At 41.3% G+C, this 218,302-nt stretch overlaps 1 protein-coding gene across 9 annotated transcripts; it reads left to right on the top strand.

The window, feature by feature from the left end:
• Window positions 1-68,266: 68,266 nt before the first annotated feature.
• RNF38 (ring finger protein 38) lies at window positions 68,267-198,406 on the top strand. Of its 9 annotated transcripts, none has more exons than XM_047767925.1 (13): window positions 68,267-68,584; window positions 125,019-125,089; window positions 145,542-145,589; window positions 152,410-152,603; window positions 166,216-166,429; window positions 176,908-177,075; window positions 179,466-179,636; window positions 182,172-182,333; window positions 182,641-182,747; window positions 184,211-184,295; window positions 191,562-191,683; window positions 193,282-193,381; window positions 194,995-198,406. In XM_047767925.1, exons 1-13 carry the CDS (start codon window positions 68,332-68,334, stop codon window positions 195,055-195,057), a joined length of 1,758 nt encoding a protein of 585 aa, XP_047623881.1. In that variant the 5' UTR covers window positions 68,267-68,331; the 3' UTR covers window positions 195,058-198,406. The 9 variants fall into 9 exon arrangements, with proteins under 9 accessions (XP_047623881.1, XP_047623880.1, XP_047623882.1 ...); XM_047767924.1 differs by having other exon boundaries at window positions 145,542-145,604; XM_047767923.1 differs by having other exon boundaries at window positions 68,268-68,584; window positions 145,542-145,691.
• Window positions 198,407-218,302: the final 19,896 nt, after the last annotated feature.

Raw genomic sequence — 218,302 nt, 5'->3', positions numbered from 1 at the left:
AAAAAATAAATAAAAAAATAAAAAATAAAACAAAACAAAACAAAAAAAGTACTGAGTTGTTATGAATACATTTTTGTGATGTTTAACAGCATTCCTTTCTCCTTGGGGTTTACTACCCTCCCCTCAACTCATCCCCCACTCCCATACCCTCCTTCATTCAAGGTGCTGCCTTTTTTTGTTGCCTATGTCCCTAAGGAAGGAATAGGATAGAAAAAAAAAATCAAAGGAGTCTTCCTTGCTTTGGTGTCCAAAAATGTGTGCCCTTCCATAGGGAGACTCCAGGAGTTCCTGCTGTGGCTCAGAGGATTTTGAACCCGCCTAATATCTGTGAGGACTCAGGTTCGATCCTGGGCCTCACTCAGTAGCTTAAGGATTCAGTGTTGTCATGACCTGTGGAGTAGGTGGCAGACATGTCTCGGATCCCGCATTGCTGTGGCTGTGGTATAGACCAGCAGCTGCAGCTCCATTTCAACCCTCACTTGGGAACTTCCATATGCTGCAGGTATGACCCCCGCCCCCTCAAAAAATAGAGAACACTCCAAGAACAGACAACACTTCTGTGGAAGAGGGCAGGTCTTCCCAAACCCCATTTTCAAAAAGAGAAGCGGTTTCCCTGAGGCTGGAGAATGAAAAATGGAAGTCTTGATGATGCGGACGGTGGTGGTGTCCTGAAGGACAAGCCCTGCCTTCTGCATAGAGAGCCCTAAGAGGCAAAGCTGAAGCTTGAGAGGAAGGAGCTGCCTGATTTCCACACTCTTAGAAGGCGCAGAGGGGAAGAGAGCATCCAGGCAGAAAGTCCTGGCTGTTGGGAATGAGAGAAGTAGTGGCCACCCCTGGCTTGGGCTCATGACCAAAAGTCAGATGCTCACCTCCATTCTCTTCATGGGTGGGGAAGAAATCGAGGGGTGGATTCTAAAAGACTAAGACCAGGAGTTCCATTCGTGACGCAACAGTTAACGAATCTGACTAGGAACCATGAGGTTGCAGGTTCGATCCCTGGCCTTGCTCAGTGGGTTAAGGATCTGGCGTTGCTGTGAGCTGTGGTGTAGGTTGCAGATGCCGCTCTGATCCCGAGTTGCTGTGGCTGTGGTGTAGGCCAGCGGCTACAGCTCTGATTAGACCCCTAGCCTGGGAACCTCCAAGTGCCATGGGAGTGGCCCTAGAAAAGGCAAAAAGACAATAAAACAAAACAAAACAAAAAAAGACTAAGACCAGCAGAATGGGAAATTAAATTCAAAATTAAGCTGAGTTTACACACACACACACACACACACACACACACACAGAGTATTTCAAAAACAAGTTTATCGAGCTCCTACTGTGTCCCAAGCTGGATAAGCCACACAGACACAGACTCTGGCTTTGATTCGTTAACCACTGAGCCACAACAGGAACTCCCCAGATCCTAAATTTCTTGAGCCTCAGTTCCCTCATCTATAAAATGGGAATAAGAATACCTACTCTGCAGGATTAGAAATAATGTGTATACAATCCCTAGTGCAGAGTCTAGCAGAGAATGAAATTCAAAAGATAAATCAGGGAGCTCCTGTTGTGGTGCAGTGGAAACAAATCCGACTAGGAACCATGAGTTTGCGGGTTCTATCCCTGGCCTCGCTCAGTGGGTTAAGGATCTGGTGCTGCCGTGAGCTGTGGTGTAGGCTGGCAGCTACAACTCTAACTTGACCCCTAGCCTGGGAACCTTCATAGGTTGCAGGTGTGGCCCTAAAAACCAAAAAAAGTAGTTCTCATCGTGGCGCAGTGGTTAACGAATCCTACTAGGAACCATGAGGTTGCAGGTTCGGTCCCTGCCCTTGCTCAGTGGGTTAACGATCCGGCGTTGCCGTGAGCTGTGGTGTAGGTTGCAGACGTGGCTCAGATCTTGCGTTGCTGTGGCCCTGGCGTAGGCCGGCGGCTACATCTCCGATTCGACCCCTAGCCTGGGAACCTCCATATGCCGCTGGAGCGGCCCAAGAAATGGCAAAAAGAAAAAAAAAAAAAGACAAATGATAAATCATTATTATTTACAGTAATGTTAAGATTCTGTGTAGGTGCTAAGGGATAAGCAGAATTAAGAAATAATATTCCTTTTTTTTGTTAATTTATTACATTTTTTTTAACAGTGAATTTTATGTGAATTGGTCATTTTAGGGCTTCAACTGCAGCATATGGAGGTTCATAGGCTAGTGGTCAAATCAGAGCTGTAGCCACCGGCCTTACACCATAGCCACACCAAGGTGAAATGAGAGCCGATTCTGTGACCTACACCACAGCTCACAGCAATACTGGATCCTTAAACCTCTGAGAGAGGCCAGGGATCGAGCCTGTGTCCTCATGGATACTAGTTGGGTTCATTAACCACTGAGCCGCAATGGGAAATCTTTTTGTTACTTTTAATTTTGAAATAATTTCAAACGTATTGGAAAGTTGCAAGAATAGAACACGACAAAGAACTCCCACATACCTTTTACCCAGATTCATTAATTCTATTTTTTTTTGTCTTTTTTTTTTTGCTATTTCTTGGGCCGCTCCCGCGGCATATGGAGGTTCCCAGGCTAGGGGTCTAATCGGAGCTGCAGCCACCAGCCTACGCCAGAGCCACAGCAATACTGGATCCGAGCCGTGTCTGCAACCTACACCACAGCTCACGGCAACGCCACACACACAATGGAATATTTCTCAACTGTAAGGAGAAAAAAAATGAAATTCTTCTGTTTGCAGCAACTTGGATGGACCTAAAGACTATCAGACTAAGTGAAGTAATACACAAATACTAACCAACTATAATGGGGAAAAAAAATCATTAAAAAAATACGCAAGGGAGTTCCCATCATGGCTCAGTGGAAACAATCTGACTAGCATCCGTGAGGACGCAGGTTCGATCCTTGGCCTCACTCAGTGGGTTAAGGATCCGGCATTGCCGTGAGCTGTGGTGTAGGTTGCCAACGAGGCTTGGCTCTGTTGTTGCTGTGGCTGTGGTGTAGGCCAGCCGCTACAGCTCTAATTGGACCCCTAGCCTGGGAACCTCCATGTGCCACGGGTGCGGCTCTACAAAGACAAAAAAGAAAGAAAAAGTAGACAGCAAGCTACTGCCGCCCAAGTGGATGATGGTGGCTTGGATTTGGGTGGCCGTAGTGGATGGTGAAAAGTTGTTGGGATGCTGAATATATTTTGATGGAAGAACCCTCTTGGGAAGTGAGAAGAGAGGAATCAAGGATAACTCCAAAGTTTCTGAGCTGAGCAACTAGGTGAATCGTCATGCCATCAACGGAGATGGTGATATATAGGAGTGGGGTAGGAGGAAGTCTGGAATCGAGAATTCTATCTAAGGCTTGTTCATTTTGGAATGGCAAGTCAGCAGCTAGAGAAGAGATTCTGGAACTCTGGAGATCCGTTGAGACTATAGACAGACTGGGGAGTCATCTGTGTAGAGGTGGTATTTAAGCTCCAGGACTAGATGAGATGATTAGGAAGAAAGTAGGAATAGAGAAGAGGTTTGTGAATTGCACCCTGGGACGTGCCACCCACAATATGATCAGGAAGAGTGCCTGAGGCAGTCTAAGGACCAGCACATGGTGACTGGGAAGCCTGGGGAGGGGAGCTTCAAGCTGCTAGAAGATTCCAAATGAGATGAGAACTGAGAATTAACCATTCTCTAGGGGAGGCGGAAACAGTGGTAACCTTTCAGTGAAGCACTAAAGTGAATTGAGGAGAAAATGAAAGGTGAGGGGGCAAGTGATGAGCATGAGACCCCAGCAGAAAACACACGGCATGGCCAGCTGGGGGTTTTAAGAGGCATCTTAATGAAGATACTCTTTACTGGGGTAGGTGGAGTAAGAGAAGTAACCGGGAGGCTAAGACTCCCAGGGAATAGAATAGTGGGAAGCTCAGAGTTCCCCTTGTGGCTCAGTGGTTAACGAATCTGACTAGGAACTATGAGGTTGTGGGTTCGATCCCTGGCCTTGCTCAGTGGGTTAAGGATCCGGTGTTGCCGTGAGCTGTGGGTGTAGGTCGCAGACTCAGCTCGGATCCTGCGTTGCTGTGGCTCTGGCATTCGCCGGCGGCTACAGCTCCTATTAGACCCCTAGCCTGGGAACCTACATAGGCAGCAGGTGCGGCCCTAAACACACACACACACACACACACACACACACACACTCACACACACACAATAGTGGGAAGCTGAGCCCTGAGGAGGAAGAGAAGATAATTGTGTTAACTGAAGCGGGTGAAAAGCCATGGAAGATGGGCCACCTGGCACAGAGTTGTAGTTGAAGAAAGCAGCATCTGGAGACACAACAAACTAGGGAAGGAGCGCGAAGAATAAATTGGGCTGAATTCAGTTGGAAGCCAGTGGAAGCAGCCAGTAAGGCAGCCTGGTGATGGAATCCACAGAAGCCAGCCTTCCAGGGCAGGAATGGGTGGAGAATGGATGAAGGGATGGAAGGGAACAGGAAAAAAAAAATCAGCAGAGCTGTAAGCTCAGGGAGGGAGAGGACTGGAGGTGACTCCAGTACAAACCAGAAGGGAAGGTAGCAAGGTGCAGAAAGAGTTAAGAGAGCAAGTGTAAACAGCAAATCCCAACCTCACCACTGTTTTACCATGGACACAGTGGCTAACATTCCTGGGGGTTGTGAGAATTAAAAAGATAATGGGAGTTCCTATCAGTGCCTCAGCGGAAAAAAAACAGACTGCTATACTGTGAGGACGCAGGTTCGATCCCTATCCTTGCTGAGTGGGTTAAGGATCCGGCATTGCCATGAGCTGTGCTATTGACGGCAGACAAGGCTCAGGTCTGGAGTTGCTGTGACTATGGTATAGGCCAGTGGCTACAGTGCCGATTCCACCCCAAGCTTGGGGTCCTCCATATGCAGTGGATGTGGCCCTAAAAAGACAAAAAAAATAATAATAATAATTAATGAGCTAATGGATATGAGATTCTTGGGCTCAGTAAACTGTATCTATTATTATATGCTATAAATGTGCTTATAAAAATACAGCCTAAGTTTATTTTAAAGGTAGCTTTGAGGGAGTTCCCTTTGTGGCGCGTGGAAACGAATCCAACTAGTCACCATGAGGTTGCGGGTTCCATCCGTGGCCTCAATCAGTGGGTTAAGGATCCGGTGTTGCCATGAGCTGTGGCATAGGTCACAGACGTGGCTTGGATCCCATGTTGCTGTGGCTGTGGTGTAGGCTGGCAGCTGTAGCCCCGATTCAACCCCTAGCCTGGGAACTTCCATAGGCCGCAGGTGCGTCCCTAAAAATCAAAAACATAAAAATAAAAAGATAAAAGTAACTTTAAGGAGTTTCCGCTGTGATGCAGCAGGTTAAGGATCCCATATTGCCACAGCTGCCCTAGGATTCAATCCCTGGGCTGGGAACTTTCATATGCTGTGCGTGCAGCCATTGAAAAAAAAGTAACTTTGAAGCATCACGTTTACAAATCACGGTGATTTAATGTCGGTGCAAAGAGGAAGACAAGTCCTGCTTGCTGGGATCTCCTACGAAGTTTGAATTTGTGGCTATGCCTGCTGTTACCACCTGGTGGCAGCATACCCAAGTCATGCTTTTATTGTTCAGAGAGTGGACTCCTTTTAAAAGATTATGGATAGGAAGATGGCCAGACATTATGGACCTCCTGATGAAGTGTACTGCACCACTTTTGAAGTACGCTTATCAAAAAAGCAAACCTGAATCCAGTTCAGGCTCTGGCTCCATCTACCAATTTACGGAAAATACAGGAAAGAAATAGCCATCTTGAACACCTCATGAGGATGCAAAGCAGAAAAACCAGAGTGTGGAAATCTCTACAGGAAACTAAAAAAAAAAAAAAGTTCCCTTTGTGGCTCAGCCAGTTACCAACCCAACTAGTATCCTTGAGGATGCGGGTCCTATTCCTGGCCTCGTTCAGTGGGTCAAGGATCCAGCATTGCCCCGAGCCGTGGTATAGTTTGCAAACCTGACTCAGATCTGGTGTGGATGTGGTGTAGGCTGGCAGCTGCAGCTCCAATTTGACCCCTAGCCTGGGAACTTCGATATGCCTCAGGTGTAGCCCTAAAAAAGAAAAGAAAAAAGAAAAGAAAACAAGGAAAAGAAAAGGCTGGAAGAGGACTCTTCAGATTAAAAGTGACTGAAGAGTCAAATTAACATATTGCAGTAAAAAAGCATTTAGAGAAATATGAGCACTCACTGGACTTTGGATTATATTAAGGGATCACTGTTAAATTTGGGGGAGTGTTGGTCTGGTGGTTATATTTTTTCAAAGGAAGCATTTTACTATCTCTTTTTTAAGATGCATGTTGAAATATAGGTGCAATGCTAGGATGTCTGATATTCAAAATAATCTGCAGAGGGCAAGGGGAAGAGGAGATGGATGAGGAGGTGAAAGCAAAATTGGCCATGAATTAATTATTGTTAAAGTTGAGTAATGGTTCTTGATGGTTCATTGTATCTTCCTGTATGTTTGTCTCCCAACATTCTAAGGTTGAAGCTCTAACCCACAATGTAATGGTATTAGGAGGTGGGACTTTGGGGAGATAATTAGGTTTAGATGAAATCAGAAGGATGGGGTTCACATGGTAAAGTTAATGCTCTTAAAGGATTTTATTTATTTATTTATTTATTTTTGTATTTTTAGGGCCATACCCATGGCAAACGGAGGTTCCCAGCCTGGGGGTTGAATTGGAGCTGTAGCTGCCATCCTACACCACAGCTCACGGCAACACGGGATCCTTAAACCTCTGAGCAAGGCCAGGGATCGAACCTGCATCCTCATGGATGCTAATCAGATTCGTTTCCACTGAGCCACGATGGGAGCTCCAGTGCTCTTAAAGGATGGAAGACACCAGATCTCCCTCTCTCTGCCATGCGAGGGTAGAGAAGGAATGCAGCCATCTGGAAATTGGGAAGGGGAGTTCCTGTTGTGGCTCAGTGGTTGATGAATCCGACTAGGAACCAGACAGTTGTGGGTTCAATCCCTGGCCTTGCTCAGTGGGTTAAGGATCTGATGTTGCTGTGAGCTGTGGTGTAGGTTGCAGACACAGCTCAGATCCCACATTGCTGTGGCTCTGGCGTAGGCCAGCGGGTACAGCTCCAATTCGACCCTTAGCCTGGGAACCTCCATATGCCACGGGAAGGGTCCAAGAAATGGCAAAAAGACAAATAAATAAATAAATAAATAAATAAATAAAAATTTTAAAAAATGAAAACCAGGAAGGGGAGTTCCCGTCATGGTGCAGCAGAAACGAATCCGACTAGGCACCATGAGGTTTCAGGTTTGATCCCTGGCCTCGCTTAGTGGGTTAAGGATCCTGCATTGCCATGAGCTGTGGTGTAGGTCACAGACGGGGGCTCAGATCTGGCATTGCCGTGGCTGTGGCATAGGCTGACAGCTGTAGCTCCGATTAGACCCCTAGCCTGGGAACCTCCACATGCCAAGGGTGCGGCCCTAAAAAGACCAAAAAAAAAAAAAAAAACAGGAAGAGGGCCTTTCCCAGAACTTGATCAGACATTAGCACTCCAGCCTCAGACTTACCAGCCTTTAAAACTGTGAGAAATAACGTCTGTTGTTTAAGCCACGCAGTCTATCATATTTTATCAGGACAGCATAAATACAGGGTATTTGTGACCAGCAGCATGTCAGTCACCAGGGAAGCTTTTTAGAAATGCAGAATCTCAGGCCCCACCCCAGACGGATGAGTCAGAATTGCAGTTTAACAAGCTCCCCAGGTGAATCATAAGAACACTCGCATTTAAGAAGTATCGTATTACATTATTCTTTCTGCTTTTGTGTATATTTGTGGTTTACACAGTAAAAATATAAAAACTGAGAAATTATAAAAAGTTGATGATGTAGAGCAAATATGACATCAAAGGTGCTCATTGAATATTGATTGGCATGAGCCAGATGCTACCCAGACAGCAAATATTTCAATTTTTCTTATCAAAAATACATATCATGATTTCAGCATGTTACAGTTAAAAATAGCACATATAATCATTTAATCTTTGCAAAAAGCCTTTAACAACCTTTTTTTACAGATTTCAGGAATGAGTAAAATTAAATTTAGAGAGACTAAGTGACTCATCCAAGATCTCACAGGTTTTAAGTGGAAAAACCAGGACTTCTAACTCCAAAACCCATTCTCTGTCTACCACTACACCATAATTCTAGGAACAGAAAAGTGTCCCAGGCATTTGTAGTTTGTTTTTACACACTTTGGTTTGGGTCTTTGTCTTTCATATGTCTATCTTAAAAGTTTCTTTTTATAACATGTTGGGCCACAGTTATTTTTACTTGCCCCTTTGATCTCTACTCACATTCTGCTGGGAATATAATGCAGCTCTGGCTTGTATTTTATTTAATTTTTATTTTTTTGTCTTTTTAGGGCTGCCCCCACGGCATATGGAGGTTCCCAGGCTAGGGATCAAATTGGAGCTGCAGTGGCTGGCCTACATCATAGCCACAACAATTCGAGATCCGAGCCACTTCTGCGGCCTACACCACAGCTCACGGCAACGCTGGATCCTTAACCCACGGTGCAAGGCCAGGAATCGAACACGCGTCTTCATGGATACTAGTCAGATTTGTTTCTGCTGAGCCATGATGGCAACTCTCCTGCTCTGGCTTTTAATTCTCACTTTCTTCAACAGACAATTATCTCAGTCCTGAATTTATCTCATTCATAGGATATTGAAACTTTAGGACTAAAATGACTGAGTTACGAGAATGGCATCAGTGTTGCATGAATTTGTTTGCATGCTGAAATCACCTGGGGAACTTTAAAAATTCCTGATGGCTCCTAAGATTAAAAAAACAATAAAATAAAAATTCCTGATGACTAGAGTCGCTGGGGAGGGACCCAGGCATACGTTCCCCAGGCAATCCAAACAGGGGCATTCTAGTTTGAGAACCAGTCATCTAGCTTTTCTCACCGGAAGCAATGCTACTTAGGAGATATTTTGGAAATTTGGGGGCGGGGGGATTTCGATTGTCAAAATATTAAGAATGGCTAAAATTTAAAATAGTAAGTGATGGTGAAGATGCAGAGAAACTGGATCCCTCGTATTTTGCTGGTGAGAATGTAAATGGTGCAGCTGCTCTGAAAAATTGTTGGGCGGTTCCCTTTAAAACCAAAATGGACTTAACATATATGACCCAGCAATTTCACTCTTAGGCATTTATCTCCAAGAAACGATCATTTATTTTCACACAGAAGCATGTCCATGAATGTTCATAGCCGCTTTATTCACAATAGCCCTAAATTGGAAACTACCCAAGTGTCTTTCAATAGATGAATGGTTAAATAAACTGTGGTACATCCATACCATGTGGCACGGCCAATTTTACGTGTCAACTTGACGAGCCCGAGGGTGCCCAGATTAAACAGTTATTTCTGGGTGTGTCTCCATGAGATTAGCATTTGAATTGGTGGACTCTAAAGAGATTACCCCCTCTCCCATTTGGGTGGGTATCATCCAGTCCCTTGACAGACTAAATGGAACAAAAGACAGAGGGAAAACAAATTTTCCTGCTTTGCTCCAAGAACTGCTGGGACATCTGATCTCTCCTTCTACCCCTGCACTAAGATTTATACCATCAGCTCCCTTGGTTCTCAGGCTTTGGGACTTTAAGTTACACCACCAGCTTTACTGGATCTCCAGCTTGCCGACAGCAGATTGAGACTTTCAGTAGCCAATTTCATGAGCCACTTCCTCATAATCAATCTCTCCCTCTCTGTCTCTCTCTCTATATATAAAATACATACACGCATATACATCCATATATACACATATATACGTCTCTCTAGATATGATATATATATATGCACATATACATGTCGCTATATTATATACCTCTGTTTTCTCTCTCTCTCTCTCTCTGAGAGTGAGAGAGAGAGAGTGTTTGTGTGTGTGTGTGTGTGTGTGTGTGCGTGTGCGCGCACACATGTGCCACCTGCTCATCCACAAGGAGGAACTAGAGAGGTGTGCCTGCTGGATTTCAGGATTGGAATGAACCAGCAACTGCTGAGTGCTGGTTCGTGGCTCTGTGAAGGACAGTGTCTAATGTAGGGGGGTTTTTTTTTCCTTTTTTTTTGTTTGTTTGGTTGGGTTTTTTTGTTTTGTTTTGTTTTGCCTTCTTAGGGCCACACTCGTGACATGTGGAGGTTCCCAGGATAGGGGTCAAATCTGAGCTACAGCTGCCAGCCTACACCACAGTCACAGCAACTCAGGATCTGAGCCATGTCTGCGACCTACATTGCAGCCCACAGCAACGCCGGATCCCTGACCCACTGATCAAGACCAGGAATCAAACCTGATTCCTCATGGATACTGGTCAGGTTCTTTAACCACTGAACCACAACGGGAACTCCCCTATATCTTATTTTAACTATCAGAGAACGTTTCTAGAACTGAGCTAAATCCTCACTTTCATTCCAACATGATTATTATAGATGAGATGAGATCTTGAAAGAATTATGAATCCAGGAAAGAAAAATAACTGATCAAAGTCCACATTCTACAGCTTGATATTTTATGTTGAGAAATAAATAGAAATCTCCAGCTTCTCGGAGTTCCCGTCATGGCTCAGTGGTTAATGAGGATGCAGGTTTGAACCCCTGCCTTGCTCAGTGGGTTAAGGATCTGGCATTGCCACGAGCTGTGGTGTAGGTCACAGCCGAGGCTCAGATCCTGAGTTGCTGTGACTGTGGTGTAGGCCAGCAGCTATAGCTCTGATTTGACCCCTAGCCTAGGAACCTCCATATGATGTGGGTATGGCCCTAAAAAGACAAAAAAAAAAAAAAAAAAAAACTCCAGCTTCTATAAATAACTTACCTTTGTGAAAAAGACACCTAATGATCTGTTTAAATGAGCTTGATGGTTTAGCAAAATAGTCTAGCAGGTGCCCAGTAATGAGTGAATGTTTCTCCTTCTAGAAAAGTGATTATCAACCTTGGCTGCATTTTAAACTTACCTGGAAAATTTCTTACAACTCCAAATACCCTGGCTGCACATCAGAATCTCTGGGGATGAAAACAGAATTTTGGATAATTTATATCCAAGGTTGAGAGCTACTAGCATAATATAATATTCAGAATTTCTGCTCTTTGTCCAGGTGTACTATTGTTGTGTCCAGTGTGAAAAGACACAATTGCAAACCTGCATAGCCTAACTCCTAAGTAGATTCAGAATCTTTGATTATAAAAACTGGTCTTTCTTTCTCTTTTTTTGGCCACAACCATGGCATGCAGAAGTTCCTAGGCCAGGCATTGAACCTGCACCACAGCAGTGACCCAAGCAACAGTAGTGACAACACCAGATCTTTAACCCCCTGAGCCACATGGGAACTCTCACTCCACTTTCTTGCCTTGAACCTGTATGCCAGGGCCAGGTGAACTCCAGGTGGGCTTCTAGATTCCATATCTATAACTTTGGCAACAAAGAATTCTGCATGTACAAATCAATTTAAAAAATAGCAAGGAGTCCCCGGATTGTCTAGAGGCTGGGATTCAGCCATTTCACGATTTCAATCCCTGGTCTGTTAACTGAGATCCCACATCAAGCCACTACACACCAGGACCAAAAAAAAAAAAAAAAATTGACCAGGCACTTCACAAAAGAGGATATGTGAATAAGCAGATGAGAGGTTTCTAATATGTTTAGTCATCAGGGAAATGCCTATTAAAGCCATAATGAGGCGTTCCCATGGTGGTTCAGCGGTAATGAACCCAACTAGTATCCATGAGGACACAGGTTCAGTCCCTGGCCTCACTCAGTGGGTTAAGGATCCAGCATGGCCATGGGCTGTGATGTAGGTCGCAGACATGGCATGGATCTGACGTTGTTGTGACTGTGGTGTAGGTGGACAGCTACAGCTCCAATTCGACCCCTAGCCTGGGAACCTCCATATGTCTCAGGTGTGGCCCTAAAAAAAAAAAAAAAAAAACTGTTGAGCAGTTTCTTATAAAGTTAAAAGCTCACTTATTCCATGACCTAGCAATTCCACTCCTAGGAAATCAAAACAAATGTCCACTAGAAATGTTCAAGAATATTCATAGTAGCTTTATTCGTAATAGTTCAAAACTGCAAAAAACTCCAATGTCCATCGACAGGGAAATGACCAAATTGTGCTATGTTTTTACAATGAAATACTACTCAGCAACAAGAAGGAATGAACAATTAATGCATGCAAAAACACAAATGAATCTCATAAGCATAATGTTTAGTGAAAGAAGCGTGACACAGAATACATACTGTGTAATTCCATTTATCTATCTATCTATCTATCTATCTATCTATCTATCTATCTATCTATCTATCTATCTATTTATTACAGCTGCACCCGAAGCCTATAGGTGATTCCAGGCCAGGGATTGATTCCAAGCCACAGCCGCAACCTACGCCACAGCTATGGCAACACCAGATCCTTTAACCCACTGTGCCAGGCTGGGGAGTCAAACCCACACCTCCAGTGTCCCCAGCCGATGTAGTTGGATTCTTAACCCACTGCATCACATCAGGAACTCCTGTCTGATTCCATTTAAATGAGGTTCAATCTATGTTAATACAAATCAGAGCAGTTGTTTTCTGGGGATGGGGAAGGAAGGAACACAAGGATTGACTGGAAATTGGCAGGGGAATGAGGGAATTCTTGGAGTGATAGAAATATTCTAAAGCTTCACTAGACTGGTAGTTACCCATGTGAATACAATTGTCAAAACTCATAGAACTGTACCGTGAAGAACCATGCATTTTACTGTATATACATTCTACCTCAATTTTTTGTTGTTGTTGTTTGGTCTTTTTAGGGCTTCACCCGTGGCATATAGAGTTTCCCAGGCTTGGGGTCTAATCGGAGGTGTTGCCGCTGGCCTACCCCACAGCCACAACAACGCCAGATCCGAACTGCATCTGTGACCTACGCCACAGTTCACGGCAACGCCAGATCCTTAACCCACTGAGCAAGGCCAGGGATCGAACCCTCAACCTCATGGTTCCTAGTCGAATTCGTTAACCACTGAGCCACGACGGGAACTCCCATTCTATCTCCATTTAAAAATCATATAAGAGGAAGGCTGGAGACCCAAGACGACCTATCATTGATTCCTCTCTCCAGGAGGCTTCTTAAACTTGGCTGAGATGAGAATGGGCACAGGCTCTGAACAGCACTCTGACCAAGGCTAATGTCCCAGAGCTTCCTCCCCACAAGGACAAAGATCCAGAGGTGAAAAAGTAAAGGAGCATTTGGAGAATATCAAGTAGTACCTTCTGAACACCGCAGTTCTGCCGGAGCGGGGGGATGTAAAGGGGAGGCTGGGAAAGAGAAATGCCAAAGACTGCCTTGAATGGCAGGCTGAAGAACTTGAGCTTAACCATAGGTGATGGAGTCTGTTGGGGGTTTTGAGCAGAGACTTCTTCTCACGTAAATGCCTTCTTCTTGAGAGTTTCACGGATGCACCTTTAATTCCTTCTTAATGCCCTTTGGAATTAAGAGGAATTCATGAAACTTATTAGCTGAAGGTCTTCTTCCTGGATTCTATCAAACTCATAATTGCCATCCTCTGACGATGAGCAAAAGCATGAAGGTTGCCGCTTGCTTTGGATGCAGACTTGTTTTATCCTCTCCCAATACCAGGGAGATGCTTTCCTGGAAATTTTCCTAAGAGGCTTACTTTTTGCCTCCATTTTCCTCATCTCTGATTCACTCCTCATACTCTACAATCTTTTTTTTTTTTTTTTTTTTGCTTTTTAGGGCTGCACCTGCTGCATATGGAGGTTCCCAGGCTAGGGTCTAACCAGAGCTGCAGCTGCCAGCCACAGCTACAGCCACAGCCACGCCAGATCCTTAACCCAATGAGCGAGGCCAGGGATCGAATCTGCAACCTCATGGTTCCTAATCAGATGCGTTTCCACTGTGCCACAGCAGGAAATCCCACACTCTGCGATCTTATTTCTCATATCAATGTTTTTAAACCACTCTCCAACGGAACACCGATCCTATTGATTGGGACTCTGTCTTAGTTTATCTAGTGCTGTGGAACAAATTACCCAACTCTTAGTTTCATTAAAACAGCGATAATCCATTCTTATCTTTCATGTTTTTTGGTGGACCAGGATATCAGAGAGGGCACCACCTGAATGGTTTGTCTCTGCTCCTTGATGTCTCAAGTGTCGGCTGGAACACTTGAAGACTGGAATCCCCCAAAGGCTCATTCACTCACATCTAGTGATTGATTCTGGCTGTCAGCTGAGATATTAGCTGAGCCTATTGGCAAGAATACCTGCACATGGCCTCTCCAAGGGCTTAGGTTTCCTTGCAATGTAATGAGTGAGTTGCAAAGGCAAGTAGAGAGAAAGGTGGAAGAGGTACTTTTTTATACCTTAGCATCAGGTTTCACATAGCACTGCCAAGTCACACCTCACTGGTTAGGACAGTTTCTAGCCCCACCCAGATTCAAGGGGTAGTAACAGACCTCACCCCTAAGGGGGAGGAGTATTAGTCACATTGCAAGAGGAGCACATAGAATAAGATAAATATATTGAAGCAGACATTATTATTATTATTATTATTATTATTATTATTATTATTATTTTTGCTTTTCAGCACCACACTTGCAGCACATGGAGGTTTCCAAGCTAGGGGTCAAATCAGAGCTACAGATGCCGACCTATACCACAGCCACAGCAATGCAGGATCCAAGCCACATCTGCGACCTACACCGCAGCTCACGGCAATGCTGGATCCTTAACCCACTGAGCGAGGCCAGGTTACTAGTCGGATTTGTTTCTGATGCACCACAACAGGAACTCCTGCTACATTCTTTACATTTCATGTTGTAGAAAACTCAAGACTGACTGGCTTAAACAAAGAAACAATTTATTGACTCACATATGTGAAAACTCCAAGGGTAGGGCAGATTCCAGATAAGCCTTGAGTAAATCTTCAACTACGTCACCTGAACCCCGTTTCTCTTCAGCTCTGGCTTAGCTTCTTCTCTAATAGCTTGAGTCTCAGATTCTCCCTTCACAGTGACAAGATGCTGCCACAGCTTCACCCACATATCTTCTCTTGCTCAACTAGAAATCTGCTCTTTTGATATTTCACACAAACATCCCGGAAAATGAGTTTCTTGGACTCTAATTGTCCTGATGACTTGGCTTGTGCCCATCCCTGAACAGTTTGCTGTCATCAGAGAAATGTTGTATATGAACTAGCTTAGACCTGAGTCACACGTCTACCGCCAGAGCTGGGGGCAAGGTCAGCATGACCCTAAGTCACAATTCTTCTGCAACAGAGATTAATTCAGCCCTACCCTTGGAGTCTTCACATATGTGAGTCAATGAATTTCTCCTTTTTTTTTTTTTTTTTTTTTTTTAGTCTTTGTGCCATTTCTTGGCCGCTCCCGCGGCATATGGAGGTTCCCAGGCCAGGGGGTCTAATCGGAGCTGTAGCTGCTGGCCTACACCAGAGCCACAGCAATGCCAGATCTGAGCCACATCTGTGACCTACACCACAGCTCACAGCAACGCCAGATCCTTAACCCACTGGGTGAAGCCAGGGATCGAACCCTCAACCTCATGGTTCCTAATCGGATTTGTTAACTACTGAGCCACAACAGGAACTCCAATGAATCTCTCCTTTGTTTAAGCAAGTCAGTCTTGGGTTTTCTGTTAACATGAAACTGATATCTGTAGCAAATTGCTTTTTCCAAAGATGGTGCATCAATATGTTTATCCCCCTTCACATGCTCTTCTTGCAAAGTGACTGATACTCTTCCCACTGAGGGGTGAGGTTTACATCAGGAGTTTATAGTTCTCACATCACAAAAAGCCTGGAGTCATACAACTACTGGTGTCCATTAGTGGGCAAAGATTCAGGGCTGGTAGAGCTGTGATCCTCTTGATCTTTTTACTCTTTTTTTTTTTTTTTTTGGTCTTTTTGCTATTTCTTGGGCTGCTCCTATGGCATATGGAGGTTCCCAGGCTAGGGGTCGAATCGGAGCTGTAGCTGACAGCCTACACCACAGCCACAGCAACGCGGGATCTGAGCCATGTCTGCAACCTACACCACGGCTCACGGCAACGCCGGATCGTTAACCCACTGAGTGAGGCCAGGGATCGAACCTGCAACCTCATGGTTCCTAGTCGGATTCGTTAACCACTGCGCCACGACGGGAACTCCTTGATCTTTTTACTCTTTCTCCCAGTATGGATGCCCCCAATTCTAGGCCTCATGTCTGTCTAGTCCTTGTGTCTCCTTTGTGCCATACATCACATGGCCAGCGCTTGCTGTAATGTGACGGTGAGAGGAAATGCAGGAGAGGCGGGTAAAGGAGAAGAGGGTTGGGAATGATGTTAGGTTATTCAACCTACAGTGTCACATCAACCCCAGACATGGAGGTGTGTCATGTTCACCTGAATCACGTGGCTACAAATAAAAAGGGCTGTGTTTTCCTTAGTGAAATTGGAGTGCACTTACCATAAGAAGGCTAACAAGATACTAGACAGCAAAGATAAACAATGACCACTACCTCCATGTCCTTTTTTGATTTTTTAATTTCTTTTTTATTTCAATTTTTAATCTTTGCTTTTTAAGGCCATACCCAAGGCATATGAAAGTTCCCAGGCTAGGGATCGAATCGAAGCTGCAGCTGCCAGCCTGCGCCACAGCCACAGCAACAACATAACAAAGCTGCATCTGTGACCTACACTCAGCTTACGGCAACCCCAAATCCTTAACCCAGTGAGTGAGGCCAGGGATCGACCCTGAGTCCTCATGGATACTAGTCAGATTTGTTTCTGCTGAGCCACCGCCGGAACTCCTCCATGTCCTTTTTTTTTTTTTTAATTCTGCAAAGCCTTTCCTTTCTGTGTGAGGCTCAGAGACTCTAGAGACCTCTTACTGGTAATTGCCAAATTCCACAGAAATTTAAGAAATGTTCTTAGAGAACATTTTGTATTTGACTTTTGTACTTGACTCTGTTGGGACTCTCCACTCTGCAACTCATAACTTCTTCATTAATGCTTTGTTTCCCTTGCTTCTGTGACACAAAGCTCCATTGGTTGTCCTTGAACCCCTCTGGCCATATGATGTTTGCATTTGAGACCTCTTTCTTCCTCACCCTGCCCCATACCTATAGACCTGACTACAGCCAAATACCTTTCCTATTCTATCTGCTCCCTTCTCTTTGTCAAGTTTCTTAACTTGATGGCTCATTTCAGACATTTTCTTTCTATTTCTGTAATAAGGAAATATAAGGTGGTTAATCTCTCTGTAGGAAGAGATTTGGCCCATTCTCAGAAGCTTTGTTATGTAGGGCTGTCCCTTTGGTAAATATCTAAATAGATTTTGCTTTCCTTGAATTTATTTTGTAATATGAATAATGCATATTCTGCTTTCTTTTTGTTTGCACTTGCCTGTTGTCTTTTCCTAAAGGTTATGTTTAATGTTTCGGCTCATTCATATGTTGCACATACTTGGCTTAAACACACACACTTGACTTGCATCTCGTAGCCATATGGACCCTCGTGATTCTCTATGTTTATGAGTTCAAATGCCAAGGGCTGCACACCCAGGGGTTTTTTACCTTATGACCCACTACTGAAAGGACTTTGGATGCCCCTGATAGACTTCATGGAAGAGATATTGAAAGAGCTGAATTAGGCAGGTTTGGTTGCTTGCAAGCATCAGAAAGCAGCTCTGGCCAATTTTAGGAAAAATGATATGGACTAGCTCACAGAAAAAAAGGAAAGGTTGAAGAATTGAACCCACCCCTCACCCACAAGTAATGTTCCCCGTAACTCTGGGGGAAGCATTCAAATTCATTATATATAGTGGAAAATGACTTTTATTCCTTTCCCTGAGCCGGACGCTGTTCTAGGGACCAGGATGTGAGTGGGGAACATGATGAATATGACCCCTGCTTTCAAGACACATATGTTTAGCAATGATCTAGACCCAAGGCGATGGCTCCACAGCCTCTTTTCCTGCCATTTTCCAACATTCACTCTAAATCTCTAACCGGGTACTTCCCTGTTGCACCAGGTTCTTTAATGTTTCTGTAACACTGATTATGCTGCTCTTTCTGCCTGTACTGCCCTCTCCCACATCTTTACTTGGTGATCTTCTATTCAGCCTTCAAAAATCAAGCAAAATGTTGAGAGTTCCCGCTGTGGCTCAGCTGGTTAAGAACCTGACATAATGTCCATGAGGATGTGGGTTTGATCCCTGGCCTTGCTCAGTGAGTTAAGGATCCAGCATTGCTGCTGGGGCGAAGGTCACAGATGCAGCTTGGATCTGGTGTTTCTGTGGCTGTGGCATAGGCCCGCAGCTGCAGCTCTAATTCAGCCCCTAGCCCAAGAACTTACATATGCCACAGGTATGGCTATAAAAAGAAAAAAAAAAAAAAAATCAAGCAGGGAGTTCCCTTTGTGGTGCAGTGGAAACAACAAATCCAACTTGTATCCATGAGGACTCAGTTCAATCCCAGGCCTCGCTCAGTGGGTTGGGGATCCACTGTCACCATGAGCTGTGGTATAGGTTGCAGATGTGGCTCAGATCTGGTGTTGGTGTGGCTGTGGCGTAGGCTGGCAGATGTAGTTCCAATTCCACCCCTAGATTGGGAACTTCCATATGCCATGGGTGTGGCCCTAAAAAGCAAAAAAAAAAAAAGCCAAGCAAAATGTCGTCCCTATTGGGATGTCAATAAATGACTCTCAGCTTTTCCCTGCTCAATTTAAACCTGTTTGAGATGTAGACTGAGGAACCAGCTGACTGAAATTAAAATGTCATTTTGTCATTAATACAATCTATGTTGGAGAACCTGGCTTATGTTTGAGGCCAAATGACTTTGTTAATATTTGGCCCTAGACTTAGACTTTTTTTTTAATGATTTTTATTTTTTACATTATAGTTGGTTTACAGTGTTCTGTCAATTTTCTGCTATACAGCAAAGTGACCCAGTCATACATACGCACACACATACATACATACATACATTCTTTTTCTCACATTATCCTCCATCAGGCTCCATCACAAGTGACTAGATATGGTTCCCAGGGCCATAGAACAGGATCTCATCTCTTATCCATTCCAAATGCAATAGTTTGCATCCAGGCTTTTTTTTTTTTTTTAATTAAAAAATGTTTATCTATTAAAAGCGCTATTTCAAACATTATTTTATTTTATATATTTTTGGGGGGGGTCTTTTTGTCTTTTCTAGGGCCGTACCCATGGCATATAGAAGTTCCCAGGCTAGGGGGCCAATTGGAGCTGTAGCCGAGCCGCCAGCCTACCCCAGAGACACAGTAACAGAGGATCCATGCCAAATCTGCAACCTACACCACAGCTCACAGCAACGCCAGATCCTTAACCCACTGAGCGAGGCCAGGGATTGCAACCACAACCTCATGGCTCCTAGTCAGATTTGTTAACCACTGCGCCACTACGGGAACTCCTCAAACACTATTTTAAATTATTTTTATCTCATTTTCTCTTTTAAGTATTAAAAAAAAATTGTTGGTTTTTTTTTTTGCTTTTTTTTTTAGGGCCTCACCCAAGGCGTATGGAGGTTCCCAGACTAGGGGTCTAATGGAACTAAAGCTGCCAGCCTATGCCACAGCCACAGCAACGTGGGATGCCAGCTTCGTCTGCGACCTACCCCACAGTTCATAGCAACGCCAGATCCTTAACCCACTGAGCAAGGCCAGGGGTCAAACCTGCAACCTCATGGTTCATAGTCAGATTTGTTTCCACTATGCCACGACCAAAACTCCAAAAAATGATGGTATTTTAGTGAGTACAATGTGTTTTTATGTACCTTACTATTTTAAAAAATTTAAATAATTTATGATATAGAAATTTGAAGGTATTGTCTCATTTCAGCTTTTTGGATGCTCTGTTTTAAGGTTGTCATGGCTAAAAAAAATGCTTCACAGTGATATGTATATACAAGACTTTGATATGTATATTAAAAGCTGATTTCCTCTTTCAATTGTATACTCCCATTGCTTTTTGTTAAAATTCAGCTAGTAAATTTCCATCTCTCTATATGTTAATCAATTTTCTTGCAAACTATTTGCAAGCTGTAGCATTACAATAATTTTAACAAGTGAGTTTTTAAAAGCCCACTGATACTCTCTATTTTGAAGGTTTTTAAAACCAGTTAACAATTGTTTTCCACTTTCTTTCTTTCTTTTTTTTTTTGTCTTTTTTGCCTTTTCTAGGGCCACTCCTATGGCATATGGAGGTTCCCAGGCTAGGGGTCTAATCAGAGCTGTTGCTGCCGGCCTACGCCACAGCCACAGCAACATGGGATCCAAGTCACGTCTGCAACCTACACCACAGCTCACGGCAACGCCGGATCCTTGACCCACTGAGCAAGGTCAGGGAGTGAACTGCAACCTCATGGTTCCCAGTCAGATTCCTTAACCACTGCGCCACGACGGGAACTCCTGTTTTCCATTTGCTATGTGTGTATATGTAAATTTTATAGGTGACTCTCAGCAGTCTTTACAATAAAATCGTGTTATTATAGGAAATGCCTCTTCACCACTTTCTCTGTAACTCTCTCAGAATTCTCTCTGGATTACTATTTAGTTTTTCCTCCAGCTTTACTGAGGTATAATTGAGATGTAATAAACTACACATATTGATAGTGTACAATCTGATAGTTCTGACATTGCCATTTACCTGTGAAACCATCAACACAATCAAGGTAATGAACACATTCATCTCCCCTGAAAGTATCCCACACCCTCTTCTAAAATGCCCCCAACCCTTTTCTCATTCAACTCCCAGCAATCTTTGATTTCCTGTACCACTTGCGGTAAAAAGGATCAGTTCGGGATATCTGCCAGGGCCACATGGGCTTGTGCCAAAGAAAAAGCCCTAAATGTGCTGTTCCTTCCTCCAAACTCACCAAGCACGAGTCATAAGCCACTGCTTTTCCATGTAAGGGGATCCCTCCATGGGAATGAATGAAACCTGGGATAAGGAGGTTCCTTCCTCAAGAATCCCTGTGATGCTTTGCCCTCATCCTCATAGAGAGTCCCTAAGTCTTCTGGACTCCCACTTTACAAACGCCTCTGTAACAAGATCGAGTATTCAGCAGAATTCCAGGAGGATAGGGAAAGGGTGTGTAGAGATGGCTCTCCGTCAGATAAATAGCTGGGACTAGGGTTAGGAAAGTGGGCTTTTAGAAGTAGTGGAATGTCAGAGATGGAGATTTCAGAGCTAGCTGAAAGTTGCATTTTGCGCAATATCATCCAGCTCCATTTACTCTATGAAATAAGTCTAATTGGATTTTTATACAAGTGTGAAAACGGTGATGGGCCAGAGATCCAAGGTCAGGTTTGATGAGGAGTAGAATAGAGGCAGTGCACTAGTGCTAAGAGAATCCAGAAATTTATTTATTTATTTTTTTGTTTTGTTCTGTTTTGTTTTGTTTTTTCTTTTTAGGGCCGCACTTGTGGCATATGGAGTTTCCCAGGCTAGGGGTTGAATTGGAGCTGCAGCTGCCAGCCTACACCAGAGCCACAGCAACGCAGGATCTGAGCCATGTCTGTGACCTAAACCACAGCTCAAAGCAACGCCGGATCCCCAACCCACTAAGCAAGGCCAGGGATCAAACCTGCATCCTCATGGATGCTAGTCAGATTTGTTACCCGCTGAGCCACGACAGGAACTCTAAAATGTATTTATTTTTATTTTTACTTTTGACCATGCCTATAGCATGTAGAAGTTCCCAGGCCAGGAATTGAACCTGAGCCACAGCAGAGACAACACTGGATCCTTACCCCATTGAGCCATGAGTAAACTCCCAGAACCCACAAATTTAGACATCTGAAGATTTTTTCCAGGAGGCATTGTGATAACCAGCCTCCAAGATGGGCCCCAGTGGTTTTCCTCTCCTGGCATTCATTCTCTTCCACAATGAATATTTATTTATTATTTATTTTTACTTTTCAGGGCTACACTGCTCGCATATGGAAGTTCCCAGGCTAGGGGTCAAATCAGAGCTGTAGTTGCCAACCTACACAACACCCACAGCAACACAGGATCCAAGCCACATATGGACTTACACCATAGCGCACAGCAACACCACATCCTTAACCCACTGAGTAAGGCCAGGGATCAAACCTGCATCCTCATGGACACTAGTCGGATTCATTTCCGCTGTGCTACAACAGGAACTCCGTAGAGTGACCTGTTTAACCTATAGCATGTTATGGTAATGACGGAGGGTGACTTCTGAGATAAGGTGATGAAAGGCAGGGTGGCTTCTACCTTGCTTTTTCTTCGATCACGCATACTAGGATAAGCCAGCTCCCATATTGTGAGGACACTCAAGCAGCACCATGGAGAGATCCACATAGTGAGCAGCTATATAAGTGAGTCTATCTTGGAAGTGGATCCTCCAGCCTCTAGGCCAGTGTCTTAAATGCCAGTTCACAAGAGATCCTTTACCAATGACCTCATCTCATGCTTTGCAAGCTGTCTGGATACTCAGCTGCCTCTCTGATGGACTCTGAGCTTCTAGAACTCTGAGTCTTGGACTTGGTCATTTAACTCCATCCTCAACACAGCAGACAGGCTAAAGTTTCAAAGAGAGTACATTGGATGATTGATGGCTGCCCTCTAACCAAATGAATGAATGAATAATTACATGAATGAGGGAGGGAGAGATTTCCAGGATTCTTTAAGTGAAAAGGCACAGACTTCATCTAAAGGTTTTTCTGAAAAACCAGACCTAGGTCTCACAACAAGAACATTCAAGGGAGACACTATTTTCATACAGACTGGGAAAGACTGCTAAGCTCCCCAAATCATGGGTAGGGGGTAGGAGACTTCAAGTATGACTGCAAGAAGACATGTCACCTTGAGTAACTATGAGTGGCAAAGCAGAATTAGAGCAAGGAGACAGTAATCGCCCTGTTAACATCTTGCTTTTTTTTTTTTTTGTCTTTTTGCCTTTTCTAGGGCCGCTTCCCGTGGTACATGGAGGTTCCCAGGCTAGTGGTCGAATCAGAGCTGTAGCCACCGGCCTATGCCACAGCCACAGCAACGCGGGATCCAAGCCGTGTCTGCAACCTACACCACAGCTCACGGCAATGCCACATCCTTAACTCACTGAGCAAGGCCAGGGATCAAACCCGAAACCTCATGGTTCCTAGTCGGATTCGTTAACCACTGTGCCACCACGGGAACCCCAACATCCCGCTTTATAGCTTATGTTTTCCAACAATTTTGTGAGGCATCTAGAGATAGGATTATAGCTCCATTTTGGTTCAAGAGAAAATGGAGAATCCGAGAAGGAAAGCAACTGGCCCAAAGTCACAGGAAGGAAGTAATCCTTGGATTCAAACCAGAGAGTTCTTACAAGACTCTCCAGGGTCCTTCTCAAAAGACTCTTTTGTATTCCTCCTGAGACTTGACCCAAGCCTGCACCCAGCAAATCTTCCTCATTAGAGGAAAAGAAATCAAGAGAGTAGTTGTTTTCCTACTGAGAACACTATCAGCCTCCTTGCAAAGATCCCAGGAAACTGAGTGTGAAGGGGAAAGGGAAGGGAGGCGGAAAGACTCAAAAAAGATTGAAGAATTCTACTCTAGATCATTTGGGTCCTTCCCTCTTCTACACAGCTAGCTTGGGATGAGAATCTGAGCCTGAAAGTTCCGCTCCTTTTTGCTGAGCTCATTGTGATGGGCAGTGATGTACTATCGGAGCACAGCGGTGGGAGGGAAAAGAGCATTGTCTGGATTTCACTGATTTCCATCATTCATGCCCCCATCTCCAGACTCCTAATGCACGTGACACAGGCTTGTATTATGGGTCTTAGCAAACCACCTCTGTCTAAATTGTGTGAACTCTTTTCTGGGATATTTGACCAAGAGTGAAGGATTTCTGCAGTTCCTCAGGAATCACCTGGTAAATATTAATAACTGAGATAAGGATAAAAGGAGAGACTATTAAATGTAAATATTTACAAATATTTCGGCTTCCTCTCTTTACCCCTTCACCAGGAGAGTAACAGATGCTATTCTTATTAATATAAGACTAGTAGGCCAGGCTGCTTTTCAGGAGAAAGACTGCAGACAGGGAAGGAGGAGGAGGGAAACTGTAGAAGTTTGGAGGGGACAGATGGAGGCCATCAGATGAGATGTCATCCTAAAGAATGGAACTCTGGGGACCGAGCTTTTTAATAAGGATTTTCATGAAATAATTGCATGTTTTGAGGCCTAAATTCCCTCTTGTGTTCCAGGGTATTCAGTAAAGGTTTACTCTGATTTTCAAAGCTTTTTAGAGTCTGTGTTTCTCCTGATGCATCATTATCCTAAGTTTGTCCTCAAAGTGACCAGATACATAGCAGTTATGTAACAATAATTTTATTTTTTTATTTTTTTATTTTTATTTTTAATTTAATTTTTTTTACAGAATAAAATACATATATTTAAACACAATTACATTCACACAGATTATTATATCATGGATCTTAAGAAACAGATTAAGTGACTCCCTCTGGAGAAGTGGAATGGAAAATATGCTGAGACAAAAAGGAAATTTATTCTATACTTTATCCCATTTTGTATGGCTTTCATCTTTACTATTTCGTATTATCTATTACATTTCATTTTTTTCTTTAAAAATTAGCAGTATATTAAAATTGTGTATATTATGCAACTAAAATTTATAAAGAAGAAAGCCTTATATACCATTAAATATTTTATATAGCATAATAAAAAGAATAACTTAGCTGGTAAGAACAACAAAAATAATACACCCTCTGAAAATAAGTAAAATATAAAATGCATAAATAGGTTAAAAAACAGTGTAACTATATAAATATGTCCTCACAATTTGTTACATCTTATTGATTCTTCAACATAGGCATTACACCATTCTAGGTGATGTGATAAACAAGACATTATAGACCTTACATTGTACCATGGAGATAAATGGTTATTAATAATACAATTGTAGAACTGTATTATTTAATTGTACAGTGGCATTATTTAATTATAATTATCATAAGTTCTTTGATGGAGAGGAAATCAGAATCAGATCTAAGAAGACTTCAGCATTCCAAGAATGATGTCAAATGACCCCCTTCATGGTAGATTATGCACTTTTTTACTATGAGATATATTTCTTCTCCAGAGATTCCTTGTTTGTGTATCAATTGTAGATTTTTGGTTTGCAGTTATTCTGAAGTTTTGATATAAGAGTCTATATGTATATGAGATTGTTTTAAGTTGTTGGTCTCTTAACTGCAAGTTCATCTCCAGTGTCCTACATCTGTACCCACCTTTTCTCATGATTTCTGATTTTGGTGGTATAATTGTGCATGGATGATTTTGTATCTTTACTGTATATATACCTTTACTGGTGAGCCTTGTCATTTGTGGAATTTTTGTTTCCTGTTGCTATCTTTTCTTTTCTGCCTAGAGAAGTTCCTTTAGTATTTGTTGTAAAGCTGGTTTAGTGTTGCTGAATTATCTTAGCTTTTGCTTATCTGTGAAGGTTTTGATTTCTCCTTCAAATCTGAATGAAAGCCTTGATGGATAATGTAATCTTGGTTGGAGGTTTTTTCCTTTCATCATGTTAAGTAGATCATGCCACTCCCTTCTGGCCTGCAGAGTTTCTGAAAAATCTGCCAATAACCTTATCGGGGTTCCCTTGTATGTTACTTGTTTCTTTTCCCAAGCTGCTTTCAAGATTTTCTCTTTGTCTTTAATTTTGGTCAGTTTGATTAGTATGTGTCTCGGGGTGTTCCTCCTTGGGTTTATTTTATATGGCACTCATTGCACTTCCTGGATTTGGGTGAGTGGTTCCTTTCCCATGTTAGGGGAGTTTTTGGCTATTATCTTTTCGAGTATTTTTTCTGTCCCCTTCTCTCTCTCTTCTCCTTCTGGCACCCCTATAATATGGATGTTGGCGTGTTTAACGTGGTCCCAGAGATCTCTGAGACTCTCTTCATTTGTTTTCAATCTTTTTTCTCTTTTCTGTTCCGCATCCGTAATTTCCAGTATTCTGTCCTCCACCTCGCGTATTCGTTCTTCTGCCTCCTGTATTCTGCTGTTAGCTGCTTCTAGTGAATTTTTATTTCAGTTATTGTATTTTGCATCTCTTCTTGTTTAAGTTTTATATCTTGTATCTCTTTGCTCAGTGTTTCCTATAAGGTATCCATCTTCGCCTCCAGTTTATTTCCAATGTCTTGCATCATCCTCAGCATCAACATTCTAAAGTCTTTTTCCTGGAGGCCGAGAATCTCCTAATCACTTAGGTGATTTTCTGGGGTTTTTCCTTTCTCCCTCATCTGAGTTATAGTTCTCTGTCTTTTCATTTCTATAGGTTTTTGGTGTGGTGACCTTTTTGCGGATACTAGAGTTGTAGCCTCTGTTACTTCTGGTGTCTGCCCCCCTTGTGGCTGAAGTTTGTACAGGGGCTTGCTGTAGGCTTCCTGATGGGAGGGACCAATGCCTGGTGGGGCTGTGATCCCACCTGGATTGTTGTTTGCCCTGGGGCTTCTCAGCACTGACTGATGGGTGGGGCCAGATTTCCCCAAAATGGCCTCCTCCAGAGAAAGGCAGCTGCTGAATATTCCTGAGAGCTTTGCTTCCAGTGTCCTTCCCTCACAACAAGCCACATTTACCCCTGTTTTCCCAGGATGTCCTCCAAGAACTGCAGTCAGGTTTGACCCAGATTCCCATGGAGACCTCACTCTGCCCTGGGATCCATTGCATGTGAATGTCTGTGTGTGCCTTTTAAGAATGGGGTCTCTGTTTCCTGCAGTCCCGTGAAGCTCCTGTGCACAAGCCCCGCTGGCCTTCAATGCCAGATGCTCCAGGGTCTCTTTTTCCCAGTGCCAGATCCCCGCATGTGAGGGTTTGATGTGGGGTTCAGAACTCTCACTCCTGTAGGTGAGTCTCTGTGAACCAGTTAGTTTTCAGTCTGTGGAGCTTCCCACCCCAGAGGTATGGGGTTGTTTATATCATGAAATTGTCCCTCCTACCTCTTGGTGTGGCCTCCTATTTTTCTTCTGGAGTAGGGTATCTTTTTTAAGGTTTCTGGTCCATTTGGGTGGAGATTGCTCAGGCTTTAGTTGTGAATTTTGTTGTTTTTAGGAGAGAAGTTGAGCTCCAGTCCTATTCCACCATCTTAATGTGCTCTCCCTAGTTTGATCTTATAGGGTCAAATCCTCTCTTACCAGATACCAAGGAGGAGCTCAAAAATAATTTTAATAGTACTACTACTAACAGCAACTACTCTTTTTTTCCCTTTTGCTCTCAAAAAAAAAATTTTTTTTTTAAATATACTTAAGGGAGTTCCCATTGTGGCTCAGCAGTAACAAACCCAACCACTATCCATGAGGATGCAGATTCAATCTATGGCCTCGCTCAGTGGGTTAAAGATCCAGCATTGCTGTGAGGTGTGGTGTAGGTCATAGACGTGGCTTGGATCTGGCATGGCTGTGGCTGTGGTGTAGGTCAGCAGCTGCAGCTTCAATTTGACCTCTAGCCTGGGAACTTCCATATGCCATGGGTGCAGCCCTAAAAAAAAGTGAAAAAGTTATATATAAATGTTTAAAAGTTATATATATATATAATTATATATATATAAATGTTTAAAAGTATAGTTGATTTACAATGTTCTCTCAGCAACTACTTTTGTTTTTTTGTTTGTTTGTTTGTTTGTTTGTTTGTCTTTTTAGGGCTACACCTGTGGCACATGGAGGTTTGCAGGCTAGGGATCCAATCAGAGCTGCAGCCACTGGTCTATGCCAGAGCCACAGCAACTCGGGATCTGAGCCATGTTTGCCACCTACACCACAGCTCACAGCAACACCGGATCCTTAACCCACTGAGCGAGGCCAGGGATCAAACCCTTGTCCTCATGGATCCTAGTCAGGTTCATTAACTGCTGAGCCACAACGGGAACTACAGTAACTACCAATATACTATGGTATATTGAAATATACCATGTCCAGACATTCTGTAACCTCATTCACTACATTTTAAATTTTTTCTAATAGACTGCAAATAATTTTGTATGATTGTTAATTCACAGACCATTACAGTTATAATCTATTCCTGGATTCTTTTTTTTTTTTTTTTTAGAAATCTTATCTTTTATTATTATTTTTTTATTTTTTTTTAATTTTTTTTCTTTTTAGCTATTTCTTGGGCCGCTCCCACGGCATATGGAGATTCCCAGGCTAGGGGTTGAATCGGAGCTGTAGCCACCGGCCTACGCCACAGCCACAGCAACGTGGAATCCGAGCCGTGTCTGCAACCTACACCACAGCTCACGGCAATGCTGGATCGTTAACCCACTGAGCAAGGGCAGGGACCAAACCCGCAACCTCATGGTTCCTAGTCGGATTTGTTAATCACTGCGCCACCACGGGAACTCCTATTCCTAGATTCTTAAACTCGGTTGTCTAGAGGGATCAGGAGCTAGTGAAGTGGGCTGTGGTTTACAGTATAAAACTGATGACCATGGGGGTAAGGTGATCTAAGGGAGGAATAGAGACTGGTCAGTTGGAAAGAAGATGCCCCAAAGAAAGAACTGCTACTTAGCCCAGCCAAGTTTTGTCCTAAGGAAATGTGGTCTCATTGTTTTTAGACCTTGGGTAAATGTTCCCAGAGAAACCAAGAATGCCTTTTCCTAATTCTTAACTTTTTTTTTTGTCTTTTTGCCTTTTCTTGAGCTGCTCCTGAAGCATATGGAGGTTCCAGGCTAGGGGTCTAATCAGAGCTGCGGGATCTGAGCTGCGTCTGCAGTCTACACCACAGCTCATAGCAAAGCTGGATCCTTAACCCACTGAGCAAGGCCAGGGATCGAACCCACATCCTCATGGTTCCTAGTCATATTCATTAACCACTGAGCCACAACGGGAACTCTCCTAATTCCTAACTTTAAAAATTCTGAATTTTTAAATTTTGTGTTCTCTTTGAAAAAAAATCTAAACATAAATATTTGGGGTAATAGCTTGTGGCCTCTCTACTAAAATGGGCCAAAATGAGGGATTAAAGTGAATGTATGATGCCACCATCACCCTAATTCCAAAATCAGACAGAGATAGCACCAAAAAAGAAAACTATCGGCCAATATCATTGATGAATATAGATGCAAAAATTCTCAACAAAATCTTAGCCAACCGAATCCAACAACATACCAAAAAAATTATACACCATGACCAGGTTGGGTTCATCCCAGGTTCACAAGGATGGTTCAACATACGCAAATCAATCAGCATCATACACCATATTAGCAAAAAAAAAAAGTCAAAAATCATATGATCATCTCAATAGACGCAGAAAAAGCATTTGACAAAGTCCAACATCCATTCATGATCAAGACCCTCGCCAAAGTGGGTATAGAGGGAACATTCCTGAAGATAATCAAAGCCATTTATGATAAACCCACAGCAAATATAATACTCAATGGGGAAAAACTGAAAGCCTTCTCACTCCAATCTGGAACAAGACAGGGATGCCCACTCTCACCACTGCTCTTCAACATAGTTTTGGAAGTCCTAGCCACAGCAATTAGACAAACAAAAGAAATAAAAGGCATCCATATAGGAAGAGAAGAGATCAAACTGTCACTGTATGCAGATGACATGATACTATACATAGAAAACCCTAAGGACTCAACCCCAAAACTACTTGAACTGATTAATGAATTCAGCAAAGTAGCAGGATATAAGATGAACATTCAGAAGTCAGTTGCATTTCTCTATACCAGCAATGAAATATTAGAAAAGGAATACAAAAATACGATACCTTTTAAAATTGCACCTCACAAAATCAAATACCTCGGAATACACCTGACCAAGGAGGTAAAGGACCTATATGCCGAGAACTATAAAATTTTAATCAAAGAAATCAAAGAAGATGTAAAGAAATGGAAAGATATTCCATGTTCCTGGATTGGGAAAATCAATATTGTAAAAATGGTCATACTACCCAAAGCAATCTACAGATTCAATGCAATCCCTATCCAATTACCCAGGACATTTTTCACAGAACTAGAGCAAACAATCCAAACATTTATATGGAACCACAAAAGACCCAGAATCGCCAAAGCAATCCTCAGAAACAAAAACCAAGCAGGGGGCATATCTCTCCCAGACTTCAAGAAATACTACAAAGCCACAGTCATCAAAACAGTGTGGTACTGGTATTAAAACAGACAGACAGACCAATGGAACAGAATAGAGAATCTGGAAATAAACCCTGACACCTATGGTCAATTAATCTTTGACAAGGGAGGCAAGAACATAAAATGGGAAAAAGAAAGTCTATTCAGCAAGCATTGCTGGGAAACCTGGACAGCTGCATGCAAAGCAAGGAAACTAGAACACACCCTCACACCATGCACAAAAATAAACTCAAAATGGCTGAAAGACTTAAATATAAGACAGGACACCATCAAACTCCTAGAAGAAAACATAGGCAAAACACTCTCTGACATCATCATGAATATTTTCTCAGGTCAGTCTCCCAAAGCAATAGAAATTAGAGCAAAAATAAACCTATGGGACCTCATCAAACTGAAAAGCTTTTACACAGCAAAGGAAACCCAAAAGAAAACAAAAAGACAACTTACAGAATGGGAGAAAACAATTTCAAATGATGCAACCGACAAGGGCTTAATCTCTAGAATATATAAACAACTTATACAACCCAACTGCAAAAAAACCAACTAATCAATGGAAAAATGGGCAAAAGACCTAAATAGACATTTCTCCAAAGAAGATATACAGATGGGCAACAAACACATGAAAAAATGCTCAACATCGCTGATTATAAGAGAAATGCAAATCAAAACTACCATGAGATACCACCTCACACCAGTCAGAATGGCCATTATTAATAAATCCACAAATAACAAGTGCTGGAGGGGATGTGGAGAAAAGGGAACCCTCCTGCACTGTTGGTGGGAATGTAAACTGGTACAGCCACTATGGAGAACAGTCTGGAGATACCTTAGAAATCTATACATAGAACTTCCATATGACCCCGCAATCCCACTCTTGGGCATCTATCCGGACAAAACTCTACTTAAAAGAGACACGTGCACCCGCATGTTCATTGCAGCACTATTCACAATAGCCAAGACATGGAAACAACCCAAATGTCCATCGACAGATGACTGGATTCGGAAGAGGTGGTCTATATACACAATGGAATACTACTCAGCCATAAAAAAGAATGACATAATGCCATTTGCAGCAACATGGATGGAACTAGAGAATCTCATCCTGAGTGAAATGAGCCAGAAAGACAAAGACAAATACCATATGATATCACTTATAACTGGCATCTAATATCCAGCACAAATGAACATCTCAGAAAAGAAAATCATGGACTTGGAGAAGAGACTTGTGGCTGCCTGATGGGAGGGAGAAGAAGTGGGAGGGATCGGGAGCTTGGGCTTATCAGACACAACTTAGAATAGATTTACAAGGAGATCCTGCTGAATAGCACTGAGAACTTCGTCTAGATACTCATGTTGCAACAGAAGAAAGGGTGGGGGAAAAAATGTAATTGTAATGTATACATGTAAGGATAACCTGACCCCCTTGCTGTACAGTGGGAAAATAAAAAAATTAAAAATAAAGTGAATGTCATCTGGTTAGGAAGGACAAGCGGCTTAAGCCACTCGACTCTTGAGGGAAAAAAAGATCAGGATGAGCACAGGTTTGTTGCAAGGTTTCTGTAGAAATTCGGTTTCTTTATTACCCAATGTGTGCACTTATAGTTCTGTACTTTTCAGTTTCAATTATTGGATTTCCCTAAAGGAAATCTGATACTGAATGGGGATGATACCATGAAATCGTAAAGAAAAGACTCCAATTTAAAAGATAGACTATGGAGTTCCTGTCCTGGCTCAGTGGTTAACGAATCTGACTACGAACCATGAGGTTGCGGGTTCGGTCCCTGCCCTTGGTCAGTGGGTTAAGGATCCAGCTTTGCTGTGAGCTGTGGTATAGGTTGCAGATGCGGCTTGGATCCCGTGTTGCTGTGGCTCTGGTGTAGGCCATCGGCTACAGCTCTGATTAGATCCCTAGCCTGGGAACCTCCATATGCCGTGGGAGCGGCCCTAAAAATGGCAAAAAGACAAATAAATAAATAAAAGATAGGCTATGCTCCAGCTAAGGGAGATGAACAAATCTGTTCTGGGCTTCCCTACACTTTCAGCTACAGTGTTTTTTAGGGCTGGTTCCTACTGGAGGTCCAGAGGAGAAATTCATTTTTTGCAGTTCTTCCACGTGCACAATGCACTCTTGCTAAGTTCCATGTCCTAAGGCCAGAAAGAGAGTAGGGATGGAAAAGGAATGGGAGTTGGGAAAGACTCAAATAATGTCACAGCAGGGAGGAACTTTAGATAGCATTCTAGTCCAATTTTTTACAGTCCTTTATTTTTTTACATCACAAAATTAAGATATACTTGTGGTAACAGATTGCTTTAAATAGAAAGTAGACCTTCTTTTCTCTTCTGCCTTCATTTATAGAAGGAGAAACAAGCTCATAGAGTGAAATGACTACCCAATGGCATCTAGTGGTAGTCCAGGGGAAGCTTTCATAGAGACAGATATTGGGATTGAGAAGGACTGTCCCATAGAAAGGGAAGAAGCTGGAACATTGAGGAGAAGTTTCATTCAATTATTCTTTGTGTATCTGAGAAGAGACTAGAAAGAAAAACAAAAAGACTATGGCTGTCATTAGGCTATATATTGAGTACTTATAGTACTGTGCTCAGAGCTTTATATGCTTTTTTATGTAAGTATTACCAACCCTCTGGGAAAGAGATATAGTTATTCTTTTTAAAAATTTTTAATTTTTAATTACTCAATGAATTTTATTACATTTATAGTTGTACAAAAATCTACACAACCAAATTTTATAGCATTTCCATCCTAAACCCTCAGCCCCCTAACATGTCTCATAAGTTTTTCAAAAGTTTTTCAAAATCTGTAAGTCTGTATCTGTTCTGCAAAGAAGTTCATTTTGTCCTTTTTTTAGATTCCACATGTAAGTGATGTCTCATTGTCTGACTGACTTCACTTAGAATGATAATTTCTAGTTTCCTCCATGTTGCTGAAAATGCTATTATGTCTTTCCTTTTAATGGCTGAGTAACAGTCCATTGTGTGTATGTACCACATCTTGATCCACTTCTCTATCAATGGACATTTAGGTTGTCTCCATGTCTTGGCTGTTGTATAAAGTGCTATGATGAACAGAGGAGTACATGTGTCTTTTCGAGTCATAGTTTTCTCTGGATAGATGCCCAGGAGTGGTAATTGTATTTTTAGTTTTCAGAGGAATCTCCATGCAGTTTTCCAGAGTGGTTGCACCAATTTACATTCCCACCAACAGTGTAATAGGGTTCCTTTTTCTCTGCACCCTTTCCAGCACTTATTGTTTGTAGACTTCTGGATGATGGCCAATTTGGCTGGTGTAAGGTGGTACCTCATGGTGGTTTTGATTTGCATTTCTCTAATAATTAGTGATGTTGAACATCTTTTCATGTATTTTTTGGCCATCATTTGCAAATATTTTCTCCCATTCTGTGGGTTGTCCTTTCATTTTGTTTAGGGTTTCCTTTGCCTTGCAGAAAGTTTTAAGTTTAAATCCCATTTGTTTATTTTTGTTCTTATTGTCATTACTCTAGGAGGTAGATCTGAAATTCTGCTGTGGTTTAGGTCAGAGAGTGTTTGGCCTATGTTTTCCTCTAAGAGTTTTATAGTATCTGCTCTTATATCTAGGTCTTTAATCCATTTTGAGTTTATTTTTGTGTATGGTGTTAAGAAGTGTTCTAATTTCATTCTTTTACATGTGGCTGTCCAGGTTTCCTAGCACCATTTATTGAACAGGCTATCTTTTCTCCATTGTATAGTCTTGCCTCCTTTGTCATAGATTAGTTGACTGCAGGTATATAGGTTGAATTCTGGACTTTCTATCCTGTTCCACTGATCTAGATTTCTGTCTTTGTGCGAGTACCATATGGTTTTGATGATTGTTGCTTTGTAGTATAGTCTGAAGTCCAGGAGCCTGATTCCTCCAGCTCCATTTTTCTTTTTCAGGATGTCTTTGGCTATTCTGGGTTTTTCATGCTTCCAAACAAACTTTAAAATATTTTGTTCTAGTTCTGTGAAAAATGTCCTTGGTAGTTTGGTAGGGATTGCATTGAATCTGTAGATAGCCTTGGGTAGTATAGTCATTTTGATAATATTGACTCTTCCAATCCAAGAGCATGTTGTCTTTCCATCTGTTGGTGTCATCTTTGATTTCTTTCATCAGCGTCTTATAGTTTTCAGAGTATAGATCTTTTGTCTCTTTAGATAGGTTTATTCCTAAGTATTTTATTATTTTTGATGCAATGGTGAATGGGATTGCTTCCTGAATTTCTCTTTCTGATCTTTCATTTTTAGTATATAGAAATGCAGTCAATTTCTGTATTAATTTTGTATCCTGCAACTACGACAAATTCATTAATGAGCTCTAACAGTTTTCTGGCAGCGTCTTTAGGATTCTCTAGGTATAGTATCACATCATATGCAAATAGTGATCATTTTTGTTTGTTTGTTTGTGTGTTTTTTGCTTTTTAGGGCCACACCCACAGCATATGGAGGTTCCCAGGCTAGGGGTCAAATCAGAGCTGCAGCTGCTGGCCTATGCCAAAGCCACAGTAATGCAGGCTCCGAGCCACCTCTGTGACCTAAACCATAGCTCACTGAAACTCCAGATCCTTAACCCAATGAGCGAGGCCAGGGATTGAATCTGCATCCTCATGGATGCTAGCCATTTTCGTTAACCACTGAGTCACAATAGGAACTCGATAGTGATAGTTTTACTTCTTCCTTTCCAATTTGATTTCCTTTTATTTCTTTCACTTCTCTGATTACTGTGGCTAGGACTTCCAAACTATGTTGAATAGTAGTTGTGAGAGCAGACATCCTTGTCTTGTTCCTGATCTCAGCAGGAATTCTTTCAGCTTTTCACCACTGAGAGTGATGTTAGCTCTGGGTTTGTAATAGACTGCCTTTATTATGTTGAAGTAGGTTCCCTTTGTGCCCACTTTCTGAAGGGTTTTTATCAGAAATAGGTGTTGGATTTTGTCAAAGGCTTCTTCTGCACCTATTGACAGGATCATATGGTTTTTATTCTTCAGATTGTTAATGTGGTATATCACACTGATTTGCAGATATTGAAGAACACTTGCATCCCTAGGATAAATCCTACTCGATCATGATGTACAATCCTTTTAATGTATTGTTGGATTCGGGTTGCTAGTATTTTGCTGAGGATTTTTGCACCTATGTTCATCAGTGAAATTGGTCTGTAATTTTCTTTTTTGGTGGTATCTTTGTCTGTTTTTGGTATCAGGGTGATGGTGGCCTCATAGAATGAGTTTGGGAGTGTTCCTTCCTCTGCAAATTTTTGGAATAGTTTCAGAAGGATAGGTGTGAGCTCTTCTTTAAATGTTTGATAGAATTCGCCTGTGAAGCCATCTGGTCCGGGACTTTTGTTTGTTGGAAGTTTTTTAACCAAGTTTTAATTTCAGTTCTTGTGATTCGTCCATTCATCTTTTCTATTTCATCTGGGTTTAGTCTTGGAAGATTGTACTCTTCTAAGAATTTCTCCATTTTTTCTTGATTAGGTATTCTTATATTAAAATGAGGAAACTAGAGGAGTTCCCATTATGGCTTAGCGGAAACAAATCCAACTAGGAACCATGAGGTTGTGGGATTTATCCCTGGCCTTTCTCAGTGGATTAAGGATCTGTCATTGCCGTGAGCTGTGGTGTAGGTTGCAGACATGGCTTGGATCTGGCATTGCTGTGGCTGTGTCGTAGGCTGGCAGCTACAGCTCTGATTTGACCCCATATGCATGGGTGTGGCCCCCCCAAGAAAAAAAGCAAAAAAAAAATAATAATAGTAAAATGAGGAAACTAGAGATCAAAGGGCTAATTAACTTGCCTAATGTCATACTACTAGAAATGTGGAGGACTAGAACCTAGGTCTCTTTGACCCTCAAGTTTCAATCCCATATCACCTGTGTAAATTAAAAACAGATGCCTCTGCCTCTGGGCACATGAAGCTCATGGACATGGAGGGTATATCTGCCATGCAGTAGCTATGCTTTCTGCTCCAAGCTCATGGCCCTTAACCACTTTGTAATAATGGTTTATTAGCATAAATATAGTATTTTCATCATGATAAGTCTGTATTAATCCTGAAATTTCTCTCTTCCAATTTTTATTCTGAAGTTAGAGAACAGGAAATAGCGATACGGTATCTGCTGACATACTATAGATGCAGATGCAAGAAAAGGGAAGAGAGTCATACTGTTCAGACACATTCACGCTGTGTCTTGGTCATCAATGAAGAGAACCCTGGAGATCTGAGCTCTAGGGTTATTTTCCACCGTAATGTATTTGACTTAGGTCTTGGTTTTCTCACCTTTAGAGTGGTACAAAAGAGGTATTGGACCAAGTGAATTCTGAGGTTCCTTCTAGCTCTAAGCTCTATGTTTCTAAGAATAGATAGAGGTGCCCAGTGAGGAGATGTTTTAAAGTCAGCCAGGAACCTAATAAGCAAGAGAGAAAAGTAGAAGACAGGCAAACTATAGAGATCATAAAAGTGGTATCTCATCTCTGCTGAAATGACCCCTTGCCCCCATGAGATAGGCCATGGCATTGGTAGCCAGTTCAATGGTGAGAATTCCTTATATAATTAAGTTTCCTTTTTTACTCCTAGATGTGTCATAGGGACCACAGAGCCCATTTCAAATATTCTTCCTCAAGATAATTCCACAAATATTGGAAAATAGTGAGTAGATCTCCCCGGAGTTTTGTCTTCTCCAGGCTCATTGTCCTTTGGACTGCCTTTCGTCCCTCAAAGAACATGACCCAGGCTCATTCATTCAACAAACACTAACCAAGGAGTTCCCATAATGGCTCAGTGGTTAACAAAACTGACTAGTATCCATGAGGACATGGGTTCGATCCTGGCCTTGCTCAGTGGGTGGGGGATCTGGCGCTGCTGTGGCTGTGGCATAGGCCAGCAGCCAAAGCTCTGATTCGACCTCTGCCTGGGAACCTCCATATGCCATGGGTGCAGCCCTAAAAAGACACAAACAAACAAGCAAACACTAATCAAGCTTGTCGCATGAGCTAGGTTCTGTGGGAGTAACATGGAACAGAGAAGGTAAATAAGATGAAGTCTCAGAACACGAAGGGCTTAAATATCGCCGTGGTTTATGGCATCCTAAACCAACCGCCAGGGTAACATCAAAGATCATTGATCACAGATAAACATAACAAATATGATAATAATGAAAAAGTTTGATATATTATGAAAATTACCAAAAGTGACAAGAAGCGACCTATTGGGAAAATAGCACCAATAGACTTGCACAATACATGGTTATTACCACAAACCTCCAATTTGTAAGAACCTTAATATCTGCAAAGCACCATAAAGTGCTGTAAAACAAGCATAATCTAATGAGAGTGACAGACAAATGGAGACGCTCCTAAACCATTGCACCAACGCTAGTAGAAAGTATGCAAATACAGTAGGAGTCCCAAGAGGAGACAGTCAATTCCAACCAGGAGGTTGGGAAGGCTTTCCGCAGGAGGTGCGCCTTCTGCTGCTCTAGCGCCATGCATAAATCACTTCATCTTCCTCTTCATCCAAGGACTTTACCTCCTTCTTCCTTCTTTTCTTGGCATGTCTCTAACACATCCTGTTGGAGTGTTATGTTTCAGGAAGACTTTTAAAAATATATTCATCTGCCACCTTAGAAATGTTTTCATAAGAAGAAAATCTAGCAGCTTGAGACAAGAATGACTATTTCAGCACATAAAATCTGAGATAATTTCACCAGCTCCCATTCTTCTCACAGTCCATCCAACCTGACTTCCTCTCTTTCATCATTCTTCTCTATTTTTTCCTCCCTCTGTCCGTCTGTCTTTCACGCTCCCTTTCAAGGCATTTTTATATTCTCATAGTTATTCCTCACCACGCAGCTTTTTTATAGACTCAAAGGGGTTAAGCGACAGTAGAGGGCACAAGCTGGGAAGTGGTGGAAGCAGGATTTGAACCTAGCTCTTTTCATAATTATTCATACTTTAGAGCTATCTAAATTTTAGCTATTATTGTATTATTATTATTATTATTATTATTATTATTATTATTATTACTATTACTATTATTATTTTGGCCATAGCATGCAGCTGTTTGATGTAGGATCTCAGTTCTCAGACCACGGATTGAACCCTGGGCCACAGTGGTGAAAGTGCCAAATCCTAACCACTAGACCACCAGGGAACTCCCTATTATTTGTATTAACCCATTTTGGTTTTGCATTTTTTACTTTTTGTTATAGTTAAAGAAAAGTTGTTTGGGGACTGTTCTCACAGTACAATAAAATAGAGGAAATTCTGTTATATCTTCTGAGAAAAATAAATAAATAAATAAATATTCATACTTAGAGTTCGCACTGTGGTGCTTCAGGACAGACTGTGTCTCTGCAATAGCAGGACACGGATTTGATCCCCGGCCCAGGGCGGGGGGTTAAGGAGCTAACGTTTCCACAGCTGTGGTGTTGGTCACAACTCCAGCTCAGATTCATCCCTGGCTTGGGAACACCATATGCCACGGAGTGGCCAAAAAAAGAAAAATAAATAAGTAAACATTCATACTCAAATACAGGAAAGAGGTTACAGGTTTGCTTTTTTTTTTTTTTTTTTTTTGGTCTTTTTGCTATTTCTTTGGGCCGCTCCTGAAGCATATGGAGGTTCCCAGGCTCGGGGTCGAATCGGAGCTGTAACCACCAGCCTACTCCAGAGCCACAGCAACGCGGGATCCGAGCCGCGTCTGCAACCTACACCACAGCTCACGACAACGCCGGATCGTTAACCCACTGAGCAAGTGCAGGGACCGAACCCGCAACCTCATAGTTCCTAGTTGGATTCATTAACCACTGCGCCACGACAGGAACTCCAGGAAAGAGGTCACAGGCTTTCTACCTGACACTTTGCTAATCCAAGAGGGCATATATGAAAATATAATCTTGTCATGATACACCAAAACTCAGTCTTAACTCTCCTATCTAGTTGCCCTCTAACCTTCCTGAATAAACTACCCTATTCTAACTGCTTTTAACCTGTTTCTGCTAAATGTACATATATCCAACCATTCAATCATCACAACCATCACCATTCAATCATCTCATAACGTCCTGAGCTGGTAAATTTGTAAAAGTCCTTTATCTTATCTTGGAGAGATGCAGCATGATACAATAAATGTAATGTTTCCTAAATTGTGTGTTTCTTTCATGATTTTTATCACGTTCTCGTATCAGTTGCACTCCTTTAAAAAAATACTTTATACCTCAACATAATAAAAACCATATGACAAACCCACAACTGACATCATACTCAAGGGTGAAAAGCTCAAAGCATTTCCTCTAAAATCAGGAAAAAGTCAAGAATGCCCACTCTTACCACGTTTATTCAATGTAGCTTTAGAAGTCCTAGGCACAGCAGAGAAGAAAAACAAATAAAAGGAATCCAGTTTGGGAAATAAATAAAACTATCACTGTCTGCAGATGACATGATGTTATATATAGAAAATCCTCAAGATGCTACCAGAAAACTATTAGAGCTCATCGATGAATTTGGTAAAGTTGTAGGAAATAAAATTAACATATAGACATCTTACATTTCTTCTTCTTCTTCTTCTTTTTTTTTTTTGGCCTTTTCTAGGGCGGCTCCCACAGCATATGGAGGTTCGCAGGCTAGGGGTCGAATCGGAGCTGTAATTGCTGACCTACGCCACAGCCACAGCAACGCCAGATCTGACATACACCACAGCTCACAGCAACACCGGATCCTTAACCCACTGAGTGAGGCCAGGGATCGAACCCGCAACCTCATGGTTCCTAGTTGGATTTGTTAACCACTGAGCCATGATGGGAACTCCTAGACATCTTACATTTCTAAAATGAGTTGTGATGATCTTTGTACAAGTGTAAATGTAACAAAACTCACTAAGTTAAAAAAAGTCTTACATTTTGTACATGCTAACAACAAACTATCAGAAAGAGAAACTGATGAGTTCCCTGGTGGCTCAGGGGAGTGAGGATTGGGTGATGTCCTGTTATGGCTCAGGTCAATGCTGTGGCATGGATTTCTATTCCTGGCCTGGGAACTTCCATATTCCACATGGGTGTGGCCAAAAAAACAAAAATAAAGAAAGAGACATTAAGGAAACAATCCCATTTACCATTGCATTGGAAAGAATAAAATACTGAGGAATAAACCTACATAAGAAGACAAAAGACCTGTATTCCAACATCTATAAGATGCTGATGAAAGAAATTGCAAGTAACACAAGAGGATGGGAAGATATATGGTATTCCTGGGTTGGAAGAATCAATAGTATTCAAATGACCACACTACTCAAAGCAATCTACAGATTCAGTGCAATCCCTATCAAGTTACCAATGTCATTTTTCATGAAACTAGAACAAAATTTTAAGATTTACATGGAAACAAAAAAGACCCTGAGTATCCAAAACAATTTTTAGAAAGAAGAACAGAGCTGGAGGAATCATGCGCTCCCTGATTTCAGTCTAAACTACAAGCCTACAGTAATCAAAACAGTATAGTACTAGGATAAAAATAGACATACAGACAAATAGAACAAGATAGAAAGCACAGAAATAAGCCCACACACTTTTAGTCAATTAATCCATGACAAAGGAGGCAAAGAAATGCAATGGAGAAAAGACAGTTTTATCAATAATTGGTGCTGGTAAAACTGGACAGCTACATGTCAAAGAATGAAATTAGAACATTCTTTAACACAATATATAAAAAATAACCTCTCAAAATGGATTAAAGACCTAAATGTAAAGATTTTCAACAGGATATTGAAAATGTCCTAGAGGAAAACATAAGCAGAAGACTCTTTCACATAAATCCCAGCACTTTTTTTTAATCTGTCTCCTAGAGTAATGGAAATAAAAATAAAAATAAACATGGAGTTCCTGTCATGATGCATGGGAAGCATATCTGACTAGGAGCCATGAGGACACAGGTTTGATCCCTGGCCTCGTTCAGTTGGTTAAGGATCCAGGGTTGTGGCTGTGGTGTAGGATGCAAACTGTACCTCTGATTAGACCCCTAGCCTGGGAACCTCCATATGCTGTTGTTGCAGCCCTAAAAAGCAAAAAATAAATAAATAAAATAAATAAATAAACAAGAGAGGCCTAATTAAACTTAAAACCTTTTGTATAGCAAAGGAAATCATCAGCAAACAAAAAGAAAACCCACAGAATGGGAGAAAATATTTTCAAACGATGCTACCAACAAGGAATTCACTTCCAAAATATACAAACAGCTCATATAGCTTAATATCAAAAAAACAAACAACAATAGATAAATGGGCAGAAGACCTAAATAGACATTTCTCCAAAGAAGACATACAGATGACTAACAGGCACATAGAAAGATGCTCAACATTTTTAATTATTAGAGAAATGCAAATCAAAACTCCAATGAAGGGGAGTTCCCGTCATGGCGCAGTGGTTAACGAATCCGACTAGGAACCATGAGGTTGCGGGTTTGGTCCCTGCCCTTGCTCAGTGGGTTAACGATCCGGCGTTGCCGTGAGCTGTGGTGTAGGTTGCAGACGCGGCTTGGATCCCACGTTGCTGTGGCTGTGGTGTAGGCCAGCAGCTGTAGCTCCGATTCGACCCCGAGCCTGGGAACCTCCATATGCCGCGGGAACGGCCCAAGAAATAGCAAAAAAAAAAGACCAAAAAAAAAAAAAACTCCAATGAAGGGAGTTCCTAGGTGGCTCAGTGGGTAAAGGATCTGGCATTGCGGCTGCAGCAGCTAGGGTTGCTGCTGTGGCATTGGTTCAATCTCTGGCCAGGTACTTTCACATGGTATGGTATTACCTTATACCAGTCAGAATGGCCATCATTACATGTCTATGAATAATAATTAACGCTTGAGAGGAAAAAAAGGAACCCTCCTACACTGTTGGTGAGAATATAAATTGGTGCAGCTGCTGTGGAAAACAGTATGGAGTTTCCTTAAAAAACTAAAAACAAGGTTACCATATGATCCTGAAATCCCACTCCTAGGCATACATCCAGAAAATACAAAAACCCTAATGCAGAAAGATACATTCGCCTTAATGTTCATAGCAGCACTATTTACAATAGCCAAGACATGAAAACAGTCTAAACGTCCAATGTCCATTGACAGATGAATGGGTAAGGAAAACATGGTATACACACACACACACACACACACACACACACACACACACACACTGGAATATTACTCAGCCATAAGAAAAGATGAAATAATGCCATTTGTAGCAACATAAATGGACTAGGAGATTATCATATGTGTATATATATATATTATATATGTATAATATATATATATACATTTTTTTTTGTCTTTTTGCCTTTTCTAGGGCTGCTCCCGTGGCATGTGGAAGTTCCCAGGCTAGGGGTCTAATCGGAGCTGTAGCCACCAGCCTACACAGGAGCCACAGCAATGTGGGATCTGAGCGGAGTCTGCAACCTACACCACAGCTCATGGCAACGCCGGATCCTTAACCCACTGAGCAAGGGCAGGGACCGAACCCTCAACCTCATGGTTCCTAGTCAGATTTGTTAACCATTGCGCCATGACGGGAACTCCATATTTTTTAGAGAAAGTATATCAGGAGTTCCCGCTGTGGCTCATCAGGTTAAGTATCCAACTAGTATCTATGAGGATGTGGGTTGAATCTCTGGCCTCACTCAGTATCCAGCATTGCGACAAGCTGCAGTGTAGGTCACAGATATGGCTCAGATCCTTGTTGCTCTGGCTGTGGCATAGGCCAGCAGCTGCAGCTCTGATTTGACTCCTAGCCTAAGAATTTCCATATGCCAAGGGTGCAGCCCTAAAAAGACAAAAAGAAAAAAAAGAAAGAAGATTTCTCACTGTGGTGCAGCAGAAACGAATTGGAGTAGAAATCATGACGTTGCAACTTCAATCCCTGGCCTTGCTCAGTGGGTTAAGGATCCAGCATTGCTGTGAGCTGTGGTGTAGGTTGCAGACGTGACTTGGATTCCACGTTTCTGTGGTGGCAGTATAAGCCAGCAGCTGTAGCTCTGATTTGATCCCTAGTTTGGGATCCTCCATATGCCGCGAGTGCGGGTGTGGCCTTAAAAACAACAACAACAACAACACAAAAAGTATATCATTTTTTTATGTTTTATTTTTATGTCTAGTCCTGCAGTATGGGCTAGGGATCGAATCTGAGCTGGTGATGCAACTTATACCACAGCCACGGCAACCCCAGATCTGAGCCACATCTGCGACTTTCTTGACAGCTTGTCATAACGCCAGATACTTAATGCACCAAGCCAGGCCAGGGATCAAACCTACATCCTCACAGATACAACATTATGTCCTTAACAGGCTGAGACACTATAGGAACTCCAAGATGAAGTGAAATAGTTCAGACCAAAAAAGACAAATATAGGATATCACTTACATGTGGAATCTTAAAAAATGATATAAAATAAACTTATTTACAAAGCAGAAGTAGACTCACAGACATAGAAAACAAATTTATGGTTACCAAAGGGGATAATGGGGGGTTGGGAGGAAACAAATTAGAAGTTTGGAATAAACATCTATGCACTACTATGTATAAAATAAACAACAAGTACACTACTTAGAGCACAGGAAACTATATTCAAAGTCTTGTAAGGAGTTCCCGTTGTGGCTCAGTGGTTAACAAATCTGACTAGGAACCATGAGGTTGCAAGTTCGATCCCTGGCCTCACTCAGTGGGTTAAGGATCTGGTGTTGCCGTGAGCTGTGGTGTTGCTGTGAGCTGTGGTGTAGGTCACAGACATGGCTTGGATCTGGCATTGCTATGGCTCTGGCATAGGCCGGTGGCTACAGCTCTGATTAGAACCCTAGCCTGGGAACCTCCATATGCCACAGGAGCAGCCCTAGAAAAGGCAAAAAAAAAAAGGAAGTCTTGTAATAACCCATAATGGAAAAGAGTCTGAAAAATAATTTTGAACACCTACTATGTGTCAGGAACCATGCCTGATATTATTAAAATTATAGCGATGAGAGTTGTCTTGTGGCACAATGGTTTAAGGATCCAGCATTGTCACTGCAGTGTCTCAGTTGGCTGCTGTGGCATGGATCTGATCCCTGGCCCAGGAATTTCCACATGCCGCAGGCTCGGCCAAAAAAAAAAAGATGAATGAGATATGGTTCGTGACTTCAAAGATTTCATAGGCTATTTTGGGAGACAAGTAAATTAGAACAGACCCTTGACATTTGTGAATTACTATTCATTGTTTCAACTATTCAATTCATAAACAGCCTCAAAGATCCATGACATGAATTTAATTGCATTGAGTATAATTATACTGATATTGTGGGCTGTTGAAAGGATTAACTGATATAATGCATTTTTAAACACCTAGTGTGAATTTGAATCATGAGCACTGTAAAATCTTGTGCTGGAGAGACTCATGTGTCTAGCCACGCTAAACATAGGGTGAGCAACTGGGATAGGTTGCAAGGAGGAGGGAAGTATGTGTAGAATATCCCATTCTCGGAGTTCCCATCATGGTGCAATGGCTAACGAATCCGACTAGGAACCATGAGGTTGCAGGTTCGATCCCTGGCCTCACTCAGTGGGTTAAGGATCCGGCATTGCCATGAGCTGTGGTGTAGGTTGCAGACTCCGCTCAGATCCCACATTGCTGTGGCTCCTGTGTAGGCTGGTGGCTACAGCTCCGATTAGACCCCTAGCCTGGGAACTTCCACATGCCATGGGAGTGGCCCTAGAAAAGACAAAAAGACCAAAAAAAAAAGAATATCCCATTCTCAAAGTTTGGGGGAGAGATAACATCTCTGTTTTTGTTTGTTTGGTTGATTTTTTTGGCCACATGCAGAGCATGTGGAAGTTCCCAGGCCAGTGTTCAAACCAGCACCAGAGCAATGACCTGGACTGATGCAGAGAAAATGCTGCGATTTTTTTTTCTTTTTAGGGCCGCACCCACAGCATATGGAAGTTCCCAGGCTAGGGGTCCAATCGGAGCCGTAGCTGCTGGCCTACCCCATAGCCACAGCCACAGAAAAGCAGGAACCAACTTGCTCTTCGACCTACACCATAGCTCATGGCAATGCCAGATCCCTAACCCACTAAGCAAGGCCTGGAATGGAACCCATTACCTCATGGTTCCTAGTCTGACTTGTTTCCACTGAGCCACAAGGGAACTCTGACAATGCTGCAATTTTAATCCAGATTTTTCACCCTGGATTTTTCATTTTTATTTTGGAGGTCTCCACAAGAGAACTCTGAAATAACTTTTCTTATAACCAATAAGTACATAGGAGATCATAAAAAAGAAAAAAAGAGGAGTTCCCATCATGGCTCGGCAGCAAACAAACCCAACTAGGAATCATGAGGTTGCAGGTTCAATCCCTGGCCTCGATCAGTGGGTAAGGATCCAGCATTGCCTTGAGTTGTGGTGTTAGGTCGCAGAGGCAGCTCTGGTCCAGCGTTGCTGTGACTGTGGTGTAGGCTTGTTGCTACAGCTCCAGTTCGACCCCTTAGCCTGGGAACTTTCATATGCCTCAGATGCAGCCCTAAAAAGCAAAAAAAAAAAAAAAAAAAAAAAAAAGAAGAAGAAAAGAAAAAAGAAATCAACTGTAGAAATTATAAAAATATAAATCATAGTCTAAGTTCTCATGTGACACTATTTTTAAAAATCAGGAGTTCCCGTCATGGTGCAGCAGAAACAAATCCAACTGGGAACCATGAGGTTGCAGGTTCGATCCCTGGCCTCGCTCAGTGGTTAAGGATCTGGCGTGCTGTGGCTGTGGCGTAGGCCAGCAGCTGCAGCTCCGATTCTACCCCCTAGCCTAGGTACTTCCATATGCCAAGATACAGCCCTAAAAAAAAAAAAAAAATGTTTTTTTTCTTTTTTTGTTTTTCCTCCCTGGCTTCCTTTTGTTGATGATGGACAGTTCTCTGTCCAATGTGTCTCTCCTTCAGTTCATACTGTTCTTTTATTTTTGTTTTCTTCTTTTTTTTTTTTCCAGGCTGTTGCTTCTTCCTTGCCTCATCAGAATTGTTTGGTGAGGTGGGTCAAATGGAATTCATGTCTCAGAGACTAGAGAAAACAACTGTGTCCCAGGGTGTTTTAAAATTCAGGACCTTGGACAGCACCACAAGCACCCTCCCCATTTAAACACTCAACATGCTATACCCATGCAGCCACTAATGAACAGGAATCATAAATGTGTGCCTCAGGGACCTACCCTAAGACTCCATTTGACAAGTGCTATCCTAGCAGAATGATCAGATTGCTGTAGGAGAACCAAGGAGGGAGAGATTTAACCTTCCTAAAGAATCTGGGAAATTTTCATACAGAAGGTGACACTATACTGGGACCTCAGAGAACAGCAGTCTCTATCCAGCTGTCTGAGCTAAAGAAATCTCAGTTGTCATTTTATGCAATTTGGGTTTTAAAAAAGTTTTGCTTAGTGTATCAAGCTTAGAATTGGCTGCATATAACAGAAAGCCTGAATAACTTATAAAACAAGGTAGAAGTTTTTTTTCTCTCATGTAAAAGAAGCCAGATACAGTCACTATAGAGCTGATATGGAGACTTCACAGTCATTAGAAACCCAAGATCCTTATGTCTTTTTCTTCCACTATCCTTAGTGGATTCAATTTTGAAGGGGGCAACTCATGATCCAAGATTGGCAGCTCGAACATCAGCCCTTACATCTATATTCTGGGCAGAAATAAGGAGAGGGCAATAATGGTACTTCTGTTACCTGAGTCAGCCTTTTTTAAGATGTCCTGAAAGGCAACCACTCCCATTCACATCTCACTGATTATCCCTAGAGGTTGGGCAATGTAATATTTCAGCTGGACACATTCCAGTCCATAAAAAAATCACAATTTTGTCAGTCAGATAAAAGAGGAGAATAAATATTAGGTAGGCAGGGAGTTCCTGTCGTGCCACAGTGGTTAACAAATCCGACTAGGAACCATGAGGTTGTGGGTTCAATCTGTGGCCTCGCTCAGAGGATTAAGGATCCAGTGTTGCCATGAGCTGTGGTGTAAGCTGCAGATGCAGCTCAGATCTTGTGTTGCTGTGGCTCTGGCGTAGGCTGGTGGCTACAGCTCTGATTAGACCCCTCACCTGGGAATCTCCATATGCTGTGAGAGCAGCCTTAGAAAAGGCAAAAAGACAAAAAAAAATTAGGCAAACTGCAGTATGTGCCACATTTAGTAAACTCTATAAGGGACTTTGTGGGTCATATTCTCTGTATCCCAGAGCCTAGCACATTGAATGAAAGCATGTGTGAATAATCTGCATTTTAGGAAAAATTGCAAGATCTCTGCTTGCTCATGGAGGGTTCTCCTCACTGTGCTCTATTTCCCAGAATTTCCACTCACTGGTCTTGGTTCCCCGCCGAAGTCATCCTGAGCAGGTCTGCCTTTTTCTTACATGGCAAACCTTCTGATATCTGGAGACACTTCTCATGTCCTGTCTCCTTCCCCCAGATCTCTACTTTTCCAGGACCATGACCGCCACCCTCTTAGCCATTTCTTATAAGACATGTTCCTGGATTCTCCCTTTCAATATGACTTTATGGCTCATGTTTTGTCCCAACCTGAAGCCAGGAATGAATGAATCCATTTCATCCATGGGCAGGACCTAATTTCAGGTGTTGGCTGGGCTGCAAACAGACTAAAATAATTTACTTCATTTAATTTCCCTGAAGCTAAGTCTCGTACAAAGTAGGTGGGAGGGGAAAAAGGAAAAAAATAGATGGGAAAAAAAGAGGTACACATGAATAGTAAAACACAATCCCCAAAGCTGTAACTTGATAGTCACAAAATATTGCTTTCTCTGTGTTTCATATTAATAGCTCTTGGCATAATGGAGGTGTGCCCAGGTGCTGCTTCCCTGCTTCCCTTGGGAGTTGAATGTCCAGATCCTGTATCTCTATTTCTCTTTTTTCAAAGTCTTGGGTCTCTCTGTATAACACTAGTTATACACTGTACCTTGGGCCTCACACTCTCTACCCTGCAGAATCAATGGGAGCTTTTCTAAAAGATGAATCCTTCGACCCAAGACCTCAGATTTTCCTCCTGCTAAGCATCCTACCCATCTTTGGGTCCAGCCCCCCTTTCTGCTTTTGGAGTCCCTTATTAACTCTGCCTTCACATATTTTATGAATATACACCCCACCCATGTAACCACAACATAGACCAAGATACAGAATATTTATTGCTCCCTAGAAGTGTCCTTTGTACCTCCTTCAGTCAAAACTCACCTTTCAACACTCATCACTATTCTGGTTACTTTTGCCTTTTTTTGAACTTCAGATAAGTGGAATTAGTCTGCATGTATTCCTTTGTGCCTGCTTTTCTCCTTTACTGTTATGTCAGAGAGATTCATCCATGTCGTGTGTAGTAGTGTTTTGCTCTTTTCCATTGCTGTGTCCAATGCGGCAAGTTATTCAAATATTTCAGTTTGAGTCTGGTGTGTGGCCAAGTTCGAGAACCATGACTCCAGAGTCAGAAATCACAGGGTTGGAATCCTTTGTGGGTTTTTTGTGGGGATTTTGGGGGTTTTTTGCTTTGTTTTGTCTTGTCTTTTTGGGGATGTACCCATGGCATAGGAGGTTCCCAGGTTAAGGGTCAGATCGAAGCTGCAGCTGCCAACCTACAGCACAGCCGCAGCAACACCAGAACCAAGCCACGTCTGTGACTTACACCACTGCTCATGGCAACACTGGATTCTTAACCCACTGAGAGAGGCCAGGGATCAAACCTTCATTCTCATGGATATTAGATTCATTTCCGCTGAGCATGTCTGGAACTCCTGGAGGAATCCTATGTTCTTGACTTTGATTTGTCCTTGATATGACCATCATCAAGTGTTCTTGGGGCTCAACTAGACATTCAGCCTCACTCAATTGCCGTAGGTCTCACTTGCCATCAGATTAACTCACAAGGGGCCAAGATAAGAAAGAGCATGCTAGCAAGACAGCATCTGGCACTTCTCTTCAGCAGTTATTCTTGCAGTAACCCAGTGGTTCATCCTCTTTGGCCTCCCAGGTACAAGGAGACAAAATCACACCAGTGAGTGTGGTAACAACCTTAGAAATGCCCACTCCCAAATAGAAATCAGTACTGTGTGTCCCGTAGGCCTAACTTTCTGGTTCTCTGTGGAAGATCAACCTAGTCACAAGAGGCACCTGGCTTAGGGAGGCCCAAAGTCGAGACTTCTCACCAGGTACTTAGCTATCGTAGCCCCGACGCACTTTACCAATAAGATTGCTTTTACCATAAGCGATGCTGCCTAATACCATAGCTGACCTTGCACCTTTTTATACTTCCAGAGGGAAAAGAGCTGTAAAGCTAGCCCAAATTCGTCCTAAAAAAAGGAGAGGATAAAGGGCTCTATTCATACCCCCTTCAGCTGATACGCTGACCTCATAAAATAGTTAACCAGCAAGATTAGGCCTGAAGATGTCCCTGTTCCATAAGTGAAAAACAGTATTTGGCACATGAAGATGCTCAATAAGTATTTGTCAGTGAGCAAATTGATGACAAACAATAATAAAACTACTTGACTTCTATGTTACCTTGGACAATTCTTAATTTCTTTCTTTTTTTTTTTTTTTGGTCTTTTTAGGCCTGCACCCACGGCAGGCTAGGGGTCTAATTGGAGCTACAGCTGCCAGCTTATGCCAGAGACCCAGCAAAGCCAGATTGGAGCCATCTTTGACCTACACCACAGCTCACGGCAACGCTGGATCCTTAACCCACTGAGTGAGGCCAGGGATCATACCCACAACTTCATAGTTCCTAGTCGGATTCATTTCCACTGAGCCACAATGGGAACTCCATGGTCTTAATTTCTATAAAGTCCCTGATACCTTTTTTGTAAGATGAGAGTAATAATAGTTCCCACCTCTTTTGGACTGTGGTAAGGATTAAAGGAGATGAAGTAAAAGATATTATAAGCATGGAGTTCCCATTGTGGCTTAGTGGGTTAAGAACGCAGCTAGTACCTAAGAAGATCCTGGTTCAATCTCTGACCTCACTCAGTGGGTTAAGAATCCAGCATTGCTGCAAGCTGCAGCGTAGTTTACAGATGAGGCTCAGATCCTGCATTGATGTGGCTGTGGTGTAGGCCTGCAGCTGCAGCTCCAATTCTACTCCTAGCCTGGGAACTTCCATATGCTACAGATGCAGCCATTAAAAAGATTTTAAGGAGTTCCCGTCATGGCTCAGTGGTTAACAAATCCAACTAGGAACCATGAGGTTGCAGGTTTGATCCCTGGCCTTGCTCAGTGGGTTAAGGATCCGGCGTTGCCGTGAGCTGTGGTGTGGGTTGCAGACATGGCTCAGATCTGGCGTTGCTGCGGCTCTGGCGTAGGCCAGTGGCTACAACTCCGATTCGACCCCTAGCCTGGGAACCTCCATATGCTGAGGGAACAGCCCAAGAAATGGCAAAAAAAGACAAAAAAAAAGATTTTAAAAAAAGACATTACAAGCAGCTACATTTAAACTTTATTATTATAGATGGAGAGAGGAAGCTTAGAGAGAGAAAGGGATTTGTACATGGTGACAAATGGGGCAGAACTGCTCAGGTGTCTTGACGCCCAGCCCAGTGCCTGTCCCTAACACCACATGGCTCCTTACCCAGCTAATGTATAGAAAATCAGGAGTTCCTGTCGTGGCTCTGTGGAAAAGAATCTGACTAGTATCCATGAGGACGCAGGTTCAATCCCTGGCCCCACTCAGTGGATTAAGAATCTGGCATTGCCGTGAGCTGTGGTGTAGGTCAAAGATGTGGCTCAGATCCCATGTTGCTATGACTGTGGCAGAGGCTGGCAGCTACAGCACCAATTAGACCCCTGGCCTGGGAACCTCCACATGCTACAGGTACAGCCCTAAAAAGACAAAAAAATAAAAATGTGTAGAAAATCATAAATCCCAAACCAATTAGCATTTTTGTTTAGGAGGGAAAATTTTTATGAAGGTCCACTTTGCACTGTAAACTTGTTCCCTGTCCTTCACAGAACACAGTCCATTCTGGCGCCCTTCCCCTCGTATTATGGGTGAAATGATTTTTTTTCAGGGGCATGAGAAAAAGTGAAAATTATGTTCTTAGCTTGCTGCTGATTAGCAGACAAATGGCAAACAGAACCTCTAAGCATTCATTCTTGAAAGCTCTGGTTCCTTTTTCCTTTCCAACAGCCACTGGAGGGAGGGGGATGTGAAAAGCAATATTATCAGGATGTAATGAAGGAACAAATCTCTCTGGGAGTCAAATACCATTGTTTTTTTTTTTTTTTTTTAAGGCACCATGGGCAAAAGCCCAAAAATCAGAGGCTTCCCCCAGTGTTCTTTGAATCCATTTTTTAAGCTGTTAAAAACACCCTTAAAATAAACCTGCCATCTTGTGAGGACAGGAAGAAGGTTACCCATCTTTCTACCACCATCTGCAGGGCTAGCTCAGCTTTAGGCTTCCTTGAGCCACACTCCCCCGCCTCCAGCCTGTTCTTTACAACACGTCAGGGTGGGGCTGATTATAGTCTTTTCCCCTAACTTAGCAAAATTGAGTTACAGTTAAAATTTGAAGTGCACCAAAAAGAGACCATAGAGATTGTAATTCAATTCCTTATGTACATTATTCTTCTAATTTCCCTTTCTCTAAAATAGTTGACCCTGGAACAAGGCAGGGGTTAGGGGTGCCCACCCACTGTGCAGTTGAAAATCTCTGCTGACCCGTGATGCTTTCACACCTGAGGTTCCTTCATATCCACAATTCCACGGATTTAACAAACAGTGGATCTTTTTGTTTTTGTTTTTTGTTTTTTTTTTGGCTTTTTGCCATTTCTTGGGCCGCTCCTGCAGCATATGGAGTTTCCCGGGCTAGGGGTTGAATCGGAGCTGTAGCCGCCGGCCTACACCAGAGCCACAGCAAGACAGGATCCAAGCCATGTCTGTGACCTAGACCACAGCTCACAGCAACGTCGGATCCTTAACCCACTGAGCAAGGCCAGGGATCAAACCTGCAACCTCACGGTTCCTAGTCAGATTCGTTAACCACTGCGCCACGACGGGAACTCCCAAACAGTGGATCTTATAGTATTCGAGAAAAAATCCACATATAAGAACCATGCAGTTCAAACCTGTGTTGGTCAAAGGTCAACTAAGTTCAAACACTGTGCTTGGTCCATTTGTATTCACCAATCTGAGTTTGGATCTGGTTAGCTCGTGAGTCAGTTCAGGGCTCAGGCTATGTCTCGCATTAGAATTCAGTCTGTTACTAGGATCATGGCTTAGACTGTGGTTGGTATCAGGATTTACCTGGTAGCTGTGATTAGGGCTCAGTCTGTGGTGGGCTCTGAGTATAGTCTGTGATTATGAAAGAGACCTGTCTGTGATTAGCATTAAGGCTCAATCTAAACAGGAATCAGGTCTCAGTCTGTAGCAGAGATCAGATTTGTTTGTGGTGGATAGGTTCCCAGGAGGATGGAGACAGACCCCACACCCAACCCCCAAATGTGGCTGTTCACGCTGGAGACCTTCTGGGGCCACCCTCTCTGGGAATGTGGATGCTCCAGTTGGGTGGCCAGAAACAATGGCCTGCAGAAAACAACTGCCTGCATAGATTAACTACCTACAAGGATTAACTGCCCTCTGTCAGGGGACTTGAACCTCCACCCCTCCCTTGACCTTCCCCTCCTCCATTGTTCCTGCCACAAGTTCCCACCACGAATTCCAGCCACAGAGTCCCGCCATGGATCCTTTATAAGCCTAGCACCTCCTCATGGTCAGAGCTGGCACCATCTTGAGCTCAGCCCATCCCGCTCTGATGCCTTAATAAAGCTCTCTTGCTTTATCAACTTGTCCTTGTGCATTCCTCTCTTGCTCGGTAAACCTAACAGTGGTGAGAAATACGATTCAATCAATAGCCGGGGTTATAGCAGGATAAGGCTCTATCCCAGGAAAGAAGGGCAGGAAGCATTGATCAGGAGTCAGAAAAATCCATGAAAGGGCTGATAGACTAGAAGACTGAGCAAATAGGAAACCAGAGAACGGAGTGAGGTGTGTGTGGTATCTAGATAGAGTTGGCAGCCCCCATCAAATAGGCTTAAATTTGGAATTCCCGTCGTGGCGCAGTGGTTAACAAATCTGACAAGGACCATGCAGGTTCGATCCCTGGCCTTGCTCAGTGGGTTAAGGATCTGGCGTTGCTGTGAGCTGTGGTGTAGGTCACAGACGCGGCTGGGATCCCACGTTGCAGTGGCTGTGGTGTACGCCAGCAGCTACAGCTCCGATTCGACGCCTAGCCTGGGACCCTCCATATGTTGCAGGAAGTAGCCCTAGAAAAGCAAAAATACAAAAAAAAAAAAAAGGCTTAAATTTAAAGGACTGACAGTATTAGGCATGAGTGAAGACACAAAGCACCTGAAACTTTCTCGTACTATTGGTAGGATTACAAATTGTACATTAAACAACTATTTGGCAGTATATATAAATCTATGTGTATATATGCCGTATGGCTCAGCACTTCCATTCCTGGAATGAACAAACCATTGCTACATAATAGGCAGAATAGGGGTTCTATTTAGGGAGTGATAGGGTCAGGAAGGACCTGAAAGAGGCTTCTGGAAAGGTGGTATGGTGTGTGTGTGTGTATTTTTTACGGCCACACCCACTTCATAGGGACTTTCCTGGGCCAGGGATTGAATCCAAGCTGCAGCTGCAACCTACACAGCAGCTGCAGTGATGCCAGATCCTTTAACCCATCACACCAGGCTGGGGATAGCACCTGCTCCTCCAAGAGCAATCCAAGCTGCTGCAGTTGGCCCCCTGACCCACTGAGCCACAGTGGGTACTCCAGTATGGTGTATATTTTGAACTGGCTGGTGGTTACATAGGTGAACATATATAAAAATTCACTGAGATGAATATTTAATATTTGTTCACTTTACTACATGTAAATATACCTCAATGTGAAAAAAAAGAAACAACATAGAAGTGTGGTTCATTAACAACTGTTTGGGAAGATAATTCCACAGTCATGACTTTTCTGCCATGATAATTGTGATGTTACTGCCATGGCTTGTTGAGTCTGGGCCTGAGGGGTGTTGAGGGTGGGAGGATGCAGCCCTTGAAGCAGCCACCTTGGGAAATAATGTAGGATAAAAAGCCACAGGCTTGGAGTCAGAAGTCCTGAGTTTGGATCTCAGCACTCTGCTTAGTACCTAATCCAAGGGTAAGAACCGGTGTGTTGTAATCAGTCATGAGGTGAGTTACACATTATTCATTGGTAATTATAAATCACTGAAGCTTTTAGTAATTTTCTCTTAATTCATTTGAATTCTTAATACATGAATTGAGTCAAAAATGAATTAAATCTGGAGTTCCCGGCATGGCACACTGGTTAACGAATCTGACTAGGAACCATGAGGTTGCGGGTTCGGTCCCTCACCTTACTCAGTGGGTCAAGGATCCAGCGTTGCTCTGAGCTGTGGTGTAGGTCGCAGAGGCAGCTCGGGTCCCATGTTGCTGTGGTTCTGGTGTAGGCCGGTGGCTGCAGTTCCGATTCGACCCCTAGCCTGGGAACCTCCATATGTCATGACAGCGGCCCTACAGATGGCAAAAAGACAAAAATAAAATAAAATAACAAAATGAATTAAATCTTGTAAGAGAGTATACAGTGAAAGGTCCGTTTTCCTCTTACCCCTGAGTCCAAATACCAGTCCTCCATTCTCCTTCTTGAGAGGCAGCCACTGTCATCAGCTTCTTAAATACCCTGCCGGAGACAGTCTATGCATATTCATGCATTATTTCCTTGAAGAAAATCAGAGCAGTTTCAAGGTATGCCTATAATAATGTTGCTTGCATACGGAATGCTTTATTTTAAAAATGGAATTGGGCTTTCATTATAAAAATAATACATGATTATTTTAAAACTGTATAAAGTAGAGTTCTCTTGTGGCTTAGCAGGTTAAGGACCTGGTGTTGTCACTACTATGGCTCTGGTTATAGTTCTGGCGTGGGTTCGGTCCCTGGTCTGGGAATTTCCACATGCTTCAGGCACAGCCAAAAAAAACAGGGTTTTTTTTTCCATTTTTTTAATTAAAAGTTTTAATGAAATTTTAAAAAAATGTATAAAGTAAAAGTGAACGCTCCTTCCACCTACTTGGCCACCTCTCTCTCCTCAGTTCCAGAGTTAACCGCGGTAAGAGTCCCATGAAGCCTTTCGGACAATTTTATGCATATGTAAACATACATAGAATATCACTATAAATAATAAATTTGCAATCTGATTTTTTTTCATCAACAATATATCAGAGCTATAATTCCACATGAGTTGTATACGGCTCTTCTCATCCTTCGTAAAGGCTGCGTAACATGAAATACTTTCCAATGGCAGGAATTACCCTACTGAAAGCATCATCTCTCAAAATGTCCCAGAAGAAAAAATGTTAAAAGCAGCTGATTTATTCCATCTGGGTCTCAGTTTCTCATCTACAAAATGGAGATTATAGTGAAAGCCCTGATCGCTTCACAAGATTGTCATGATAAAATAGAAGGAGAATGAATGACAGGATACGTTGAAAACAAAAGCGCTGTGCAGATGTGGGATACTGTTATTCCTGGAGGGGAGAATAAAGGAGCAGCAATTCCAGGGTCTAAATTCTAACAAGCAACAATAATCATAATTACTTTCCCTGCTCTTCTTTTTTTCTCTTTTTTTCTTTTTGCTTTTTAGGGACGCACTCCCAGCATATGGAGATTCCCAGACTAGGGGTCCAATCAGAGCCATAGCTGCAGGCCTATGCCACAGCCACAGCAACCCGGGACCTGAGCCACATCTTTGACCTACACCACAGCTCAGAGCAACGCCACATCCTTAACCCACTGAGTGAGGCCAGGGATCGAACCCACAACCTCATGGTTCCTAGTCGGATTCATTTCCACTGTGCCACGATGGGAACTCCGTCCCTGCCTTTCTTAGCCAAATGAACTGTTCATCTTTGCATAATAATTGTGAACGTTTGTTGAATTCTTATTCTGCCAGGCATTCTCTCTCTCTCTCTCTCTCTCTCTCTCTCTCTCTCTCTATATATATATATATATATATATATATATATATATACTATAAAATGAGACAGGAACTCTTATTTTTTTTTCTTCTTTGGTCACACTTAAAGCATGTGGAAGTTCCCAGGCCCGGGATCAAAACTAGTGACAATGCTGGATCCTTAACCCACTGAGCCACCAGGGAACTCCAAGATAGGTCCTCTTATAATCCTCACTTGACTGTGAGGTAGTTGAAGCTGACACTGTTGGAAAGTGGTAATCTTATATTTGAATTGTGCCAAACTCCATGCTATTTATTTTGGTGGCTTTTGCCACACTTCAATTATGTGGTAGGGCTGAGACTGAAACAGACAGGGAGTATGCATTGAAGAAAGAAGTGGCTCATTCCGCTGGTACTAAAAAATAGAATGTAACTAATGATTCAAAACCCCAAGTCTCACAGGTAGTCACACAGGTGGTCACACTGCCCTCTGCTCCAAGACATTTCATGAGTCCTCTCTGCTCAATAAAAGCCAAGCTCCTCAGCCTGCTGTTCTAGCTCTTCTTTGGTTCAGTCCAATGACCTTTCTAGACCTTTGTTTTATACTACAGGAACTTCTAAAACCATCTTCCTCGTCATTTCATGCCTATCTGGGAACGTGTTATGAGTTATAAATTTTATCCCCTAAGAAAATGTATGTTAGGAGTTCCCGTTGTGGCTCAGTGGTAACGAACACAACTAGTATACATGAGGATGTGGGTTTGATCCCTGGCCCCACTGTGGTGTAGGTCACAAATGCGGCTCAGATCCTACGTTGCTGTGGCTGTGGCGTAGGCTGGTAGCTGCAGGTCTGATTCAGTCCCTAGCCTGGGAATTTCCATATACCACATGAGCGGCCATAAGAAAAAAAAAAAGAAAGCCAATGTATGTTGGAGTCCTAATCCCCAGTTCCTCAGAATGTGACCTTATTTGGAAACAGTTGTACGGGACTAGGGTGGACCCCTAATCCAATATAACTGATGTCCTTATGAGAAGATAGCCACAAAAAGAGGCAATCAGGAGAATGTCATGTGACCACGAAGGCAGCGGTTGGAATGATGGAGCTACAAGCCAAGAAACGCCAAAGACAGCCAGCAAACCACCAGGAGCTAGGAATAGGCAAGGACGAATGCCCCTCGGGTTTGAAAGGGAGAGTGGTCCATGTAGTAGCTTGATTTGGCACTTCTGGCTTCCAGAACTGTGAGACAATATATTTCTGTTATTTTAAGCCATCTGGTTTGTAATACTTGGTTACCACAGCTCCAGACTAATAAGAGCTTCAGTTATTCAACTCTGATATTCTATCAGCCTAAGATGCACCGGGCCTTCTTTTTTTTTTTTTTTGTCTTTTTGCCTTTTCTAGGGCAGCTCCCATGGCATATGGGGGTTCCCAGGCTAGGGGTCTAATTGGAGCTGTAGCCACGGGCCTACACCACAGCCACGGCAACGCGGGATCTGAGCCACGTCTGTGACCTACACCACAGCTCATGGCAACGCCGGATTCTTAACCCACTGAGCAAGGCCAGAGATCGAACCCGCAACCTCATGGTTCCTAGTCGGATTCGTTAATCACTGTGCCACGACGGGAACTCCCTAGGCCTTCTTTTTTCCTGTCCTGTTCCTATTCTCTCAGTCAGCCATCACATCCTTGGCAGTTTGCTAGTACAACACAGACAATCACACACATCCCTGAGGTTCCCCATCTCCTCTGGCAGGCAGCACACCAATGGTCTGGCTACCTCCTGACACACTCCATGTAGGGTCATCAGGTCCCCTGCCCCCTGCCTCTTCCTGGCTCAGAGCCAGCCCAGCCCCTCTGGGGAGCCAGTAGATTGAAGCCCCCTTCTGGGTTACCTAGGCAACAGTGCCGTTTGAGTGCCCTGGAGCCAGGCAGCTGTGGCTGCAGGGAAGGGAGGGACCAAGAGAAGCAGGGAGGGGGAGAGGAGAATTGCAGGAAAAACCTGAAGAGAGTCCTTAAAAGTGGCTCTAGTACACATCCAGAAGGTGAAATTAAAATTGCCTCACCATAACCAGCCTTACAATGCAACAATGCCAGACTTGAGATGGAGAGGAAAGACTTGACTCTGGAGATTCTATACAGAGCTTAGTTCTGGTGGGTCTTTGAATCCAAACCCCATTCAAATCTATGCTTTCAGGCCTTTTGACAGCATGAGAGATCAAAAGATAGCAATATTCAGGCAAACGGGGACTGGCATTTTACACACCAAGGGCACATCTTCTATAAACTGCCTTAAAGTACACAGTAAAGGAAGAGAAAGATGCCTGCGATTTTTAGTTCACAGTCAGTAATGCCTGCTGCGAGCAAGGAAAGACGCAGGGTCCTGGTTAGTTGGGGAGGAAGGACAAGAGGAACAAGGAGTTATACTTGTCCTCAAGTAGCACACAGTCCTTCTTTCAATCGTTACCGCAGGAATGGATATATATATATATATATATATATATATATATATATATACACATATATATATATATATTCTTTTTTTTTTTTTTTGCTTTTTTAGGGCCACACCCATGGCATGTGGAAGTTTCCAGGCTAGGGGTTGAATTGGAGCTGCAGCTGAAGGCCTATACCATAGCCACAGCAATGTGGGATCTGAGCCATATCTGCGTCCTAGCTGCAGCTTACAGCAACCCTGGATCCTTTAATGCACTGAGCAGAGCCAGGGGTGGAACCAGCACCTTCATGGACACCAGTCGGATCTGGTTCCTCTGAGCCACAAGGGGAACTCCTAGAAATGGACTTCTCTAATTGCATGCTGGAACATTCCAAGGCAATTTATTTTAGGGGTTAGGTTGGGCTTCAGGGGTGGGGGGCATGGGACTTAGGCCTCATCATTCAGGTCAACACATTGCCCCGGCCACAGATTGGTACAGAGGTGGGCAAAAACTTCATCTTAGCCAATGACGAGTAGTGAGCTTTTGCTAGGATGCTGAGAGGAATACATGTTCTCTCTTCTGTGCTAGGAGCTGCCATTGCCATCTTGCCACCACACGGCATCTTGCATGAAGCCAACATGGTGGCAAGCACAGTTGAGAGACCCAGAAGACTGGGAGCAGATGATGTCATTTGAGACCCCAAATTGAGTCTTGTCAGATCCACACCAGACTTTGGGATATAGGAGCCAATAAACTCTATGTTTCTTAAAGTGATTTCCGTTACTTCCACTCAAAAGTTCAATAAATGATAAACTAGAAACTCTTTTCACTAATTAACCAGATGAACCAATGCTTCTCATTCCCTATGTAAAATACACTGATTTATGCCCCTGTGTACTGAACACTCAGCCAATAGGCTGCTTTCTGGTAGTTTGTCTCCCAAACTGTTTGTTTCAGTTGTATTTATAATTACATTTAAGTTATTTAAGTAAATATTAAGTAAACTGCAGAAACACAAGTGCAAAAGGAAAGACTTCTTGGTTACACGAGACATGAACGTTTTTTTGTTTGTTTGCTTGCTTTTTAGGAACACTCCCAAGGCATATGGGGGTTCCTGGGCTAGGGGTGGATTCGGAGCTACAGCTGCAGGCCTATGCCACAGCTGCAGCCACAGTCACTTGGGATCCGAGCGGCATTTACAACCTACACCACAGCTCACGGCCACACCAGATCCTTAACCCACTGATCGAGGCCAGGGATCAAACCCAAAACCTCATGGTTCCTAGTTGAATTCGTTTCCTCTGCGCCACAACAGGAACTCTGAGACTTAAAATGTTTTTGAAAGACTTGATGAAAAGTGAATACTTCAAAATTGCTTTGGAGTTATAAATGGATACACACATAGTTAAAAATGAAACAGTAATGGAGTTCCCCTTGTAGCTCAACAGAAACGAATCTGACTGGTATCCATGAGGTTGTGGGTTCGATCTCTGGTCTCACTCAGTGGGTTAAGGATCCATCGCTGCCATGAGCTGTGGTGTAGGTCACAGACGAGGCTCAGATTCCGTGTTGTTGTGGCTGAGGTATAGGCCAGCAGCTGTAGCTCCGACTAGATTCCTAGCCTGGGAACTTCCATATGCCATAGGTGCAGCCCTAAAAAGCAAAAAAAAAAAAAAAAAAGAAACAATAAAAACATGGGTGGGTTTTACACTCAGCTTTGAAAGAGTCTTTAGGTTCTTTTCCTCTCAAAGAAGCCCAATGCCGAAAATAGCTGTTTCATATCGGATAAGAAAGACACCATTAACTGTCTCTTGAGAAGCCTTCTGTGTAGCACTGAGAACTATGTCTAGACACTTACAACGCAGCATGACAATGGGAGAAAAAATTATGTATACATGTATGTGTAACTGAGTCCCCATGCTGTACAGTGGGGGAGAAAAAGTGTGCGGGGGGGGGGGGGGGGGAATAACAATAAAAAAGAAAGAAAGAAAGAAAGAAAGAAAGAAAGAAAGAAAGAAAGAAAGAAAGAAAGAAAGAAAGAAAGAAAGAAAGAAAGAAAGAAAGAAAGAAAGGAAAAAAAGACACTCCGACTTCTTTAAAAAAAAAAAAAGAAGAAGAAGTCTTGCAGCTTTGACCTGGGACACCTGGAACATTTACTCTAGGAGGAGCCAGGCACTGTGTTAAGAAATCTATCTGTCCCGAGACCACTGTGCCAGCTACACTGAGAGAAAGAGAGATGCCCTGCTAACCCCTTGCTATTTCAGCCATCTCAGTTTAGGGTCCAGACAAATGAGTGAGGAAGCAATCTTGGATATCTATCCCAGTCGAGCTTTCAGATGACTCTAGCCCTAGACAGCATCTGACTTCAACTTTCTAAGAGATTCTGAGTGAAAACCACACAACTGAGCCCAGTCTGCCCACAGAACCATGAGAAATAATAATACATTATTGTTTTAGGCCACTTAATATTAGGTGGGTTTGTTCTACAGCAACAGATACCCATTCTTTTCCAGATGAAAGGAGAGAGTTACGAGAAAAACTAGGTGGCCTCTAATGTCAAATACCAGAAAGAGATCATGGAGGATGAGAAAAGGCCATTGAGGTTAGCAATTGAGAAGTCACCATTGTCCTTCAAACACTGCAGTTTCCATAGTATGGTGGGAGCAGACACCAAATCGGAAGTATTCTAGGGCAAGTGAATGGTAGGAAATTGATAAAATGGTAGATTAGTTTTCTCTCTTTCTTTTTTAATAGTTCAACATTCACTGATGATTCTTGCCTGAGTCAATTCTCTCACTGGAGAATGCAAAATGGTGATTTTCTAATTCTATCAGTCCTTCTACAATTGTTAGCTGATAATCTTCTATAAAGAAGTGTTTCCCCTCATCAACTGAGAATAAACTTCATTTCTTCCCCAAATGGCAAGTCAAATGCTTCATTCTTTCCCTTTAATGATCGATTTTCCTGACAAGAAGTTGGTGTCATGGTATTTTCACTGGTGGCAAATGAGTTTTTTTCTCCTTTTCCTCTATTTCTCTCGTTGCATATCATTATGGATTCATGTGTGGACTCATGTACCACATTTATTCGATGTGTTACGATCAATTACAGACTAAATTAGTCTTTAAAGAAGCAAGGGAGGCTAGGGCTAAGGATGTGGTCAGAAAAGTCATGAAAGAATACAAAAGTTAAAGAAACACACCCACACTTTTCCTTATCAGTAATCAAAAGATAAAAATAAAAGCTATATAAAAGAAAAAATATAAAATATTCAATTATACTACTGGATATATAACCCAAAAAATTCTCACACAGGTCCCAGTAAGGGGCATATAGGAAGATATTCACAGCAGCATTGTTTTCAGTTGTGGGGCGTTGGAGACAATTTGGGTGTCATAAGAAGTCCTTAGGCGAAATGTGGTGGATGGAGTACTATCCAGTAGTTAGAAGCAATGGACTAGATCTTAAAAACATGCTGCTGCAAGGAAGAAAAAAAAGGGGAAAATACATCTTTTTTTTTGCCATTTCTTGGGCCTCTTCTGCGCCATATGGAGGTTCCCAGGCTAAGGGTCGAATTGGAGCTGTAGCCACCGGCCTATGCCAGAGCCACAGCAACGCGGGATCTGAGCCACGTCTGCGACCTACACCACAGCTCATGGCAACACCGGATCCTTAACCCACTGAGCGAGGCCAGGGATCGAACCCGCAACCTCCTGGTTCCTAGTTGGATTCTTTAACCACTGAGCCACGAAGGGAACTCCGGAAAAAATATATCTTGCAATACTATTTACATAATAAAAAACCACACGCATCTAAAACATTTAAAGTAAACACCTACAAACAAAAGGATATACCCTAAACACACTGGAATGATTTTGCTATGGTGAGAAAGCAGAATGAAGTTGGAAAATATGAATAAACAAGAATAATAACAACATAAACCAATGTGAGTAGCACTGCAAGTGAGCAAAGGTCAAATTAATCTCCTCTAAGGAAAAATAAAGAAATTTCGACTGCAATCATTCTGGAAAGTAAAATCTTTAAAAACATTGACCTAGGAGTTCCCGTCGTGGCGCAGTGGTTGACGAATCTGACTAGGAACCATGAGGTTGCGGGTTCGGTCCCTGCCCTTGCTCAGTGGGTTAACGATGCGGCGTTGCCGTGAGCCGTGGTGTAGGTTGCAGACATGGCTCAGATCCCGCGTTGCTGTGGCTGTGGTGTAGGCTGTCAGCTACAGCTCCAATTAGACCCCTAGCCTGGGAACCTCCATATGCCATAGGAGCAGCCCAAGAAATAGCAAAAAGACAAAAAAAAAAACAAAACCATTGACCTAGCAATTTTGCTTTTAGGAATCTAGCTAAGGAAATAGAAACTGATGTTTTATTAGTGTTATAACAGTGAGGAAAATGGTCAGCCAGTATTCTTTTCCCCTCACCCATATTCTGCAATATATATCCTAGGCGTTTCAGGGACACCTCAGAGGTGTTCCACAGGTGTCTGTGATGTGCTTGTGACCCAGCATAGTCACGTGGTATTGGCACTTAGGTTCATTATCTCCTGCTCAGGCCCCTTCCATCTGGCATTGCTATTTCCACTGCCTTTACTGGGCTTGGTTCGGACTGTCCCTGAGTTCCACCTCATTTGGAGTCCTTCAGCTGCTAAGGCTGCAGAGTGTTAGTCTGCAACACAGCCAAGACTGTCTTTCTCTCCCTCTCTCTCTTTTTTTTTTTTTGTTTTACACACTGTTAGAAGTCTGCTGTTGTTACAAATGTTCGGAAAATAACTCAGTAATTTCTCCTAATCTCCCTCCTTTACCGAACCACCCCCACCAACACCCAAATTTTTGCAAACCAAGCCAGAAGACAAATACACGTAATAGATATGGTGAACTTGAAAGTGAAATGGGAAATGCAAATCAAAACCACAATGAGATACCACTTCCATTAGGATGACTAATATAAAAAAGAAAAAATGGAAAATAACAAGTGTTGATGAGGACGTGACGAAGTTGGAGCCCTTGTACATTGTTGGTGGGAATGTAAAATGGTGCAGCCACAGTGGAAAACAGTGAAAAAAAACAGACTCATGATGCAGTAATTCCACTCCAAGGTAGAATTTAAAATAATTGAAAACAGGGCTCAAGCAAATACTTGTATACCAATGTTCATAGCAATATTATTCACAAGATCAAAAGCTGAAAGCAACATAGATGTCCATTGATGAATGAATGGATAAACCAAATGTGGCATATACATACAATGGAATATTATTCAGCTTTTAAGAAGAATGAAGTTCTGGAGTTCCCCCCGTGGTGCAGTGGTTAACGAATCCAACTAGGAACCATGAGATTGCGGGTTCGATCCCTGGCCTTGCTCAGTGGGTTAAGGATCTGGTGTTGCCGTGAGCTGTGGTGTAGGTCACTGATGCGGCTCGGATCCCGAGTTGCTGTGGCTGTGGTGCAGGCCAGCAGCTATAGCTCCGATTAGACCCCATCGGGAACCTCCATATGCCATGGTTGTGGCCCTAAAAAGCAAACAAACAAACAAAACCAAAGAAAACCAAAAAGAATGAAGTTCTGACACATGCTGCAACATGGCTGAACCTTGAAAATATTTTGCTAAGTGAAATAAGCCAGACCCAAAAGGATAAATATTGTCTGAGGTACCCAGAATAGGCAAATTCATAGAGACAAAAAGTAGAATAGAGGTGCCAGGGACTGGGGGGAAGGAAAGAATGGGAGAATTATTGTTTACTAGATACAGAGGTTTTGTTTGGGATGATGAAAAAATTCTGGAAATGGATGGTTGTGATGGCTGAATAATATCGTGAATGTAGTTGCAATGGACTGAACTATGGTCTCCCTCACCAGTTCATATTCGTATGTCTCCCAATGTGATAAAATATATATACTTTGTCTTTTTTGCCTTTTATAGGGCTGCTCCCGTGGCATATGGAGGTTCCCAAGCTAGGGGTCTAATCGGAGCTGTAGCTGCCAGCCTGCACCACAGCCACAGCAACTCGGGATCCAAGCAGCATCTGCGACCTACACCACAGATGACAGCAACGCTGGATCCTCAACCCACTGAGCAAGGCCAGGGATCAAACCCACAACCTCATGGTTCCTAGTCAGATTCGTTAACCACTGAGCCACAACGGGAACTCCCAATGTGATAATATTTGTAGATGGGGACTTTGGAAGATTGTAGGTTTTTATGCTCCTGAGGGTGGGGTCTTCAGAATTAGATTAGTGCCCTTATCAGAAGGGATACCAGAGAGTTCACTCTCTTTCTCTCCCCACCCTGTAAGGACACAATGACAAATCAGCTATCTATAAGCTGGGAAGAGATAGCTGACCTTGTTGGACTTCTAGCCTCCAGATCTGTGAGAAAATAAATTTCTGTTAAGCCACCAGCCTGTGGTATTTTGTTATGGCAGCCCAAACTAAGCCCGTAGTTACTGCTACCGAATTGTGTAGTTGAAAATGGTTAAAATGATAAAATTATGTATATTTTACCACAATAAAAAAAAGGGAAGAAAAAGCTAAATGGGCAATTCTGCTATCTTGCCTCTCCTTTGCAAACTCTGTGAGCCAACCTCAGAAAGAGGTGACTCTCTAGACAACACCCTTAGCCCTTCTGCCTTACGTGGATGAGGAAATTGAGGGTTATAGAAATGAAATGATTTAACCAGGATTGTAGTTCTGTTCCTCAGGCTGAATTCTCTATCTTTAGGAATGGTGCCACTATCACCCAGTTGCCCAAGCCAAAAATCTTTGTTGTCTTTGATTCTCTCTCACTTTCCTCAACAACTATGTCTTGGTGATTCTTGGTGATTTAGTATCTCCCTGTTCCTACCATCGCTGCCTCAGTTTGGGTCACTTTCATCCCTTGTCTAATATGATAGTTTTTGAGCTGATTTTGTGTGTATGTGTGTGTGTGTCTTTTTAGGGCCGCACCCGCGGCATACAGAGGTTCCCAGGCTAGGGGTCTAATCGGGGCTGTAGCTGACAGCCTACGCCAGAGCCACAGTAACATGGGATCCAAGCTGCATCAGTGACCTACACCACAGCTCACGGCAACACCGGATCTTTAACCCACTGAGCAAGGCCAGGGATCGAACCCACAACCTCATGGTTCCCAGTCAGTTTCATTAACCATTGAGCCAAGACAGGAACTCCTGAGCTGATTTTTATCACCATTCTTCTTATTCCTTTCCAATTTATTTTCAACACAATAGCCAGCCAATCTTGCCAAAATCTAATCTGATTATGTCACTCTCACTAAACCCTTCTATAGCTCTCTAGATATTTGGGTTAAGTTCAAATGCCTCAATGTGATACTTAAGTCTCTTCATGGTCTCTGGTCTCCTCTTAACTCTCTAGTCTGATCTCTTCTCTCAACTCACCACCCAGATTGTGCTCCAGCCCTATTTAAACTTTGGTTTCCCAAATACATCATGATCATCTCTCTTCCTGATCATTTTTGCAGGATGGAAATTTTCAGACAAAGGTCACAGAACACCTGATGTCATCCATTCTTTCTTTTGCATCCCTTAACTGGTAAGGTGAGTTGGCCTGGTTCTCTCCTTTGTTTCTTCCCAGCCTGCAAGGCAGCCTCAGTGGGCTCCTTTGGTTAATGGATTAAACTGCTTGCCTGCTCCTTTTCTTCTCTGGATGGTAGGCAAAACATTTGACCAGACTGAAGCTGTAAGAGTTAAAATGGGAGTTTGGGCTTTGGAGTAGAAACAGGCCTGATTTCATGCAAGGCTGTAAGACCTATCCAAAGAGAGAAGAATGCTGTAGTTTATGGGTGTTCTACAGTAGGCATGGGGACAAAAGCCCCAGCTAGGAATATGATATTACCCGCCTCCTCGGTGACCAGAAAGTCAGGGATGGGAGTCAGGAAATACTGGGTCCCTTGGTCAACTAGGAATCTTTTGATTTTTATTTTCTTTATATTTTTACAGCCATAACTGTGGGTATAGAAGGGCTACGAGTCATATTGGAGCTACAGCTGAGGCAGACACCACAGCCACAGAAATACCATATCCAAGCTGCATCTGTGGGCTATGCTGCAACTTGTGGAAACGTGGGATCCTTAACCTACTGAACGAGGCCAGGACTCACAGAGCTACAAGGGGAACTCTGACAATTATAATCTAAACGTCTTCCCAGTCCACTTTCCCCCCATCTCCTCCACCTGGTAAACTCCTGCTCATTCTTAAGTTCTTAACTTCTAAAAATGTATCTCACTAGCCTCCAAGGAGATTGCAAAGATTTTCAGGTACTGGACTTTATCCTTATATCCCTAGTGGCTAGCATTGGTCATGACACGTCAATGAAAATAAAAAAATCACACACCTGGTTAAGTGTCAAGGTGGAATTTGAAATGTCTGTTGCCAAAGATTCATCCACACTTCTTTCATGGGGCCTCCTCTACTTGTAGCTGGCTCTCTCTGTGCTCAGTCCCCAGTTGGTGGCCGCATGTGGGGAAAGGCTGAGGATAATACTTTATGGAAATGATCTATTCAGCAGTTTAGCTGCACTCTCACCCACATGGCTGTACTTAGAGGCACTCCCAGCACATGATTGAGTTTATTTTGCTCCTCTATGGCTTTGATATAAGAGTCAGAGAAACATAAAAGGAAAACGGGTTCAGTAACTAACAGCACAACCAAGGAGAGGAGGGTGCAAGGGGGTCATGAATCTGCAGAATTCTTCTCTCAGAGAAAGACTGTCAGCACAACTCAAAAGCCTTTCCGCACCTCACAGCCTCTCCCTCTTTTGAGACTGAGCCCAGCTGGGTTGGATGGTTTCCTGTAAGTCTTTTAGCAACAAGGGCGTTTAAAGCAAGAAAGAGGAAGAGAAAGTCAGAGAAAGGGGCGAGGGGCCAGGGCTGAGCCTGGCTGGCTTCTGTTCATAATTCAAAATGGATCACTAGACTCAGAGAAGGCAGAGCATCTCCACCTCTCGTTTCTGCTTCTGCTTTTCTCTCTGGGTCCGTGGGGATTGATTTATCACTAAGACATAACCCAAGAAGGGAAGGGAGACTTTCTATCCTAAATGTCTGAAAAGGAAAAACTTTGAGGAAACAGCCAAGGGAGGGAGAGGAGAGGAAGCTGTGGCTCTAGCATGGGGAGAGGTGGAGGAAGGAGGCGGCACATCCCGTGGAATGGGAGCCGGTGGGCCGGCGCGCTGGCGGGCAGCAGCTACCCGAGCCAAGCCGCCGGCAAATTCGCGGGCGCCAATCTTGGCGCCGGAGGCAGTGCAGCCCCAGGCGCAGCTGGGCCTGGGTCGCACAAGGCCTGGCCCGGGAGGCCCGCGGCCGCGCCCCGGGGGCGGACCGGGGGCGGAGCAGCCCCAGGAGCTGGTCTCTCCCTGCGGGCGGCCCTCAGCCTCCCCGCCTCAACCAGCAGCAGCTACAGAAGATGCCCCACGGCGCCGCCCGCCCAGCTCGGGAGCCGCGGCCAACAGAGCAGCCGGCTGCCCATTGGCGGCAGCGGCGCTGCGTCCCCGCCCCCTCCGCGTCCCCGCCCCCTCCGCCGCCGCCGCCGCTTCCCGGCTCCGCCTCCTCCCCCTCTGGGAGCCGCCTCCGTCGCTGCCGCCGCCACCGCCGCTGCCGGCCAGGGCCCAGCCAGCGCCCGCCGCGCCGGAGTCGAGTCGTAGCCGGAGCCGCTGCCCGCGGCCCCGCCATGAGCGGAAGCGCCGCCGCCGCGGTCGCCGCCGCCGCCGCCTCAGGAGCTGCGGCTGCCGCGCACTTCCAGCCTCAGTCGTCGTCTCCCAGGCCGGGCCCCGCGGAGCTCGGGCCCCCGCGCCGCCCGCGACCCCCACCGCCGCCGCCCCGGCCCGAGCCCGCCGCCGCCGGCCGCCTCAGCCCTCTGGGCCACGGGCCTCTCCGGGCTGGCGCCCAGGGTGGCGGCGCCTGCGGCCGAGCGCCGGGAGCAGGTAAGGGGTGCAGGAGAGGGCCAGGCGGGGAGGGGCGTGGGTTGGTCCCGGGGTGGCTGGGGGGGTGAGGTGGGCAGAGACGTGTGGTCCAGCCGCCCGGCCCCGCGGTGAGGGTGGAGCGTTGTCCGGGTCAGGTTTGTCCTGCTCGGAAGCCCCCGGGAGCCCTGCGTCCCCGCAGCGCCGAGCAGCTCACAAAGCGTTTTCTCACCCAGTGGGGAACCCCTCCCCTAGGGTGGGCAGGGCAGGACCTCTTTAGGGCTCCGCCGGGCGGAGGAGGAAACTGAGGGTTACTGGGGGAAGTGACTTGCCCAAGGTCACATAACCGGCAAGAGTCGTAGCCTGGCTGGGACCCAGGACCACTCTGGGCCCGCGTGGGCCCCGAGCAGGGAGCGCTGAGAGGAGGAAGAGCCCCCGTCCCCGGAGAAGCGAAAGAGATTGATCGCGGAGGAGGGGGCGCTAGGCCCGGATTCCAGGCACGCCCACCCAGCCCTTTCTGGGCTGGTTTAGGAGGAAGGATCTGTTGCAGGCTGGGACCAAGGAGCGGGGGCTACTTGGGGCTTGGTGGCGTCCTGGGGAGCCGTCTTGGGGAGCGGCAGGGGGAGAGACGTCTGTGAGGTTGTACTTGGGGACGAGAGCTTTCTTGAGTGAGTGGGTCAGAGCTTCGGAAACTTCTTATCTCAAGGACCATTTGGTCTCTTGTCAGGCCACCTTCCCCACCCCTGCACGGACTAAACTAATCCAGCTGGAATTAATAGGAGGCAGGCCTGCCCGCTTTTGTGAAGATACCCGTAAGACCCATAAGGTGTCTTTTTCACGAAATGGCCCGAGTTTCGTTCAGGCGCCAAACAAGTGTATGTTTGGCGCTTGTAAGGGCCTTTCTGCCCCAGAAAGCCCAAATGAGGTTTCCCCAGGTGGTCTGGACCTGTCCCACTTGGGGAACCCCCAGAGAAAGAACAGCTATCCCAGGCTTGAAGAGGGAAGGAAGTGAGAGATTGGGACACCCTCCAGCCTGGCATGGAACAGGGCCATGTACGGCATGGGATTCCCGTTTTCTTTCGAGTGGGTTTTTTTATTTTTAATTTATTTTTTATGTTTTTAACTGTGGATGCATCTAGGAAAGGGACTTGGGGTTCTAGAGGCAACAAACAGAGAAAGAGCAGTGTTGTGGGCAGTGAAAGTCCTGTGGAGCTAGAAGATAGAAGCTGTAGAATGGGGGGAACGGAGAGGGTATTTAGTCATTGTGGGAGAAGGGAGATGAAAGGGTTGCCGAAGGGAGGGGGACAGTGTCTAGTCTAGAGAAAAAAACTGGGCTGTTTCAAAGAGGGAGCCAAAGGTAATGAGCTTGAAAGGAGTCTGTAAGAAGTGGATGGTATCTTACAAGCTTGAGTAATAGGTATTGGTCTGCAGTCACTTCATTTTCTTTGAGTAAAGACAGTTATAGGTACTCTTTTTAAATACATGTTTTAGCTTTAATACTCCCCACCCCCATTTTCTTTCTTGTTCTCAGGCTGTAGGCCTATAGTATTGTCTTTTGGAAGTAAGACTTGACGAAAAAGGGAAGGGAAAGACTAATTAGCAAATGCATTAATTAGGGCCCTTTGTCCAAGATGATTCCTTCTTGCTACCCTCCTAGCACCTCAGCTTTCCAGCTGTGGTGGCTCTTGGCAAGGTTCTTTGGGAAAAAGTGCCTGGATTCACACAAGATGGGTTAAATTTATTTTTAAAAAACTGAGAAAAACATATTTGACAGATACACATAAAAACATGAAAATTTACTTGTCAAAGACTTAAAATCAGGAAAATGGAAATTGAAACATCAGTGAGATGTTATTTCACACTCATCAGCTTGGCAAAAATTAAGTGCTGTGATAACTAGTGTTAGGTTGTGGGGAGATCACCCTTTATATACTGCTAGTGGGAATGTAAATGGATACAGCCACTTTGGAGGGTAGTATAGTAATTTCTAGTTGAAGGAGGGCAAACAAACCTATTTACCTGAAGTGTCCAGTTCTGGGCAAACACTCTGAAATCTTTGCATGCTTGTCCAAGAAAATAAGTGCAAAAGAAATATAAGAATGTACATTACCTCTTAAATGTCCACCAACAGGGGAAGACAGAGTAAGTCTTCCCCTGTGATGGTCCCACACAATTGAATATTACAGCACTGAAAAATAAACTATAGCCACATGTATTAAAATGGTTGCATCTTATAAACATAAGATTGGGGTTGGGAGCAAGCAATAAGGATTATTAGAGAGTGTTTCCACTTGCATAAAATCTGAAAACATGCAAAATAATATTGTCTGTGTACATACGTAGTAGTGGTATAAAAACATGCAGAGTAACAACTGACACCAGATTCAGAGTAGTGATTATCTCTGGGAAGAGTAGATGAGGAATGGGATTGGTCAGGGTACAGAGAGGGCTTTAGTTATATCTAGTATTCTATTAAAAAAATCTAAATCAAATAATTGCAAATTAACATTTGCTTATTTTGGATGTAGGGTACAGAGATATTCATTATATTATTTTAAATATTTTTCGGATGTTTGAAATATTTCTCACATGCAAGAAATGTCTTGTTTACAGACCACAGTGTTTTTTTCCCATGATAATGAAACACTACCTACAGGCTCTAGCCCAGCACAGCCTATTAGGCATATAGGCTGGTGGTCCTTTTCTCCCTCCTTTCTGACCTGCGATGCCTAGTTTTGTGATGAATGACTTTTATTTTGGAACAGCTGATAGGCATGGAGAATTTCCCAGTCTTTCCAAACTTTCTAGTGGACCTAGGTCAGCAGTTTGAGCTTTGTCAAAATATATGTTCTTCAGGACATTCTGATCTGCCAGATAGAGGGAAGGTCCCAGAAATGTGATTCTGAACAAGTTCCCCAGTAGATTCTGATACCCAATAAAGTTTGAGAAGCCCTGCCTTAGGGCTGTGTTCCTTCTCAGCTTTGCCCAGCCTAGCCCCTGGGGTGCCTTCTGTTGTCCCTCCTGCATGACTGGGACTAATTTGGACCCATGTGATTCTTCTTTTGTAGGGCGTAAAAGAATGATAGGGTTGGAAGCCATTGAATATTAAGCCTTTCATAATCCAGGTTGTCTGTTCCTCTTCTTTTCACTTCGGGGCCCACCACCCACCAGGGTTATTTATCAGATTTCACAAACTTTAGCTACATGTGTCACTATATATGGTTCTATATTTGGGATAGGGCCAGAAAGTGTCTGACCGAGAAGAAAAACTACAAAGTGAGGAGGTAAACCCCCAAAGGTAAATGAATGTGATCTTGCCTTTCTCTGCAGATGATAGTGATTTTTAGTGTTTTAGCTTAGAACATACAGTTATTTGAGTCTGTAGTCAAAGATTAGGGGCTTTAGGAACAACTGATTATCCCTTTAGATGGAAGAGTTTCTTTTCTCCAAAATTTGCTAGTTTTCCTTTCCTGCTAGACTTTTTGCTCTAGTCCTAATATGTTTATGAATGAATTTATGTTAACGTGAAGATTTCTGGTAATATGTGTGAAATGCCTGCTTGTTGTCAGTGAGGTTCTTTCTGGAACCTACTTTGGAGGTGCAGTGTGATCCCAAGTACACTTTTTTTTTTCTTGTCTTTTTTTTTGCCTTTTCTAGGGCCACTCCCGCAGCATATGGAGGTTCCCAGCCTAGGGGTCTAATCGGATCTGTAGCCACCAGCCTACGCCACAGCCACAGCCACTCGGGATCCGAGCTGCGTCTGCAACCTACACCACAGCTCACAGCAATGCCGGATCCTTAACCCACTGAGCAAGGCCAGGGATTGAACCCAAGAAGTCATGGTTCCTAGTCGGATTCGTTAACCATTGAGCCACAACGGCAACTCCCCAAGTACACTTTTGTAAGGCTGTTGTATAGGTTTCTTTAGCTTGTGCCTAGCGCAGGGTACTTGTTTTGGCTATTGAGTAGGAATGGAAATCCACTTGTGCTCCACTTGTCAAGAGGAACACCTTGTGTGGAACTGTGTCCCCTTAGATGGGGCACCTTTTCCTAATTTCACAAAGGTGTTCCGTGAACGAGCATGGACCTGCAGCTTTGGAACTGTTGGTCCAGCTGGTACCCGTGCATACTCAGCACGAGTTCTGTGAAGAGGACTAGCTGCTGCTGGGCCTGGGGGGCTTCAAAAGAGTTTCCTCTATGTGAACTTTTTTTTTTTTTTTTTTTGCCACACCTGTGGCACATGAGAGTTGCTGGGCCAGGGATCAAACCTGAGCCCTGCAATGATAACGTGGGATCCTTAACCCGCTGTGCCACAAGAGAATTCCTCCATGTGAACTTTTCATGAGAAGAGACCTACCCCTGGCTTTTCATCACCATGCTCAGTTGAACCAAAGAGTTACGCTCAAATTTGTAAAATTTGTTATGGGCCTGGAGAAATATGTACAGAATAAACAATTTGAAAAAAAAAGATAACATTATTTATGGAAAGACAATGAGGGAAATCATTTAAAAGACAAAAGCATCCAGTAAGTGAAGGAGAGAAACTAGCTCTGCGCCGCATTTGCTCTTGCATTTTTACAGGGTTCACTTTGGGAAGAAATACAATGTTATTTTTCTCTTCCTATTTCCCCCTACACTAGCATTCCTGAATTTCTTAAGACCTGAGGCTTTTTAGGCAATTTTGAAAATATTTACCCATTTGTATTTTCCATTAAGTGGTTGTTTACGCTTCCTGCTGTTTCATTTTTTTTCTTGGAGAAAGAGGAAGGGGGAGTGCTGAACCAAGGACAGGACTGGACTTCCTACTGCTTTTGCAAATAATGGCAGTGTGTTTTTCAGAACAGTTGTCATGGAAGAGTGCTGTTCTGCGGGCTCAAGGGAGAGGTACAATTTGAAGTGGTTTCTGTTGCTCTTTTATTATTATTTTTAAGATTGATTGAGGGTGATGGATAGGGATTTCCATTGTGCTTTTGCTTTCGTTTTGAAGAAAATATATGTAAATAAAACTGAATATGCTTAACAAAAGTAGTCTTGTCTCCACGCAAGGAGAATAAACAGTTCTCACCTACAGTAGGTCTTACCCAAAGCAGTTTCAGGCTTTTTTTTTTCCCCCCTGTTGTTTCAATGGATATTAGTGCTACTCTAGGGACTACTTAGAACAGTTAACCACAGTGATGTTGCGCAGGTGGAGGAGAATGATGGGATTATACTAGGGTTTCTCAGTAGCTCCCTCCAGTCGTGATATGGAAAGCTATCACTGCATTGTCCCCTTTTGTGATAAAATGTGCATAGAAATGAGGGAGAGATTGTGCGTTGTAATAGAAGCATTTGACCCTGTTGAAAGAAGGGGAAGAAGTGAAAGAGGAAAAAAAAATATGTGTATGGAAGAGACAGCCCTAAGCAATTAAGTAGTAGGACATTTTGTAGTGCTTCTGTGATGTTCCTTGAGTTGAAAGTTACCTGTCTGTATCTGTTCTGCTTGAGCACCTTTGATTTCAGTGTTTGCAGATGGTGCTCACTGATCTTCAGTTGAAATCTGTTTTATTGTGGCAGAGCTGGAAAGTGAGCTGTTTTGAAGCCTTGACTGGAGTGGTAGGGGAGGCTAAAAGTAAAATAAGTATTCATTTTATAATCACTTTTGCAGCTAGGAGAAGGAACTCTCATAATTAACAAGAAGTATTTTCATTTGGCTTTTAGGCTATCTTTTTAAAATTTTTAATAGATTTGTCTTACTATGTAGATTTTTGTGGCCACCTCAGTAACACATTTGAGTTAGCACCTATTAGGTGCTGGTAGTGCCAGTACTAACCACTTATTTATTGGGGTGATAGCTTCACTGTCAGAGACTTCATTACCTGAAGTACTGAAAGTACCACAGAGAGTATATTTTAGCCACTACTTTCTTTTCTTCCTTTTTCCTTGCTTCCTGCTGGGCTTGGTGGTGATCTGCCATCTGTCTAGATAGGCCCTGTCCCTTTCTCTCCTTATGGGAGGGGTACAGAGGCTTTGCAAAACCTTTGGGCTGGGCACCCACAAGTAAAATCCCTCAAATGATGTTAAGCCAGCCTCGAGGGCCATCAGAGTGGCCCCAGCTCCTCTTCCTTCATTGCTGCCTGTGTTGCCACCACCCACCCTTTGCTGTGGAGCCTGGAAGGCACCCCCCTACCCCCAATCATACAAAGAGGCTTTGTGCTCTAAGGATGTTCTAAAGGCGGGATCACTGTAATTATAATTCCCTCAGCACAACCAAGTAATGGGGGCAGGCAGGGTAAAGATGGTATCCAAGTACTTGCTGGTAGGGAGAACACAGGCGGGGATTAAAACTCATCTGGAGACAGTACCTAAGTGGATAATGGAAAGTTGTTGGTAATACCGACAGGAACGTGTTTAAGTGAGTACATTTCAGGGTTTGAAATTCTAATACTTGGAAGATTATTGAAGCTTTAAAAAGCACAGACAGTCGCAACTTTTTTCCCCTAGTCCGAAATTATAACTGAAAAGTACTTTAGAAGAAGGTTATGTCGAAATCCAGGCCTAGTTTGTCATATATTTGTGTTGCCAGTATGATTGATTGCCCAAGAAAGCCAAACACATAACTTGCTTACTATCCAGAGGGTGTTCTTACTAATTTGTTTTTTTTTCTCTCTAAGTTTCTAAAAGTTGGTACTGACTGACATTTTGGGAAGCTGATTTCTCCCTACCACTATTAGAAGAAAAAAAAAAATCAATCAGCCTGGAGATATGTGCTTAATAAACTCTTACATCAACCATTTTGTCACTATGTGCTTCTAAGCTCGGTTGGCAATCTTCTAGTGAATACTTTTTTAACCTATGTTAACTATTAGTGTTTTGTTTTGCTTTTAGGGCCACACCTGAGGCATATGGAAGTTCCCAGGCTAGGGGTTGAATCTGAGCAGCAGCTGCCAGCCTGCTCCACAACCACAGCAATGTCAGATTCCCAACCACTGAGCAAGGCCAGGGAGCAAACCCACATCCTTATGGATACTAGTCAGATTGGTTTCTGCTGTGCCAGAATGGGAACCCCCCCCCCATATGTTAACTATTAGTAATTATTCTTACTCAGACACACTTTTATCTTCCTTCCTTCCTTCCTTTTTTTTTGTTTTTGTTTTTGTTTTTGTTTTAAAAGAAATGCACTAAACAGTTGACTGTGCAGGTCATCTTTAGACTTCAGGATAGTGGACCCCAGTTGTTCTCACTCAGAATGAGGAGAAAGGAGTCCTTTTTGTTGTATTTAGCACTGACATCTGTGGTGAGTGAAGCAGCCAGGTAGATAGTGTATACTCTACAGAAACCTATAGCTACTGTAAGCTGGCCCTTCCTCTACTTGGAGGCAGGTCAGGAGTTGAACTTTTATTTATTTATGTATTTATTTATTTAGTCTTTTTAGTGCCGCACCCGAAGCATGTGGAGTTTCCCAGGCTAGGGGTTGAATCAGAGCTGTAGCTGCTGGCCTACACCACAGTCACAGCAACACCAGATCTGAGCCCTCGTCTTCGACCTACATCACAGCTCATGGCAACGCTGGATCCTTACCCACTAAGGGAGGCCAGGGATCTAACCTGTGTCCTCATGGATGCTAGTCTGATTCGTTTCCGCTAAGCCAAGAGGGGAACTCCAAATCTTTATGTCTAGCATGTTTTTGTCCTGTTTGGAAAAAAAACCCTGTTTTTACTGACACATAAAATTGTGTGTATTTAAAGTGTGTAACATGATGGTTTGATATCTGTATACATAGTGAAATGATTACCATGATCAGGTAGGTTAATAAATACATTCATCACCTGATAGTTACTTTTTTTTTTTTTTTGGTGAGAATGCTTAAGATCTGCTCTTTTAGGAGTTTCCATCATGGCACAGTGGAAACAATCTGACTAGGAACCATGAGGTTGCGGGTTCAATCCCTGGCCTTGCTCAGTGGGTTAAGGATCCGGTGTTGCTGAGAGCTGTGGTGTAGGTCACAGACAAGGCTTGGCTTGGATCTGGCGTTGCTGTGGCTGTGGTGTAGGCCGGCAGCAACAGCTCTGATTCGACCCCTAGCCTGGGAACCTCCGTATGCAGAGGATGTGGCCCTAAAAAAAAAAAAAAAAAAAAGGTTCTTTTAGCACATTTCAAGTATACAGTACAGTATTAACTGTAGTCACTATGCTGTGCATTAGAGCCTCAACTTATTTATCTTACAACTAAAACCCTGTGCTCTTTGACCAACATCTGATTTCCGTCACTGCCTATGGCCTAGTAAACACCATTCTGTTCTCCGTTTGAGTTAGATTGAAATTCTTTTTAAATTATTTATTTATTTATTTATTTTGGCTGCGCCTGCAGCATGTGGAAGTTCCGGGGCCAGGATCAAACCTGTGCCATAGCAGAGACCCAAAGCTGCTGCAGTGACAATGTCAGATCCTTAACTCTCTGTGCCACAAGAGAACCCCCATTTTTAAAAAAATCTACTTATAATTGAGATTGTACAGTGTTTATTTTTCTCTGGATTCTTTTACTTAGCATTATATCTTCCAGTTTCATCCATGTTGTTGCAAATGGCAGGTTTCCTTCTTTTTAAAAATTTTTTTCTGGAGTTCCCGTTGTGGCGCAGTGGTTAACGAATCTGACTAGGAACCATGAGGTTGCGGGTTCAGTCCTTGCCCTTGCTCAGTGGGTTAAGGATCCGGCATTGCCATGAGCTGTGGTATAGGTCGCAGATGCGGGTCGGATCCTGCGTTGCTCTGGCTCTGCTGTAGGCTGACAGCTACAGCTCTGATTAGACCCCTAGGCTGGGAACCTCCATATGCCTCGGGAGCGGCCCAAGAAATGGCAAAAAAAGACAAAAAATTTTTTTTCTTCTTCTTCTTCTTTTTTTTTTTTTCCCTAACAGCTGCATTTGCAGCATATGGAAGTTTCCAGGCCAGGGGTCGAATTGGAGCTACAGCTGAGGCCTCCTCCACAGCCACAGCAATTCTAGGTCTGAGCCACATATGCAACCTACACTGTAGTTGGTGGCAACACTAGATCCTTACCTCACTGATCAAGGCAAGGGATCAGCGTGAATCCTCACAGAGACAGCATTGGGTTCTTAACATGCTAATCCACAATGGGAACTCCTTTTTAGAGTTTTTAAGTTTTATGGCTGCACCTGCAGCATATGCAAGTTCCAAGGCCGGGGATTGAATTCCAGCCAGAGCTGCGATCTCTGCTGCAGCTGCAGCAATTCTGGATCCTTAAAATCCACTGCAGACCAGGGACTGAACCTGCACCTCTGCAGGGACCCAAGCGGCTGCAGTCCAACCTACTGTACCAGGTTGAGAACTCCGGATGTCCTTCCTTCTTAATGCCTGAATAATATTTCATTGTATGTATATACAACAACTTCAGCCATTCATTTACCAGATACTTAGATTCTTTCCCTGTCTTAGCTATTGTGAATAGTGCTGCAGTGAACATTGGAGTGCAGATATCTTGAGGAAATCTACCTTAAATTTATCTACATGTAGAAATACTGGGTAGTCCATTACAAAGATATTGCACAAATAATCCTTGAAAAGCTATAGCGATTTGACAGCTAAATTTCATGAGATTCCATTTTACCTACTTTTAATGAAAAGTAAGGTTGGTATCCCACCTGCTCCCCTCACTGTTTTAGGCAAGTATATGGCTCAGCAGTGACTTAATATTTTAGCTTAAGTTGTAAACTGTTATTTGGCTACTTCATTTGTTTCATTTATAATACATATTTCTTAGAATACATAAATATATGTATAACCTCTGACTGTTTACTTCACTGCTCTCTGGTGGCCACTAAAAGTAATGATAAAGCATTTATTGAATGCCTACTATATACCAGACACAGGGTTTCAGATATGATTCAGAATTGCAACAGTTTAGCAATAGACTCCAACAATGTGTTAGCTGACCAAACAAATTTTTGGGTTTGCTAACCCCTAATAAGAGCAAAGAACATCAAAATTGCATTAATAGTGGGATGATATCATCATGATAATTAACATTGCTAATGCACAGATCTAATCAGATCACAAATTTAAGTGGCTGCCTTGAAGTAAAAGAAATATTTTTTTGTTTGGCATTCAAGGCCGTCATAATTGAGTGATTATTCCAATCTCTGGTATTCTTCATGAATATTCTCCAGGGAGGTATGCCCTGTTGTCCATATGTGTGTCTCATTTTTTTTTAACATCTGTCCCTTTTATTGTTACTTCAGCTTGGAATGCCTATCCTGCTTCACTTTTTCTAAATCTTATTTTTTAATATCTAGATAGTAGTGGTCACTTGTGTGCTTGTTATGTGAAAGGCTCTGTTTTAACTGCTTTACCTGGATTAAGTCATTTAATTTTCTCTAAGATTGATGCTATTCTTATCCTTATGTGCAGATGAAGAAACTGGAACACAGAGAGGTGTTTTGCTAGAGATGATGCAGCTATGAAGAGTGTTATCTAGGATATGAACCCAAGCCATCTTATTCCAGAGTCTGTATTTTTAGTCATCATGTTTTACGTACCTCACTTTATGCAGAGCCTAAACAAACGTAGCAAGTAAGTTTTGGTAACAAGATTGAATATAAGCAAAGGTGGTCACTGTTTTAGCTGCCAAAGAGAATTTGCAGTCTTTAGTTTTACCTTTGCTCCTCCTGAGAAATACATTCTTTTGTGTGTGTGTGTGTTAGGATTATTTAATTGATTTTCTTTTTAGTCACTCACTACCCTTTTTTGGTCTTTTTAGGGCCACACCTGCAGCAAATGGAAGTTCCCAGGCTAGGGGTTGAATCAGAGCTGCAGCTGCCTGCCACAGCAACACCAGATCTGAGCCACTCTGCGACCTACACCACAGCACTGGAGTGGGTTCACTTCACATCAGGCACGTTTAAATTGCTTCTTAGAATATCTTCCGTATTCTAACATTAGTCTTAACTGAGTGTTTGTTTGGTTGTTTAAGCGGATACATAAAAAAAAAAAAAAAAAAGGCAGTACTCAGAATCCCACCTTTTTATGGATATGAGTACTTCCCTCCTCTAAATTAGTACAAGAATGGGTGTTAGACTTCTTACCCATCTTAATTTCCATAATAAACTCTGATTTGTCACAAGCTAAAGAATAAACATATCCCTTTATTCAGTGGTATAGAATATATACATTTCAGGCATCAGTTAGAAAGCCTGGTGCCATGTTGATGCTGTCTGACACAGTAGATTATTTGAGGAATATAATGTAGCATAGTGATTCTCAAGTAAACTACCTCAAACTTAGTTGCAATGCTTGTTAAAGATTCTGTGGTTTTTTTTGTTTGTTTGTTTGTTTTTTGTCTTTTTAGGGCAGCACCTGTGCCACATGGAGAATCCCAGGCTATGGGTCTTATCGGAGCTTCAGCTGCTGGCCTACACCACCGCCACAGCAACAACGTATACAAGCTGCATCTGCAACCTATATCACAGCTCACGGCAATGCCGGATCCTTGACCCTCTGAGCAAGGCCATGGATCCAAACCACAACCTCATGGTTCCTAGTTGGATTGGTTTCCGCTGAGCCACACAGGAACTCCAGATTCTGTATCTTTAGGTGGCCTGAAGTTGGAATCTGAGATTGAATAAATTTCCTCAAGCAGCTGTACTGTTGCTAATATTATTTATCTATGTTGTAGGCTTAATAGGCATTGGTGGGCCATCCATTTAGAAGAATGTTCTATGGCAAAAATTGAATTCTAAGATCAAAACCAGGTGCAGTAGTCACAGACTTTTGGACCATGACCTGTTTTTGAGTTAAGCACTGTCATCTTAGTCTTTTTCTTCTACTTTGTTAAGGAAAAATGAATTCTGTGCCTTTCAAATTACTAAGCAGCATGAGAGTTAATTCATAAGAGGAAGATAGTCTTTCCATGTAGGCAGGATAAAATCTGATTAAATTTAGATAATTGAGGAATTTCCATCCATTTACTGGTTTGCGTTTCTTTAAGAACCTTAGGGTCAGAACTTATCTAGAATTGCCGTATGTTTGGAGCTCTAATGGAATACATTAATGTTGACTGTCTTTGCTATATATGAAGAATATGGGTCATGAACTCTTACGATTTAATTATTCAGTGTTTCTATTAAAAACTGCATATATTGTTGAAAACAGGAATTGCTATTCCATGGTATTTTTGAGCTTTAACTTTAAATAAAAGCTATCATTGTGTGCTTTAAAACAAACAAACAAACAAAAAACCCCAGCAAATAAACCCCAAATCCAACAAGGGCAACAAGTCAGATTTGCCTTCTTAAAGTGAATCTGTGTGCAGTTCATGAAGTTATTAATTTCCCTGTTGAGATCAAAACTGAAGTCAGATAATTCTGTATATTTTGAGTCTAGTTTTTGGTAGAACAAAGTCTTTTAAAAAATGAACTGTCTTAATTGACATGTGATTTTTAACAGCAGTTCTGTGGGATGGGGATGGAAATCAAACTAGTTTTACTATAACCAGAATCTTTTTATAGCACTTTTGAGATGTAAACATTTCCTTTCAAAATAAAATTGATAGAATGGTTATATTATTTTTCCTGATGCTGTGTAATTAAAAACCCAAGGCCCAAATTTAAGTCTTGATTAAAACTTACTTTCTGTGGAAGAAAAGTTATCACATTGAAAGAGGACTTTAGAAATTTTGATTCTGTGGTTGCTTTAAGAAGGAGGAGGCAAGTCAAAATGGGCTTGAGCCCCACAGAATTGACTTTGCTACTTCCTGGGTCAGGAAAGCTTGGAGAGGGAGGGGCTGTACTGCATCGAGGCGGGGCATAAGCCTGGTAGGAACTAGAAGTGAAACTGGAAGTGCCTTCAAAAAAGCAGATTGTTGTTAGCCTGTCAGACTGCAATAAGCAGTGAGATGGTATGATTCTCAAGCATGCATGTATGAGTAGTTACCCTGGCAGATTTCCTGAGAAAGTCAACATGTTTGTCTGTAACTCAGGACAGACTGATGAGACTCTGGAGGAAAACGAGAGAGGAGCAAAGGAAGAGTCTGAGTCTAGAGCAAAGGGGCTCTAGCAGATTTTGAAAGAAAATTTGTAAGCCTTTGAGGAACACAGCCAGAAGTTAAAGGTGAATCTGGGGACATTTTCCCCTCCCCACAAGCTGTATAGAGGCAGAGGCTGCAGCATGGAGGTCGAGGGTAGATAATACTTGTACCAGTTGATAAAAGTATCCTGGTGGAGCAAAAAACATATATCCCTACAGTTTTATCTTAAAATGATGGATTCCCATTATAATATTAGTGATGGAAATGAAGGTTAGTTAGTCTTATGTAATTTTATTACGCCTGGGATTAAAATTGAAATTCGCTTATTTTAAAAGAAAAATGAGGACTTATGATATTGACACGTAGAGCAATACATTTCTAGGGTGGTTTAATGGTGGTTGTGTGCTATCTGTCACACACAAAAGATGACACTCCTAACATGCCCTGCCTAACTGGGCCATGCAGTGCTGATGTTTTTCCCACCAGAGTGATAGATTTAAATTCAAAGAGGCTAAAAAAACCACTGCTCTTTCTGCTGGCATCTCCCCTTCCCATCCCCAGAAACACTCAGATACTCTCTGTGTGGGTAATATGGATATTATGGGTTGGGATGAGATTTATGGCTCAAGGAAGATGAGCATCTCACTTTAACTTACTTATGCATCACCCTGGGATCTAGTTAAAAAGCAGATTTCTAGCAGGGTCACAGGTGACAGAGTAGTGGCACTGAAACTTTAGCTTGCATAATAGTCTTGTGAAGGGCTGGTTAAAAGGAAGATTACTGGTTCCACCTCCGGAGTTTTCGATTTACTTCACTAGGGCAGGGCCTTTTAAACAAAATCCTAGGGGATGCTAATGTAGCTGTTTGGAGGGAGGGTACCTGATGCACTGAGGTAGAGTGTAAATAACCATGAGGAGATTCGGAGGTTCCTCTTGATTTCTTAAACATTATTTTATAACCAAACTGAAAATGGTGGGGGAGAAAAAGTGGAAAGAAAGTAATAGAGTAATTAATACTGTTCATGCTAAGCAAATAGCACCTCATAAAACAGTTCTGTGTGCGGAGTTCCTCTTTGGCGCATCGGGTTAAGGATTCAGTGTTGTCACTGCTTCACTGTTATGGCTTGGGACCAGAGCTGCATCTGTGACCTACGCCACTGCTCACGACAACGCCAGATCTTTAACCCACTGAGCAAGGCCCAGGGAGCAAACCCGCAGCCTCATGGTTCCTAGTCAATTCATTTCCGCTGCGCCATGATGGGAAATCCTGCTTCTGTTTTATAGATAGGTTTATTTGTGCCATATTTTAGATTCCAGTATAAGTGCTATCATATGGTATTTGTCTTTTTTTTCCCCTCACTTCATTTGGTATGAGAATCTCTGGTTGCATCCATGTTGCTGCAAATGGCATTATTTTATTCTTTTTTATGGCTGTATATATACCATTGTATATAGGTACCACATCTTAATCCTTTCATCTGTTGTTGGACCTTTAGGTTGTTTCCATGTCTTGGCTATTGTCAGTACTGCTGCCGTGAAAATAAGGGTGCATGTATCTTCAAATTATAGTTTTGTCCAGATATATGCCCAGGAGTGGGGTTGTGGGTTGTTTTTTTTTTTTTACATCATACTATATTGTGACCATCTTCTTACAGCAATGAGTCTACCTTCTTCTTTTTTTTTTAAAAAAATGAAAGCTTCAACATTTATTTCAGATTCTCTCTCTCTCTCTTTTTTTTTTTTAATATATTTTTTTCTTTTTCGCCACACAGGCAGTATGTGGGAATTCCTGGGCCAGGGATTGAACCTTCGCCACACAGCAGCAACCAGAGCCACAGTGCTGAGAACTAAGGAGCCTCAACCTGCTAGGCCATCAGAGAACTCCTGAGTCTACCTCATTCTTAATAATTGTGCAGTATTCCATTGTATTTAATAATGGACATAACTGCAGTGTAACCAGTTCCTTATTTATTTATTTATTTATTTATTTTTTGTTGTTGTTGTTATTGTTGTTGTTGCTATTTCTTGGGCCGCTCCCGTGGCATATGGAGGTTCCCAGGCTAGGGGTTGAATCGGAGCTGTAGCCGCCGGCCTACGCCAGAGCCACAGCAATGCAGGATCCGAGCCGCGTCTGCAACGTACACCACAGCTCACGGCAACGCCGGATCGTTAACCCACTGAGCAAGGGCAGGGACCGAACCCGCAACCTCATGGTTCCTAGTCGGATTCGTTAACCACTGCGCCACGACGGGAACTCCAGTTCCTTATTTTTTTAATGTGACTTTTTTTTTTGGCTGTACCATTCAAGTGTACCATTTTTTTTTTTGGCTGTACCATGCAGCACAAGCTGCTGCAGTGATAATGTCGAATCCTTAATCCGCTGTACCATAAGAGAATGCCAAACATGACATTTTAAATCATATATTGAATTTCCATTAATACTTAGATCTGTTTCTACACTTTGTTTTGTATCACTACAAAAACACATTGATATATAAATTGGAAAAGCATTAAATTTATTAAGTTTGAAATAATCGATTTCTTCACAATATAGAGTTTTTTCATCTATTAACATGATTTCTTTCCACTTATGTTGTTTTTGTGCTATAGTATGTGCCTTAGTGGCATTTTGTAGTTTTAATTCACCTAACATCAATTCCATAGCATTTTACATTCTTTTTGCTTTTGACAGTGAAGTGTTTTTCATCATACTTTAAAGCTTTTCTGATGTTAGGAAAAGCTGTTGGTTTTTGTGTATTTATTTAAAATCTGCCTATTTCCTCAGGTCTTTCGGTCATTTTAATACTTTTTCATAGTTTTTTTTGGGGGGGGGGGGCATTCCAGTTGGACAGCTTTTTATTGGCAAGTGTTGCTAATTTAGACTCCTTTTCAATACCTTCCTCTGTTTTTCTTTCTTATTTCATTGGATAGACTATAACATCCAGAAGAATGTCATATACCAGACTGTAGTCTAATAAGGCTGCCTCAAGTACATTTCACTGTTAATTGTGGGGTTGATATGGGTCTGAAACCTAACAAGTTAAAGAAGTGGTAGTTTTATTTAAGTGCTTTTCTTAGAAAGGGTAAGTTCGTCAAATGGCTTCCAACCCAGTTATCTATGAGATTATATTTCTTTTGACCTATTTTATGTGTTTAATTATATTAATCAATTGTTGGTATGGAATTATCCCTAGGTTTCTGTAATGAATCTCATAGTACCAGACTGATTTATTAGTATTTAGGTCTTTGGTATGTATTTACCGGAAAGAAGGCCTGTAACTTTCCTTCCTGTTGCCATCCTTGATAACAGGATTTTTGTAGTATGGAAAAATAGCCTTTTGGGCAGGAGGAATGGTAATCATATCTATTTTGTTTTTTAGTTTATTCCATTCAGTTTTTGGGTTTTGGTGTGTGTGTGTGTGTGTCTGTCTGTCTGTCTGTAGCCAGTTTCGGTGAATTTTTTTTTTTTAAGAAAATTCTTTTTCCAGCTTTAAAAAAAAAACTATGAGTTGTGTTCTTTTAAGTATTAAAATTTTCTCTGTAATTTAATTTATGAGCTTTCTTAACTGTATTTTGTTCTTTTTTGATTAGATTAAAATCTCCCAGCCTATTTCCTCATTGGTGAAATAAGTGTAATGAAAATGAGCTAATATATATGCCCACTACATAGTAAGCTGTTTTTTAAGAAATGATTATCTTTTATTCTTGGATCTGCTATTTCTACATTTTTGTATATTGACTCAGGAATTTCTGTTCTTTACTAGATTCTTTCTCTATATCCTAAACAATTTTTAAAAGTGTATGCATTTATTGTCTTCTAATTTCGAAAGTGCCATGTTGCAAAAAATTCAAACATTACAGAAATATATCAGGGAAAATAAAAGTCTCTTTATTTGAATTCTTCAGAGATTAGTGAGAATGGGTTGGTGTGTATACTCATATGGGTGTGTGTGTGTTTTACTATGCAGACACGTATATGTGTATAAATTTATAAAAAGTGGGACCATACTATATATATCTAATTTGAAACTTGCTTTATATCTTGAATCTCTTTCCAAGTCGGTATTTATAGATCTAGTTACTCTTTGCTTAAACCTTCATTTGACATGTGATAAATGTATAAAACATGCCCATCTTGTAAGTTGGCTGCTCAGTGAATCATCACAATGTGAACACATTTGTGTAGTTGACAGTCAAGAAAAATACGATGTTGTAAGTACCCCAAACACCTTCCATTGTGCCCTGTATCTTTTCTTTTATAAAATTTACAGCTTTATTGAAATATAACTCACTTGTCATACTTTTTCTATAGATTCATCTATCTGGACCTTTTATATAAGTGAAGTCAGACAATGTACAGTCTTTTAGGACTGGCATCTTTCACTTAGCATAGTATTTTCAGGGTCAACCATGTTGTAATGTATATCAACACTTTGTTCCTTTTCATGACCAAATAATACTCACTGTATGTATATACCACATTTTATTTATCTATCAATTAGTGGACATTTGGGTTGCATTCACTTTTGGACTATTATGAATAATGCTGCTATGCTATGAACTTTCGTGTGCTACATTTTACATGGACATATGTTTACATTTGTTTTTTTGTCTTTTGTCTTTATAGGGCCGAACCTGAGGCATATGGAGGTTCCCAGGCATGGGTTGAATCAGAGCTGTAGCCGCTGGCCTACACCACAGCCACAGCAGCACAGGATCTGAGCCGCATCTGTGACCTACACCACAGCTCACAGTAATGCCAGATTTAAACCCACTGAGCAAGGCCACCGATTGAACCATCAACCTCATGGTTCCTAGTCAGATTCTTTTCCATTGCACCATGACAGGAGCTCCTGTGTTTTTTTTTTAATTGTGTTCATGCTGGCAGTTCTTTGGTAGTTCATTGTGGTTTTGATTTGCATTTCCCTAGTGGCAGATAATACTGAGCATCTTTTCTTGTGTTATTGGTCCACGTAGATTTTAAAAAGGCTTTTAAACTTTCTCTAATTGTCAGAGGCAGAGCTAAATAGTATCTTTTGTATACTCATAATTTTTAGACAAGCATTTCAGTACATCTGTACTTCTCTAATCTATTTTTCTTATCTATAGTTTCATCTGTGTGGTTTTTCTATATTATATATTTTCTTTTGAGAATGATTTTTTAAATGTTTTCATGCAATTATGTAGACAGATTTACAGTAGTATTTTAAATGCTATTGTTTTGCTCTTGCCTTCCATTCTTAGCTATGCAGTAAATGTAAATCAGCTCATTGGGTGAGTACTGTAGTTTCCAGGATCCCTGTTTTCACAGATTGTGTATCATTACATGAGTTGATGATCTATAGGACTGATAAATCCAATTCAGACATTTCAAAGGTATGATTAAGGCTTGCATTTCATTGATGTAATTCAGAGCTTTCTTTGCTTTTTATTCATCAGGAGTTTCAAGGTAATATTTTTCAGTCAGTTACCCTTCCTGGGAAAACAGCCTGAGATGGGAAGTTTGCAGAGAAAATTTCTATGGTCTGTTTCTTCATGATCAGAGGGATGAACAGGGACACCCGGTGGGCTGACAGGAGAGCATGGTTCCATTATTTGGAAGAATAAACTAAGCCCAGAGCATCCTATCTCCTTGCCTTTGTTCAAATATATGTATCTTCATATTTATGTGATTCATCAGTACCACATTCCCTCCATGACCCCTCCTCTGAGTTATTACACATAATTTTTGTCCTCTGTACTTTGCCTTACCCCAGAGTTGATATTGAGAAGAGTGTATTGAAATCTAAATGGAAATACTCCTTGAGGCATCCGCAGGATGATGATATTGAGAGTTTTCCAGGTCCTTGGGTCTAGTAGTCAATTTCATGGGCCCAGAAACTGCCCTTTTCTCTGAGTGGCTCCAGATGATCAGATCCAAACAGTGTTTTTTTTGTTTTGTTTTGTTTTGTTTTGCGGCCTCACCTGCGGCATATGGAAGTTCCCAGGCTAGGGGGTCTAATCAAAGCTATAGCTGCTGGCTTAAGCCACAGTCACAGCAGCATGGGAACCCTGCTGCATCTCCAACCCACACCACATCTCACAGCGACGCTGGACCCTTAACCCACTGAACGAGGCCAGGTATCGAACCTACAACCTCATGGTTCCTGTTCGGATTCGATTCTGCTGCACCACAACAAGAACTCCTCACACTGTCTAAATAACAGAAGACTCATATCCAAACTGAAAGTCTACATTTATTAATTTGTAATGTGGAAGATCCTTTTTAATGACTTAAATGCAATAATAAGTATAGATGTCTGCTATATACCTCGTCTACTTATTAGGTATAGAGTAGTGAATAAAAACAGGTAAAATCTCTGCTCTTATAATGAAGCCTACATTCTGATGCTGTGAGACAGACAATAAGTAATAAATGGGTAATATATCATAAAGGTGGTAAATGCTAAGAAGATAAATAGAGTAGGGTAAGGAACAATGTGCAAAGAGGAGTAGGGTAAGGAACAATGTGCAAAGAGTGAAAGGAGCAGGTACTATTTAAATCCATTGGCCAAAGAAGCCTCGTTGTTGAGGTGACATTTGAGCTGAGACTTGAAGCAAGAGGAGAGTCAAACTGCAGGTGCAGGAGTTCCAGTTGTGACCCAAAGGTTAAGAACCTGACTAGTATCCATGAGGATGTGTGTCCTATCCCTGGCTTTGCTTGGTGGGTTAAGGATCTGACGTTGCTGCAGGCTGCATTGTAGGTCACAGATGTGCCCTGAAAAGAAGCAAACTGCAAGTGCAGAAGCCCTGAAGCAGAGAAGCACTTGTTGTCTGTCCATAAGGGGTAGGAGAGAATTGTTGAGTGGCTAGAGGAGGAGACTGGTAGGAAGTAGGATGGTGACCTTCTAGGCCATTATCAAGAATTTATTTATTTTTTGCTTTTTGCTTTTTAGGGCTGCACCAGCGGCATATGGAGGTTCCCAGGCTAGGGGTCGAACAGGAGCTATAGCTGCTGGCCTACATCGCAGCCACAGCCACACAGTATCCGAGCTGCATCTGCAACCTACAGCACAGCTCACAACAATGCCAGATCCTCAGCCCACTGAGCAAGGCTAGGGATCGAACCTTCAACCTCTTGGTTACTAGTCAGATTTGTTGCTGCTGAGCCACTAGGGGAACTCCTATTTATTTATTTTTAAAATTAAAGTATGGTTGATTTACAGTGTTGTGCCAGTTTTTGTTGTACAGCAAAGTGACCCAGTCATACCTATATATACATTCCCTTTCTTATGTCATGGTCTATCCCAGAATTTCTTTTTGCCTTTGGTTCTGAGTGAGATGAGATCATTGAGCAGAGAGGCATGATGATAATATGTGCCTTCCTTTTTAGCCAGATCAGTGGCTGCTGTGCTGAAAATAGGCTGTAGGAGGGTAAGGATTGAAGGAGAAAAAGTGCTTGAGAGGCTCTTTTGGTCCAGCAGAAGATGAGGTGATTTGCCTGCTTCTTGGTTACAGTTGGGAAGTCACCCCTCATGTACTTGACCCTTCTTTCTACTCCGTGAAACTGTTCTTACCAAGATGAGTGATGGTAAATTGATAAACAATGGACATTCAGACCACATTTCACTGGTGTCTCAACCAGAATTCTCCATGGAATTTACCCTCTCATGAATCCCTGTCTCTTGGCTTTTGTAATCGCATAATCCTGGTTTTCCTCTCACCCTTTGGATGTACTTTTTATTAGTCCCTCCCCCCATCACTACAGGTTTGAGTTGCCTAGGGCTTGGTCCTGTACCCTCAGCTCTTCTATTTTTTTCTCTCTTGATGATATCATTTGTTCCCAAAGATTTTAATAGAATTTATATGCTGAGAATTCCCAAATTTTTCAATGAGATCAAATTTTATATGCCAAAAGCTAAAATTACTATCCAGCCCAAACTAAGGGGGAACTGGTCTCCCCCACCCCCTATTTTTCTCATCAGATAATGACATCTAATTGCTTAAACCAGGAATCTGGGAGTTATTTTTGGCACATTTCTTTTTCTCTCACACCTGTCACTCTACATCCTCCATCAGGTTTTTTCAGCTCACCTCCAAAATGTATCTTGTGCTCTTGCATTTCCATCCAAGTAAATCTCACCTTTCCCACCTTTTCCTCTGAGCTACCGCTCTATCTATCCTTTCACTTGGTCTTCAGACTTCTTTGGTTTCCCTCCATTTTTTTCCTGTGCAGCAACCAGAAAGCTTTTAAAAGAATGGGTCACCTGGCAACTTAAAACCATTCATTGATTGCAAGCTGTTTTTTCTGCATAGACTTCTCACTCTGCCCTTGGAGTGCTCCATTCCTACTCATCCATCAGTGCTCAGCTTTCCTTGCCCCCCCCCCCCCCCCCCGTCTAAAGGAGGTTCTGCATCTCTGCTCTTTCATTATTACACCCTGTTTTTTCCTTCATAGCACTTAGCCACAATTTATAGTTACTCATTCATGGGTTTGCATATGTGGCCCAGACATTTGTCCCTCTAGTCTAGCAGAACAGATGAGTCTGTCTTTTAGTAGAAGAGTTTTGTCTTGATTGTAACTGATCACAGAGAAAGTGAATTCCGATAATTTTTGCAAATAATTTTTTATTTTGTCTTGGGTGAGTTCTCGTAAGTCCATTCTGTGATTTTCCTTCCTAGTCTATAATTTTTTTCTTTTTCTTTTTTTTCCTCAAGACTAAGGAAATCTTTTGACAGCTTGTATTCAAGCTTGGGTTCGCTTGTTCTTGGCTCTGTCCTGTTAAGATGGTTTTGATCAATATATTCTTCAGAACTGAGCATTTATAGGACAGATCAAGACCTCCCTCTTATTTGGCCATCTCTCCTAATGTACTTTTGGTGTATTATCCCAATGTACCTTCTTCTGACCACAAGTTTGGCATTGGGAAGAATAGAAGGAATGAAGGGACTGGGGTTTCCCTGTCCTTCCCAGCCCCCTTGTAGAAATTCTCTTCCCTGCTAGACTGTAAGCAGTATGAGGTGTTGATCCACTCCTGTTTTTTATCGTCATGATGTATCCAGTGCTTGTATAGTGCCTGGCACTTAGTAGCTGCTCCACACAATATGCACACAATGGAATTAGAGGAAAAACAGATAGATAGATCCTCTTGTGAGAATTTCATCTAACTGATGAGGGGCCTGATGAAAAAAATCTCTCCCTCTTAGCAGTAAATGCCTCTAGTATTCAGAATATTTGTGCCTGTCGCTCCCCCCCCCCCCCATCTCTCCTCTGGGCAGAGCTGGACATGACAAGAGTGGTCTCAGAACTTGTTCCTTATTGCTGATTGCCACCTTCATGTGGCCTTTCGTTTCTTTATATGTGCTCGTGCCACTGATTAAGTTAGTTGCTTCTCCCAGTCCATTAAGTGTTCTTGGGCCTAGGAAAAGCCTGTTTCCTACCAGTGTGTTTTGATTTTCTTCATTCTCTAAATCTGTTCTTGTGACAGGGAGTAGTGTGGGGCAGTCACTTGTACCCACACACTGTGTCGTCACTCCATTTACATTTACTCTAGTGTGTATGTGTATATGATGGCTTGAGTAAATAGATAGAGATAGATTTTTTTTTTTTTTACTCCTGCCTCTGAATTTCCTTTTTGGTTGCTTGAATTTTGGATTAGGTCAGTTTGTTTATTCTGATGGTCACTTATGTTAGAGAAGTAAACCATCACTTTTGCAAATAGCACAGCCTATTCTTCCTCCCTTCTTTCTTTCCTATTTATTTATTTATTTATTTTGCTTTTTAGGGTCACACCTGTGGCATATGGAGGTTCCCAGGCTAGGGGTCAGATCGGAGCTACAGCTGCCAACCTACGCCAGAGCCACAGCAACTCGGGATCCAAGCCTCATCTGTGACCTGCACCACAGCTCGTGGCAACGCCAGGTCCTTAACCCACTGAGCAAGACCAGGGATTGAACCCACACCCTCAACCTTCATGGATACTGGTCTGTTCGTTTCTGCTGAACTGCAGTGGGAACTCCCCTATTTATTTATTTTGAGGTGACATTGGTTTGTAACAGTATATGTTTCATGCATACAGTATTATATAATCTATTAATGTATACATTACAGCATGCTCAACACCAAAAATTTAGTTTCCATCATCATATAGTTGACCCCCTTTACCCGTTTCACCCTCCACCCTCCTCCTGTCCCTCTACTAACCACCAAGAGCAACCTATTTTTAATATTCTCCACTACTTCTTTGTCAGGCACTTGTATGAAGTAGTGGAGAAGATGTGCAGATAATTAACTCTATGGGTTTATATCAAACAGTTATGCTATGCCTATAAATGGGAGAATTGGATTTCTGATGTGTTTATTGGTTACTTTTTTTTTTTTGTAAGAGCTGTACCAGAGGCATATGGAAGCTCCCAGGCTAGGGGTCGAATGAGAGCTATAGCTGCCAGCCTGTGCCCTAGCCACAGCAATGCTGGATCCTTAACCCACTGACTGAGGTCAGGGGTTGAACCCAAATCCTTATGGTTACTAGTTGGGTTTGTTACCACTGAGCCAAACAGAAACTCCCTCCATTTTCTTTTAAAAGAACACTGAAATCACTTAAAACTCATTTTTAGCATTTTACATGTTGGTAAAAGATGAATATGAAAATGAAGTTTGAAAAATTCATAAACCTCTAAGGTGAAGAATTAATTGTTAAGTGGTGGTAGAAGGACAGGATTTCTGTGTAAGCAGCATACAGTATTTAGAGTTAATGTTTTATGTGGTCTGTATGTGATGGAGCATGTACACATGCTCTCTAATACACACATACATAAACATTCTTTCTCTCCCCCCCTTTCCTCCCTGTCCCCCATATGCATCCAACGTGTTAAACATAAAATAATTCTTCAGTCTTAGAAAACTCTTAAGTGGCTGTGTCATCACAGTGTATAAAATCATGGTAATGGATTTATTTTTGAAATACTAAATATTCAAGGTACCAAATGAGGATGATATCTGAGATCTTTGACTAAGAGGTTTTATTTTTGGAGGAATAAAAGGAGTTAATAACACAGGTTAGTAAATTTAACTCTAGGAGGTGGTAGTACTAACTGAGATGAAAGAATTTCAGGGTGGGTTTTTGTTAGTTCATGGATGCTGGAAGGCTCTTTACCTTAGGGACTCCCCCATCATGTCTCCACCCCTTTCCCCATCTTTTCAGTGTATGGCCATGGAGGGCAATCTTGCTTTCTTAAAAAAATGTCTTGATGCTCTGTGATTAAGAGAGCAAATGTGATGTTGTATTGGTGGGAAGATATAGTGGACTTAGTGTATATATTGGATTTGTCCCCCATTCTTGTGATCAGGGGACTGGTCCCTCAAGATTACCACTGTATTGAGGTTCTGCATTCCAGAAGATGTGTTTTTTGGTTTTTGGGTTTTTTTCTTGTCTTTTTGTCTATTTAGGGCCTCATATGTAGGTTCCCAGGCTAGGGATTAAATCGGAGCTGTAGCTGCTGGTCTACCTACACCACAGCCATAAGCAACATCGGATCTGAGCCATGTCTGCAACCTATACCAGAGTACATGGCAACGCCAGATCCTTAACCCACTGAGCAAGGCCAGGGATCGAACCCGCAACCTCATGGATCCTAGTTAGGTTCATTAACTACTGAGCCATGATGGGAACTCCAGAAGAGCTGGTATGAGTGAAGAGAGCAAGCCTTTGTTATTGGGCATTCTGCAGCCAGCAGAGCGCTAGCTGCCTTGCCTGAAAACTTTGTTTTGCTGAAATCAGTGATTCTGATTTTTTTGATAAAGCCGTAGCTCATCTCTTCTACCACATGTTTCTGTGCATATAAACACAGAATTTTGGGTACAGTTTTAGGTAGGTCACAGACCTCCTAAAATCCATTGAATTTTTTAGGGCCTGTGGACTTCAGTTTGAGAAGCTGTGCCTTAAAGATTAACATCAATAAGACTTATCATGAAATACCTAAGGGCTTTAAGTTATTTTGAACAAAGATATTTAAACTGCTTGTATAAATATTAATGCCTGTGCCCATTTGCAGACTTCGAGAATTCATTATGTGAGCATAGTTCTGTTGAAAGGATAGATGCATACCATTCTCTTGTAACTCAGTAGAAGAGAGTTTTAAAAAAATGGGAGTTCTATTGTGGCTTAGTGGATTAAGGATCCGGGGTTGTCATTGCTGTGTCTCAGGTTCCATCCCTGGCACAGGAACTTCTACATGTCACAGGTGCAACCAATAATAATAATAAGATGAATTGCCATTTAAATGGTTTAAATTTCAGAGGATGTCTCTTTAAAGCATGTCGTACTCTAAACTGTTACCTACATGTAGAATATGTTAGCCTGTGAGATAGCTTTCTTATGTTTGGTTTAAATAGGATTGCTTCCTATGAGTTCAGTGCCTCAATGTTTTGGTAGAAAGCAAGTACCTATGATAAAACTGGTGCTACTTTAACACAAGTTCATCTAGCAGATATCAGATTTTAGTGGAGTTCCCATTGTGGTGCAATGAAAATGGAATATGACTAGGAACCATAAGGTTATGGGTTCGATCCCTGGCCTGGCTCAGTGGGTTAGGGATCTGGCGTTGCTGTGAGCTGTGGTGTAGGTTGCAGACATGGCTCAGATCTGATGTCCTGTGGCTGTGGTGTAGGCCATCAGATGTAACTCCAATTTGACCCCTAGACTGGGAACTTCTATATGCCGCAAGTGCAGCCCTTTTAGCAAAAAAAAAAAAAAAAAAAAAAAAAAAGAATCAGATTTTAGCTTTTCATTGTCCTATTTCTAAAAGGATTAGTGTACCTGAATTTAAAGAAGTGGGGTGAAATTTGCCTCTCAGTGGTTTTATCAGCTCGTACCTTATCATATGCTGATCTTGGACGATATGAATATTAATGTAAGTAATGTGAAAGGCACATGAAGTAGAAACCAGCAGATTCTGACTCTTAATATCTTTTCTGCCATTAAATAACCCTGTGATTTTGGACGGGTCACTTCATCTTCCTGGGCTTGCCCTATCTATAAAATAGGGAGATTGAACTGTTATCACTAAGATTCTTATGTCTTAAAATACAAAAAACCATCCATCATTAAATAGGTCAACACAGTGGTCAGCGCACCCCAGTCTGTTGGTCTCATACCTGGCATAGTATAAATGTGTAGATGTAGCTATTCTAGAGCCATGGAGGTGTAGGACATTTGAGCTAGCCAGGAACAGAAGCAGTGAGCATTCATTAGTCACTGAGTTCAGTAGGCTGAGAGCTGAACTGCAGGAAAAACCAAGAAAAACCTTCAGCCCTGGGGTTGGGGGGCAGTTTCCCTTGAAAGTCAGATCTTGGGATATAGATCATTGAAGAGAAAAACCAAGAGCCTGGCATTCAGGAAAGCAGTGAGTGGTTCTCCCTTGATTCTACAGAAGCAAACATCAGAGTTTGATAATTGATGTTACTGATGATTATGTGTCCTGAAAATTTTTAAATTACTTTGGATTTAATGTTTTATAAAGCAGAGGAATACGTATTATATTTTGGAATGATATCAAAAAAGGTGCTTGAAATAAAAAAAATTATTTGTTAGGTCAGCTGAATCAAGAAAATATATCCAGGTATAGCTTCTACTCCCTACTGATGCTAGAAAAAATAAAAATTACTGGGATAACTTTTCTGTGATCTGGTCAAATGGCAGTTTATGAAAGGAAAAAATAATTAAGAAAAACAAGGTTTTGTTTGTTTGTTTTTAGGGCTGAGCTTGTGGCATGTGGAAGTCCTCAGGCAAGGAGTAGAATGGGGGGAGCTGCAGCTGCTGGCCTACACCACAGCCACATAACAGCCACAGCAACTCAGAATCAGTCTCCACAGCTCAGGGCAAGGCAGAGTGAGGCCAGAGATCAAACTTGCATCCTCATGGTTACTAGTCACATTCCTTTCCGCTGCATCACAACAGGAACTCCCTTTTTAAAAAAAAATTTTTTTTAACAAGTGCCTCGTAGCTTCCTTCCACTGGAGATGGTTGAGAGTTGGCTCCTTTGTATATTATTGCTTCCTATTAAAGGAACAAAATCTTAATTGAGATAAAGTCCAGTTTGCATTTGCATTTACTTGTGAATTTATTTCTACATATATGTGGGAGTTGAATACTGATACATTTAATTTTTCGCATTTGTAGCAAGTGAGGTTTAGTTGGATATAACACAGTTTTTGTTAACTAGTATAAATATGTAACCTTGAAATCCGTGTAGTTACAAGATTTAAAATTAATGTATAATTGATACCTAGGCATAAAATATTTTCCCAGGTTTTAAAAATACTTGAAGAAAAACTATTTGTACAGTATTGATGCGTGAAATGTAGTCGGTATATTTTGTTTTCTAGGGTTTAAAAATGGATGACATCTCTAAATTTGTACAGTAGATTTATAATAAGCTTACTTTTAATATTTGTTTTAGAAAATTTCAAACATGTACAGATGGGGAAAGACTAGTATAATAAACACTTGTGTGCACCCATCACCCAGTTTCAATAGTTACCATACTATGGTAATTTTATTTCATCTACCTTTCCTTCCCCTATACCTATCATGAATTACTTTGAAACAATTCCCAATCTTGGGCAGCAATGACACTCGCTTGCCACGTGGTGGCAGCATACCATCGTTTGAAAGTTATTAAGTAAATTTGAGAGTGTAGTTATAAAAAATAAGGTCTTCCTGCTATGATGCAGGGGGACTAATGGAGTCCCTGCAGCAGCAGGGACTTGGGTTCAGTCCTGGCTCAGTGCAGTGGGCTAAGGATCTGGTGTTGGCACAGGTTACAACTCTGGCTTGGATTCGATCTCTGGCCCAGGAATCAAATGCCATGGGGCAGCCAAAAAAGAAGAAAAAAAGACAGAAATGAGGAGCTATTGCTTAATAGTTTCAGGGTTTCTGTTTGGAGTAATGAAAAAGTTTTGGAAGTAGTGGCAGTGGTTGCACAATATTGTGAATCTAAATGCCACTGAATTATACACTTAAAATGGCTAAAATGGTATTTAGAATACCACAGTAAAAAAAAAAAACCTAAAAAAAAAACTAAAAAGGAGGGGCAACCTCATGACAGTATATGATAGCATATAAATACACGAGGAGATTCAAAAGTATGGATCTTGTGAAAATAACTGATAAGTGTTTGTCATGCTATCTTCTTTTTGGGGAGAAAGACCTAGACTGGCCTTTAAATCAGTGAGCTTCCAGAATTACTTTTCAGCAGCAAAACCATGATAAATAAAACCCAAAATTGGAGCTAGTGAGGGGTCTGGAAGGCTTCTTCCATCTCGTTGAGTAACTTGCCCCACTTCCTCCCCATTGTAGGGCTCTAAATGTTTTACACTTTGACAGATCTCTGAGCACGTCCTTCATGAACCAAAATCATTGGTTAGGAGTTCCCTGGTGGCATACTGATTAAGGATCTGGCATTGTCACTGCCATGGCGCAGGTGCAGCCAAAAAAAAAAAAAATCATCGTTGATAGAGTTTAAAGTATTTGTAGAGGAGATTCAGTTATTGGGTACTTTAAGCAATTTACCATTCAGGTCTTTTTCAGCCTGAAATAATCATATGCTCAAAACTTTTGAGGATGGGGAAGGCATGGATGTAGGTTTTCTGGAGAACATTGCATATTATAAGAAAACATGTTTAGAATTCTAGATGCTCTGAATTTCAGTGTTGGAAGGAATCTTTTTTTTGGGGGGGGGGTTGTACCTGTGGCATATGGATGTTCCTAGGATAGGGGTCTAATTGGAGCTATAGCTGCTGGCCTACACCACAGCCACAGTAACTCGGGATCCAACCTGAGTTTGTGACCTGTGCCATAGTTCATGGCAACACCGGATCCTTAACCCATTGAGCGAGGCCAGGGATCAGACCCACATCTTTATGGATCCTAGTTGGGTTCTTTAACTGCTGAGCTACGAAGGAAACTCCAGGGAATCTTATATTATTTCATTCAACCTCTTTCTTTGGGGGTGGGGGCTGCCTGTGGCATATGGAAGTTCTTGGGCCAGGAATTAAATCAGCACCACAGCAGCACCCCAGACCAATGCAGTGACAACGCCAGACCCCTAACCTGCTACACCACAAGAGAACTCCCAACCTCGACTTTTTAAGGATGTGAAAACTAAATTCCAGGGAGATTGGCCTGAACAATGCTACACAGCTAATCAGTCAGTGGTGGGGCTGGGCTCTTTGTACTCTGTCGTTACTGCTTTATAGCATATCTAGGAACAGGATAATATTCATTCTGCTTTTCCCCCTTTCTTTTTTTTTTTTTTTGTCTTTTCTAGGGCCGATCCCATGGCATATGGAGGTTCCCAGCCTAGGGGTCCAATTGGAGCTATAGCCGCCAGCCTACACCAGAGCCACAGCAACGCAGGATCCAAGCCGTGTCTGCAAGCTACACCACAGCTCACGGCAACGCCGGATCCTCAACCCACTGAGCAAGGCCAGGGACCGAACCTGCAACCTCATGGTTCCTAGTCGGATTTGTTAACCACCGAGCCATGATGGAAACGCCCCTTTTCCCCCTTTCTCATGTTCTTTTTCCTGGTAATTGTGAGGTTCATTTATCAAATCAACCTTTGGAAACCAGAAAATTAAATCAACTAGAATATGCAGTTCTTCTGAGAAGTTTGCTTGGGATGGTTTTGCCATGTTCAATCATTTCCATTTGTATTTGCATAATACTTTGATATAATTTATCACAATAAGCACAAATCTAGTAGCTTCAGAGAGATGGTTTGGGGTAAGTGATTACTGGCCTCACTTGGCTTTAAGACCCTTTCGGCCCTTGCTCTGCTGTTAGTTTTCTGTATGCCCCATGGCAAGTATCTTTCCCTTCATTGGGCCTCAAGTTTTATGTGCAGTGGAAACTGGTAGAGGTAGATTTAATGAGCTTTAAAGGTTACTTTCAGCAGTGCCATCTAGAGCTAGTAAGTGGAATGTAGGCTTCAGTACTGCAAGGAAGAATCACCCCCTTCCATGCTTTTAGTTAAAAAGAATTCACAGGGGAGTTCCCGTCGTGGCGCAGTGGTTAACGAATCCTACTAGGAACCATGAGGTTGCAGGTTCGGTCCCTGCCCTTGCTCAGTGGGTTAAGGATCCGGCGTTGCCGTGAGCTGTGGTGTAGCTTGCAGACACGGCTTGGATCCTGCGTTGCTGTGGCTCTGGCATAGGCCGGTGGCTACAGCTCCAATTGGACCCTAGCCTGGGAGCCTCCATATGCTGCGGGAGCGGCCCAAGAAATAGCAAAAAGACAAAAAAAAAAAAAAAGAATTCACAGGATAGAAGCTGCTACTCATTGTCCATGACAGTAATTATGCACATAGTGAAAACAGACCAATTTATGAAGTTCAATGAGTGAATTTTTATTTAAGTCTCAATATAGTTTTTTTGAATGTTGAAATCTCAAGGTTCTTGGCCTAAGTCCTAAGGTTATGGGGGTTTGAAAAGAAAATAGAAAGCAAATGGTGGTTGGCCAGACCGTTTCCTTTCTGTGTTTACATTTGTGTTACTTATTCAGTCGTTACTTTGAATCCCAAGTATGCTAAGAGGGCTCAAAAACTCAAGCGTCTGTAAAATACTTGTATTTTCTTTGATTCTCTAGGGGCTTATTCCTTTACTGAACATCGCTAGCATCACATATTTCCAAATGCCCACACATCTAGGGCTTGAGGTGTGTAGCTCTTTGTTGCTAATTTGGAATCCTTCAGAGATAGCAGAATTTTGGTTTGAAATTTGTCTTCTCCATTCAGAAGTGGTCATTTAACATCTGTTGGGTGTCCAGCACTGTGTTGAGCTTGGCAGATCAGAACATTGACATGGCTTCTGCTCTCAAGCAGCTCTTTGTCTAGAAGGAGAAGCATAGTATGATGTGTTCGATACGTTATGCAGAGTTATTTGACAGCATTGAGGAGTATCTAGATCATGTTTATTCAGGCACAGTGATAAGACTCTGGAGTCAAAATTTCTAGTCATCATTAGTCACAAGAGCTTACTCAGTCTAATTTGATGTGTATGTATTTCAACCTAATAAACAGTTTTTAGGTTTCATTTCCAAAAAATGCAAGGGAGAAAAAAAATTTTCTTTTCTTTTCTTTTTTTTTTTTTGGTCTTTTAGGGCCACACCGGCAGCATATGGAGGTTCCCAGTCTAGGGGTGGAATCAGAGCTGTAGCCGCCGGCCTATGCTACAGCCACAGCAACGCAGGATCTGCCTCGTCTGCGACCTACACCACAGCTCACAGCAATGCCAGATGCTTAACTCACTGAGCAAGGCCAGGGATCAAATCCGCGTCCTCATGGATGCTAGTCAGGTTCGTTAACCACTGAGCCACAGTGGAAACTCCAAAAAAAGCATTTCATAGGAAATTTTGTTTTGTTTTGTTTTTTGTCTTTTTGCCTTTTCTAGGGCTGCTCCTGTGGCATATGGAGGTTCCCAGGCTAGGGGTCTAATCAGAGCTGTAGCAGCTGGCCTACGCCAGAGCCACAACACAGGATCCGAGCCGCGTCTGTGAGCTACACCACAATTCACGGCAACGCCGGATCCTTAACCCACTGAGCAAGGCCAGGGATCGAACCCGCAACCTTATGGTTCCTAGTCGGATTTGCTAACCACTGTGCCACGACGGGAACTCCCATAGAGACTGTTTTACTGAATTTGCATTGTCCTTAACTCTTAAGAGAGTGTCCGGAAAATCCTCACTGTGTATAGGAGCCCTGAATGTACACTAACTCCTTGCCCTCAAACTCCAGGAACAGAAAACAACCATTCATGTGATAAAAATCAGTGTAACATTGTAAGAGCCTGTGCTTGAAAGGCCACAAGTCTTGCCTGGAGGCTGTTAGCATAATTAGGACTTGGCAGGGCTAGCTCGAAGAGAAGCTCCTTGACGTGAGTGAGGTCCACTTGTGTGCACGTGGACCACACAGAATATCATGTTTTTGATGCATCATAAAGCCTGGTAGACTTTCCTATGCAAGAGCCAAAACTTGGTGAGAAGGGGAAGAAAGAAGACAAGGACTGGACTGGAGCAGAATGAGAGTGGGAGAACCAGACAATTCAAGTCCTAAATGTTGCACTGTGTGGGACTGGCTCTCATGTTCCACTTCAAGGTGAAGTGTTTCTAGCCTGGATGAGAGTTGAAAGGGAGAAGAATGTCAGTTCATCTTTTCATAGGCTGTCACTTCAGGTGACATGTTGAAGCTGGGAGTTGTTTTCATAAAGGAATGTGTGTGTTCACTGCTACTGTTTGTTGTTTTGTGACACTCCTTGAGATCAGCTGACACTCAGAAGTACTGAGTTGAAAACCTGGATTAAGGAGATGTCGCCTGGCTTTCAGAGAGCCACAGGCCTCCGTGCTTAAGGAGAATCTCTCACCAGCTAGTTCTCTCTCTCTCTCACCTTCCCCAGGTCTTTCTGGTCTATGGTTTGACTTCCTTGTCTTAGCATAGCTTGTTTGTCTCCACTGCCTCTCATCCCAATTCTGTAATTGGCTTGTAAGCATCTCTATACCACTGTTGTAGGCTCCACTGCATTGGACATATGGCAACCAGTTATCCAATCTCAAAATGTGTACATGTCTGACAGAGGACTTCTCAATTTATACAACTATTAACATGAAAAAGAATGGAACAAGTGATGATTATAATTCCATTTATTTATGCAATTAACATGTAACTACTATTAAAAAGAAAAAACTCTGTGAAATTGAATTCCCTCAAAATTAGAGTTACACTGCCATGAGATTTACTTTGTACCTTTGTTATCTGCTTCCCTGACCATGTTCAGTTTCTCTGCCATGTTCATATTTCCTCGGAAAGCATCTCATGATTAATTTCTTCTCACCTGGAATTTGTTGTTCTTTGCTTATGCTTGATGCTTCTTATTTATAAGTTGTCTTTGTATGTTCCTAAGTCACATCATTTGTGCGTACGCTCTTTGTCATTCTAGGGTGAATGTCATAACAAGTCCTATGACCACATGCCATAACAGGTGGTCCCATGGTAAGAAAGAGTAAGGTGATCCACCTTTGTGGATTCTGAACCCTGATGAGGCACCATGTGTCCTTGGTGAGCCAGTGTAGCCGAGGAGATTTTTTTTTTTTTTTTTTTTGCTTTATAGGGCTACACCCATGGCATATAGAAGTTCCAGGCTAGGGGTTGAATCAGAGCTGTAGCCACTGGCCTATGCCACAGACACAGCAACGTCAGATTTGAGCTGCGTCTGTAACCTACGCCACAGCTCACAGCAATGCCATATCCTTAACCCACTGATCAAGGCCAGGGATCGAACCTGCATCCTCATGGATGCTAGTCAGATTTGTTTCTGCTTAGCCATGATGAGAACTCTGCCTAGATTTGAGCCTTTGTGGTCTATGCAGAATTTTCTGAGGCCTAAGGGGTAATGAATCCATCAAGTATATCAAAAGTGATTTCCAGAGTTGGTGGTGAAGAGAAAGGAGAATGATTCTTAAAGCTGTAGAATGAAATCATGCTCCATTTTCAGGAGCATGCTGTAAAGAACATTAACAGCATTTTGCCAGGGGAGAGTACTCCTTTGTTCATTTGAATTTTAATTTTTATTTTCTTCTGAAAAGCTAAACTATGTAGTTGCAGTATTTGTAAAGCCAGGGTCTATTTGATTTTAATCAGAGATATGTAGAAAATTTTGTTAGATTAGCAAGATTTTCTGAACTATACATTCCCTGAGTTCTCAGAAATGGCAGTTTACTAAATTACTTTGCTAGAAAGTAGCTGCCAGCTTACTGTCTCTTCCAGGCCTTTATTCTATCAGTGAATTTCTAGTGAACTGAATTCCTTGGACACTTTTTATCCTTGATTTTTAGTTAAACTTCCTCCTTATCACTTTCTTAAAATTCTTCTTTTGCGTCAGTGAACTGTTCTATCCTAATAATTTACTGTCTCTTTTTAGTATTCTTTTTTTAGGTGCTTTGGTTGCTTTTTCTTTGTTCACGCCTCATGTCAGCAGTGGCAAACTGTGGGTCAAAACTGCTGGACTGCTGATATGTTTTATTTGGCCCTCAAAGTGTTTTGAAAATGTTTATAGTATTGCCAGTAATAAAATTTTATTTTATAGTAAGAATCTGGGTGTAGCTTTTCAGGGGAAATGGCCTGGTTGTACTGGGTGGCCTCTTCCCAGTGGCAGAGGTGCTCCTCTGGGAGGGACACATGTTTGCTCTAGAGGCCTTGGCTCCATCCAGTGCACTTTACATGCTTGCTTTTGTCCTAGTCTCTGTGCATTTGCACTTGCAACCCCTGTCTGCAGAGTGTATTTGCCAGGTTCTCATCTGAGATTTCTTGTTTCTCCACATGCTCTCCCTGAGCACTTCTGCCTCCATCAGTTGCAGAAACCAGGTGGAGGAGTCTGCCATCTTAAGTAATTTTTTTTTTCCAGTTCAGTGGTTGTGCTGGCTTGTCAACGTTTGACTTCTTTTCTTCTTTGCACTTTAATCACATACCTTTTGTTGCTTTCAGGTCTATAAGTTTTGATAGCTTGAAATATCCCAGCAATGTATGTTAATTAAGACTTCCTATCTGCTTGTAGGGATTCCCAACTGTCATTTGAATCTTCTGTGTCCCAATAACTGAGTGGTTGTCATATTGTGCGAAGAAATGATATCAAGATTGGATTGCTTTGGTTTTACTTTTTAATGTAAAATAGAGCGAGAAGGTTTTCTCACCTTCTCAATTTTCGTACTTTTGCTTTAACACCATTGTGTAAAAACCTGTCTTTGAGGTTTATACCATATTGTCCTTTACCCCTCTTTTTGATCATCCACTAAAACTTCTGGTGCAGACATTTCTCTCATCTTGCTCCCCTCAGTTCATGGCTTCTTTAGGGCTACACTAGAGGCATATGGAGGTTGCCAGGTTAGGGATTGAATTGGAACCATTGCCATAGCTGCCGGCCTATGCCACAGCCACAGCAGCGCTGCAGCTTGTGGCAGTGCCAGATCCTTTAACCCACTGAGTGAGGCCAGGGGTCAAACCTGCATCCTCATGGATACTAGTTGAGTTCTTAACCCAATGAGCCACAATGGGGACTCCTCATGAGTGATTTTATCTCTGATTAATAGTATTGCTATCTTCACTCTAAATCTTGCCATTGCTATGCTTGTGAAGAGTTCATCTAACACACCACTCTCTAGGAGCTTAAAATTTACTTGGAGATAACAAACATAGTATGTAAAAAAAAGTAAAAAACTTCAAGACTTCCCATTATGGCTGAGGTAATGAATCCCACTAAGATCCATGAGGACGTGGGTTTGATCCCTATCCTCACTCAGTGGGTTAAGGATCCAGTGTTGCCTTGAGCTGTGGTGTAGGTTGGAGACGTGGCTCAGATCCTGTGTAGTTGTGGTTGTGGTATAGGCCAGCAGCTACAGCTCCAAATCAACCTCTACCCTGGGAACTTCCATATGCTGTGGGTGCAGCCCTACAAAAACCAAAAAAAAAAAAGTGAAAGACTACACAAAAATAACATCTTAAGGCATCTGTAGAAGAAGTGACATAGGTCTAAGTTTGATAAATTGCTAACCAAGTTAAATAAGTAGTTTTTTGAATGGTAGAAATCTTTTTGCCCAGATTCATGTTTCCACATGGACGGATAGCCCTCCTTGTAATTCTCATGTAAGTCTTTGTCCCAGAGAGGAGTGGCTAATCTTTTTGGAGAGTTTGGGCAGGGAACCAGTCAGGGCCTAGCTTTCAATCCCTCTCCCCTTTCTCTCTTCCAGAGCCAGCCACCAGCATCCTGTTCCTCTAAGTTTTCCAGAAACAGACCTTCCTGTAGGGAAACCTGTGGGGGAAACCTGTGGTTTTCTGACTGTGGCTGTGGTTAGTGGATGAGTTAGCTCAATCCTGGGCTGAAGTTTTTTAGGAAGACATTGTTGCATTTTTAAAATATGGGTTTTATCTGTAATAAATCCGACAGTTTGCTCTCCATCTATTTGACTTTTTTGTCTTATTTCTCACTTATTCCAGAAGTAGGTAGGTAGGTAGCCGGGAGGAAAGGATTTTGTTTATTGATCCTCTAAACCCCAGTGGTAATCATTGCTAAAATGTTCATAGGGAACAAGATTCTTCTGGCTTTTTTTTGTTTGTTTTTTTGCTGTTTCTTGGGCCGCTCCCGCGGCATATGGAGGTTCCCAGGTTAGGGGTCTAATTGGAGCCGTAGCTGCCAACCTACACCACAGCCACAGCAACGCAGGATCCAAGCTGCATCTGCGACCTACACCACAGCTCACGGCAACGCCGGAATCGTTAACCCACTGAGCAAGGGCAGGGATCGAACCCTCATGGTTCCTAGTCGGATTCGTTAACCACTGCGCCACGACAGGAACTCCCCTCTTCCTGGCTTTTTAAAAAAAATTACTCAATGACTTTAATACATTTCTGGCTTTTTAAAAGTTTGAGTATTGAGAGATGGCAGAAATCAGAGGTTTTTCTGCCTTTTAGGGCTGAATCCATAGCATTTGGAAATTCCCAGGCTAGGGGTCGAATCGGAGCTACAGCTGCCTGCTGCAGCCACAGCCACAGCAACTCGGAATCCAAGCTGTGTCTGCGACCTACACCACAGTTCATGGCGGCCTCATATCCCCAACCCACTGAGAGAGGCTAGGGTTCGAACCTGCATCCTCATGGATGCTAGTCGGATTCATTTCCTCTGCACCACAGTGGGAACTCCCAGGTATGATTTAAAAAGTGTGTTGATTTGTGGAAATTTAGACAGATAAAGGTGAACAGGAAGTTGATAGGTGGCCTGAACAAAAGGCTTTGGTAAGATGTTGGTAGTGATGAGATTACGAAGATTAGCCAGGGCAGATTATATAGGAATTTGAATGCCTGATGGAGAAATGTGACTTTTTTCTCTTATAAGTAGTAGAAAGCTATGTAGGGGAATGATAATGTTAAAGTGATGTATTAGGAAAGAGTTTTATGAATTTGTTTCAACATAGTATAATACATAAAAGAATAGATTATCATTAGTTGTCTGAGAACAAGCTAATACCATTCAGTGGTAACAGCTAATAGGGTGCAATCTAATGTTCACTGTAAGTCATTTTGCATGAGCAAAGGATATACTAGGAAATAATATTTCTTGAAAATAGTCATTCCTTAAGTAGCTGTGATTTCTTTGAACAGAGGGCCACTTCACAGGCTGATTTAAATGGACTTAAAGTCATCTTTTATCATTAGTATTAACTTCACAAAGCAAGCATTTTTGAAGGAGGTGTACAAAATTTTTTTAATTGAGAGATGTATTTATGAATGTATGTTGGACTGTTTGTAGTGTCTAGCAAAATAAAACGAGATGAGGAAAATAGTTTTGGAATCCATCCAAGGTGATGTAATTCAATATTAAGAAAGCTTTGGCAGCATAATTTAGTAACCCTGAACAGGTAAAAATGCCTGCTAAATGAAATTACATAAATTACATCTTTACCTAGCAGCTGATATTCATGGAGAGGTCAGCTCTATGGCATATAGATGGCTGAGGTCACAATAGGTGCTTTCCAGTGTGGGCTAAGACCATTTTGTAACCTCAGCAGTACAGTGTGAGGTAGAGGAGGGTGCTCTTTTCCCAAAGAGCTTTTTCTTTCTCAACATTTCTTCTACCACTTTCTCCTCTATCCCCACCTGCAAGCCATTCCCCCACTCCCTAGCCACTATTGTGGTTAAAGGAGCCATGCCTAGTTTTGCCTTGGCTGTGTTAGATTGGCTGGCGGATGAAACCGAAAATAAGTCTGCTCATTTTCAGGACTGTCAGGCCATGAACTACTTTAGGAAAAAAAATGTTTTGAATAGGGAGGTTAAATCAAGATCTGGGGTTATATAAGTGCTTTATATGAGTAATTTTAATTAAATAAGTAATACCTTTTTTCTTCTGTTAATAGTTTTTAATTATGCAGGTAGTGCTTATAATTGAAGGTATAAATACCCCTAGTCCCATTGTCCTTTTTAAGGATAATTACTGTTAACAATTTGTATGTATTCCCAGATAAATTGGACCTTTTTATATTTATTTGTTGTTCTGCAGCTTGCTTTTTTAAAAAATCTAACAATATATCTTGCTGGCCTTTCTTTTGTCAGTAACTTTCAGGAGGGTTGTATAATAAGTAGAGCATAGGGAGGCATAGCAATGATTTATTTAACCACTTTTGTATTGACGAATACTGGTAAGATTTTCCCAGTTAATCTTTTTTTTTTTTTTTTTTCCAAACGTGTGGCATAGAGAAATTCCCCAGCAAGGGGTCAAACTCTGCCTGGGGAACCTGAGCCACAGCAGTGACAGTGCTAGATCTTTAACCACTAGGCCACCAGGGAACTCCTTTTAACCCTTTTTTGGGTGCTAGACACAGCACTAAATTCCTTACATACATCGTATAAACTTAGCAACAACTTGTGTCATAGGTGTTACTCCTTACAAGGTAAGGAAAAAGAAAATGAAGCTCACTTGCCCAAGGTTTTACAGCCCATGAGTGGAAGAACAAGGGTTAAAACCCAAGCCAGTCTTATCACAAAACCTTCCTTCTTTTCTACTTCTCATTTCTCAGTCTAAAGTATTATTAGCAGATAAGATTTTTTTTTCTGTTAGTGATATTATTAGAATTAGCTTGAATATAATTTTCATGTTCTATTTAAAATTCAGTTCTTGTTTGTTTGTAGTTTTGTAGTTTCCCTCTCTGTTGCTTTTCATGCATAGGTCTATTCTGCACAGTTTGAAATATGGCAATATAAAGTGGCCCCTGTGGCTTATGTTAACTCCTGTTTCTTCTAGTTTGTGGATTAGAGAGTAGTTGATATAAATGTCTGTGTAGCAGTATTCAAGGCTGAGAGAAATGTCCAATAAAACTCCTATTTTAAAATTTCCTGTTGTGGCGCAGTGGAAACGAATCCGACTAGGAACTATGAGGTTGCAGGTTCGATCCCTGGCCTTGATCAGTGGGTTAAGGATCTGGTGTTGCCGTGAGCTGTGGTGTAGGTTGCAGACGCGGCTCGGATCTAGCGTGGCTGTAGGCCAGCAGCTACAAAAACCAAAAAATGCTTCTTTTTTTTTTTTTTTGTCTTTTTTAGAGCCACACCCATGGCATATGGAGGTTCCCAGCCTAGGGGTCCAATTGGAGCTGTAGCTGCTGGCCTACACACACCACAGACACAGCAACACGGGATCTGAGATGCATCTGTGACCTACACCACAGCTCATGGCAACACTGTATCCTTAACCCACTGAGCAAGGCCTGGAATCAAACCTGTGTCCTCACAGATGCTCAGATTGGAAACCTCAGATTGGTTTCCACTGAGCCACGACGGGAACTCCAAAATTTTTAAGCTTCTGATGACCATGTTGTAAAACTTTTTTTTTTTAATGCCTTTATTTTTATTTATTTTTTGGTCTTTTTGCCATTTCTTGGGCCACTCCTGCGGCATATGGAGGTTCCCAGGCTAGGAGTCGAATCTGAGCTGTAGCTGCCAGCCTATGCCAGAGCCACGGCAACGCGGTATTGACCTATACCACAGCTCAGGGCAACGCCGGATTGTTAACCCACTGAGCAAGGGCAGGGATTGAACCCGCAACCTCATGGTTCCTAGTCGGATTCGTTAACCGTTGCGCCAGGACGGGAATTCCCCCGTGTTGTAAAACTTTTTACCTTGTGTATTACTTTACCCCCCCCCCCCCCGCCCCCACTCCCAGACTGTGGCGCTCTAAGGTAGTGTGAGCAAGAGAGAAGGCATCCCTACTCAAGCAAGGGAAGATGCCAGGCCTCTTAACCTAGCCAGTCCAGTGAGAGGGCACTTCTTTCCTTTTAGTTATGAAGACGTTGACCCTCTCCCCACCCTGCTACCCCTTTGGCTTTGTGCAAGTAAATGCATCCAAGAATGAGTGTGCTGCTTTACCTCCAGGCCTTTTGCTCGGCTTAGTGAAAGTTGTGCCTTGTACTGTACTGAATGAATGTCCTGAAACTCTTCTTGCGTAAAAGTGGATTGGGATGAGTGGTGGAGAGAGGCATCTTGAACACTTGGTTTTAGAGTAGTGAATCCTAACTTTTTGAGAATCCTGGACTGCTTTGAGGATCTGTTAAAAACCACTGACTGGTTGTTCTCGGATATTTAGGCTTTGTTTCCCTTCCTATATTGAAAGCTGCCTGAAGATGGGGACTGTGTTTTTGCTGCTTTTACCCTTCTTCTAGTACCAAATTCAGTCTAATAGCAAGTAGCATTAACACTGTTTCTTAGAGTGTTGCCCTTAGGAAGCTTTGAACTCAGGTGGAAAGGATTAGTTACCTCAATGTTGGGTAAACATTTTACAGGGAAGGATGTGTGAATAATTTTAGGTGAGATGCAACAGTAATTGACCAAGCTTAGGGAGATTTCCTCTGAGTTGATTTTTACTTACTGGTGTTTATATTTGGGCTCACCTACACTATCATAGATAACCAAGGGTTGATAGGAGAAGATATTTTAATGGTAAGTAAGATTTGTAGTAGAAAAACGCAGATAGTATACACATGACCCATCTGATGCTGGGTAAGAGGAGGCATCTTTGATAGAGAAATTGACACATGAATTCTCTTATTTTTCTTGCCCTGCTTAGCTGAAATGCCAGGAGAGTAGGGAAGATATGGCCACCTGCAGCTGCAGCCTATGTGGCTTTGTCACTAATGTAGCTACTCCTAGCCTGTTTGCCTCCTCAGTGTTTATCTGGGTAGGGGCAGCAAAGAGGGAAAAGGAATGGCCTGACTTTTTGCTTCTCTGATGGTAGAAACCTTTCTCTTGCAAGTCAGAAAACAAACTTCAAAGATTGGTGGTGGCCCAGGTTGCTACAGCAAAGCTAAAAGATGGATGATTTTCATTTTTATATTATTTATTCTTATGTTCTCATTCTTTAGAGAGAACATAAGAATAAATGAGTCTGTTCCCTGCTATTGATTGTGATTCTATAAATTAGAATATTTTCTGCATATTATAGAAGAAAAAAGGATGTAAATGAATCTAAAATGATAAGCCAGGATATGCTATTTAAATCTCTGACTACTATTATAATAATTGGCAGTCATCTTTTTGAGAAGGAGATGAGTGCTTTAACTCTGTCCAAACTGTTTTTTTCTTTTTCTTTTGTCGTTTTAAGGCTGCACCGGGGGCATATGGATGTTCCCAGGCTAGGGGTCGAATTGGAGCTACAGCTGCCAGCCTACAGCGCAGCCACAACAAGTCTAGATCCGAGCTGCATCTGCGACCTACACCACAGCTCATGGCAACACCAGATCCTCAACCCACTGAGCGAGAGTTGTAAGGTTTTTTGGTTTTTTGTTTTTTGGTCTTTTTGTCTTTTTTGTTGTTGTTGTTGTTGTTGCTATTTCTTGGGCCACTCCCGCGGCATATGGAGGTTCCCAGGCTAGGGGTTGAATCGGAGCTGTAGCCACCGGCCTACGCCAGAGCCACAGCAATGCAGGATCCGAGCCGCGTCTGCAACCTACACCACAGCTCACGGCAACGCCGGATCGTTAACCCACTGAGCAAGGGCAGGGACCGAACCCGCAACCTCATGGTTCCTAGTTGGATTCATTAACCACTGCGCCAAGATGGGAATTCCTGGGTTGTTTTTTTTTTTTTTTGTCTTTTTTTGGTCTTAATATTAGGGCTGTGCCCATGGTATGTGGAGGTTCCCAGGCTAGGGGTCAAATCAGAGCTGTAGCTGCTGGCGTATGCCACAGCCACAGCAACTCGGAATCTGAGCCATGTCTGCAACCTATACCGCAGCTCATAGCAACGGTAGATCCTTAACCCACTGAGCAGGAGCCAGGGATCAAACCCAAGTCCTTATGGATGCTAGTTGGGTTTGTTACCACTGATCCCCAATGGAAACTCCCTCCCTGTCTTGTAAGTTTTAAGTAACATTTCCAAAGATAGTGCAATTTGTTTTTTACGTTCATTTGGAGAAAACTTGAAACATTGAGGATTGATGAGTAAATAATGTCGGGTTTTATCTTATTTGTTTGTTTATTTTTTGTCTTTTTAGGGCCACTCCCAAGGCATATGGAAGTTCCCAGGCTAGGGGTCGAATCAATCACAGCCACAGCAACATGGGATCCGAGCCAGGTCTGCGACCTACACCACAGCTCATAGCAGCGCCAGATCCTTAGGGTTTTAACAGTTGGATGATACTTAAATCTTCGGAGCAGATATACAGAAATCTTAGTTGGTTGTAAGACTCTGAACCTTCTGGCACTTTTCTTTGCAGCCGTGCCCTAGACTCTGGTATCCCAGTAGCAGTTGTACTGCAAATGATGTGATTGAAACCCAGAGAGATGATGTTCCAGAATGTGTAGCAACCTCTAGGCCAAGTATTGGATAAGGATCAATATGTTTTCATGTCCTACTGTAAAATCAGGCGCTTAAGAAAAAATGGTTTTGCTAGAGTCAAAGGAGAAGGGCCCTGGGGGGGGGAAAAAAAAAAACAGTAAATGAGAGCAGAATCAAAGTATTAGACATTAAGTGCTGAGTGTCTCTTTTTAATATCTTTGTCAGTTATTTGGATTGTGGTGACTAATAGGTTAGTTTTCAAAAGACTAATTTGTAAAGGTTGTTAATACCTCAAAATGGGACCAGATTTCAAAACAATTAATTAAATTGTACAGAATACCCATTATGTGCAAGGGCCTGTACCAGTGTCCTAAAGAATCTAAAAGCATTGTAAGATCTAGCATCTTTTAGCTAAATTTTACCATCTCCTTCAGGAATTTATAAACCCATCTGCCACAATGAATGATTGAATTCTACTTTGCTAGCCAGTCTTTGGATTATAAAGGAGAATCTGACCCAGACATGACTACCATCTTGGCCACGTGTTAATCACTTGTCCTTTTTGGGATGTAGAAACAGTAATTGTTCCAAGCCTTGATCATCATTTTATGTACTTAACTGGTGTGTTAGAAGCCCTGGTTAGATCACTGAGGCATGAGGTTCAGTCCTTACCTGCCCAGTGCTGCCCTTCTGCCAGCCCAGGTCAGTCATCTATCCATGTCTCTACTCCTAGTTCTGTGTGTGTGTTTGGGAGAGGATTGGATGGAGAAGAGAGTGACTTCTTTGAGGGATTTCATCAACAAGTGCTCATAGGTTGGTCTCAAGTGCCTTCTCTTCAAGGTACTTTTGTCAGAAGCCATTACGGATTTGGGCTGGAGCTTAATAACAAAATGAATGGAGTAAAGATGTATCCCTGACTGCACTTAGGCTATCAGTTGCGTCTTAGCAGAGCACCTTAACAGTTGCCACCACGATCATCTGTGAACAAGATTTCATAAAGGAGAGAGAAGGTAATGGAGAGTCACCTCAAGAATCCTACTCATGGTCAGGGGGGTGCTATTGGAGTCCTTTGTTTTTCTTGAGTCTGGTTGGCCCATTTGGTGTAGTATTCCTAGGGATACTGGAAGCTAGCCTTGGAACTAGGCCCTTTTTTAAATGACATCATGGGAAAAAATCAGAAAGTATAGATCAGCAAAAATAAAAAAATTTCCTTTTGTCACCCAGGTATTACCATACTATTCACATTCTTCTCTACTTTGCTTTTCTAAGGTAACATTTTGTAAGTTTATAAGTAAGTTTTCATCTCATCTAATTTTTACCATATTCATATTTCTCCAATTCTCTCTCAAATATCCTTTTTAACTGGTTTATTTAAACTAATATGTAATCTGGTATGCACATTGTATCTGATTATTTCCTTTAATCTCTTTTAGTCTAGCACACTTCCTATCTTTTCTTTTTCCTTCTAGAATATTAATAACACTGACTTACTGGAAGTTCCCTTGTGGCACAGCATCGTCACTGCAGTGGCTGTGGTCACTGCAGTGACTCGGGTTCAATCCCCGGCCCGAGAACTTCCATGGCCTAAATAAATAAATAATAAAAACACTGACTTACTGAGAACTTCTGCAAAACCAACTTTGGTTTTTTGGGGTTTTTTTTGTTGTTGTTGTTTGTTTTTTAGGGCCTCACTCATGTCAAGTGTAATTTCCCAGGCTAGGAGTCAAATTGGAGCTACAGCTGTCAGCCTAAGCTGTAGGCACTGCAGCACCAGATCCGAGCTGCGTCTTCAATTTACACCACAGCTCACAGCAATGCCATATCCTTAACCCACTGAGCATGGCCAGGAATTGAATCCATATCCTCGTGGATACTAGTTGGGTTCATTATTACTGAGCCACAACGGGAACTCCTACGGAACCGACTTTGGATGTGCTGATTGCTTCTTGTTATATCATTTGTTTTTCTTTTGGAGGGGACGAGATGGGGGACTGAGCCCTGGCATGCAGAAGTTCCAGGGCAGGATGGAACCTGTGCCATAGCAGTGACAATGCCGGATCCTTAATCTCCTGAGCCATGAGGAAGTTCCATTGTTGTTTGTTCTTATATCCCCTGTAAACTGGCAATCACATCCATTGATTTGATTAAGCCGATTTTTTATTTGAATGCCAAACAGAATGTGTCTGATTTTCAGTGTCTGATGCTAAGATTAGCCTTTGGATTAAGATGATGAAATTTGATCTTTTTACCTTGTAGTTAGGTTCTCCCTGCAACTACAGCTAACCAGTGTAGTGTTACTTTGGCTGGTGTTACTTTGGCACTTTACAAACCCCCATCAACCATTCACCTAATGATTTTAGCCTAATCGGTAACTTACCTGAATCAACAGTTTTTTATGGAGTTTGCAAAAAATGATGTTTTCTAATTTGAAATTCCTTCTATATGTTTTAGCTGGCTTCTGTAATGTAGAACTGGGGCTGTTCAGTAACTGTAAACGGTGTGATAAATGCATGATTTTTTGGTTTTAATTACCAAGTTTTTGAAGTAAGAAGCTGTTTTTATGGATACTTCCAGAAGTAGCAGTTGAGGAGTTCCCGTCATGGCTCAGTGGTTAACGAGCCTGACTAGCATCCACGAGGACACAGGTTCGATCCCTGGCCTCCCTCAGTGGGTTAAGGATATGGTGTTGCCATGAGTTGTGGTGTAGGTTGCAGACTCCACTTGGATCTGATGTTGCTGGGGGTGGTGTAGGCCAGAGACTACAGCTCTGATTTGACACCTAGCCTGGGAACCTAAATACGCTGTGGGGGAGGCCATAAAAAAAAGAAGTAATACTTGATGTTTTGCTCCCCGTCCCCCCCTTTAAAGTAGGGGACTCTCACATTTACATTGATACTGTGTGTTTTGTCAACTATAGTCTTGTTTTATTTTGTTTTAATGCTTAAACTGGTAAAACTTTGGCCAGTGAGAGCTGCCTCTTTTGGTCTTGCAGAACAGGTCTCAGAAAACATGTGGTTCTTACTTAGGTTGGTGCCCCATTTTCCAAGTTTATACTTAACACCTTCACTTTGTTTTTTTGTTTGTTTGTTAGTTTGTTTTTTGGGTTTTTTTTGGCTGTGCACATGGTATGCAGAAGTTCCCAGACCCAGAATTGAACCCAAGCCACAGCAGTGACAGTGCTAGATCCTTAACCTGCTGTGCCATCAGGGAGCTCCAAAACCTTCACTTTTAAACCCTCAAATCTTTTTTTACTTTTTAAACATGTTTGTTACTTACATTACTTTGTATAATCCAAGATTCCCTAGATTTTAAAAAAATTTTTAAAGATTTAAATTTTTTCCATTATAGTTGATTTACAGGGTTCTGTCAGTTTCTACTGTACAGCAGTGTCCCAGTCATATATGTATATATTCTTTTTCTCACATTATCCTCCATCGTGTTCTATCATAAGCGACTAGATGTAGTTCCCAGCGCTATACAGCTCGATGTCATTCTTATCTACTCCAAGCACAACAGTTTGCATCTATTAACTCCAAACTCCCAGTGCATCCCACTCCCTTCCCCCTCGGCAACCACAAGTCTGTTCTCCAAGTCCATGAGTTTCTTTTCTGTGGAAAAGTTCATTTCTGCCATATATTAGATTCCAGATATAAATGATACTATATGATACTTGTCTTTCTCTTTCTGACTTCACTTAGTATGAGACTCTCTAGTTCTATCTATGTTGCTGCAAATGGCATTATTTTGTTCTTTTTTGTGACTGACCTGTATTCCATTGTGTATGTGTACCACATCTTAAGTCATTCATCTGTTGATGGACATTTAGGTTGTTTCCATGTCTTGGCTATTGTGAATAGCGTTGCAGTGAACACATGGGTGCATGTATCTTTTTCAGTGAAAGTTTTGTCTGGATATATGCCCAAGAATGGGATTTCTGGGTCATATGGTAGTTCTATGTGGTTTTCTGAGGTAGCTCCACACTGTTTTCCCTAGTGGTTGTACCAATTTATATTCCCACCAACAGCGTAGGAATAAACCCTCAAATCTTTGTTTCAGAGATCACAGGCTGCTAGCTGTTGAGTCTACAAAATGCTTAAGAGAGGCCCGCTTCATAATTCTAGATTAACAAACTTCTATTACAGTGCAAACCCCATCTCAGATGTGCACATTGAGGAATAATTCTAACAGTGCTTAAAGTGCTACATTTTCATGACAACTTAAAGAGGCTAACCACTTTTAAAGGGATATGCACATTTTGCTCAAGTCTCTGCATTTTGATTTTGTGGTTAATGACTCTTACTTTTTATACCCAGGTTTCAAGCAATACATGTATATCTCAGAAATGTTTTTCTGCTGATGTTTACAACATTTTAAATGTATTTTGCTTATTTATTTATTACAAAGCAGTATGCAGAAGAGTTTCACTTACATTCCAGCTGTCCTTGAGACAACATGTTATTTGGAAAACCACACTGCATGTCAACAAAGGGGATGTGAGTTCTGGATGGTCCACATTATTGCAAGAAAGAGTGGTTTACGGTATTTTTTTTGACAGTTTTCTAAGTATATTACATGCTAGCATGATGATATGCTACTGGTGTGTTTACTATATTTTAGTTTCCTTTTAGGGAAGAACTGGTAGGAGATATGATCAGAAAGGTCTAGGATAGCCAGGTCATGTGAGACCTTGGACCAAGGAGTAAGGGCTTTGAATTTTATTTTGGTTGAGACAAGGAACCAGGGTTTTCAGAGGAGTGACATGATCCATCTGAACCATGAAAAGAGTCAGTCACACTACTTTTTTTTTTCCAGTCACACTACTACACGGAGAATAGACTGGGGAGGAGGAACAGAAAGTTCATGGGGAAAGAGTGGAACTAAGGAGACCAGTTAGGAAACTGTTGGTTGCCTTAGTCTAGGCTTTGGCCTGGGTAGCAGAAATGGAGATGATGCTAATTAGTTACATTTCAGGCACATTTTTAAAGTGGGACCAACAGGATTTGCCAGCTCTTAAATGTATGTGAGTTGAAGAAGAAGCCAAGGGTTTTGGCCAAGCAGCTGGTGAATAGTTCTGCTATTAACTGGAACTGTAGGTAGGTTTAGAGAAGAGCTCAAGCTCACTTTTGGACATGTTATGTTTGAGTTACTGCTTAGCTGTCTAAGTGATACTGAATAGGTAGCAGGATATAAAAATTGGTTGGGATCACTAAAGTAGTGAATATAGATGGAAAAGAGAAGTCTAAGGATTGATCTTTAGGACATTCCATCCAACCTTTAGAAATTCAGGAGATGAGAATCCAGCAAATAGGACTGAGAACTTGTAGCCAGTGTTAAAGGAAGCTTTCCTGAGGCCAAGTGAAGAACAGAGTCTCACAAAGGAGAATGAGGTCATTCGGGTCAAATACTGCCAAGTAGATGCAGAAAGACGAGGATTCAGAATTGACTGTTGGATTTTGCAGTATAGTGTCTCTGGGAACGTGACCAATAGTGTCTCTGTTTTACTTCACTGTCTTGCCCCTGTGGACCAAAAGCACTAGCTGATAGTCTTGGCAGTTGCTCTACCTTCCACCACTGTTTCAACCTCAACCTCTTTGTGTTCCCTAGTTCTAAACTTTGGGCTCCATGCCCTCCCTTCTAACTTGAGTCCTCACTTCCATTTTCTTTCTCTGATTTCACATATTTTTGTCTGACTCTTCCTAGGATGTTGCATAATGCTTCTGATCTAGTTTGTTCTTCTGGTCCCAGGATCTTTTAACTAAAGTAGGGTTGTATGGCATGTGTTAATTCCAGTATAAGTCTTGGGTCCTATTCAGATGAAGTTTATAGGCCCCTTTCCAGGAGATGATTATTATTATTATTATTATTATTATTATTATTATTATTACTTTCTTTTTTTAGGGCTGCACCCGTGACATATGGAAGGAAGTTCTCAGGCTAGGGGTCACATCAGAGCTGTAGTTGCTAGTCTATGCCACAGCCACTGCCACAGCCAAACCAGATCCAAGCCATGTCTGTGACCTAATGCTGGATCCCTAACCCACTGAGCGAGGCCAGGGGTTGAACATGTGTCCTCATGGATGCTAATCAGATTTGTTTCCACTGAGCTATAATGGGAACTCCCGAGGAAAAAAAAATTTTTTTTTTAAATTGCTGCACCTGTGGCATATGGAAGTTCATGGGCCAGGGATTGAATCTGAGCCATAGCTGCCACCTACACCACAGCTATGGCAACACCAAATCCTTTAACCCACTGTGCAGGGCCAGGGATTGAACCTGCACCCCAGCAGCAACCTGAGCCACTGCAGTGGGATTCTTAGCCCACTGCACCACAGCAGGAACTCCCAGAAGAATATTTTTAATTGCATAAAATAAGGCAGTGAAATTGCAAAGGAAACCAGTCATACTGAAATATAATTATCAAAATATTAAAAACTAATTTGTGATAAAATATATATGCATCCCTTATTAATTAATTAAATAACACATTCTAGCCTAAGAGCTGTTATAAACTCAAAGTACTGTGATAAGTGTAAATGATATTTCATTAACTTCCAGTAACTGTATTGTATGAAAATATATGTGGTATTTATTAGGGACAGAGTCACAGGTATTGTCAGTCCTCATGTGGTTTGTATTTATATTTATAATAGAGTGGATTTTTACATTTCGGTTTCAAGTTAATGAAAATAAGAATAAAATTTTATACTCATGTAAGTCTTGGGTCCTAGGTAAAGAACCACAGGGAGAACTGTCAGGCTGGTGTGAGCAGAGCACTGAGTGCTTACAAGACAGAAGAACAAGCCCTGTCTGCCTGGAAGCCCACTGCCACATTCCCCATGGGGAAGATTCGGACATAAACTTTGTACCTGGAGTAGTAGAGTGCTAGGGAGGCTCTTGAGCAGGAATAATAGCTTTATGAAATGTATTTGAAAAAAATCAGAAAAATTAAAAGTGGTTAAACACTGTCACTTAATGTATTTTGGCTAGATTCTTTCGATTTTCAAAAATTGGACCCTTTATTTTAGTATAGGTTTCTTCTTTTGCTGCTGTGTACTTTCTCTGACTTGCGTATGCAAAGTTGCCTTAAGATCTTTGTTTTATTCTCAGGAGTTCAGTTCGATCTATCTATATCCTTTTTTTGTCTTTTTTTTTTTTTTTGCTATTTCTTTGGGCCGCTCCCACGGCATATGGAGGTTCCCAGGCTAGGGGTTGAATCGGAGCTGTAGCCACTGGCCTACGCCAGAGCCACAGCAACTCGGGATCCGAGCCACGTCTGCAACCTATACCACAGCTCACGGCAACGCCAGATCGTTAACCCACTGAGCAAGGGCAGGGACCGAACCCGCAACCTCATGGTTCCTAGTCGGATTCGTTAACCACTGCGCCACGACGGGAACTCCCTGATCTATCTATATCCTTTGTCTTAGGGAGCCGAGACAGCTGAAGAGGGAAGCTAGCTGTGCTTGTGTGCATTCATTTGCCCCTAGGATGCCTCTGCATTGAGTCTTTCCCTTGGTATTCTAAGGTATTCTGATATTCCAGTGAAAAGGTCAAACAGAAACCCTACTCATTTTATTTTTATTTATTTTTTTAATTTTATAATGATTTTTATTTTTTTCATTATAGCTGGTTTACAGTGTTCTGTCAATTTTCTACTGTACAGCAAGGTGACCCAGTCACACATACATGTATACATTCTTTTTTCTCACATTGTCATGCTCCATCGTAAGTGACTAGATACAGTTCCCAGTGCTATACAGCAGGATCTCATTGTTTTTTTGGTTTTTTTTGGTCTTTTTGCCATTTTCTTGGGCCGCTATCGCAGCATATGGAGGTTCCCAGGCTAGGGGTTGAATCGGAGCTGTAGTCACCGGCCTACGCCAGAGCCACAGCAACATGGGATCCGAGCCGCGTCTGCAACCTACACCATAGCTCACGGCAACGCCGGATCGTTAACCCACTGAGCAAGGGCAGGGATCGAACCCGCAACTTCATGGTTCCTAGTCGGATTTGTTAACCACTGCGCCACGACGGGAACTCCCAGGATCTCATTGTTTATCCATTCCAAAGGCAATAGTTTGCATCTATTAACCCCAAATTCTCAATCCATCTCACTCCCTCCCTCTCCTTCTTGGGTACCACAAATCTGTTCTCCATGTACATGATTTTCTTTTCTGTGGAAAAGTTTGTTTGTGCTGTATAGTAGATTCCAGATATGTGATATCATATGGTATTTGTCTTTCTGTTTCTGACTTGCTTCACTTAGTATGAGAGTCTCTAGTTCCATCCATGTTGCTGCAGATGGCATTATTTTGTTCTTTTTTACAGCTGAGTAGTGTTCCATTGTGTATGTATACCACATCGTCTTAATCCAGTCATCTGTTGATGGACACTTAGGTTGTTTCCATGTCTTGGCTGTTGTGAATAGTGCTGCAATGAACATACGAGTGCATGTATCTTTTTGAATTATAATTTTGTCTGGATATATGCCCAGGAGTGGGATTGCTGGGTCATACGGTAGTTTTATGTATAGTTTTCTGGGGTACCTCCATACTGTTTTCCATAGTGGTTGTACCAATTTATATTCCCACCAACAGTGCAGGAGGGTTCCCTTTTCTCCACATCTTCTCTAGCATTTGTAATTTGTGGACTTACTAATGATGGCCATTCTGACTGGTGTGAGATGGTACCTCATAGTAGTTTTGATGTTCATTTCGCTAATAATCAGTGATGTTGAGCATTTTTTCATGTGTTTGTTGGCCATCTGTATATCTTCTTTGGAGAAATGTCTATTCAGGTCTTTTGCCCATTTCTCCATTGCTGTTGAGTTGTGTAAGTTGTTTGTATATTTTAGAGACTAAACCCTTGTCAGTAGCATCGTTTGAAACTATTTTATCCCATTCTTTAAGTTGTCTTTTTGGTTTTTTTTTTTTTTTTTTTTTAATGGTTTCATTTGCTGTGCCAAAGCTTGTCAGTTTGATTAAGTCTCATTGGTTTATTTTTACTTATATTTCTGTTACTTTGGGACTTATTTTAAAATTGGATTCTATATTTTCCCATTGTTGAGTTTTAAGAGTTGTTTGAGTACTTTTAGATATCCTCCTTTATCAGATATGCATTTACAAATATTTTCTACCAGCCAGTGGCTTTGTCTTTTCATTTTCTTAATAGTGTCTTTCACAGAGCAGAAGTGTTTAATTTTATTGAAGTCATCTTACTATCTTTTTTTTTTTTTTTTTGCTCTTTTTTCCATCTTTTTAGAGCCACACTGGCAGCATATGGAAGTTCCTAGGCTAGGGGTCGAGTCGGAGCTGCAGCTGCCAGCTTACACCACAGCCACAGCAGCATGGGATTTGAGCCACATCTGCAACCTATACACCACAGCTCACAGCAACACTGAATCCTGAACTCACTGAATGAGGCCAGGGATCAAACCTGAATCCTCATGGATACTAGTCAGGTTCGTTACGCCTGAGCCACGACGGAAACTCCATTACTTTTTTTCTTGGTTATGCTTTTCTTTTTTATGTTTGGTTGAAACAGGGTCACTAGATTTTTTTTTTCTTTATCATCTAGAAGTTTTATAATTTTGTGTTTTATATCTAGGTCTGTGATCCATTTTCAGTTAATTTTTATAAAAAGTATATGGTCAATGTCTTGGGGTTTTTTTTAATGTGGATGTCTGTTCATTTATTTTTTATGTAGTTATTTATTTGTTTTTTGTCCTTTTTTAGGGCTGCCCCCACAGCATATGGAGGTTCCCAGGCTAGGGGTCTAATCAGAGCTGTAGCTGCCAGCCTACACCGCAGTCACAGCAACACCAAATCCAAGCCATGTCTGTGACCTACACCACAGCTCATGGTGACACTAGATCCTTAACCCACTGAATGAGGCCAGGAATCGAACCTGCAACTTCATGGTTCCTAGTGGATTCGTTTCTGCTGCGCCATGACAGGAACTCTCTGTTCATTTATTTTTTTATTTTTATTTTTTGCTATTTCTTGGGCTGCTCCCACGGCATATGGAGGTTCCCAGGCTAGAGGTCTAATCGGAGCTGTAGCCACCGGCCTATGCCAGAGCCACAGCAACGCAGGATCCGAGCCGCATCTGCAACCTACGCCACAGCTCACGGCAACACCGGATCGTTAACCCACTGAGCAAGGCCAGGGATGGAACCCACAACTTCATGGTTCCTAGTCGGATTCGTTAACCACTGCGCCACGACGGGAACTCCTCTGTCTCTCTTTTAATGGCTGCACCTACAGCATATGGAAGTTTCCAGGCTAGGGGTCGAATTGAAACTCCAGCTGCCGGCTTATGCCACAGAAAACAGGATCCCAGCCTCATTTGCAACCTATGCCACAGCTCTTGGCAACACTTGATCCCTACTGCACTGAGGGAAGCCAGGGATTGAGCCTGCATCCTCACAGATACTAGTCGGGTTCTTAACCCACTGAGCCACAACGGGAACTCCCTGATGCTCCCTTTTGCAGGAGGGTTTTGTTTCGTGTGGCCATGGTATGTAGTAGCTTGAAGTAGAATCTCAGTTCCCGGACCAGGGATTGAATCCCAGGCTGCAGCGGTGAAAGCACCAAATCCTAACCGCTAGACTACCAGGAACTCCCTGGAAGAGATTTTTAAGTTGCTACATAATGTATCTCAACCTTCATCTTTTCAGCCGTCATGGAATCCAAGTTTTTGACAATTGTCCCAAATGGTGGTCTCCCTCATAGTTATTAGATGATATGCAAACTGTTTCCAGCACAGTTTTGTTTTTCTTTGATTATATCAGGAGAAAGACATAACATGGTATGTTAAACACAAGAATTTTGCATAAAAGTTGTAACTCTTGGAAAGGCTTTTAAATGTATGCTTATAGTCATGATTTCTTTGGGATCTTTTCACCAGTCTAAGTTTAGTACTATGTGATATTAGATTAACAGGAGACTGAAAGTATAATTTTTACTAACTTCTTGAAACACATGTACTGTATTTTCTGCACAATAGTTTGTTATGATTTGACTTGTCATTCTACTATCCCAGAAGATATTGTATTTGGGGACATTGTTGTATATATATATACATATACATATATACACATACTCTTTATTCCAAATCATGGTTGTTGAGTATGTTAAATGATGTGAACTGATAACAGTACCAGTGAGAACTGCATGGTTTATTTTATTCTTATGCATACTGTACCTTTTTGCCAACTATACCTTCTCCTACCTCATCCTTCCTAGAATTGTCATCCAGTGGCAAAAACTTCTAAAGCTTATTAATTTTTATTTCTGAAAAATAGTGATTGATAATATTAGCAAATGCTTTTTCAGCATCTTTTGATTCGATCAAACTTTAAAAATTCATTTGTTTAATACTTTGTTGATAAATTTTCTTTTCTTTCTTTTTTTTTTTTTCTTTTATCCTTTTTTAGGGCTGCACTCGCAGCACATGGAGGTTCTGAGGCTAGGGGTATAATCGGAGCTGTAGCTCCCGGCCTACACCGCAGTCACAGCATCACCAGATCCGAGTCACGTCTGCAACCTACACCACAGCTCATGGCGACACCAGATCCTTAGACCACTGAGTGAGGCCAGGGATCGAACCCGCAACATCATGGTTCCTAGTTGGATTTGTTTCCACTGCACCATGACAGGAACTCCGATAAATTTTATTGAATCAGTTAAGAAATCAGTCTTAGGCAAACATGAGTAGATTATGGTGACACACTATATTACATATGCTGTCACTATGCTGCATGTGTACTCTATGTTGCAATTTTATTTAGTATTTTTATTCCTGTGTTTGAGATTTGTTTTCTTATTTTGATCCTTTTTATATTTTATAATCAATGTCATATAAAATGAGTTGGGAGACCATAATTTATATTGGGAAATTAGGAATAGTCACTGTTACTGGGAATGTTAAATCTGCACATTTGAAAACATGAACTGATAAATCTATCCAGTAAGGATTTTTTATCTTTGTAGGGTTTTTTTGTTTGTTTTTTGTTTTGGCCTTTTTGGGCCACACCTGTGGCGTATGGAGGGAAGTTCTCAGGCGAGGGGTGAAATTACAGCCATAGCTGCTGGCCTATGCTACAACCACAACAACATGGGGTCTGAGCCACGTCTGTGACCTACACCACAGCTCACAGCAACACTGGATCCTTAACCCCCACTGAGCAAGGCCAGGAATCGAATCTGCATCCTCATGGACAATAGCCAGATTGGTTTACACCACGCCATGATTGGAATTCCTCCTTTGTAGTTTTTCTGCCATAGCCAATTAATTATTTTCTCATTTTCTTTTCATGAATGCCTAAGGGTAATATACGATAAAAATCTACCTTTGACAAGTCTAAAAGAGTTACTTCAGTAAGTGTAAAATAAAAATTTTTTAGTATTAAGAAAACATGTCAAAGTTTATTTGGCAGCATTCTTTCTCAGGCATATGGAATAACTGGACATCTAAATTTGATTGCACATTTTAGAAAACATGGTATTTGCCAATGTAACATCCACACGTAGCAGTGGTATGTCTTCTTAGGGTCAACTAAACACACACGGAGTTCCCATTGTGGCTCAGCTGGTTCGGAATCCAACTAGTATCCATGAGAATGCACATTCAATCCCTGGTCTTGCTAAGCGGGTTAAAGGATTCAGCGTTGCTGTGAGCTGTGGTGTAGGTCTTGGATTTGGTGCGGATCCGGCGTTGTTGTGGTGTAGGCTATTGCCATGGTGTAGGCTGTTGCCATGGTGTAGGCTGGCAGCTGAAGCTCCGATTTGACCCCTAGCCTGGGAACTTCCATATGCAATGGGTGCGGCCCTAAAAAGGCAAAAAATAAAAATAAACACTTACAGGTTCAGACTAGTAAAACCACCATAGGTCTCAGTAGGCAACACTATTCAGCAGGATAGAAACTATTAACTTGTCAGTAAGATGATGGGAATCCTTGCTGCAATTCATTCTCTCTGAAATGCTCTTCTCACAGCTTCAGTTGAAAGAGATGAGATCTGTATTGGGTGGTGCAGAGAACTCCATGGGCATAGTTTCTAAGGTCTTCTGCCAGGGACATGATTAAATATTTACACGTCATCACACTCAAGAGAAGTTAAAAAACAGGGCTTCCTACTGGGTGTCCATTAGTAAACTGTGATTTACTAATTTGGTGATTCCTATCATAAGCAATGTTGCCAGGTAACATAGTTGGCATACTGTCTTAATCTGGTTAACAGGGATTAACCCAGGGTCAAATGCACATACATAAGAAGGAGTATTGGTCATCTTTGGTCCACAGACATGTGTGCTGATTTTTTATTTATGCCTTCTTATTCTAGTATCTTTCAGAAGATTTTTTTCTTACTCTAAGACTGTTTTTTAAATCTGTATTTTCTTTTAAAATCGTTTTTTTATGTTTATATAGATCTTTGAGTCATCATATTCTGTATGGTGATGCATAAACTAAAACTTTTTTCCAAATTGCTTATCAGTTGTTCCAATCATTTATTGGTCATTTGTTTTCCTCTTGGTTAGAAATGTCACTGTTGTCTTAGAGCAGTTATTAGGAGATAGTTCTTCAAATTAACAAAGGGTTCGGTATATTAAAAATACATACTTTCTAAAGTAATTAAAAACCTATGTATAATCTTTTATATTGTGTTTTAGATGGTATTATTTGTATGCAGAGAATTTATAGGGTCAGTTTTTTTCTCCAAGAAATTATATGTAGTCTGAAAAGCAGGACACTTTTTTCCAAATAGAAGTTTGCCTAATTAAAGGCTGTTATGCTTATCTAGGTGGGCTTATTCCAAAAACTAATGTCTCAGTATAGTAGAAAGTGGTGATTTAAGGGTTTGAATAATGGGGTTCTGGTTTCAGATGTGCCATTTCACTGACTGCTACTTTGCAAGTCAGTCTCTCTGTGTTTTGTTTTGCTCAGTAAAACTGCACGAATAACAGTCCCTGTCCTGCCTACTTCCGAGTATTGTCGAGGATTGGATGGGATGATGCATATAAAGGCACTTTTAATTGGAAAGCAGTTTAAATGTAAGGAATTTATTGCGCCTTAACTTTTCCTCCCTTTCTTTTGTAGGTAGTGTTGGTGCTTCTTTTCAGTGCCAGTCCATCCATCACGACCACATTTGTCATGATGACAGTGACAAGGTGAGGTCCGTGTTGATGTCTACAATGGTGAAAATGCATGTTGCCTTTATATCTCTGGATTCACTTACATAACTCTGGACATAGGGCCAGGAGAGTGTGACAATGTTCAGATGCAGAGAGCCTTGCTGATTTGTGTGCCAGATTATTAGGCTCTTCCAGAAAACGTGCGGATAATTCCCAGGAGGTGGGCTGGACTCCTGATAAACCTTCTATTTATTTCCTTACTGCCATCCCTGTCTCCCTCACTGTGTTTCCTCTTCCTTCTTAGCCTGGATGGATTATGTTAACATATGAGCAGGTGCTCCCAAAAGCCAATAACTCTCTCAGCAGTTTGTGTCTATTTCCATTTTGAAATATCTTAGACATTCCGATTTGGTTTGTAGTTGGTTATATTATACGTCTTCATATAATTACCTTTTGGCTCTGTTTCCAAAGCCCAATTTAAATGTTGAGGATTGAGAATGGAACCTGTCTGATTCAGGCAAAAGAAGCCAGCTTTGGGCCTGTTTTGTTAAAGTAGGTCCAGACTTGCAGTTTGTTTCATTTTGGTATTTTGCTTCTGTTCTTTTTACCTCTAAAGAAACTGGTCTTTGGGGGCTTTCCAGTATTCATCAGCACCCTTGATGGCCCAGCCCTTCATACTAATATGGGCCTGCTGTTTGGAACCTCTGGCTGCTGCTGTTGGATGGGCTTAAATTTAGTCTTTTCCATCATCAGTTTCCAGTGTTCCCTCCCATTTCCTATGTCTTATGTAGGAATGTATCACTCCTTCAGTAGTTTCCCCAGGCAGACCAACCCAAGTTATGTTTTTCTCCGCTGTTTTAATCAAGATCCTCCTCCCTCATCCTGTTGGAACTCAGTCAAGAAGTTGGCTGATCATTGGGATTTTCCAAATGGCCTTCTTTGTTTTGTATGTTGATCCCTCTGTCTTCGTGAGCTCTGCTCAGTCAGATTTCAGTCTGTTTACAGAGAGAATGGTATGCTTTTAGCATTCCAGATTCTTTCTTTTTATTAAAGTAATCCAGAGGCATGGGTTTAACTTTTAACTTCTTATTGAAACAAGCCACTGAAAGGGACTTCTGGGCTGTATAACTAGCTCCCTAAAATTCTGTAAACCACAGATTTTAGAAATGAGCATTTGAAAATAAGACCGATGATAGAAAAGGCAAAAATCCATCAGTAATATTACAAACCATTGTGTTTCATAATTGTTAAGATGTTTGGGAGGTTAAATTTCCTTTCCCCTACCAAGTGTAATGTGCCTCCACCTGTGTAATGTGTTCATTTATGGTGGAGATGCTGTGTTTTGTCTAGGCTTAGAGTCTAGAGGTGAGATTTCTATCCACCTCTGCCAGATACTTTGTATCTACTTTAAAATGGTTTTCCTCCTAATTTCTGAATGTCTGTGTGACTAATTTTGTGCTTTTATGATAAGGGATCTTTTCTGAAATACACAGGGTGGAGACAAGAAAAGTTTTAAGGGATTCTGTCACCTGATCAGCAGATCAGAGAACTGTCAGAAACTGCTCTCCTCTCTCTCCAGCCTACCATGAATATATTGATGATTGTTTCCCAGAGGGAAACTGAGAGAATGGATGAGTCTCTTAACTATATTTATGATTTATTCAACTGATTCAGTTAGCAAATAATACTTGTTGGTTGGCAGCTATATTTCTTGGTGCTTAGGGAATACATCAGGATCCAAAACAAGGATTGAGGAGGTAGGCAATAAAAATAAACATAATACATAAATTATGTAGTATATTACAATAAGCACAGTAGGTGTTCCCTGATGGCTCAGTGTGTTAAGGATCCAGTGTTGTCACTGCTGTGGCTCTGGACACTGCTATGGCGAGGATTTGACCCCTGGCCCAGGAACTTCTACATGCTTTGGGCGTGGCCAAAAAAACTAAAAAAATTATACAAAAAGTGTATTCTTATATTAAAAAAGTGTACAGCAGAATAAGTGGGATATTATAATTATTATGGATAATAATAAGATATTATTCTGGGGAGGAGAGTAGTGGATTGGATAAGAATCAAATCTCGGAAGTTCCCATTGTGGCTCAGGGGGTTAAGACCCTAACATAGTGTCTGTGAGGATGCGGGTTTGATTCCTGGCCTTGCTCAGTGGGTTAAAGATCTGCCATTGCTGTGGCTGTGGCATAGGCCAGCACTTGCAGCTCTGATTTGACCCCAACCTAGGAACTTCCATATGCTGCGTGTGCAGCCATAAAGAAAAAGAAAAAAGAATCAAATCTCTTATGTTTGTAGCAGCTTCTGACTTCTTTTCTATAATAAAAGGTATTGGTTTTGCAAAAGCAACACAAGACATGCTGCCTGATACATACCACTTGAATATGTGTGTGTTCTGTCTCTCTCTCTTACTCACTCTGAGAATTGAAGGTATTATAGAACATAGCTCATTCAACCCCCTTATTAAAATAAACTTGGAAGATTTGACCCCAGTGGAAGAATGGTCTTGTTCAAGAGTTGCCCTGGAGTGCTGAAGCTAGATGAGATCTTCTATCCCTAATAGAAGCCACATGAAATAATCGTCTGGCTATTCTGAACAAATTGTCAAAACACATACATGTTGATGCTTTGCTTATGACTCAGCTTTCAGGCATGGTCCATTTCTCAGATTTGGGGACAAGAGGCGATTTTTCTTAAAAGTTGTCTGATTTTTTTGGTCTTTTTTTTTTTGGTCTTTCTAGGGCCACACCCATGAGATATGGAGCTTCCCAAGCTAGGGGTCAAATCAGAGCTACAGTTGCCAGCATATGCCATAGCCACAGCCACAGCCACTCAGGATCCAAGCCGCATCTTCAACCTATACCACAGCTTGTGGCACCACTGGATCCCTAACCCACTGAGCAAGGCCAGGGATCAAACCTGCATCCTCATGGATACTAGTTGGGTTTGTTAACTACTGAGCCACAACGGGACCTCCCAAAAGTTGTCTGAATTTTACCAATTCATGTGTGATTGGGATGGAACCAGGGTCAGGCAAGGAGAAAGAGGACCAGTTAATTTGTTGGACCTTCCTTCTGCAACCTTAGAAATGCTAGTAAATCCCCAAATGCCATGGTTTGGCCTGTTTTCCAACTTAAGTTTCTTTGGTGGTGTACATTGTCTGTAACCTGCAGTGCTGGAAGGAACTGATTCCAACTCCGAGGTTTATTGTTAAATACTGTTGAGTTATATACTCTCATGTTATCAGTTTATACTGGTCACAACAATTCATATAAGCCTTCTAGCAATATTTTTATATTCATTCATAATATCTTACCTCATAATTTCCAGGTAGCAAACCCTTTTTATATATTTGAGTACCTACTGTAAGCATTGTTCTAGGTATGAGAGACAGTGCTTTGAACAAATGGACAGGAATCCTTACTCTGTGGAGCTTGCTCTCTCTGTAAGCGGGTTAGAGAGATGGCAAGCCAATAAATAAAGATATTGTTAGTTCATTTGTGCTGTGGAGAATAACAAATCAGGGAAAGAATGTAGGAGTATAAGAAGAAATAGGGGTTGCTTTATCCCCATTTATAGGTGAAGAATGTAAGACATAGATTAAGTAATTTCCACAAGGCTATCCAGTTGGTAAGCAGTAAAACTGGGATTCAGGAGTTCCCACTGTGGCACACAAGTTAAGGATCCAGCATTGCTGCAGTGTGGCATAGTTTGCAGCTGTGTCTCAGATTTGATCCCTGGCCTGGGAACTTGCATATGCTGTGGTTAGGGCCAAAAACAAAACAAAAAAACTGGGATTCAAACCCAAGCTACTTAACTCCAGAGTCTATATTTTACCATTTGAAGAAATCCATTTGTAATTTACCTTTACCCACTCAACTCTGACATGCTTAGAGAAAAACAGAAGTTCAAGTGGAGAAGGCCCTGGAGAATCACAGTGAAGCCGAGTCAGTTGGCAGGCAGTCTGCCTGTCAGTTTTTCTTGCACAGCTCCTTTTGGCCTCCATTGTGATTCATGACTATTTGTTATTCTAGGCTTCTCTAATCTGACCCCCTGCCCTGCTTCATACTTCACCCTCGATATACGGAAGTTCCCAGACTAGGGTTGAGCCAAAAAGGGAACTCTTGTGCTTCTTTATAAGAAACCTCACATTGTGTGTTGCTATATTGTACAGATCAAATGTGATGGTTATGTAGAAGTGCTTTAAAAGTATAAAGTATACTACAAAAATGTGATTGTGATCACAAATTTATTTTTCACTTAGATACTGTTATCCTGACTCAACTAATGTCACCTTGGGATTAAATAGTCATATCTTCACAGAGAGAACAAGCTTGGCATTTGGCATAGGGTTGGGGTGTGGTGGGGGAGGATTATGTCTGTCCTGAGGATGAGATAAAACATTTTACAGTTTCATAAAAGGAGACCATTCTTTCAGGTGAGATGAATTTATTTGTAGCCTCAATGGTGCACTTTTCCAGAGTGGCCTGGTCTTCTAGGATGGCTGGCCATTTGCGAAAGTGAAATGGGAGAATTCTTTCTAAACTGCATGTACATGAATGGCTACTCAGAGCAGAAATCTCTTCTGGCCAAAACTTTGTTGTGCTAGCCTTCAGTCCATTTGTCACGGAAGAAAGCACCAATCCAGTTTGTGCCCAGGAATCCCACACAGACTACTTTCAAAAAGGTTGTAAATGTGCTACTGGCTTTTATTCCATTACTTTCTACTTCCTTTTATCTTGATCTTTTAAATTTTTAGTTTTTTAAAAATTACGTTTTGATTTTAAAAAGATATACATTACTACCTTCAACCTCTCTCCTCAGAAGTAACGGCAATTTTTTTTTTTTTTTTAATTTTGCTTTTTAGGGCCTCACCTGGGGCATGTGAAGGTTCCTAGGCTAGGGGCTGAATCAGAGCTGCAGTTGCTTCCCTGCACCACAGCCACAGCAACACAGGATCCATAACCCACTGAGCAAGGCCAGGGAGCGAACCTGAGTCTTCATGGATACTAGTTAGGTTCTTAACCCACTGAGTCACAATGGGAACTCCTGGAACTTTAACAGAATTTTTTAGTTACATTTGTATAAAATAATTCTCTTCTTTGCAAACAGTGGTTTTTAGTATATTCAAAGAGTTCAACTATCTCTACTTTCTAACTTTCTTTTTTAAAATTTTATTTATTTATTTTTTGACTGTGCCCTCAGCAGGTGGAAGTTCCTGGGCCAGGGATTGAATCTGTGCCATAGCAGTGACCTAAGCCACCACAGTGACAATGCCAGATCCTTAACCCACTGTGCCGCAAGAGAACTCCTCTACCATCTAATTTTAGAACACTTTAATCACCCCCCCAAAAAAAATCCCATACCCATTAGCAGTCGCTCCCCATTATTCCTTCCCTCTGCAGCTCCCGGCAGTCACTAATCTTTCTATCTCTATGGATTTGCCTGTTCTGCACATTTCATATAAATGAAATCAAACAATGTGTGGCCTTTTGTGTCTGACTTCTTTCACTTAGCATGATGATTACATGATTTGTCCATGTTGTAGCATGAATCAGTACTTTTTCTCCCTTTTTATGAGTGAATAATATTCCATTGCATGGGCCTAGCACATTTTGTTTATCCATTTACCTGTTAGTGGATATGTTTCCATGTTTCCTGTTTTTTGTTTTTTGTTTTTAATCTTTTTGCCTTTTCTAGGGCTCCTCCCGTGGCACATGGAGGTTCCCAGGCTAGGGGTCTAATCGGAGCTGTAGCCACCAGCCTACGCCACAGCCACAGCAATGCAGGATCCGAGCCGCATCTGCAACCTACACCACAGCTCACGGCAATGCCAGATCCTTAACCCACTGAGCAAGGCCAGGAATCGAACCCGCAACCTCATGGTTCCTACTCAGATTCATTAACCACTGAGCCACGACAGGAACTCCTGTTTCCATGTTTTGATTATTATGAATAACACTGGTGTGAAATTTGCCTGTAAGTAAGTTTTTATTTATTGTCACATGATTTTTAACATGCCGAGGAGCTGCCAAATTTTTCCAAAGTGGCTGTGCCATTTTGTATTCCAGCAAATGCTTGAGGGTTCCAGTTTCTTCATGTCCTTACTAACACTTTTTTTTTTTTATGGCCACACCTGTGGCATATAGGAAGTTCCCAGGCTAGGGGGTCTAAGTGGAGCTACAGCCGCCAGCCACAGCTACAGCAACACCATATCCAAGCTGCATCTGCAACCTACACCACAGCTCACCGAAACTCAGGCTCCTTTAACCCACTGAGCAAGGCCAGGAATGGAACTGCATCCTCATGAATAGCAGTCAGGTTCGTCACCAGTGAGCCACAATGGGAACTCTGCTAACGCTTTTTTTTTTGCAGCTGTCTTTTAAATTATAGCTATTGTAGTGAGTGTGAAGTGGCATCTTATTTCTTTATTTTTTTTTGCCATGCCCGTGGCATGTGGAAGTTCCTGTGCCAGGGATCAAACCCATGTCACAGCTGTAGCCAGAGCTATAGCAGTGACAACAGGAGATCCTTGACCCACTGAGCCATGAAGGAACTCCTTGTTGTGGTTTTAATTTGCATTTCTCTAATGGCTAAGTATGCTGAGCATCTTTTTATATGTTAATCAGCCATTCCTAACTCTCTGATCAGTTAAAACAAAGTCACTTAAAGATCCTTTATTGTTCTTGCCCATTATGTGTAAAAAACAAAAAACAAATCTCCCCATGACCCGTATTCATTAGAGAAATGTGGGTAAACAGAAATAGACTATGTCATAAGTACAAACCATGAGCTGTGGTGTGGGTCGCAGACAGGGCTCAGATCTGGCTTTGCTGTGGCTGTGGCATAGGCTGGCAGCTGTAGCTCTGATTAGACCCCTAGCCTCCATATGCTGCGGGTGTGGCCCTAAAAAGCAAAATCAATCAATCAATCAATCAAACTCAGCTGTACTGATTATCTATGGCCGTGCAGTTAATAATCATAAAACTCAGTGGTGCAAAGCATATCTTTTAGTATCTTTCATGGCTCTAGCATTTCCTTCCTCAGCTAGGGGGCTCTTGCTTGGAATTTCTCATGTAGTTGCATTAGATGGTGGCTAAGGCTAGAGTCAGCTTGATGCCTTCATTCACATATCTATTGGTTGATGCTGGTTGTCAGCTGAGACTTCAGCTGGGGCCCTTAGCCTGAGTAACTATATGTAGCATGGGCTTCCTCACAGCATGGCAGCTTGATTCTAAAAGTGACTGTCCCAAGGGAACCACGTAGGTGCTCTGGCCTTTGATGAGCTAATTTCAGTAGTCACAGAGCCTCACTTCCTCAGTATATAAAAAGGGTAGTACAATATGGCATGATTTTATTAGGCATGTAAAGTTGTTTTAACTGCCAAAGAACAATAAATGTAACTCATTCAGTAACAGAAAAACCATGATTATCTTATAGATGCAGAAAATTGTGATAAAATTAAACATCCATTTATGGTAAAATTTTAATGAATTAGAAATAAAAGAGAACGCCCTTGATTTGTTAAAGGGATCTATGAAAAACCTACTGCCAACCTCATACTTAATAGTGAAATGTTGGAAGTTTTCAAGTTTTAGAATAAGACAGAAATGTTTGTTCTCACTGTATCTATTTATCTCTGAGCTGGCGATCCAAGCCAGTGCAGTAAGAAAAGACAAGAGGAAAACATGTTGGAAAGAAAAATTGGTCATTTTCTGCCAACAGAATTCCATGTGTAGAAAACCCGAAAAAATTAAGATAAATTATTAGAATTAATAATTGTAAAAACTAGAATACACCCAAGAGCAAATGTTCAAGACCTTTACAAAAAACTGTGAAGCATTATTAAAAAAAATGAACAACTCAGGTAAACAGAAGGATGCATCTTACTTGTGGGTTGAAGATTTAATATTGTAAAGATGCCAGTACCACCTAATTCATCTCTAGATCCACTGCAGCCCAATAAAAAAAATCTCAGCAGTTATTCCCTTGTTTTAGAATGGTAGGGCACCAAGGTAGACCCAATGACCAGATACATTTGAAGGAACTACAGTATTTATCTGTTTGGTAAGCAATGTATTGGTATATTTTTATTTTAGAAGTTGAGGGTATTTACATGATTCGGGTACTCCAGAAAGAAGCTTTAGTAGTCATTCACAGTTTTCACTTTTGTCATGAAGATGAATTTTTACTTTTTTTATTATTATTAAAGTTTAGTTGATTTACAGTGTTGTGCCAATTTCTGCTGTACAGCAAAGTAACCCAGTTATACATACATATATATATATACATTCTTTTTCTTAGATTATCTTCCATCATGGCCTAAGAGATTGGATATAGTTCCCTGTGCTATACAGTAGGACCTCATTGCTTATCCATTCTAACTGTAATAGTTTGCATCTACTAACCCCAGACTCCCAGTCCATCCCACTCCCTCCTGCCTCCCCCTTAGCTTGAAAACAAATTTTATTTTTTTTGTCTTTTTGTTTTGTTTGCCATTTATTGGGCCACTCTCACAGCATATGGAGGTTCCCAGGCTAAGGGTCGAATCGGAGCTATAGCCGCCGGCCTACACCAGAGCCATAGCAACGCAGGATCCGAACCGCATCTGCAGCCTACACCACAGCTCACAGCAACGTTTAATCCACTAAGCAAGGCCAGGGTTCAAACCCGCAGCCTCATGGTTCCTAGTCAGATTCATTAACCACTGAGCCACGACAAGAACTTTCTGAAAACAAATTTTAAAGATCAGCCTTGAAGTCAGAATTCTCAAAAAGCTCTTGCTACGAGCAGCTGATTTCCCTACAAGTGCTGTGCTGTCTTCTAGCCACATGTGGCTATTTAAACAATCCTGCTCAGTTCATAGCCCATTTCAAGTGCTTACTCGGCCACATGTGTGTAGCTAATGGCTACCTTTTGGAAGAACACGTTGAACATTTCAATCATTGCAGATTCATTGGACACATCTCCAGCAGGACTTCCCACCTTTTTTGGACAGACACCAATTAAATTTTAGGTGGACTGGGGTTGAGCAACTGCTCTAATTTACTCCCTGCCACATTAGGTGGTCAGTGGCCCACTTTGAAACTTAACCTCCTCATTGGGTGTTTATTAGCAGGGCACCAGATTTTCTGGCTAAGAAATCAATTAGAGAAGAAATTGGAGTACAGATTCAAACTAATTAACCTTGAGATACAGGTGCATTGTTCACATGTAGATAGACTTCTTGGATGAAGCCCTCAGACCCAGTTAGCTAAGATGTTAACTATTTGAGAAGGGTGTTCTCAAAGAGTTTGCCTCATAAAGGATTCACAAAAGCCTAAGGGTTAGGAACCCTGGAGGACAGTAGTAGACTTTTGCTGCTGAGATTCAGCGCTGAAGGAATCTCTGACTCTTGTGATTGGACAGCTTCCAAATAGTAATTTCCCTCCCTGTTGCCAATTTTTTTTTTTTTTTTTTTCTATTTCCACCTCTCATCCCATAGCCTGTATCCGAGTAAACAAGGAAAGCTGTTTCATAGTAGTCTGTATTATGGGGGGAAAAAAATTCACAAATAGGGGAGTACCCGTTGTGGCTCAGTGGAAGTGAATCCGACTAGTATCCATGAGGATGCACGTTCAATCCCTGGCCTCACTCAGTGGGTTAAGGATCTGGTGTGGCCGTGAGCTGCGGTGTAGGTCGTAGATGTGGCTTGGATCGCACGTTGCTGTGGCTGTGGTGTAGGCTGGCAGCTGTAGCTCTGATTCAGCCCCCAGCCTGGGAACTTCCACATGCCATGAGTGTGGGTGGCCCTAAAAAGCAAAGAGGAAGGAGGGAAGGGGAAGAAAGGAGGAAATCACAGAGCGGTCCTTCTTTCCTTATGTAAGGAAGCTTGTACACCTGAGATTCTGTTGGAAAATCTGTAAGGCTAGGTGAATCCACAGCAGTAAAGGGGGAATTGTGAGGGATTCAGAGAAATGGATTTACATTGGATGCACTTAAAATGTGGTTGGGATTTATGACTCTATACAATTAAATGAAATTTTAAAAAATACTTTAAAGTTTGGATATAATCATCTCCAAATTGACTGCTTTGGAAGACTGGCAGGGAAGGCTTTGGAGGAAAGAGTTGGCTAGATAACTGTGCTCTATAATGGGTGAGGGGACATATTCATGGGGGTCTATTATCTTATTCTAGTTTCTCTTTGTGCAGGAGTTGTAAAAGCCTGTGATTTTATTGCTGGAATTTTGTGTGTGGGGGGGGCGTTGGCTGGGTTTAATTTGTTTATTCAAGTATAGTTGATTTACAATGTTAATTTCTGCTGTACAGCAAGGTGATTCAGGTTTACGTATATACTTCTTTTTCATAATCTTTTCCATTATGGTTTATCACAGGGTATTGAATATAGTTCTTGTGCTGTACAGTAGAATGTTGTTGTTTATCCAGTCTATATACAGTAGTTTGCATTTGCTAATCCCAAACTCCTAACTCATCCTTTCACCACCCCAACTCCCCCTTGGCACCCACAAGTCTGTTCGCTATGTCTGTGAGTCTGTTTCTTTCGTTCCATAGATAAATTTACTTGTGTCATTTTAGATTCTACATATAAGTGATAGATGGTATTTTTCTCTTTTTTACTTCACTTGTTATGATAATCTCGATCCCTTCCCTGTTGCTGTAAATGGCATTAGTTCATTCTTTTTTTTTTTTGTCTTTTGTTGTTGTTGTTGTTGTTGCTATTTCTTGGGCCGCTCCTGCGGCATATGGAGGTTCCCAGGCTAGGGGTTGAATCGGAGCTGTAGCCACCGGCCTACGCCAGAGCCACAGCAACGCGGGATCCGAGCCACATCTGCAACCTACACCATAGCTCACGGCAACGCCGGATCGTTAACCCACTGAGCAAGGGCAGGGACCAAACCCGCAACCTCATGGTTCCTAGTCGGATTCGTTAGCCACTGCACCACGACGGGAACTCCAGTTCATTCTTTTTTTTATGGCTGAGTGGTATTTCATTGTATATATGTACCTCATCTTCTTTATCCATTCATGCATGAATGGACATTTGTTTCCATGTGTTGCCTGTTTTGACTAGTGTTGCTGTGACCATAGAGGTGCGTGTATCTTTTTGAATTATAGTTTTGTCCAGATAGATGCACAGAAGCGAGATTGCTGGATTATATGACAAAACTCAGTTTTTTGAGGAATCTCCATACTGTTTTCCAAAATGGCTGCACCAATTTACATTCCCACCAACAGTGTGGGAGAGTTTCCTTTTCTCCATACCTTCTCCTTATTGCTGGAACTTTGAATTCAGCTGTTGCTAAGAACCTGCTATTGTGGTTCAGGCTGTAGGTTTGAAGCTTGGGTTACAGAGTCAAAACAGTTCAAGCAATCTGATATGGGAGACAAATGTATACAAATAATTACCATTTGGTGTTATTCTCCTTAGAGGTTCCGAGGTTCCTGGAACATCGTTTTAGTATGATTCCCTAGTTTTCCATCAGAGGCAGCTGAGGCCCAGAGCAGGAAAGAGACTGGTTTAGTTAATGCCAAAAGAACTAGAACCTGGCTTTTTTGCTGATTGGACTAAAATATGATCACCATCCTTGAAGACATCATCTAATTCCTATCTAATGCCCACTTTTTCAATAATACCCCCTTGCCTGCCTGCCTTTCCTCTGATACCGCTTATAAACTACTTTGTTCTTGTATTTTTTGCGCTTTTATGGAAGATCTTACTTCCTCTTTTAGATTTTGAATGTGATGAGATCTTAAAGAGGAAGCTTCTGTCTTCATACCCATTTCATTTCCAGTCCTCAGCGGGAGTAACTGTCAGGTTTAATTGAGCCGTACAATTGGACAAGTTGTGTTTGAACCTAACTTTCCATTGTGAGACACCTTGGACAAAAATCATCTCCCTCTATATTAATAAAAATTTCTAACACTTGGGTCACATGAATACATATTGTATTGGGAATTTGAGTGAGATCAGTTACTGTTTGATGGTTTAAGTAGGTGGTAGGTGATAGGCACGGTCGTGCAGATAGGGAGAGAAGTGCGCCTAGAGAGGCTCCGCCCACCCACCGCAGTGGCCTTTCTGGGCGCTGGTGGGGGGGGCACCGGCGGGCCGGGCGGGGCGGGGCTGCGCATGGGCACTGCACGTCGGCTCTGTTGCCGGAACTAGTCCCAGTCGCGCGCGCCGGGACGCGCGCAGCCCGCCCCGCCCCCTCCCCTGTGGGTGGAAACAAAGGGGGCTCGGTGTGCACAGACCCGCCGAGGGGGAAAGGGGCGGAGCGTCTGGCGGTCTCTAGCTGCTTGTGCTCTTTAGGTTGGTTCTGGCAAGGGGGCGGGGCGGGGGGGAGCGACCCAGACCTAGAAGTGGGAGGGCCGCGTGCTCGCGCATCTTGCGGCCTAGCAGCGAGCGGGGGGCGGGGGCATCGCGCGCAACGGAAGGTAGTGCGCCGGCGCACCGCGAGCCTCGTCTGTGAGCACCGGGGCGGGGCACAGCGGGGCGGGGCCCCTCGTGCCGCTGTTCGGGGCCGTGCGGCTGCCCGGGCGGTTGGGGCGCGGGGGCGTAGAGGATGGAGCCCCCGAGGCGTTAATCCACTCTGTCAATCCTGGGCCTGCAGCCGTCTTTTCCTGGCGCGGCCCGTGTGATGGTGCCAGGAGGAAGGAAGCGCCGTGACAGCTCCTTGGTCGGAGCCGGGGTTCCGGGGTTGAGGCCCGGGAACGGAGGATCTGCCGAGCTGGCCGCTGGCTGGGCGAGCGGTCACAATAGGAGGCGGCGGCCCAGCGAGGAACCGCGGGAGTAGCCCCGCAGGGCGGAGCCTCTCCTCGCAGGTACTGGCTGCGCGAGGGCGGGACGGGCCGAGCCTCAGGCCACTGGGAGCCTGCGGGTTGTGCTGGAGATGTGGTTAGTCGCTCTTAGGCGGGGCGCGGCCCGGCTCTCTTTGTTCCCGGGGCAGCAATGAGGAGGTTCGGAGGAAGCCCGCGGGAATGTTGGCCCTCCCTTTTTGCCCAGGCGCAGGTGAAATGATGTCACCTTGGAGAACGCGGAACTCGGTTGGAAGGGTCCTATTTCGCGTCCTTCTGCCTCCGTGGGTTTCTGAACAGGCTGCATTTTGTTTTCAGGGGATGGAAGTTCTTCATTTTAGGGTCGAAGAATGATTGAGGTTGGTTTTGAACCCAGAGTTTTTCAAATTATTGAGGCCCAAAGGGAATAAAGTTTTTTTTTTACGCGCGTAGGACTCGTAAGGGACCTTGTTTTTTCTTTGTGCTGCAAAAATGATGTATACCATTAACATTAAAGGTTGGATATGCTAACTCTGCCATTGTAAATAGAAACAATGTAATCATGAATTGCCTTTTCCGTTTTCTTAAGGGACGCACTTAATATATGACAATTTAAGTGTATGCAACTTATTCACAGTCGTTTCTTACCTTAGAATTAAAAGCGTTTTTGGGTCTTACTTGGCCTTGATCACAAGTACTGTTAACACAAGTACCACAAAATTCCTTTAAAGAGCCAGCAGTTCTGGTAACTAGGCTTGATTTTTTTTTTTTCTTTTCAATCCATCTTCTCAGTTTTTAAGGAATCGAAACAGTGCAGATCTAGGGAGAGTTGGGATCAAAGTAGTTTCTGCCTTGCATGAGGAAGAATTTGGACTTCTGTAGAAGTAAAAATACAGGACCAAATAGAGGTGTCAGATCCCTTGCAGTGCAGCTGGTATGTACTTGTATTAAAAAGATGAAATTACTGACTGGATTTTTAAGTGGGAATTGTATCATCTAAGGTCCTCATTTCTCCAGTTCTTGCTGGCTCGTAAATATGTTGGCATAGTGTATTTCACTTTTTGAAAACCTCTTAAACCTTAAGTCTCTTCATTATAGGGGTTCAATTTTAAGTTTATGATTTTCTGTAAGGCTGTTTCTAAGAGGTTCGGTGGTCTTTAGAGGCTACGTTTAAATTTAAATTTTGCCACAAACTAGCCATGTGGGCCTCAGGTCCTCATCTGTAAAATATGAGTGTTGGATTTAAGTGATCTCTGTGGTCCTTCCACGTCTGATATCTTATGTGACTCTGGAAGGTGGTTTCTTATATACTTACTGAGTTTTCTATACCCATTCTATTTTTATAGCTAAACAAGTTGGCAGTCACTAATTTGAATAAATATCGAGCATTTTCTGCACTAGAGCAACCTGATTTTTGAGGAAGGTTGGTTGAGGATGGCACATATAGATATAACTGAATATGTTAGCATCATAATGTAGAGTGTAGGCCTATTGTGTTTCTGCCAGCTGCTTTGGATGAGGCTTTTTGTTACATCGCCAGACTTTTTATTTGTGTCCCCCTTTGCACTTTTTTTCTCCCTGAGAGTGGGAAGTATGAGTGAGAAATCCTAAGATAAAAGTCTCTCAGATGATTGAGCAGTGTGGAAAGATTATTGGTCAAGATTATCTTTACCTTCTACTTCCAGTCTGTTCCATCTATTTCTCTTTGTGCTGCCCCAGTTTTGTTTAAGCCACCACTGTTTTGTACTTCATTTTGTTGCAGAGTTAGTTCTTGATTAGCCCTATGATTGCTGTGTTAGTGTCTGGGCCTGCTTACTAGCTTTCTGGTTGTTTTCCTACTAACCACATACATTGGACATCTGTTTTCATGTGGTATCTGCTTTGGTTAGATCATAGCTTGCTGTGTTTTTTTCTCTGAACAGAGTATACAGAGTGTAAGCACACATTTGAACTCTGTGATTGGATTGCAGTTCATTTGTTTAGCAAATGTTAAATTCCTAAATTGAGATTGTCTACCTGGAGATCAAGCAAATGTTCAAACTCTATAGTAAACTAAGAAATTTGAGCAAATAGACAAAAGGGGCCATGTACACAGTTATCCCCCCCCCCCCCAGCTCTTCTGTTGTTTCATGTTCCTTTATAAAAGATCTAAACTTTTACCTTACCTTCTCCATTCTATGTTAAGGAACCTTTTTGTCTTCATTTGTTCTTTTTGAATTGCCCCTCGCTAGATTGAGTCTCTTCAAGGGCAAGAAATAGTTTCTTTTCTTTTCTTTTCTTTTCTTTTTTTTTTAGTATTTAGCACATAGCAGACATTCAATGAATATTTGAATTATTTTTATTTAGTAAGAATCATAAAGAGCTCAGTCATACTTCATCCTATCAAGTGTGTGTGTGTATATATATATATGTGCATGTGTGTAAACTTTTTATCGATTTGGACTGGTCATGGTCTAGATATTTTCCAAATCCATGTAATTTTTAGAGATAAATACTGAAGATGTTTTAGAGCAAGCAACTGTGAGGTTACCAGCTTAAGTAAAATGATTTTAAACACACTTTTTTGAGGGGAGAATAATCCTTCTGTGGGCAAATCTGGATTGTGGAAATGAAGGAAAGAAAAATTTATTAAAAGAATCTGTAACTCTTTTCCTAACCTTTATGTTCACCTGCTCAATACATACAGTGGTCAGAGACCTCCTTAGTTGCATGGTCCTCCCTTCCCCATGATCTGTGGGACTGTATAGGGTGGGAAAGGAGGGTGGAGCCTTTGAACTATTATCATCAACCTTGGTTCTGCTCTATTCCCAGAGACTTGGGCTCAGTTTGCCTTAACTCAAGAATGGGAATAATAGTTTATTTTTTTTAACGAGTGTTCCAACACTCATTGGACAACAATGATCCTCCCTGGGTAAGTAGTGCCAGTTCTTGAATGATTTGTTTGTTTATTTTTTTGGCTGCCCAGGAGCATATGGAATTCTTGGGCCAACGATCCACAGTTGTGACCTATGCTGCAGCTGCAGCAACACAGAATCCTTAACACATTGTGCTGGGCTGGGGATTCATCTTGCCTCCCAGGGCTCCAGAGCCTCTCTGCCCATCCTCCCACTCCACAGCTGGAACTCCTTGAATAGTTTAATGACTGCAGGATTGTCCACCAAGCACGTATACCCATAATCTTACTTAGCAGATAATGATTCGTTAAACATTTTGTTTAATTCTAGTTCCCTTTTAAATTATTGCTATAATGTGATGAACATACTTGTGTATAAGGCTTTTCTCATTTTGTAATATAACCAGAGAATTTATCAGATGAAAGATGAGTGATTCCAGCTGTTAAGTTATTGATAACATCTACCTGATTGATTACTTTCCAGGAGATGAACATTGGCTATCTTGGAAGCAGTGAGACTATCCAAATATTTTTAGATAATTTGGATTTGACCTCTTCATTTTTTAGGTGCCCAGATTTGGACCTAGAGGAATAAGAGATTTGTTGGAGTCAACACCAAGTACCTGAATCATCATCTTTCCCCCCTTTCTATTAGCCTGTGATTTGAGTGCCTTTGAGCAGTTGGTATGCAGCTTGTAATGGTGAACAGTTTTTTTGTTTTTCCCAGAGAGTAATGTAGCCATTTTGGAAAGGACTGTTTGGACTTTTAAGCAATTTATTTTGTAGAAAGTATGTTATTTAATACTGATGTAGTGGTCATATACCTGTATGCATCCTCTATTTCAGTCTCATGAAAAAAATTTAAATGAGTGAAGAAGGAAGCTGTCATCAGAAGTGATTTTGGAGGAAGTGTATTCTAGGACTATATTTGGACCTTAGTCCTATGTTATTTTTAGCACAATAATTAATAATACTATCCTAAGACAGAGTTTGAATTGTTGGTTGTATTATGGTTCCCAAGACAGGGAAAGGCTGCATTAAACAGAAGATATTCATAAAATAGTAATATGTTGGTACTTAAAAGATGAACTTGTTTTCTGTAATTTTAGTCTTGTGAAACAGAAAACAGTTATGGTGGATGAATTAGTCATACAGTTATATGTAAATAAACATTAAAAATGAGAAATGAGGAGAGTTGCAAATTCAGCACCATCTCAGGGGTGTTTTCATGGCAGGATTTTTAAAATACAGGTTGCATCCTGAGAGAAGGCTGAAGTTACTGTATTGATAGGTTAGGGGGAAATAGAACTATATCGATTTTCAGGTATAGTATAACTTCAGTAATTTTAACTGAAGGAGAGTTAGGGAAGTAGTGAAAGTTTATGTCAGGAACAATTTACAAGGAAACAAATTTATTTATAAATACTTAAAATAGTTTTAAATAGGCCTGGTAGAGTAGTTTTTACTAATCCAACTAGATAGATTATAAAGAAGAATGTTATTTTTTAAATTCTTCAACTAGAAGGTAGATTAGTAGGTTGAATTGGAACCTTAGAGCCTGATAGATTTGACTTCAAATTATGGCTCTGGTGTTCATGAGGTGTTTTCCATTAAACTAGTCAGTTAACCATAACTTGCAGCATGTAAAGACCAGAAAGCCCAGTTCAGTTATTGGGATGAAGTTTATTATCATCAGATTGGGGTTTTAAAAACTGCTTTATTGTGTAGATAAAAATGTGTCAATTTATATCTTTCATAATCAAATTAACACAGCTATAATTCCAGAGAATAAACTGTCCTTGAGGATAGTACAACAATTTGATTCTATTGCTTACATGTATGTTGTGTTTTCCATTGTGTGTGACAAAGTACCGCAAATTTAGTAGCTTAAAACACAACTCTTACTATTTCCATGGATCAGAGTCCTGGTATGGGTGAGCTGTAGGGTCCTCTGTTCCGGGTCTTATTTGGCTGGAGTTGTGATTTCATTAGAGACTTCTTCCAAACTCACTGATTTGATGGTATTATATGGTTCTTGTGGTTATAGGACCGAGGTCTCCGATTTTCTTGCTGTCAACTGGTGACTCTTAGCTCCCAGAGAGTACCCTTGGGTCTCTACCGTGTGACCCCCTTCACACGTGCCTTTTCAAAACATAGCAAAATCTCTTTAAAAGGGGCTCAGCTTCTCTTCTGAGAGCTTTCTCTGATTAAGACAGGCCTACCTAGGATAATTTCCCTTTTGATATCTTAAAATTAACTGCCTTGGAATCTTAATTCTATCTGACAGTCTCTTCACCTCTGTGAAAGGTTTTGTGTATGTTACATCATATACTTTGATGTAATTACAGGAATGAAATTCACCAAATTTACAGTTCTACCTACAACCAGGGAGGGTGGCTTAGACAGGAGATAACACACCAGAGATGGGAATCCTGGAGACCATCTTAGAGTTCGCCCTTCCTTTCTCTCCTTTCTTCTCCTTTCCTCTTCCTCTCCCTCAAACTCCTACCACCCCCACTGTTACCCTGCACATTAACTCTGTATGATTTTATTTTATCCAGTGGGAGCATTTCATTTTGATCAAATTCATGTATCATTTTGTCCCAGATCTGTTTTTTTGTTGTTGTCGTTTTGTTTTCGATTGACCCAAGACATGTGTAAGTTCTTGGGTCAGGGAATCAAACCCATGCCTCAGCAGTGACCCAAGCCGCAGAAGAGACTAGGCTGGATCCAAAAGCCACTGAGCCACCAGGGAATTCCCTAAAACTGAATTACCTATAGGATTTGAATAGCTTTTCTTCACTGTATTGTTTTCCCTTTTTGTACAAACGGAGATCTGCCCAAAGGAAATTGTTGTAGGTAGGAAAGACATTATGCCTGAGAATGATTAACTTGTGAACCTAGGGGCCAGGGTTTGCCAGTTTTTCACTTGTGTAGTACTGAAATCTGTTTTTCCAGCCAGCTCCTTGTACTAGCAGTTTGTAAGAGTGCTACTCAGGCTTTGTAAGTTTTTAAGACTGCTTTAGGTATGTAGTTGAAGGTAGATGGCCTTATTAAAACATCCTTTAAACATACTTACAGTGTAAATTACAAGCTTAAGATTGCAGAAAGAATATGAAGCCTACATAAAGGAACAGACCACTTTGAGAGAGAGAATTGCTTTAAAGTGGTAAAAGCAATAGATTGAGGTGTCAGGAATGTGAAATAGACATTGTTTTTTTTTTTTAATGTTGGAAATAGACTTCTCCCTATGAAATATTTCATACTCTTGGCTTCAGATAAACCCCAAACTCCTAACTCTGTTCTAATTTTTACCTGTGTTAATGGCGTTTAAAACATTTCCTGTAGTTGGCTCCTTGCATCTGTTTTTCAACTAGAATAAGTTCCTTGAGCATGGGATCTATATTATCTTTTCTAACATAATTCTTTGCTTATAGGAGGCAGTCAGTAAATGTTCCTTGTGCCATTCATACCTCATCACAGTGGTAAAGGATATTAGCACCTTCATGTTTATAGTACCCAGATAAGCATTAGTTTGTGTCCCAAAACATTTTGTGAAGCAAGTACAAATGAATTCTAAAGTTACTGCCTTGAGGTGCTTTGCTTTTAATCCTAGGAAGTAATTTTACTCTTAGCAAAAGATTTGGTTATCTGTTTACCAGGCTCGTAGCAAACTAGAAACAAAATTTTATAAGGGGCTAAAGAATGTTATTAAAGCAGGATTATTCATATAATTAGCCTGCCGCTTTATGATCTGTCCCTGCCTTGCTCTCTGGCTGCTTTCATACTGACCAGTTATACTGAACATTTTTTAGTTTCTTGACTACACTGTTTCTTATCAGTTACTTCTCCATAGCACCACTGCAGACCATTATCAGAGAAAGATGGTACTTTTTATACTGTACAGTGGTTTGCTTTTGTTTCTTTTTTATGGTATTACATTTTTTAAAAAAACTTCTTGAAGGTAGGAGACCATAACTATTTTTATAGTTTAGTGTGTGCCACAGAAGAGACATTTATATGTAAGGGAATGGATGAGGCAGTGAAACTAAAAGCAGCCTTAAAGCACATGGTCTTTAGTGTAGGGACAAGCAGTTCCACAAATTTTAACCCCCAAGGGCAGTTAGTTCATTCCACAGCACTGTGGAACAGGTAATACTCATGATGTCTGGGATTTAAACATGCTGTAGATTAAGTATTTACATATGAGTTTAATGGGATTAGTTCCCAGTCTAGTCAAGCATTTGCTTTGGGGCTTATGATCTTGTCTTTTTTTTCCTAGGAAGTTTGCTAGTTTTGTGTTGAATAGAGCTGAGGTCTCCATAGTTGAATTCTTGTTTTTTGTACCTATGATTATTATGGAAATTTTGGCTCAGATTCCTTTGCATGATCATTTAGAAAATTAACTAAAAAATAAAATGAAAGATTATCATAGTCCCAGTGGACACTAATTTTTTTGTGCCTAAGTGATTTTTACCTTGAGTTTCCTTAACGTGCATTCTTATCTATCATTTAGGATTTCCAAATTAATGCCAAAAGGAAAAAAATATCAGTACATGTTATATGGGCAATGGAGGAAGGACTTTGTGTTCTTGAGCAGTGATATTTTTGAGAGAGATCCATTGCCAGAGGCAACCTTTGTCATCCTTATACTTATTTTGATGTTTAAGATTAATTTTTTATTTCTTTTCAGTCTCTGCTAACAAAATCATCAAATACCTAGAAAATCCAGATTGTCCTTCATAGGCATGATTCTCCACATTGGTGCAGCCAGCCATGAACTATCCTTTTCTTCTCCCTCTTTTTCCCAGATATCTCCCGGGGCCAATTCAGCACCTCTACCTGGCCATCCTAACAAGGTGATTTGTGAAAGGGTGAGACTTCAGAGCCTGTTCCCTCTCCTCCCAAGTGATCAGAACACTACCGTTCAAGAGGATGCTCACTTCAAAGCTTTCTTCCAGGTTCTTATATGTTTACCCTTTCCCTTCATAGGGCTGAAAGTCACAAAATACACTCTAGGTTGTTTCTAGGAAGATTTGAAACAAAATTCTCACTATCTTCTTCATATTTTCTATTTTATGTGGCAATAAGTATTCTTCTTAGAAGACTTCTTTACCAGAACTTTTTCAGCCAGCTTTTCTGAAAAGTGTTTGTCTTATCTTGAGCTGCTGTTATTATTTGACCACTTGATATTCTTGTTTTTTGTGTTGTTTTTATCTTTTGGTCTTAAACACTTGTCCTACTAGATCAACTTCTGTAGGAAAGTAGAAGATATTACGGTATATGTGAAATTGTATGGGGAAGGAAAAATGGAAGCATGTAAGATATTTTTGAAAGCCATCACTGCTTAGTTGCTTAGCCTCCAGAGTGTAATAGTAACACATATTTCTGATAGAGAACATGGTTACTTGCCTTCTATGATTTTTGATACATATAGGTAAAATGTGTTTAAAAATTTTGTTACATATGAAAAATGAAAACAAGTATGAATGGATTGTAACTGTTCTTAGGTTATTAACAAGATTACTAGGATGTGCTCACATAAATCATTGGCTTGCTATATTTACATTCCAGTACTTCTAGAGAAGCAGGTTTTAGTAATGAACATCATTATTACCACAAATGAAACTGTGTTACAGAATTGCTCCTGGATGCTAGGGTTGTGGACCAAGTCATGTATTTGTATTTGTTCATAGGTACATAAACCTGTGGTGGTAAGAGTCGCTAATCAAAGCTAAGACTTTTAGATAGAGCCAGCTCATTTTCCACTTGTGTGGCAGTGACAGATTGGGACTTGGGACTAGTTTTGAAAGAGAAATGCTTAAATTGGACATGTAGAATTTCTGGGGATAGCTGTGTAGGTGATCTAGAGCTCTTCAGTCTGTTATTCCTTGTTGATATTAGTGTCAGGTTCTCTACTTTGCATTATTGTCTCCTTTTGTTTTTAACCCTCATGATAAACTAGTCGTGGATGGTTTTCTAGATGAAGAAATAGGTTCAGGGACTCTCACAGAGAATGCCCAGTTACATATCTCAGTATTGGCGGAACAGAGATTCAAACCCAACTTTTGCTATTTCTTGTCTAGTACATCATACCATCTTTAGATATCAACAGGTATTTCTGTAAACACAGTACAGTGTATATTAAGAGACATTGTCTGCATTGAATGGAATGGCATGTTGACTGCCATTTTAGATACAGCATTCTTTGTAGTAGCAGACCAGTAGCTTGATTTTCAGTAGTAGACAAAAACTAAGGAAGAAATTGAGTTAGTACCTTCACTAATGCCACCAATAAACAGCTGACACTTTCTGTGTTGGCCATACTTTCTTTGAATCTTCAGGCATTAATTCAATATGCACTTTAAACCCAAAGAGTAGCTGCCGCATGTAATAGATTAAAACCCATGTTTTGGAAATAAAGCCAAAAAGTTAGCTAGTTCCATTTGGATATTGCAGGAAGATGAAAGATATTGTCTTTATTTGTAGTCCTAATTTGACTTAAATCTAACTTTAGAATAATTCCCTCAATTTCCTTTGCTCCCAAGAAAGACTGGAGATTTTCTTTGTCTACTTACTGCCCTACCACTGTTCCTCATGAAGCAAAGTAAATCCTTACACCCCCTTTGAAATATTATCAGATACCTTCAGCTAATTGTGATATGCCAAAACTGATTGTAATCTCTTAGTTCCAATTATGTTTCTCATCCTCGTAAAACTTAGTTGCCATGTGAAAAGGAGAACCTACCCAGCCACATCATGTGCTCAGAAAGTTATTTCCTTAATGCATTATGTTTCCTTACTCTTGGCTTTCCTCCACGTTCTTTTCCCTTCCAACTCTCTGCTTTTCCTTCCCCTTTGGAAAACTTCATCCATTCTAAACAGACTCACCTACCTCTTTCATTTTTTCCTTAAACACCCTCTCTGAAGGCGAAAGGGCTGAAACTAGTCTCTTTTTGAGGATACCATTTTCCCTACAACCTTCTCAAGGGTTAAAGAAATTAATTTTTCCTGCTCCAAGCAAGGGATTGTATATGTGGCTAGTAAGTAGGATGGTCATAGAGAAAGAAGGAATGAGTTGATACTTACTGGATCTGCTTTTTTAACCGCTAGTCTTCTTTGAACAAAAAGCTCATCTTGATCTCTTTGTCATTCATCTCCAGTATTTATCAATTTTTTGTCACTGTCCTTGTTTATTAAGGAGTTTTTTGCACTTCGCTCCTTTCTACTTATTTTTCAAGTCAAAATCTTTCAAATTGTGCTTTTTTTATTTTAAAATTACAAACTGTTTCATATATGTAAGTTATAAAGAAGATACTTGTATAATTTTAAAAAACCAACCATCCAGCTTGAGATATAAACTATTGGAGTTCCTATTGTGGCTCAGTAGGTTAAGAACCCAACATAGTGTCCATGAGGATGCAGGTTTGCTCCCTGGCCTTGCTCAGTGGGTTAAGGATCTGGTGTTGTCACAAGTTGAGTCACGGATGGTATTCGGATCCAGCATTGCCCTGGCTGTGGCATAGTCCTGCAGTTGTAGCTCCAGTTCGACCCCTAGCCAAGGTGCAGCTGTGAAAAGGAAAAGAAAAAAAAAAAAAAAAGCATTTGTTAAAAAAAAGGTATAAGCTATTACCAGTATTTTTGAAGCTTCCATATTATATCCAGGTGTTGTCTCATAGTTGTGCCTTGGGTAAACCTTGGCTGAATTTTGTGTGTAGTATCTCTGCTTTTCTATATCGCTTTACCACATAGGGTATCCCTCAATAAAAACTGTTTCCTTTTTGAACTTAATGTAAATGGTATTATACTTTGTATATTTTTGTCATTTTGAGATTCATCCATATTGATGCACGTGACTGTACTGTAGATTGATTTTCCTATTTTTAGTATTCCATTTATACGACTATACTGTAGTTTACCCCTTCTCTTTTCAATAGATATTTGGGTGGTTTCCAATTTTTTATTATTATTACAGAGTGTTGCCATGAATATTCTTGTGTGTTTCCTGGTATACATTTAGTTGGTATTTTAATGTTTCTATAAAAATGATGGACTTGTGTATTTATTTATTTTTTACAAAAGAGGTATAGGCACATTTTCATCGCTATAAAAATAAGCCTGTATTTAAAGTTAGAATCAAAGTGTCTCCTGTAATTTCTTTAAATTAAAATTAAGCTACAATTAACATACAGTAAAATTTACCCTTTTAGTGTATAGGTCTGCAAGTTATGACAAATGCATACAGAAGCAGAACCATTACAATCAAGATATAGGACCATTTCATCACCCCCAAAATTCCCTCATATCTGTTTGCTGGCAGTATGTTAACAGTTTTAAAATTAGCAGTTTCTGTACTACCAACTAACTCCATGATTGTGATTGAAGATAGTATGTTTTCATAAAAAATTCAGGTACATTGTGGAGAACTCGAATTTCATATGTGGCACAATCCTTGATTTCAGGTGTGTGTGTGTCTTTTTTTTTGTCTTTTTAGGGCCACACCCGTGGCATATGGAAGTTCCCAGGCTAGGGGTTGAGATATAAACTATTGGAGCTGCAGCTGCTGGCCTATGCCACAGCCACCACAATGTTTAGTTCCACAAAAGCTATAAACAAAGATCAATAAACTGAAGCAGAAACATGAAACCAATGAAAACAGAAAAGCTGTTAAGAAAAATATTAAATCAAGGGATCCTTCTAAATTATCCACATAATTCTGCAACTAACCGAAGCTCAGACTAGAAATATGGATTTAGGAGTTTTTGGTATACAGTTAGGTGGCAGGTCAGTGAAGTTGCAGGCATGGATAAAATTGCTCAAAACAGTTTATGTGGTGAAAAGGAGGCCCAATAATGAGCCCTGAGAAGCTCCAAGATTTTATGCTGAGTAGCTGATGATTCAACCCCTAGCCTGGGAACTTTTGTATGCCACGGGTACAGAGGCAAAAAAAAGGCAAGAGTTCCATTGTGAAACATCAGGGTAGATCAGTTTTTGTGAACTAGAGATGTTTCGTGTAATTAAAAATGAAGAAAAACCTAGGACCTAAGGTTGCTGATAACATTATTCAGAATTTAGCCATACAGTCCCCAGACTTCTTGTTCTGATTTGGAATGATTGATTTTCAGACCTGCTGTGCTGCTATCACCCTGAGATTTCTTTTCATTGCCTTTCTGGGTTACTTCTGTTTACTGGGTCCTGTATTTATATACATATCCTCAAATGAAAGAGAGCACACATGCATATATAAAATCAGTCAAATTCTTCTGAATGTATATGTAGGAAGCAACTTTGAATATTTATACATCTGGCAAGATCTTTGTTTTTGCCCTACGCTGATAGTGTGATTAGAATGTAAAACTCTAGGTTCAACATTATTTTCCCTCAGAGCACTTCAGTATCTTTTGTGTTCTGTAGGAAGTCTAATGCTAATCTAATTCTTTATAGGTTATTCCCTCTTTCCTTTTCTGGAAACTGAGGGGTTTTTATGGAGTTTTCTTAGAGTACAAAAACTAATAAGGAATATGATGTTACTACTGTAGTTCTAATGAATAGCTCACTTCCACGTACTTGCTTTCACCTCCTAGTCTTTGTCTCCTCATACAGAGAACCTTTCACAGGGAAACTTTCTCAGTTACTTTTGATAACTTAGGCTGTCAACCTACTTGTTTTTCAGGTCATTTTTGGGATCTCTAGCATTCTCTGGGGCAATGAATTTTTAGGATTCGGAGTTCTCTATCTTAGAACTTTGCAATGTAAGCTTTGCAGTGTAAGGTTATACATATGAAAGTAAGCTTTGCAATGCAAGGTTGTACATATGAAAGCTAATGATTATGTGGGTCACTAGCATTTTATACTTTAAGAAGTCAATGTTAACCAAATTTGTTTTACCAAATGTGGAGATTACTCACTTCTAATGCTTATATGTAGATCATATATGAGTTTGTTAAGTCTTAGTTGTTCTGCCATTTTGTTTTAATCACCTCATCTAAATTTCAGTGGTTGGTTTTAACTTTTTTAAGTTTTAGGATTATCAAAACATAACTGATTTTCTTCTTAAAATCAAGGGGTTAAGTATACTTTTTATAAGACCATTAAATCTAGGGAGAAAATACGGTTACTGTGGTAAGGAGTTAAAGAGCATTTGTAAATGGTCCTGAAAACTATCCTATTTTAGTGATATTGACAAATTTGAATTATAATATACGTCTGCTGAATAATTTATAATGATCAACAGTAACCATATAGCAATTTGCTTCATTCCTACCAGTTTAGTCAGTTTTGTTTTATATGCTTAGATCTTAAAACCTAACGTTAGTGTATGTATCTATATATATTTTTTAGCTAATATTAACAAGATTTTTGTGCTAACAGCAGGGCCAGTCACAAGTGCTCTAGTGTTCAAATAATTAGAATTTGCAGGAGTAGATTGGAGCTAGGAGAAGTTCCATTAGAAAAGATATAGCCCTCATCAGACTTTCAGTTAACTTGTAATTTTGACAGTTTTGTTCAGACTCAATTGAAAAGTCATGGAGTTAAGAATTTAATTGAAAGGTACATACCAATTTTATAGTTAGTAAGTAATTCCTTTTTTTTTTTGGTCTTTTGCTTTTTCTAGGGCCGCTCCCGCAGCATATGGAGGTTCCCAGGCTAGGGGTCCAATCCGAGCTGTAGCCACTGGCCTATGCCACAGCCACAGCAATGCAGGATCCAAGCCACGTTTGCAACCTACACCACAGCTCACATCAACGCCGGATCCTTAACCTACTGAGCAAGGGCAGGGATCGAACCCGCAAGCTCATGGTTCCTAGTCGGATTCGTCAACCACTGTGCCACAACAAGAACTCCAATTCTGAGACCCTTAAAAACTTGAGACTGTGCTTCATCATTAACATGTATGGGTTTTGAATTATCTACCACTCCTGTGATCTCCCTGAAACTCCATGTCTGTCCCAACATGCTGTGATATTCTAGTTAAGAACTGATGAACTAGATCGGTTAACTATTTTTTAATGTTTTATATAAATCTTATTTTGTCTTCATTATCTTTATTAAATAATGTAATAGCCTAACAATAGTAAGGGGGCAGACAAGTATGATTTAGAATCAAAGCAAGGGCCTACTTAGATTGTACCCTCGCCTGGAATTCTTTTGTGGCACAGCAGGTTAAGGATCTGGTGATATCACTGTAGCAGTTGTGGCATGGGTTCAATCCCTGGCCTGGGAACTTCTACATGCCTTGGATGCAGCCACACAAAAAATATTATACCCCCTCCTAAAATGATCTCTCAGATGAGAATTAATGCCTTAAAGACTAACTTACCTGATGGAAAGGCATAGTAGAATATCTCAGTTGAATTGGAGTTTTAAAGAGATGGTCACATACCTTTCAGTTGCTTATTTATTGCCCTAATGCGTACCTGTATGTTGTTATTACCTGAGTAATTTTATGATTATCTTTAAGAAATAGAGTTAATGTTTCATTTAATGTTATTTACTGTGCATCTCCCTTTCACACCCCATCCCTTACATCTTTTAAAGGTATTTAATTTGGGTTGATAGTGTATTTTTTCCCCTCCTTTATACTTAAGGGTAAACATTCTTAAACACTTATGCATGTAAACAGTAATGCAAAATCCTTAAAAGATCTTATTCAATTGATTGATTTTGTTGCATTGGCAGAGTGAAGATAGTCCAAGTCCCAAGAGACAGCGCCTCTCTCATTCAGTCTTTGATTATACATCAGCATCACCAGCTCCCTCACCACCAATGCGACCATGGGAGATGACATCAAATAGGCAGCCCCCTTCAGTTCGACCAAGCCAACATCACTTCTCAGGGGAACGATGCAACACACCTGCACGCAACAGAAGAAGGTTAGTTGGTTACAATAATTGCTTATACAATTTTTCATCCTTAGAAGGTCTGTGAGATTATTTGTTTTTTAATACTAGACAGCATTATTTTCTGTACGGTTTTAGTTTGTTGTTTGTTTTTGCCACACCTGCAGCATGCAAAAGTTCCCAGACCAGGGATTGAACCTGAGCCACAGGAGTGACAAAGACAAATCCTTAACTACTAGGCCACTAGGCCCTGAGGGCATTTTATAAACACATCAACACCTTTGTACTAGTACACACACATGAGAAAAAACATTGCAGGTTGTTTAGACTTGTACTGTAGATCATAAGAGTAGATCATTTAGCTTATGATTGAAAGATGAAATTGAAAGAGGCCAGAGTAATTTACCTAAAATAAATTCCATCATATTTACCAAATAAATTTACCAAATAAATTCCATTATATATGAATTCAACTGCACTAAGGTAGTTAAAGTACCTTTGTGGGCTAGTCTCCAGTCCTTATTATCAAAAAATGCATCGTAGAGTTTACAACTGTAAGGAAATATGGAGGTCCTAGAAATGAACAACCTCTTCTCTACTCCATTTGTATTCCTTCTGTATCCTAATTGCTCTAAAGCAATTGGGAACTTAATTGGGTTGCTTTAAAATTGTGGAGGCTGTGATATGGAAAGTAACTGAATTTTAGTTCAAATTTTCAGTCTTCTCTTCCATATGGGACTTGGCCCTTGTGTTCTCAGGGGAATACATTTCCTGATCTGCTTCCTCTTTGTTTTTATTTATTTATTGGCTACACCCATGGCATGTGGAGGTTCCTAGGACAGGGATCAAATGTGCACCATAGCAGCAACCCACGTTGCTGCCGTGACAATGCCAAATGGATCCTTAACCTGGTGGGCCACAGGAGAGCTCCTGCTTCCTCTTTAGTTGTTGCCTGAGGTCATACCTTTTTTCTTCCAAGGAATTAGAGCATCCTTGGGGTGAGATAGCTGTTTATGTGTCCAGGATATTGATAGTCTAAAAAATGCTGATAATCTTGAGGTAGGAAGATATTACAGATTGAATGTTTGTGTCTCCTGAAAATCCATATGTTGATGCCTTAAACCACCCACACTGTGGATGTATTTGTAGATGAGGCCTCAAAGGGCATAATTTTAGTTGAATAAAATCGTAAAGAGGGGGCCCTGATACATGAGATTAGTGTCCTTGTAAAAGAACACTTCAGGAAGAGAGCTCTTGCCAGAAATCAGCCATGCTGGCACCTTCATCTTGGACATTTAATCTCTAGAACTAGGAGAAAATAAATTTCTGTTTTAGATCAAACCCCAGCCTCATGCTTCCTAGTCAGATCTGTTTCTGCTCTGCTACGATGAGAACTCCACCACATGCAGTTTTCAACAACAATCCAGCATAATTTCAGATACAAAGATGAGCAAACCAGGAAGTTACCTAACATTTGAGGAAAGCCAGCAAAGTGAAAAAAGGGCACTAAAACTCAATAAGGGAGTTCCCGTCGTGGTGCAGTGGTTAACGAATCCGACTAGGAACCATGAGGTTGCGGGTTCAGTCCCTGCCCTTGCTCAGTGGGTTAACGATCCGGCGTTGCCTTGAACTGTGGTGTAGGTTGCAGACGCGGCTCAGATCCCGCGTTGCCGTGGCTCTGGCGTAGACCGGTGGCTACAGCTCTGATTCGACCCCTAGCCTATTCCTCCATATGCCGCAGGAGCAGCCCAAAGAAATAGCAAAAAGACAAAAAAAAAAAAACCAACTCAATAAAACTAAGAACTGGAGGAAACAGTTAATAAACAAAATAGAATTTTGTCTTATTTTTTTCATTGAAGTATAGTTGATTTCACATGTATTAGTTTCAGATATATGGCAGAGTGATTCACTTATACACATATATATAGTTTTTCAGATTCTTTAAGATATCACCAATTAATGTTTTGATTTATTTCTCATATTTTCTATGTATACAGATTAAAAACCAAATTAAATTTCATATACAATTGTTTCTTTTTTTTTCACTCAAGATTATATGGTGAAATATTTTCCTGGCATTAAAATGTACCATTTAAAAAATGGACTATGGGAGTTCCCATCATGGCGCAGTGGAAACAAATCCGACTAGAAACCATGAGGTTGCGGGTTCAATGCCTGGCCTCACTCAGTGGGTTAAGGATCCGGTGTTGCCGTGAGCTGTGGTGTAGGTCACAGAAATGGCTTGGATTCCATGTTGCTGTGGCTGTGGTGTAGGCCGGCAGCTACAGCTCCAAATAGATCCATAGCCTGGGAACCTCCATATGCCATGGGTGTGACCCTAAAAAAAAAAAAAGACAAAAGACATAAAAAAGGGACCGTGTTCCATTTTATGAAAGTGTCATATTTTATTTAACCAGTTCACTGCTGTTGAATATATAGGCTATTTACAGTTTTATCCCCCATTGTAAATTATGCAGTTGAACATTTTGTTATATAAATCTTTAACTGATCTTTTTATTATTTTTTAGGGTAGGTTACTAAAAGTGTTGGAACTACTTGGTTAAAATATATGTACTTTTTTTTATCCTCATGTTGTACAGTGTGTGTGTACATATATACACTTTTTTTTTTTTTTTTTTGCCTTTTAGGGCCATACCTGTGGCACATGGAGGTTCCCAGGCTAGGGGTCAAATCAGAGCTACAGCTTTTGGCCTACATCACAGCCACAGCAACGCAGGATCCAAATCCTGTCTGCGACCTACACCACAGCTCGCGGCAACGCAGGATCCTTAACCCAATGAGTGAGGCCAGGAATCAAACCCACAACCTCATGGTTCCTAGTCAGATTCATTTCCACTGTACCATGACAGGAACTCCTTTTTTTTGTCTTTTTTTTTGTCTTTTTTGTTGTTGTTGTTGTTGTTGCTATTTCTTGGGCCGCTCCCGCGGCATATGGAGGTTCCCAGGCTAGGGGTTGAATCGGAGCTGTAGCCACCGGCCTACGCCAGAGCCACAGCAACGCTGGATCTGAGCCGCGTCTGCAGCCTACACCACAGCTCACGGCAGCGCCAGATCGTTAACCCACTGAGCAAGGGCAGGGACTGAACCCGCAACCTCATGGTTCCTAGTCGGATTCGTTAACCACTGCGCCACGACGGGAACTCCAGGAACTCCTATTTTTTTAAAACACATATAGTTGATTTATAGCGTCCTGTTAGTTTCAGGTGTACTACACAATGATTGTTATACATAATATATATATACACATACTCATTTTCAGATTCTTTTCCCTTATAGGTTATTACAAAATACTGAGTCTAGTTCCCTGTTTAATATAGTAAGTCCTGTTGGTTATCTATTTTATATATAATAGTGTATATCTGTTAATCTCAAACTTTATAATTTATCCCTACCCTCCCAAAATAGAATTTTAGAATAAATATAATAGAGAAATGCAAGAGGAGGTTTTATTCATAAAAATCACCTGAAAATATTAATTGATAAAATTAATAAATGGGCAGAAAAATGTTTTAGTTAGATCAAATCAAGGAATATTCCCAGAATGTAGTGTAAAAGGGCATAATGGAAATGGTGGGAGAGGAGTTTAAATATAGACTGAATCATTAGTTTTAAATGTGCCTAATCATATTTCCAGACTGAAACAGCAGAAGGGAACGATTTTTACAGAAAATGTACAAAATCTTTTTTAAGAATTGAAGAGATACTGAATGTTGAGCAAGATCCTGGTGAAATTTTAGAACATACACAAGGATAAATAAAAAGTCAGAAACAATCTCAAGACAAAAAACTTTGAATTCTGCCACCTGATTTATCACTTAAGTATAGAGTCAAAATATCATTTCAGGTGTTCAGAGACAGGAGTTCCCTGGTGACACAGTTGGTTAAGAATCTGGCAGTGTCACTGCTGTGGCCCAGGTTTGACACTTGGCCAAGGAACTTCCTCATGTCATGGATGCAGCCAAAAAATAAAAACAGGGAGTTCCTCTGTGGCTTATCAGGTCATGACCTGACATTGTTACTGCTGTGGCCTGGGTTCAATCCCAAACCCAGGAAGTTACACATGACTTGGGCACAGCACCCACCCAACCACCACCCGCACACACAAAAAATCCAGAGACAGGAGTTCCCGTCGTGGCGCAGTGGTTAACGAATCCAACTAGGAACCATGAGGTTGCGGGTTCGGTCCCTGCCCTTGCTCAGTGGGTTAACGATCCGGCGTTGCCGTGAGCTGTGGTATAGGTTGCAGACGCGGCTCAGATCCCGCGTTGCTGTGGCTCTGGCGTAGGCCAGTGGCTGCGGCTCCGATTCGACCCCTAGCCTGGGAATCTCCATATGCCGCGGGAGCGGCCCAAAGAAATAGCAAAAAGACCAAAAAAAAAAAAAAATCCAGAGACAAAATTGACCTGTAAGTATCCTCTCTGAATCATACACCATGATCAAGTGGAATTTATCCCAGGGTTTCAAGGATTTTTCAATATCTGCACATCAATCACTGTGATACAACACATTGACAAAATTGAAGAATAAAAACCATAGAGTCATCTCCGTAGATGCAGAAGAAGCTTTGTAACATTCACCATCCATTTATGATTAAAAACTCCAGAAAGTGGGCATAGAAGGAACATACCTCAACATCATAAAGTTCCTAAGTGGCATAGCCATAGCTTAACGTCATACTGGACGGTGAAAAACTGAAAGCATTCCCTCAGGAACAAGACAAGGATGCCCACTCTCACCACTTTTATTCAACGTAATTTTGGAAGTCCTAACCACAGCAATCAGAGAATAAAAAGAAGTAAAAGGAATCCACATTGATCAAGCACAGGAAAAGAAATGAGAAAAAACTGATTACATGGAGACTAAACAACATTCTACTAAAAAACCAGTGGGTCAACGTGGAAATCAAAAAGGAAATTAAAAAATACCTCAAGACAAATGACAGTGAAAACACAATCATACAAAATCTGTGGAAAAGCAGTTCTTAAAGGGAAGTTCATAGCTATCCAGGCCTTCCTCAAATAAGGAGAAAAATCTCAAATCAACAACCTAACATACTACCTAAAAGAATTACAAAAAGAACAAACAGAACCTCAGATCAGCAGAAGGAAGGAAATCATAAAGATGAGAGAGGAAATCAATAAAATAGAGAGTTGAAAAAGTAGGAAAAAATAAGTAAAGCCAAGAGCTGGTTCTTTGAAAGGGTAAACAAAACGGACAAACCTCTGGCCAGATGTACCCAAATAAAACAAGAAATGAAAAAGGAGAAATCTCAAGACTGATACTGCGTAAATACAAAAAAACCATAGGAGAATACTGTGAGTAATTGTATGCCAACAAACTCGACAACTTAGAAGAAACAGACAACTTTGTAGAAACATAGAGCCCACCAAAACTGAATCAAGAAGAACTTACACCCATGCTTCTTAAACTTTTCCAAAAGGTTGAAGAAGAAACACTTCCAAAGACATTTTTTAAAGCCACCATTACCCTAATACCAAAACCAGACAAGATAACTACCAAAAAAGAAAAGTATAGGCCAGTATCTTTGATGAATAGAGATGTAAAAATTCTCAACAAAATTTTAGGAAACCAAATTCACCAACACTTCAGAAAGATCATACACCATAACCAAGTGGGATTCATCCCAAGTTCACCAGGATGGTTCTGGACACCAATTGATGTGAATATACCGCATTAACAAAGGAAAAGTCAAAAACCACATGATCATCTAAAAAATTCAGGAAAAGCATTTGACAAATAACCTCCATTCATGATAAGAACTCTTACCAAAGTAGGTATAAAGGAAACATATCTCAACATAATAAAAGTTATTTATGACAAACAGACAATATAATACTCGGCAAAGAAAGGCTGAAGCCTTCCCACTAAAATCTGGAACAAGACAAGGATGCCCACTCTCACCATTTTTATTCAATGCAGCATTGGAAGTCCTAGCCACAACAGTTAGACAACAAAAATAGATAAAACGTAAAATTGTCACTCTATGCAGATGACGTGATAACTATATATAGTAAACCCTAAGAATTCCACACAAAAACTACTCAATCTGATAAGCAAATGTAGCACAGTACCAGGATACAAGATTAACACTGAGAAATCAGTTGCATTTCTGTATATGAATAATGAAATATTAGCAAAGGAATATAAAGAAATACCTTGTAAAATCACAATCCAAAAAATTAAATACCTAGGAATAAACCAAGTTAAAATACTTATACACTGAGAGCTATAAAATGTGAAGTTAAAGAGGATTCAAAGAAATGGAAAGATAGCCCATGCTACTGGATTGAAAGAATTAATGTTGTCAAAATGGCCATACTACCCAAAGGAGTCTACAGATTTAATATGATCCCTATCAAACTACCTATGACATTTTTCACGGAAGTAGAACAAATAATCCAAACATTATATGGAACCATAAGAGACCCAGAATCGCCAAAGCAATCTTCAGGGGAAAAAAAACAAAGCAGGAAGCATAACTCTCCCAGACTTCAGACAATATTACAAAGTTAGAGTAATCAAGATAGTGTGGTACTGGTACAGAAACACACATACAAATCAATGGAATAGAATTGAGAGCCCAGAAATAAACCCAGACACTTACTGTCAACCTTCAACAAAAGAGGCAAGAATATAAGATGGGGAAGAGTCTCTTCAACAAGTGGTACTTGGAAAACTGGACAGCTGCATGAAAATCAGTGAAATTAGAACTCACCCTCACACCATGCACAAAAATAAACTCAAAATGGCTTAACGATTTAAACTTAAGATCATTAAACTCCTAGAAGAGAACATAGGCAAAATATTTTCTGACATCAAATATATGAACTTTTACTTAGGGCAGTCTCCCAAGGCAGTAGACATACAAACAAAAATAAACCAGTGGGATCTAATCAAACTTACAAGCTTTTGCACAATATAGGAAATCATTTAAAACAAAAATGAAAACCACAGAAAGACAGCCTCCCGAATAGGAGAAAATAGTCACGAACAATGCAACTGTTAAGGGCTTACTCTATAAAATATACAAACAACTCATACAACTAAACAGCAAAAAAAAATTGAAAAATGGGCAGAAGGCCTGAACACACATTTCTCAACAGAAGACATACAGATGGTGAGTAGGCATATGAATAAATGCTCAACATTACTAATTACTAAAGAAATGCAAATCAGAACTACAATGAAGTACCTCCTTACACCAGTCAGAATGACCATCATTAATAAGTCTACAAATAACAAATGCTAGAGAGGGTATGGAAAAAAGGGAACCCTCCTACACTGCTGGTGGGAATGTAAATTTGTGCAGCCACTATGGAAAATAGTATGGAAAACTATAAATATAAAACTACCATGTGGTCTACCAATTCCACTTCCTGGCCGTGTATCTATACAAAACTATTAATTCAAAAAGTTAAATGCACTCATATGTTCATAGTAGCACTATTCCCAATAGCAAAGTCATGGAAACAACCTAAATGTCCATTGACAGATGGGTTAAGGTTATGTGGTATATCTATAAAATGGAATACTACTCAGCCATAGAAAAGAATTGAAATACCATTTGCAGCAGCATGGATGCAACTAGAGATTCTTACACTAAGGGAAGTCAGAAGGAGAAAGACAAATACCATGTGATATCACTTATATGAGGAATCTAAAATGAAGCACAGATGAACCTATCTACAAAACAGAGCCTTGTTCCTAAGGGGAAGGGGGAAAGGAATGGGATGGACTGAGAGTTGGGGGTTTGCAGATACAAACTATTACCTTTAGAATGGATAAGCAATAAAGTTCTACTGTATAGCACAAGGAACTCTATCCAGTCTCTTGGGATAGAACATGATGGAAGTTAATATAAGAAAAAGAATGTATGTATTTATATGTATGATTTGGTCACTGCTGTACAGCTGAAATTGGCATAAAGTTGTAAATCAACCATGATTTTTAAAAAATTTTTAAAAGAAACCAAAAAAAGGAATCCAAATTGAAAAGAAGTTAAACTGTCACTGTTAGCAGATGACATGATACAATAGAAAATCCTAAGACGCCCCTGTGAAACAAGTTCATCAATGAATTCAGTTAAGTTGCAGGATACAAAATTAATATCCAAAATTCTGTTGTATTTCTATACATGAACAACAAAGTATCAGAAAGAGAAATTAAAGAAACAGTCCCATTTACTATCACTATCACATCAAAAAGAATTAAATACCTAGGAATAAACCCACTTAAGGAAGCAGAAGACCTGTACTCCAAAAACTGTAACACACTCATGAAAGAAATTGAAGTTGACACTAACAGATGGAAAGATATACCATGTTCTTGGATTGGAAGAATCAATGTTGTTAAAATGACCACACTACCCAAGTAGTCTACTGATGCAGTGCAATCCCTATCAAAATACCGATGGCATTTTTCATAGAACTAGAACAAGTAATTTTATTAATTTGGTTACACCCATGGAATGTTGAAGTTCCCAAGCCAGGGATTTAAAACCACAGCAGTGACAACACCAAATCATTAACCCACTGAGCCACCAGGGCACTTCTTAGAATAAATAATTTTAAAATTTGTATGGAGACACAGAATACTCTTGAATAACAAAAACAATCTTGAGAAAGGACACAGTTGGAGAAATCATGCTCCCTGACTTCAGACTACACTGCAAAGCTACAGTCATCAAAACAGTGTTGTACTGGCATAAAAAACAGTCATATACATCAGTGGAACAGGATAGAGAGCTGAGAAATCCATGCATTGTGGTCAGATAATCCATGACAAAGGAGGCAAGAATACACCATGGAGAAAAGACAGTCTCTTCAATGACTGGTCTTGGGAAAACTGAGCAGATATAGGTAAAAGAATGAAATTAGAACATTCTCTAAAACCATAGGGAAATATAAACTTAAAAAGGATTTAAAGACCTAAACTTAAGGTGAGATACTATGAAACTCCTGGAGGAAAACTAGGCAAACTCTTTGACATTAATTGCAGCAATATTTTTTTGGTTCCATCTCCTAAAAGGAAGTAAAAGCAAAAATAAATAAATGGACCTAATTAGCTTGTGTTGCACAGCACAGGAAACCTTTGACAAAATAAAAAGACAGCCTACTGCATGGGAGAAGATATTTGCAAATGATATGACTGATAAGGGGTTAATATCCAACATTATAAACAGTTCACATACAACTATTGTCTAGAAAACAACCAACCAAATTAAAAAATGGGTAGAAGAAGTGAGCAGACATTTTTCCAAAGAGGAAATGCAGATGGCCAGCAGGTACATGAAAAGATGCTCATTGTCGCTATTCATCAGGGAAATGAAAATCAAAACCATAGATACCACCTCACACCTGTCAGAATGGCTATTGAAAAAAATACAAATAACAAATGTTGATGTGGATATGAAGAAAAGAGGAACTCTTATACACTGGTGGGACTGAAAATTGGTAGAGCCACAGTGAAATGGTGTGGAGATTTCTCGAAAAAAACTAAAGTAGAACTACCATGTGACCCAGCAGTTTTACTTCTGGTTACACACGTCCACACACACACCCCCACACACCCCCCTGGAAAAAAAATAAAACCCGGAGTTCCCATCATGGTGCAGTGGTTAACGAATCCAACTAGGAACCATGAGGTTGCTGGTTCGATCCCTGCCCTCGCTCAGTGGGTTGAAGATCCGACGTTGCCGTGAGCTGCGGTGTGGGTTGCAGACGCGGCTCAGATCCCGCATTGCTGTGGCTCTGGTGTAGGCTGGTGGCTATGCTCTGATTCGACCCCTACCTAGCCTGGGAACCTCCATATGCCACAGGAGCAGCTCAAGAAAAGGCAAAATGACAAAAAACAAAAACGAAAAACACCAAACCCCAGATAAGCATTTGAAAAGATATGCACCCCAGTGTTCATAGTAGCATTGTTTACAGTTGCTAAGTTATAGAAGCAGCCTAAGTGTCCGTCAACAAATGAATAGTCAAAGAAGCTGTGGTGTATACATATACCAAGAATACACCATGGAAAAAAGACAGTCTTTCTCTGTGTGTGTATATATATATAAACACACATACACATACACAAACAATAGAATACCACTCAGCCTTAAGAAAGAATAAAATTTTAACATTTACAGCAACATGGGTGAACTTGGAGGGTATTATTCTAGGTGAAATAAGTTAGAGAAAGACCAATACTGTATGATATCACTTATATGTGGAATCTAAAAAATACAACCAAGTGGTGAGTATATGTAAAAAGCAGCAGACTCACAGATAATAGAAAACAAACTAGCGGTTACCAGTGGGGGGAGGGAAGTAGTAAGGCCAGTACTGGGGTTGGGGTTTAACAGATTAGATAGAAAGTAAGCTACAAGGATATATTGTACAACATCAGGAATATAACCAATATTTTATAATAACTATAAATGGAATAATAACCTTTAAAATTGTGAATTACTATATTGTACACCTGTAACATATAGTATCTTTTAGCAGCCATATCTAAAAAAAAAGAAATTTTAAAAAGAACCGACCTGAAAGTTATTAAATATTGTACTTTAAGAAGTAGAAGTATAAATAAATGCAAGAAGTAGGATTCAGGATCATTTGCTTAGGAATGGAAGTAAAGATTTAACTGCTAAGTCTGAATAAGGGTTTCTTGATCAAAAAAGAAAAAAAATGCAGAAAAGATCTGAACAGAAAATGAAGACAGAGCAGAGAGAAGTAAAAATGTGCAATCCAGATGTTAAAATGGAAGTATACGTTAAAAAATTTGAAGGTAGTCACTAGAATAACTGTATAGCTCTTATAAAATGAAAAAGATAAAATAGCATATATATAGAAAGTCCATATTTGCGTAGGGGAGTGAGAGCATGAGGCTGCAATAGAATAAAACTACTAAAAATTTGTGGACAGGTTGAGGGTTTTTCAGGAGATGAGTGATCTGGGCCAGTATTTTCTGTTTTGATTTTAAGGTGCACATTTTTTCGTATCATAACATCTCTAAATTGATGGTATAGCATGGTCTAATTGGCAGCTTTTCCTCTCTTTTTAGAATACATAAAAGTCTTAAAATATTTGTACAGATAGATAATGTGCATATGCTTGAGTTAGTATACGTGGATAAGTTTTTTCTGTTCTCTCAGATTTGAAAGTGTAGCAGTTGAGCACACACTTACTGTATTCTTTTTTTGGCCCTACTGGGGGCATGTGGAGATTCCCAGCCAAGTATCAAACCCCCACCACAGCAATGGTTCTGCTGTTAAGAGAGCCAGGACTCTTTGGAGAACTGGTAAATTTCAGAGTATCATAATAGTGATTATTGAAGACCCATGTGTGCATTTTGAAGTTATTGCCAATACTTTTAGCAGAAGCAGAATATTTGCATGGTCTTAAAATATCTCTCCCCAGATATTTAGTAATTACAAGGGAAGAATGGTGGGCTTAGAGTAGAAAGTCTTGTTAGAAGCCAGTTTACAAGTGATTAGTGATACATACATATGTACCAGTGATGCATATCAATGTCATGTACCCCTTGATGCAATGAAAGGACATATCGCCTCTGTAATGCATAATGTCATGCAGATCATGAGAAAACATCAGACAAACTTGGATTAAAGGACGATCTGCAGAGTAAGTGTGTCTTCAGAGGTATTAAGGTTATGAAAGACTGAGGAACTGTCATGGATTGGAGAAGATTAAGGAAACATAACTTTATGAAATAGTGAGATTGTACATTGGATTCTGAGACAGTGAGGGGACATTGGTAGAAAAACTGGTGAAGTCTAAATATATTGTTATTTAATAGTATGATACCAAGATTTATTTAAGTTTGATAATTATTCTAATGGAGGATAATAGCATGAAGGAAGGCTGAGTGAGAGGTATGCAAAAATCGTACTAAAAATATCTCAGAATTAAGCGTTAGTGAGTTCTAAGGTGGATGGCATCTGAAATTCAGAAATACAGTATTGCAGGTTTTGAAGCAGAAATGCAAAAAAGAGATGTGAAAATATAGAGAAAGCAGTGAATGGAGCACGTCTTGGGAGGTGATATTAAGAGCTCTGTAGCAGAATTAATGTCACAAAAGAATGTCTCTTGTTCTTTTTCAAGTGGGCAGTTGGGAATGAGAAGAAACTGATTTCAGGGTGCAGAGTTCAGGAATTAAGGGAAAGGTGACCTGTCCTTCATGAAGACTGCTGAGGTGGCTTTGTGCAGCTGTGTCTAGAAGAGGGCTGTTTGCCTCTTTTTCCCACTGTGAAAAGCTTTTTTTTTTTTTTTTTTTGATCTTTTTGTCTTTTTAGGGCTGCACCCTCGGTGTATGGAGGTTCCCAGGCTAGGGGTCCAGTTGGAGCTGTAGCCACCAGCTACACTGCAGCCACGACAACGCCAGATCCTTAACCGACCGCGTGAGGCCGGGGATTGAACCCGCGTCCTCATGGATGCTAGTCGGGTTCACTAACTGCTGAGCCACTATAGGAACTCCTGTCAAATACGTTTTTAATGAGACCCACTGCTTTTTCAAATTGTTATTAGTGCTAAGTCATTGTAAAAAGCAGTGGAGCTCAACTGTGGAATTGTAGGGAAGTGGAAAATGAAAGTCTTACCACAATAACGACTTGTAATTTGTGTTAAAATATGGAGATGACGAGAGTGCATGTGGAGTAAAAGTGGTTTCCTTCAGTAACCAGATTCTACCTACAAATTCTGTGTATTACTAGAACGTGTATGTTGACACTATCTCACAGTCATTTCCATTTTCAAATGCATTTATTCATTTACTGATTATTTGCAATTATCAACAGATTAAATGTTCTTTCATTATTTCATGTATTTTCTACTCTAAAAAATTGTCTTTTCAGGCAAATAGCAACTATGTCTTTCTAGGTGTCTCAGCCAGACAAACATAAAATGCCCATTAGGCATATGTGGATTACCAGCAAGATACATGCAAGTTAAGATTTGTTATGTAATGTTTATAAATAAAGGGGGCAAAAATAATAGGTTAAACCATATGAGGGAGTTCCCGTTGTGGCGCAGTGGTTAACAAATCCGACTAGGAACCATGAGATTGCGGGTTCGATCCCTGGCCTTGCTCAGTGGGTTAAGGATCTGGCGTTGCCGTGAGCTGTGGTGAAGCTTGTAGACGCGGCTCAGATCCCGCGTTGCTGTGGCTCCAGCGTAGGCCAGCAGCTACAGCTCTGATTAGATTCCTAGCCTGGGAACCTCCATATGCAGCCCAAGAAATGGCAAAAAGACAAATAAATAAATCATGAAATTGCTGATATTTGATTATATTTGCCTATTAAAAGGGCAATTTCAAACAGTTAAACCAACCCTCCTCCAAAATGGCAGTGGTTGGCTCTTGATTTCTAAATCCTCTTAGGAATACCACTCTTGTTTTCTTCTGTTTTTTTTTTTTTTTAACATACGCATTCAATTTAAACTTTTTAGAGCTGATGATGAACTCACAGTAATTATTTAGTACTCAAGCTTACCTTAGAGTATTTTGCTAGTGGATTAACAAAGAAAGACAATACAGAATCCTGATGGATCACAATGGTAAACATTATAACAACCTTTTTGACATTTTTGCTATATTACAGTCCTCCTGTCAGGCGCCAGCGAGGAAGAAGGGATCGTCTGTCTCGACATAATTCCATTAGTCAAGATGAAAACTATCACCATCTCCCTTATGCACAACAGCAAGCAATAGAGGAACCTCGAGCCTTCCACCCTCCGAATGTATCTCCCCGTCTGTTACACCCTGCTGCTCATCCACCCCAGCAGAATGCAGTAATGGTTGACATACATGATCAGGTATAGTAACAGAAGGTCCAGGAAATACAGATGCTAAAAGTGGGTAGCAGTTCCTTAGGCTTGGTTGTTTTTTGTTGTAAATTTCTTTTAATTTTGCCTAAAAGGAAACGATTTTCCCTAAAATGTAGCTGTTTTAGATATGTTCCTCATTTGTCAATGAGAATTGAAATATAAATCCTACACAGCTTCCTTAGAAGAAAGTTGAACTTTAAAAAATTAGAATACAAAAAAACCCAAAAAACAAAAAAAAATAAATAAAAAATTAGAATAAAAAAATTAGAATCAAGGTTATGAAAGCTCAGAATAACTTCATTGTAATAGTTGGTTTGGAATGACTGATAATGAATTTATAGCAGATAGCAGACAGCTGTTGGTTTGAGTATATATTCCTGTTTCCCCTCCCTTTCACTTTCTTCTGGAAAAATTCAATAGGCAAGACTCTTGGCTGCATCTTTGCTTACAAGTTTCTCTAGGTCTCCACTGAGTTGATAGATACAGAGCTTCCTTTGCCTTTGTTCCTGCTGGAAACTGAAGGACTTGCTGAGAAGGGAGATGGCTAGTCTTCAAAGCCTGAGACCAAAATTGTATGATTTTCTGAGGTCGAAAAAGACGCAAATCTAGCCATGTTCTTGCTGGATTTTAAGGATAAGGAAAAAAAAAACCTTCTAAGTTTATGGACAGAAGAAATTACAAAGGAAAAACTCAAACTTGCACTCAGTTTTTTTAGATAAAAAATCTGTTGCATTGGACAATAGAAAACAATGAAAATAGGACTTCCCATTGTGGCTTAGCAGGTTAAGGACCCTGGCCTGGCTCAGTGGGTTAAGGATCTAGTGTTTCCATAGTCTGCAGTGTGGATCACAGATGTGGCTCAGATTTGACTCCTGGCAGGAGAATTTCTACAGGTGTGGCTATAAAAAGGAATAAAAGGGGGGTTGAGGGGGGACAGTGAAAATACCATATACTGATAATAGAAAGAAAATCTTATTTTGCCCGGACACCATTCTTCACTCAGCCATGTGCTCTTTTTCATGAAACACTTTAAAAAATTAATCACATAATAATGTTATAAAAAGAAAAGTTTCCCAAGACCACATTCTTTGTGATCATAATCTGATAAAACTATAAATCATAAGTTAAAAAAGATTAAAAATGGCACTGAAATACTTGAGGCAAGATTATAAAGGAAAAAAATCTTCATATCACAATCAATGGGACAGGCCAAAGCTGTTGTCCAAAAAAATTTTATAAACTTTCATTATTTATTTTAAAAATTGAAAATAAATGAACTAATTGCTTGATAATTAGGGGGGGAAAGTTGCAGATTAAACCAAAAGGAATGGAGAGGAATAGATTACCAGGAAAAACAACTAAAATTAATGATATGAAAATTTATTTTTTAAAAAAGAAAGAGCACAAAGATAACTGAATCCCTAGTGTTTCAAAAAGTTGGTAAGAATGGCACACCTTTTGTGAACTTGGCTAAGGAAGAAAGAACAAACATAAAGAAGAGTAGAAATGGTAATCTACACATGTGGGAATCATTAGAAGAATTATTTCAATTGTAAAGTGAAAATAGTACCTGATTCATAAGAGATGTTGAAAGAATTAAGAGTTAATCCATTTCGGGGAACTAGTTCAAGTGGTAAGTACTCAAGTATTACTGCTGCTGCTGCCTTTTTTTTTTTTTTTTCTTTCCTTTTTAGCCTCCCCATGGCTAGGGATCAGAAATGAGCCATGGTTGTGGCAATGCCAGATCCTTTAACTCACTGCTGGGCCGGGGATTGAACCTGCATCCTGGTGCTACAGAGATGTCTCCAATCCCATCGCACCACAGTGGGAACTCTCCCCCCCCCTTTTGGTATTTTTAGGGCCACATCCACAGCATATGGAAGTTCCCAAGCTAGGTGGCAAATCAGAGCTACAGCTGCCAGCCCACACCACAGCCACAGCAACATGGGATCTCAGCTGTATCTTCAACCTACACCACAGCTCATGGCAATGCTGGATCCTCAACCCACTAAACGAGGCCAGGGATCGAACCCTGATCCTCATGGATCCTAGTTAGATTAGTTTCCTTTGCTCCACAACAGGAACTCCCCGTTATTAATTATTATGATGAAATTCTACATGTAACCCTGGGGGACAAAAGAAAACTTAAAGGAAGTTCTAAAAATTGACCCAAGAATGATAGGAAAATTTGAATTACTAAAGAAGTGTGAAGGCTTATCAGAGATTTACCATTGAAAAGGTGTAGTGAAAAGGCGTACCATTGAAAAGGGCTTCACAGCTTTTTTTTTTCTTTTTTGTAAGTCAAACCAGCAGAATTTTAATACTGAAAGCAAATAAAGATTGTCCCACCAAAACCTTCCTAATTCATAGGAAGAATTTCTAAATGTATGTTTAGAAAATACACTGTAGTGTACCATATCAAAAGAGTAATAAACTGTGGCCAAATAAAATCTATTCCAAGTAAGAGAGGATAGCTTAGTATGAAAATCATATCACATTAGCAAATAATAGAAGGAAAAACATGATTATAATCATAAGATGTTGAAAAGTCAGTTAAAATTTAGGAAAAATTCTAAAATAGAGCAAGAAGGAAATTCATTATAATTAACAAAACTAATGGCAAGTATCCTAACCTGTGAGTGTCAAATCAGTAACTAGAGAGATATTTACTCTATTTTTATTTAATGTTACGTTAGAAGTTCTACCAAATATAGTAAATAGTATAAAACATTGAAAGAAATCATTGTATCTTTCTCCCCCTCATTATATAATTGTAGGAGAAGAAAGCACAAGAGATTCTAGTTTGAAAGAATTTGTTACAGTGCCTAAATGCAAATTAAATGTGCAGAAAATAGTAACTTGTCAGTTAGCTGATGAATAGATAGAATACAGTATATTTATACAGTGAAATATTATACACTCAGAAAGTAGGAAAGTACTAATTCATGCTACACCGTGGATTAACCTTGAAAACATGCTTTCTAAAAGAAGCCAGTCACAAAAGGCCACAGCTTGTTCTATTCCATTTATATGAAATGTCTAACATAAGCAAATCTACAGAAACAAAGAATAAAACGATTGCTTATCATTAGTGAAATAGAATAAATTATGATGTCTTCATACCATGGAAGTAACTATTACAAAGAATTAATTAGAATTATGCCAGGATTGTGAACCATACCTGCAAGATTTTGTTGATCAATAAAAACAAAATTGAGCAAAGTGTTGTTCTACTTCGTAAACCATGATGATTAAATATATGTGTATACACAAGACTGAACATAGAGAAAAACACGGAGAAGTACATACTTGGCTTTGAGGTGGGGTGAGTGCTAAAGTGAACGGAAAGGGAAGGTAGGTAGAGATAGAACCAAAGGAAAGAAAGACTTCATTTCAGAAAAGATAGTTATCTCATTTATGTAAAGCTACTTATTGGGTCTGCGTATTGAGAAATGAAGCAATTGCTTATGTAAATACTAGAACAATGCAAGACAGAGAAAATTTGAAAAGAACAATAGCTATAGCAGAAATGGAAGGTGTAATTTAAAAAACCCTATCTTTAGAGATTGCATCTGAATTCTGTCTGATCTCTAAAGAACTGAAAGTCCCAGTTTAAACTATTCCACATCACTGGCAAAGATAGAAATTTTCCAGCTATATTTTGTGACCCTTACATAACCTTAATAATAAAACCTCATAGACAATACAGCAAATGAAAGCTTTCAACCAGTTTCTCTCCTGAATGCAGATACTTTAAAGAATAAACCATAGCTAGTGTTACAGTAAAATAATCTATTAGAATTACTGAAATAATGATCATTAGAGTTTATTCTAGCAATGCAGGATAAATTCAGCATTAGGAAATCTTTCAAAGTAATTTCATCAACAATTTAAAGGAAAAATGTTTTATTTTGTTAATAGATGCAAAAATATAAAATTTAGCTATCATGTCTAATAAAAGGTCTTTTTTTTTTTTTTTTTTTTTAGGGCTGCATCTGCAGCATATGGAAGTTCCCAGGCTAGGGCTCAAATCAGCTACACAGCACAGCCACAGCCACACAGCAGTGCAGGATCCAAGCTGCATCTGTGACCTACACCACAGCTTATAGCCATGCCACACCAGATCCCCAACCCACTGGGTGCGGCCAGAGATCAAACCTGCATCCTCATGGATACTAGTCAGATTCATTTCCACTGAGCCACAACGAGAACTCCTAATAAAAGATCATAAAATGGAAAAGGGACTTTTATTTTCTGGTGCTTATAGGCAAGGTTATTGAGATCATTCCTTTTGATTGAGGACAACTGACTATGCTAGATAAAATATTAACAATATCCTAAAGGCATCAAAGAGCTTGAAGATTGTAAAGAATCGCCAGGTCAAAATCTAAGGAAGACTAGATATGCTAATTCTGTGCTGAGAGCATTTTTGTTCATTTATGCGAACTTGACCTTCAGTTTTGTCTCATTATGAGGCAAAAGAGGAAGAAATCAAAGACCACCTAAGTTTAAGGAGTCCCTTCCTACACAGGTGAGTCTTCCTGCATAAAGGGCTATATCGTCAAAATAAGAGGGACCAGAAGCAAATGTAATATGCAGCCAAATTTACCGCAATCTGTGAATTCAAAGTATTTGGGACCGCAAGGGCCCTGGAAAACATTTGGATTCTCTTTGGAGGAAGAAATCTTCATTCTAGTTTTCAAAGAATTCCCTCAAAAATTTTCGAGGGCAGTAAGCAGTAAACATAGTTAACCAAGTACATGAAGATAGAAGGACTAAATGAAAACCAACAGAAACAGACTGTGACTTAATATTTTTTTGTAGGAAACCTTTTCTAAGATATGTTGATAATGCTGTGGTGGGGTTCTTTTTTGGGGTTTTTTTGGTTGTTGTTGTTTTCTTTTTAGGGCTGCATTTGAGGCATGTTGAAGTTCCCAGGCTAGGGATCGAATTGGAGCTGTAGCTCTTGGCCTACGCCACAGCCACAGCAATACCAGATTTAAGCTGCGTCCTCGACCTGTGCCACAGCTTACAACATGGCCTGATTCTTAATTCACTGAGCAAGGCCAGGGATCGAATCCACATCCTCAGGGTCACCATGTCGGGTTCTTAACCCGCTGAACCACAGCAGGAGCTCCTGTGGTGGATATTTTAAGTGTTGTCTTTTAGAAATAAGTACTGAAGTATTTATTAAACGATAGGTCTCTGGAGTCTGCCTTACCAATAGAAAAGGGAGAAATTGATGGGAGCAGATTGGATATATGGTTTTGTGGGTTTGGAAGCTATGTAATAGATGAAATTCTCCATAATATTCAAATAAAGTACCATTGAAAAATCGAAATAATATGAAGGAAGTTAAGAATCTTCAAGTCCTCTATCCAGACGGTTACAAAACTAAAGAGAGATTTGTCTTAAAAGATCCAAATTTGTAAAAACCATCCATGGTCAAAACTGACATACAGGATATGTAGAATAGTGTATTCCCAAGTAAATTTTCCAGTAAGTTTTTGATCTAGCTTGAGAAGCTGATTCTGCAATTTCTACAGCATTTTAAAGGACCTGGGATTATCCAGAACAGAGAAAAGCAAACCACTACTAGCTGTTTTTGTAGAATTTTATTGGAATACAACTGGCCCTGAAAAGACCAAAAAAAAAAAAAAAAGTTCCCATCGTGGCTCAGCAGAAACAAATCTGACTAGTATCCATGAGAACGCAAGTTCGATCCCTGTCCTCACTCAGTGGCTTAAGAATCTAATCTAAATCATTGTGGTGAGCTGTGGTGTAGTTCTCAGACACAGCTCAGATCTGATGTTACTGTGGCGTAGGCCAGCAGCTAGAGCTCCAATTTGCCCCCTAACCTGGGACCCTCCATATGCCACAGGCAGAGCCCTAAAAACACCAAAAAAAAAAAAAAATGAAGCTATGCTTAATTATCTGTCATCTCTGGTTGCTTTGTGCAGGGACTGGGATAGCTTATAAGCTTAAAATGCTTAACTTTTCTGGCCCTTTATGAAATAGTTGGCCAACTAACAATAGTCTAGGACTCTAAGACCAAGTGATTGTCAAAGTATATCCTGGATCAACTGATCAGCAGCATCACTTCTATACCTTTGTAAAAAATGCAGATTTTCAGACTGTACACTAGATTTTACTAGGTATGGTACCCAGCAGTCTGTTTTTAACCCAGGTGATTTTAATGCACACTACAATTAGGAGAACCATTGGTATATAATCTTGAAATAGAAAAAGGGGGCAGAATGGTTCTTCCAATTATTAGGACTTACTATAAAGCTATATGAAGGCATTTATGCCAGAATGATTGAATAGGCTAGTGAAATAGAATATAAAGCCCAAAGATAAACTTAACACATTTGCAAATACTTTATATGTGATATATAACTGCAGATGATTTGGGAGAAGACAGATTTTAATAAATGATACTGGAACAGTTGTATATCCAAATGAGAACATGAAACTGGATCCTTTATTTCATAACCATTCATAATGTTAATTCCAGGTGGATTAGAGACATAAATGTTAATAGCAGTATAAGCTTTTTAAGCAACATAGGAATGGCTTCATGACCGTAAGTGGAAGGCTTTCTTAAATAAGACATAGGAAAAGTACCATACTGAGAACTGTTGATACATTAGAACTTATATTCATTGTGAGAAACAGACTTAAGCATGTATTTTGGTCACTTAATTTTGGCAAAGGTGCCAAAGGAATTCCAAGAAGGAAAGGAAGGTCTTTTTCAGCAATGGTGTTGAAAGCACTGGATATCTCTGAGGATAAATTTGAACCTTGACTCCTTCATATTATACACAAAAATAAAGTTGGGTTCTCTATCTGTATGTGAAAGGTGAAGAAAATAAAGGAGATGTCTTCATAAGGTAGGCAGAGATTTCTTTTTCTTCTTCTGTTTTTGAGGGTCGAGCTTGTGGCATGTTGAGGTTCCTGGGCTAGGGGTCTAATGGCTACAGCAGCCCAGGATCCGAGCCGTTTCCGTGACCTACACCACAGCTCACTGGCAGCACCAGATCCGTAACCCACTGAGTGAGGCCAGGGATAGAACCTGCATCCTCATGCATCCTAGTCAGGTTCATTTCTGCTGAGCCACAGTAGGAACTCCTAGGCAGAGATTTCTTAAGCAGGATGTATAAAGCACTGGCCACTTTATAAAATAGCAATATACTGGAATTATTAAAATAAAAAATTTCTGCTCATCCAAGAGACAGTATTTAAAAAGTGAAAATGCATACCATTGTCTGAAAGACATTGGTGGTTTTATTCTTAATAATTGTGTTATCCTTTCAATGGTTGTGCCTGCCCTCTTCCTTCCTGCCTCACTTATGAGCATTAGTTTTTTTTGTTTTTTTGTTTTTCTTTGTACGGCCACACCTATGGTGTATGGAAGTTCCTAGGCTAGGGGATAGATGAAAGCTGCAGCTGCTGGCCACAACCATAGCAGTGCAGGATCCAAGCCACATCTGTGGTCTGTGACGTAGTTTGTGGCAATGCTGGATCCTTAACCCAATGAGTGAGGCCAGGGATTGATCTTGCATCCTCATGGACACTGTGAGCCTTTATTTTCTTCACCTTTCACATACAGAGATATAGGGAACTCCTGAGCATCAGTTTTGAAGGTTCTTCATTAGCAATGCAAGAAAACAAAAGTTACTAATTGTATTGAGTCTTAACAGATATTGTTGTATATACATAGGAGAGGGAAGAAATTGTAATATTCAAAAGTACTAGAATTTTAAAAGTTAGGTGAGGTTGTTAGATTCGTGATACATAAATAAAACTTAGTAACTTTTTATTACTAGCACTTAAGCAATTTGACATGGAAAGAGAAAAAAAAAATCAGCAGTATAACACAGCCTGTAAAGTTACAAAAGAGTTATAGGGCGTTCCCATCTTGGTGCAGCAGAAGCAAATCTGACTAGGAGCCATGAGGTTGCGGGTTCGGTCCCTGGCTTTGCTTAGTGGGTTAAGTATCCTTTGTTGCAACTGTGGTGTAGGTTGCAGATGAGGCTTGGATCTGGTGTTGCTGTGGCTGTGGTGGAGAATTTTAAGGAAAACTTTAATAAGAATAATTTATCTTTATGAAGAAAACTAATTTCTTGAAGTTACAGTACTGTGGTATTGAATATTTGGTGGCATGATATTCCAGTGAAAGGCCTTAATATAAAATTAATGTCCTTTGTGAAATAACATTTAGTGCAATTAAGTTAATACAAATCAGGATACCAGTGGGTTTTGAAAATGGATAAAATTATTTTGAGTTCATTTACATGAGAATAAATGTGTGAGGAGTTGCTCTTGTGGCTCAGTGGTAAAGGACCCAAATAGTATCCATGAAGATATGGGTTTGATCCCTGGCTTTGCTCAGTGGGTTAAGTATCCGGCGTTGCCACGAGCTGTGGTGTAGGTTGCAGACGTGGCTCGGATCCCACGTTGCTGTGGCTGTGACTGTGGCATAGGCTGGCAGCTGCAGCTTCAATTTCACCCCTAGCCTGGGAATTTCCATATGCCACAGGTGTGGCAAGAATAAATGTGTGGAAATGACTCAAAAATAAAATGAAAAGGTATGGCAACAAGAATTTGTCTTACTAGAAGCTAACTTTTCTAGTAAGATATTATAATTGAAACATTACAACTGTGGCACAAAGTAGGTCCAGGTATATTTGGGAAGTTAATGAATAAAAAGTATTTAAGTTTAGAGGAAAGGGGATGGTTTTTAAATGGAACAGGTGTAATTGCAGGAAAAAAATTAGAACCTTCACAATATAAACAAAAACATTTTAGTTGGAGTATATAAATTAAAACGTAAAAGCACAACAAAGTTTAGCTCTGTATTTGTATAACTTCATCAATGAAAGAAACCCAAAAGCTACATTTTGGCTACATTTAAAAAAACATGCCTTGAAAGATAAAATTTACCATTAAAGTATGTATCAAAAGACAAAACACTAACTGGGAAAATATTTTTATTACGCATATCTCTAATTAAAAAACTATAAATTAATATGAATGGACAGCCCAAAAGAAAATGGGCAGTGAGCAAAGGATGTAGATTATTTATGGAAAAGAAATAACCATATAGCATATTTAAACGTGTTCAACCTCTCTAATCAGAGAAATGCAAATTTAAAGAAAGTGCATGATACCACCTGGCTCCCCCAGCCCACATTCTTCCTGTAGGTAGGCATGCTAGTAATGCAAATATATCCACTTCGAGTGGAGATGCTGGGAGTATTGTTACTGCTGGGATTGTGAGTTAATCCATCCAGACTTTCGCTAACGTTTAAAATAGATTCACCCTTTTACCCAGTAATCCCTATAAAATAAATGAAATACTATGTAAGGATATATGTTCGTTGATATTTTTTACAGTTGTATTTGTATTGGTAAAAGAGTGACTACAACTTGAATGTCCATTAGTAAGTGAATGATAAGATGGTGTTAAAGTGATGAGTGTACTTGAAATATGTTGTTAGTGTCAAAAAGAATAAATTGCCATTGATTCCTTTGAAGAGGTATCTGCGGTATATATTAGAAAAAGTAAGTTGCAGGGTAATATGATCTGGTTTCTATTAAGAACAAAAACCAACATGACAATAATTCATGGGTAATCATGCTCATCTATGTTTATATGCTCATGGAGAAAGACGTGGGAGGATGTGTTATTAACATTGCTTGCTTTAGGATATGTAGGATGGGACTAAAACTGGCTAAGAGACGAGGAAATCAGTTAACGTCTTAACAATATTTACGTTGTTTCTCTAGTTTCAGTTAAGTTTCAGTTAAACAAGTGTTTTATCCTGTTGAATGCGACCAGGTTATTAGAAGATACTTCGTTTTTTCCAAATTTTCTCTTTAGAAAAATTTTTGGCTCTAGGAGTTCCCGTTGTGGTTCAGTGGTTAATGAATCTGACTAGGAGTCATGAGGTTTCGGGTTCAATCCCTGGCCTTGCTCAGAGAGTTAAGGATCCGGTGTTGCCAGGAGCTGTGGTGTAGGTCGCAGACACGGCTCAGATCCTGTGTTGCTGTGGCTGTGGTGTAGGCCATTGGCTACAGCTCCAATTAGACCCCTAGCCTGGGAACCTCCATATGCCGTGGGTGCAGCCCTGAAAAAAGACAAAAAGACCAAAAAAAAAAAAAAAAGTTTTCTGCTCTATAGAGCAGGCTAGAAGAGTTAATACATTAATTCATTATTCTCCTGGACTTTTTAAGTCTTTGTGAGTGAAGAGTTTAGACCCAGTTCAGTAAGCATCATATACTACTCTTGAAACAGTCAGGTTTTCTATACAATGACAAGAATATTTTGTTTGAAACTGTTGGAAAAGTACATTGTGAAAGTTTATGCAGCTAAGAGAGGAATCCATAAATGCTCAGATTTTAATTTTGATGTTTTATCCAAACAGGTCAAGTTCTAATGTTTTGTTTTATTTTCCTAATAGCTCCATCAGGGCACTGTTCCTGTTTCTTACACAGTAACAACAGTGGCACCACATGGGATTCCACTCTGCACAGGCCAGCACATCCCTGCTTGCAGTACACAACAGGTCCCAGGATGCTCTGTGGTTTTCAGTGGCCAGCACCTCCCTGTCTGTAGTGTGCCTCCTCCCGTAAGTCTGTGCATCTTTCTTTTGGGTGGCTAAGTGTGTTACACTAGCAAAATTTAAGAGACTTGTAGCTTTTCACTTTCAAGTAAAAAAGAATTTTATTGCAACAGAAATCTCAATAGTAGCATCTATACAGTGACAGTTTAATAAAAGTAGCTTTGGGAGTTCCTATTGTGGCTCAGTAGGTTACAAACCCAACTAGTATCCATGAGGTTGCAGGTTTGGTCCCTGGCCTCTCCCAGTGAGTTAAGGATCCAGCGTTGCCCTGAGTTGTGGTGTAGGCTGCAGATGCAGTTTGCATCCTGCGTGGCTATGGTGTAGGCTGGCAGCTGCAGCTCTGATTCAACCCCTAGCCTGGAAACTTCTATATGCTGCACGTGTGGCCCTTAAAACGGCGGGGGAGGACGGACAAAAAATTAGCTTTAAAACTTGATGTATTTTTACATTAGTTGAAATCATAAATATTTTAATATCCTGAAGGTGAAAGCATGCTCCCTAACATATCAGCGCTGTTTATAATTACACCTTAATAAAGGTTGGCCTTGGAATTCCTGTCATGGCTCAATGGGATTGAACCCAATTAGTATCCATGAGGACTTGGGTTCGATCCCTATCCTCACAGCCTTTCCATGAGCTGTGGTGTAGGTTGCAGACATGCCTCAGATCCCACATTGCTGTGGCTATGGTGTAGGCTAACAGCTATATCTCCAATTCGCCCCCTAGCCTAGGAACTTCCATATGCCAGAGTACAGCCCTAAAAAAGGGGGTGATGGGGGGAAGGTTGGCCTTGAGGTTTTAACATAGGATATTGGACTATTTAGCCGTAAAGTTTCAGAGATTTTGAAGATCAACAGTAATAGTCACAGCATTTAAGTGGGTTTTAACGGGCACTTTGAGCACTTGATTTTATTTATTTCTCACTATAGGAAGCTTGTGATGAAAATGATACCCATTTCCTAAATGATGAAATCGAAAATTACTTGCTTAATGTTATAGAGACAATTAGCATGAGAAAGCATGGGTTTTCACCCACTTCTTTTTTTTTTTGTCTTTTGTCTTTTCAGGGCCGCTTCCGCAGCATATGGAGGTTCCCAGGCTAGGGGTCTAATGCCGCCTATACCACAGCCACAGCAACGCCAGATCCGAGCCTCATCTGTGACCTACACCACAGCTCATGGCAACGTCAGATCTTTAACCTACTGAGAGGCCAGGGATTGAACACGCAGCCTCATGGTTCCTAGTCGGATTTATGTGTCATGATAGGAACTCCTTTCACCCATTTCTTTTTGCTTCTTAAGCTTATGCTGTATTCTTTACCAACCTCCAGTCCAGCCTCTGTATTTAAAAAATGAGGTTACTGAAAACCAAAGGATTTAAACTAAGGTCAGTAATGTCGTCAAAGTAAAGCACGTTGCTAAATCTAATTATAATCCTATACCCTGTCTGAATCTGAGAATAAAATCAACAAGTACATGCAAATACTAGCACCAATTTAACAGATTAATTTACCCAAGCCTGCTTTCTCAGTAATTAACTATGGAACCAGTGTGCTAAATTAGCAGAAAAATACTGAGAGACTATAAAGCATTTAGTTCTCAGTTGGGCTCTTATAAATACAAAAATCCTAGAAATAAAAACATCTACAATACTCAGAGTTCCTACTGTGGCATGGTGGGTTAAGGATCTGGCTTTGCTACAGCTATATCTCAGATTCAGTCCCTGGCCTGAGAACTTGCTTATGTCACAAGTGTGGTAGAAAAAAAAGAAAGAAAAAAAAAATTTACAGAATCCACAAAGGAGAGTCTCTTAGAAAGTAGTAATATCTGCTTTATTTTAAACCAAGTAGAAAGAGATTCTTCTTCTATGCAGTACTTTCCTTCCATTTCATAGCTATTACAAAAACTAAAGTAAAAGGTGTTTTTGACAGATTTATAAGAACTATAAAATGCCATTATTTTACTAATAGATGCAAAATTACACTAATTTCATTGTTAATATCAGTTGTTAAAACATTTTGGTATGATTTTGGGAGGGATATGGCAATGAAATTTTTTTTTTCTTTTTTTTTTTTTTTTTTGCTTTTTAGGGCTGCTCTTGCAGCATATGCAAGTTCCCAGGCTAGGGGTCCAATTGGAGCTTCAGCTGCCGGCCTATACCACAGCCACAGCAACTTGGGAACCAAGCTGCATCTATGACCTACATCGCAGCTTATGACAGTGCCTGATCCCCAACCCACTGAGGGATCAAACCCACATCCTCATGGATACTAGTCGGATTCGTTTTCTGCTGCACCGCAGTGAGAACTCCGGCAGTGACATTTTTAATCTGACTATAGTTTTCTTTTAATTACATGTTCTGATACTTTTAACAAAAAATAATGATTTCTCTTACAGATGCTTCAAGCATGCTCAGTTCAGCACTTGCCAGTACCGTATGCTGCATTCCCACCCCTTATTTCTAGCGATCCATTTCTTTTACATCCTCCTCACCTTTCTCCCCATCATCCTCCTCATTTGCCACCTCCAGGCCAGTTTGTCCCTTTCCAAACACAGCAGTCACGATCGGTAAGTACCTCACAAAATAGTCTTTAATGTTCACGGAATGTTTAGACCTAAAAGGCAGGGTAATTTAAAATAGATGTAAGTTGTTGCGGCTTAACAACTGTAACTTAGGCTTTGTTCTGATTCTTAAAAAAATTAAGGAATCCCTACACATAAAAATACATGTATACATAGTTTACCTGGAATTATCTTGCTTCATAAATTTTTCTAGTTATTTTTTATGTCAAATTTTATGTTACCTAGTTTAAATTTTTTTTGGTATCTGCAATCCTTTGGGAAGTAAATCTGAAGAAAAATTCAGTTCTGGTTTTTCCTTTCATGTGTTTCTTTTCTTTTTTTCTTTTTGTGGCCGCACCTGCTATATATCAAAGTTCCTAGGCCAGGGGTCAAACCTGCATCCTCATGGATATTAGTCTGGTTCTTAACCCACTGAGCCACAATAGGAACTCCTTTCATGTGTTTCTAAAATGGAAAATGAAAATATTATAAAATTGTTTATACTTGTTAGAATAATATTTATATTCATTTAGGCAAGTGAAGTAATCCTTTGAACCTCAATTGTTTTTTTTCCAAAAGCTGGTTTTCCACTAATGTTCTGATGAAAAATAGATGAGATAGTCTATTAATATAGTTAACTCTGTCCTGGGGTTGGAATATAGCTGAAAGGCCTATTATTTGGGGGGGTAAGGTGGTTTGGAGGAGGTAAGCACTGTATAAGTGAAAGGAAAGGCACAGAACAAAGGTCCTGTTGTTTTTTGGACAGGCCAAGTTTAACACCTCAACCGTCAGACATTAAGGGAGAGTAGGAGGAAGAACATGCGGAAATGGCTTGAGCAGAAATGGTCAGCCTCACCTGTGAAAGGAGCTAGATGGTTACTCTAGCAGAGCCTGGCCATCCTTTACTTAGGGTTTATGCACCATACTTGGTTTCAGGCAGAGGTGAGAGGTGAGCTGAACTGACTGCTCTCCCAAAAACTATAGAAGCTTCCTGTGACAGACGTTTGGCTAATCTGAAAAGTTAAAGTTACTTCTACAAGAAAATCTTTTATTAGCATCAGGATAGGATTCATGTCAGGATGTTCCTTAGCTTCCAGAACCTGAGAATTAAAGGTTAAAACTAAATTTAGCCATCATTTACATATGAATTTGGAATTCTTTCAAAGATCCAACCACATAGCTAAATTGGCACTTAGATTCACGTGTGTTGGCATAGTGTCAGCAGTTGTGATTTCCCTCAAGCATACTTAGACCTACAAAGTGAAATGTCAGCAGTTACTTGTATTTGAATAATGTGCCGCTATTCTCTAATTGTGGAAAGGAGTTAGACTAACATTTAAGAATACGTGTTCCCAAAAGAATCAATTTGAAAACATCAGCACAAAAATGTGTATACAGATGTTCATTGCAGCATTACTCCTAATAGCCCCAAAGTGGAAACAGTCCAGATTTCTGTTAACTAATGGATGGATAAACAAAACATGGCATTTCTATACAGTTGATTATTTTTCAGCTTTAAAAAGGAATGAAGTACTGATACACAAACTACAAGCTGGATGAACCTTGAAAACATTGTGCTAAGTGAAAGAAGCCAGATATAAGGGCCACATATTATATGACGATTGATAGATAGATAGATAGATAGATAGATAGATAGATATAAATATATTTGAAATGCCCAGAATAAGCAAACTTAAGACATGGAAGATAGATTAGTGGTTGTCCAGGGCTTGGGAAAGACTGGGGGAAATTAGATAGTGGTGAGGTTCCACCACTCTTGTGAACATACTAAAATCCATTGAATTGTACCCCTTAGAAGGAATTTTTATAGTAAGTGAACTGTATCTCAAACTGTTCCCTTCCCCAAAAAGGCAACATATTCTGTGTGCTTTGCATAGTACTATATGCTTTTTGTACATTCTCTGTGTTCACAACACACTTTTGAAGTAAGCTGTGAACAGTTCTGTAGATGACAATACTGAGGATCAGATTATGTGATTTACATAAAAGCCGCATGGCTCATTAGTGATGGCATCAAGAGTTTGTGTAAAACAACAGCCCATAAGCTTTCTACCACAGTATACGGCCTTCTGTGTTCTATCCTATTTAGCCCTAGTTGTCATTTATAATATGGACCACATTTGATTTCATCTATTAAAGGTTTAGTGTCTGAAAATCATATGTGGGTCAGTGTGCAACAATTAAAAGTAGTTTTGACTTTAACATAATTGGCTTACTATATGACTTTTTGTCTTTCCTTCTCTGATTTAAGAGAAAGTTCAAATAGTCCAAGAAATGTATCCTTAGTGGATAGTGGAAATGCTAAATAACATGTTTGAGAGATTTATTTAATTTCCATTGGGAGCACTAAGATTTTACCATTTTAGGCTGTGTATCCACATGTATGAATTTAGATTGATGTGAACATCAAGAAATGCATGACCCTGAAGATACCTTAACAGGGTTTTGAGTTTTGTTACTAATAAAGCACAATCTGTCTGAACACTGGAGGTATATTAGTTTGCCTTTTTCTCCCCTCAGCCTCTGCAAAGAATAGAAAATGAAGTGGAACTCTTAGGAGAACATCTTCCTGTAGGAGGTTTTACTTACCCTCCATCAGCCCATCCCCCAACATTACCTCCATCAGCTCCTTTGCAGTTCTTAACACATGATCCTTTGCATCAGGAGGTTTCCTTTGGAGTAGTAAGTTTTCATTCATTGTAATTAATTTATTGCCTTGATAATTTACTTGTTTTGAATTCTGTTTTGATATAACTCTTTAAGTGTTTAGAATTTTAAGTGTATTCTTGCAGTCTCTTGGAAAATTGTATTTAGAAATATACCTAAGTTTTAAACTAGTTGTTGCATCTCTGTTAACATTTAAGAAATATTAAATACCACTTGAATAGTAACACATTTCTAGGTTTTTAAAAAGAAGAAACTTCATTTGACAGTTAAAAGTTGTGAACGTAGCATGATCTTAAATTGTTTTAACATGTTTCCTCTACAGCCTTATCCTCCATTTATGCCTCGAAGACTCACAGGACGTAGTAGATATCGATCCCAGCAGCCAATACCACCTCCTCCTTATCATCCCAGCTTACTACCTTATGTGTTGTAAGTTGTCTTTCTTATTTTAATGTTTTGAATTTTGATGCTCTTGAGATTCTCTTTCCTTTATGAACATTTCTCTGCAGTGTGTAATTTACAGTGTGTTAGTTATTTGTTTATATCTAATGTTAAGTGCTTGGAGTAGGGGGCCATATAAGGGTGAGAGAGAAGAGCAAGGATGAGAGAGAAGTGGGAGGAGAGAGAAATTTGTGAACCAGAAGATAGGTTTAACAAACAAATCAAAAGGTAAAGAAGTTTAAAATTTTTGTCTCTATTACAGCTGGCATCACTTGCCACCTTCTTTGGTTATCCAGCCTTTTTTTTGCTGCTGCTTCTCTCGAGGGAAGAGGGGAAAAAGGTTATTTCTGTGTTTTAGAAATACTTTGCTGGAGTTCCTCTTGTGGCTTAGCAGAAATGAACCAACTAGTATGCATGAGGACTCGGGTTCGATCCTTGGCCTTGCTCAGTGGGTTAAGGATCCAGCATTGCCATGAGATGTGGTGTAGGTCACAGACGAAGCTCAAACCTTCTGTTGCTGTGGCTGTGGTGTAGGCCACCAGCTACAGCTCCAGTTCACCCCCAAGCCTGGGAACTTCAATATGTGGTATGTGCAGGCTTAAAATGACCAAAAAAAAAAAAAGGGCTGTGTGCTTGTATCAACCTATTTTGATAATTACAGCTTTACTATAAGTCTTCAAATAGTGTAGGAGTTCCCATGTGGCTCAGTTGGTTAAGGATATGGCATTGTCACTGCAGTGGCGTGGGTTCAATCCCTGGCCCAGGAACTTCTGCATGCCATGGGTACAACCAAAAAAAAATTTTTTTTTTAAATCAGATAGTATAGACCTTTCAACTTTGTTTTTCGAATGCTTTTATTTAAAGTCTTTTTGCATATCCATGTAAATTTGAAAATCATCAAATCAGTTTATACTTTTAAAAAGAGTGTGCCGGGGAGTTCCTGTCGTGGCTCAGTGGTTAACGAATCCGACTAGGAACCATGACGTTGCGGGTTCCCTGGCCTTGCTCAGTGGGTTAAGGATCTGGCGTTGCCATGAGCTGTGGTGTAGGTCGCAGGCTCGGCTCGCATCCCGTGTTGCTGTGGCTCTGGCGTAGGCCGGTGGCTACAGCTCCGATTCGACCCCTAGCCTGGGAACTCCATATGCCGTGGGATCAGCCCTAGAAAAGACAAAAAGACAAAACAGAAAACAAAAACAATATTGAGTCTTCTAGTCTACTTATACAGTATATTTCTCTATTCATCTCTTAAAATTTACCTTAGTACTTCTACAGTTTTTATTATACAAGTCTTAAACAGTTTGTTCCATTCATCCCTAATGTTCTCATGGATTTTTAATGTCAGTTTTTAATAATTTATTACTAGTCAAGTCAGTTTCTTTGAAGGGTTATGACTGATCAACACTGACTATTCTTTTTGTATCAATGCTTGTGTTGGTTATTTTCATTGGCAGATCAATGCTCCCAGTGCCACCTGCAGTGGGCCCAACTTTCAGCTTTGAATTGGATGTAGAAGATGGAGAAGTAGAGAATTACGAGGTTAGTAAGTGAACTGTGAATTAATTTGGGGAATCTTGTATGCATAAAAATATTGTACTATCCAACTAACTCACTCATCTAATTAAATATTTATTAGGTAAATCCATTGTACCTTTCAAGATATAAGTATGTTTCAAAAAAGTATTCATCCTTAAAGATAGCTCAACATGTACCACAGTTACAATAACAAGACAGACTTTGATGTTCTATTAGAATTACGTACTGTTTCTGTGAGAGTATGTAAATGAGAAAACAGTGCGTTATGGTGGGATGTTTGCAGCAGCAGAAATGATAGAGCCAGTTCTTTTTTTTTTTCTTTTGTCTTTATCTTTTTAGGGCCACACCCTCGTCATATGGAAGTCCTCAACACCGGGGTATCCAAGCCGTGTCTGCAGCCTACACCACAGCTCACGGCAGCACCGAATCCTTAACCATTGAGCAAGGCCAGGGATTGAACCTGTGTCCTCATGGATCTTAGGTTCATTAACCACTGAGCCACGACAGGAACTCTCTAAAGCCATTTCTTGAAGGGTGGGAAAGTTTTTTCATGCCTAAGGTTAAGGCAGGGAAATGATGGATATTCTTGAGGAACAGTGTACAGTCTGGCTAAAGTTAGAGGGAGAAAATGGAGATTTTTATTTTTTAGGGCCGCATACACGCCATATGGAAGTTCCCAGGCTAGGGGCCGAATCAGAGCTACAGCTGCTGGCCTACACTACAGTCACAGCAATGCAGGAATCTGAGCCAAGTCTGCAACCTACACCACAGGTCACGGCAATGCCAGATCCTTAACCCACTCAGCGAGGCCAGGGATCAGACCTGCATCTTCATGGATCCTAGTTGGGTTTGTTGACTCCTAAGCCATGAAGGGAACTCCCAAAATGGAAATTTGATTGAAAAGCTTAACTTGTCCGGTTCTTGCCCTGCTAAAAAATGGACATAATTTTGAATATTTTGGAAGGAAGAAGCCACTTAATGTTTTGGCACTTAGGCATCAGATTATTACCTTAAAGAGTCAAAAACTGCACTAGTAGCATGAGGAATAAATGAGAGTGTTTAGAGATGACAGTAGCTCTGCTACAGAAGGACTGCATGTGAAGAAGGCAAAATCAAAGATGATGGGGCAGAGAGATGACATCATTTAACTGAGATGATGATGGCATTGTTGTATTATTTGAGATTAGGAATAGGAGGGGCACTTCAAGGGTTGGAAGGCACATTTGGATTTGATGATATTGAATGTGAGTGACTGTGTGACTTTGTTTTGGTACCAGCTGTTTGCTGCTTACCTAGCCTCACTCAGTCATTATATATATGATATGAATACTGGAACAGGTTTTGTTTGTTTGTTGTTGTTTTAGGTTAACTGAACCTGGTAACAGGGAGGAGAGAACCATCTTACAGCACTTACTGTTTTTTAAATGCATGTGGAATTGATCAGGCCAAATGCTGTATTCTTTTGTAGTTCTTAAAATGCTATTATGTCACTTTCTTTTTGCATATACCATCACACTGCAGTGTCATTTTGATTCTATTCCCAGGTTTCTTGAAAAGGGGCTGTAATAATTTCCTGGTTTTGTTTCTACATTATTTATGTTGGTTTTGTACAAAGGAGTAAGAAAAGGAGTTGGCTATCCTTTAGGCATTCTATACTAAAATGAAGTCATAAGTCATATTGTTGAAAAGGACAGCTCTTTCTTAAACAGATCATATATGTATCAGTGGAAAAAACATTGGTGCCATCTCAGTGTACAAAAAATATTTGGAATCTCTTTCTAAATTATTTGGGTTGATTCTCTTAATTTTCTGCAAAGTCATACTTTAATCCAATCAAGAAAGTTTAATTTGCTTTTCTTATTTTCTGTTGTATAAGCAGTACTACGTAGTCCAGAGTACTTGCCATTTTTTTGTGTCTACCCTATACATTCTTGTCCTTTACTCCCACTGATTCTTCTGCTTAAAGACCTTTCTTCTTTCCTGCATATGGCCATCTTTTAAGACCCAGTTAACAACTTGCTACCTCTATGAAAGGTGTTTCTAGTCCCTTCCCAGGTCTAAAACCATACTACATACTGATGAGGTCCTGCCTTTAGTTACCTTGCCTGCCAGACCATGTAAATTTGTTGAGGGCCCTGTTATTGTCCATCTAATAAGGGCTTAATGAACATGTTGAATATAATTATCCTAAATTATGTTAGTTGACCTAAGTGTCCTGTAGAATATAAAATAGAGGTATAAAACATAAATGTCAGCTATATTATAAATTTTACCTAAATTCTATAGCTAATCAGCATCAATTCACTTTAACAATTTACCATCTGTTCTAGCATTTAGAAAGACTTAAGGGCATGCATGGTGAAGGAGAAGCAGTTTATTTAGATGACTCAATTCTTAAAATAAAGCTATACCAAAACCAGTGTTCTAGCAGCATCATATTAAAAACACAGCTATCAGAGCTTTGATTATTGAGATTATGGGATATTAAATTTGTTCCTCTCATTGTCTATTGTTATTTCTTTGTTACCTATTCTCTCTCTCTCTCTCTTTTTTTTAGGGCCATATCTGTGGCATATGTAAGTTCCCAGGCCAGGAGTTGAATTGGAGCTGCAGCTGCCAGCCTACGCCATAGCAGTGTGGGATCCAAGCTATGTCTGCAACCTACACCACAGCTCAAGGCAACACTGGATCCTTAACCCACTGAGTGAGGCCAGGGATCGAACCCATGTCCTCATGGATACTAGCCACGTTTATTACTGCTGAGCCACAACAGGAACTCCTAGTACTTATTCTCTTAGCCCTGTGACAGCCTTTTAAAAAAGAGAGAAAGCAGCATGCGTATGGCTGCCTGATTGTAGGATAAAGCAAATGAAGAATTGGAGCCATTGAAAAGTGGGAGAAAGAAGGTACTGGTGTAAAAATCAATAAGCATAATGGCTGCAGTATGTTGAAACACATTAGCTATGTTAAAATCCATGAGTTGGGAGTTCCCGTCGTGGCGCAGTGGTTGACGAATCCGACTAGGAACCATGAGGTTGCGGGTTCGATCCCTGCCCTTGCTCAGTGGGTTAACGATCTGGCGTAGCCATGAGCTGTGGTGTAGGTCGCAGACGCAGCTCGGATCCTGCGTTGCTGTGGCTCTGGCGTAGGCTGGCAGCTACAGCTCCGATTCAACCCCTAGCCTGGGAACCTCCATATGCCTCGGGAGCGGCCCAAGAAATGGCAAAAAGACAAAAAAATAAAAAATAAAAAAATAAAATCCATGAGTTGATAGTGATACTTCAGAAATAATAGGACAAAAACCTCATTGGTCTTATCTTGCCTATTTTATTTTATTTTATTTTAATTTTTTTGTCTTTTCTAGGGCCATACCTGCGGCATATGGAGGTTCCCAGGCTAGGGGTCTAATTGCAGCTGTAGCTGCCAGCCTACACCACAGCCACAGTTAACTCAGGGTTTGAGCCATGTCTTTGACCTACATCATGGCTCACAGCAACACCGGGTCCTTAACTCACTGAGTGAGGCCAGGGATCAGACCCACAACCTCATGGTTCCTGGTCTGGATTCATTAACCACTGAGCCACAGTGGGAACTCACCTCTTGCCTATTTTAAATAAATTATACTATTAAGTACAGTTTGCTATGAGGCAGCTAGTCAATACAGAAATATTTTATCTAACAAATGAAGAATAATAGAATAGTAACATTTTGCCAGCATTAATGAATTAATGGATCTAGGCAGTTTTCCGTCAGTGCTAACATGACAACTAGACATGGTGAGCCTTATGATGGAAATAATAAAATCTTCCACTTAAAGAAAGTACAGGGGACAAGGAATGTGTTAAACTACTTGAGTCACGGGTTGGAAGTTTCAGTCAGCAAATTCAGACTGGGACTTTCTACAGGCCATTGACCTAGTTTCTTTAACAAATATAAGAGTAGGAGTTCCCCTCGTGGCGCAGTGGTTAACGAATCTGACTAGGAACCATGAGGTTGCAGGTTCGGTCCCTGCCCTTGCTCAGTGGGTTAACAATCTGGCATTGCCGTGAGCTGTGGTGTAGGTTGCAGACACAGCTCGGATCCTGCATTGCTGTGGCTCTGGCGTAGGCTGGTGGCTATGGCTCCAATTAGACCCCTAGCCTGGGAACCTCCATATGCCTCAGGAGCGGCCCAAGAAATAGTCTAAAAAAAAAACAAATACAAGAGTAAAAAAAGATGCCCGCTCTTTTTTATGGCTGAGTAGTATTCCATTGTGTATATGTACCACATTGTCTTAATCCATTCGTCTGTCAAAGGACATTTAAGTTGTTCCTATGTCTTGGCTATTGTGAATAGTGCTGCAGTGCCCATAGGGGTGCATGTATCTTTTTCAAGGAAAGTTTTGTCCAGATATATGCCCAGGAGTGGGATTGCTGGGTTATATGGTAGTTCTATATTTAGTTTTCTGAGGTATCTCCATACTGTTTTCCATAGTGATTGTACCAATTTACATTCCCACCAACAGCGTAGAAGGGTTCCCTTTTCTCCACACTCTTCTCCAGCATTTGTTGTTTGTAGACTTACTAATGATGGCCATTCTGACTGGTGTGAAGTAGTACCTCACTGTAGTTTTGATCTGCGTTTCTCTAATAATTAGTGATGTTGAGCATTTTTTCGTGTGCCTGTTGTACGTCTTCTTTGGAGAAATGTCTATTCGGGTCTCCTGCTCATTTTTCAATTGAGTTGTTTTTTTGCTTTTGAGTTGTGTAAATTGTTTGTATATTTTAGAGGTTAAGCTTTTGTCGGTTGCATTGTTTGAAACTATTTTTTCCCTTTTTATTTTTTTATGGTTTCCTTTGCTATAGCAAAGCTTATAAATTTGATTAGGTCCCATTGGTTTATTTTTGCTGGGCAAAAGCTTGTAAGTTTCATTAGGTCCCATTGGTTTATTTTTGCTCTTATTTCTGTTGCCTTGGGAGACTGACATAAGGAAACACCTGTACGGTTGATGTCAGAGAATGTTTTGCCTATGTTCTCTTCTAGGAGTTTGATGGTGTCTTGTCTTATGCTTAAGTCTTTAAGCCATTTTGAGTTTATTTTTGTCGATGGTGTGAGGGTGTGTTCTAGTTTCATTGATTTACATGCAGCTGTCCAGTTTTCCCAGCACCCTTGCTGAAGAGACTGTAAATAATGCCATTTGCGGCAACATGGGTGAAACTGGAGACGCTCGTGCTAAGTGATGTTAAGTCAGAAAGAGAAAGACAAATGCCGTATGATATCACTTATACCTGGAATCTAATATATGGCACAAATGAATCTATCTGCAGAAAAGAAACAAACTCATGGACTTGGAGAACAGACTTGTGGTTGCCAAGGGGAACAGGGAGAGAGTGGGATGGACTGAGACTTCAGGGTTAGTAGATGCAAACTGTAGCATTTGTAGTAGATAAGCAATGAGATCCTGCTGTATAGCCCAGGGAACTATATCTAATCACTTGTGATGGAACATGATGGAGGATAATGTGAGAAAAACAATGTGTGTGTGTGTGTGTGTGTGTGTGTGTAACTGGGTCACTTTGTGGTATAGCAGACATTAACAGAACATTGTAAATCAAGTATGATAAATTTTTTTAATTTTTAAAAAATAAAAATAGTTTACTTAAGGATTCATCATTCAACTTAATTTTTTTTCTGAAGCTGTTAAACCATTAAATGACAAGAAAAGAGTTTGAAAATGAAATGTTAAAACTGTTCGATTTAATTTTTATTTTGTTGCTTGTAACAACATATTTTCCCCAAAAAATTGTCTAAAATCATGGATATCAATAAAAGTATTATTTCAAAAATGAGCAAAAAAGATGCTTGAGGAGTTCCTGTCATGGCTCAGTGGTTAATGAATCCGACGAGGAACCACAAGGTTGCAGGTTAGATTCCTGGCCTCACTCAGTGGGTTAAGGATCCAGTGTTGCCTTGATCTGTGATAGAGGTCGCAGACTCGGCTCAGATCCTGCATTGCTGTGGCTCTGGCATAGGCCAGCAGCTACATCTCCGATTAGACCCCTAGCCTGGGAACCACCAGATGCCGAGGGTGCAGCCCTAGAAAAGTCAAAAAGAGACAAAAAAAAAAAGATATTTGAGACATCATGCAGTGGTAATACATGAATTTATTTGGATCCTAACTTGAACGAACTACCTCAAAAAGTGTCTTAAAAATAATTGAAAAGTCAGAGACATTTGATGATTAATTTGGGGGGTGTAATGATGTTATTGTGGTTATATTCTTTCATTTATTTATTTGCCTTTTCTAGGGCCGCTCCCTCAGTATATGGAGATTCCCAGGCTGGGGTCTAATCGGAGCTATAGCCGCCAGCCTATACCAGAGCCACAGCAACGCGGGATCTGAGCCACATCTGCAACCTACCCCACAGCTCATGGCAGTGTCGGATCCTTAACCCACTGAGCAAGGCCAGGGATCGAACCCACAACCTCATGGTTCCTAGTTGGATTCATTAACTACTGAGCCACGGCAGGAACTCCTGGTTATATTCTTCTAAAAAGTCTTTTAGGGAGTTCCCATTGTGGCTCAGTAGAAACAAATCCGACTGATAACCATGAGGATGTGAGTTAGGTCCCTGGCCTTGCTCAGGAGGTTAAGGATCCGGCGTTGCCGTGAGCTGTGGGGCAGGTCTCAGACACACTCGGATCCTGAGTTGCTGTGACTATGGCTCTAGGCCGGCAGCTGCAGCTCCACTTTGACCCTTAGGAACTTCCATATGCCGCAGGTGTGGCCCTAAAAAGCAAAAAATAAAAATAAATAAAATACAAGGTCTTTTAATGTTTAGGGCAGTAGTGTTTCTTAGCTTGGATATAGTTTTATCCCTTAAAGCATATTTAGCAGTATCTGGAGATATTTTTGTGGGGACCAGAGATACTACTAAACATTCTTAGTGCACAGGACAGCCCCCCACAACACATTTTATCCAGCTCAGAATGTGAAAGTTGCTCACTTTGACAGACTGTCTTAAAGAGACACACAGAACCATTTCACCAATGAAATATACCATGTTTTAGTTTCCTGGGGTTTAGAAATGGACAGTAATAGAGGAAATAAAATTAGCCATGAATTGTTCTGCCTGGGTAATGAACATAATGGAAAGTAAGTTCTTTACACTATTTCTTTTCTTTTATATGTATTTAATATTTTTCCATAATAAATACAGATTTTTAAAATATCTATTGGAATAGAAAATTTAAAGAAAGATACAGTTATGTCTCCCTTTCCCTCTATAGGCCCTGTTAAACCTAGCAGAGCGACTGGGAGAGGCCAAGCCTCGAGGACTAACTAAAGCAGATATTGAACAACTTCCTTCTTACAGGTTCAATCCTAACAACCACCAGTCAGAACAGACTTTGTAAGTACATTTTTTTTGACATCACTCTGTTATATTTCCTTTTCCACCTTTATGAAATAAAAGCTTGAATGTCAAAGGTAACCTGGTAAAGCTAAGTAATGACTATTTCATACCATAAGCCTGGGCTGTCCGGCAAGGTGGTAGCTCCTAGTCACACAGGGCTGTTGAAAGTTAAAAGTTAAATTTTTCAGTTGCAGTAGTGGTGATGCTGTGTCTGAAGGTGTAGATGTAGAGCATTCTATCACCTCAGTTGTATTGAACAGTGCTGTTCTGGACCTTTAGGTTGCTAGAAATTGTATGGTTTTCAATTCAAACTCCAGAATGTTTTATATTAGATTGAAAAGTCTCATACCTATAACATTTGAGGGTTTTCCCTCTAAGATTGTGCTTATTTTATCTTTTTTATAGCAATTCTACTGAGAAACAGTTCACATTTAAAGTGTACAATCCAGTGGTTTTTAGTATATTCATGGAGTTTTGCGACCTTCATCACAATCAAATTTACACCGTTTTCATCTCCCCCAAAAGAAGTTTCTTACCTATTAGCAGCCACTCTTAATTTCTCCCCAATCCTCTACCCCAGCACAGCCCTCCCCCCATTTATCTCTATAGATAGATTCTCCTATTCTGGATATTTCACATATATGGAAACATAAAATATTTGGTCTTATGGATCTGGCTTCTTTTTCTTCTTTTTTGGCTATACCCATGGCATACAGAAGTTCCTGGGCCAGGAATTAAACCTGTGCCATAGCAGTGACCTGAGCCACTGCAGTGACAACGCCAGATCCTTGACCCACTGCATGACAAAGGAACTTCTTGGGATCTGGTTTTCTTTCACTTAGCGTAGTGTTTTCAAGTCCCTTCATGTTTTACCATTTGTATCACTTCATTCCTGAGCGGCTACACCATTTTACATTCCCCCCAGAATTATAAGGAAGTTTTATATTCTTTCTCCAGTTTTTAATTGGGCTATCCTCATTGAGTTATAGAAGTTACTTATATATATATATATATATATACAAGTCCCTTATGAGATATACCATTTTTTCAAAAATATCTCCCATTCTGTAATTTAGTTCTAGATTGTTGTCTTTTGAAGCACTTTTTTTTTTTTTTGAATGAAGTTACCTAGTTTTTTGGGTGGTTGTTTCTAATGCTTTTGGTATCACCTCTAAGAAACTATTGCCTATTTTAAGATCCTGAAGATATACTCTTGTGTTTTCTTCTAAGAATAGTTTTTAGCGCTTTCATTTTTGAGTTAATTTTCATATATTGTTTGAGATAGAGGTCCAGCTTCATTCTTATGCGTATGGGTATTCAGTTGTTCCAACACCATTTGTTGAGTATAATAGCATCTTCACTATTAAGACTGGCTTGGATGTTAAGCCAGAAATTTTCTTGATGATCTCTCAGTAAAGCACTCTACCAAACATCTTAATATCATGCCCTTTTCACGGTATTGATAGATTTCTTTTGTCTTAAAATTTAAATAATATTTGATAGGTGAGATGATAAATAGTTTTGTAGGCTTTGATAACCAAAATAGAAACCACTTGGCTTTATGGTTGAACAATCTTTTTGCCTTTTTTTTTTAGGTGTGTAGTATGCATGTGTGATTTTGAGTCAAGGCAGCTACTTAGAGTTTTACCCTGTAACCACGAGTTCCATGCCAAGTGTGTCGACAAATGGCTTAAGGTAAAGTGATGGCATCTAAAGGGAGTGACATTGAATTTCCTTTTTTATTGACCATAGTTTCATGTAGAGTCAAGTCCATGTTTTGGTGGAGGGTAATTGAGGCAAAATTGAAACACAGCTTTCATATGATTTCTTCAGAAAAGAGAAAAGACCAGTAAAATTAACTATAATCATCAACATTAGGAGTGATTTTACAAAATCCTAAAATAGGGTTTTTGTCCTTGATAATCAGTATGTCCTAACTTTCTTCTAAGAATTTAGAAAGGGACCTTATTGGAGCTTTTTTGTCAGGTTTTACATGAGAAATGAACCTCTAATGCTTTTATGTAATTCTGACCATTTTCTCTTTTGTCTATATGGGGAGAGGGGAACCCAAAGTGCACAGATTCTAACAGTATGCCAGGGTGAAATTATTTCAGGGACTTCTTATTTTCTGTTTTTATAATAGCATAATAAAAATGTGATGCAGTAACATAACTTAGCTTTGTGGTTTGTTTGTTTTAGGTTATTCTAAGTAAGAGATGATAATAATGGCTTAGATAACTTCATGGTTGGTAAGGAAGACAGATGAGTTAAAATAAAATAGAATCAGTTCTCTGTGAGCACAGATTAAGGTACCCAGTTTAGCCCAAACTGAATCCTGAAGGTGGAGAGTCTTAACATTTTAGAAAAAGGAAGCTGTTGTAAATGCACAGCCCTGACATGTGAGAGCAGAGAATGACCAGAAAATCACAAGTTCCATGTGGCTGATGGCTACAGTGTGAAGGGAGCGTGGCAAGAGAAGAGGGTTTTCAGAGACCAGCTTATTGCAGTCACTGTGAAATGTTTGGGAGCTCGGACTTGATCCTGAAAGTAATGTGGGAGGATATGGTTTAGAAAGATCACAGCCACTGTTTGCGGAATGGAATAGAGATAATTTCTGAGAGACACGGGGAGATGGAATAAAGGGGTGTTCTGAGCCAGGAAAAAATAGTAGAAATTGGATGAAAAGAAAAGGACTTGATTTGAGAGCCATCATAATGTAGAAATGAGAGTATTTGGTGGAAAATGGGTTGTAGAAAATAACAGAGCAGGGGTTGTCTGTTTCTGATTTTAGCAACACAGCAAATGGTTGTGCCATTTGTTGATCCTGAGTTTTAAGCCAGTTACTAAATTTGTCTAAACTAGTGATGGGTAATCTTATCTACGTGTTGAAACAGACTTACTAAGAAATTATTCATAGACTATTATTGTCTGAAATTTTAAGTATTTTTAAAAAGAAACTAAGGAATTAAAACAATTTTTTTCAAAAACTTTAGATTTTCAAAATAAAAGATGTACTTAAAACAATAAAAATAAACGAGAGACTAAATCATTGGTTTTTGGTTTTTTGTTTTGTTTTGATTTTGGCTGTACCCACAGCATGTGGAAGTTCCTGGGGCCAGAGATCATTCGAACCCTCCCTGTAGCAATGACGTTGCCAGTTCCTGAACCCATTGAGCCACCGGGAACCTCCTACCTTATACCTTCTTAAAGGGAAAAAACTATGTGGAAAGTAAAAATTGTTCCCTTGCTTTTAATATGTTTCATTGTATAAGTCAAAACTCAGACACATTTTCTCTTTTGTGTTCTAGGCAAATCGTACTTGCCCAATTTGCCGAGCTGATGCTTCGGAAGTGCATCGGGATTCCGAATGACCAACCTAAAAGCACAAATAGTTTCGGTGTTCCTCATCACATGTATATACGGACTATCCATTGAACTTAATCTGTGTGGCTTCCAGCCCTCCCTTTACCAAAAGGGTCAATGGACCTTTCTTTGCACTGTGTGACTTAATCAACTATAAAAGCTTACAATTAGTCTTCACAATTATGGGATTGTTATACTAACCGTGTGATTGGAACTCCAAAGACTTTTTCTTTAGCTTAATTTTGTGTGTGCACTAACATTCCCTGGTTTTTGTGTGATCATTCCGAGTGTTGCTGCAAGATTACAGTGGACGTGATCTTTTAGCATGTGCTTTTATAAAAAGTGGTAGCTCCAGATGATATAGCAATCTACCTTATATAGAGCCTTCAGAAACTGTGAGTGGAAGTGAATGCAGCGTATGACTGTTGGTGATAAATGTATCTGTGTGTGAGAGAGAGAATGTGTGCAACTACTTGTGTGAGGGCATGGTAGCTAATGTGTGTATGAGATCCTATATACCAGCATGTACCAAGAATGTGTGTGTAGTTTTAATTATGCTGCAATGTATAATCTGGTGTGTTATTTAAACAGCACTAGTACTGTACACTGGTTTTTTCCCTTGTGTTTGCTGTTGCACACTGATTGCTAAGGGTGCATCATTTATAAGCATTGAATACTCCATCCCCTTCCCTCCCAATGAATGGAATGAGAAAAGCCTTCTTCCTTTGCTTCAGGCAGCTGTCACCTTCTCTTTGTTGGTGGTCCCAAGTGGGTCACTTAAGAAAAAAGTGTAACAGATTCTCACTCCATGAACCTGACGTTTTGATTCTGTTGTGACAAATTTTTAAATCTCCAACTTGCTGTTTCCAAAAAGAAGGTGCAATATCATACATCATCAGTTAGCAATATTAGCATTTCAATCAATGATTTGAATGTTGATACTCTCTTATTTTTTCCTTTACATTTCCAGTAAGCTTCTTACCGGAAGTACTTGTGATTTTTTTTTTTAATGTTTAGATTTGTAGTCTATTCTGAAGATATTTGAGTAATATATTTCTAAGAATACCACTGGTCCCATGAAGTCTCACCTCCTTTACTTCCACCAGAACAAAATCTGTTAATTCTGATATGTGTTCCTTGTTCAAGCTCCCGTAGGCAACTAAATTGTTTTAAGTAAACTATATTTCTGTTCATATTAATTCACCTGCCAAGCTCCACATCTGAAAGTTGTCTAGTTCTTCTCCCATCAGTAAATGTGCTTCTCATAAAAATCCTCATTTCCAGGATTTATTAAGTGCTGTGACAGCTCGAGTTCCTTAGACCTGATGTGCTTTGATGTTTTATTGCTTTTTGATTTTTGTTTGAATGAGAAAAAAATTAATATAACAGGTGTCCAGAATACTTGCAGTATAAATGATTTGATTTTTGTATAAAAAATAATGCTGTAAAACAGGAATTGACCTTCATTTAGTTGATCTGAAAATAATACATAGCTTTGTGGGTTTTTTTATTAGGTTCATTGAGCCTAATTTCGATTGTTTAAAGACATTTTTTCCAGCAATGTTTGGATTCCTCTCTCATTCTTCTAGTGTATTCAGCATTGTCTGCCTCTTCCTGCAGTTGATGTCATTGCTCTGTTTGCAGTAGCACAAGCTGCGTAATTCCAGTCAGGACTGTGATAACTTGCTGCCAGCCTCACTCAACTTTCAGTTGGCTCTGTGTCAGTTTTCTACTCAGACAGTGTTAACTACTTGTTACTGCCATGCTACTTGCCTTCCCTTGAAGACTTTATAAGCTCATCACAGCTTAGAGTTCAGTAAAGTCAATTCACACAGAAGCACAATTTTGCCCTTTTCCAGACACTGTTGCCTCTATCTAGTCATATAAATAGGATTTTGCATACTTTCTATTTGCCCCTGTATTTGTCAGTGCATCAGAAATACATCTAAACAGTGGTAAAATGCACATATTACTTTTAAATCATTAGGACATCCCCACCTGTTCCTGATGAATAGAGTGTGTTAAAGACCAAAATTATTGACATAATCAGTTACATTGCAAATCACGTATAGTTTAATCTTTATTTTTTTTAATTAAGAAATCATGTTTAAAATGGCAAAAGCCCATGTTATACATAGACTCTTTTATATAGCTGCAAAAAAATTTATATCTGTACAGATCTAACATAACACTACTACACTCAGTATTCATTTTATTGAAGCATGCAAGTAAAGCACTTTTTCTAATTTATATAGATACCTAATTAACAAGGCACATTGTACTAATGACTAGGAAAAGTAGTTCTTTTTTCCCTCCCTCTGACGATGAATTCTTGTCATAATATCCTTTTTCCAGTAAAATTTTGAGAGGCAGTTGGCAATTTAGGAGGCAGCAGGGTCTATTTTGGTAAAATCCTGAATTGTTGCACTCTTGTGACTGATCTTTCTTTGGGAATGTCTTTTATTTGCATAGGGCTCTTAGAGATGTGTGCAGACTTGCTTATTACGTGGTTAGTGCGTGTTAGGAGCATACAAGCATGTGTTCTGAACCAGCTGAGATTAGCCACAGTGAGCAACTTGGTGGCTAGCAGAAGAGAAAGAACAGTTGATTCATACCCAGCTGTTGGTACCTTGGGGGATGAACCAAATAGCAGGCAGATGTTGGTTCGTTGCCTTCTTCCTCTTTCCTCCTAAAATATTGGCTTTACCATCTTAACTCTGCTGTGTTTTTTTTTTCCTTTGCATGAAATATCATCTTTGTTTTCAGCGCCTCCTTCTTCCCCCAACAGAACAAAAACAAAAAACAAGGCCTCCAGAGATCTCATTAAGATTTTCTGTCCTGATTTTTTTTTTGAGCAAAATCTGGAAAATGTGAAAGTGTATTTAGATTTTATATATTCTCTGAAATGTGATTTGTTAAGATTCTTAAATTTGGTCCTCTTGTAATATTTTAAATGAGATCTACCAACTCATTATGAGACTGTTTTTTGCAGATATCTTTAGGCCTTTATTAGAAAGCTGTTTTCCCCCTGTTGGTACATTCGGTTACCTCATTTTGCTGTTTGTTTCAGATTATGAAAGCTTACAGGGGTGTATTTTGAAATTGTTTGCTGAGTCATTTCCTCAAATCATATTCCATTGTATCAGTTAACATATAGTTTTAAATGTACGTATTATAAATATCTGTAACCAAATCATTTGAAGGCTTGATAAATTTTTAACAAAGTTTGTACATTTTTTATGAAAGTTACTAGTAATGCTTTACTAAGTAGTGCAATGAATTTTTATTTTTAATCCCTGTGCCCAATTTTGGAGTTGAGAGGGTTGTTGGTAATAAATGTATGATGTACACTTAAAACATTTGGTTGTGTTACTGTGTTAGGGAAGGGTAGGGGTTGTGTGTGTTTGGAAGGAGGGGTATAGCAGGCTTCTGACAGGAAGATAGAATCCTTGAGCTACTGACAGCCAGATTTCATTTTTAGTCTGTAATTCAGATTTTGTTTCTACGTTTGTATAAACAACTTGGAAACAAAGCAACTAGTGTTATAACATGGTACATATTTTACATCTTTAAAAAGGCCAGGAAGATAGCTGAGTTTAGACACACATGTGGTATAAGCTTACTGAACAATGGAGAACACATAAGCAGGTAGCTGGATTTTATAGATGTCAACCATAAGATGTAGGAAGTAAGATTATAATAGGTAATTGAATGGATTGGTTCATATTAGCTATAGTAGCTTATGCCCAACTTGTGATCGTAATATGGAAAGAGGGGCTCTTTCCATATTAATAGATCCCAATTCTCCCTCTTTCAGGGAGTTTGGCTTGAGGTGATGCTCTCTAGCTGGCTGCAGTAGTCAACTGACGGAAGCATTCATAGAGGTGACCAAGTCCTGATTGTTTCCCTCAATTTTCCAGCATTATTCCTTTCCCCAGCATTCTCGAAAGAGTGTTCGTGTTGGACTTAGAATGTCTTGAAACCTGTACTGTCTTACAGCAGAGGCATTTGCTCTCCCGGCTCCCTACCTACAATAAGGCAGCAAGGCCCATGCAGCCAGTTGTGACCAAAGAAGTGTAAGCTTAGGCCATGTAGGAGCATGCAAAAGCTAGCTCTTTTTTCTTCTGCCGTGGTGATGGCTGCCCTGGGTCCTGAGTCACTCGCTGGAAGAGAGCATCTTAGAAAGACACTGGACTCTAGACTTTAAACTACTTTTTATTAGGACTTCGTCTTTGCCAATGTATCCTAACTATACTTCGATATGAACAGATCATAGACCTGTTTTGTACCAGAGGATAAAATTAAAATTCTTGTGAATATTCATGGTCAGATCATTACCAAGTGTTTCAGGTCTCTTGTGTGCTTCACCCTAATGAACTGTACAGACATGGCTTTCCAGTATAAGTATAATTAGCCACATATGTAATTTAAAAAATTTTAGTGGCTACATTAAAAAGTAAAAAGAGGAGTTCCTGTTACGCCAGGTTATCTATCTGGTTTCCAAATAATTGAACATTCCTCTTAATATCCCAAGGCTTCTTAATTTTTTCATTGCATCCCTTCATAAACTATGCTTTAGAAATAATTTTAGTCTTTGTATAATTGAATGAAACCTGTCTATATTCAGTATATAAATATGTTAAAACAGGAGTTCCCGCCACAGCTCAGCAGTTAAGGAACTTGACTAGCATCCATGAGGACGCGGGTTCGATCCCTGGCCTTGCTCTGTGGGTTAAGGATCTGGTGTTGCTGCAAGCTGTGGTGTAAGTCGCAGACGCTGCTCAGATCCTGCGTTGCTGTGGCTCTGATGTAGGCTGGCGGCTACAGCTCTGATTGGACCCCCCAGCCCGGGAACCTCCATGTGCCACAGGAAAAAAAAACAGACTTAGTTCCTATGAACTTAAGTCTCTGGCTAACATTCAAGAACAAAGTTTCTTGTTTGTCAGTAACTTCCCAAGTCATCTAAGACATTTGCTTATAGCACCTTCAGGATTCACACCTATTTAAAAGATTAACTTGACAGAAAATTGGGCTTTCTGAAGAGCTGAGAGTAAGAAACTTTCAAACCCTCTACTGAAATTGCTCTACCATGCATATGCTCTTAACCTTTTTCATGTGGTGCTGTCTGCCTTTCAAACTAGTAAGAAATATAGGAATACTTTTTTAAGGGAAGGTTCCCCAGTGGCTCAGCAGGCTAAGGATCCTGTGTCACCACTGCTGTGTCTCAGGTTGTAGCTGCAGTGTGTCTTCAATTCCTGGCCCAGGAACTTCCACATGCCATAGGTGCAGCCAAAAAAAAAAAAAAAAATTGAAGAAAAAAAACCATAGTGACAGCTGGGAATACTGAGTGTCACCTTACAGCCTGGAAATGTGCTGCAGAATCAGCCTGGATGTCTTCCCACTACAGAGAGGAAGAGAATTATTCGGGAGGAAGGAACTCATTCCCTTCAAAGCTCTGGTTCTTGGTCTACACAGGGAGGCAAGGTAGGGGAGCTGGTTAATAAAAGGACCTAAAGCTCCCACTCAGCTTTCTGCCAGAACCAGCCACACATAGAGTAAACGTGTTCACCACCTGCCACCTTAGCCTCCCTTTCAGTGTTAGAATCCCCAGCAGCCCCTCCTTAATAGTAAACATAGAGATTTGAAAGAAGCCTACCTCTTCGCACGACCCCAGTACTTTCAGGTGTAGATGAGAATAAGTTTTATATTATCCAACTTTCCTGGTAGTTATCTTTTTTTTTTTGGTCTTTTTTTAGGGCCGCACTTGCAGCATATGGAAGGTCCCAGGCTAGGGGTCGAACTGGAGCTGCAGCTGCTGGCCTACACCACAGCCACAGCAACACCAGATCCGAGTTGCGTCTATGACCTACACCACAGCTCATGGCAACGCCAAATCCTTAACCCACTGAGTGAGGCCAGGGATCAAACCTGGGTCCTCATGGATGCTAGTCAGATCCGTTTTTGCTGAGCCACGGCAGGAACCCCCTAGTTGTCTTTTAATAAAGAAGAGTTCTCCAAACGTGTGCCAAGATAGGTTTCTGACGTTGCCAACTTGATCCTGATAATAGATACTTTGCTGTCAGTGCAAACAATATGGTATCCACATGTTTTAGTTGGTTCTTTTTCTCCCCTCCTGCTTTTGGCTATGTTAATACTGAACTTCAGCTAAAAAGATCACAATAACCTTGACTCCATTACCAAAATAAGGCCAGCCTTGCCAAAAAAAAAAAAAAAAAGACTATGGCGATACAGGCTCAGAATACCCCAGTTTTGATATCGGTAAGGAGGAAAATAGATTGCAGTTACTTTAATTCCAGAATATCTAAAAGAAACTTGGATCCTCTACTTAATCCAAGCTACTGAATTTCAGTTGGGGAAACAAGTCGAAAAGGAAAAAGTGAGTTCAAGGTCAGTTACTTTCTATTCCCCACAAAATAAGGACAGATCCCATTCCTGCCTAAGGAGTGTTCACAGCTTGACAGTGCTCCACAAGCTTTGATTAAGCACCAGATTAACGATAGGCAGCTTCAGAACCAGGAGTTCGAGTACTTAGTGTGTTCATTTCCTATGGCTGCCATAACAAATTATCGCAAATTTGGTGACTGCAAACAAATTTAATCTCTCAGCTTTCGGAAGCCAGAAGTTTAAAAGCAAGGTGTTGGCAGCATTGTTTTCCCCTGGGGGCCTCCAAGTCAGAATCTCCCATGTTTCTCTCTCCCTGGAGTCCTTTGGCTTATAGACACAGAACTCCAGTCTCTGCTTGTCTGCACATGGGTTTCCACATCTCCCCAGGGTCTCCGTGTGTCTTCAACTAAATGGAAGTCCCCACACCCCTACACAGGAGTCAGATAGAGGGGTACCTGAAGGAAAGCCAGATTTGTCCCATCTCAGAAAATTATTTTTTGTTTGTTTGTTTTTGTCTTTTTGCTATTTCTTGGGCCACTCCCTCGGCATATGGAGGTTCCCAGGCTAGGGGTCGAATCGGAGTTGTAGCCGCTGGCCCACGTCAGAGCCACAGCAACGCTGGATCCGAGCCGCGTCTGCGACCTACACCACAGCTCACAGCAACGCCGGACCCTTAACCCACTGAGCAAGGGCAGGGACCGAACCCGCAACCTCATGGTTCCTAGTCGGATTCGTTAACCACTGCGCCACGACAGGAACTCCTCAGAAAATTATTTGAATCCGTTTCACCAAGTGAATTCAAAGTTCCAGAATTTATCATAAAGCATAACCAAAATAATTTTGACTTAGAAAATGTTGAAGGGGCTCATTCCTTTATCTTCACCTCATTCCTTTAGCCAAACGTAAACCTCAGTCCTGCTCTCACAGATTGGTTCAGAGTAACACAGCTTCCTAGCATACCATTAAATTAACTCTGAAAGTTAACTATGAAATGTACTATCAGGTAATTACCATGAGCAATTAGCAATTTTTTTAAAGGTCATGAATAAATAGGAATAAGCCTGTAAACTATGACCAAGGTGTGTGATTTGATCCATGATGTTTCCTTTGTTGCATCAAAATCTGATGAATCTTGGAGTTCCCATCGTGGCTCAGTGGGTTAAGAACCCATCGTAGTGCTCCTGAGGATGTAGGTTCGATCCCTGGCCTTTCTCAGCAGGTTAAGAATCCAGTATTGTTGTAAGCCGTGGCATAGGTTGCAGATGTCGTTTGGATCCAGTGTTGCCATTGTTGTGGCATAGGTATGTAGCCACAGCTCTGATTTGACCCAAAGGTGGGAAACTTCCATATGCCACAGGTGTGGCCATTTAAAAAATAATTTTATATATATATAAATCTGATGAATCTTGAAAACATTATGGTAAGTGAAAGAAGCCAGACAAAAGGCCACACATAGTGTATGATTCTATTTATGTGAAATGTCCAAAGCAAATCTGTAGACTAGTGGTTGACTAGGCTGAATTAGAAGATTTGGGGGTGACAGCTAAGGAGTGTGGGGTTTCTCTTTAGGGTAATGGAAGTATTCTGAAGTTGCAATAGGTGCACAGTCAATTCTATTAATATTGAAAGCCATTGAATTGAACTCTTTAAGTGGGCGAATTGTATAATATGTTAATTATATCTCAGTAAAGCCGTTTTTAAAAAGCACAATATGATAGGAGTTCCTGCTGTGGCACAGTGGGTTAAGAATATGACTGCAGTGGCTCCGGTCGCTGTGGAGGTTCAGGTTCGGCCCCTGGCTTAGCACAGTGGGTTAAAGATCCAGCACTGCCACAGCTGTGGTGTAGGGTGCAGCTGCAGCTCAGATTCAGTCCCTGGCTTGGGAACTTTCATACACCATCAGTGTGGCCATAAAAACAAAAACAAACAATACCACATGTTGGGGGAGGATAAGAAGCAAATGGAATTCTCATTTACTGTTAATGGGAATATAAACTGAGACAACCAAGTTATAAAACTGCTTGACAGTGTCTATTAAAGCTATGCATACCCTATAACCAAGTAATTTCTCTCCTAGGTGTACACCCAACAGAAATGCATGCACAAAAAGGTATGTACAAGAGGGAGTTCCCTTCATGGCTCAGGAGTTAGGATCCATGAGGATGTGGTTCGATCCCTGGCCTTACTCAGTGGGTTAAGGATCTGGTGTTGCCGTGAGCTGTGGTGCGGATCCTAAGCTGCTATGGCTGTGGCATAGGCCGGCTGTTGTAGCTCTGATTCAATCCCTAGCCTGGGAACTTCCATAAGCCACTGGGTGCAGCCCTAAAAAAACAAAACAAAACAAAAAAGGTATGTACGAGAATGTTTATAGCAGATTCTAATAGCCCCAAACTGGAAACAACCCAGATTTTTATCAACTACCAAGTTGGTAAATTATGGTTGAGTTTTACAATGGTATTTTAAATAGCAGAAGGAAATACAAATACAGAACAACATGAATAAATCTCAACAAATATATTGAATAAGACAAAAGAATATATACTGATTATTCCAATTATTGAGAGTTAAAAAACAAGCAAAATGGATCCATGCTATGAGAAGTCATGATAGTGGTTATTCTTAGCTGAGGGTAAGTGCCTGAATGGAGCAGAGAGCCTGCCGGGGCATCCAGGCTGTCAGTAATTTTCTGTTTATTCATCTGTGTGTTTCATTACACAGTAGTTCGATCTGAGAAATTCATTGTAATCTAGACTTATGATTTGTTCATTTTTTGTATATGTAATTTATAAACCTTATTTTAAAAATAAATGGTATGGAGTTCCTGTCGTGGCGCAGTGGTTAACGAATCCAACTAGGAACGTGAGGTGGCGGGTTCGGTCCCTGGCCTTGCTCAGTGGGTTAAGGATCCAGTGTTGCCGTGAGCTGTGGTGTAGGTCACAGACACGGCTTGGATCCTGTGTTGCTGTGGCTCTGGTGTAGGCCGGCAGCTACATCTCCGATTGGACCCCCAGCCTGGGAACCTCCATATGCCACAGGAAGCGGCCCTAGAAAAGGCAAAAAGACAAAAAATAAAATAAAAATGAAAAAAATAAATGGTACGTCCCACTCTGTAACCTTTTGATAGAAGTGTAGCTATACAATGCACGTGGACAAGTGAAGTTTTATCATCTTAAATGAGCCCTACCAGGTATATTGATATCCCCAAGATTGCATAGTATAAAACATAAGCTCCTCAAATCAAACCCTTCTTCCATCCCAAAGTATCTGTGTTTTAGACTTGCTTCTTTTTTTTTTTTTAAGACTTGCTTTTTAAGTTAAAAAGTGTGAGTGCAGCAAGTGTTTCAAGAATATTGCCTCCATGCTAATACAAGGTGAGCATGACATCCACACTAGGGGGCACTGTTGTTCAAAACCAGGTTCCAAATCAAAGCCTCATATTTTATCTATTTATTTGCTTTTTAGGGCCTCCCCCATGGCAACATTAGGAAGTTCCCAGGCTAGGGGTTGAGTCGGAGCTACAGCTGCTGGCCTACACCACAACTACAGCAACATGGGATCCGAGCCACGTCTGCAACCTACACCACGGCTCATGGTAATGCTACATCCCCAACCCACTGAGTGAGGCCAGGGATTGAACCTGCATGCTCATGGATACTAGTTGGGTTCCTTTCTGCTGAGCCACAGTTAAGAACTCCTGATTTAATTGTTCGATCAGTTCTCATGACCCACAGATGTATGTCTCTGGTCCCAGCGGACTTCTCCCCAGAGCTTCTGCCTATGCTTCCAGCTTCCTACTAGACATTTCCTCCTGAAACCCCCACCCTCCCAAACAGTCTGTAGGCACTCAAGACTCAGTGCTTCCAATATGAACTCATCAAACATCCCCCAAACTTGTCTCTCCTCCTGCATTCGGTATTTCCATTGCTGACCTCACCATCCACCCAAACACCCCTCCAGAAACAGGGAAGTCGTCCCGAACTCATCCATCTAGTGCCTTTGTGACATCTAATCACCCCTTTGTCTCCTCCCCTTCCTCCACAGCCCTCAAGTTCAGGTCCATTATCAGCCTTTTCAAGATCATGCTTCAGCTTTGCATCCCCCTACCTCATATTTCCAACCTCTCTATAGCCTCCAAAATGAGTCATTCAAAGTATAAATCTGACTGTCTCTGTTTTCCTCCCACCCCCACCCATAGCCTCAAATCCTTAAATAGCTCTCATTGCCCATAGGACAGAGTCCAATCTTACAGCCTAAGCTCCTCTCCAGAGAAAGCCTGACTTGTTCTGCCTCTAGCTGTGGTTCCAGCCCCAGCATTTAAGATCCCTTTGCCTTATAATTTTACACTCTACCACTATTAATCTGCTTAAGGTTCCCCTGACACACTGTGCTCTTTTTTCCTCTATATTTTCTCAGGCAAACCCTTCTGCCCGGAAGGCCTCTTCCTCCCCTCCTCTCTCCTCTCGTGATTCAGCTCAAGTATCACCAGGAAATCTTTCCTGATCACGTAAGTCATGTCAGACGCTCCACCCCTCCTGTAACAGCCCCGGATGAACCATTTCCCTACCCCAGGGTGTTGTCAGCACTTGTTCTTGGGGGATTTTCCACTAGCCTCTGAGCATCTTGAATCTGCACTCAGGCATGTCTTTACCTTCAGGGCCGAGCATAGAATCTGTCACATGGTGCAGGTTCAAGAAATGTTGCTTGAGGAGTTCCCGTCGTGCCTCAGTGGTTAACAAATCCGACTAGGAACCATGAGGTTGTGGGTTCGATCCCTGGCCTTGCTCAGTGGGTTAACAATCCGGCGTTGCCGTGAGCTATGGTGTAGGTCGAAGATGCGGCTCAGATCCTGCATTGCTGTGGCTGTGGTGTAGGCCGGTGGCTACAGCTCTGATTTGACCCCTAGCCTAGGAACCTCCATATGCCGTGGCAGCAGCCCAAGAAATGGCAAAAAGACAAAAAATAAATAAATAAATAAATAGAAAAGAAAGAAAGAAAAAGAAATGTTGCTTGAGAGAAGGAATGGAGAATGACTTCCTGGCTTGAATGGTTTGGTGGCTGGTGGAAGTCTAACCTAGTGGCTTGGAATCACCCAAGGGATGAATCCGTAGGAGGAGCAGGTTTTGACCTAAGTAATGTTGAGAGAGGAGATGTATGAAGGATGAGGCCCCAGCCTTTAGACTCTCTGTGAGATGCACACACAAGGGCGGATGTCCAGTGGCCAGCTCTTCGGGACTGGAGCTCCAGAGAGAAGCCTAGGTCGTTGGGTGTTGGAAACACTTAATTCATTCAGTGATGTCAGCTAAGAAGACAAGGCTGACTTCAGGGGACCTCAGGAGGGAGTCTCTTTGGGGCTGGCTCAGGACCAGGGATGGGGGTGCAGGGAGGAAGAGGGGGTCACTCCATCTTCCTCAGGAACTGGAGTGGACTGATCCGGGGCAGGCTCACGTGGTTCTGAATGGCGGAGGACAAACAGACACACCTTTGCTGAATTGTACCCAGGAGAGGCTCTCCCTGTGATAAGCAAACTCGCCCTTCCTGGGTTTGCCTGTAGGGTGAATTGGTTCAGGTCACTGTTAACCCAGGTGGGTGAGAGCTGCGCCCCTCATGCTGGCCACATGCACAAGGAGACCACGATCAGGAGCAAGCCCTGGCCTGGGCACAGATCACAGATGCCATCAGTTCTTCGACCAGCCAGGGTCCTGCAGGGCTGACTGTCCAGAGAGGACTTGGCTTGTCCCCCAGGGGCTTACGTGTTATGAATTTCTTCCCTGGGACCCACAATCCAAACCCAACCTGGAACCAAAGGCCATGCTGGAGGAAATGCCTCAGAGTTGCTTCACCAGGTGATGTGGCAGGAAACTCTCAGGTCCCAAGCAGTATTTCGTCATGGGCTCTCAGTCCACTTTGTAAATTGTGCAACAAAGAGCCACAAGGGCTGCTTGGACTAAATACCCAAGAGAAGGAAAAAGTAGGCAACCAGCAGATGCTGTGGGCTCCTTTCCAAGCAACCCACCTTGCAAAAGTCCCAGACTAACTACAGAGGTGAGCTTCCTATTGCTGGTCTGCAGTGAAAACAATGCTTCTAGGTAATCCACTTGGCTCACCATGGCCTTACTTAGCTGACACCCACCCACCCAGAGTGGGGCCAGGGGAAAGGCCACTTGGTATAATGTCATTCACCCCCCATGTCAGTGAATGTGCCTTCTCCGTGATTTGGGGAATGAAGGAGGAAGTAAAGCACGGGGACTTTGCAGCCCCTTCTTCTGTCTTGAGGCCTGGAGAAGCAGAGAATGTGTCTGCAGGAGGAGAGGAGAATGAAGCAGAAACATGGAGAAGAGTGGAGACAAGAGACGGTAGCTCTTCAGTCCCTGGTGCCTGTACCCACCACGTCTCAGCCCTCAGGTCCCATGAGACACCGTTGGATCTTTACAACAGACTTCCTGCGTTTTGACTCAGCCAAATCCACTCCAACTCACTGAGAATCCTAATTAATCCTGAGAATGTGCCACTAATGAACTCTGTGCCCATGGGTAATTTGCATAACCTCTTTGGGCATCATTTCCTCATCCATCAACCCAGGATAATATGATTTTTCACGGGATCAAAGGAACTGAATTAGATAATGAAGAGCAAGGGAAAGGGCGGATGCTAGGACCACCCACGCAGCAGGCTTGTGACTGATGCCTTTCCCCATAGGCTCCCTCCCTGAGAGACCAGAGGCCGCCAGAAAGGTCTGGAGAGAAGATTCCAGAAACATTCACATATGACTGATGGGTGGTCGAAACCCAGAATTGGATGGAAAACTACCTATTTCTCCCTTTAAAAGGGGGCTAGAGCATTGAGGATTTTCTAAACCTGAAGAGGCAGCATTTTTTTCTGGACGATGTTCTTGGGATGGCAGATCCAGACAATTGTCTAGTGGACAGTTTTCATTGCCTTATGGTCCCTCAATTTTCCTGTGAGTCCCCACCAGCCTCACCAGGCACCACACATGCTCAGGAGGAAATGGACTTCAGTCTTAGCTCCAGGGAGTGGGGTGGGAGACCTGGGCAGTTAAAGCCAGTGAAAAACATCCCTTTCCCCCAGGCTCAGTCAGGGCTTTGAGGGGCCAGTTTCGTGACTCTCCAGCTCCTACTTAGAATGTTGGTTCAGAAATGCCCTCTGTCACTCTGGATATAAACATGGAAGCCTGTGTCCCTCTTGGCCACTGACAGTCATCCTGCAGGAATTGAGCCTCTAGATGAAGCTGACCCCATGAAGATAAAGGAGATTTGGAAAGAAATGGGCCCAACGTTGTCATCTGACTTTTGGCTATATGAGCCAGCAAAGCCCCTGTTCAAGCTGGCTTTTTTGTAACAGGCAAAATCAGGTCGTTACTGATACAACCATGCAAACATCTTCTGGGGTTCATGATTTCAAAAAGACAACCATGAACAGTGCCAGTGTTTGAACAGAAGCAGCACGAGTATTTGAGATGAAAGACCATTTATTCAAATCTGTCCACAAATACTGGAGTTCTCCACTGAAGTTTTTACCCCAAGGCAATTCCTCCAGTCGCCTAGATTTAGCTTTCCCCATATGTCAAGAGGGAGCAGATTAGCCTCTCTGCTGAGCTTCATGACCCCCAGGCAACTCAAGTGTTCAACACATCCAGACCAACACTTGTCCTTCCCAAATCTCTCAGCCTGCAGTGCTGTTAGATTTTGTCAGTGGCTCCATCGTCATCCAGACCACCCAAGGGGACCAAGTCAAACAAACCCATCCCCATGCCTCCCACTTCCTCCTGCCTACCTCCTGTTAGTCACCTGGTCTAACAACTTTATTTCCTAAACATATATCTCTTCTGTCATTTCTCTCTCTCTGTCTCTCTCTTTTCCAGTACCCTTGTTCAGGCTCTTTTCCTTTCTCTTCTAATTACTAAGGTATTGGATCATATTTGTTGAGTCTTTTTTAAATCCACGTGTAATCGACAGACAGCACCGTATTAGTTCCAGATGTACAGCAGAAGGGTTCCATATTGGTACACATTGCAAAACGATCACCACAGTCCAGTCGACACCTGTCACCCTCCATAGTTACCCTTAAATTTTTTTTTCTTGTGATGCTTTTACCAATAGGTTTTTTTCTTTTTTCTTTTTTTTTTTTTTACATACAATTGGGATCTTGCTGCATACCCAGCAGGTTAGACAAAAAGGAGGGGACAAAACTGTAGACAATATGAACTTTCCCACTCATCATTAAACAGTCTTTGCAGGTGGGATTTTTAATAATAAGCCATTGTACTGACTCTCAAAACTTATTTATTTTTTCTTTTTAGGGTCGTAGCCCTGGCATATGGAGGTTCCCAGGCGAGAAGTCCAATCAAAGCTACAACTGCCAGCCTAAGCCACAGCCATAGCAATGCCAGATCCGAGCCATGTCTAAGACCTACACCACAGCTCATGGCAACACTAGATCCTCGACCCACTGAGCAAGGCCAGGGATCGAACCTGTGTCCTCATGGATCGTGTATCCTAGTCGGGTTCGTTAACCACTGAGCCACTTGATCGGAACTCCTCAAAACTTACTGAATCGTTTTCCTATTACATTTAGATTGCTCCATTCTGGGCTGTGAGAATCTTTGGTGATCCAATTATTTCCCCCCCTTGAATTCACCCTTCATGTAGCAAATCTTGACATGACATTCCTTTGTTTGAGCCCGATTTATGGCTCCTAGATGACACCCAGGACATTCCTAGACCTTCTTACCTTTCTAGCCTTATTTCTTGCCTGTCTCAAGACTGTGTTTTACACCCTAAAGAGAGAAATTCTTTGTGATTCCCTTACACATAGTCCTTGCTGCTTCATGCTCCAAGTTTTCTCTCTTGCCTTCCCCTCTCCCTGGACCATTCTTCTCACTCTTCTTTGCCTGAGGAACTTCTGTTTACCCACTGAGACTCAGGCTAGAGGTCATTCCTCCCAGGAAGCCCTCCATCTCCAGCTTGGTACTTTCTACATAATTAAGCCACTATCTCTGATTATATATTTTTCTCCATCACTGATCATAATTGGTTTCTCAAGGCCAAGGATGATAACTTGTTCATCTTTGTGTCTCCAGCACCCAGCAAACAATATGCTCTTAATAAAGGTTTTTTTTTTGTTTTTTTTTTTAATCAAACTGAAATTTGCCCAGTGGATTGGGCATAAGAAGAAAGAAGAGAGGTGCTTTTTCTGTTAACACTGTGGCTGGAGGGTTGGTAAAGGTGAAAGTCATATGGTCAGGCCCAGGCTATTGATCAGGTCATCCTTGCAAAATTTAACCTTTTCAGGTTGCAGTTCAACAGTAATCCTGAATGTCGTGTGTGTGTGTGTGTGTGTGTGTGTGTGTGTGTGTGTCTTTTTGCCATTTCTAGGGCTGCTTCTGTGGCATATGGAGGTTCCCAGGCTAGGGGTCGAATCTGAGCTGTAGCCACCAGCCTATGCCACAGCCACAGCAAAGCGGGATCCGAGCCATAGCTCATGGCAACCCCGGATCCTTAACCCACTGAGCAAGGCCAGGGATTGAACCCGCAACCTCATGGTTCCTAGTTGGATTCGTTAACCACTGAGCCACGATGGGAACTCCCTGACTTTCTGACTTTGTGTTAAGTCCACATAAGAGTAAACTCTATGAATAACTGTTGATTGCAGAAGTAGTTGGATATTATGGAGGTCTGTGGCTGCCCTGTTTACTTCAGCAGAAATTTTTCATAGGGAGAAAGGCAAAGGATAAGAGAGATCAAGAGAAAGACAACTTGAGACTTCCCATCGTGGCACAGTGGGAACGAATCCAACTAGGGACCGTGAGGTTTCAGATTCAATCCCCAGCCTTGCTCAGTGGGTCAAGGATCCCGGGCGTTGCCATGAACTGTGGTGTAGGTCGCAGATACAGCTTGGATCCTGCGTTGCTGTGGCTGTGGCATAGGCCAGCAGCTGTAGCTCCGATTGGATCCCTAGCCTGGGAAACTCCATGTGCTGTGGGTGCGGCCCTAAAAAGAAAAAAAAAAAAACAGAGAGAGAGAGACAACCTGTAGTCAAGGTGTTTGTTTTATGAAATAAACTGTGTTACAAGGTTACAAGGCAGGGTGTGGGTTTTTTTTTTGTTTTTTTTTTGTTTTTACTGCATAACAAATCATTTTAACATTTAGCAGCTTAAAATAATAAGCATGTATTATATCACACAGTTTCTGAGCGTCAGGAATCCAGGAATGGCTTAGCTGGCTCTGGCTCAAGGTCTCTCATAAGATGGGACGAGCTGTCAGCTGATTGCAGTTTCCGGAGACTCACTGGGAGCTGAAGGGTCTGTATCCAAACTCATTTACATGCTTGTTGGCAGCCCTCCCTTCCCCACTTAGGGCCTCTCCATAGGGCTGCTGATCATGGGAGCTTGCTTCCCCCAAAGCAAATGATCCAAGAAAGAGAGCTCAAGTCTTTCACGGCCTAGTAGCCTTATAACCAAATCGTGGAAGTGATACGCCATTTCTTTTGCTATATTCTACTGGTCACACAACAGCCCAGCCATGATGTGGGAAGGGACTACTGACAGGTGTGGATACTGGGAGGTGTGGATCAGTGGGGGCCACCTTGGAGGCAGTCCCTGTCAAGATGTCCCTAGGGGTTCAGGAGAATGACTAGGAGAACATCTCTAGGGGCGCAGGAGAATACACATGGCTCTCCTGGAGATCTGGAACCAGAGTCCTAAGAAGCTCACTGCCAAGGACAAATGTTCTTTATGTCTCTCAATTTATCTCTCTTGTATTAAATGCTGAATAATTAAGTTGCATCACCTTTTGCACCAAAACCTTCCTGTAAATGAGAATGTTCCACGTAGCCCCATGGTATATACACTGGGTATGTCCAGGGCTGAGCTTCTCCCAGTTTGAGAAGCAGGGCAGGGGGACCTATTCCAGGACTGGTGAGATGGTCTGGGGAGGCCAAAATGACAGTTGTTTAGAAGAATCAGTAGCTAAATTAAAAGGCTGCCTGAGGAGTTCCTGTGGTGGCTCAGCAGAAAAAAATCTGACTGGTATACATGAGGACACAGGTTCAATCCCTGGTCTTGCCCAGTGGGTTAAGGATCTGGTGTTGCCATGAGCTGTGGTGTAGGTCACAGACAAAGCTCAGGTCCCACATTGCTGTGGCTGTGGTGTAGGCCAGTGGCTACAGCTCTGATTTGAGCTGCGGCCTGGGAAGCTCCATATGCTGCTGGTGCAGCCCTAAAAAAGACAAAAAAAAAAAAAAAAAGCCTGCCTGAGGAAGCTCATGAGCCTACATACACGTACACACAGATATGCTGGAAACAATTCAATGTCCATCAGTGAAAGCTGGTAAATGTGATGGGACATTAATGCAAGATTCTTTCTGTCTCTATTTCAGCTGTGACCCCAAAGGCTGAGAGTATAAGGTAGAGGCTTGATTCCCCTGCATCCCAAGAGAGGAGCCAAACCACACATGTAGGACACGCTAAGGTATCCTGACACCAGCCTGGCAGGAGGCCACAAGGGCAGAGGGCTGGAAAGGTATTGGGGTACTGAGGCTTCCCACACACCCCCACCCCTCCCCAGAGGAAGAAATGCTTCCGCCCCACCTAAAGCTATGTGAGAGGAACATTTTGGGAATGAAGGGAGGGCTCCCATGTGCCCTGGACTTTGGGGACAGAGAGGCCAGGGTCTAGGGTCTGGCTGAGATGTGGAGAGGGTGGCCAGGAGAGGCTGGTGAGGCTGCCCAGGCAGGAGCTGCCTTCCCACTGACAGTGCTGGATGGCAAGCTTGAGAGTGAACTCCCTGCATTTGAATGTCTAGAAGGATAGAAACCAGAACCACAGCAGTGACCCTGCAGAGGGGAGTGGAATTAGAAGCCGAAAGGAGTGGAAAGAAACTCTGATTTTTTTTTTTTTTTTTTTAAGGTCTGTACCTGCAGCATATGGAGGTTCCCAGGCTAGGGGTCTAATCAGAACTGCAGCCACTGGCCTACGCCACAGCCACAGCAATGTGGGATCTGAGCCGTGTCTACGACCTACACCACAGGTCACAGCAATGCCAGATCTTTAACCCTCTGAGCAAGGCCAGGGATCGAACCCGCCACCTCATGGTTCCTAGTCAGATTCATTTCTGCTGAGCCATGACTGGAATTCTTCTTTTCTCTTATTTAAAGGCAGAACTCTGACCCGTTGGGGAGGGCGGCAGCTGGCCAGTCCCATCTCTGCTGCAGCAGAGCTGCCAGCCACAGAGAACTCATCTTTTCTCTGGCTGCCCACACCAAGGAGGGGCTTCCAGCCAGCACTTGGGACAGGTCTGTGTTCAGGACCAGGACTAGTGGGGAATTAGCACCTTGAGAGTCCTGTCTGTCTCTGGGGGGGACGCTGCCCCCTGCCCAGACCTCACTGCTCCCTCGGTTCCCCCCTCCCCCATGTGAACTTGGCTCCCTAGACCCTACCTCCTACCCGCTCGCCCCTCCTCCCTCTTCTTAGTCCACCCATCTTCAACTGAGGTTAACTTTCAGACAGGGAAACCTAGGCACACCAGGACAAGGGAGTGCCCTGAGGACAAGCAGGGGGTGAGAGGCAGGGCCAGGGCCAGGACCAAGATTCCCTAGTGGCTGGTACCACGTTCTTTCCATGAGTGGCTTCATGTGGGAGGTGGGAGCAAGGGGACTTTTTCCTTCCTTCCCTCTCCCCAAACCCACAACCCATGTATTTGCTCTTTGGCAAGCGAATAGGTTTGACAGGTTTTGGGGTTTGCTTGTTTTTTGTTTTTTTTTTCTAACACTGGATTCCGAGGGGAACTTAAGAGTCCTCTGTACTGAATCTGCCTGGATAAACCTCAGCCTCACCCGATGAGAAACTGGAGCTCTGTTACACCGCAGCGATCTTCCTACACCCCGACTCCTCTTTAATGGACACATTAGCTGGGGCCGCCAGGGAAATATCCCTGGTGCAGTAAATCGGATGCCCTGCAGCCCAGAGCTTGGCCTCCCCAGAGCCGTCCACACCAGTTCAGGGGCCATCAGCTGCCAGCAGAGCCTCCCCGCTCTGGTTCACCCCTCTCCCTGTTGGCTCATGGCCACACCCTTCCATCCCCCAGGACCGACTTGGGATATGGGGCGGCCCCAGAGTCAGCGTGTCCTTGACGCATGGCCAAACTCTACAATAACCTTCTTAATGAAACGGGGAAACTGCAAAGTTCAAGTGGGTGTTTGGTCCTGAGCTTTGGCTCGTACAGTCAGAGATCAAACAGCCACAGTCTCAGCAAACAAAGACCTTAAAGTTCCTCTCAACCTTCTTGAGGAAAAGATGTTTGCGGTCTGGGAGGCTTTCAATAGGCGGGGCAGGTGTTAGGAGCCATCTGGGAGCTTTAGGCAGACAGCTGCTGAGTCTCCAAGGGCGCCAGCTGCTGCTGTGCTGTGAGGGAAGCACAAGGGCTGGGTGGGGGCTCTAAGCTTCTACTGGTTCAGCTCTAACTTACGAGCTTAGATCCTGCCTTACCGTGTTTCGGGGTACGACAATGGGGAGTGTCGGCTCTGACCCTCCCTATCTGTACCTCTCTGGGGCCCTCCACCCGTTCTTCTCCCAGAATCTCCATCCTGTTCTCAGCTGGCCCTGGATCAACTTGCGAGGGCAAAAGACGTGAGCAACAAAGGGCTTTGTGTCTTCTGAAAAGGATGTGGAAACGGAACTCAGCCTATTTTGTGTTTTCAGAGCCTCCTCTTTGCCAGCTGCTCTTCTGTGCTTTTCTTAATCTTTCTGTGTGCGCTGAGTCACCCCCTGGTGTTATTTATTTAACGCATAAATAAAATGTGTGATTTTACACATTAGAACTAGCATTGTGAGACTCAGGGAAGCCCATGGACCGCGTCTCACGATGCTCGTTCTAACGTGAAAAATAAGCATGAGGGACTGTAGAGGGAACCAAGCGTATTGAAATAGAGTTATTAAAATGTTATGGATGCAAACTATTGCCTTTGGAATGGATTAGCAATGAGATCCTGCTGCGTAGCACTGGGAACTGTGTGTAGTCACTTATGATGGAGCATGAAAATGTGCGAAAATAGAATGTGTACATGTATGTGTAACTGGGTCACCATGCTGTACAGTAGAAAAAAAATTGTATTGGGGAAATAATTTAAAAAAAAATGTAAACAAGGTTGTGATATGGAAAAAAAATGCTCCTTTACTAATGCATTAAATGACTGGATCTAACTCGAGGTCTAATTACAGCTATGATTTTGAGGTGATAGTTCAGGGTCTCTGGGATGACCAGAGTGTTAGGTGTTGGCATCTGTGTTTCTAGTTGTGACAACATCACAGGTTCTCCAAAGCATGTGGTTCGTGGCCTACATGCTTAACTGAAAGAAAATGTAAATTGCAGTTAGAGGTTAATGACAATTGGGGTGTGATTTTTGTCTTTGCTAAAGAAAAACAGATCCTCTGTGTTCTGTCTCGGGGGCCCCGAGTCAAGGCTTGCACCTGCTGCGGGCTCTTTGCCTGGTAGTGCTGGCCCAGGTCTCGCAGGCTGGCTCCCTACTTTATTCTCACCTCCCACTCTCCCTCTTTCTCTCTCCCCTCTTTTGACCTCTTCTGGCTGCTGTGCCTGCAGGGCTAGGGTTAACATTTTGCAATTAAGATTGACTTGGCTCCAGTCCGACTAGGAACCATGAAGTTGCGGCTCGGTCCCTGGCCTTGCTCAGTGGGTTAAGGATCCGGCGTTGCCGTGAGCTGTGGTGTGGGTTGCAGATGCAGCTTGGATCCTGCATTGCTGTGGCTCTGGTGTAGGCCAGTGGCTACAGCTCCAATTAGATCCCTAGCCTGGGAACCTCCATATGCCACGGCTGTGGCCCTAGAAAAGGCAAATAAAGATTAAAAAAAAAAAAAAAAAGATTGACTTGGCAAAGGGCGGCAATTGTGTTTAACCCCCCCCCCCCCAATGACCCCTGCCACCCTACCAGACTCCAAACCCGATCCAAGTGGGTCAGACTCCAAACCTGATCCAAGATAATGCTTTCCCCACCAGGCCGGGGGGCCTCCCACTCATCGATCTGTTTTTTCCCCGAAGAAGAGTGATGACCGTCCCTGCCTCCCTCTGGCCTCTAGAAAGCATTTATCCAAACAAAGAGCAGCCAGCTCGCCCTGCGATAGGAGAATTTTCAAGGCTACCAGTCCACCTTGGGCAGCAGCACACTTGCTCCCTTGCTCTTGCCTGTCTGTTCTTCAAGGGCTGAGGCTTGGTGCTCCCCAACATGAGGGGGTTCCAAAATGTCATTTGGCAAAGATTTAATGATAATGCTCCTCCCATCACAGGCACTACAAAACTGGAGAAAGGATCCAAACCTCTCCCTCTCAAGGCCAGACTGGCTTATGTTTACTCTCTGTGTCCTGCAAACATTCATCAGAAAGGCTTTTTGACCCAACACAGGGGAAATAAAGGCCACACTATCTCCCACGCAGAGCTCTGGGGCTGAACAAAGGCAGATCCACAAAGGCGGGATCTGGCTTCTGCCCTCTTTGCCTCGGATTTAGAAACCTGTTCACCAGACAGACCTCTTCCTGGATGGCTCACCTGGCCCCCACTCCACATCCTTGTCACCCTGTTCCAGTCCACTGAGGGAATCTAAACAGCCGCCTTGAGTATTTCATTCATGCATTTATTCACCCATCCACCAAATGCTCCATGAATATATAGGTGTGTGTATGACCTGGCACCATGTGGATGAAACGAATCTCAGCTCACAATGATTGGATTAAATTATTTCTCGCTCTCTTATTTTTGTTTTTGGCTGCCCCTCAGCATATGAAGTTCCTGGGCCAGGGATCAGATCTGAACCACAGTTGCAACCTATGCTGCAGCTGTAGCAATGCCAGATCCTTAACCCATGGTGCCCGGCCAGGAATCGAACCTGCATCCTTGAGCTCTGGAGACACTGCAGATCTTCATTGTACCACAGCAGGAACTCCTATGCTGTCTTCTTAAAAGGTCTTAAACCCATGTTCTTGTGATACTTTTTATTTTTTCTAGAAACCACACCCCCCCCCTTTTTTTTTTGCCATTTCTGGGGCCGCTCCCTCGGCATATGGAAGTTCCCAGGCTAGGGGTCAAATCTGAGCTGTAGCCGCCAGCCTACGCCAGAGCCACGGCAACGCGGGATCCGAACCTCGTCTGCAACCTGCACCACAGCTCACGGCAGCACCAGATCCTTAACCCACTGAGCAAGGGCAGGGACCAAATCCGCAACTTCATGGTTCCTAGTCGGATTCGTTAACCGCTGAGCCATGACGGGAACTCCCTAGAAACACTTTTTAAGAAGACAGCAGCTTGTATCAGCAAGAAGTTTATACATAACCTGTGGGTTCTGGCTTGTTGTTAAAATGCAAAACAGACAGAGCTTTTTTTTTTTTTCTTTTGTCCTTTAGGGCTGCATCTGCTGCATATGGAGGTACCCAGGCTAGGGGTCAGTCGGAGCTGTTGCTGCTGGCCTTCACCAGAGCCACAGCAACACGGGATCCAAGCTGCGTCTCTGCGAACTACACTACAGCTCATGGCAACACGGGATCCTTAACCCACTGAGCGAGGCCGGAGATCAAACCCCCAACCTCATGGTTCCTAGTCCAACTCGTTTCCGCTGCACCATAACAGGAACTCCCAGACAGAGCTTTAGTTCTTATCTGAAAGACTAAAGGTTGGAAATCTGGCTGCCCTCCCCTGGCAGCTAGACCGCCACAGGGACAGTCCCACATAAACCCTTGACTCCTGGAATTCCGGTCTGGCTGAGTCTCCCAGGAAGCACATCCCTGCTTCAGCCTTGAGAATCGCTGCCATCCTTTGAGGCCCAGGGGGA

The sequence above is a fragment of the Phacochoerus africanus genome, chromosome 2 (assembly GCF_016906955.1).
Source record: "Phacochoerus africanus isolate WHEZ1 chromosome 2, ROS_Pafr_v1, whole genome shotgun sequence".
NCBI lineage: Eukaryota > Metazoa > Chordata > Mammalia > Artiodactyla > Suidae > Phacochoerus > Phacochoerus africanus.
The sequence above is the reverse complement of the archived record's forward strand: the minus strand, read 5'-3'. Positions and strand labels throughout refer to the sequence as shown.

Bases quoted from the DNA above. Each gene is read 5' to 3' on its own strand.
- RNF38 (XM_047767923.1), top strand. From the start codon at position 68,332: ATGAGCGGAAGCGCCGCCGCCGCGGTCGCCGCCGCCGCCGCCTCAGGA. The intron at 152,604-166,215 runs GTTAGTTGGTTA...GCTATATTACAG, and splicing joins CCTGCACGCAACAGAAGAAG to TCCTCCTGTCAGGCGCCAGC. The intron at 184,296-191,561 runs GTTAGTAAGTGA...TTCCCTCTATAG, and splicing joins GAGAAGTAGAGAATTACGAG to GCCCTGTTAAACCTAGCAGA.